Source organism: Bactrocera oleae, chromosome 2, assembly GCF_042242935.1.
Source record: "Bactrocera oleae isolate idBacOlea1 chromosome 2, idBacOlea1, whole genome shotgun sequence".
NCBI classification, from domain to species: Eukaryota; Metazoa; Arthropoda; class Insecta; order Diptera; family Tephritidae; genus Bactrocera; species Bactrocera oleae.
The window spans coordinates 96,850,311-97,102,932 of NC_091536.1; the positions used below are offsets into that span (position 1 = coordinate 96,850,311).

At 35.1% G+C, this 252,622-nt stretch overlaps 5 protein-coding genes, 1 long non-coding RNA gene and 1 other non-coding gene across 16 annotated transcripts; 4 read left to right on the plus strand and 3 right to left on the minus strand.

Annotated features, from left to right (window-relative positions):
• The first annotated feature begins 4,786 nt into the window (after positions 1-4,786).
• LOC106614839 (uncharacterized) lies at positions 4,787-130,871 on the plus strand. Of its 6 annotated transcripts, none has more exons than XM_070106094.1 (16): positions 4,787-5,084; positions 9,781-10,229; positions 54,437-54,490; positions 82,263-82,318; positions 85,511-85,919; positions 87,788-89,505; positions 91,764-92,888; positions 100,196-100,516; positions 108,116-108,240; positions 112,103-112,181; positions 114,683-114,775; positions 115,944-116,187; positions 120,617-120,697; positions 121,166-121,278; positions 127,279-127,419; positions 128,389-130,871. In XM_070106094.1, the coding sequence occupies exons 5-16, from the start codon at positions 85,899-85,901 to the stop codon at positions 128,582-128,584; spliced, it is 4,257 nt and encodes a 1,418-aa protein (XP_069962195.1). In that variant the 5' UTR covers positions 4,787-5,084; positions 9,781-10,229; positions 54,437-54,490; positions 82,263-82,318; positions 85,511-85,898; the 3' UTR covers positions 128,585-130,871. The 6 variants fall into 6 exon arrangements, with proteins under 6 accessions (XP_069962195.1, XP_069962200.1, XP_069962197.1 ...); XM_070106099.1 differs by having other exon boundaries at positions 4,787-5,002; positions 9,676-10,229; XM_070106096.1 differs by having other exon boundaries at positions 4,787-5,002.
• Positions 130,872-131,172: 301 nt separating this feature from the next.
• On the minus strand, positions 131,173-132,062 carry LOC118679879 (uncharacterized). The gene is made up of 3 exons (XR_011395013.1): positions 131,805-132,062; positions 131,637-131,739; positions 131,173-131,592 (listed from the first exon to the last, which is right to left on the minus strand). It is a non-coding gene; the product is annotated as an uncharacterized lncRNA (long non-coding RNA).
• A 62-nt stretch (positions 132,063-132,124) lies between these two features.
• LOC106614802 (uncharacterized) lies at positions 132,125-141,273 on the plus strand. 3 transcript variants are annotated; one of them, XM_014230712.3, is made up of 6 exons: positions 132,125-132,255; positions 134,361-134,632; positions 136,872-136,946; positions 139,479-139,890; positions 140,267-140,403; positions 140,671-141,060. In XM_014230712.3, the coding sequence occupies exons 1-6, from the start codon at positions 132,140-132,142 to the stop codon at positions 140,988-140,990; spliced, it is 1,332 nt and encodes a 443-aa protein (XP_014086187.2). In that variant the 5' UTR covers positions 132,125-132,139; the 3' UTR covers positions 140,991-141,060. The 3 variants fall into 3 exon arrangements, with proteins under 3 accessions (XP_014086187.2, XP_014086186.2, XP_069962202.1); XM_014230711.3 differs by having other exon boundaries at positions 132,159-132,255; positions 134,365-134,632; XM_070106101.1 differs by lacking the exon at positions 132,125-132,255 and adding an exon at positions 141,147-141,273 and having other exon boundaries at positions 134,347-134,632; positions 140,671-141,008.
• A 3,872-nt stretch (positions 141,274-145,145) lies between these two features.
• Positions 145,146-145,294, plus strand: TRNAL-CAA (transfer RNA leucine (anticodon CAA)). The gene is made up of 2 exons: positions 145,146-145,183; positions 145,250-145,294. It is a non-coding gene; the product is annotated as a tRNA-Leu (tRNA).
• A 14,069-nt stretch (positions 145,295-159,363) lies between these two features.
• Positions 159,364-209,998, minus strand: beat-IV (beaten path IV). 3 transcript variants are annotated; one of them, XM_036357330.2, is made up of 7 exons: positions 209,416-209,998; positions 199,281-199,459; positions 186,246-187,159; positions 185,942-186,077; positions 178,079-178,212; positions 162,923-163,151; positions 159,364-161,645 (listed from the first exon to the last, which is right to left on the minus strand). In XM_036357330.2, the coding sequence occupies exons 2-7, from the start codon at positions 199,333-199,335 to the stop codon at positions 161,527-161,529; spliced, it is 1,587 nt and encodes a 528-aa protein (XP_036213223.2). In that variant the 5' UTR covers positions 199,336-199,459; positions 209,416-209,998; the 3' UTR covers positions 159,364-161,526. The 3 variants fall into 3 exon arrangements, with proteins under 3 accessions (XP_036213223.2, XP_014086190.2, XP_036213225.2); XM_014230715.3 differs by having other exon boundaries at positions 209,280-209,998; XM_036357332.2 differs by lacking the exons at positions 199,281-199,459; positions 209,416-209,998 and adding an exon at positions 197,097-197,218.
• A 6,647-nt stretch (positions 209,999-216,645) lies between these two features.
• LOC106614819 (odorant receptor 43b) lies at positions 216,646-218,008 on the minus strand. Its single transcript, XM_014230731.3, has 3 exons — positions 217,236-218,008; positions 216,812-217,169; positions 216,646-216,758 (listed from the first exon to the last, which is right to left on the minus strand). Exons 1-3 carry the CDS (start codon positions 217,997-217,999, stop codon positions 216,678-216,680), a joined length of 1,203 nt encoding a protein of 400 aa, XP_014086206.3. The 5' UTR covers positions 218,000-218,008; the 3' UTR covers positions 216,646-216,677.
• Positions 218,009-232,663: 14,655 nt separating this feature from the next.
• Positions 232,664-233,676, plus strand: LOC106614815 (uncharacterized). The gene is made up of 2 exons (XM_014230728.3): positions 232,664-232,767; positions 232,824-233,676. The coding sequence occupies exons 1-2, from the start codon at positions 232,699-232,701 to the stop codon at positions 233,475-233,477; spliced, it is 723 nt and encodes a 240-aa protein (XP_014086203.2). The 5' UTR covers positions 232,664-232,698; the 3' UTR covers positions 233,478-233,676.
• The last annotated feature ends 18,946 nt before the right edge of the window (positions 233,677-252,622 follow it).

Consider the following 252,622-nt stretch of genomic DNA (forward strand, 5'->3'; position numbering starts at 1 on the left):
CCGTGACAAAACCTTTTGATATATGTAATTCACAACAAGTTGCACACATGTCTTCGAAAGAATCGACGATACTAAGATAGCACTAGACTAAACATACTTAGACTCCACAGCGTCGTACATAGAATAGAACGCCTATATATGTATGTATATACAAGTAGATGCCATATGCAAAGAAATTGAAATATAATAAGAAATAATTTTGTGCTTTGAACGACCTATCCTGTCCAGCAAATTCTGTGCATATGTAAACAAAAATTGCCTCATAGAATGTTCTGTACGAGTATACATTTTTGCATATATCTGCGTATAGATATGTTATATGATTATTAAATATTAAATTAATTAAAGTAGGTTTATTAGTCCGAGATGTATATTAGTATGTGTATATGTTTATAAGTACTCCAATTAGTTTTCTAATGGTTAACTACAAAAGTCATCAACCGCGCACCTTTGACATCTCTAATATACGTGATCTCCTCAAGAACCTGAGTATGTATACTAGGGTGGAGCGACAAAAAATTTTGTTTACTGCTTAGCCTGAGAGTAATAATCTGTAAATTATAAAAAAATTTATTTTTTTTACATCTAAGCTCACTCAGTTTTACAGTAAAAGTTTAAAATTTTTTTTGGACAAGAAAAAATTATTTTTGTTTTGAACTCTTTACATTTATATAAAAACTACCGAATGTGATGGTCTTTGACTCAAAATTTATTTTAATGCTTAAGGAAAGCATGTTGTCGTGTAAGACTTTTTTTAAAACTCCAATAATGGCCACCAACAATTTTTTTAAGTTGATAACTTTTAATTGGCCAGAAAGAGGACTCTCCACAGCTTCTAGAACACTTATCAAACATTTTTTACGAAATAAAAATTTAACTCGAAAATTTATTTTAAAACTGAGTGGGCCTAGTGTAGATTAAAAAAAATATTTTTTTGGTACAAAAATTTTCTTTATTTTATAATCTACAGATTTTTCCCTCAGGCTTAGCAAAAAAAATAATGTTTTTTTCGCTCCGCCCTAATATATACATACATATACAAGCTTTTATATTATAATCTCATTTTTAAATATATGTATATTTGTGTATAAGGAAGTAATTACCTACCATACAATAGGACGGGAGGCTTTTTTTCAAACGAAATTTATTGTTTAATCAAAAATGAAAAATAATGTACTTACAGAATTTAATCTACTTTAGTATTAAGTGATTTATTTTAAAACATTTGGATTACTTGGATCAAGAAGTACCTCTAAAAAAAGGTATGTGGCTGTATGTGTATAAAATTATTTCAAATCCGAAAACCAAAAAAAAATTTATTGTTACAATAAACGTATACACGAAGGAATTGTCAAAATTTTGTCTCTTGAGAAAATCTTTTTTATGAAAAAAATTGCACTTCAGTGGCTTAAAAAATCGAAATTATTATCAGAAATCGCATTACTGTAATCATTACCTGACTAATATATTTAAGAAAGTCGTGTGATCTTCAAGTCGATCAGTCTAACCGTTTCGGTAAATTTTCTCTACCGACTCTGGAAACAGCGTTTCGAGAAAAACTCGTTTAAAATTTGGAGAGCCGATTTTATTAACTTAAAAATTGCAAATACGCTCACATCTCCGCAACTATTTGCCAGGTTTCAATTATCAGAGAGTGTTCTCAAACATATGTACATTATATATAGATATACAAATACATATGTATGTGCAAAATAAGAATCGATTTTTAGATATTTACAAGTGGATATAACCCCTTATTAGAGATTCAAATTAGTTTTAGAAATGCGTGAAAATTAATTCATCTTTTTAGGTGAATTACGTATAATAACACATATGTAAATGTACATATATATGGTACTTTTGTTCTTTAAAGATTTATTTGGTGGAGCACCCTTATGCACAGATATAAGGTATGTATATAGATAGTACATGCGACTGAACTGTCAAAGTTTGCAGAGGTCTAATTAGAATGCAGCGATTTTCAACATTTTAATGGATAAATAAAGTTCGTGAAGTCTCTCGAGTGCGAATGACATATAGTACAACAGCTTTAGATAACTCTCTCCTGCACACACTCAACTGCATGTTTGGCTATGTGCTCACATGTGGTTGTTGGATCCTTCAGCTCTCGTGTGCGGCAAAAGCAAAGACGTGTTGAATTGTTGTGCATCCTAATGGCTTCTGGGCCTCTGTGGCAGTGCACCGTTGCTCCAAGTCGATGTTTTCATTTTATTTACAGTTGATTGTTGATCGAAACATTCACACATTTCTCACATTCGTTGCATCGCGCTGCTTGGCTGTGTGGGTGGTGATACACACTCAGCTCAAAAGTGGGCTCCTACGCCGGTTTTTTAATACTCGCGCACCTAAGTGCAAGAAACTTCGAATTTTGTTCAAAGTATAACGCAGTTTACATTACACTTAAGATTCATCTTGGATATTTATTATTTTCAAAAAATTTCAAATATCTCAGAAACGGTAGCTCCTAGGAAAAAAGTAGTTATTCCCTTTTATGGACCTTAATTTAAAATCGCTGTAAATCGACGAGGGTTCTGAGTTAAACACATAGGGCCGCAATTTTTTAGCTAACGAGATTCTAATGCTTCAGAGGCGAAAGGCTTTACGCATGCTAAATTACAAGTATTTTTGATTTTCAAAACACGCTTTCCGCTAAACTTTGTTGCTTCCTTAGTGACTTGTATAGACTGCATTGCGTTCTCACTCTCTCTTTTGCACATGCTCTCGCTTGTCGTTCTTACATATTTATGCATCGCATCATTATGTGTGATTATGTTGATGTATTTGTTATCAGCGAAAAGGCAGCGTACTCGTATACAGTTAGTTAGTTGTTTATTTGCATATATAAGTGGCTGAGTGTGTGTTAGTAATGCAATGGGGTCATACACAAACATAAGTATGTATGTGGATATGCGTGCATTTGTTTGATATCTCAATCAGCTGACTATATTTTCTGTGGGTGTAGCTATTACGAATTCGAAGAGCTCGGGTGAGAGCGAGAGTTATTCTATGTGAACATTTCATGAAAGTTTATGTGCATTTTGTATGCACCTATATGGGTAAATTGTGAATACATCTGTATATAGATACAGTGTGGCAACAAAAGTGTGCATGTAGTTGTTATCAGCAAGAGGTCAACGGGAGATTAGAGAGTGAGAGAAATCGATTAACACTGAAATGTATAAATTTAATTTCGTTTTCCAAACCTCGCATTCCTACCACCGTTGTTGGTGTAGTTCGGCAGTAGGCATCACAAATATTTTTGAGTGCGACAAAGCCCCGTTATTTATATGTAGATATAAATTAATAAACCAACTTTTAATTCGCTCACGATTCTCAGTATTTACCTCTCTCTCACAACCACCTTGCCTCATCGAGATTTGTTGAAATTATAAAAGCTCCAATCTCTTTTACTTTTTCCGCTTTGGTACCGAAGATATTGTCTACGTATGTGTGTATCAGGTAAAGTTTTCATAAAGAGATGAGCTTTGGTAATGCGTGTAGTTACTAAATGAAAATTTCTAAGTTCCGAGAGCGAAACACACACACATACGAGTATACCTGTATAAGTATGCGGATGTGTTAAACAATAACATTGGGAACTGTGTTTAAGCGAGCATTACGATTGCGTTTATTTTGTTGCTGTATGTTTAGCTTAATGTGATTACACTGAAGAAAACAAAATCAGAAGTAATGTATCTTACAGTAGATTTACTACAAATGTTAAGACTGCATAAAATTGTTCTGATGCTAGTGGGATCGAATGAGTAAAGGTGGCGGTTCCAAGTATTAAAATAAAGACTATAATGCCTTTGAAATATTAAATAAGAATTAATCATTTAATAAAAGAGTGCTTTCATAGTGAATTGTTCTCTACTAAGCACGTCAGCAATATTCTGGCACTCCGATATTGTTGTTTCAGATTCAAAAAACCGAAAAAATATATATCAAGTAAAGATTAGTGGTGAAATTGGTGAGTGAGCTGTTTATTTTATAATTTATATTTTAGCTTTGAAAACTACCGTAATTATCTTTACTTTTTACTGAAAACATATCAATTTTGAACAGGAAATATATATTTAATGTAATTGGAGCGCATCTCTCTGTTTTATTTTGTTGCATCTACAAGTATGTTTGATTTAATGGATTCTAACATACATACATATGTATATATGTTTCATTAAGCAAGAACAGAAATTAGAATATTTCAATAACAAGAATCACCTTAAAATCAAAATGGTTCTAATTTGTCAGCGTCGACTGTATGTATTTAAGATGTGGTAGCGGAGTGTAAAAGGGCTTTAGATAATGAGGTTTGTAAGGTAAAAGTTTAGAGGGCATATGCCGAGCATTTAAGGTGGAAGGGTGCAATGAGTAATATAGCCAGTACTTATGGCATAATAGTATAATTTAGTTAATGTTTCTGATCCGTTATTTACCGTGTAACGTACTGTCTTAATATTGAAATGAGCCATACACCGCTGCCTTCGAAGCAACGTCACTGCGAGTGTAAGCTAAAGAGCGTGCATGACAGTAAAGCAACGTTGAATACTCAGCTGGGTCTGTCCCGGTATTTTCCGCAGTCAAGTTAGTTGGGCAAATGATGGGCTCAAAAACAAACTGCTGATATTAAATTGGCATACATGTGTTGCGCATACATACAAACTGTAGATAGAGGAGTCACTAAAAAGCCAACAACACATGCACATACACAGCCAGCAATGTTCCGCGTTTACTAGATGGTACATTGCGGTGCTTTTTGACCAAGCGAAAAATCATAGGCCAAACAGTTGATATCGGAACTTGCTGGCATTTGGTTGTGCAGTGCGCGTTGGTACAACTACTCAACGTTTTTTCGTACGTACGCCACGAAACGAGTACGAGTCTTATTTGTGAATTAGTGAAGCAAACTCTCGAAACGACGAAGGCGAATTACATACAAGTGGATGCGCGCGCGATTTCTCTCTCTGAATTTTAGTGAGTGGTTAGTTTTTTGGTGGAGCTCGTTGAATTATACTAAACGAAAAAGAAAACAATTTAGTAATTTTTTCGTGGATTTAGAAAAGGTGAAAAAATTTTGTGGAAAAATTGGCACACTAATAGTTGACAACAGTTTTGACCGAAAAATTTATTAAATTTGTTAAAGTATTAAATTAGCAAAAGCGCGAAGAATGCTGCATGCAGACGAAAAAGCTGAGTGGCGTGAATTGGTAGTTTGTTTCCTTCTGCTGTTTGTCTGTTTTGATGAAGATACACAAGTCTCAATATACGTCACAAGTGCTAAAATGGCCAAAGCAATAAGAATAAATAATAATACAAGATTAGAAACGTGAAAAAATGACAATAAATCTGAAATTCAGCCATCGGTACCAGCTTTCTTCCATTTTGAGTTTTCATTTCTTTAATTTTTTTTATATATATACACTTTTGTCTTCCTTCTTTTCTGCCGATGCCAACTGACCCAAAAGTTTTGCTCTTGGTTATCGGCTGCTTTAGAAAGTGCGCGGTGAATTGGTGAAAATTTTCTCAATAAAGCAAGCATCGACCAGCCACAATAAGAATCAAATTGAAATTGTAGAAAAACACCGCCAACAATAAAAACAATTAACAGCACAACGAGTAAAAGGTATCACAATAAGTCATTTGATTGTTTGGGTAAGCCCGCGAACGAGCTAGTGAAACCAACCAAAAATAAACTTTTGCTTGCAAGAACTTTTTCGTAACATTGGTGACAGCCAAAAGCAGCGAGCAGCAAGCGACTCGACGCTGCTGAGTTTTCAGCAGAGCAAGAGAAATCAGCGTATGTTGAAAGCGGCGGCATAAACAAGTTGAAATTAAAAATAAAAAAAATTTCTTTCAATTGCACCGTTTTATTTGGACTTTAATAGCTTTTCCTGTAGTGCCTTTCTATTCACTTCACTCACACTATTTCGGTGTGTTTACATTGGGTTGCTGAATGGGTGGTGGCAGCGGTGACCGCGCACTTGCCGCAAAGCGCTCCGATCACTGCCACTGTCACTGCCACTGTCAACTTGACGGCGAGTGGTGTGACACCAACACTACACTTTCGGCTGCCAAACATTAGAGCCACCACATGTGAGCGTGTGTGTTTGAGTGCCTGTTGTTATGGTTTTCAGCTCGTTCGCCATTCATATTTAATTGCTGCAAAGAAATCAATGGACGTAGAGCGGTTTTGGTGTTGTAAATAAAAAATAATCGACAGAAAATTAAAAGTGCCTGGCAAGTGGCAAAAACGAACTAGTGAAATGTAAATAATTTAGAAAATCGTACAGTACACATATGTATGTACACTGTTTAATTACATATGGTGAGCTAGTCATTTTTTATTATCCTACAAACAATTGGCTTGAGCTATTTTTAGCAGCTCCTTAAAACATGCAAGCAATTTGTGAAATTGAAAGCAACTTTGGTTATTATAGTGCCTTTTATATGAAGTATGTGTGCTTACGTACATACATACATACAAGCATTATTAGCAGTCGCTCACGTTGCACTGTCTAATCAATTATCCAATAAATGCCAGTGCCACCGGTCAATGTGATAACCGGCCGACGAGAGTTTTGCATTTCGGTACACTAAACCATACGTATATATATATATATATGTATGTGCAGGGGCCTGCGTATAAAAATGTTTGTTGCTTATGCACGTGTGTATGTGTGCTTTTGCTTAGTAGCATTTAGCAGGCAGGCGGACAGATTGACAGACAAGTAAAGTGGCTTAATAACATGCCAGTTGTGGCACTGATAATACTACCGTTATAGAGGCTCAAATGTTACTGTATATTCATCATATAAATAGCTGTGAAAAGTTTAGCTATGCATATCAACTATGTGCGACATACACACCTACATATGTATACTAATGCTAGAGCATTTGGCAAAGCCGTGGTATCAATCTTGGCTTTGAGCCGTTGAAATGTTGCTCTCTTACAATGACATCCTAACACATGTTTGTATATATGAGTATGCATGCAGGTATTTTTATTCACATTGATTTATGAGTATGAATTATGATAAAAATATCAATTTCCGTTCGCCGCTCTTCTTGTATTGATTATTTCGTTCGTACTTTACACATTCCCTCCAAAAGAGAAATTGCAAAATGAAATTTTATAAAAAAAAAGTACAATAACAACAAAATGCGCACACAGTGACAGTACGAACAGTCCGCAAAAATTTGATCGAAGAAATCTATAATAAAAATAATTTTATGTATATTTAATATAAAAAGCAAAGTTGCGAACTAAATATACTGTTCTAATTTGAATTCTAATTCCTAAGCTAATTTAATTGAATTCAAAATTAAAATAAAAACAATATTTCTTCTTAAAATTTCACAACAATTTGTCTTCGTTGATTTGAAATTAAGTGAAACAAATCAAATTAATTAATTAATAAAAGAACTACAAAAGTTCAAATACTTTAATATATACATATGTACGTTTGTAGAAAGCAAATTGTTACAATTCGATATATATATGTATGTGTATATGTATATTAATTCGCAAATTGTGTCTTAGTTTACTTTGAAAAGAACTCATGCTGCAAGCAATTAAGCAAACAAGTGAAAATTTAAACATTTAATTGTCTAAAGGATATCTCAGCTGCTTAGATGTTGCGACATGAAGAGACTACTTGCATTCAATAAAGCTGAAACGTGAATTTCTTCATTAAATTTGCAGTAAAATAATTTAATAAAATGATATCAGTATTAATTCATAGAAATATTTCACTAAATTTTCACTCAAAAATTAAAATATTGCATATTTGCGTGCTGAAATGTAGTGTGTTGGCAATAAATTCATACTTTTTCTTTTATTCGGGTTCCTATACACGAGTTTTGGCAACTCGTATCGATAATTTTTCGGTGCTATTAAGCGGCACCCCTAGTGTGACAGCCTAAAAAGGCGTTTTTAAGGAATTTAAAAGAAAGTACTATATGAATTGTATGAAAATTTTAAGGTTACATTTATATATATTTTAGGTATACTTGAGCTTCATGCCTCCGACGGAGCTAAAAATAGGTTCTTCACTGCTACAGATCCCTCCTTCTCCATAGTGGAAACCTAAAAAAATTTTCCACAGATGATTGGATGATATTGTACGTACCAGGACGAAATGATGGCGTTTTTTTTTAAATTTATTAGATCAAAAAACTGTTAAGTCATTGTATGGAGAGCTATATACAGAACATGCTGAAATAATTTGATATTGATCGGACCATTTGTCTATGAGTAATCACTCTAACTTAAACAATATTAGAAATATTTAATATAGTATGATATTTTTAAAGATACTAAAGGTTATCGAAATGCGCTAAAAATAATAAAAAAAAATATTTTTTTCAAAATTGCACACTAAGAAATGTTAGTATTTTATTATTTTTCACAGTTGTTTTAACTCCCATGCTTCTATTAGTTATTTATCTACAGACTATAGACATACATATGTATATAATATTATATTAATATTGCTAGTCCGATAAAAAAAATGTTTGAATAAATCATCGATATTGTCAACAAGTCAATCGGCTGTTCGTTGATACAAGGCCACGAATTAACATCAGCGAATCCTCAAGTTAATAATTTCCCACCGTAATATCTCCGAAATCGGTTCTTCAAATTGGTAAACACACATAGGTATATCTATATCTATGTATGTACATGTGTGTACTTTCCATAAAAGCAAAACTATTTATAAGCTAGATTTTACAAACCGACACTTCTGCACTTATCTGCATATATAATATAATATATATATATACATATAAATGCATTTATATAAGTTTGCATTACTGCGCTCGAAAGTACCCTGTAATTTTTTAAAATTATAAATGCAGTCGCTATTGCAATTTTGTGTCGTCAATTGCAGTACTCAGGCAAGCGGGCACACAAACAAGCATTACGTTGTTATTGCGTTGTTGTTCATACATTGATATGAATATACATTTTGCATCGTCCCTTGTAATCACTCTTGTTGATTCACTCGCATTTGCATACAAACAGACATCTTCACATGTAATATTATTTTCAGTTAATCCGAAGCGAGATTAAATAAATTGGTCAGATTGTTTTGAGTGTTTGCTTGTGCGTGTTTATTTTAAATAATTTCCTTATCTGCAAAATGCCCAAACGAATCGACCTTAAACAATTATAAATACACACACATATATCCATATACATATTTATTTGAATTCTAACAATGAAGCGACGGCGTCTCTTAGTTTATTTTACTATGATCTCTTTGTTATTAGCCAAAAGTCCATTAACCAATTCATTGTTAGGCGATGTTGTTCGCCTATTTTTTGTTTTTTTAAACGAGATTTTACGATACCACATATTTCAGCTATTATTAGGCGTTTAACCGAAATGTCATAGGCTTTTAGTCGAGTCTCGGTAAAGATAAGAGAATGTACATATGTATATAGTTATCATGTTATCATTGGATTTGGATCGAGAAAAAATATATTTATAGAAAAAAAGAAAAAGAACTATTTCGGGTACGATGAGCTGTGGTCGCTTCGTTAATCTTATAAAAACCGAATAAATCTGCAAATGTTTTTGTGCGGTTATGAACTAATCTCACGCCACTCCTCTTTTCGACTACATGCGATTGTTTTGTGATTTATGTGTAGAATAAATATCTGGTCCAGCATTTTTTACGTGCTGCAATTTAAAGAAAATATTTGCAATGAGAAGAATACATAAATGCTAGGAATTAACAAGTGTAATATTTTCAGCGATAAGGAGTGTGTATGTAAACACCGCCACACGCACACCCTCACCAACACAGACAGCGCAGTTAAGCGCGTGTGAGTATTTGATACGGCAGCGTTATTTGCGATTTTAATTCACATACAGTAGCCGCAATTAAATTAGCAGCGGCTATAAAGTGTGCGATTGCCCCTGAAAGTGTACGAATTGATTGTGCGAAAATGGTGAATAATAATAAGTAATAATAACAAAAAGTATAGAGTACTTGTACAAAAACATATCTCTGTATGTATTATATAGACGCGGCATTATCAGTGATTCTCAAAATTTGAGGTGTCGATGGGTGCGCAAGCAAATCTGTGGAAATTGCAATTATTCAGCGAGTGCTAATTAAATTAGTTGCAACCAGAAGTTCAGCGGAATTTGCTGTGAGAGCTATTAGCGCTTGAATTCAATCGAAAATACATAACTGAAGGTGAGTTTTCCCAGAATTTCGGATATTTTATGTAAATAATAACTGTGTAAATAACGAGTACAAGTATAATTTCAAAGCAATAAAAAATGTAAATTCAATAAAAATATTGAAATTTAAACTTAAACCACGCTAACCAGCGCGGAATAATTCAAAGTTTCGTTGAAGTGAAGGAGTGATTGTTTTGCGATTATACCTAGAATATGTGGTTCTAGGAAAGCAATGTTGAATTTATATTATACTTATGACTAAAGTAAGAGTTTGATAGAATATCAGATATAGGTTTTGTGAATTACAAGACACCTTACATGTTTTTAGTTGCGAATGTGGCATATTTTACGTGCTTTTACTCAATGAAAACATTTTTTTACATCTTCCATCCATTTTGAAAGATTGGTGGAACTCACATTTGACGTTATCGGATAGATGTATCTATAGGCTTTAAGTAATTTTCTAACGGGTAATGCATTTTATAAGATTCACTTCCAACTCCAGAGCTATGACAGCATTATATAATATTATATCAATAATTCGTCAGTAATTCCTCAGAGCGCTGTCAAAAAAGAAGTTTAAGCTAATTCGCGTTTCGTGTTAAAGCTGTCGTTGGGATCACTTTCACATACATATATTCCACTTAATTCTTCATCTTTTAAAGTCAACTAAGAAAGCAAGTATTGTTTGTAGCGCTAGTATAGAAGTTCCTTCCTTCTAGGTATAGATCTTCCTTCTTAATAGTAAGTAACAGCGGAAATCCCGTAAACTATATATACATGAGTTGCTGAGTCGATTTAGCCATGTCCGTCTGTCCGTCTGTACGCGAACTGGTCTCTCAGTTTTTGAGATATCGACTTAAAATTGTACACTCGTTCTTTTATCTGCAAGAAGCTGCTCATTTCACGAAACAAAATCGGACCACTATATGCTATAAAACTGATCGATCCAATTCATGATACAAGTATATATATATATATAAGGTTGTCAAATATATCCCTTCCGCTTTTTTGTCTTTTGAATTTCGCGGCTATGTACAAAGCGCTACAGAGCTCGTATCTGGCAACACTATACATAATTTGAAAGGTCTTGACATAACCTACAAAACAACGCTATGCATGATTAGTTTGGATATTGCGTTCAACAGTTATAGACGTGTAAACATGGAGTTCACTAACGCCGAAATTCGCGCTATTTTAAAGTTTTCCTTCGTTAAAGGCAAATCCGCTAGAGAAACGTTCCGTGAGATTAATGGTGTTTTGGGGGATGGTACTCTATCACTTCGAACCGCGGAGGAATGGTTTCGACGATTCAGAGCCTGTGAAAACGACACCATGAATAAGCCAGCCGGCGGAAGACCTGTGACGACAAATACCGATCAAATCATGGAATACATCGAGTTAGACCGGCATATGGCATCTCGTGACATCGCCCAGGAGATGGGAGTTAGTCACCAAACCATTTTGAACCATCTGCAGAAGGCTGGATACAAAAAAAAGTTTGATGTTTGGGTGCCGCATAATTTGACGCAAAAAAACCTTCTGGACCGAATCAACGCCTGCGATATGCTGCTGAAACGGAACTAACTCGTCCCATTATTGAAGCGGATGGTGACTGGCGACGAAAAATGGATCACATATGACAATATCAAGCGAAAACGGTCGTGGTCGAAGGCCGGTGAATCGTCCCAAACAGTGGCCAAGCCGGGATTGACGGCCAGGAAGGTTTTGCTGTGTGTTTGGTGGGATTGGAAGGGAATCATCCACTATGAGCTGCTCCCATATGGCCGGACGCTTAATTCTACCATCTACTGCGAACAACTGGACCGTTTGAAGCAGGCGATCGACCAGAAGCGTCCAGAATTGGCCAACAGGAAGGGTGTAGTGTTCCACCAGGACAACGCCAGACCACATACTTCGTTGATGACTCGTCAGAAGCTACGGGAGCTCGGATGGGAGGTTTTATCGCATCCACCATATAGCCCGGACGTAGCGCCAACTGATTACCACCTGTTCCTGTCCATGGCGAATGCCCTTGGTGGTATGAAGTTGAACTCAAAAGAGGCTTGTGAAAAGTGGCTGTCCGAATTCTTCGCAAATAAGGAGGGGGGCTTCTACGAGGAAGGTATTATGAAGTTGCCGTCTAGATGGAAACAGATCATCGAACAAAACGGCGCATATTTTAACTAAATCCGATCACTGTAACACTTTTTATAAAGCATTGAATGAAGAGCAAAAAGGCGGAAGGGAGATATTTGACAACCTTATATATATATATATATAAGAAATGCACCTGTGAAAGGTATTATACTTGTAGCTTAAATAACGATTTCTTGTTTTTAATAGATAACAGCTCTTCAGACATTTTATTTGCTGCAAACGTAAATAAATACCTATTTGCTCAGCCACAAGCTTAAAGGCTTTACAGTTAACTTCCATCTCACACACTATAAACCACTTATTACTCAAAGAAATTAATTACTTTCTACTAACTTGGCCTTTATCCTTGTCGATGGTTTTAATACTATATATTAGGTACAAATCCACTACTTTGCCCATACACGTTTGTATGATATTCTCTTCAATGGCTTATTACGGTGTATTAAGCATTAGCAATATCCTTACAATTATCAATTAGAATTTATTGAATCGGGATTAAGTAGTCCGAAAGTGAGTGCAAATAGTAACAAAGTCTGAGTTTTGTGGGACCGACATTTATATGCTCAAAATTTCCGGTCTATGATTTTCGATCGGGGGATGAAGAACGAATTCAAATATCGTATTTTCGAATGTCATACGAAGAATATCACTTAACGAAAAACTGTATTTTTATTAATCTGATTTATTTTTGTATTATTATTTTCTTCGCGGAACATTCTACACGTTTTTTGAAAAACCCTTAATACGGTCACTTGATTTAACCATTTAAATAGTGCATTATAATCTAATAATTAATTATTCAATTTAATTGTTTATATAATTAACAATTATTATCCAATCAATGAAAAATAAATATTCAATATGAGAGAAGTAAATGTGGACGCCCCTAATATACATATGTACACTCATTTACATATACTGATGAATTAATTTACAGTTCTCTTTACCGTAAATAGCTTAATTACATTTGCTTACTCAACACATTACATACTACATAAGTGTATAATGACTTGGCTTCGTAGTCAATAGCGTCACTTCTCTGTTTTATCGCCGTCTGTGATGTCTGAGCACCTCAAGCGGTTCCCAACACTTCAACAGATTCGAGCCATTGTGCCGCATGGGTTTTTGTTCTTGGCTCCTGGGAAATACCGCTAGATAATTGTGTGCCATTGTCCTCACAGCGAACGCACACAACGACGTAAGCATATGTGCGACACATTGCATTGGCAGTGGCACATGGTTGTATACGTACTCATACGTATCGCACATTATACTTATACTATAGTTGCAATGATGTGTCGGTATGTATTTTGTGTTGCATTTTATGAATTTTATGCTCTTGTTTATTAGAAGTCGGTTGATTCTTCTTTTTTGAATAATGGAAAGCATTTCAGCGCAGTTAAACGTACTTATGTTACGTATAACAATTTGATTTATTTCTTGTCACGACTCGCTTGGCGCAAAGCGTGTCATTTGGCAACTGAAGCAGGAAAGTATCAAACCCATAAAGCCGCGCCCTCCACCATTTGCACTTTGATAATTTTTCTTCGTTTCTTTTCAACCGTGTCAACTCCTAATAACTCCATGCATTTGTCTGTAGGTATCATAGGTATTGTGGCTCCAATTTCCACTGTTGCTGAAGCTATTGTTCACTATGGCAGCTAAGCGGCTATTTCCTTTCTTCTTCCCTCCTTCCGCGGCCTTCATTCAGCGTGTCGGCTCGTTAGTTACAAACCTATAAAAGTATTTACCTTCCGCTACACTTTTTTGTCTAAAGTCTTTATCATTTGATCGCATGTTTGACTGTCGAAAAAAGAAGAAACGCTAAGATTTATTTTTCGTTTCGTTGTGTTGGTAGCCTCGTGCTTAATGTTGATACTAGCTTTTAATTGTAATGTTTCTTCGATTACAATCAACAGTTACTTGTTCGTATTGCTCTTGATTTTTTGCTATTTCGACTACAAGTGCACATACTTATATTTTCAGGCATATCTTTTATTTATTACTAGGTCATTTGAACTTTTGTAGAAAATAACTATGTCTGCTACTTCACATCACATCAGGTCTTTCTTGCTGCTCAAAACCGTTATAAAAGTTGGTCATATTAGATATATATGTATGTGCGTGCACTTGCTGCTGATGGTAAAATTTTTAATATACTTTCCCTCAATTTTTAAGGGAAAATAGAACAAAACTAAATATTTACTTCGTTCCGACTATTCAAAGTCCTAGAGCTATTTGTCGTGAGTCTTCGGGCTATTTTATTCCATTCTTCCATTTTTATTGGCGACACAATTTTGCTTTAACTTCCTTAAGATAGAAAAGGGTGGAAAGAAGCAAAGAAAGCGGTGAAGAAGTGGGTAAAATTAATAAGTATGTGTCTAACTAATGTTGAATTTCGCTGCAAGCATATGTGCATATACTTATATGTAGCACGTGTGCTGTAATGCCATAATGCAACTTAGTCCGTTCTATTGACGTTGTTGCCGCACTCAACTTCTAAGCTGTGTAAGTCGGTTAAGTGGGTGGATTAAGTGTTTGGGCGGCTGGCGAATGGGGGAGTGTTACCAAATAAATATATGTATCTATGTGTGTGCATAAATGCACTTATATAATGAGAGTGTTAGATATTGAATATGTATCAAAGTGTTGTTGTTGCGGCTATAATAGGGTGTGCTCATCCGTGAAATATATACTTCTTTGTATATTTCTACTTACTAGACACATATAGAACGTACTTGTATTTGTAGTGAATGCAATTAAGTGGGTGTTGTCTGGCAACAAAATAGTCTTGCTCTTGGTTTAATATTTGTTTAAATAAAATGTATATTAAAGGATACAGAATGAAAATGTTTCTTTGCATATAGATGTAGATAAATACATACATAAAATGTTCCGTTAGATATCACGTTTAAAAATGTTTGAATTAGGCTCGTTATCAGAAATGTCTGAATGCATAGTAAAGTTTTTAAATATATTAATTAAAGAATGGCCCGAAGATACAAGAGGCAACATTTTTTCTTTCAATGTCGCAGAGAACTGCAAATATTTCACACCTATTAATTTTGCTAGCATAACATATAACTTTATTCGGTGCATTACACTCAACATACACATAACATACATTATTTTTTTTATGTCCACTCTCGTCCATTACACAATTTCGAGGCATTTTGAAGCAAAATTACTGGTGAGCCAATCTTCAAACGCAAATTATTTGGTGGGGACGGTAGTATTTCGGATCCAATATAAAAAATTTCGAAACTAAAAGAATTTATAAATTTAAAATTAATTAAATACACTATTCAAATTGGACCGCATTGTAAATTTAAACGATTCTGTGATTGACGTCACACAAAAAATTTCATTAAAATCGATCAAGCCATTTCGGAAGAGTTCAGTGACATACACACGTACAGTAGAATTACCTATGTATATAAAGATAATCCCAAGATAAATTCTACATAAACATGTTCCGGTGAAATTCCTTAAAATTTTTTCTTATATTTTCAATTCTACTTTTTTACTATCTTTGGCAACTTTATTGTAAAATAATTTAAATTAAATCAAAGATCTCAAGAATACTTTTTGTTTGATCCCAAAACTGTGACTTTTTATCCTTTGGTGTTCGAACAAAAAACCTAATCATATTCAGGAACAATATTCACATCTATATATACGTATTATAGCCCAGGATCCGATAGAAATTCCAAAATTAAGTACAATTTTAAATATTCCGCGCTTTCATAATAATAATCCAAATTTGAAAACAACCGATGAAGCAGTTACGGTCCATAGGCAACATTAATATATTATATATTAAAAAGCATTATCCATATATACTGCTTATATTGGTAGATATGGAAGTAATATAGAACATATATATATGTATATATATATATGTTTATTTTGTTATTGCAATATCTGTCAAACAGCTGCATTGAAATCCAGGACAACTATTTTATTGCCGCTCTCCTCTCATATCAATCAATCGGCAATGTTTACATTTGGAAAAGTTTGACATTTGCCGCGCAGGCGGAGTCCAACAAACTGAAAAATAATATGCTGAAACTAAATTAATGTGAGAGAATAAGATATACTGGTTAATATTGATGAATTTTGGATTGCAGTAAAAATTCACAATCGCAATCAGAAACTTGCACATTGTTCATAAATTTTTTAATTTTAAATGAAACTTATGAAAAGACTCCTTTCCCATAGCAACAATCAATCCTATGGATTCCGTGCGAAAGTCGTTTTTAACTGTTCTCTCTCTCTCTCTCTCTCTCTCTCTCTCTTTCTCATCTAAACTATTTTAACTCGCACGTGTTTTTATTTACAATGCACTCTCTGAGTATTGGCAAAGTCTCGGCACTTTAAAAACAGGAGTATGCTCTCCCGCAAGCTTTCCAAAATGTATCTTTTGATGTCTATTTCTTGTAATTTTTGCCCTTTTTTTCAGCATGCTTCAATGTACCCTTCCAACAAGACAACGAAAGTTTCACTTCAAAGCTTTGGTTGTTTTCTCGTTTCATTTGCTCCTTTTTCGTTGTCCTTAAACGCCATTCATGCACACACACACACACATACACTTGTACCGCTTCTAAACCAGTGTGAGCTTTCAAGGCTAATTACTTGTGCCAAACGTTTGACATTTGAACTTTAATCAAAATACCCGGAAGGCAGTGAGCCGGAAGAAGAAAGAATGCGTTCAAGGCAAAAGTTATGCCGTTGACAATGACGCCCAGAGGGAGGTAATTGAGTGCGCGCACAGTGTGCCATTGGGTTGTGTTTTTGTTTTGCCTTTACTGCGTTTTGCTCTTGTCGGCCGATGATGAGGGCAACTTGTTGATGTCATTGGCTCGGCTGGTGTCTGACGATGTTTGCTTTGGTAATTTGGTGCTTTGCAATCGCACCACTGTTTTAGTGCTGTGTTGACTCACCAACTTTTTGGTAAGGAATTTTGGAGTTACGTGGTCTTTGGCTCGTTTGCTATTGATTGATAGGAATTTACTGTAAAATGGTTTTCGAAAGTGCAATATTTGTTCGCAAGTATGCTTAGGGATCAGTGAAATACCAGAGTTAAACTTTAATCCTAAAAAATATTTTATTTAATGAGTCGGTTCGCCGTTGGTTCTACTTCAGAAATTCTGCGAACAATAGCAAGTAGAACGTTGTTTTGTGTACAAAAATTAAGTGATAATATTTATGCTAGACTCTCATTGTATTTTTTTGTTGTTTTTGGGTTTCATTTAGGGTTGGAGGTGCTAGCCGAAGCCCTATAGGTTAACACAAAACAAACAATCTGTATCAAATCTCGTTACCATAAAAGTGTGTCGTTTCGCATTTTGTATCTAAATTAGCCCTTAGACTTATCAAGGTCACCAGTCGCGCACATTTTTTAGAATTTCAAATGTATACCATAAGTTATAAGTACATGATATTATCTTATTTGTATATTTTATATTTTATTGCCCCAACAAATGTAAATATCTTTATGATTTATATGCGGAATTATGCCTTGCTATAGCTCAACTAACAATGTAAGCTTTTTCACTTTTCGGTGCTAAATATCAAAATTATTTCCAACAATGTTGATGATGTGTAAATTGCTGGAAACGAGACATTACGACTGAATTAAATAGAATCCAAGTGAAACTACAATATTTCATATGTTATGGGACTGTCAATATTGAACTAAGATATTACTATTAGAACATACAAGGTGTGTTCAAAAATGAACGGGAATTTTACAATAAAAGTTCGCGGGTTTAGAGAGTCCAATTGTCAACATTTTTTTGGATTATATTGCCGCTGAAGTGCGATAAACTTTTCCGCTCCATTCATTGCTTACTTTGTCTGTAGCAACCGCTATGGTTAGATGTGTTTTATGACTTTGGCGATTTCGTTTGTTAAAAGATCGTATTTCTTTGTTTGTACGTGAATTCTTGGCGAAAAACAACACTGTAACGAAGCCCAAGCCTGTGTGAGTTTTTCCTTGTTTCATTTCACATGATAGATGAAAATCGCTGAAAGAGCTAAAGCCTATGTCAAAAATCGAGTTTGAGAAGTGTTTCGACGATTGGAAGAATCGCTGGCATAGTTTTTGGGGAATGCTTTTGCGACAATAAAATGAGCGTATACTTTTAAAAATTCTTTGAATCTATCAATTAACCATCAAATATCGTATTTAATATCAGAAAAATGGCAATATAAGGGCTCTTAGGTGAAGTACTTGGGCTTCGTCCGTGATAGAAAGCTGTCATGGAGGCCAAAGTTGTGCTTCGGCATTACGAAACCGTAGTTAAGCCAATATTTTTTATGGTATATTCATCTGATATAGTTTAAATCGCGGCTGATCGTGTTATTATATTCAATTATTGATAAAATACACTTTGGTTATGGTTATGCAATTTTTTTATTGCTAAATACTATATTGTTCCTCCACGTAATAGGAAATGAAAATCTCTAAACAGGCGCTTCCAAGCCCAAATAATCCACGACATACGTTCTATTGGTGATGAGTTGAATTCCTTTAAAATTTACAACACCCTGATTGGATTATCGATTTAATTGAACGTTTTCGTTACTTCTACTTATTTGCCTCTTCAAATTCCATTCGATTTATACGTCTTTGGCTTACATCATTGCCCACACTGCAAAACAAAACAAAACATTGGCTATTTGCAATATGTTCCGTTACTTAGCATGTGCAACGAATACGCCCATACCATCCCGTTCACTTGCAATGCTCGGTTTAATTGGCTTTTTTCGCAACGTTGACCTTTTTCCTTTTACTGCTTACCTTTTTTGCCTCTTTGACCTTTAGCAATGTGCGCCAAGTCACGTGGTCTCCCACCTAAATTCACTTTGCTCTCCGCTTTTCCTTTCATTGTTGAAAACACTTTCTTCAGTTGTCTATCCGCCCGTCCATCCGTCTCTCTGTCTGTCAATTTGCTTATGCAACATTTCTTTGCTCTTGTTTTTGTTATTTATAGTCAGACCAATAGATCCATCATTATCCCGCACAGAGCTTTGAGCAATGAGCACTGACCTATGTCAAACCTGCTGGGCACGTTGTGTGAGGGGAAATTGGCGTTGTTGTGTTTACAAATCCATTGTGGCCAGCGACGACTCTACAAAAACAACAACAGCTGGATACACTGAAAAGTTTACTATTAGCCTGTGAAAAGAGAGTGAAGGGTGAACCGTGCTGAATTGTATATCATGCAGCATCTGTAACTTTTCGATCAGCGAATGTATGTGTGTGTGTGTGGAGGGTATATATGACAGCAACGTCGCTACTGTTGCTGCTTGTTGAATAACAGCCGATTGCTCACGCTTGATTGCTGAAAGAGCAATTCGATTGCTATTGCCTATTCGATTTGCTTCTTGCACAACTTTGCTTTGTTGGAAGCTGTGTTAGCTGGCATAATTATTAGCTACGTCTACACATGTACGCCCCCGAAAATCTATTGCTCAACCAAATTGTATTTTTCGGCTATTTTCTGGTTTTGTTTGCCTTGATATCGTCTAGTCTTTCTATGAGCATACTTCCGTGGGGCGTACGAGTGATTTAATAAAAACATTCAAGCGATTTTTCGACTGTTCTGTTTCCCTTTTCTAATTGTGTGTCCAAATACATTTATACGGGTATATACAATATTATTTGTACGCACATTTTTTCTCAAATTTTTAGTAATGTCAACTACAAAAATAATCTTTATTTACTTTTCAATAAACACTTTTTTATGATTCAAAGTCAATAAATTGGTTTTGCTTTTTATAAATTACATTTATTGAGTTTATAGACTGATTACTGCCAAACTTTCTGAGTTATTTTGTTCTGAAACCTGTTTTTTAGTAAAAAAAATTATAGTAAGTCATATATTATCATACATTTTTTATAAGAAACATAATTAAACAAGATATTTGTGTGAGTTTTATTGTTATAAAAAATATATAATTCAATACTAAAATTCCATTTACAAATTCAGTTCTGCTTATGAAGTCTCGGCACACCATACCCGCAAAATAATACTTTTATTGAATGTTGTGAGTGTTGCTCAAGTACTTGTATACTACATTTAATATTATATATGCAGACGTGTGTGTGTCTTTGTAGTGTGTTATGTGTATCAAGCAATATTGCCTACGCCTTTGGCATATGTAAATATTTTGTTATTTATTTATATCAAGCACAATCATAAGTGACACTTTATATTAGAGTATGCGGTCAAGCTATAGATCGATATATATATATATATATATATATACATACTTCTATACATAAAGAGATGAGTACGTTTTTGCGCACTTTGTTTCCCATACTATTCCGGGCTTGCATGTATGTTTGTAGTACTGAAATTATTGGAAAGACTAGTAAACAACTTTGTGAGAAATATTTTGGACACTCGAATATTTTTTTGATGAAGTACATACTTGTTAACACAATTCGATTGACTTATGATTTCCAAGGCAATATATAGATATTGCAAATAAATATATAAATATATACATATGTATGTACAAAAGTATATATAATTAAATTTTTATCAATGCAAATTCACATCAAACAATCGGCTGCCGATTTCAAATGACAAAATATTATTCGACGTGACTATTTTGATCAGGCATATGCGGTAAACGTTGACCTTTATATTTATATGTTATACTGAATGACAATATGCAGTTGATGTATTAAATATTATTAATAATATGTGAAAAAAACTATTTATTATGCTCTGTAGCAACATGTTGCGAGAGTATAACAAGATATTACATTATTACCTTAGATATCTTGTCAAATGAAAAAGTTTTCGGTGCAATTACTTAATTCCGATCGTTCAGCTTGCATTGCAGCTATATGCTATAGTGATTTGATATCGGCAGTTGTTGCTAAAATGCTGTCAGGGGAATAATGTGTACCATATATAGGACTTTTAGAGCCCTTCACAGTTTCTAGTAAATTTATCGCTTCCCACGTCATATGGACGAAAGCATAGAATCACATCATTAACTCAATTCTACTTGCCGTTCTTCAACTTTTAACCCTCCATTTATCAAAATTATCTAAAGGTGTTCCAAAAGCCACTACAAAACTGATTTATAATAATTAAGCATAATTCATTTTATTACTCATTATGTAGCATATTTTGTTCACAGTACTTCTTTATGTTACTTCTGGTTATGAAATGGCCCATTTTGCATTACCGTTAGTAATTACGTAATGCTTTCCAACTGTTCTAACATTACGTTAAGTTTGGCGACGAACCAGTTACTATTCAAGAGCACAGTTCAGGTTCTTCCAGCGACGTGCACGCACACACCAATGCCTTCTTAGTGCCTCCACGTGCGGGGTACCGACAACTTAAATTACGCTGACACATCATTAAAAGCATTAACCTTAGACTAATTAGACGGCTGTGGACTGTACATTCAGCAAGTGCGTGTGTGTATTTGTGGTGAAAAATGAAGCTCGTGTAAATAGTAAATAGTAAAATGAAACGAAGAATTGAAAACAAAATGAAATACATATTCAATTCAATAGTGCAAAGTCAGCGAAATGAAAAGCGAATCTTCTGGGCTTAGCAATGCCTAGTTCATGCAAATAAAGTTACTGCGAAGAAAGCAAAAGTGCGCAAGTTTGCATAAGTATGTGAAAAAGTAGCGCATTTGTACTTTTTTTGTTAATGCATGTTTGAATGTGTGTGTGTGCGGCTTTGAAGCGCATTGGTATTCTGTTATTGGATCCGCTTGGTATTTTGTAAATTATGCAGAACTCGTTTAGATGCCTTGGCCCTCTATGATATTTACATGTACGTTTGTTTTGCGCACGAATGGCGTTTCTAGTTTGTAAGCGTGAACTGTGCTGTCAGACTGACTGTCTGCCGCCAACGAATTTATTTGCATTTGCTATTCATCAATTTACACTGTGACTATGCCACAATTTGTAGCACAAACACGTTTCATTCGACGCGGCGGCGATCTTCCAGCGAATGGTCTTTGTGGCACTACATTTACTTCGCAGTTTCTTGATTAATTTGTAAATTGGGGAATACAGTCACGCGGTTAGGGTATTCATAGTCGTAGATTTTCAATGTCAAGAATTCTAAATATAGAAAGCTTTTATTTTAAAATATATTCTGTTAGGATTGTAACGAAATTATTAAGTTCAGCGGTGTTTCTTTGGTCTTTTATTTTCAAGAATTATGTATATACAGGGTTGCTAAGAATGCATTAAAAAGAAAATTGAATTACACTGTAAATAATGTTTTTTATTCTTATTTTGTAATGCCAAAAATTGTAATAAAAAATCATTTTCAAATTTCTAAGCCCAAATAACGGATTGAAAAAATAAACGTTAATATTTAGATTACGAAAAAAAATTTCAATTCTAAATACCGCATAAAAAAATAAAAAAATTTTAATCTCTAGTTTAAAAATAATAATTAAAAAGCACGTGTTTTTAATTTTAAATTATTTCGCGCTTGCGTACTTCATGTTATACTATTTTGGTTCAATAATTTTTAATAAAAAATAAATTTCCAATTTTTAATTCCGCTTATCGGATTAAATGATTTCATTTTCAATTTCGGGGTTAAATTTTTAGTTGAAAATTTTGTAAATAAAAACTTCGCATCCCTGACTATAATACTTCCTAAAGATTGGGGATATATCCAAATTTCATATAATATAAATTTTAAAAAATTTTAATATTCTAAACACCTTAGCATATAGTTATATAAAATTTTAAGTATATTTAAAAATAAAACCGTTATAAATTTGTGCAGAAACACTTTTTAATTCTAATTGTAAATGTTGAAATGTCAAATCACCTGGTTTGGCATTGTTTTTGTTACGCACCTTGAAACTGCCATGCATTGGCATTGTAAGTCACTCCAAACGCTAGAAGCTTACATAATGGACTTTAACATCGTGACAAAATTCGTTAGTCGATTTTAATTCAAGCTTAGCTAAGAAATTAAAGTGCAGAAGTTCAACAATTCCATAGAAATAATGTGTGTAACATTTGTTTAGGAAAACCAGGTAGAAAGCAATGGTTTGAACTTTCATTGAAAATAGCCTGCATATTTATTGAATGTACATAAGTGTGTCTATATAATATCTATGAATTTCATTAGATGTTTTGACGAACATAAAAATAGCTATCAACATAAAGTAACGACCCAATTTTAATTATTGCCTTAACAATTCGTAGTTTGGTCGTCCTCCTTCCGCATGCTTTTCAGGCATAGATACGGAAGCTTTTCAGCAGATGGCGCAATGTATAAAGAGCTTTTTCTCTGACAGTGTTGCGTATCCTTCTTGTATGTACATATGTCCTTTCGAATGCGAACTCCTTCGTTAAAATATATATAACGGTAAGGGGAATAAGAAAAAGCTTACACCAGCTCTATTCCTCAAAAAGAAAAGCTCAGTAATATTTTAAATGCCGAAAAATTAAATTAAATTGAAAAAATGAGAAGTAATGAACACTCCTGTGTGCGTAATTGTATGCAAATATAAATGTCACATATATCATATCGTATTATTAAAATATTCTGTTTGCATGATTAAGCTCCGTGTTATTTATGCGATTTTAAATTAATACTTAATTAATGTCGTGATTTCAATAATGAATTGATGGCAGTTTTTGATTTCAAACAGCATCGTGTGGAGGGAACCACACATACGTATGTCCAGATATCTGTGTGGATGTGCCATAAATAAAAAGGCCGAATTAAGTGAATTAAAATAATATTTACTTCCTGATGGTCCATAAGTATCGCTGAATTAAAAATTAATTTATGTATCAGTTGCGATCTAGCAATGCAACTGCGCTGAAAACCATCAAAACGGTAGCTTCGCACTCAATTCGAAGTTCAAACGGCACATCTACTTAATTTTATGAATTCCAACAGCACAAGCGGTATTAACAAATTGCCGCTCGATTATTGAAAACGCCATTTTAACAGGTGCCATAAAAGCCAAGAGTAATAAAACATTCTCAGGTACGCAAATGTCAAAGCGCTCGGCAAAGTGTGTTCGCTGACAAAATTTGGCATTTTAAAATGGCAGAGTAATGACATGTTTACACTTGAATGGCGGACGATTTATCAAGTTTAGCTTTGATAGTAAATATGTGTTACGAGCATAATGTGACATTTATCTGTGTATGTATACATAAAACATGTGACCAAAGAAAAAAGCAAAACCAAATTCATTTTGAAAAAAAACAACTTTTTCTTGTCTTGTTTGAGACAAAATATAAAATTTCAGACGACAAACGTCAAGCAGAAACCACGAAAACCGATTAAATTTGAATCCAATTTTTGACGCTGCATATTTAAATATTGAATTTGCTGTTATTTTAATACGACTTAAATGCTGAGTGAGTCAGTATGCGAATCCAGACTGGGCAGGAAGACATTAAATGCAATACAAAACACAAAACGTATTATTTAAATACAATTATACGGAATTAAACTGAAGCCGTAATTTACCGATATCAAATTGCAAGAAAACGATAATGAAGGTAACACAATGCAAAAACAAATTGATGTAAACAAATATTAAAATCTGACGACGCAGACAAAATGCGACTCTTCATTTTAATAAAAAAATGTGCTATATGCAAATTATTTTTTTTTATAAATCGGCTTTTATTTAAACTAATTCAAAGCAAACAGAAAGCCGAAATTTACTCTGCTGCAGCGCAAATTTGACTAAATAAGAGGCTGGTTGTTTGACATGAACAGTGGGAGCGAAAATTTTTCGGACGCAATCTTACTTGCGGTAATTTTCTTTGCATAAACTTTTATGCATAATAGATTTGGAGGTCAAGACTTATTAACTTTCTCACTAAGAACTATATCGAGGAGCAACAAAAAATCAAAGATTGTAAAAAAAGGATTTATTGTGTTCATAATGATTTGGGCTCTACTCGAAAGTGTTGTTTATTATTAATATAATTGGTCTTAAGTATTTGGGAGCATCAGTTAAGGGCGACAACTTTTGTTGAACACTGTATGCGGTTTGTCTGAATGTGGGTGATGAGGAAGTTGCAACTGAGAGGAATGAAGAGCGTACGCGCCCAGGTGTGACAACTGCCGACAGGCGCAAGGCAAGTGAAAGGAAAGCAGCTGTGGAAATGATACAAAAACACAAATAAAGTGAATTGCAAGTTAAAACACCTCAAATAAAACTGAATACTTTTACGAGCACAAAAGTTTATTTAAGTCACTGCGGAAGAGTTCATTAACCCAATGCCACATACACAAAAAAGTTTGAAAAGTCAACTTTTGTGGTTAAAAGTGCGAAAGACGAAGAAGCAGACTTCATAATGGTTTTTAAGCTGAACTTAAACACAAAAATTGCCTGAAATGAGCTTAAGAAGTGCAATGTTTGCTCTTCCATCTGAATTGCAAAGGTGCAGTTGATGATTTAAGGTCGCAGTTCACTCTCGGTCATTAGTGACTTTGGTAATGGTAAACTAATAAAAAGTAATTCATGAGAAAATAAAATTCACTGGCGAAACCAATAATTACGAAAAGGTATTTAAACAGAAATGCGAAGGAAATCGTGTTATACTTAAGTGAATGCTTGCAGGCAGTTAAGAACCCACAAAACCTAACGGAGGCGCTGGGCTGCACATTGACGGTATGGCTGAAGACAGTAAAATCGAAATGCGGAAAGTGAATCGAAAGTAGTAGAAAGCATTAAGTAGCATAACTAAGGGTCTCAGCAGCGAGAGACTTTCATCTCTTAAACTCATATTGATATGGTATGTACTCGACGCATGTGTACATACACATCTTGAAGTTTTTGGAAAATATACATAAGTGCACATATATATGCACTCATCGGTGCACACAAAACGCACAGGTCATAAACACACATGTTCATAGCTACCTGGCGTAAGTTGGTACAAATTTGAGTGTGGAAGAAGATTTCTGCTTTCTGCAATTTCTCTGCAGACAAGTTCACGAATATCAAAGTTTGTATGATGTGTATTAATGTGCTTATAAACTCATGTGTTTGAATAATTTTCACTTTTCCAAATTTCTCTGCTGTCAGAGCGCAGCATAAGCTCATTTCAGGAGTGTGTATGCATATACAATATGTGTATTTGTATATATATATATATGTATATGTATATACATGTATGCATGAGTGCTGTAGCGGCGAAGACAAGTTCTACTTCATATCATACGTACGGCTGAGACAGCTTTCATTATTTACAGCTGCATACGTTTCGAAATGGAACATCAAAAAAAAATAAAAAATTACGCTGACTGTAGTAAAAACAAAAATAGGTTATTAAAATTTTAATTGCCATGGAACTGAATAAAAGTCCAACAAAATGACAAGGCAACAAAAAAAAATTATATTAAAATCAAATAAAATAATATAAAATATAATAAAAAAAAATAAAATAAAAAGAAAAAAAAAACAAATAAATTAAATAAAATAGAATACAAATTATAAAAATAAAAATAAAATAGATAAAATACAATAAAATAACATAAAATAAAAAAAAGAAAACACAAAATATGGTATTCAAATTTTAATTGTCATAGAATTGAAGTATAACACAAAAAAAAAATATAAAAAAACATAAAATTATATTAAAATAAAAAAAATAAAATAAAACAAAATATTATTAATAACCGTACCACCAAAAGCGGCAGCGCTCCGTGTTTGATTATTTATATTGTAACTTCAAGTTTATAATTAAATAATTAAAAGAGCTATTTAGTAAATTAAAATCTAATCAGTATATACCCAAATCAAATTAATGTTAATAAATTAACGAGTTATAAATCCGGGGAAACACTGTCTCATATGTTAAGACTAAGTGTGTAAATAACGATAAATTAAATAAATAAATAACCACAAATAATAAAGCATGAAGTAAAATCAAGCATATAATTCACCATCAATTTATAAAACAATTTATTTTTAATTAACTGTATGAATAACATGTTTTTGCATTTGAAGTACCGTAACAGATGTTTCACACCACAATCTCCCCGAAAACACATTTTTTAGTCTTTTTGTTTCTCAACTTGTTGTAAATTGAATTAATTGTGTCTTTATTGCTTTAGAGTTGCTGGGAAAATATGAATCAGTTTAAAGGGAGAAAAAATATTAAATCAAATTGAAGTAAAAAACATTATTATGCAATGATGAATACACCTTAGTCATTCAGTAAATATCGTAATTAGGACAAATTTTTATTATTATTTTTTAATTTTGTGAAAGGTGTTACATTTAAGTAGACACGTTGGGACAATTAATTTACTCAAATATCAATGATGCTACAAGGTAGTCTTAATACAGGCATAAACACGTGCACACATCAGCTTAAATTATTTTCAATAAGATAAGTTCCAAAAGAAGAAGAAGAGAAAGTTAAGTGCAAAATAATAATATTTTTAGAATTTCAATTGTTAATTGCCCTGACTTTGGTGGATTGAAATGACCTTAAGATTTCCCTTATTCCCTATTTGATTGTTGACTTTTTGTTCATTTTGTGGGAGTTTCTTATTGAAAGCAAGTTCAGTTCTACATGCTTAAAAGAATTATAATACATTTTTATAAATTTAAAATTCATAAGAAAATATCACTGCATTTTACATATATGATTGGAATTGACACCTCGCAAGCATTTCTTAGCACTTCTGAAAATTTAAAAATAAAATGATTTTTAGTTCTAATCTGGTTGTCATGATTCTAAGCTAATATAAAGAAATATCTTTATACTATATAAAGTTTGTTATGAGAACAAAATAAATAGCAATTATATTTATGTTTATTATGGTACGAGTAATAAAGTAAATAATTCTAATTAGCCAAATAATAGAGTCTGCATTAACTTTAAAAATATATAATTCAGGTAGCTTCTTTGTCGTTGCGTCATTTAGTTTTATTATTAATTGCCTCAAAAAACCTCTACTTGTTCTTTCTCTTTGCGCCAGCTTTAGCTTATTCCCACCGACGGCGATAAGCAACTGCTTATTTTCATTGTTCGATCAATCCGTCCACATATAACATATATGACACATAATAAGCATTTTGACCGCTTAATGCTCAAGACATAACACACGTACGAATCTTTTAATAATTCAAACCAAATGATCACTTAAAAATTTAAATGGCGAAGTGACTTGTGTGAGCCGCGAACTAGTCAAACAACAAATTTATTAAAATTAGCATTACCATGCAAAGAAAGAAAAGAAAAAGGCTTTTAATTCCAAAATTAAAATAAAACTAGAAAATTATGAAAAAGTTAAAAGCTGTCGGTATTCCATAAACACATGTGGTCTTGAAATGCTTGCCAAATTTGTAGCAAAATGGCATAATCAAGTTGGAATTTATGCAAAAAGCGCTTGATTATGCCAAAAAGTGAGTGCAATTAACGGAACCATATCAGAAAGCATATAGAACAGACTGCCTAATGGATTAAGGAAATGAAGTTTGAACGTTGAAGAATCAGTACATAAACTGTAGAATTGGAACTTCACAATTTGCATTCAATTTATGCGAATAAGGAAGCATAATGAATGAATGAACTTAAAAATTCAAGCTGTTGCGCATAAACTTCACTCAAATAAGAACGGAAGTTTAAACTCGTTTAACACCCACTAACTAATTGGACCACGATGACTACAGTGCGTAGTTGTTATGCATCAAAGCGAGGCTAGCGCGCATTTCATCTAGAGGGGCTGACCGATACCGAAAACCCAATTCGATTAAATTAATTGACCCATAGTGACAAAAAACAACATTTTCACAACATTATTTTTTTATACAAATCTTTATTACCGCCTTCAAAATAAGCTCCTTTTCCATACACTTGTTATAAGCCTCGGCTGGGATGGCCTTCAGTGCCCACAGTGAAGTTTGGTTTTTTTCGGTTTCAACTAATTTTTGGAGCACCATTCGCTAGATTGTTGCATGGTTTCGACGTCGTAGTCATAAACCCACATTTCGTCAATATTTTTTAGCGTTTCGCTTTTGCGCGCAGTGTAAATAGACCAGTCCGGTTCATATTTGATCCAATGGTTATTTAATTATGGAGTCGAGGTTCACTAACCAAACATTTATTCTACAGTTACAATATCTATTGGCTTCTAAATCAGTATTAGTTTAGATTTCGTAAGAAAAAAAATACTCCTCTTTGTCTTGCATTTTTCTAACGCTGGTGGATATAAATGCATATTGACATAATAATCAATTTTATTTACCGCTTAGTTTCTTGTCAACAATTTGTGGCATGTCATAAACTTAAATACATACATATGTGCCTGCGAGTATATATATGTACATATGCTGAACCCCACATACATTGGTCGCTTGCTTTAAAGCTCTATCCGTATACATATCTTCCGCGTGCCACAAAATTGAGTTGTCGCAGTACAGACCATTAAACACGATGATATATATTATTTTCAAGGTGTTGAATTTGAACAAGTTGGCAGCGAACATTATACTTACTAAAGAGAAAACAAAGCCCAGCATAAGAAAGAAAATTAAGAAAATAATGCTGTGACTTAACGTTTATCGAGACATAATTTATTGCTTATTTTGTTGTTGTAGTTTCTTTTTTGATACTTTCTGTAAAGAAAGAAATATTATTTTTATACAGCCGTATTTCAGCGATGGTTTGATAGCTATCTTCCTAAGATATCTGATATTTCTAAAATGGCACCCTAACTTTATGTATAACATATAATATTGTTCTCAGTATTTACGTCATTATTAAGATCACGAAGCTCTTTTGATGACAGCTTTTGTCCAATTAAATTTGTGGTTATTTAAATATTTGACTTCGTCACATGTCATAACTCTCGAAACAGCACACCAGTTTAAAAATAATCCAAATTTTGTGAAAGTGCTCAGAGCAGAGATTAATCTCTGCAAATGTGTAATAACAACAGCAACAATAAATGTACATACATATGTCTAAGATAATACAAGTAATATAATATAATATTATATATAAGTAATAATACTTGTAATTTCTTGCATTAATTTCCAAAATTATTTAAGCGCAGGATGGCTTACTCAATGTACTAAGAGTTTAAGAAATTGCAATGCTTCATAAAATTTTCCAGTCAATATGTCAATAAGAGCTTCACAATTCATTAATTGCTTTGCTATTTAGAAATCATAAAAATTTATGACGGCTGTGACTGAACTTTTCATAATTGAGTGTGTTATTTCGATGCTAAATAAATTTGAAATAATTTCAAAACAAGAAAAACCGTTAACTTCGGTTACACCGAAACTATAATACCCTTCACAAATACAAAAGGTTCCTTACAACAACTTGATTCCGATCGTTCAGTTTGTATGGCAGCTATATGCAATAGTGGTCCGATAAATGAGCAGCTGCTTAGTGAGGAAAGGACAGGTGCAATATTTCAGATCGATAGCTTAAAGCTGAGGGACTAGTTAGCATATATACAGACGGACAGCCAGACGGACATGGCTAAATCAACTCAGCTCATCATGCTGATCATTTTTGTATGTTTATTATCGGGTTTCGGGCGTTTCCTTTTGGGTGTTACAAACTTCGTGGCAAACTTAATGTACGCTGTTCAGGGTATAATAAACCAAACTTTATGAGACTGTAGTATAAACTTCGTATTGTGTAATATTCAATGCAAACTTTGCGATTAATATATTAAATTAGACAAATAATTACAAAGAGCTGAGGATAAGCGGGTTTTATAACAGTCATAAGCAAAACCCGTTAAAAAAAATTGAGCATGGTAAAACATTTTGTTATAATTCAGTTTTATTTTTTATTTCATCAGTTTGTTACTATAATATTTGCATTTACAATTAATATTGGCTTCAAACACATTTGCCTTAATCCTCTCTTTAATATCACCAATAATAAAACAAAGGCAATAAATCAAACATTTGCCAATAAAAATTAAATATATTAATCCAAGCGAAGATTTGTAATCGAAAACTAAATGAAATGGAAAATCCAATTTGACTTTAAATGGATTTAGTAAATATTTATGCACTTGCCTATAAGTAATAGGCGGGTAATTGAGACAGAGGCTATTAAATTTTTATTTCATTGAAAAAATATAATCAACTTTAATAGCTACAATTTATTTTGGTATTTAGAACAATCAAAGTTATAAAATCTCAGCAAAAACGCTTGCGAGCAGCAGCAATAATTGTGTGCAATAGTCGCACTCGTGTTTTAATTTCGCATAGTCTCTTATGCGTGTGTTATGTCACCCACGCGATGCAGCGAAACTCACGAGCTCATATGTGGGCACCTGGAAGCTTTCAGTGATTTATTAACCACATATCTTGTATAAGCTTCAAATATATAATGCTGTATAATTCAGCATAAAACAATTATGGCAATACTTTAATCAATATTGAGTACAGACATTTCTACTTGAAACATGAGTATCTAACTTCCGCAGGCGAAACGTTAAAGTTTGTGATTCGATTGTTTGAAAATTATGAGAATAAATTGTATTAATATCATCAATAAGATAATGAGTGAATAAAAAACAGATGAAGCTAAACTCAATATAATGAGTTGATGTGAAAACGTCAACCAGAGGATCGCAGTTTATTATTTTAGGTATATAAGGTTTGGACCACTGTCTAGACCAATTTCATTCATATTCCCACACATTAATTTTGTTATGATATTTTACATATTGACTGATATATATGACATAAAGCCAATCGGAAGTTTGAAAATCATATGTTAAATATATGAGAGATATTTTTTTTGGCAATACAGCATACTATTAACAGAATAAAAAGGTCCCTGAGTACCTCACATACCGTCACCAAGATATGTGGAGTAAAATCAATCAGATGTTTGAAAATTCTGTGATTTGCTATATGAGGGCTAGGGCAAGTTTTCAATCGATTTTACTCATTTTAGGCAAAAAGATACACTGTTAACTCAAACACTATTAACTATAACTCACATAGCGGTATAAAGTAACCCCGAAGTTCGAAAATTTTTAATTAGGTATATGGGGGCCAAGGGAAATATTGACCCGATTCAACCTATTTTTAACACTCAGACATATTATCATCAGGTTCATTGACCGATATTTTCGGAAAAGCTCAACTATAGGCATTGGGGCTCACATATTCGGTACCTAGGGCTTGAACAGTTTTAAATCGGTTTGCTTTATACTGGAATGTGAAAGAGTCAGATGGAATTTAAGGATGTTATATGGAAAGTAGGTGTGGTTGTGATCCCATTTCATCCATTTTCGTAGTGTTAAATGGGAATGTAAGAATGTCATGTAATGAATTTGATTGAAGTCGGTCAAGCAGGTTGCGAGGCATTTCACCCAAAAGTGGGTGGTGCCATGCCCACCCTCGAATTTTGATACCGTCTTCTATAAAGCCACATCTTTTAAAGATTTTTAAACCACTGGTGCACCCCTTAATTATATTCGTTGTGCCAAATTTGAGTTCTCTATCTTAATTTACGGCTTATTTAAAGCACTTTATACGTTTTCGATTAGTGGAGTTTTGTGGGCGCTGCAGTAGTCCGATCATACCCATCTACAGGCTCGTTCTTACTTTGTAGCCAAGGAATATGTGCACCAAGTTTCATGAAAATATCTTAAGTTTTACTCGAGTTACAGCTTGCACAGACAGAAGGACGGGCGACATACAGTCCCGGATTTCAACTCGTCCTGTCATTCTGATCATATATATGCATGGGTATAAATAGATTCACCGTAATTAGATTTTTTGTTCTATATTGGTAAAATGTTTTAGTATTTAGATCACAATTCACCCTTTCTCTAATAAATCAGTCTTTTACCAAAGGTTAATTGGAAAATTGTATAAACTTTTTTCTTTGAAACTATTAGCCTATCGAGAGATTGAATGATCAACCAACCATGAATCTATTCTATTAAAGAGTTCATGAACACAGATCATCTTTAATAACAGCGCTCATGCATTATCGACTGTTTCATCAGTTCTGGCTTGAATGAGTAATCGACTGAGTAACTGGTTTTGGCACATACCCACAACTATAATTATGGATGTAAATTTGCATAACATATATTTCTCCTTCACTCCATCTCTCTCGCTTCCTCGCTCTCTGTTTCACTCATTCTGGGTAAATTGCAACACTGTCATTTGAAACGGATTTGCTGCCAGCTTGGGCAGAAATCGTTTAATGAAATGTTATGGAAAGGAATTTGAATATTTATTACAATAGTATGCCTTGTCTACTTACATATCTAGGTATGTATGTGTATAAATGGATGGCATGACATTAGATTCAATTGAAAATCGCATGACTTTTTATGGTTTGCGTGAGACTAATTTCATTAGATATGAAAAAAAATCAAAGTGTTGCGCTCTGCTCGCAAGTAAATGGTGACATATCACATACAAACTTATATGGATACTTAAGTAAATACTTACGTGTGCTATTCAAAAGACTATAGACTACACCCGACTACACGTGTAACAGTGAACTTTTGAATATTCAATAGAGAAAATTAAATTAGATAAAACACTAGAAATTAATGCCCGATGTTTTCAATAACTTTGCAAAGTAATTTTGAAACAATCTTAAACGTTCTTATATAAATGGAGCGTATTTGAAAATATTGGCAAAGGGTAATTAAAAAGTCATAAATATAAACGATGTACCGTATTAGTACAGTCGTAAAAAATGATTTCGTGCGGTAACTTAGTATGTTAGTTGCTAAATTTCTATTCATATGCATATTTTTATTGTCAACTTTCTTAACTATCTGTATACGTGCATTATTATACATATTAGCGCTTCTCAGAAAAAGTGTAAAGTGTAAAAAAAAAAAAGTTTGCCAAATACAGTGTGTTCTAAAAATTTATAATACTTCCACACCAAACGTGAACAAAAAATTGCAAGATTGGAGTTAAAGTAAATATCTTCAATAAAATATATTAAATCCGAATAATTACAGAAATGTTGAGTTTGATAATTGTGGGGTATACAAGTACGTTGCCAAACATAGCTTTTGCGATCTCTATTCGACGTAGTTTTTGCAACAAATTGAGCTCTAGTCTAGTATTCACCAATAGCCTTATTATTAGTTTAAATTTTGGATTATAATGAAAAAAAAATTTTTTTTAATTAAAAATTTTCTCTTCGACTTTATTTATAGCTTACCCTGTTCGAGGGTGGGTAAACTTACGTTCACTTGGTGTTTAGTATTCATTCATAAGTAAATTAGTAGTGCTATCGCGAAACTAAATAAGTATACGATAAGGTATTCACTTGTCGCGTCAGCAATTTATTTTCACTTAAGTATACTATTAACATTTGTGCAAGTGAAATAAATAAAGTACTGACATTTACTCGTTCTAAACAATATATTTTATTAACTTGTTTTGTACTAGAATTTTAAATTCAATAACCAGTAAACAATTATTATTCCTTGCAGGTGAGTTGAAGACTGAAGCGCATCGACAATTTTTTAAAACAATTTTAACTAAGGGTGAGTTGCATTTTGAAAAAACGTGACCAACTTTTCCATGCAAGCTGGTATCTCCGTCGCGAACACAATTAGAAGATAAGGTTATGAGTTCAAAAATGTATTGTTTCAATCACTATCAATCCCATGAAATGCCAGATATTACTTTTCTTTATAATTTTAAGTAAATGGTATTAAAAGCATAAACATGTTTTTAGTTCAGTGGTGGAAATTAAAAAAATAAATGTTAAACAAAAAATACAAGAAGTAATTAAATAGCAATTAAGTAGCAACAAAAACTAAAAACAATTTACCGCTGAGCAAGCAGCCACACTGTCCCCCCATCCCGCTGTTGTGGAGCCATTATAAAGCCAGTTACTCGCTCTGGGCAACTGTAAAATCACCCACTCATGTTTATTTTCACCAGTGCTTAGTTAATGTAGTCGAAAGCACTTTTTCGAAATGAAAAAGCTTAACAGCAATACTATTTGCTAAGCGTTGTTTAAATATTTAAATAGCGAAATTGAATTTAAAATTAAATGCATCAAAACAAGTCAACCGAAATCTGCTTAACTACTAAAGTGAAAAGCAACCACAACCAAAAGATAAATACAATGGAAATCTAGATAACAGTTGCTCGGTTTTAGCAGAGGAATTCATTAAAATTATACAGCAACACCAGCTTTGGAATCAAGTACGTATAACGGAAATATTTTAAGTCAAGCAAAACCGAGTAAATAACAATAGTGCCCTCAACTAGAACCAGTAAGAACAGTAAATTGAAGTCAAAAAATACCAACTTCAGTTGACCCAGTTCTGGCTGAAAGCTAAGGCTAAAGTACAGCAGCTAGTCATCGGCACCGTTACTAACACCCGCAACAACGAGACGTTTGGATCGTTGTTTCGTTTTGCGCTTTCTAGGTTTTTATTTTTATTTTTCGTTTTTGTTTTCGGGGACACACAACCAGCTGTCAGCTGTGCCGTGGCATTGGTTCGATTGGGCTTGGTTTGCGTGTTGTCTCGTTTCTCGAACTTCAGCGTTTCCACCCGGGCCCTGCTGTGTGTAAGTAAGGCAGTTTGTCAGTGAAGCAGTCTGCTGACCAAGCGTACAATCAATCTACGCTCATCCATCCACAGCTGACAGCATTTATCACCAAAAAAAAAAAAAACCGACAACGTGGAAACGCATCGCCGTTCCACCGTCATCTACACACCTCCTTTGCCACGCGCTTGTTGCTCATTGGGCAGTGAAGCGCATCACCGGCGCTCCCAGCATGCCGTTCGTCGTCTCTGATTCCGGCTTGCTCTGACTGTTTTGACAACTTTTCAGACACAAATTGAATAAACACTTCAACACATTTGGCTTATTCGGACTTTACGGCACGGGAGGGCAACAGCTTAGAGCTCTTCACCAAACGGGAGCAGCAAACAAATCTCAAACGAACGTTTGCTGTTCTAAATAAACCAATGTAAATAAATAGCTTAGATAGAAACAGTATTATTGCAGTAAATCTAATGAGTTAACCCACTAAAATCCAGCTTAGGCAAAATAGAAAACAACCGCATGCACTACGAAATGGAAGAATTAAAAACGAAAATTAAATACTTGAATTATCTCAAGCGTAACCAATTTGCGCTGCCCTCCTCGCGTTACGCTGTGGCATATGCGGCTGTGGGCAGCCTGAATAGCCGAATTTTCTAATGAAAACCGTGACTTTGTGCCGCTTTTGTTAGTGAACAGTGTTCTGAAAAAATCGAAAACTAAACAACGTTCTTTGGATATCGATTAGTAGATAAACTCTAAAATCATGAACATATAATGTTGTGATTTGGATTGTAAAATAAAAACTTGAAAGCGTTTTTAAGTAAAAATGTTAAATTAATTTTTAGTTTCCTTAACGCCTTGAAAATACTATATGAGACGACGATTGATATTAAACTTAGAGGAAATAAAATGACATTCCGGACACGACTGCACGTCATGGGCTTAAAAGTAATGAAAGACGTTTCAAAACTCAACATACGATTAGAACGAAAAATCTTAAGCTGTTTGAGTATTATAAATAAACATCATAATTTATACACATATAAGTGGAGACCAAAACACTGTTCGAAAACGACTTTTTTGTTGACGTTGCTGCAAAATCTGCTAATATTCCTACTTACTTCAGCAAAAGCTTTTTATACCGCATTCCATCGCACATCTGCAGGGATTTAAACATTAGATACTTCCACTTTTGAGCTGCTGATGCTACGTTCGGCTGGCCGTTGAAAGTCGGACAGAAAGTAACAACAACTGCTCGCCAGTGATGCTTTGATTTTTTATTGTTGTTTGCATTTTTCTTGTTGCTTTGCTGAATTCTAGCATATTTAGCATACTCGACTTGCTTTGACATCGTGTAGCTTTTGTTTTCTTAAACACATACATACATATACATTCATTCATTGTGATGTTCTTGGTTGGTTGTTGTAATGCTTTGGAGTTTGCACTATTTAAGCACTTTGACACAGTTTTGGAGATCACGGCGGCCGTTACCATGTCGCTGTCACTTGAATATATTTATTGAAGCCATCTGTTCTCTGTCTTTCTCGATTTTATTAGCTAGATACTTACATGCCTACAAACATATGCATATATTGCTCTCTTGGGTATAGTCTTTGTCAGATAAATGTGTAATTTTTGGTTTAAGAAAATGGTTAAGTCTCGAACGCGTCTCTGTTAGAATGTTGCTAATCCACATAAAGATATGCAGAAGAATTTTCGTTAATTGATGTACCCAGCTGGAAATCGCTTATTTATTTCCCTAATGACAACAGTATTTTTTTTTTTGGTAAGGTCAACTTCAGAGCGTAAAATCAGAGAGACCTTTTAATTTATGTCTCCAGCTTCCAAAGGTGTACTTTTGTGTTGATCCTTGCAACATTGCTCGTCTTAGACTTTAGTTAAATGTTATTATTCCAAAACCACCTCCATCTCTATTTAAGGTGGTCGTCTGCCTTGCCAATATTTTTTTCATCACTATTAACATGTACTATAAAGGATTAAATCGAAAGCATGCTGGTTTACGAGATATTGAGCCCAAGCCCGGCCCCGCTCTGACTATTCACGTTGCTTAGTCAGCTTTAAATGGCGTTTTCTAAAAGTAGAGATAAGTTTTTTTTTTTTTTTTTTTTTTAAGTTTTGCCAAGGTTCCGATGAAATAGTAAAAGATGTATTGAATCTGTAAATTGTTGCTGATTCAAAAAACATCTCGTCATGTTTAGACATACATTTTTTGGAAATTTTTTCTTCGACTTTTTGTGGTGCATCAAGCACGTGTCAAATATAGAGTTTAAAAAAAATGGTTTTGGTTCTATATCCAAATTTAAGAATTAATTGTTGATTGATTATTGAAAAAATAATTTTGCGCAAATATCATGTGTCTGTTTTTTGCAATCCATCGTCTAAATTAGGCCAGAAATTTGTGTGCGAGGGTAGGCGACCCCCTTAAGCGTGATCCCACTCTCATCAATTTGGGACACGGTTATATTTATTTTCCACATAACACAATACAACTCTTTCAGCAATGCTATTGCTTCCTACCGGTTATTAAGTTACTTCTCGGAAAGTAGCTGGTGTTCTTTGACGTGAATTAGCGCCATTTAATGAAATTTTATTCAGTTGCGCATAACGGTAAAACGCGTCATCAAATTTTCTTTTCATTTTACACAATCTCTTGGTTTTTTCTTGTTGCTTTGTTCTACCAAATTTTTCAAGCGACTTAAACGTTTTTCGTCACCGTCCTCTTTTTTTGGGTTAATGCGTTGCCGTTGTTTCCGCTACGCGGCAATTCTTTTTAACTAATTGTTAGCTGCTGGCTTTTCTCATTACCAGTTTAGCAGTGCTTTCAGTGCAATGGCAAGCAAGTTAGTGCTTTTTTGCAGCACGAAATAGCGCAGTGCCGGACCGTTCGAAGGTATTGCTTAGCGGTATTTACATACACACACACAAACCCATTGGCATAGTACAATGTTTGAAATGCAGATAAGGGTGATGCCAACAAAAAAGTTCGTAATGTTCTGCTTTGCTAGACAGTCTGTTAAAATACACTGAAATTGTTTGCCGCTGTGCTGTCATTAGTGATTGTTGCTTTCACTAAGTTTCAAGCAGCTTTTTATAATTATAGATATTACCTAATTTACAGTTCGCGATTGGAAAGCGGTGGGTTCTACACTACACTACAGGCAAATTAATTGCGCGTTTGGAATGTTTGAAGCATCCACGTGAAAATCTTGTGCAACTCTCACTGAAGATAATTTGTATGAAATGTAATCAAATAAATACTTGGGAAGGCTCCACATTTCTGCTACTATTAGCAATTTTCGCAGTTTGATATAAGAAAATAGAAAGACACTAAAAAAAAAAATAGAAAGGAGAAAATAGAAAGCAAAATAAAGCCAAAAATGAATGAAACGAAGTTCCGTTTATCAAAAGGTTTTCAAATTAACGTAAGGAAGAGACTTGTACATAAAGATGTACATATGTATGTACGTGCTTTACAAAAAAGTTGGATTCATAGAAAATACTCTTTTGTTATCATATCATAGTTGTAAGTAAGTAAAGTAAGTGTAGCTGTAAATAAATCATAAAGATAGGTGTCAGATTTTTTTCAAAAATAAAATTACTGGAAATTTTCAGTAAAAAATTATTACTCAAAATGATCTGATATTTGACTGTCCGTTTGGGTACATTTTTGTTGTCGTGAGAAAAATACATAAAGTTTCAATAGAATTTAGTAAACAATCACATGCCGCTGACACTGACGTGTCTACTTTTCTTGGGTTGAATTTTTAAACTATTAAAAAACGTCAAAAGATAGTAATGTGATTGTCAAGTGCATTCTTACAAGTGTCATGCCTGTCATGAAAATCTCAACTGGCGCGTCACTCACAAAAGATCATATATTTATGTCAGATAACGGAAAGAAATATGTGACTAAGGTAAAGATTAAGATAACTGCAAGAGATTAGCGGTTTCATTTTAAAAAACTTATAAAAAAAAAATTTAGTTAAGTGTGCGGTCGTACATATACGGTGAATCATCAAAATTTTTATCTTAAAATTGATCCTTATTGTTTTTAGTGCGTTAATATAAGGTCTAATAAAAATACAATATTTTTGCCTTATATTTATTTTATTTAGAATAATTAGAATGATCCAAGTTATTTGCGAGTTTTTGGTCAATAAATTGTTTCCATTTTCATAATACCCTCGTCCATATTGGCAAACAACTGGGACACTCGATTTTCGCAATCTTCTCTTGAAGTTAATTTTTCGATTTCGATTATGTTTCTTCTAAAATATTTTCATAAAATAATATATTATATTAGCGCGCACAGAGCGCACTTTACTGCTAGCTGTTCTAGTAAAAGAGTACACTTAAATGCCTTTTGGGAGTCCCTTTGCGTTAGATCTTTAAGAACTCTCCAGTTTTCCTAATGAAAACAATTATATATCAGGGGCTAAATAAGTCGATGATATTTTACTTTTGATTTTATTGATTTCGAAAGTGAAAAAAATAACAGTAAACACAACTACTCTTAGTGCATTATCTGCCACTAGTTAAAGAAGTCGAATATTCAATAAGGAACGGTGAATTTTGCGAAAGTAATTGTGAATTTATGTGTGCACTTATGTAGTAACTGTGTAATTTCAAGAGTAAGAATCAATATTTATCAAACTTTGAAATTGTGGCGGTCGCTTGTGCCAACAACACTTACATTGCTGTACCGACAAGTGTTTGTATGTATTTACCAGTCAAAACATCAGTAGGTGTTGTTGTTGTTTGTAAACAAATAGCTGTGAATATGTGTAAACGCTACCCGCCACGAGCTAGAAAAACACCAAGTGATACACAACAACAAATGCACATGCGCAACTAAACGTACATGCATACACACATACGCACATATATTCAGAAGCAACTACCTGGCCGCTTGTACTTTCTGTTGTCGAATATTAGATATATATGTATACATATGTACATACACCTGTGTGCATAAATAAATGCTCGCAAGTTGGCTAACCACTGAAGCGGGCAAAGTAAGCTTTATCAAATGGTAGCCGGCGGCAAAGGTCAATATTGACTGTTGGTAATGACTCTAGGCGGTAAATAACGAGCGATAGCAGACAAAAGAAAGCATGAGAAATGCGTAACAATTGCAACAGTTCGACGAAAAGAAAACAATAATAATAACCAAGTAATTGCTGCTAATGATAATGGCTGGCTGAGCCTTTCAAACGTCTATTTTATCCACTTACAGAAGCTAATAGAACTTATCTAAATCGATTTTTGTGCGTCGCTTAGAAATGCTCATTACATAATCAACAGAGAAGCGAACGCAACTGTAAAATTGAAAAGCTCCTAAATTGAAAATTTAATCGTGGTAAACATGGCTATGTACATGCCGACGTAATTGAAGCATTCCCCTTTATCAATTTTCTATTGTTTTCGAAAATTTTCAATTTATTTTGTTGTTGTTTTCTTCTGGTAATTATTATTTGGTTTGGTTTTATAGTCTAAATAAGTGTGCATACAGGCAACACGCCAAGCACGTCTTTCGGGCATAGTTTGTATTTACGCACGATTGGGTAAATATTTTGAAAGTATGGCACAGTAAACGGTTTCCCAAAATATATGCTTGCAATTCTGAGTACTACAACAACAATGAGTAGAAATGAAATATAAAGAGCGCAAATTATTTGTTTATATTAAAAGAAATTTATATTATAATTAATTCTAATTTTCAGTGTATTTTCATTACAAAACGTATGCTTACATAAATTTATCATTCCTATCGTATTGCGGTATAAGTGTGGTTTGAGTTCGTACTACCATACAGTACTTGAGGTTAAGTTCGAATTCTGCGCGAGGAATATTTTAGAGCTTAAACATTGAAAGATAGTTAGGTCCGTCCAATAAAATAGAGAAACATTATACGGAGTAGATCAACTTACCAATATTAAGGATAATTTGCAAGAGATCCACCAAAACACAGAGTTCGAAAAATTTCAACTAATTGTGAAGCTTTCAATTTCGAATGATCTGGTTGTTATATTTTTTAGCATTAAATATAATTTGCTGTGGTACTCAGGACTTGAAAAGGTTGAGTAAAATTAAGAAATACGCTAAAAATGCGGAATTTTATTTATTAATTTCCTAGCGTAAGCCCAAAAAGGCATTTAGTATCTTATACACACCAATTTTACTTTTCAAGCTTCAAATAGCAGAACACTGTGCAAATTTTATTGCGTTGCGTAGATGGTTTCATTTACTTTGATTGCTTTTCTGACGTTTTTGTTGGCATTTCTTGGCCGTTGGCCAAAAATTGAAACATGCACCAATAATAGATTTTATGCGACCGAAGGCGAACCCAAACAGAACGCTGAGCGCAAGTACTGCATGGGGTGGCATATGGTAACGCAGTCGAGTCCAAAGGCTAATGTGCGTGCTGAAAATATGAAATTGATGGCAAATTCCTCTTTAAACCATAAATGTGTAACACACACAAAAAAAAAAAAATCGTTGTGTGTCTTTAAAAGCGATGCTATAAAATGCTTCAATGTAAGTTGGCTGGTAAGTGCACACATGGCGATGGCTCGTAATTTCACCGCAATTCAAATGGTTTGCATATTAGCACACATTTTCAGCTGCAGTGCCAACAATGCGCGGCGCATAATTCAATGAGTCATTAGCCACTGCCGAGGGGTGGCTCTGGCTATGCCCAAAACAATGACAGCCTCCGATCTGTCAGTGGCAGCAGTCGTTAAATTGTCGTAATGCGCCTCAGCCATTACAAGCTAGTTACAGCGGTCTGTCGGCGGCGACACACCAACCTGCAATTTGACTCGTCCAATTCGCTGCAATAAACTGACAGTCACTGCCACTGCGTTGTCGCTGCCGCCGTTGCAACTGATGCGTTTGTTGCTGTTGTGTGGCATGCGCCATTTGTTATGCGGCACATTTGACAGAAATATCAGTGTGTGTGTGTGTGTGTGTTTTGACGATTTTTTAATAAACTTCGCATATCACGTTGCCTAATTAGCATGCGAGTTTTTCTACACACTATTTTTTCAACTGAAAAGAGTGAAATACGCCGGCGGTGGCAGGGATGTGGCATGAGTGAAAAAACGAAACAATACTTAAAAGTGCAAATAAGTCGCAAAAAAACGTGACAATAAGAAATGGAAAACGGCATTGTATAAACGAGGCTGCGAACCGGAAGTTTTTATGCGCAAAAATAATTTTTTTTGGCCTGGCATTCATGCTATCAGCGGATGCCACACGTCACATATATCTCGCTTTGCATCTCGGACGTTGCATTTTGCACCAGTCGCCTCGAAGCGCATGTCGGCTTCATGTCAAGCGAGTTCGCGTAGAGTTCGAGTTTTAGTTTGAAATGAGGCTAAGCGCTTGACACCATAACATATTTATGCACCTTTTATTTGCGTTAATCTCAGATTTGTTGGCTCTGCCTTCTCTAATAGGCGATTAAAGATATTTCTAAATGTTTCAACTAGTCGGAATATATTCAATCACCATCGACGATCAGTTAATTTGCAAATGAAGACATCAGCAGTTTGTTATGGCGTTTAGCACATAGATGTCTTAAAAATAATCAAATGTCTTAAACCGTTTTTATATTATAGTTAATTCGTTCGCACTTACAGCAGCAGTATGCCTCTGCCCCTATCGTATTCATGCTTGTGTTAATACAATTTTTATATCGGTGATGAAAAAGGCAATTACGTGTTTTTGTATATGTAACGACTCAGTTTATTGTTGCTTTTGGTTTTTAGAAACACGTTCAGCAGTGCGTATGAGTGTTAATCAGATTGCTGCTGACGTGTGTGTGTGATTATGTATGCACATTTATGCGTATTTATGATCAATTATGTGTTTAACACAACGTTGTTTATACATTTGTTGAGAATTGTGATTTATTGTAGTTTTGGTTTTTTTCTGCACCATTTAATGAAATTATAGTGAGACATACTACATACATACATCAACATTAAATATACTTTGGTGAGAATAACTTTTTTTCAGATATTTCAGCAAAGTTTATTCTTGAAATATCCTTCAAAAGTCATAACTACCGAATGGACTGCAAGATTTCAGAAGAGTTATGAGGAAATAAAGATCTGGAGCTTGAGGGCCTCCAACAAAAAATCTGGCGTGTAAACCTTGAAGGTATGCGTCGATTTTGCGAAGGAATACAAAAAACAATGAATATATATGACAGTAGGGCTTTACTAATAAAGTGCTTTGAAGATTTTGGATGGAGCTTTGGAATAAGTTTGTGGCATATAAGGAATGCATGCATACAAATGAATACACCAAGCATTTTATCAAGAAAAGTCAGTTTAATTTTTGCTAAAGCCGATTGGTTAACCTAGCGATGGCTCACTTTAGAACATTTTCCAAGCATTTATTTTAGTAAATTTAATTTACCATCTAATCAAATTTGAGAAAAAAAACTGAATTTTAACGTATTTTAATTCAAATTTTTATCAATTTTTCATACAATCGCTATTAGCCTCGGCTGGGATGGCCTTTTTTTGCCTTCAGTGCATATAGCTTTTTTCGGTTTCAGTAATGATGCGTTTGATATAGTCTTACAGCCACGTTATGGCATCTCTTTTGTGATCTCTACTCTATGAGTCAATCCATATAAGTATTGAGCTCCGCTGCTATCTCACTGTTGCTAATACGATACTTTTCAAGCACTGTTTCTTTAACAATTCCGATGTTATCGTCATTACAGAGGTGGATGGACGACTCGCATGAAGCATGTTTACGATGATTTCATGACCACTCAAATACCTGTATTCGTGATAAAGTATACTCTCCAAAAGCACTACTGCAACATTTTCAACTAATTCAACTAAAATTTCGAACAAACGTGTCGTTAAATTTTTTTCATGGTAAGAATCGCCAGGCAAACTTTGCTTGTCGTAAACAAACAGCTGCCAAACACACAATACTTGCCATATGGAGATCAAAATCCGTTTATCGATTCGCTTTGCATGCGTAGTTTGTATGGATCAGTAAAATTTGATCGGACAAAGTTAACGCGAAATAAATTATGAGTATTTTTATAATACAGTATAGTATTGTATTATATAAATCAGTTGGTTTGTTAAAAAAACTTTGCAACAAACTGCACTAAAAGATAAACTTCTATTATCTTTAGTAATCATTTTAATTATTTACTGTTTTAATTGAGGTTTTTCGCTTCACACAGTAAATTGTCGATTTTCCAGCGCAGGAAGCGCTTTCGGTAGTATTATGTAGCTTAATGCGTATATATTTCCATTCGAGAGTATTCAGTCCAAATACATATGTAATTTCAAATTCTAATTTAATCATTCGCCAAAGTTGTGAAGTATTTACAAAGCACTTCTTTAATAGAAATATACTCATAATGCAGAAAAGTTATTTGTAAATAATAATATTATTAACTGTTATCAAAAGCTTAGTTGTAGTTCAAATAAAAAGTAAAATTGGCGCAAAATAGCTAAAATATAAACACTAGTACTTAGTCAATACATATACATTTATCTATAAAACAAATATTTTCACAACTTATATTGTTAATCTGCATTTGTGTGCAAACAAGTTAATCAATTTTGAAACAGCACAAAGAAATAGCATTAAAATTGATGATAAAGGATATATTTAGCTATACACATAATAAAATACATATTGACTTTTCTTCAAGTTTTCATATAAAATATCTTTAGATTCGCAGTTGAAGTCCACATCATCCATATCTAGCTCCGGGTGCTGCAAACAGAAATATCACCAGTATTGCTTTTATTGCAAATTGTTTTAATTGAATTCTTGTGCTTTCGATATCATTGAAATTCATGCTTTTGGACAATAGTCAATTAAAAGGCAACAGTGTTTTGAATAACTTTGCCTAATGATAAATAAATTGTTGTTCAGTGAGCGGAATTGGAAACACCTGTAACGAATAGAACGCTTTAAACAAATAATCAATTGTAAAAAATTTTAAATTTTTGTGGCAAAATTCGTTTAATTAAAATCAATGCGAATCTGTCAAGAATTGTCAGCGTGTGAAACCTTTTTAATTTTTTTTTATATATTTACAAAAATAAGGACCGCATGGAATCTAAGTTAACTTCACCCCGCATTGTGTGTTCAAAAAATAATGGAAATTTTAAGGTTAAAATTTCGTGGGTTTGAAGAGTCCAGTTGTAGAATATACATGCTCCGAAGTACGATAAAAATTTCAGCTCTATTCATTGCTTACTTTGTCTATTGCAACCGCTAAGGTTAGGCGGTTTGTTACAAGCTTGGCGATTTTCGTTTGTTAAAAGAATTTGTTCCTGATTTTTTTGCCAAAAACAATACTGTAACGATGTATCCATATTTGCCAGACAAGGACCCGTGTGTCTTTTTCCTACAATTTTCAAAAATAGAGATAACGTCAAAGGCCGTTTTACAAGCATATTGACATTTAAAGCGCGACGCTGAAAGATATAAAGGCTTTTCCAAAAATCGAGTTTGAAAAGTATTTCGACGATTGGAAAAAGCGCTGGCATATGTGCATAATGTAGACTATTTTGAAGACAAGAACGTATATTTTTCAAAAATCGAAAAAAATCCCGTTTTTTTTGTTAACATATCTCGTATACTAGCGATTATTGATTATGCACAGATGACATTTGCAATATAAAAATTGTTGAAATATACGAACAATAAAAATTGCAATTAAAATATTCGAATATCCAGTAATTACGGCGATATCTTTCATCGAAATGTGGCCACGGATATGCAGTTACTTTCCATGTCAGTGTGCAATTTTTATGTTCATTTGTGTTTACACATTTTTTAAATTATATCTGTATTACACTATAACCTGCTTTAAATAAAAAAAAAAAAAATTATTTATCAATTTTCCCAACACAATTGGTTTTTGTGCTCGCGCTTTGTGATGCGTGATAAAATATTGTTTTTTTTTTTCAATTTGTCATTTTAAAATATCATTTAAAGGAAGCGGCAACGAAAACAATAAAAATGAACAATGCACACACATATTAATAACTTGGAAAAATTATATACATATTTGCAATGAATTCAGCTGCTATTTGTCCGAACCCGCATATATGTACATACATATGTACATCCGTGGCATACATCCTGACCGAATTTGCACATTTTTGTGGAAGTTGAAACAATTGTACATCTGTTTTGATTCAGCTTTTGTTTAATAGTTTACACTATTAAAACTGGTATATCCGTTGGCGCAATAACAGTTTTAGTGTAATTCTATATTGCAAATTCAATTTCGTACTGTTATTTTAGCATATTTTATATTTTCATGACAGTTTCGATTTCATTATAAAAACATCAATACCATAGTTTTGTGATTTCGCAGAGATTTGAATTCGTGTAAATGCATTTGCAGCTATAAATTCTACTAAAAACCATCAAAATTAAGCTGAAGCGGTGAGCACTGAGGTTGCAGTGTTGGTTAATCTCCTAGAGCAACAATAATATTTGTTTAATATTCACTCGGTGTAATTACTCAATTTCAATGAATATTTCTATAAATGCAATGATGAAATTCTTTGCGCTGAAATTTAGGTTGCTGCACATTTTAATTTATATTTAATGATATTGAAGAAGTTTTGCGACAATTTGGAAGAAAGAAGTTCACGCATTATACATAATGTTTGAATACTTACTGAATGAATGCTAAGAGTTGCAGAAGATAAGGCCACCTATTGTATTTTATTTAACAAAAAATTTAAATGAATTTTACTGAAATTTTACAAAAATCTGTGCGATTTTTTGTTTTCGGGTAGTTTTTATAATAGTAAAATATATTAATAAAAATGTAACATGCATACATATGTATATAAAAGAAAAGAAAAAATATATGTACATATTTTATTTGCATTGAATTTGTTGATACTAACGGCAATAAAAATAATTACGATTTGATTACAGTTATCAAAACACACTCCCTTGGCTTCAACATACTCAAACATTGGAAATAGCAAAACCAAAAAAAAAAAACGTAATAGCTGAAAAAGCGCAGAAAATATACTAAAAATAAACCGTTATATTAAATAACAAGAATTAAGTCATTACACATTTTTGTTTTTATAAATTTAACGCATTTTTCAAACAAGCATTAATTTAATTAAGCGCTGTTATTCACTTTATCGCATATGCTTCTGAATTCGTGCAACAGTTTTTGTCGCACATTCCCTTTACCATATGCAACCTTGTAATTTTTCGCTCGGATTGACAATCGTAAATTATTATCGATTGTGCGCCGCATTGTTTACTATACCTCTAACGGTCAATTAGCTATTCAATGAATAATTTAATTTTCGCCAGCCACAACAATCCCACGGCAAGATAACAATAGCTGTTGGCAGAGCACGCAAGTGTACCGTTAAATAATTATTAATATAGCACTACTCATTAGTAGCGTCGATTTCGTTATGATTGATGCTTTCTCCTTCATCCAGACTGAGTGTTTTTATTCTATATATATGTTTGTATAGCTATAATGTCAGGGATTTTTTTTTATTTGCAAGTCTTTTTCTGTTGTACCGCATTTATGGCTGCATGTGTGTGTGAATGTGGCGAGCGTAATTAATTTCAATTAATTATTATATTTGCGCAAATATGCTTAACTATGCACACGCATAGTTTGCCCGTTTTTTTCTTCTTCTAATTAATATATTTATGTGCAAAAGATTGTTGTTGTACATGACATTATTTAATCCGTTTGTTTGTTTTAAACTTGAATGCGGCAGCCTCTGCAATTATTATAAGTACGCTAATGCCAATCTCACGCCTTCCATACTTCACCACGACAATAATATTGATTCTTTTTTCGTTTAACTCCCCGGAGCCGAATTATTGTGTAAATTGCAAAGTGTTGTCACCTGTCAAATCACCGTTAGTTTGCATGCGATAATATTCGATTGCATTGCACTCGCTTTGCGTCAGGGCGCTGCTGTCAAATTTGCTTTAGGGGTTTTCCATTTTATTTCGTAGTGACATCAAAAGCACTTTGAAATGATTACAATCCCACTCATTAATAAGCAATGTAATCAGGCTTATGTGGCCTGTGATATGTACTTATGTATAGAGATGCAACATATTCATATTGGGTTCTTCTAAGAATTGGTAAATATAATAATTGTCTAATTAATGTGCCACAAGAGGTTTGCCGGAGGTTTTAACCAAATAATTAAGTAAAACAAATATTTGAAATTAAAAGCAAATATATTTATTAATTATTTTATTTTGTTTTTTAATAATACTAGATAATATATGTAAAATGGCACACCTCGTGTGACAGCCTAAAAGCAGACGATTTTTGGGAATTACAATTTTTTTTATATTTTTCGAGTTGCAGGCGATCACCGACGTCGCTAAAATAGTTCCTTCACTACTGCAGTGATGAAACCCAAAAAAAAATTTCAGCAAGAAAATACCTGAAAGCTGACAAAATGGCAGAATTTTAAGAAACAAAGTTGTATTTTACTTAAATCTTTCGTAGTTTTTATCCTGCCAAAACTTGATTTTTTATAAGATCAAAAAATTGGAACTATTTACAGAACATGCATTTGATATTGATTGAATCATTTGTCTCTGAGTAATCACCGCATCAAATTCGATATGTGAAAAAATTATATATATTTTATTCAAACTTTCACATTAGACATGGCACTTAATAATATTTTTATTAATTTTTAATATTTGCTGCATTATAGGTTTTCGGACTTATTATAGAATAAACTAACAACAAAGTTTAGTAAATATTGTAATATTTCATTTGCTCTGATAAATAATAATAACGTTATAAAAATATTATATAACGTAATATTATTTTTGCTCTGATAAATAATAATAACGTTAGCAATAAATACCTCGAATCAAACCTATCGGTCAGATATATTTTAATATGATTTTGATAATTTTTAAACAAAATACACGTAAAATTAGTCAGAGAATAATTTAGAAGCGGTGGTGACTGGTAACTAATTTTTGAATTTTTTCATTTTTTACGGATCCTCAGTTTATTTATTTATTCTTTTTTTTATTTTTTTTTAAATCAAAAATTTTTTTCTGTCTTCAAAAAATAATAATAATAATATTAAGCCAAAATTAGCTTACCTCAATTTTTGTCATTCTTCACGTTATTACAGCAATGCTCATTAATTTGAAAATATTTTTATTAATGAATGCAAACTAGCAACTAGCTCATTAATGCGTTGTGCGCGTTTTTACTTTAAAGGTCTTTTATTATTACTTTCAAAGTAATTACTCGGATGACAGTAAGTATATGTGCAAATTACTGTTAATTATGAGGTAGCGTTCCCTAGACTTGCGGCGAGATTTAATTGACTTTTCTATAGAAATGCAGTCGCAGCTTACGACTTATGCCTGACTTAACAAAATAGTAGTAATAAAATAATTTTATTGCTTATTCTAAAATACTCAGAAGTATTCGTGAAGGAAAGGTACTTAGGAAAATATTTTTATGAATGCAAAGACAATTTTCACAAAGCTATTGTTCGCTGGTAAGGTTAGCTTTAGTACCTTCAAGTAGTCGAACACTAAGTTTTGTGAACGGACTGTAGGTCTTTCTTATACGTAAAATGAGTGATATAGAGCTGTCATCCATGCAAAGAGTTGTTGATGATTTTGATTTCACGAGAAGTATCTACAATATGATAAGTCAATTATGCCTAGGGTCGTCCATAATGTGATTAAATATTTCCTTAATATTAAATTCTGCCGAGCACTTGAAAGCCATTATTTTAAAAACTAATATTCAAGGTGCAAAGTTTCGTATTTGTATTCATTAAAATATTTTCCAGTTCTCTCCAATCTGTTCACTGCTCTCCACAAACATGAGAAACACTGAAACTAATCAAATCCTAATTTGAAGATATTAGATCGCCGCAAACATTGGTAATAAAATACCGCTATGTAATGATGTCGCTATTTTATTACAAGCACTACAGTATATTTTCACTCTAATGAAAGCAAAAGCAAATCGCCTGCGCCGGCGCTGGTCGCAGACACATCAGCATTTCTCATTAGAGAAGCTGAGTGGTGTGTTGTGGTAATGCATGTCGGCTTCAGGTGCGTCTCTCGGCGGTGTGGCATGCCGGCGCTTTCGTGGCCGTTAATGCCGGGAAATATTTATGTTTATTGCAATTTAATGGCACATAGTTACATAAACGCCACAAATGCATAAACATGCGAGCATTGCACGCACACACCGCCGCAGTGCCGCATTTACGGTATTACATTATTAGATGATAAATGGGCGCCAAGAGAGGCACGTCAAGTTCAATTGCATAATTGGCATTTAAATGTGTGCACAATTAAAATGGCATTAGTTGCAAGCGAATTGAATAATGAAGGCAATGCATTGAAAACTAAATTAAATAATGGAAGAAAATGCAAGCAAAAATGCACATAAATAAATATTTAATGCGCTGCAATTGGAGTATGCCAACTGAAAAATGGGTGAAAATAAAAATGTGTTCACACACACGCTTGCACACGTCGAACAATAACAATAATGAGTGCCATTGTTGCTGACTTGTTGACTTGGGAGTCCATCGCAAAAGCTCTAGTGAAAAAAGTAATTGCCTATTGACAACTAATGGAGCCTTCAGCTATGCAGCGGGCATGCATGCCGAACAATAGATCAGCATATGTGTGTGTGTGTGTCTGTGTGTGCTTTTAATAGGTATTCATATTCATGACAAACACATAAATAAAGAAATTAATTGTAAGCTTGCTAGCCCGCTAAGTTCTCAATGGCAAGCTGACTATTTGCGAAAATCAATGAAATGCTAAATGCCGTGGTTGTGGCATACCATGAATGAATATGCATACATACATATGTATGTACACATGTACGTATGTATGCCTGCTTAAACACATACAGTGTTCGAAAATACGAAGAGTTCTTTATCACACCTGTCTAGTTTAAGGCCCATATTCAAACATTTTCCGTTTGTGACTTTCATGCAAAATTAAATAACCTTATTTAAAACAAAGTAATTCAAGTGGCAACCTTTAAAAAAAATATTTTCAGTTGTGAGCTCTCTTAGACCTCTTCGCTTTGCAAAGTTTCTGTTTTCATTTTTTAGACATTAATATTTTAACAAAGGTGGCAACTTTGTAATTTTTTCAAAATTTGTCTCCAAATCAAAGAGGTCGTAAGTAATCAGACGAAATTTTGTTTCAACTGCTTTCTTGCTTCATTAAACTATTTTGACGATTAGCAGCTCCGATGAAAGCTCGTTTTGAAAGCAGTGGTTGTTAAGTGACAAAAGCTTTTGTGTGGCACAGTAATGCTCATCTAAATGCCAAGACATTGTTGCTCTTGCACTTGCGGATTTACTGGGTGAACTAATCTAATTAATGCGTATGTGTGCGGCGTGTTCTGCAAACCGCAAAGGCAAAGGCAAATCCAGACAGCTTTCAGTGCTTACATATGTACACACCCCACGCGCGACGCTGATATGTGCCCATTGACTATTGGGTGGCTAATATCCAGTCAGCAGTGCGCAGGGCGCTCTGTCAGTTGCATTCCATGCGCACACTTCAGCAACGTAACCCCGTTGCGGTGGCGGCGACGTAGCGACTCTTTGTTGTGTAGCCACCGCTGCCGCATTTCATTATGGTTGCAGTGAATTATATAGCGGTGGCTGCTATTGTAGACTTCTTGATTAATCCACACTGCAGACCACACTCGACGCCCATAAGTACGGTTACTTGGCTCAGCTTTGTAACATACTTTGTGCACATGTCGGCGAACGTATGAATACGCTTACGGTCTTGTATGCACGAGTATGTATGTATGTATGTATGCATACGCGAATAATTATGTGTATTTGTACTGGCTAGAGTACTCCGCTCGCTTGGACTGGGTTAATGACTTAATTTAATTAGAAGTTAATTGCTTGCAACCTGCACTGCAGAGTGGCTTATGGCGTGTGGAAGTGCACATCGCCTTCCGATGCACGGCGGCAAATGGCTAAAAAGCGCTGCGGAAACGGCTGCGGTCAACATTGCGTTTGAGGAGCTGTAATGGCGCATTCAAACCTGCTAAATTTGTTATAATAACAACTTGAAGAAGTATTATCCAAATGCTTATTATCATACGAAATGAACCATTAAATAAATGTTCCACCTCATTAGCACGCCTTAATGCTGAACTTTTCATATAATATATTCTGATACTTCTTTAATATATGTCTATGCAATTATTAGAACAAAGAGGCAATTAGTATTTTGTAATCTCCTAACTTGAAATAAATTTAGTTGGGCTTCGTAATATCTTCTACAATTCAAAGTTATGTTTTATGCGTTATTGAGGTCACGGCCCATGTGCCAGAAAAGAAGCGAAAGCAACCCCAAACACTTCCTCAGATAACATGCAAGCTTCATGCGAACTTCTATATTTGTTTAGCTTGGTAAAAAATATCGGGCAAATATTATTGAAAGAAATAATATTAATGCATTGCTTTATCGCAAAAAATTTGTTAAATACAAAATAATCAAATTTAAATTTTTGAAGAAATGATCGAAAGTGAAGGTTTCATAATTTCGATTTTTTTTCTTTAATGTTTTTCAGATATTTATGTATGGAGTATATTGAATATGGCTTTACACAAAATTCAAAATTTTTTAGAAAGTTATAACATTAAGTGGATGTTCTCAATCTTATATACGTCTCTTTTCAGATTTCCTAGCAGTTTTATTTCGAAAACGCTTAGACCGTTTTATTTGGCAAAACGCGCGTGCATAACTCTTTAAAAGTCTACAAAATCTACAGTCTACAATTTTCATTATAAAATGTTTACGGAACCGGCTCTTTCCACAGGCATACGACTACTAAATGATGAAACTAAGAGTGTTAAGAAGAATTTTTGTTGATGCTTTGAAAATATACAATAACATGATATAATTATTTTCATTGCTAGTCAAAACTTTTTTGAAAAATACTTGAAAATAACAGCTTCCGATTGAACTCAACCGACTCAATTTCTTTGTCTGCCATTATAATATGGCATGTAAATTGCATGTCACGCATGCGCAACAGTTCCATTATAGTACCTTTGCCTGATTTTGAGCTTTAGTCGATTTCTCTTAATAACCAATGAAGGTTGTTTACACAAGCTGAAGTAATGGCAATTTCGAAAAGTCGGTACCATTCGGCTGTCTTTGACATCGTGCGTTGATATGAAGCATACAGAAAGGTAGAAAGAAAGAAAGAGCGCTTGAAAACGCTTACTTTTGGGCAGTTACTAAAGCCATTGGTGGGCGTCGATTTCGGTATTGAGGTCATTTATGCAGCGGAACAAACGAATGAATGAATTAAATATTTGTTGTTGGAAAATCGACACTTGTATTAAACTAGCTTTAAAATGAGCTCATGCACTCCCAACTCACATGCTTATTTTTGCGAATTTACTTTAATTTTATCTTTTCTCTTCACTTCAGGTCAGCCGATGTTGTTTTCAAACTTCAAAGCTCTAAACAAAAGAGAAAATTCAGGTAATTTTGAATACTTAAAATTATGTGAAGAAGCTGTTTTTAGCGTTAGCAATTTGCTTTGTAAATTTCAAATACAAAATTGTTTCTCAATTTGCATATATCCCAGAAATTTAATTAGTTGTGAATTTCATGAAGTAAATATAGCTAAAAGCGCAATTTCACACATACGATCTGAGACGAACGCGCTATTACATAAAAGCTCATGTTGCGAATTTTAAAAATTTTTCCTACTTTTTCTGTTACCCAGCACCGCGCGAATTCTGCCCATCTGCCGAACATCCTTTCACCTGCCAATCGCAGTTCCCAACTTGCGCCATGGCAAACCTAACGCGCCAACAGAGTGGGTAATTGGTGTATTTTTTATGATCTGCAATTTTTATCTACTCATTTCGACGTGCTGTTATCGGCCTGAAAATATCGCTTTACTTTATGATACCTCCAATTTTGATGACTTTATTGCGCCAGCTGTTGCTATAGTGAATAAATTTTTGGTGGGATATTTGCTGCTTTTTTTGTTGTTGCTATTTTTGCTGTTAGCGAGCGGCGCATTTTGTGTTTATTTCTTCCAGTCAATGAGTCAGCTTTTGTTTGCCGGCAATAGAAAGAGGTTTGAAGTTTTGTTTGTTTTGCTTTAACGTGGCGAAGATTGGTTGGGCGTAGTTTGTTTGTATATATGCACTCAGATTCGACTGTATGTATATTTGTTGTATTATATGTGTCTGTTATGAATGCTTGTGATTTATACTGTTTTTGTAAAACACTTGTTGACTGCTCTGGTTTCTCTTACGGGGAGAAGAGGCTTCTTACATTGGCTTCGAGATGAGTTTTATTTGCCGAAATATTTATAGACCTGCATTTTTTCAAGTTTTTCAATATTTTATGATTTCAAACATGTTGCGAGCTGAATAGTTGACAACAAACACAAAATACTGCATTCCAGATGAGATTATTTCTAACTTTTGACCGTTAACTGACTATTTCCACCCTCCTTAATGAGGGACTAAGTGTGTAATAAATACGGAACCTATTTTTTTACATTTTAACCGAGTAGTTTGTTAAGTATTGACAACATTTTCTGTTGCAGAGCTAAAACTAAGATTCAGACTGAGGTATAGAAATATATTAAGGGTCCCCGACACTTAGTAAAATGCATGGAATGGAATCTAGCCTGTCTTAGGGTTGTAAATTATCGAATCGTATTTAAGAATCGGTTCAAGGTCCATTATGAAACCAGCATCAACAAAACTGTAGAACTTTTATAGTTTTTTGTTTTTGATTGTGAAATAAAATCTTAACAATTCTACAAATAATTTAGAAACATCGAAAAACTTAGCTATCTCGATCCCTGCTGCATGGGACAAGCTAAATATTTTCTCAACCACCACAACTCCATGGTGATGACATATCAAAAATGTATCCTTCAAAATGAAGAAAGATACATCTATCTCTTATAATTTTTTGCTTAAGATTGCAACAGAAACGAATTCGATGAACCCAATTTTCGAGTATTTTTACCACTAAATCAAGTCATATGTCATGAATGTAGGTTCAGTATTGACTTCTAAGCTTGAAGAGAATCTGGTTTATTATTAAAGACCACTGACTTCAAATAAGCCCACAAGAAGTAGTCTAATGGTGTTAAATCACAACTTCTTGGAGCCATTCAATGTTACAATTTCTTGAAAATTTCGAATCTTCAAACTTTTCTGCAATAATTCGGTTGTTGCACGTTCTGTGTGGTACGTAGTAGTGTTGGAACCGGATGTTGTCAAGATCAACTTCTTTTTCTGCGGCCATGAAAAGTTGGTTATTATCGATCTATGTAACTGCTTTCCATTGACAGCAACGATGCCACCAGCTTCATTTCGAAAGAAGTACTAACCGATGATTCCATCAGACCAAAAACCAAACCAAAATGTCAATTTAGCTGAATGTAATTGTTATTCATGAATAATTTGTGGATTTTCTTCGCACCAGAATCGACAGTTTTGTTAATTTAGTGCACCACTCAGATGAAAGTGAGAATCATTGGAGAAGATGATTTTCTTAAAAAAAATTGTTCCAGTGCAATATCAGAAAATTCGTCAGTTCTTGAGTGTGAATAAGTTTATACAGATGCCAACCCACATCCTTTCTCAAAATCCGCCAGGTTGTGGTATTCAGCAACACTTGCCTGAACGGCTGCAATATTTTTATTATTTCGAGCGGTTCTTCATCCTATTGGCACTAAAATGGCAAAAGTTCACGAAAAGTTGCAATCGGAGAACAATTATTTTGATAATAAAATTGAATAATTTGTAAACGTTGTTCTTGCGTATATCTTTCCATGATGAAATTGTAAACATTACACAATTCAACGAAAAAAAAAATTACAGATCATGACATATTAAAAATGTCCGAAACGTCACTTAGAAATCATATCATCCCTATTGGAAAACCCGATACATACAAACATACAAGGTGCGTTCCAAAGCAAACAGTAAAAAAGTAACAAAGTAAACTCTAGTGGCGCCATCTATATATCGACTAGTGCGTTAGAATCTGCTATCCTTTATCGACTTCCAGTAAAAATTTCATGACATTTCATCTATTGGAAGTGAAGTTATTGTGTTTTAAGTGTCAGTATGTTTTTGTCATCGGTGCGAAAATGAGCTTCGAACAAAGAGCCAACATTAAATTTTGTTTTAAAATTGGTAAAACTTTACCGAAACGCTTTAATTGATAAAACAAGTTTATGGCGATGATTGCCTATCTCGTAGCAAAGTGCACGAGTGGTTTCAACGTTTTCAAAATGGTCGTGAGCTTATAAATGAAAAATGAGCCGAAACCCAAAAAATTGCGCTGGAGATGTCAAAAGTGAAGACAATGCTGATTTGCTTTTATGATTCCAAGCGTATTGTCCACAAAGAATTTGTTCCGCCCGGCCAAAACGTTGATGCGGTATTATATCTTGGAGTTTTGAAGCGTTTGGTGCGCCGTATTCGACTTGTTCGGCCCGAATATCACGAAGATGGAAGTTGGCGTTTGTTGCACGATAATGCGCCGTCTCATCGATCGACGCTTGTGGCCGATTATTTGATATGGCACCGTGCGACTTCTATCTTTCCGGAAAAATGCATTTGCCGATGAAAGGAAAGCGTTATGCAAAAGTGGAGGCCATAAAAAAGACTGGCACCGGCATACTGACAGCCATACCGGGCAACGAGCTAAAACACTCGTTCGACATGCTTTTGGACCGTGCAAAAAGCTGTATTAAAGCAGAAGGAGACTATTTTGAATAAAATTAATTGATTTTGCCGATAGAGCCATTTGTTCTGTCTTTTTTTTAAAAGTCCTGTTTACTTTGGAACGCACCATGTATATGCGAATTAATATCGATGGTCAAGTGTTTTATGAAGCATTGTGTTTAACGCTATAGAGCCTGCGAGTCAGAGAAGGCTGAGTTTATAACTTTCTCTCTGTCATGGCATTCTCAAACCAGACTAACAAAAACATGTGTCAGATGTAGCAAACGAACGAAGTTTACTTTTTGATGACGTCGTGTACATAAGAGCATACACATGTACATTTTTGTGTTTACACCTTTAAATGTGTATTTTCAGATAAAAAAAGTGTTTACTTCGAAGTACTAACATTGCTATCATTGAATGCAACGTTGGCGCAAGTGTTAAGATAAACCAACAGACAAATAATAATTACCAACAAAAATAATTGTCACCGAGAAACTCTTGTTGCTTTATCGCACGCTGGCTTTAGATAGCGAGCGACGCGTCATAGATAATGTTTTCAACAAAAACAATAAAACGCTAAAACAATAACAATTACGTTTGTTTTTCTAGCTTATTAGCACATGTTTTAGCGATAAAAAATTGTTTATTTTGACATCGACTGAGACATTTCATTCCGATGATCGATGCCCTAATGGGCAGCTTTAAACTCGCTTTGGCTGGAATTATGTTGGATATTTGTTTAGCTTTAGTGTGTACATTGGACGCCTCATAACTAATTTTAACTCCATCAACAACAAGATTATGCTTAAAAAGTCATCATATTATGCTGTGACAAATTTTGAGAAAATCGAGAGTCATAATAAATAAGAAATGTTGTTTTTTTGATAAGCAAACAAAATGTTGTTCACAGCGCCAAAATAAATAAAGTAATTGTAAAAGCTCAAGTTCATTGTTGGTAAATATTGAATGAGCTAATATTAATTAGTTTCACAGCCAAATGTTATATTCTATGGCTATCCAGTTTTAGAATGCGCACGGAAGGCTCCAATTCGAAGCTTTTGAAACTGAAACGTAACAAGTGAAAAATCCGTATTCCACAGCAAATACTAAAATGTTTCCGATTAAAAATTTAAAACATTGCCATCACTTTTAAATTATAATTAAAAATTACATATTTCGGGAAAACAACTTTTTTAGTTCTTCCGATAATTGGAAATTATTTCGTTCAGCCAGCTAATTAATTGCACATTTCAAATATTTGCTTTCATTTCCTAAATTAATGAAATGCGTAAAGGTAATTTTTGGTGGAAAGCACAACGCTTACTGACATGTGTACAGCGCATTTATCAATACTCAATTTAAAACTGTCGTGCATGCATTCAGAGCACCGCAACCAAAAATCTAGCAGAGTTCAGTTGTGAATATCCTCTGTAAATACACACCTTTTTTAATAGATAATGCTATTAGCTAATTATGATATTAGGCAAACATATGTATCGCTAGTCAATAAATAAAACTCTACAATTACTATAAATATATCAATATATATTGCAGAACGATTAATTAAACATTGCTTAGTGGATGGTATTTGTTTAAAAGGGTAATTGTGAAATAGCTTATACGCCGTGGAGTCCTCTATGCGGAATTATGTAAATATGGTAGTAGTTGTTGTGCACAAAACTTCGTATGGTACGAAAAAAGAATATCGTGGAAAGGGAGCAAATTTAGGTAGTAATACTTATATACTAATACCGAAGAAGTCTGTGGAAAGAAGTTTTATCGTAGGCATGGCATCGAAAAATCAGTTATATTTTATATTAATTATATTATATTTTAAGGGGAGAATGCTGCCTATAATATACAGAATAGTTACTTCATATACTTAGTAAAAGCACGGAATGAAAAGCGACTAAACCTATAAATTAAAGAGGTTTATTAAAACACTGAATGTAGGTGGAGTTTTAAAATTAGGAATGTTTTTATCTTTACCATCTTTTACTCCATTACACATTCTTCAATACTCATGTTAATCTTAAGTATTTCTTAAACTATAGCAATTAAATTGTTATTATAATTCTATAATATAATTCATTCAATTGGGTATTTCGGTGAGCTTAAGAGGTGAACGAAGTTCCTTTTCAAAAATATTGCCTTGCCTAAGGCCTTGGAGTTGAAATATTACGCATATTTAATACCATTATGTAAAATAAATGGTAAATTTTGTCTATTCCTGATCTTCCGATAAATAATTCAGTGCAAAGCTTTATAAATACAACAATTTCTAACTTCTTTGTTTAGTTACACCTGCTAACATAAATATATTACATATGAGTACATACATACATTACATTAGCATTTTGTGTGATAAAACCAATAAAATTCGCCTGTCTGCTTTGGCTTTTCGAACACAATAATTAATCGCATCAAAACCGAAAACATGTGTAAACTCCACCAACCACAGTTGTATCGGCTGGTTGAAAGCTGTTGATGTTTGCGGTTTGTTGCTGGCAATTGTCGGCAATGAGAAATTATAAACAAATTACAAGAGCCCATTTGCCATAGAGGGCTCACTGCAAGGGGCGTCCATTTGTTTCACTTAATGTGCTGCTGTAAGTGCACATTATTGATTTTAAATTAGTCCAAACGTTTACAATGCAATGACATATATAAATATGTTTGCTGTCATTTGTTTGAAGCATGCTCATACAAAATACCATGCAATACAGATAGAGTAACGTTAAGCTCGACTAAGCATGTAAATTTTGCAAATTTTGGAATGAAAGTGTTAACAGTTAGCGAAGGCTCAGGAGTGGAGGATATGCTCTCCTCTTGTAGACATATTATCAATTGTGAACCCAAGCCATTCAATTTATTTTACTAACAATCCCAAACTTGTTTTTTGACTATTTAAACTAAAATGAAAAACTGCTACAGCATTAGTACGACTTTTCATCATTATTCATTATTTAAAAAAAAACTTTTATGCTGAATATAATGAAAATCATGATAAAAAATATTAATTAGATAATTTCAAAATATGACAGCATACTACAAATGCATTTTTCTCTTACAAATGCTCTCGGGAATATGGAAAAAATACATATATGGTTTGGGGAAACTATCGTTTAACTTCATTTTGCTTTATATCGTTTATGAATTGTTCTGAATTTCTTGAATAGCTTAAACAAATTTTTTTAAATTTATTTGACTAATTAGATAAAAGCAAAATTTTATTGCTATGCAATATAGGAAATTAGTTTTATGCGAACAATATGGGGCGGAGTGTAATAAATACTAACAGTGACATGCGGTGGCACATTCATTTAATTCAGCGCGTCCTACAGCGCTTCTCAGCAGACCGAAAGCACTTGGTTTTCCAACATTTTTACGTAATTACACTGCAGTTAACTATCGAAAAAATCTCTACTAAAATACTGAATTTTCGGTGCAATTCAAGCCCTTATACATACTAGTAAAACGTGCATACATACACACATATATATATGTATATATAATATAGGTATATGCATTTGTGTCTAGGCTCACTTGTAGCAGTCAGTAGCATTTGATCGGATGAGTGCTTTTCTAAATTGCATTTAAAATTTTAATTTTATTTGATATAGCTGTGTACATTCAGGCATTGTGAATGGGCATAGCGTTGCCACAAATTCGATGGACATTTAGGTATATAGTGAAAGTGTACCTGTAGGTATGTCAGTTGGTGTGGTTGAAGCACTCACTGTCGTCTGCCGCGTAATGAGGTTGAGCAAATAAATTCAAACGTATTGCCACTTCATCGAGACATGTTCTAGTTTCAGCACAAAAAAATCTAGTAATTGAGTCACATGAACTAAAAGCTCTTAACCCAGGTGTGAAGTCTATCTTTATTTCTCTATAAAAAATATTTTTTTGGCGTGGCACAAATTAAATATTAAAAAAATGTTGCTAAATTTTAGAAATGTTTCAATGTCATTTTGGTTTGTTTATTTGTTCAACTGTTGGGGACTACGTGTCGACTAATATAATAATATTTTTGTTCGTTCTTTTGTAAATCCCGTACAAATATTTTCCAAATATTAAAGAACTTGTGTAAAGAAGAAAAGAAAAAGCCACTAAGAGAACAGATCTTCGACTTTTCTTGTGTTTTGGAATTTCAATATGCGCTTCCAAACCGAGTAATCTTTAGTTGTTAATAAAAAGTCGGATATTCTGTGTTTTTCTGCTTTGACTTTGTGAACAAGACAAGTTTATGAAGGATTCTCCAATCTTAAACTCCAAATAGATAAAGAATATTTTGATAAGCTTTATACAAGCAGAAAATTACTTGATCTTATGATTGGTCAAAAAAAAAATGACCTCAGCTATAACACACTTTTAAACAATTCATAATTTTAGAATCAACCATCCTACCGACAACCAATCCTATATTCGACCTTTTTTCCATTGCAAGCTTTTCGGGGTTAGATCACCACAAATGTATATTCTTACTTAACATTTTACACACACAACATATCTTAGTCAACTTCCTCAACTACTAACCTTGCCCGTTTACCATCTTGACTGAGGCACAAAACGCACAAAACCCACACATATAAACATACGTTTTCGGCATACGAAGCAAAATAAATGATCTGCTTATAGTAATATATATTACATACTACAATAACATAGTTAGACTTTGGGATTTTAAATGTGCCATGAAAAGGTTGCCAATTGGTTATATTTGAATTTTGCGAAAGTTTTCTCTTTTATAGCTTAATCCAACTTTACGACGGTTAACTACTTGTTTGGGTGTTCAGGCAACCACTAATACCTGACATTACAAATTGCGCCCTATGAGCCACAAGCACACACACACGTTCATTTGTTTATTTAAGTGATATCCCTTTCAGTTAGCTAAGGGTTTAGTAGTGTAGGGATTTGTTATTCTAATGAATATCAGCGCTTAGGCAAATGCAAGACTCCAATAGATAAAGCAGCAGTAGTTGTAAATTCTCACAAAGGGGCATTACAATAATTTTACTGAAAAAGTTCTGCTATCAACTGGCTTTTTATCTAAGACTACTGTGTGCGTGTAATAATTTGTTTTGCCGTATTTCTTCATGTACTCAACTTTTTGGGTGAATCCCACACACCGTCGCAGACCTCGCTCAGTGTGGGCTTACAGCTTCCTTAATATTTAGGATATCTGCATATTTATTTTCTTGTTTGAACGTGACGTAGTAAAGGTCAATACTGAATTTAAATTTGAAATAAAAATAGAATTAGTTTGCCGAGAATAATTATGACTTCACTGAACTCATGGAAATTGCCGCACGTTCTTTAAAATTGATTTTTGTGACAAGCGAGATTTAAACTTTGTTTGACAACAGTATTTGAAGTGTAAACGACTGATAAATTTCATGAAGTTTCGCGTGATTTATGCTTACTCAAATTACTGCTTTCATTATTCGCAGTCATTTTACCAAGTACATAGCTAAAATTATAATTTTGTTATGAAATGTCTAAAAAAAATTGTCTGATTTCAACAAACTTTAAGGATAATGCATATTTGTTGTTTACTTTCGGGCGGAAATTAGAAAAAATTCAAAGTGGCAGCTTTTTTATGAGTTAAAGTGGAACATGGAGGTTAGAATTAAGATCAATAAATGTTTATGCAAAAACATAATTAATTTAAAGTCTTTTAGAGAAGAGTTTCTTTAATATCACTTTTGGGAGCCTTTCAAACCCGAAATTAGACGTTGCTTTTATAAGCAACTACATGCTTATTTGGTAAGCAGCTATAAACTGAATAACTGCGATGATGTTTGAAAATAAATGGTTGATGGCAGGTAGAAGAACGAAGTCATCAAAAATTTAAATTTTTTTTCACAACTTTAATCCGTTGTCTGCGCATTTTGCACAATTTGCTTACGAACTCCACCTTAATTCACACACTTGTATGAACCCGTAGGTTTATTGCTGGGCGTGCATCTTCGAAAACATCTATCAGCAAATTATTTGTAATTGTAGCTAATAACAGTTTCATATAATCCACTTACCAGGCCATTGACTTCCCGTCTGTGTTTCTTGCTTATACATGCAGTTTGAAAGCTGTTGCTATTGGTGTTTTAGGGGTCGGCACACCTTTACGACTAGTCGATTCAATTATTTATAATTTCCTCTGCTAACCAATTGCAACTCGTTGGCAATCGGCAAATACATACGTAAAATTAAGCACCTACATATGTATTTCTTCAGATTCAAAAAATGTACGGGTAGTACCGTAAACAGGTGCAAGCTTAGACGTAAAAGATATGCGATTAGCGTTTTCATAGTAATTGCTCTAAAAAATAAATTCCATCGACTTGGAGCATACAATTGCGAGGTCCTCTTTAATTTTAACAGAAAATACTACAAAATGCATAATTGCTCTATTGAAATATGAAATAATATGCTACAAACAGCTGAATAATAAAACTAGGAAAATTGAAATTTATACTTGGCTTCGACTTGGCGAAACATCAATAAATCATTTCATTTATGGCGCCAAACTCAGTTAGGATGGATGAACTATTTTTCAATTATTTACGGTTGAAAATAAAAACAAATGAAACGTTACTAAAATTACCAAAACTACATTATTTAAGCAAGATCCTTTTTGGTACTATTTGGCATTTTAATTCCAGTGCTTTCCACATTTTCGTTCCATTTCCATTAAATATTTTCGACCAGTAACCGGATTGTGAGCCATGCACTCCTAAGTACCTATAACTATGTATAAATCTCAGATTAATTTTGCAACCACAGTCAACTATACTTCTACTCAGTTACTTAGTTTATTACCCACTGCGTATACGCAACATTCAGAGTGGGAGAGTGCGCACACTGCATATAGAGAGATATTCAAATACATTGTTTCGGTTCATAAATATTCAATGCTCATATTTAAATCCTCATAATGTTGCAGTTCAAATGAATAATTACTAAATGCGACATAATCCTCTCTGTATTAATGTGATTCAAATAAAAAAGTACTCATTCAACAAATGGTATGAGGAATTAAATATAAATCAAAGTCGACCAACAGACTCACGCTCATTTATATACAGAATATTACTTATAAAGGCGGTATAACTGGGGAGTGCGCACAGTGTATGACTTAGTTGAGGAAAGCCTGTTTAATGCACAACACAAATAAACTTATGTGTGTGTGCACGAGTTTAAGTTTTTATAAAGAAATAATCGATTTTTACTAGTATGGTATGGTATGTAGGTACATTCATTACTCACATACATATGTATAAGTATGTAAATGCTAAATTTAAGAAACTGTTCTTTCATATGGATCTAAAGAGTTTTCATTATTAATTAATTAAATAGAAGATTAAATTTTTATATTTGAACTGCTAACATCAAAATACTTTAAATACTTACAAAAGCGATCGTCAACATCATGAAATTATTTAAATACATGACTATACTGATATATGATACCTTCAAAATAATTTCTTATATTCGAAATTAACTACGTTTTTGAAATATAATTTTAAATCCAATATTACACCATTTGTATTTAAAAATAAATTTTGTCAGGTTTGTACCTGCTTATAGGGCTTCTACACAACTATGTGTTGTTTTTATTTCTGTAAACCTAATATAAATTGAATAAAATGTCTAAATATGAAACATCTTTAGCTTTAGAGCTTCTTCTATTTTTCATATTTTTCCTTTCTCTCCTCTCGGAAGTAAAAACAATTTCACTCAAAAGCATTATGCAAGTGATTTATTTACTCTGTTTGATGAGGGTTTTGAAATACGCTTGAGTTCAATGTTGAAGTTTCAAAAAAATGTTCCACCTTAACTGAACAAAATGACTATAGTACACCTCAAATATAATAGCTTTAACAGATTTTTTGAGGTGATAGTTAATATATTGTACTTATACGATTACAGATATACTTGTAGTTTGTAAATTTTAATTTTTTCTTTTTCGCTTGTTTACTAGAAGAGTAACATAATTACAGACCCCAAAATACATCTCACCGGTATCGCCAATAAAGAGCGTTACCCGAGGGAATGTCGACGTCTTAAATTTATAATGTTTAGCGAGCTTTATACAAAGAACAAAATAGAACAAAGCAATGTTCTAGTTCCGTGATAAAAAACGTTTAATACTCAGCATGGCTTAAAATATGTAATTTAAATAATGAATACTGCTAACAATGAAATTTTACTTAGACACGATATTTGAAGAGACATAAAATTGATAATAACGTCCGTTACCTATTTTGTGGTAGATAAATCTAAGTAGTTGGACTGAGACTTTTAAATAAGTAATATGATCTCATAACTGTAGATTGCCATAACATACTCTCAAATATATTAAATATATTCGTAAATTTCCACAGTCAGCTCTGAATGTTTTAAGCCATATTTAAAGAAATGTTTCCACATCGCTGTGTATTCCAACATTTATTTTATTTAACTGCCAATCACAGCCACTATTTAGTTGAGTCGTAAATTCTCGTGTTTGAGTGAGAGTGTGTGTTCGTGAGATGAACGCGTGCAAAATTATTGCTTGCAGTCGCTGGTAGCTAGCGACGGAGACAGGCGTGAAAGGCAACATCGAGTCATTAGGTCTGCCAAATATGACGCGGCGTACGAAGGCAGCGCGGTGGAGGTCAATGGTGAAATCAGTGTTTTGGGGCGCGCAATCATTTTCAGCAGTAATTTGGCGCTTTTGTTTGTTTTCGCTGACAGACAAATGTCAGACACGGATTCGTAGCAAAATACTGGGCACAGAGGAAGCGAGAGACAGAGCGACAAAGCGCGAATGAATGACGTTGGTTCTGCGGCGCGGATGGTGTTGAGGCAGAGGTGGCACAGTGGATCACAGACGAGGTGGCCGTCATTTAAATTGCACATGAGTACATCCATATTGTATATATTAGTCAAGTGCGTGCATTTGTGAGTCGGAGCATACGCTGAGTGCGCGTGCATGTGTGCTGGCATGTGAAGCGCATCGCTCGCGTGAAGTAATTATTGTGCCACTACGGCGTGTCATTGCGTACGCAGCGCAGTGATGGGAAATGGTGTTCTCAATCCATATGTGGTAGATTACTTTGCATTTGACTCGCAGCGAAAGTGTCACATAGATACTAATCAGTTTTACATCAACGAATGGCTTGCAACATTTTTTCTCATACATGAGATGTGCAACTACTGCAACGGTGTATGCGATTTGACATGCTTAGCGCAGCTAAGGCAATCGGAAAATTTGCATTTGCACGAATTGCAACAAAGCGAAACTTATTATTATTTTCCGTTGTTTTGCTCTGTAATTTTCGCTTGTTTGCACCTGAAATGAGTCGCCACAGCAAAGCCAAACGACAAAGGCGCCTGCGCACAACAGACGTAAATGGAAGCTCGCTAAATTGAAAAACGCTAAAGTGAAGCCCATGGGCGCCAACAACAAAGTGCAGCCATGCCACACACTCATTCATACAGTGATGTGTTTACGTTGCTGTGAATACGAGACTTGGGTTTCAACTGTCGATTGCCATATATACTGTTACATAGGTATCAAGTGCATTGCAGCACTTGCGGCGACTCATATTTCATATAGGTGGCGCAAAAATTGTTTGCTTGCAAAAGCCGGTGCAAATGTGCCGCAAATGCCGCGTGACGGCTGCGGAAATGCGCGAAGACTGCAGGCTTGTTTGATTACGGTAAAAAAGGAGCGAAATGTGAACGCGATATTCGCACACGCTTTTCCTCTTGCCTCTTTTAATTTCGTTTCATTTGTATTTTTGGCCCTTCGCCCATCGCCCAACTGGCCGCAATAATCAGTGCATCTGTTGTCTGCCTGCAATGCGGCACGTCTGCCACGAATCTCTGCCGAATCGTGATTGTTACAAGCAGCCCAATGCCATGCTGTGCTGTGCGGCACTGTCCCGCATTCGCAATTGGTTTGTAATTAAGCGTCATCCAATTGCGCACGGTCTGCGGCCCACTTCCCTCCCACTTTGTGCTCTCTTCTAAGTACTGTTGCATTTCCTCCGGCAAGTCACCTTTAGTTTCTGGCTTATTACACAATTTCAAATTTGTATTCAAATGGCAACGTTGTTGTTGGTGCGTTGTTGGCCGGTTGAATGGCACGCCAACGATGCGGTGGCGTTGTTTGGAATGCATCTTCTTGGTCCAGCAAGCGCGCACAGTGTGTTGATTTCTTTAAATACGAGCTTAACGATTAAAATCAGGACATTTCTGTTTCTGCATCAGCTGATCAGTGCTCTCATAAAAAATTTAGCTAGGCTGCTATTCGTACCATAGTTTTACTGTTTGGGCTTACCATTGCATCATCAGTTTATTACCCTTTAAGGAAATGTCACGATAAAGTGAAAATTTGAGCTTGGGTCTAATATGAGATTAAATTCTAAATTGCGGAAACCTTTTATCGAAAAGCGCTTTGGTTGTTCTTATAAAAAATCAGCTGCAGGTCAGAGCCTACCACTCGCATAGTCCTTCAGTTCTTCGGTGTCTGAAAGTCATTCATAGAGCGGGAAGCTTCTACCAAAATCCAGGTAAAGCCCGACCGCTGATTTCAGTCAGTTTTGAGGTGGTTCTGGTCCATGGTGCGGTTTGGTCTTCACTGCCACTATCCCTATAAACTCTTGTCGACAGCATCATTTTCTGTTTGTTTACGACGAGTAATTATTTGTTGCTGCAAAAAGTGGCAAACCAACAGCTGTGCAAAACAACAAACTGGGTAAAAGAACCATGTAAATGAATTATATAATATAAACGAGAAAAAAGTCGCTATTGTTAAAATAATAATAATGGTGCAACATTCGTTTGGCCCTTTGTGTGCCGGTTTTTCCACGTGCTTGTTGTTGTTTGAGTTTTTTTTTTTGCTGTTGTTGGTTGCTTTGCTAAATCTCGTTGATTTGAGTTTGTTTTGTCGCGTTCGCTTTTATTCTGCAGACTTACCACGTACTTAAAATCGTGTTGCACTCTGTTGCACCAGCGCTGCCAGCAACGACAGCTACAATAACAATAGCAACGGCGGCAGCGACCGCGGCGTTGGCTGCCGCTGTTGCAATGAGTAATAATGAAGCGGGCGATGGGAAAAAATGTGTATATACTAAAACAACAATAACAATAACAACAAGAACCAGGCGACTACATTGTAAAAAGTGAATTGTTGTCGAGAAAAATCACACAAAGTAAAACGCAAAAGCGAAAAACAAAACGCAAAGCCAAGCGAATGCGCTTCGAAAAACAAAACAAAAACTTTGTGAAACATCACGAATTGGTGTTGCAGCAATGCAGCAGTCGTTGCCGGCTCGCAACTGCACTTTAATTTTGTTATGACTTTAGTGTTGTTGTTTTTATTGTGCCAGTGTTGCGGCTTGCGATTGTGTCTGTGTGTGTGTATCTCTTTCCCATTCACTTCCTTGGTTTGTGGTGTGGTGGCTCGGCTTATTTTGCCAATTGTCATTCTTGTATTTATTTACTTGTTACACAGTGTTAATTCCTTTTCGAAACGAGAGTGGTGTTGCGTTACCTGAGTTTTTTTTAGAGGAAAACCCAACTCGTTATATTTGTTGCATTAACAAGCCGTAAGGTTTTCCAACAAAAGACAATTTAAATAAAAATTTTTTCTTTTGTTTTTTAGCTTAATCCATATTCACTTGATGCAACAAGACTATAAGGCAATAATGATTTTTTGTGGGTACTGGACCAAACCAATATTTTTCGAGAGTTTGAGTCATAAGTAAAAAGAAATTTTCTCTTTTTTTCAGTTGGTCTCCAAAATGGGAATATTCGATTTTGAAGTTCGAAAATCAAGTTTTAAACCAAGTTTTACTAAAAAAGTACAAATATGGACATAATCTTTGTTTTCCTTTTCAAGCTTATTTTAATGGGGAATAGTATTTTTATATTTCAAAAAATACAGGATTCATTTTGTTGTGAAACTAACTTTTCGAAACATAAAGCCTTATTTTTTTTCGAAGAGCAAACTTTGACCTTTTGTAGCATCTCTCCTATAAGCTGGACCTAAAAATGTTATACCTCATTGAAACAAGAGCAAAAGGTAGATTCAGTTCACCAAGCGTTGGAAAATACAAGGCGAGTCGAAAATAGCTAATGTTGGTAATTAAAGAAGTTTTTATAATCTTTGACATACTTACATCTAGGTATATAGGAATATTCATATGTATGTAGGTACCAATGGCTGATGTATATAATGTTTTGAATATAATGTTTACAACGCTTGCTCGGAATTTTTACTTCAAGCTGTTTGTACCGAGCTTCAGTGGGCAAAACTTTGAGTATTTTGTTAATATGAAAACATTTCATTCGACGGTAGAAGTCTGCTTTCTCCCGTCAACCAGACGAATTTGTTGGAATCGAAATTAGGCATCTTCGTTGATACATGATTTTTCCTTGACTTATATCTAAAGGTTTCAGATTTTTATTTTGCAGTTTGTTAGCCACTCACTCATGCTTCGAATATTTAGCGTTTTTCTCTTCATTTATCTGGCCATTTTGTGAATAGTGAAAAATGAACTGAATAGAAAAGCCATGCGAACCACTGGTCAATTTACCGGAAGTCAAGCTAAACTGAAAATGAAAAAGGAAACGAAAAACAACGAAACCAGAAGTAGCTGCTTTGGTAATCTTGACCACCCGAGTTTCGATTTCAACATTTGAAAGTAAATATTGCCTTAGGAAATTTCCATTTACGCAAGTCCATGCTAGGTTTTCGCTCACACGCCCGTGCATACATGCTACTACACATTTTGGCCTTTGTTTTCCGCAAGATCTTTGTCATTTCGGTTTTGTTTCTTTTTGTTGTAGTTATCATCACTACTTTGTTGTTAAGTATCTTTGTTGCATTGAATTGCCGTGCAACGTAGGGTGACAATGCGCTTGAACTTTCCACCTACTAAATGTGATATCAGTGATCTGCAACACACACACACACACATGGAAAGCTATTGTCACAAAACCGAGTGAGTTGAAATAGCGTAGTAGCGTTCGTATGACATCCTATACAGCAGATTATAGTTTGCAACATTAGCAGCATTTTAATGCAACTCATATTTGCTAAAACTCACACACATACACAATTGCATACAAATATGCACATAACCTTACTTTCACATAATTGTCACCTGCTTATTTTCGCTTTTATTCGGTATGATTTTCTTTTCATACAAATTTTATGACGTGCAACGGAATTTACAATAACAATGTCGTTATATCGGATGTGCCTTACGACACATGTAGTTCATAGATCGCTTGGCATGACGATTGTAAAAAATTAAACTTTGGAAATATATTATGGCTCTCTTCCATCTATTTACAAGTAGGTATTTATTAGGAAAAAAGTATAATTGTTGCACAAGATATCGACGAATTTCCACAGATGGTCTCACTAGCTATTTTACGAATCATTTCAGTCATAAGTTCTCCTGACTACAAAAATGCTTTCCAAATTATGTCATTTGGAGCGAAAACAGCCGAAGAAAGAAACTCTAACTCCACTAAGGCATAACCCTTACGAGCTGCTGCTTATAGGTATATCTATCTCTTTAATATGAGGGCCTGTAGAACGAAAAGAAAGAAAATTGTCTGTAGGAAGATGCGGTAGAAACAGGACGACACTTTGGCCTCGACTATTTAACTTTCACTGGACTGAGGTTGCAACATCTTGGTTCTCATACCATCAGTTATATGGGCGAACTGGGTAGAATCGGAAACTGTGCGACCAGGCTATATGTACTTTAAAGGGTTTCCGTGCTTTCTATCTGGGCGTTTATAAGCTTCGTAGCAAACTTAATATACCCTGATCAGGTTATGATAAGTACTTTGTAAATAGCTGCAACAAGTCTGTTCCTTTTCAGCCCTGAATTTTTAATTACAAATTTGTACGTTTTCTGAGTTGATGTTTTCATTGCAGAGACCAGTGTGTGGATAGTTCTTGACTCAGCTGAAAAATAACAAAAGAAAGAAAACTGTATATTTAACAACGGCAGCAACAGCCGATCGATATCTTTGCTTGTATATCGCATTTATTCATTAATTATTCCCCATTTTACTTTATTTTTCATTGTTCTTCGCTTGATAATTTTTCACGATACCACCAACAACAATTAAGCGTTAAGACAAATGGCGAACAATTTTCAATACTTATATATAATACAAAATATTAAAATTGGCAAAAAATTAACATACAAAATTATATTGTAGCTGAATAAAAGGCGCATACCAGCATAAGGCTGGGGAATGAAACTGACAGGAAAGTGGAAAGAACAAGTTGAAAAGCCGATAAAGTATGCTTACGTAAAGTGACCACAATCAGCACAGCAATGACTGGTTGTTGCAACGACAACGACAACGGCAACATCGCTTGTTATAGATGAATGAAAATGATCGGCAGCAACAACAACACAATGTATTCCGGACAATGACATTACATGCCCCAAAAGGATAATTTTACGAGACAAAGTAAATAAGAATAAAGTGATACTTGGCGAAACGACATTCATTGTGTATACACTCTATACACATACACTCACATAAAAGGACAACATTTCACTTTGTTTCGCTTGCGTGTACGCTTGGTGTCTTTAGGCTGTCATAATGAACTGTACAGTGACCATATCCGTTTATTATGTTTCCGCTTCCACCTTGTACGAAGTGCCGTATTCTTTGCGCACACTCGGTACGCGTGTGTTAGTGCCGCCTTTACACATGCATACTTGTGTATGGGTGTGTGTGCGTACATGCATTTGCCATTTGCTGTCCACTTTATTGCATGAAAGCTGCTTAAATGCTGCTATTTGTGGCGCTTAATTTCTGCATTGTCAGGCTATCGATAAATTCGCCAGCTTCCTCGTTTGTTTTTTTGAACGCTTTCGCTTTACTCACATTTTGCCCAACTTCTGTTGCGTTTTCTCTGAATCTTACTGGTTTAGCGCTAAAAATGTCTTTCCGAACCGCTGGCAACATGGCAACTTTTAATTCGGCAACTTATTCGGCGTCACTTAGTGTGTTTCATTAAGTGTTTCATTAAGTTATTTTTAAATTTTCATTTGGAATTTAAAATTGAGAAATTATGTTAAAATATAAAAATTTGAGTAACTAACAAAATAAATTATTTTTTAATATAAAAGCTGGAATCATTGGACTATATTTTATCAAGATTTTCATATTTCTAACTAAAGTACTATAATTAAAAGTAATTAAATGTAAATTAGGCAAAGTGTGCAAGACTATATTGATATTTTATTATGCGGTATTTGGGCTTAAAAACTTCATATTTAAGAAACAATTTTTTTTTATTTTTAAAAAGGTTTACAACATTAAAAAAATGTAATTCAAATGTTAATTCAATTATTTTTTTAGTGCGTTATTTGCAACCCTCATTGGTCTATATGAACATTTCCCACACATACAATGTATAATAGCCGAATGGTTTAAGCTTTGAAGGTTGCCATCTGTTTGAAATTTTCAAACTCACATTAACTTTATAAAATGAAGAAACGCTAGCGTTTAGAGTTGAGCAAATGTGGGAAAAGTGTTGCCACCTATTTCAAATTTAAGTAAGTTGATATTTGGACACGCTAAAATTCAAAAGTTACCTTAGTTTTTGAACTAACCTCGTATAATATTTTTTGTTTTTTACAGTACATCTTCCATAATAGTGGGAAATACGAAAGCGTTAATCCTCTTATTCACAGCATTTCCGTGTATCATTATAATTGCTACAATTACATTTGCATTTCAATCAATTACAATTTATAACCGTCAATTTTAATTTAATTAAATGCAATTTGTCAAAAACAAAGAATGTTCTGAAATTGCAACTGAAGGTATTGTATGGCGATGTAAAAAGTAGCACAAAAAAAGCATTTTGTGAAAAATTAATGGCCACAAACACGCCACATCCTTATATTATATATATGCAGTTCGATTAAAAGCTCGTCTTTTTCGCTTTAATTATTCGTATCCTCTTTTTTGTCATCGTTGCGGTTGGCGGCCTGCAAGCAGGCAATAAAGAATGATTAAACATTAAAAGCGTTACCCGCAAAATGTAATTTTAAATCAATGGGAAAAGCGTTTGGTTAATCTTTGGCAGGTTACGTATATATGTACGTTTATATACAAGTATACAAGTCCATACATACTAACCGGTTACAAACACCTAACATAAGTCTATATGTGCTCTGCAATCGAAACAACTAGGTACATATAAACTATAACAGAACTAGTATGAACCAGAAACCCACCAGTCGGCTGCCTGGACTGTCATTTCAAAGCAAACAACTGATACTTTTTTTTGATGTCAGTTGTCAAATTTCTGTCAAAACATACCAGTTTCAACATTGTACAAACGAATTCCAGTCCAACTATTGTATTATAAAATCACTTAAATCTAGAACGTTTTCTTTCTCCAGTTGATGTAAGACGGGTGTTTTTATGATTGGTAGGATTTCTAGTTGTAAACAGCCATATTTCTGACTAGGTTGATGCTTCGTTGTGCCGTACATTTGTATGTACATATACTTGTAAGGATTTTGTGTTCAATGGTCGGCAAATTGAAAGCTCCTCCGCAAATGAAATGCATTGTTATGGAGCCGGATAGAAAAGAAATAGCAAATATAAAAACTGAGCAAAACTGAGCAAAACAGAAAAATTGTCATTGCAAAGAGGAGCAACGTAAGAGATGAGAAAATAATTATTTTAAGGGAAAACGAAGGCAAAGGCTGAAGAGGTTTTTTTTGTTTTTTAAAGCTGGACCAATTAATCAGCTACTACAAGCGAATAGTGCTCAAAATATTTTATCTAAAAAAAATCTCTCTATTTTGCACCTGTCTCCTTCCTAGCTTGCACGCAACCCCGTTGCAATGCACTTAATGAAAACCATTGCCAATAATGGCGCTACTTAGTAGTTAATTGAATGGAACTAAAAACGCGTGTAGTGCTCATGAAGAGCTTATGTGTGTACATACATATTTAATGATATACATAGGGATGTCTGCCACATGAGCGAATGCATAAATAAACAGTTATGTATTATTAAGTTTTATTGTTTCGACCACGCGATGAATACAACCTTTTTACATACACGCTTGCATACGTAAGGCTGCAGCTCGACAATTTTAATATTCACAACAACACTAAAACCCCCTGTTGCGGATTGTGAATACAATCTCATTGCTATTGTTATTGCTCAGCGAAATTTCGGCAACAAATCTAGCGCCATTAACGCGCCGAATTTCTACTACATCGCTTCGGGTGGGCTTGCTTGTTGTTGTTGTTTTACTCACTGTTGCTGGTCAGCCGCAAAGTACCAGCAACAACAAGTGCAACAAGCAGTTAACACGAGCAGACGCACAAAATGACCGCCGGCGAAGCGACAAACAACAAAAAGAAATAATGACCGCGAAAAATACGACACCTCCCCCCTTTAATACCCTTAATAACAATAACTAAAATACGCATTAGCATTAGCGTTGGCATTAGCAATTGTACGGTCAGCCAGCAATTGTCGTAGCAGCGGTCGCTGGCGGGTTTGCGTTTGGCGTTATTATTGTGTTTTATGTGCACAATTGTTGCTATTTTTGTGTTGCTTCGCCAGTTGGAAAATTGTTCCTAATTTTCTGGCACAGCGCTCATAAATGTTTCACACACGCAGTTGGCGACAATGGAGCTAATACCAAACCGCCAGTGGCAACAGCTGATAACGATTGAGCAAGCGACTAACTATTTAATTCAGCATACATTTGGCCAATTTCATTTACACAAGTATATAGTTAATAGATATGTAAATTCAAATTAACGATTTATACAAGGGCTTTGCAAAAATATCATGCTTCTCGCTTCTGTATTTCCAATTATTAAATAACTCAATAGAGCTTTTTTCGTTTACACAATAGATTAACTCTATGTTGATATATCTTGATGGAATCGGAGCAACTGATCAATGGAACTCTAAATAGGTTCATATTATAACGCCACACCTTTTCGTAAACTGTCCAGCTCTGTGATGTAAACTGGACGATATTACTCCTGCCCCCAAATTTCATACCCTTTAAAGTAATATAATCGATCTCTTATTATGAGCAGAGTTGCAAATAACGCATTAAAAAAATAATTGCATTAACATTTGAATTAAATTTTTTATATATATTTAAATCCGGTATTTGTGATACCGGATTAAAAAAAAAAAAATTAAAAAAATACTTATTAAAATTTAATAACACTGTTGTTTTTATCCGTCTGTCCGATAGACTTTGAAATTAGACAACTAAAAAAAATAAGACAACTTATGGTAAGCTATTACCGAAAAGGGGTATAATAGTTCTGAGTTCACTGATTTCAGTTTCAAGAAGCTATCTATGATTCAGTGAATTGCACTCCGAACTTATACAAGTATGGATCTTGACTGGATTTGTACATAATCTTCTATTTTTCATAACTAGAAGTAACTGAAATTCCCTGCTAAAAGTGGGCTTCTAATATTCTATAGTTCCTTAAGATTATTTCTTGTGGTGTTTGTTAGTAAAGGAAAGGGAGAATATTTTTTGACTAATATATCTATTCTAAAGTACCAATAAAATTCTTATTCTTCAATTTATAAAGGACTAAGAATATCCCCTTTCCTAAATAGTTTACTAACATCGAAAATAGATTAAGCAATTAAAACAGTAAAGAGAGAATGGAAATTTTGAATTGATTGCTTTAAATCGCGCTCAACTCTATGCCAAACTGATTGCCAGAAAATGTTTTACCTAAGCACAAACTATAAAGTCATTTATGCAAGCACACAAGCACTGGATCATTTTCATTTGCGTGAACTTGAGCAAAAGCGCATGATTATAAAAATATTCAACGAAACACAATGAACATAATTTGATTGCGATGCAAATTACTTGCACTGTGCTGTGCTATGTTTGCTGCATTTATGATTTCTGTATTATTTTCCGTTTCGCCGTTATTTAATCTCTTTGAGAAGTGATATTAATTTTAATTTTCTTGTCTATACTTTCCGCACATTTTTGCTTTCATCTCAGCAATCAGCTTAGTGAAATTGAACAACTCACTTGAGCTGGGAAAATGTGGGCTGCTGTTTGTACATAAATATTCAGATGAGATGGATATACAGCAGGGGGAGGGGCTGCCGCTGCTGCAAGCGTGCGAATTCCCGCTAACATTAAATCAGCCAAAGCCAAACGCTAACAACCAAGACGAAAGCGCTCTCAGTGGCACATATAATCGATTGAACGCTGAACTTTGCTTGCAACACGTTTTCGCAATAACAACTCAAAAGTCAAGCATACTTACGAACATGTATCGAATTAATAATAATGTTGAAATATGGAAACAGCAGTCGTCTGCGGTTTGTAGCGGAGTTTGTGGCTGGCTCGTCTCCAGGACAAACGCTTGGTTGAACATATTTCAGCGAGAGCGTTCATAAGCTTTGTGTGGTGGATTATTTTCGAATAAAGGTATTAATTCTTATCGCATTTACAGTTAAATGTGGCAATTTGCTCGATAAGTTCCATCACTAGGAAGTGATATTTCCATTTAATTGCGCAATCGGAAACCAAAGATCACTTCAGTGAGAATGTTGTTATTGCTTTCGGTGCACAGTGGAGTAGTATATGGCGAAAAATAGAGGTGTTCTTAACTTTTCTTCAAATACTTTGTGTTGTCCTTTTTGCGCTCCTTCTAGTGGTCTGCAAAGCATCACGGAAGTTTCATTCGTCAATAAAGTTACGGTAAAATCAAACGGAATATTTTCGGAATAAATTCTGATTATATTAACGATATTGTTCGCAGCTTTTAAATTTTTCAGGAAATGGTTTCAAAAGAAAAAGCAAGCAAAACTGTCTCACAGACATCTGTTGTCTATAAAAACGTTTCGACATCTTAGCTTAAAGCTATACTGCAAATGATTTCATTGTGATTTCATGCCAGTAATCGGTGGTAAAAGAGGCTAAGCCCCCATTAGCTACAATCAGAGAAAATAGCACGCATTTACGTATGAAATGATGCGACTTTGACACATGTGTTTTAAATTTCCGTTAACGGACGCTCATTTCCTTTAATTATTTTCGTTTCATGACATAAAATGAGAGAGATATATGTGCTTGCCACTTGTAATGTCAAACATGAAAAGACAGTAAATTCAATTTCAAATTCGTGTACTTAAATGCTTTATAAATACGAAAATTTATTATTCTAATTCGAAATCAAATTTGGGATAATTCAATGAATTTCACACATTATTCTAATTTTCATTAAACATCAGACATTTTGAAATATCCTGTCTCCCTAATCGCGCACACACTCATTCACACATACACCGAGAGACATGCAAGCGCTTTTCGCTTGCGGCAACATTTTCTAATTACGAATGCATCACAACGAATGCGCCGTTAAACGCACGAACACATCAAAGAGAGCACGTACGCGAGCGTTTATTTATGCGGCAGCGTTTGCGTTTGCGTTTGCATGACTTACGTATTTGTGTATCGCAAATGGTTTAATGAAATGTTGTGAAATGAAAACTTAATAGTCGCACCAATCTACCCACCTGCACACATCCGCTTGAACACAGTACACTTCTGCACCACACAAAGTGCTTGCCACAAGCCCGGGCAACCCTTTCCATCACGCTATTTTACCAATGTTATCAGAAATTTAATTTCAATCCATTTCAATTTCATGTACATTTCCTTTTTTGCATACTATTACAACAAATATTCGATGGAAATTCATTTGCAAGCGCATTTTCAAACATCCGTCATGAAATGTAATTAAAACTTGCTAAATGCGAAAGCATAATGATTTGTTGTGCAGTGCAGTGAAATCTATTTTGAGCGAATATTTTCATGCGTGTTGGAAAATGGGCATTCCACGAGCGTGTATGGACACACTCATATCTGTTCGGCAAGATTACACAAACTATAATTTTTTCACTTTGCTGTTTGTATGGATTTCAGCATTTCAATTTGATTTGGTATGTGATTGGATATGAAAAGTGTTTCAAGTGATTTATCGTCGTAAAATTTTGGCGAATTCACAAAATTGCAAGCAATTATTTCCATATTTGTGGACCGCTTTGTTGTTTTTATTGTTAGCAATAAACAAAGCGCTAAAATGCAAATGTGTTCGAATAGCGATACAGACTAATCAACATAGATGTATGTAAGTTGACAAAAAACAAAAACACACACCGAAGGCGATACAAAAATTACAGCAATCACCTAGGTTTGCGATACTATATTTGTAGAACCATTTCGATATAGTTCAAAATGCATAGGCTTGACTCAAAAAAAAGAAGTATAGGAAAATGTCACGGTAACCACTTACAAGATAATATTCAAACATTCATGAACACATTACTTTAATATCATCAACAACTTTTTATGGCCATCGCAAATTATTTTCTGTATTTTTTTGCTATTTTTTTTGTAATAACCTTTTTTGAGCGTTCACGGCGATCATCGCCTTGCCTGATTTGGCGCACAGCCCGAACAACCAATATAAAGCTCTTCTTTAGTGAAAGCTCTGTTTTTTTCATAAAAAAATAGTTTTTCATACAATGACTGCTCTGACAGCCATATTGTAGGTTAGTTTTAACTACGAAACATATGAATTCAATTATATCAGAGAAAAAGTTTGGTTATGGATCTTAAAATAAACTCAATATAAACTTAATATGTTATATCACAAAAATGCGTTTTGCAGTAAATTTTAAGCTAGCATAAGAACCTATTTTTTTTTGTATAAAAAACCATTTTTAAAATTCGTGTCTGTTTCATATCTGTCGGTTTGTCGGAACTTGTTTTAGGAATTTAAAATTTATATAAGACAGTTTTTATTTGAAAGTGTTAATTACTTGTTTCCGAATATCATTGAAAATAATATCTACCTTTAGATACCGCTAAGTCGAAATGACTAATCTTAAAACTACCATATGGTGTATATTTTTGGTTTCTATATTTAAGACAATTCAGCACCTACTAGCTTATCTCTATTAACTCACATAAGCTTTCCGGTTGTTCAAACACAGCGTAGGGCTTACCGTTTTTCTTATTTATTTGATATTTTGTCATACTTGTTCGAATTTTGAATAGAAGTTACAAATAGTGTTACCACGATAGCCGCAGTTGATCATTGAGGCGAACCCTCATTCAAAAAGGGCAATTACCTATATATGTAAATATGTATCTCTCTGACATAACTTCACTTTCATTCTTTCAAGTATTTGTGAAATTGAAGCATTAAATTAGTACTTGCAGCAGTTGCACGCTAACTGCTTCAATTGCATCCAGGCGATTGTGAGGTTATGCAATCGAGCGTGACTCGTCACAGCGTCTTTCAATGGCCAATCACTTAACTTTTTGATTATTGGTGGGAACTACTAATGCCACGTTGGCTTTTGAAGCTCCTCGACTGACCAATTGGCACGAAGGCAAACCGCTATGTGTCTTTCTAGGTGTGTGTGTGTTTGTTCGTTTGTTGCTGCATTCCTGATAGCATTAAATTAGCTCATAAACAAAACGGCATTGCATTGTGGCGATTTCACTTTTCATCCGCCGAAGCTGTCATTAACCAGAAATGACTGTAACTTTGAAACGCTTCAACAAGCAGCTACTTTTGCAAGCACGATATTATATGTACAAGTATGTTCGTGTGTACATATGTATGCAACAGGAAATTACTGCTGCTCAGAGATTGTAATTTGCCACTTGGTTGGGTAATTGACCGCACCGACATTATGCCGTACAGATATTCATAAGCACGGCTGTGGGTGGAAGGTGACTTGCAAAAAATATGCATTTAAATACTACTTACATATACAAGTAGTTATAAATAAATAAGGAATGCTGCAGTGATAAAGTTAAATGCATTGTTGTCGAAGCTGATAAAAAGAACTCGTTCTTAGAAATTATAGAAAAACTGTTCTAACATTTCTATATGAGTAAAACTACAAATAATAATTACAAGGTGGTGCTAATGCCACACTGATTTCATTCATTTATGACCGAATATGGGCGTTATGACCCAAAAGCTGACCTCTTAGAGGAAATGGCAACCTGGCAGCTTGATGTATAACAAGCTACGACGTGGCTGGAGCTTGGTCTCGACGAAATAGGCCTGACAACTGCTTCGGCGCTAATTAATTGTTATGAAAGCATCACAAAAGCCAACTTATGAAAGGTAAAAACATTATACGTTTTAAAAATGGACACTAAGAGAGCACAAAAGAAATTGATTGAAGCCAAAGCGTTCAACACTAAGCCAAGGGCAAACCAAGATGATCCGACGAATTGGAAGAAGATATAAAAAGCATGAAAAATTGGAGAAAAATCGTAAGTGACTGAGATGTCAAGCCTTGTAGCACCAAAATATGATGATGGTGACCCATAATAATAGCAAGACGATTGAGTCCCTATTAAAGCGCACAATAAAGAGAGGAAGATGTTCGGTCTTAAACATAGAAGGGACACAGTGTTAATTTATTTTTAATATAATGCTAAAAGGGTTGGTTGGTTGAAAAGTGAGGCGCAGGAGCGCATGACTGCAAACGGATTACAATGTTAAAAAAATTTATTGCGTATACAAAACTGTATGTATAGTCGTGACGCCTGTGACAGCGTCTTTGCATTATAAACATAACAGTTTTCGTTTTGTATCGTCATATCGCCCCTTAACTGGCTTCAGGATGGCGATGCGCAATATCCATTATTTCACGCCATATTTGTGTGTACGAGTATATTGCTTCCATTAGCAGATATATGTATGTATTTTTATTCTGTCCGAAAAGCAGGTGGTTTCCACGTTAACCTCCTGTTTGGTGCCCTTTTCACTTTTAATTGGCAATGCGTGCCGACGCAGCGTAATTGCATTTTGCGATGTACCGTTAACGATAATACCGTCGGGGGAGAATAAATGGGTTTGTTGCATTCATAAAAGTTATGTGGGAAATTGTGTCCAATTTTAATGCTAATGAAATTTTTGATGCCACAAATGAGTTTGTTTCGAGTATCATGTAACGTCAACTGATATTTATGGTTTATAAATGCAAAAATATATACGGTTATAAAATATGTTTTGTTTTCCAAAGTATAGAGTTTTTGAAAGTTTGTTCACTAAAAAATCTTCTAATGCTTAAAGTTGGACAAGAAAGCGAGATTATAATTTACAATGATTGAAAAGTTATAATGAATAAATAATTCCGATTCTAAGCACCTGCTAAAATAAAATTCTAGTATGTAGTTAGGAACATCCCACAATAAAGGATTGTCATTGGCAGAAACGCAGCATATAATCAGAAACTATGCCAAAGCATTGTATAAGTATAATAAACGAGCTACATATTCCTTATACAGACACATATGCAGTATTTATGTAATTTGAGAGCAAGGGCCTCTTTTAATGCAAATTTAATTTTTGATTTTATTAGAATGACACTCATTTAAAATGCATACAACATTTCATATATGGTATAATTGTAATTTCCTTTTTTTCAGATTTCATATAAAAGACAAACACATTGGCGATAGATTCCCCATCGTAATTGCTCGAGGTAAGTGGAAAATGGGCTCGAAGGAAGCATGCAATATTAATTACTTTTATGAGCATTGAATATGAAAAACTGCTTTTGTTGTGTGTGAATCAGTTGAACTCCGCTTTAATGCAAAACATTTCGAATACAAATATATAACAATTTTAATACATTTAAAATAGCGTTAGTAAAAAATACAATATTTCTTTAAATGTATAACAGAAAAGAACAATCTCGCCTCAACACAACTTTTTTTAGGCAAAACATTTAAAAACTAGCTATAATACGATTCACAAATAAAAAAGGTTCCGTAGAAGAACTTGATACCAATCGTTCAGTTTGCATGACAGCTATATGCTATAGTGATCGGATCCAAACAAGTTCTTCAAATATTTTATTATTTCCTTAGATAATGATCCGTTCCAAATTTCGTGAAGCTATCTCGTCAAATGAAAAAGTCTTCAATGCAAGCACTTGATTCCGATCGTTCAGTTTGTATGGCAGCTATATGCTATAGTGATCCAATATCAGCCGTTCCGACAAACGAGCAACTTTTTGGTGAGAAACAGTCATATCCTAAATTTAAGATCGATATCTCAAAAACTGAGAGACGAGTTCGCGTATATAGAGACGGACATGGCTAAATCAAATCTTACGTTTCGTTCTGGGTGGCAAATTTAATATACTCTGTTTAGGGTATAAATATAACAATTTCTATAAGAAAATTTTATAGAAAATAATTAAATTTTTTTCGTAGCAAAGGTAAATTTCTCTTCATAATTCCATAAACTTCTAACAGTAGATAATTGCAAAGAGCTTTTTTCCGAGCATCTTTTACAAATTGTAAATATTAGGCTCTCTAATCGTTTTAGTGTGCCAATGAACTGAGTAACTCGGTTCAATACACATTGATCATTGCCTTAAATTGGTGCTATTTACAATTGCTCTGACCAGTAAATTGTTTCAACGCACACACTAAATTTTTGATATGAACATATTTCGAAGAAATTAAAAGTGACAAATAAATATTAAGCCCAAAAAATTGTGGGTCATGCTAAATGGAATGAAATCGTGTAAAAAATGAAAAATTGTTATATTTTCAAACCGTCTTAAATCAAAACCGTATGAAAACAGAATTCAGTGAATATGATATATTTATATTTTGACCGTCAAATCAAATTCTGGCTTATATTTGAAAAATGTCTGTACTTGGAATCTACCCAGCTCGGTATTGTAATTTGGTTCTGTTAGACTACTGTTTAGGTGTATGGTAAGTCAATTCAACAAACGCTATTATGAAAAAAATGGTGCAAAATTAGACCGAAAGGTTGGTTTTAATTGACAACAAATCCGATTTAATGATAATTCTAAAATTATACGAACTAATAAAGTTTTTAGTTCTATACTTCTAAAAATCACACCCTTTACTAAGCGAAATATTCCAAAATATCCGATTTTCAACCAATCTGAATTAGTTTCTGCCTGAGGACATATAAACACGTTATACTCACGATGTTTGTATTTAGTTTGCGGTTTATCTGTGAAAGTACTGCACTACTACAATTCAAAATACATGTGTACATAAATAGTACATAAATATTTGCTTTTTTTTTGCTTTGCGATAGGAGTAATAAAATTAACTGCATTATTCCACATAAATGCCCAAATGAAACAAGCACACACACATGTACATATATGGATACGCGCGTGTTCGCTAAGTGTGTAGCGATTTTGTTGCATTTTTGCATTGTGTTGGCACTAGCTTAAAGCGCCGTAATGTATGCAATAGTTTTTCACTTGCCTGATCGTGTGTGCAGCTGTTTGAGTTTTTGTGGGAAATTTCGGCTTATTATTGCGCAGCCTTGGATTGCTCATTCAACCGAAAATTTCAGGCGAGTATTTTGCGGTTGAAAAATGAACGCCAAAATGGCAGGAAATATTCCAAAACAAAAATAATATTCGCAATAATTGTTAAATTTTTATTGACATCGGAAATGACCGATTTTTTGATATAACTAAGTGGTTAATGGTTAGTTTGGTGTATTTGTTTTTAAAATTCTATGTTTCCCTACATTTATTAAAATTTGATTTTTTTTTTTATTTTTCTGATAAGAACAATTATTTGTAGAATTAAATACTTATCGATCGCAATTTACATTGGAATTCATGTAAGCACTTCGGTGGCAGCAGGAAAATGACAGAATCATGTTATTTACAATGCGTGTAATATATGATATATTTAATTTAGGTAAATAAATTTATTATTTTTATTTGAGTTTCGTACATTTAATTTATTTTGCACATAATTATGAGCTGGTTCTTTTATTTTTGTGGTCAATGCAATTAAATTCATTCGAAGGGGCAGGTGTTGACTCTAGCTCACAAAAGTTTTCAGAGAAAAAAAATTAGAGAGAAAGAAGTAAGCGCTGAAACTAAAAAAACCCCATTATCAGGTTACTTTGAACAAAATCAAACTATTTGACTTCAATAATTATATACTAACAAGTTGAAAAAGTGTTGCCTCTATACAAAACATATACTTTCTTATAAAGTAAAAGTTTCCGAATAACAAAAAAAAAAATTAAATTAAAGCTCTTCATTCCAAAATGAATAAAATACGTTTACTACAGTGTGTTCTTTGCCAACACATATGTTTTCACATATAAGTGCACAACAGTGCAAACATTCATTCCTACAATTATCTTCGAGCTTGTGTGTGTATGTGTGAGGGCACTTTGCAAATGCATTTCCGTTTCAGAAATTTTGCCACAACAAAGGCAACCCCATTAAGCGCTATTTTATTTAAAAAGAATTTCGAAAAAGCCAACTCTATTTATTCACATATTTATTTGTATGCGTGTCTGTAACTGCTTGCTGCCTTCGCTAACCACTACCATAGAATTTTAGATACACTGCATACACCGCTATACACGCAAACATCCATTTCCTCAATCGCTTGCGTTTTAATCGAGCAAATTGTACAACAACATTCTGTGGACTACCACATTTGTATAACAGTGTGATAGTGTAAGTGTGCGTGTGTGTGTGCAAGCTTCTTTTCATAGCGTAAGTACACTTTCAAGTTTTTTCCTTTAATTTCAATTTGTACTTTCCGTTATTCGCAATGTTTATTTCTTTTTTTGTCTCAGGCAACTCTGAAAGGGTTATTTTAATTTATTTTTACTTTCCTTTCTCCCCTTTTTACTCATACAGCTTCGCATAAATCTCCTCCCAAAAAGAAAAGTATGAGAATAATCGAAAGTAAGGAAGCAAAAAATACGACCATAAGCAACTAAACATTAAACGCAAGCGAAAGAGAGCACATATAATTGTAATAAAAATAAGCGCGCGTACTAAGTCTCTCTGCGTTCCAGCAACTAGCAATTTCCGCTTTATGTACATCCAGTTTGCTTTGTGCTTTTTTATCGCACAGAAGTAATCTGCGCTCCATCTTTGTTTCTCCAATACTCACTCACTCTCTAAACGTATTACACCGACCGCTCGCCCGCTCGCCCGTCCGCCTCAAGCCGGGTCCCATACTCACAAATTCGTTTCCATTTCTACTAGTTGTTGCTGTGCTATACCATCACCATTCTTTGGGATGGCCGCACAGCGCTACCATGTAAGTAGTGCACATGTCTTAGCTGCTGTAGCTTAGCGCTGCTGACCTTTCTGGGATTTGTGTACCGAAAGGCAGGTTGTAAAAAACGCCAGGGTCCGCCCCCACGCGGACTGCAGTTCCAAGCAACAAGCAAGCACGGCATGTAATCAATCTGATGTCCAGCATTTGATTTACACCACAATTTTCTCCCGTTCCATTTTTATGAATTTCGTTTTTTTCTGTTGAGTTTTATTTTGCGTTTATTTGTTTGTTTGCCTTTTATTGCTTTTGTTTTTAAATTTGTTTGTGTTTTTATGGTTTTTTCTTGCAAAATTGGAATTTTTTGCTGAGCTAATTAATTTCTGCATGCAAGTTTATGTTTATTATGCTGTTATACAAACAACTAATTAATGCTGAAAATGTGATCCCGAATGCAATACGAAATCTGCTCACATTTTCGTTTGAACGATAATTTTCATTAACTAATTACATTAATAAGCGTTTATAACGAAAAAAGCAAATAATTTTTAATTATTGGGAATTCCAACTCTTATAGAAACTAAAATCATGCTTAGTATGTGAAATAACACATTCGAGCATAAATCGTGCGAATTCCCTTTTTCGAGACACCAGTAATTAATTTCTCCAAAATGTTCCAAAAGAAATATAATCGTATTTGTTTTAGATTTGAGAGACTGTCTAAAAGGCAATGAAAGTGGTCGAATAGTTGAGTAAAGAACTGCTCCACATTCTTCTATGGTCAAATGCTGTCAAAGTTTATGAAAAAATTATTTGCAGTATTTATAGGCATTATTTCCCAAGTAGGTTTTTTTACAGACGTTCCCTGAAGTGTGAGGTTTTGACCTAAAAAAATAGCCGACGAAAACAAGAACTTCAATTTAAATCGTACTTAAAACATTTTACTTTTTGCACGTATTTAACCTTCTGAAACTTTAGAGGGCGTCTACATAACGAATACCCTAATAATCATATCCATATAGTATATACGTATAGAAAACCTTATACGACTAAGAAAGCTTTATAACTTATTGTGTGGTCAATATTGAAACCTTACGTTGTTTTTAGTTAATGCATCAATGAACTAATATTCAGTTTTGGGGATTTTTATTTGCATATAGCTATCATGCTGTATGAACTAGATTGCTTGAAAAGATAGCTTCACGAAATTTGGCATTGATTATCGGCCGAGTCAATGCTATAATCTCCGAATAAGTTTTTCAGTTTGGACCTCTAGATCATATAGTATATAAGATATGCATTTTTGAAGGGTTTCGCTTGAGCAAGAGTTAACGTTTTTTTTTTTGTTTAGGAAAAATGTTAGAAAAATATAGTTGAATTAAGTACTCATCTAGCACTGTCTGCAAGGACGGATCTTCCTTTACGAAGCTCATAACAATCAGGTACGGAATAAGCCATGTCAAAATACAATGGGAAACTTCAACAAATTAAATTTTTTGTTGTTTTTGTTTTTGTAATTTCACATAGTCATCATTTGGACAACACATTCTTGTAGGGCGACATGTGATTCGAACTGAATACTTTTGATGCGCTGAAAAAAGCATTTTAATTTAGTAATTGGTTCCACTTCTGTGCGGTGCCTTTGCCAGATCAAGCGCATTTTTGCGAAATTTGTTGCTCGTTAAATTTCTATTTGTTGAACTAACCGAAATTAACTTGTAATGTTCGCATTATTGTTGGTTGAATTTTTATGGTTGGATAGCCACGTTTTCCAGTTCGCTCCCAACAAACTAACAAATGTTCGAAATGCAAGTTCTCTGCCACATATTAACACATGCAGACAAGCACAAACGAATTTACTGTTACAATTCGGAATGAATACAAAGAAATCATGTAACGTAAACATTTAGGTTAACCAAAATGGCGGAAATAGTTTGGACGATGCCAGAGCAAAGCGTAACGAAAATTTACGAAAACTTTTTCAAACGAGCAAAAAAGCAACGAGCACAGCAAGGCTACAACGTGGACAGAGCGAAGAAGGAGCTGAGCAATGCTACTACAACTACAACAAGGCGGCGTCTAAAAACAACGGAGATTCGAATTCAGTTAATTTTTCGTATGATGATGACGCTGTGCACTTTCAAAAGAATGAAGTTCCTGACAGTAGCGCGCCAGTGTCAGGTTTCGACGAGGTTACGGACAGGTGGACTCAAGGAAGTGGACAAATTGCTGGTGGCACTGCTGCTGCCAATACTGATTACAACAACGCCAATGCGCCGGTGAGACGCAGTAACAGTCGCATACGACGTTGGAGTGTGAGGAGCAGCAGCGTGTCAGGGGAATGGCGCCTGGGAGGAAATCCCACAATGGCCAAGCGACAATTGAGTAAAAGTGTTGTGGACACAAATCAATTGGCAGTGTCAAGCAATCAATCGCCATTGAAACAAAGCGTGGAAGACATGAACAGCCATTACAATAACAACAACAGCTACTATTATAACAACAACAATGCTGCGGCAACTGAAAGCAATGCAAGTCAAAAGAGTAGCGACTACAAGGCGCACTACGAGTTCGGCAGCAACAATGCCACTGGGGATTGTCTTAGTCTCGACGATGCTGACATTGAAAGGGACGACGCAAAAGCGGTAGGAACTGACACAAAGGCAAACACAGTCTTTGACCTGACCGTTGATGACGATGTCACTGCAGATGTTACAGCACAAGAGGAAGGGCGGTGGAGTGGTGCATACTTGTATGAGACAGGAAATCAAGTCACTGGCCGACAACATACGCCATCACCGTACGCATGGTCAGCAGCTCCTTTGAGTGCACACAGAAATTGGCAACAGCAACAGCAAGCGCAATTACACACAGCTGAGTTGACTGAAACGAAGCGAGTCGCAATGGCTGGGAATCGAGCGCCCAGCTCTTCCAACCGCAATAGTACGGTGTTCGCTCCACATGTCAGCGCGACAGCAAGCGAGTTGGAAAACTGCGCCTCACAGCACCCAACCGTAAATTGCATTGCAGTGGTGGGAGACAGCCATCATGTACGCAACAATGAGATTTCTCGCACACTACGAATAGGTGGCTTCGATGAGAATTATGAAGCCTCTTCTCTGTGTGCCACACTGCATCCCAGACAAGACCTGCCGCAAAGCACCAATGTAAGGACGTCAACAGCAGCTGCACCGCAAAGCTCACCACAATTGCAACTTCAGTCAAGCGGAGCGGGAGAAGGAAGTCGTACGAGTACGGCCAGCCATGTTTCGGCGCTCTTCAAAACTCCGCTTGTGAAACGTGCGCGTGGACGTAGCGTAGACCGCTTCGGTACGGGCGCCGCATATACCGCAAATGCCCAGTGGATATCTGAACAGGACATCAGCAGGAAAATTACTACCGAATTTGGAAAAGTTATGACAGCGGCAGTCGCGTCTGCTAAACCACAAGCGATGGTGTCAATGGCAGGCGAAATGATACAAGGCAACAACAACAGTGCTGCGCCTGACGAATTGCGGTGTCAGCGGCAACGGCAAAAAGAAATTATGAGCATTACTACACCACGTCAGCAGTGGGTCGGCGACGGCAGTCGTAATTACTGCGCTGCTGCTGAGCTGGCACATCAAAGGTAAATCTGCTGGACGCTAATTTTTGTGGAATGCAATTTTTCTCTACTACTTTTTTTAAAATAATTGTCGGAGATATTTTTCACGTTCAATGTTGTGCGAACCATAAGTTGGCCAGGGGGATGTGGGCTTTACAGAATATTTAAATAAAAGAAAATTTAATCGGCTCTGCAGCCCATACATATGTATATACAAGAATGAGGGGTAGAATTAAGCTAATAAACTGCAGTTCTAGCACGCCACAATCGTAGACACACTTTTACGGTATTTAATATTAGCTGGTATTTTGTGCTGTGTTACATAAATAGCAGGAATTTAGTATTACTCTCAAATTAAAGTCAATTATTTCAACAACTTAGAAAGTGTGTATATACAATTTTTAAGGGCATTTGCTAGCAAGCAGAATTTCTATATTTACAACAAACGAAATTAAATTTCTGAAATACTCAAACTAATTTAAAGAAATAAATGCAGTGGCATTTTGTGAGGGTTGCCTAGCTTACTTAGAGTATAAAAGTCTTAAAGTAATAAAAGTTGTGAAAAATACCGTTATATGAAGAAATATATTAGCGCACTTTTAGCTTTTCCTATAAATGCATATAGCATAAATAAATATATTTGATCGAGTTGTTTAAAAATTCAAAAATATTCTCACAATTACCCGCAAATTTGCAATCCAAAACAACACTTCTGCGATCTGCTCTCAGGCCTCAAGCGGATGATCATTCGAAAGAAATCACCGTTATTGAGGGTTTTTTTGGATCAAAGACAATCGGTAGATCGCTTTAATCGGTGTATCGCCTTATGGAACAACCACGTTAAAAAAATTAAATTGAATTTCTAAAAAAATATGTTTCTTATTTTTGTTTAACTAATATTTGTATCATACCCTCTTTAGTGGTGTGACTATAACCCGAAAACCTGACGAACCTACAATTATTGTCAATGAACACGCGTGTATTTGATTGCTTCGAATTTGACTGTTTATTCTGATACATTTTTATGTGCATTTCCAGGACATCGTTCCATCTAATAGAGTTTCATAAGTTATATACGGAATTCACAAAAGACCTTCTGTTGTTTCTCTTGAGCTGTGCTGGAATTAGTGCACACATTTAGCGTCTCAAAATATGTTTGAAATGTGAATATGTTTAGTCTTTCCAATTCCAATTACTCCTACACACTCTCGGTTTCAGATAATCAGCACAGCTGCTTGTTATTATTTCTCCCATTTCATTGGCGCTCACAAAAACTTACTGCAGGCAGCTCGGTAATCACAATGTGCATTTGTAAGTGTGCACTCACATGCGATTACATAATCAACAGCAAATGACACATTACACTTTTGACGCGACGAACGGCAGCCATTCCGTTGCTAATGAGGCAAGCCGGTCGACAGGAAGTTCAAATGAACAGTAAAGTGAATGTCATGTGACCAGCTTGTGGGTTCGTTCATGCCACAACGTTGCCATACGAATCGGGTTTTCTGGCTGAAGTGTTTAGAAATGGTTGAAGTTTATAAATCGCTTCGAGTGTTTCGCAGGTGTGCGTATTTAATGAAAGTTTGTGAGTTATTTCGAAATTATTAAACTACAAACTTTAATGCTACAGTGTTGCTAAGCTGCTAATAGCTGAAAAGCAAATGGCGAGCATTTCAATTATTTTCTGCAGACACTCTCAATTTTCATCGCTTTAGGTTTTGACGGTTGGCTTTAGGGCTTAAGTGAATTTTTAAACATATTTCCTTCAATTTTTCAAAATTTGTGAACTTGAAATGAAACAAAATTTTATAGAAAAAAAGCGAATAAAAAATTAGGTTGGGAGTAGAAATAAAGATGTCTGAGTTTGATGAAAATTTTGGAGCACACTCTTTTTATTAACATGAGGTCGAAATTATACGAAGTTTAATTATAAACCTAGACGGCTATTAAGTTTTAGAAAAAAGAAAAGTCGATAACAGAAAACAAATCATGAATTGGAAGTACCGCTATTACAAAATATCATGTTGATGCACGCAATACAAAATATTATAAGTAGTAAAATAAAAAAACTTGTGTTAACCGACGCCTCGTTTCATTTGCACGAACTCGCGCCGCAATCTCCCAACCATACTCGTACATACACTTACAAGTCTATATAATATTTAATAGCTTTCCCTTAGGCCAAATTCACGCCAATTTGCATGCATTCTCCTTTTTTGTTTTTATCTCTCACAAATATTCCAAAATTTACTGACAAAATGCCCAAAATTTAATTTCAGCACTGCACCCTCGTCAAGCTCAAACTTAAGAGCCTACAACACCAACAACAATCTCACGAAATACGGGTTCACATCGACACTAGGAGCAGCGAGAACAACAACAACCAGCGCAGACTGGTCAACCACACAGGCAACGCTAGCGGAGCGCTTAAACAAATTTCGACATAAGCAACAGCAACAACAACAGCAACAAGTAGGCGGTCGGTCGATCGAAGGCGAATCATCAACTCCAGTAGACTATTACAAGCATTACAGTGACGCAAGCGATTCCAATAGACACAACAACAAACAGCATTACAACAACCGTGATGCCAGTAGTGCCACTAAACCAACCGTACTCGAGTGCACTGAATTAATACCCGCTGCGCACACATACACTTCAGCAACAGAACAACAGTGTCCATCATTGTTTCAAGCGAGATTCGTTAATAGCAAGACCAACAACGATAACGTTGGACAACATCATTATAAGCTAAGTCAACAAAGTGCGGATGTTGCAACATTTCATGCAACTGAGTCATCTTCCACTCCACTAGATTGTTACACCAAATCGGGCAAACGGAGACGTGTATTAGTGCGCCGACGCAACAACACCAACGAACAAGAAAATTCTAAAACAACTACCGCAATCAAGTCACCCATAGTAACAACAGTTGGCCGTGTAACTGGTGAAGGACAACGGACAGCGGCAACAATACAAATTTGGTTTCTTTCATTTTTCCACAGCATCGGCTTAGGCGGCTTTGCCGAGCATGTTGCCGTGCAGTTAGGCGTATGCCGTAGCAACAAAAGTAGCTTTAGTAACGAAACGTTGCATACAAGTAGGCGTTCAACGCCAACACCTCACACAATTCCCGTCGAGAACATTCCAAAGCGACGCTCATTCGACGTAATGGGTCTGCTACGCAGCATGAAGCTTAAAGACCGCCTCGCCATTAGTCTGGGTGCAACCCTGATACTGCTGACGCTGCTATTGGTGGTCGATGTGCAAATGGATTTCGGCGTTACGAATCGGCATTTATTGCAGCAGCAGTCACGTGTGCGTTATGTAAATGAAAATGATGGCGGCGACACTGGTGGCACTGGTGCCTTCAGAGACTTCAAACGCAAATTCCTGCAAAAGAGGTGAGTGCTTGATCCGAATGTGTTAATTTGTGGGCGTACGGGCGGGTATATGTGTGTTTCGTTTTAAGTGAGAGATAGATTCAAGCCATGTGAAAAACATTGTTGTTCACTGCTGCCAAGTCAAATATAGTTGATTGATGAGGGCCTTGCAAATGTAGGCGCAAATGCGGTTAATAGATGATTTGCGACAATAAAAGCGGTGACATTTCATCTTGTTTTGTGATATTTGACTCCCATCTCTTGAAGGTTACCTAAATGGACGGCAGAGTAGCTAAAACCTGAATTGAATTCATATGAGCCTTTAAGCTTTCGTATGTAAAAATCTGATCTAAAAATTAGTATGCAATGCTAGAAAGCGGCTTTGTGGTGTATCTTTCATTCTTCTCGAAGGAAACGTCGTATGCTCTATAAAGTATATATAAGTATACAAATTATCAGCTAGACGAGTTGAGTTGATTTATCCATCCGGCTGTCTGTACGCAAACCAGTACCTTAGTTTTTTATCGATATGAAATTTTGCACACTTCCTATTCTCCTCGAAAAGCTGTTCCCTTGTTGTGTTGAAGAAATTGCTCAGATCGAATCGCTATGCTGCCAATAAAAATAAAATAGAGGCCCTTATAAAATACCTACAAGTAGTTGCTTTATTCAGTATTCTTAAGTCGAATTGAGCATTGTTTATTACAAACAACGTGCCTAGAAGGAACTAGAAAAAGATTTTCCGCTGGATGCACACCGTTGGCTGGTTATATTATAGGATTGAGGCAGCCGAAGTTTATGTTTTTATTCTTGTATTCGAACATTATTCATTAACAATTAATTTACGGTAAACTAACGTACCGTTGCTAAACTACCCTCACCGAAATCAGTTTTATGCCATCAGTCTGGCATCAAATCCAAATCGTTGCCACCTTTAATAATTAAATTAAACAAAGTTGCAATACTTCGCTTCTTCTTTGAGTCCAGCGTTATATTACTTACACAATATTGAAACAATAATGTTTATCTTGCTATGTGCAATCTACCGTTACGCACACTTTATTAGTACATTAATATGTAAGCTTCTAAAAGCAATAATGTTACCTGAAATGGCTGTAAGTAACCTCTACAAAGCAACACTCCACGAACAGCCACGATAATATTGACGGCAACAAATGGAAAATTATTGCACCCATCAACCGGCGCAACAGGCAGCATAAAAAATGCAATAAACCGCCATAAGCTGGTGCCATGGCAAAAGCTTTAAAGCTCAACCTTTCGTCGTCAAAACATCGAAAACAAGCAAGCACAGGAGGAGTCAACAATATTGCTAGAACGTGGTATCGAGCATATCAACTGAGCCAAGGCCAAAGTAGCGCCAAACGTCATATTACTTATAGGTTATGTGGACTGGCAACGAATGCAGGATGTGCGATTTGATGAGGGCCAAAGCGCCGGTGCCAGCAACATTTTCGCTACTCAGAATGGTATGAGCGGTTGTTATTGGCATTGTGCTTATTGTAAGTGTTGTAGTTGTATGAGTAGTTGCCATTGCCGTTGTTTGCATTAAACGCTATAAGCCATCTTACTTACTTGTCGTCTTAACAGCATTTGCTGGCTTGGCACACGCTCTCTGCCGCCGCCCCTGCTGTCTGCTGCAGCCCTGCGGTTATGCTCTGTGCTGGCTGGCAGCCTGGTGGCTGGTTTATGCTGTGCCTTTAATGCGGTTGCGGAAGCCAAGTAATAAAACATCCAAATGGCGTAAATTGCGGAAGCAGCAAACGTAAGGAAATGCAGCGGCCGGTGTAGCTGCTGCACAAACACAACACCAACAGCCATTGACGGCCGTAGTCGTACATTACGCCATGGGCAAGCGAATAAACAATGGAGTATTGTATAGGTTTGTAGAGAGGAGTATGTACAGGGCGCGCATAGATATGTATATATGTGCATCGCTGCATGGCACTAGAAGCAGCTGTGGCTGTGGCACCGGCAACAGCAACATCACCGGCAACATTAAAAGCTACTAATGCCGTTACACGAAAGCGCTGCATGGCGGGCAACCAGCAAAGTTATTGCAGCTGCAACAAAGCAGCGCACTGACTAACGGCATCTTTTGAAGGCGAAAGTGTGAAATGGGCGGCGAGCGGCATGAAGGAGCGCTGGCGCTAAATATGATGTCAAGCAATCGGTGGTGGTTGGTGATATGCCACACCGCAGCTCCTTTCTGCAATCCCTTTAATGTGGTGGATGCGGATTTAGGTGCGTTCAAAGCGCTGTTAAGACAAAGTAAAGTAACGAGGTTGTTGCAACACAGACGCTGGCATGGTTGGGCTGTTGCCTTAGACCACTACTTAAACTGTAAAATATTTAATTAATTCATAACTCCTATGCACATTTTCATATATACATATATTTGTTTGTGTGTGTGTGTGTATTTATGTACTGGCTTTAAGAAGCGCTGGCGTATTTGCTTAATGGCTACATTGTGTAATGCGAGCCTTGCAGTTGGCTCAAATTGGCTTCGAGCGCAATGAAATAAAGTGCAGTTTAAATCGTTTGTTGCTGTTGTTTTGGCCGTGGTTAATTATTGTCTTAAAATGTCTTGGTTTCGTTTACTTTGGCAAAGCCAATGCTGGTTGCAGGCAATGGTTGACTATGAAAGCTAAAGTTTGACGATGAAATTTTCCATAGATTCTTCTTGCATATCAAACTTCCTTGAGGCTATTATGCAGCTATTTATTTTATTTCACTCGCTCACTCCTTAAAAAGATAAACTTATTTCATACGTGTAAATAAACAATTCTTTGCCATTTGGAACAACTTCGGAGATAGTTTTAATTGTCAGAAACTATAAAATTCCCATTTCTCATTTTCCGGTTTTCTGCCCATTCTTCCCCAGCTTATCCATAAGGAAGTGGCTTTAACTTTGTTTTTTAAATTGTAAAACTTTCAAACTTCACCTTGTGTTTTCAAGTCAGCAGGTGTCAGACGTCTTTTCAATTTGCTTTTTCATTTCGAAAACAATATGAAATCGGAAAGTTTTTCTTCCCCCTTTAGCCCTGTGCGGCTAACTAGTTTAAAAGTGTGCTATTGAATTTTTTTATTTTGGGATAATCGCCCTGAGCTTCTTGACTCTAGTTGTGTACATACATGTTGGTTGAAAAGGTTCTGCTCTTACCAAGAAATTGCACTACTAGCTCCAAAAAATTTTTTTCTTCTCAAGTTGGTACATATTACGTGTTTTAGGGATGCCAATTTGAGATGCAAAAGGAATTTTGTTCATTGATTTTCTGCAGAAAGTAAAACAATGTACTCTGAATATTATTGCGGTCTTTTGGATCAGCTGGATGAAAAAATTTTTGAGAAAAAGCCTGGTTTGCAGCAAAAAAAAAAATAATTTTTCATCAAGACTTACTAACAAATGGGTTTTAACTATGGCAAAATTAAAGTACGAATTGCTTGAGCATCCACCGTATTCACTAAATTTGGCTTCCAGCGACTACTATCTCTTCAGAAACCTTAAACAATTCCTTCGTGGAAAGCGTTTTTCGTCGAATGAAAAAGCTATTACAGGCGTAGACAGGTATTTTGCAGAGCTTCCGGAAAGTCATTATAGGGGCGGCATAAAATTATTATATTAAGTGTATTGAAGTTAAGGTAGATTATATTGAATAAAAAAATAGATTTCGTATCAAAAACAGTACATTTTCATTTCGAGGGCATAAACTTTTCAACCAACCTGTATATGTATGTATATATTTATATGTTTTTGCGTAGGACAAAAAACTCTATGACAAACAGAATAGTGAACAAACATACTTACATACATACAAGTATGTACACGTTTCTGAGAAAAAATTGTATTGTGTTATACTTTTCCCTTGGATGTAACTTTGTTTGTCTTTCTTCTAGCGAATCACAAAAAAGTTAGTTCAAAGGTGACAGATTTTAAGAGGCTAATAGGGGCCTTTTGTGGAAACTTCACCAATTTCATTAAATATATAAAATATATGGATGATATTTATCAATGAGAATTTCTTTAGCAAAATAATTCAATTAACTCGATGAAATATTATATCTCCATATAGTTTAGAAAGCTCATCTTAAACAAATTTCGTAGAAATTAAAAGTAGAGCGATTCCTATAAAGAATTGTCTCACATGATATCTTCCTAAAATGGTATAGTAAAATTTACTGTAACGAATCGATTGTGTGTACAGAGCAGAGGTGAAGAACAACCTTTTAAAGACTGAATTTTCACAGATTCCGTTCGTCGGCCTAATAAGAATAAACCCTTCAACAGGCATACATTTTCGTGAGTGCACGACAAAGTACAGTTTTCTAGTAAACTATAATCGATTCCATATTGTTAGATATACTATAATAGTTCCTGAATTGTGATTTTAAATCCATCCTTGCCTAAAAAGTGCGAAAATATTTAGTTTAACAATATTTGGAAGTTCCTCATAAACGGAAGAAAATTTGTTTCGAATTACAGAATTAGCATACTAAGTGGTTAAATGTTGTTCGGCAAAAATTGTGCAACAATTTTGTAATTTTCAAAGGAGGAGCGGAAGTAATCTTTTTTCAACACATTGCAAGGTAATTTTGATTATCACTTTGCAGTATGAACCCATCAGAACGACTTCTGTTGAAATGGACCATCAACACTATAAGCATTTTGGTGCGGAACTTCCAACGACTCATTTGCGATGACACTTTACTCCGAATAATGCTTAGAATATGCAAAATAGGTGAGCTCCGCATCGCTCAGCAGGAAGGTGCGAAAGTTTTTGAGTAAATTCATTTGCATATATGAATGCATAGTTATTTGTATATATGCTCTTATATATTACTTTGTTTATATAAATATAAACAAATATATATATTTGAACGATGTAGAGAAGTATGCAGTTGATTCCGTCGGTACGTAACATCGAAGTAAAAACTTCTCAAACTCTCACCTCATCTAAATGATTGCCAACTAACGAGGTTGGATCAAAGTTGCAGTAGTTATGTCAAGTTTTGTTTATGTTTACTATTAAGCAGTAGTTTCTAATGAGAATTGGGAGGATTGGGAACAGCGAGGTTTGAAGATTCTAGTTTTAAGCATACAGCTCTCTTTTTGCGCTCTCTCCAAAGAGCATATTTAACTCACTAAATATGCTCCGTTGCATAAGAAATTTTCTACATGAGTTGCCAGCTCTACTATATTGAGAAGCTAGTATAGTAATACAAACCTGTATAAATATTGAAATGTATCATTTATTCCAGCATATTAAGTTAATTTTTCGGTTCTATTGCAATTCACTATATTTCAAGCAAATTCACAACTGAATCTTTCCTAATATGCATACAGTAAACGAACAATGTTTGTAGAGATGCCACATTGCATAATTTACCAGCAGCAACAACTGCAATGACAATAATACCACTACAGCAAGTGAAAGAATGAAGCGGTTAGTGCATTTCAATCTTTGTTTGTTGACAAAACTTCACGCATATCAATTTCGCCTTTTCCTCTCTCACCACTCCTGCGGTAACTGACAAATGTCAACTTTAAAACTTGATTCCGTTGGTGGTGGTAAAACTTTTGGTGGCTAAAGATAAGAGAAAAAGTTAAAGCGAGATCACTATTTGCTTCTTTGTGTTTTGTTACATTTGTGTCTTGAAGAGAATAGCTCATTTCGTAGTTTTTATTTTTTTTTTTTTGTAATGTACACGTACTGACGGACCTATTTGCAAACATACAAATGTCTATTGCGCAGTGTTTCGAGGTATTCACGCATAGTTTTGGTCTGAAACCAAGTAAATATAGAAGTGTTATAAAATATTATAAATATATAAAAATTAGAGGAGACCTTTCCATTTTTAATATAAATCGTAAAGCTTAAAACTTTTGATAGTATTATTTATGCAGTAACACTGAAGAATCTAACTCATTTTGTGTACTAAAAATCGCATTGCGGATCTCAGAAGCTGGAACGAGTTGCAGCGTTGGTTTCATTCAATTGTGATGGTCTTATGGTGGATCAAGCCAAACCATTAATCCGAAACAGAAAAGTTTTTTTTCTCTGACGGTTAGAGAGCTTTAAAGGTTTGGTTTAGAGTTAGGTGACCATATTTGTCCCAACAAAATTCGGTTTTTTTTTTGTCATTTATTTTTTTATATTATATTTCACTGACATATAATAGGTGAGAGAGTAAAACAATTTTATTTAATTCTTACTTTGTTTTTAATTTCTAAGCCCGGGACGGCCGGGAAGCTTAATTCGGAATCCGGACTGTCCCGGACAAACTGGGATGAATGGTCAGCTAAGTTTAGAGTATCCGACGACCCTGACAGGTTCATTGTGAGAGTAGCTTTACGAATGCATTATATTCTAGATAAGCACATTACATTAGGAACTTATATTGCTTGAATTCAGTTTGGGTTTCATCTATTAATATCTTAATGTGTTGGACTTGTGAACCACTATTCATCATTTAGCGTTCTAACCGTTTGAAATAAAGTCACCTAGATGCAAATGCATATTGCTATCGTTTCACATTAGTTTATCAATTAATTTAAAACTTTCCGTTCTAATTTAAACTGTGCTAAGGACTCCTTATTCAAAATTTCAAGTAGTTAATTGTGTTTACCCCCGTCATATCTCGTTTTATTATAATTATTTTTCCAACAAACTAACTCCAATGCAATTCCAAACACTTATTTTCGAATGTGGAAATTAATTGCAAAAACATTTAAAGTGCTTTTATTGCGAGTTGTTTTAGAAGTGGAAGCGCCGTATAAACTTTTCGCATTTGGCTGCAGCGCCGACAGTAGCAATAAATGCAAAGGAGTGAATACAATAACACACATCCACACAAACCGCACATGCAACCAATTGAAAACACTCCTCGACGACTACTTGCCGAAACTCTGAAGAGAGCGCTTGATGGCAACTAGTTTTATTCACTCACTCATCAACCCAACTCAACTCATCAATGCCGGTTGCACTTCTATCTTCACCATAAATAGTGCACATGCATATCTCGTGCATACTCGCCTCGCTTTTACGAAGCCATAATTATTTTCCACAAACTTTTATTGAAACTAAACTAATTTCGAAACAAGCAGCAGTGACGCAACAACTTGAGATTTTCAGTAATTACAAATTTTGCATAATCTCCTGCCTATGTTGACGGCGTCACCGTCACCGTCAACGTCCCGTTGTCCATGTCCTACATCACTTAGCCGTGTATGCCGTTGTTAGCATGGTTTTACTAGTGTTTATCTCTTATCAGAATGTTTCATTTTGTTATGCAATTATTTTTATTTACAGCAATTCATCAGGTTCAAAGGAGACTGCCACGCCGACAACCACACAATCACGCCCTGCAGGCACTGCAGCAGGTGGCAGTTCGGCCGATGTTGCAGCGGCGGCGGGTGCCGGTACGGGCGGGGTACAGCAGGATGCAGCAGCGAGAGAGGATATGTTGGCGATCCAGAAGTTGGAACGGGAACCTCATGATCCCTTTGATGATTTAATCCGGCTGCTGATGGGCTTAGACAAGACCGACTATTCGCACGTGCTAATCGACGATGATGGGTCTGTGATAACGGAAAATCCAACAATCGCGGAAATGACGGGCTTGAAACCTAGGTGAGTTTTGAAGAAAGTTGACCACTCTTTACTTTTTATATCTGATACCACTTTTTATATCGGAAACGTAAATATATGATAGCCTAGTGCAGGAGCCTTTGGAAATGATTAAAAAGAGAAAGAACATACATATAACATACATGCTATTTCGTAGGAGCAGCAGTAAAAAAAACCGGTTTAAATCGTCTTGTGGTATTTCCTTTTGCATTTTTTGAGAAAACTTACCTTAATAATGCATATATGTTTTATACCATCAGAAAGTAGAGATTTTAGTTAATATAAAGCCGTTTTTAAGAATTAAAAATTTTGACCGTTAAACCGTTTTTGACCTCTACCACGCCCCTCCCCTTCCTTTTCCTGACCTCATATCGCCCGTAAATTATTTTTCCCTTAATGTTTGTTATTTTATCTTTCGTTTCAGATGGGTTTCATCGAACTATGATTTTTTTTTGTCTTCTAAAATTATCTACTCTGATCTAATATATTGATCAGCTCACGAGTTGACTTATTAAATTTAAAATTATATCACCTAGTGTAATTTGCTACCAAAGCTGTACGATTTTCTTCCCGTAAGGCTCATATAACAGTTCTTTGACTTCTGTTCGTATGACTTAAAGGGGGATATCTTAAATAATAATTGGAATAACTTAATGCAAAAATTAGCCAAATTCAGTTTCACAAGACTACCTTTACAGGCCTCGTCTCGACGATATATGTAATTCCCACTCTTTTCATTTTTGCAATTTCCGAGAACATTTAGCGATCGGTTCCTAGCGGACTTGGACGTCGCTACTTGCCTACGTCCCTATATGGTTACCTACACATTTGCAATGTTTCCAGACTGAATACAAGTCCGCACATCTGCTGGTGTGCAACTTATTCGGCATTTCGGCAGCTCTGTAAAAACGCAATTTCGCAAGAACAGGGTACAAGTAACCGAGTGACGTAATCAAATCATATTTATATATAATATGTGCATATAAGTATGATTGTGAGTATCAAAAAGTAATGACATTCATCCGGATTTCTTCACGCATGCAATTTCACATTTCGTGAATGCTCCACAGTGGATTCAGGAGAGTAATATATTTATGTGCATAACGGTATATGAAACTCTTTCCCCGTGTCTCATTGTTTTGTAATTCCCTCGGAAAATGACGACTTGCAGAATATGGATGCTATATAAATGTGTGGTTGTGTGGCTGCGAGTGCCAGCAGCAGCACAGCGGCAATTGTGAAATTGCTGTGTCACTATTAATTCTTATGTGTTGTGCTGCGATAAGTGAGTGGCATCCTACAAGGTTTGGAGGTTCATATTCCGGTTTGTTGCGGTCCTTACTTATATATGTACATATACGTATATACATACATGTATGTATAGTGGCATGTATGTATATACATATGTTGATTTGATGGCTCATTCTACATCAAGCAATGTTGCAAGAAATGCACGGCATTATAATTACATAGATATTATGCCGACCTGAGAAATGTCTAGGTATTTCAGTCATTTTAGTATTTATGTATATACATGGGTTAAGTATGTAAACTACTGCTACCGGGATAATGGCACCACGTCACATTCTTTGGGCTTGGGTGTGTGTGTGGGAATTAAAAACTGTGTGGCATAGTTTGCTGTGGTTTGACATGGCATTGCAAGACACGACTTCACGACATAATAAAGCGAATGACATTGCATTAATTTTTTACTAACACAGCATTTTTAATCTAGCGCATTTTTAAACCCAAAGGCAATGCATTATACATAGCTTTTACTTTGATTCAAAACAACAACACGAGAGCGATGAAAATCCAAATTGTTGAAGGTGTATTACTAATGACGACAGAAAGTACAAATCTTTTATAGTTAGTCTTATAAGAGTGATTTGATATGGCTTAAAGGTTTTAAAAAAAAACTAGTTATGCCGGCCAATACACTCCTAAGAAATGTGAGTAGACCTGAGCAGGGTAGAGTATTTGGGTTAAACTGCAACATCGCTAACCATCCTTAAAACATTGTGCTTTCCTTGTAGTTAGTCAAAGTTCTCCAAATATTCAGTATTCTTCGCACCCCACATTGGATTGGTTTGTCAAGTTTCAGTTTTACTCGAATTTTTCCCCTCCTTACTTTTCTCAACATAAGTAACAAAATATTGGCTTAAGTCCTGAGATAGATAAAAGTAAAAAAATGCTTTCGCGCTTACGGTATAGTTGCGCTAATTTATATTGCAGCAAGGCTTTTAGCCTTATTAAAACTGGTGCGCTCGACCTTAATAATTATTTATATATTTTTAACTTTTAATTATTTCAGCGAGGTAGCACGTCCTTTTTTATCCCTGCCAGCGTTTGCTCGCGAATGTCACTAAGCTTTGGTTTAATACACCATCTTTATTATTCACCACGTCACATAGTTGCCTTGACAGCTTCTATTATTATCCCGTCAAAAACTGTAATATTAAATGTCCCTTACAGTTACGATCGCAGCAGAATCTGCGAAAGCCAAATCGGTGCTTAAATTTTCATGTTGTTGTCGTTGTGGTCGCTGCTTGCGCTGACTACTTATTGCGTAAAGTTTGTCAGCTCCTTTGTTATCATAACAACTCTTTCACGACTTTTTGACTGCCTATATGACGCTCTATTCGAGTAATCTCTATGAGTTTCTGCTCGCTGATTACGAAGCGGAAAGTTTTATGTTGACCATTTTGTAGCTATTTGCATTGTGTTGGTGGCTTAATGCACTTTGTACAGTTAGTTGGGACATCAGCTGTTTAGTAGTTTCTAAAATAAGTAACAACAATTCCTTTGTGAAGGTATTCTTTTGTTCACTCCCTATAAAGTGAAGGGGAGTCTTACTATTGTAGTATGAAAGATGTCGATTTCAGTCTTGTAGCAATAATAATTTGTATATGCAAATAATATGCATTTTAGAGAAACTTTTTTTTCGTGAGATCATATATAGACAAATTCAGTGATGCTCTGCTTACATATAATAAAAAAGAAATAATAAATATCAACGGAACATCTCGAGCCCAGCTGAAATAGGCTATAGCGGCTAAATTCAACAAATCAACATTTTAAGTTTTTAAGTGTCGTAATGAAAATATGAGCCCAGGGATAGAACATTCTCCCCTTAACTGCTTTGAACGCCGAACCGTCCAAGTAGAAACTTACTGTCTTCCTCTTCAAAATTACGTCTTAATCATCCCTCCCTCGCAAGTACAAGGACAGCGAACAAGCTATCAAGGGCCAATATCTAGGACCATCCAAGAATTCAAATAAGCTGTGTCTGATAGCAGCTTTCACAGAGACAAACCTTCCTTATTATTATATATAGATATTATTTAAAGATTTCTAAATATCTTCACACCTTCAGCAGTCCCTATAAAAAAACAATTTAATTCTACATAAAATTTTTGAAAGACTTTGTTTATTTTGCAACACACTAATTTTAATCTGCCAATACTACTGGATTTACAAGTAACTCGCATACAAACTATAACGGTATTTATTACAGCACAAACGCAGGCAACTTTTCCGCTCCCAGCGTCCTAGCGGACACGTAGTTAATGGCGAAAGGCGCTCAGCGGGTTATTTCAAATCGTTTTATACACTAGGCTAATTTGCCTTTCCCCATTTTTGCTTGGCGCGTGCTCTCATCCATCAGCGGCATTGATGCCATCTTGCCTTGTATATATAGACATGTGTGTGTATAGCTATGAGTGTGTTGAGTATTTGTGACATTTGTGTGGGGCGAATTTGTAGTGAAAGTGCAAAAAAAAAAGAGAAACTGAATTTTTATATATTTTTATTTGTGTGTGCGGGTTGGTGAGCGATGCCAACACGAACGCTTCCAACACTTCAGATCTACAAGAATGTTGAACATTTAATTTACGTGACTCAATTACAAAAGGATTTATTTTCCATAGAGTTTTCATGTATAAATTAGAAAAACGTTTACAACGTCAAAGCTTTCGAATTTCTCACGCATTTCGTGCGACCCTTGGCGTACATCAAGTTGATTTACATAAATCAAACTTTTTTAAAGAGCTGTGTGTGCTCAAATAGGTAAAGGAGGAAACAATTAATAAAATTTTATTAAATTAATAATGAATAAATAAAAAATTGGAAAATATCACCTTAAATAGAACGGATTATATTAAATAGTTGAAGACTTCAAAGAAAACAAGAAGAACGCAAACTTCGGCTACAACGAAACTATAATATCCTTCACAGGTGCATTGCTTATGGCATAAAAGGGTATAAAAAGATTTTTTTTGATATTGAACGCTCAGTTTGTATGACACGTATATGCTATAGTGGACCGATCTGAACAATATGCTCGGGTATTACCACGCTGGCGAGTATCGTAATTTACGTAAAATTCCGTGAAGATATCTTCTCAACTAAAAAGTTTTGCATACAAGAACTTGATTATGATCAGTCTGTTTGTATGGCAACTATATGCTATTGTGGAGATATTTTGCCAAATGAGCAGCTTAATGAGAGAATAGGTGTGTAAAATTTCGAATCGATATCTCATAAACTGAAGGACTAGTTCCAGTATATGCAGAAGAACAGACAAACATGATTAAATCGACTGAGCTCATCTTGCTAATATATATCTATATATAATTTATAAGGTCTCTGACGTTTCCACCTGATCGTCACTAACTTTAACTTAATATAGCCTGTTCAGGGTATAAAAATTTGCAAAGACTAAAGAACTGATTTTTATACTCACTCTGCTCTATTGATTACTGTGACTCTCAACATTTCTATTATTGTTCATACTCTCTTCTGTTTCAGTAAGATATATACAACAACTCGTATGGCGTTAATAGGAATAAAGAAAAAGTAAGGGTGAAAGAGGGGCAATAGAAAGTGGTAAAGGACCTCGTTTTCAAATTATTATTGCCATTTCATTGTGTTCACTTCCAAGGCTAACTAATTGTAGAATCTTACCATATTGCTGAAAAAGTTAGAAAAAGAACAATAAGTGCTAAATGTAGTCACTAGAAAATAAGTTTATGCAAATTTGTTATGAAAATACTATTTGCTACTCCTTGTACATCATTTTAGTATTCTTAAAAATCTTACTATTTATCAAAAGTTAATTTTATTCTTCTTCTTTTTTAAATGGATTGTCAACTTGGTGAAGAAGTTTGTTTTAAACTATAGTCGAGCATAAACCACAAACTCCTACAGAGCTTCCTCACAGTGCCTTAGTAGTTGCTCACTTATTTGGCGCAAGCGCAATAAAACAAAGCGAAAATGTAATAAACTTCAAGCCGCAAGTTTTATCTGATTTAGCGATATATGGTATAGGATTTAAGACGAATTTGGTATTTGTCACATTAATTGTACATCAAATGAGCTGCTATGTTTCTTTATTAGCCATAAAATCTGTCACTGCACATAAACGTCTTATAAAAGCCTCAAAAAGGAAAAAATGCGGCTGGTAAATTTGTAAATGCAATTTGAAATCAATCAAAGCACGTTTAATCAATTTCCTCCATCAGCGTATTGAGTTTTACACACATATATAAACACAAATGAACACTGTTAGCCAGTTTTGAGACTCAAAGTGAGCATCACTCATACGCCACGGCGCATCCCTAAGCGCACTAGCGACAAGCAAATGCTAAATGAATGCTGACAAAAGCGCATATGCTACATTGAACAGTTGAGTGGCTGAAATGTGTACTATTCGCATATACATACATACACTAATACATATGAACACTGTAGTTTTTTCCGATTATTACAAGGTACCCACACATGCGCTTGCACGCGTATGCCAATGCAGCACTCATAAGTAAAACCCATGGAGCTCCTTACGACTTCTTGCAACTTATCCAAATTCTTATTTATCCAATTCACTAGCAGCAATCGAAACTTTTTTACGCAAATTTCGAAGAAACTGTAAAAGTTTCGCATGCACCTTCACCCCCTTGTTATCTGGCATTTTGCTGCAACTTAGCAAGCGTCACGTCGAACCGTTCACATTCTTACGAATATTTCCGTATTCATATTTCGACTTGCTATGTTTCGTTCATTTGGATGCGCCTTGTGGCAACGTGGCTGCCACTCCCGCCGTTGTGTTGCCATTGCTGCTGCAGCTGCTTGTTTGCATATCATTAGGGGCAAATTGCAGGAAAACTATGCCAAAATGCATTTGGCTGGAATGCAGCCAACAGCGTAATCTACATACTTGAACATATGATAATCGTTGACCAAGTTAAGAAGAGCCCCAGCAGGAACATTGGTTCGTTTCAGCGATCAGGCAATTTCCTTTTTGGTTTTGCCCCTTCGCAATATCTAAATTGTTTATAGAAGTAAATCTGAAATACTTGTATATGCTTACTCGTTGTGCCACAAAATTCATCAAACGCTTAATTTTTTAATTTTCAACGATTTAATTTTGCTTCGTTGCAATCTTTCGTATCCAGTTACTAAGTTATGTTTTTAGTATCTGTATCATCACAGTGTGGAAGTATGATATCGATTCAAGTAAAAGATTTTCGGAGTGATTGACTGCCAGGATCACTGTGTGGAGTAAAGAAAGAAGCCCTCAATTGCTGGAGTGCATTCTCTAAATAGTTTATAATTCACAATTTGTATTCTTAGACATACATGCCGTTTTATGCCAGTGGTAAATGTCAGATGGTTGTTGTGTTAGCTGAGCGGGATGTCAAAGCTCATCTTGGGCAGCTGCTTTAGCATTTAGAGCCAAAAATTAAAGTTTTTCCTAACCTGTTTCATCATATTCGAAGGTAAACAGCCCGTTGTGAATTATGGGCTTGCAGAGCTCTAATTAACTCTTCGTCTGGAAGTAACACATTTTCCTTTTTATATGGCTATTGTAAACTTTCCAGGAGGCTTACATCAATGACAGTGCTGGTAGCAGAATTTCAGGCGTAACTTGACCACCAAAAGGTGACTGTTCAAAGTATCTATTTCACGAGTAAATTGTGTCCTCTTATAAATATTCTTATTAACACAGATATATGTTTTATGAAAAATGTATCATTTTGCGTCCAAAAAACTATCTTCAGTAAGCATCTCAACAACCCTGGTAGCAAAAGTGAAACTGAAACTTGTTTTTTTTTTCTCATTAGTTGCTGAAAATAGTCCGCCTCCACAAAGAGACAGTTATTTGCAGGCAGAGTGCATTTAAATACTAAAAAGTTCGGGAACATAAATTGTGTAACATTGAACTGCTGAACTGTAGCAGCCGCTCAATGGACGTGGCACAGAAACGAAATTAGAGTTCTATTTACTCTCGCCTTTTTTTGTGAGCACAAAGCTGATTTCACTTATTGCTAAACAACCAAAAAGCGCGTTCCTCGAAATTTTTGCAGAAAAAAGTGAGAAGCAGAACGCACGTTTGTAAAGAAAATAGTTGTAGTTCACAAAAAATGAAGTGCGATAACACACATTTCGGTGGCCGTAGTTCACATGCCAAAATATGCAATTTTCTATTACTGACGCCGGGTTCGGCGGCATGGAAATTTCAAGCTTTTGTATCTGAGTTTTATTTGCGTATTTACTTAAGTGTTCGATATCCAAATTTAATATTTGTTCTATGTTTTTTTATAGCAAAAATGCAACAAATTTGGAACGTTTCCAATGGCACATATCTAAGCGTGAGCTCTACATGGAAAACGACACAATTGTGGACGAAGTGATACATGATATGCTTAAACTGCCGGTGCAACATGTCGGTGAGTAGATATAACAAAACTAAAGAGAAAAGGCTTCGTTTGTAATTCACACAACTTTATACAATAAAAGCATTTTTCAATTTTCTGATTATTTTTTAAGTAAATTTAATACCACTACGTTGACTAATAATGAAAGTTATGTAATATGTCATATTTAACAAACAAAATTCAGGAAATACCATTTTAGCTTAGTTGTGCTAATATACTGCAAAGCTGTACCGTAATAAATTTTTCAATTAGTTGGAAGTGCATAAAACCAGTTTTATTCCATTAGAAACATAAAAAGTTAGTTAAAAAAAGACTTTGTCAAGTATTTTAATAAATATTTTAAACAGAGTCGCTTAAAATAAATTCCAGTGAATTTGTGGAAGTCACAAAGGAAATGGATCTGTTAACAAAGAGTCCTAGAATGCATAGGTATAAGTAAAAAATACATAATTTAATTTTTGCTTGCGAAATCCTCATTTTGGCCACTGAGTTGATAAAAATTCATTTGCAGTTAGTTTTGTGAAATTTGATATTGTATGATTTAATTCATCAACCCTGCTCGTAATCTGTCCGTGAGCCGCAGTCACCTCATTCGCCATATTTGTGTTTGATCTGGCTTCAAAACTCAAATATCCGCTCCTAAACAGGCGAACTATTTTCATTGAGACTTTTGAGCTATATGCGCAGAAAAAAACTGATTCGTCGATGTCGTAAGCCCTAAAAATGTTTTTAAAGCGAGGAGGTGGGGATAAGTTGTTTTTCAAAAAAAAAATTGGTGCTAAATGTTATATTTTAACTGTTTTATTTCATAACATATTTCCTCAAAATATTGGTAGTGGATCTAAACTTCTCTTAAGAGATTTAAAAAAGTATTTAAAAAAAAAAGGAAGAATGGTAGTGCCATAATTTATTACTGTGTTCCGTGTAATTAATTACAAACTTGAAAAAAATTAACAAACAAAAAATAGAAAAAACAAAGGACAAATATTTCGCTATGTTTGTTTGATAAATATATCTAGAAGATTTTCAGTCGAATTTTTCAAACACACTCAATCGCTTATCTCTACCACCGATTTGTGGTCGGGTATTCAACGAACTGCGCGTTGGCGGCAGCAAAGGTATATACATACATATGTATAAAGAGCTTTAAAGCGTAAATTAAATATTAACATGGCTTCAATTTGTACAGTTATTTTAAAATAACACCGGTATTCTACAAATATAGAATGACTGAAATATAAATGAACACTCTTACGTGAGCAGCAATATAAAATGTACAACAATATGTGGACGAAGTCACGCAACTTCAACAATTAGCCAAACAAATTGTGTTTCCGCCTTCACCTGCTTCATTCGACACTACCTTTTTCATATGTGTATATATATGCACATAGAACATTCCATTATACTCGTCCATTACATCACTCCTGTGTAGGAATGATCCCAGCCAGAAGAGCGCTGGCAAGAACTGTAACTTTGGTATGAATGGCATTGCAGATGCAACCTACATAATTGCACTAATTGTGTTGTTATTTCGGTTGCTTGTGTGCGTTGCAACAATTGCTGCTTTTATTTACAGCATAAAGGTGCATTCTGCCCTTTTGTGTGGATGTGTGAGTAAAGTTGAAACAAAGTTGAAGGTAAAACTCGATTCAACTTAACTCAACGCGGCTTGACTGTTGCCACTTAACGTACTAGTTGTTGTAACTACGAGTACATGAATGCCGTTGTTGCATGCTACATGAGGCAACGAAATTGAAATTATCTCTATGAGCTAAGTTAAGCTTTTGCTTAGTGTTTGAGGATTTTAAGAGAATGTCATAATTTTTCTAAAGCAAAATTACAAAATACATACTATTTTGATAAAAAGATTTATGCATGCAAATAATTATTAAGAAATTATAAATCAGTGTATTTTTGTTACAATTATTTTATTCAGTTACAATTGTCAATCATTTAGTGTGCGATATATATTTTCATTTTCATTTTGTTTGTAGAACAAATATTTTTTCAAATATTATTACAACAATTCCCAACTATCAACAATATTTAGGAATTGTGGTACAAAAAAACACAAATAAAATAATAATATGGCAGCACAAAACAACTACGAAAGCAAGTGTTTGAGCAGAACAACTGAAAACTTTTCACCGGCAACGCAACCGAAAAACAACTATGGTTTCTCTCATTTTATTGTCTGTCAGCATGAATGCTGTGGTTAAATTTGTAGCTTCGCACTGTGTTTGTGTTTGCTGTTTGTGTTACAATTTGGTTGTATTTTTTGGTTTCGGTTTCTGTTAACAACTCAGGATCAGAATAATTGCGCATTTCCCCACGAAAAATAACACAAAACGGCCTAGGATGAGAAGTTTCGTGTTCTGATCGCAAACTGCATGCTCACTATATATTATACTTTTGCATACTTCTGTTGCGAGCGAGTTTGCGTGCGTGTGCTTACTGCCGGGCCGACAGTGGAGAGCCGAAAAGAGGAGTCCATTCTGACGACTGACTTTGCGGTGCGGAAACGCAACTTTAGCCTCCAGCCTTTAGTGCGGGTATACTTTATAAATAAAAAAAACCAAAGGAGCACTATTTTCGGTACTCTTTTCTCGTTTTGTTATTGCCACTTTCAAATAACTGCGAATAGCCGAATGCTTACGGCTTACTTGACTGCTGTTTACATTCTTGTGCATCCTGCCAGTTATCAGCGCGTTTTTGCATCGAGTGTGCAGTGAGTAGTCTGAGTGCTGTGCGTTAAGCAAGTTTCTCACTCTCTTTTCTATAATTAACGATTTATCCATTTTCCTATAATTTTCACATTTTTAGTTAGCTTAAACTTTGGGCTCCGGAAGCGGAAGTAGCATATATGTAAATTGTTAGGCTGCTTGGGCTGGAAAACGCTTAATTGCATTAAATTTACGGCTAGATGGTAGTTGCACACTTTTAAGTCGCCCTTACATTGTAATCTGATTTTATTATTATTCATGGTTATTTATGTAAACTGCAGTCAATTTCTACCGATAGCGGTTATTGCGGTTAACTGAACCCCCTTTTGTTTTAGTGTGAGGAGAGGCGAATGCGCAATATTTATAGGTGAAGGCAGTTAGTGAAAATTAAATTTAATAACAAATTCACAATTTTTTATCCAATTACTTCTCGTCGCATTTAAGTTTAAGTAATTGCGATTAGAATTTTTCATTTATCAGGTTTTTTCAAAAATCAACTGCAATTCAAAGCAATTGCTCATAGGACCGCCATGGCGTATGAGTTAGATTTGAAAATACAAATCATTGTGGAATGTTACGTATACGCCCCCTAGGCAGTCATATTGAAAATTACTATTTAAACTTACTTATTTCAACAATTATAATAGGACACAATTAAAATCAACTCTTCCAGTAAAACATGAATTATTGCTTTTTATTTTCTCTTGTGTGTTAAAATCGAAATATTTTTAAAAACCTTAAGGAATGCACTTAGTGTGACAGTCTAAAATTAAGGTGATTTTTAGGAATTAAAAAAAAAAACAATATGAATTATTTTATACTTTAGAGGCATATTTATACTCGGTTTAGGAGTACACAGTAAAATGTTTAAATAATAAGAGTTTAAACCAAAAAAAATGTTTTTTTGTCCAAAAAAATTTTTAACTGGAAATTTACTTTAAAAGTTAGATGTTAAAAAAAAAATTTTTATTCCCAAAATTTTCTTTTTTATAATTTACAAATTTTACCCGCAGGCTAAGCAAAAAAAAAATTTTTTTTTCGATCCACCCTAATATATATATTGTATATGTTAAGCTTATGCATTTCAATGTCACGTGATCCGGTATCACATACATATTTACATTTCAATTACTTTTCTCTCTTTTCAGTGCAAAAGGAGGGCGGCACGCAGTTGAAATTGATTATAGAATTTCCCAGCGACATCAAAGCGCTGATGAAGCCAATGAGGTAATTACACTATTTGCATATGCCACATATGCCGCAATTAAGTAAGTAACAGTTTAAGCGTAGAACGAATTAACATTAACAAGGTTATTAAATGATTTTGCCTTTACTTCAATCAAGAGTCACAAGGAATTCCAATTCAACGGAATTCGCATTAACTGTTGACGACGGCAATGTATGGTGAAATTGCAGGCGATATTTCTGTGAATTCCAATGACCATATTGCAACCATGCACACGTAAGCACCGCTGAAAGCCACATAACATGTGCTATTGCACGTAATCGTACTGCCTGCTGTCATTTACGATTTTCCGCCATTCAACATAAATGCGTATGCAGTCAGTCACATGTATAACCCACACGCCACGCTGGCCACGAGTGACTTCTGTTGTTAATTGTTGTTGTTGTGTGTAATGACAACGACAACAATAAACATTTTTATTCGTGGCTGATAGCAATTTATTGCAACTCCATTTGCCATGCAATTGGCGTAAGTAATAAAAGTCGCAGCGGTTATGGGGCGCATGGCAAAATGCAAATGTAGCAGATTAATACTGCCTTTGATACCGTTATTGGCAATGTCAAGGTGCGTGCAGTAGCCAACAGTGGAAAACGCAATAAATATCAAGCGCTTATACAAGTATACACGTATAACGGTATAGACACGCACAGCAGTGGAAATTGGCTGTGTGATTGATCTTGAGGCTAGGCGTATATCAGTGCATTTTGTCGGTTTTTGTTGAAAATATTATTAAGTGGCTGGAAATATAAACTGAATTTCGTGGTCACTGAAATCGTGTTCATAAACTAGTACTAGAATCAACAAACTAACTAAATTTAATCAACGAAATACCTTTGAATTTCTAGTTCTCTTGTTTAGCTCAGAATTCTATTTCGTAGAGCTTCATCAATAGTTTTATACCTTATATTGAGATCTTGGTTATAAAATGTATCTTAGGAGTCTAGTTTGAAATAGTTATAATTAAAAAAAAAATATTTTTATATGAAAAACTAATTTATTACATATACCTACATAAGGGTGAACAAAAAGAAAGTAAATATCTTGTGCATGGGTTAATAGCAACACATATACAGAGAACTAAATATCACTGCAATTCAAGATTTTAGGTGTCGGTTAGCATGCAAAGTTTGCTACTCAAAGAGCACGTAAAAAGTTCGACTTTCATTAAAAATTTCTTAACGTATGAATCGTTTAAGTAACAAGTTTTCACTTTGCGGATTCTTGTAGAGCATAAATTTTCCAAAATTCTGTCGTGCAGGGATATTGTTCTCTCTATATATAATGGAGCATACAAGTAGAGGTACTTTTTTCTTTAGCTTTTTTTGACAGATCACGCATGAGTCGTGTCAAGCTGGCATGTTATTTTTGTTTATTATTGTTAGGCATTTAAAGAAAAGAAAGACTGACGCTTGAGTAACGTTTACAAAACATTCAATTTGATTACGAAAATTTACGTTCTGTAAAGAATATGTTACGCGCGCTTCGCTCAACTTATGATCAACATTATCGGCCTACTGAGCGGACTATTCGCAACACTATTACCCATCATGAGACCCAGCATTCATTATTGGATAATATTCGACTGAATACACCATGTCCAGCATGCAGTGAAGAAAATTTAGCAACCGTAGCTGAGAGTGAACACGAAGACCGTGGAGAGTCGGTTCGGCGGACTGACGTATGGAACGACTTCTCGCATTTTACGTCGGGATCTTAAATTAAAAGCGTACAAAGTACATTTCGAGCCAAATATTGTTCAGCGCAATTACCGCATTTGGGGCGACGAGCAACCTGAAGAAATTCAAGATCTGCCATTTAATCCAGAAAAAACTACGGTTTGGTGTGGTTTGTGAGCCGGTGGAACCATCGGCCCATATTTCCTCTAAAATGATGCCGATGAGAACTTAACCGACAATGGCGACCGTTATCGCGCCATGCTAACTGAATATTTGATGCCTGAAATTGAAGCCTCTGATCTCGGCGACATTTGGTTCCAACACGACGGCGCCACTTCCCACACATTGCATCAATTAATAGATTTATTAGGAGAACACTTCGGAGAGCAGATAATTTTAGATTTTAAAGATAATTTTTTTTTTGAGCCGGTCGATTGGCCAACAAGTTCGTGTGACAATACACCGTTAGACCTTTCCTGTGAAGATATGTAAAGTCTAAAGTCTAAGTGGTTAATCCCGTTACCAGTCGAAATGCTCGAACGAGTAATCGAAAATTGGACGCAACGGATAGAACATCTGAGACATAGTCGCGGCCAATATTTTAAGCAGATAATCTTAAAAAAATATTAGATTTTAATTTTCTACGTTTGTTTTTTTCTTTAAAAAATAAAGAACCTCAAAATGGATCACCCTTTATGTTCATTTTAACGCATAAATTATATTATAGCTTTTTTTCTTAATTTTGGCTCATTCTAATATATGGTACATTCAAATCATACTTATCAAAATCTTATAATTCTTTACAGATTTCCACGTGAACAGCAAACTTTGCCGAACCACTTCTATTTTACGGACTATGAGCGCCACAATGCGGAAATCGCTGCTTTTCATTTGGATCGGTGAGTGAAAGAACTGATGAAACTGACACGAATTCTACCGCACACCGTTATCCAAGCATAAAAACTCATACCAATAGCACTTTATATGTATTCACAGCATTGAATTGAAATAATCATTAATGAGTATAATTTTCGCCCGTTCATTTCGCACGCACATTCACCCAGCCGGTATTAATTTTACATTCATCTACTTATCTTGGACCTCCTCTCATCCATTCATACATATTATTACTCATTATCTGGCTATAATTAAAAAGATGCGGCTTAAAAGGAAAACGTTTCTCATCCATACAATGTACTCTTTATTTTTGAATTCGATTCGGCGCGTAAGAATTCGTATTTCTGGAAAACTAATGAACTTTAATACTCAAAGGAGAATCTGAATTTTAAAATCCTTATCCATTAACATGAAATCGTGACGCGTGTAGTCTACGCACATTTCTTTGTGTTTTCCTTTGAGACAGCAAACAGTCCCCTTGCCATGGCTCAAAATCCCAAACAGAACATGAATAACGTTTTAATTCCTACAAGTATATATGCTCCAATGGAGTATTAAACTGTGGGGACATGTATGTGCATCTTCACCCAACTTTTTGCCCGGTTTTCTTCTGGACTTTTGTTTTTTCTCTTGTTGCTACAACTAAAAACGCCGCATAGCAGAGAAAGCTACAAGAACAACAAATAACTCCTTTAGACCTCAATTCATCTGATATGCAACTGTAGTATACGGTACGTTCACGTACCGCCTTTGGTGCACCCCCTCTTTGTTATTTTAGCAATTTTTAAGTGTGATGTTTTTGGTTCGACATTTTTTACAAGTGCTCGCATGTAGACAGAGGTATATTCTAAATTTTACAAGCCTCTAGACACTTGCACACATTTAATTCATTTTATTTGTTGCACATTAATTCAGCTCAAGCATTATGGTATGCCATTTTTTAGTTCGTGTTCTCAACAGAAACACATGTAGCCTCTTCTGTTACATCTTTTTTTAATTCCTCCAACAAACAACCATCCATTTGCGATTACAACGATTACAACAAGCGCTTATTCATCGTACATTGCATTTTATTGCCATTACACCGCCGCTTAATGTGTTTCTTGCCATTTTCTTGTGTGTTTCTATTATTTCAAATGTACAGTTATGTGTTTTTTTTTTGTTTTGCAGAATTTTGGGTTTTCGTCGCGCTATGCCCGTCACCGGTCGCCTGCTAAACATTACAACGGAAATTTATCAAGTCGCCGACGACAATTTATTACGGACCTTCTTCGTCTCGCCCTCGTCGAACTTGTGCTTCCACGGCAAGTGCTCCTACTACTGTGACACCGGGCATGCCGTTTGCGGTAACCCGGATATGTTGGAGGGTTCATTCGCCGCTTTCTTGCCCAGTTTCGAGCAGACAGGACGAAAGGTGAGTGTAATTTCGTTTTTGTATGTTTGTACAGTTGTGTATGATGTAAGCATTATGTTTAATATAAAAACTCGAATTAGACGCAAGTCTCTGGTAGAATGAGTAATGTGTAATTAAAAGCGGTCTCGGTAAGAAACAATTAGTCAGCGCTATGTATGTAGCTTTTGAAGAGTGTATGTGTGAGTGCAATTATTATCACTATAGTTTCGAATATTTTTCAACTTGAATAAATTGAACTTTAAAAAAAGTCTATGGTTTGTGATTCTGCATATATAGGAGAGTCTGCACGTGCTCCGTACTAGTAAAATTTGGACATTCTAAGGGTGTTATTAATTCAAATTGAGGTTTTTTTTCGTTAAGAAACTACGTTAAATATATTCAAAATATCACCTTCAACATAAATTTTAAATTAATTAATTTTTTACACATCTCACTTCAGAAATTATGTTATAAATTTAGAAAAAACCCCTTTCATTTTAGAGAATTAGATTACAATATACCAATATAGCATATGGAAATTTATTTTGAAGTTTGTCTGGTAGGATAAGCTTCATTTCTCAGTTTGATATATAACAAAATATATAAAGTCTAGTAAAAAGAGATATTTTTTACATACAATTTGAGGTTTTTTTTAGCATATTAGAATAGACCGATTTATATGAATTGTTGTTATTTTAATAAAAATATGGTAATTTCATAATTCCACTTTCATAGAAACCGTCCCTCAGCAAAAAACTGGGGCAGACGATTTTCACTAGTTTCTCTTCAAGCGAATCTTTCACCAGCAAAATCACTAGCCATGAATAGGTACAGTCGATTTGTTGTGATTCAGCAGCGATTCGCATATGGAAATTCAGTCCATGCTAACTCGTTTTGACGCCCATACATCTTCTTCTCTCTCGCTTTTTACTAGACCTATTAACTTCAAATATCAAATAAAGAGTTATACTCGAGGAATAAAAAAATATCTCTCTAATATTATGATAGAAAATGTTTTAAAAATAACAAGAAAATTTAATTATACTTTTAGATTCTGTTCACACGATCTAGGTATTATGTAAGTTTACCACAAACATGATTATAGTTTACAGTTCCTCAAGCGACTCTACTCCATTTTTAAAGATAATTATTTCAAAAGTTTAGCTCGTGTGGTTCAAACGTTAGTAACTTCTTTGCTTACGTACTTATACCTCTATAAATACGAGTACAACTAATCGGATTCCCACAATTAAAGAAAAAAAATAACAATAAAGGAGAGAAATAAATATCAACTTGCGCCGAAAAGCACATTGAAAGCGAAGACCAACTGCGCATATTTAATGTAAAGCAAAGCTAAGAGTTGGCGAAAACAAAATAATAAAGGAATTTGAATACTTATGCACTTCTGTGAATATATATATTTATATATATTGTATATATTCATAGCTTAGTATTTAAAAAGCACAAAATAAAAACAAGTAAAAAAAATGTGAAAAGAGAAAGGTCGCAGTCCCAGCGCGTTGCCAAACAAAACGCTGGTGTTTTTGTAAACTAAACTAAGTAATGTTCATAACAATAATAATAATCCACAAAGGACCACTTCCGTCAGCGCTAGCTTTACAATGCTCCTCCTTCCGGCGCTTCCCGTTGAGGGGCTGTCGCCGCAGCCGCTTGCTTTACGAGTGCAGGCATTTCCTCCACCAAGGCCTTCCTTGTTACGTGCGTTTGTATGTATATAGGTACACCTCTTCTTTATATGACATGCTCATTTCGCGCTTTGCAATGCGATAAATACAACGGGAATCACAACTAAAAAGTTAAAATTAATCCAACCTGGCCCCGGTTGTGCGCACACAAAACCCTCTCGGTACTGTTTCAGAAATATGTTAACAACAACAAATTTAAAGGCAACTACAAAATAGCTTTAGAGTAAAATTATTTTAGCCTGTGAAGTAAATAAAACAACAAAAATTATCTAGTTACTAAAAAACAAGAAAAAAGAGAATGAAGCAAGAAGGAACTGCAATCAAACTGGTATAATAACTAAACTGAAAAACTTACGCAAAAAGTCGGGGATATTGTTTGCTCGCCTTTTTCAGTTTTCATACGCAATAGCTGACTCACTCTGCTCTTGCGCCTGCCTATACTCTCCACATTCCTTAAATCCTCTATGTTATTTGCATTATTCGCATTCTCCTCCCTTCATTCTGTTTGTATTGTCGTTATTTTTTCCTCGGCTTTCTTAAAAGCAAAAGCTTTCAACTTAAGGTTCTTAAGGGCGTAAAAGCTCAAGCGAATGGTCAAAGGCAAACGGTCGAAATGCATTCGAGCTGCCTCTCAAGTATTACCTAGATTTTTAAACTTTTTTTCAATTTACGTTTTTTACAAAGTTTTCTTTCATCGCGGTGTTTGTTTGTCTGGCTTTTGTTTTCTTTTGTTCGCTTTCAGTTTAAGTGCCATGTAATTGAATTAAAACATTTACGTAAAGTTAATCTTAAATCAAGTCCCTTTGAGGGTAAGCCAACACTTGAATAATTACGTGAGTATAAAGTGATGCTAAATATTTTGGGATAGGGAATTATTTTATTATTTTTAGACCCTGAACAGGGTATATTAAGTTTGTCACGATGTTTTATTATATCCAGAAAGAAATGTCGAAAACCATATAAAATATTATACATACATAAATTATCAGCGTGACGAGCTAAGTCGATTTAGCCATGTCCGTCTCTCTGTCTGTCTGTATATACGCGAACTAGTCCTTCAGTTTTTTAGACATCGATCCGAAATTTTGCACACGTTCTTCTCTCCCCAATAAGCTGCTCTTTGGTAACCAACGTTAATTTGGTTACGAAACTGGGGAGACGGTTGAAGTCCGTTGAAGGTTATGATCACATTCAAATGCATATAACATAAAATATGATTTCAGAGATATTTCTACAGTGGCGATAAAGTATGGCACTATTTGTTCACGTAACTTCTGTACTTCTGAACATTCCCGTAGGTTCCTTCAAAGTCGAAGCTTTGCATTTAGATTTTAAACAAAAATAGAAAAAAATTTTCCATAACATTTTTATAAATTCATGTTCACAAAAGCAACAGGCGCGGGATCTTTAGTTACTATTTTACATACTCTTCAATTTGCGCTTTCCATAAGCAATCCCCGGTGCATTGGACCAACAAGGTGGCATGTTGTATTTGATAAAAGTTCTGTATTCTCTGTTTACATTTGAAATTATTTCGATTGAACTGGAGTTTTGAGCACCGCTGGACTACTACTACCACAACTACTCATTCGCAATTGCAAGAATCGCACGGTGTCTAACTGTTTATTTTCTAGTTGCAGATGGCAAGGCGCGATGCGCTACCGCCTCCCCACCGCAGCGCAGCCAGCATTTAAATTGCAAGAGTGATTTACAATGCGCCAGTCAGCAAAGTTATTTCGCAAAACTCGGCCCGCAGCAGCCAAACAAGTTTTGCGCAGCGTTTTGACCAACTTTGCTGACTACCAGGAAGAGATCCTCTTCCGCTGACTTCCATGACATTTACATTCACAAACATACGTACATGTATACTTATTTAAAAGTGATGTACTCAAATAGCCTGCGATTTCGAATGCGCTTGTGGCACAACTTTTCGGAGATTTAGTGCATCACTGGCTGACTGCTCTTACCTGTCGGCGCTGACGTTGAAAGCAATTCAAGAATTTCTTTTCGTGTTTTCTTTCGACTTGGCTTTGATATTCATACCACGGCATTTCATCTTGACTATAATTTATTTTCATTTTCGTCTGCATTTTAATAATTCTTCTCCGAAGGGTTTCTTTTCTTTCCGGTTATTAAGTAATTTAATATTTTCAACTGATGCCGCCTAATTTATTGTGCGAAACTTTCCTTTGAACTTAAATATTCCCCAATGCACAGCTCATACGCCTTGGCTCTACCCTTCTGCACAAACATATATACACATCATTAAACCAGAAAGAAAGCGAGCACCTTCAGCCACGACTCCTTCTCATGCCTCATTCGCTTTTCTTTTTGCTTAATTTGTGCAAATCCTTTAGCGCCAGTGATGACCGCAACCGTTGCTGCTATAGCGATTCAATTTGTGTTTGTTGCATTTCAACACTAAGCTTTGACATAAGAAAGCTGTTGTCTTTGGGCCGGCGCGCAGCCGCACCAGTGCTGCTTATGGCTTCAACGCCTCATTTCAGATTGCAGATCAGCATTTCGGCTTGGCGCTGCTCAAAGTGCTTGTGCGCTAGTGGATATAATATATATATATATGTATATGTGTGTATTTACATACAATTTTACATAACCGAAATCTTTTACATTTTCTTTTTACCTTTGCTCATTTAAATAACTAATTATTATTTAACTGGTTGAGAAATTGAAACTTCATCTTTACGTTTTGTCTCTTTCTCCTTCTCTTTTACACCTCTTTGCAGGTTTGGCGGCATCCTTGGCGTCGTTCGTACCATAAGCGCAGGAAGGCTCAGTGGGAGACAGATTCCAATTACTGCTCCATTGTAAGTAAAAGAGACTTTCTAAAGTCTCTTGTAAAGTATCATTTGGTAATTATTTTTAAATTTTAAGTATTTGCAAGAAAAGCAGCCAAACGGGTCAAAACTTAACGTCGACGTAATTACAAGTTTTTGCCAAGGGACTGGCTATTAAAGTGAAAATAATATTAAAAAAATATATATTGTTAAATTGATGCTTGCGCAACAGTTTTCAACTGAAAATGCTTGTGTGACTTTCTTTTTCGTTTTTTCTTTTTGTGTTTGATGCATATTACTTCAACGAACTCTTTGTGAATGCTGAAGTGCAAAACTCAAAGAATTTACTCACAAGTAGCAAAAATTGTCTCTTACATTTCCTACTTTCTTATAAGCTTCTATAAAGCGCTAAAAAATCAAAATTATATAAATTCTATTAGAAAACTTGTGTATTTTGAAAATTTCATTTAAATTTTTTATATATTTTTTATCCTGAAGGTTCGCGAAATACCTCCTTATGACGAAGGTCGACGCTTACTGGATCTAATGGATATGGCTATATTTGATTTCCTTACCGGAAATATGGACAGACACCATTATGAAACCTTCAAGTGAGTATATAATAACTGCTGAAAGCCCTATAGATTTATGCATCAATAATTATTGTTTTTATCGTATGGATGATGTGATTACAATCACGTTAAGCTAAATATTCGATAAAACTCTAAAATATATACATTTTTTTAAGAAATTCTAATCATTGCCTCCGAATGGACTTCTAGCATGAAAAATAACTTCGGAATGAGAAAATAAACACTTGTTATCGGCGATTCTACCTACAATTACATATCGATTTTCTAAAAATCTGATTATTATATTATTTTGAAATATAAACGCCGGCTATAAGTAATAATACTTCGAAAAATAATATTTATATATACATTTTTTTAAGTAAAAATACTTCAGGTAATACAATCGATTGTTTGCAACGAAATTGTGTGAAACGAAGCGAACGACAATCGAAATTCGATACAGAGTGCCGCCATATGAACCCTGAATCGATGCAAATATTATATTTCCGCCATTTTAACTCATTCATAGTAATAAGCGTATGATTTTAAAAATCGAATACCTTGGAGTGTTTGGCAAATCTTAGAGTTGAAAACATTTTATGAGGCTGTCAACTATTTAAAAAATGAATTCAATAAGAGAAATCGAGTTTATTTTACAAAGACTAAGCGTTGCTAAAAAATTTGTAATCTAAAATATTATTAGTATATAGTAAAACAAATATTTTCAAAAAACGTATATGAAAAGAGTTTAAGGGCACACCTAAGGCTAAGCGGTAGTTTTGGGAATTTGAACAAAAAAAGAACTACTGCACGAAATATTTAAACATTTTTTGATATATTTTTCATAAATAATAAAAAATAAACAAAACGCAAAGAATTTCAAAAAAAAAACAATTTAGTTCTTAGAGAGTTAACTATTTCCGAAGTTACCAAAACATGTTCTTAAACTACTGTAGTGATTGTAAATTTGTTTAAATATTATGAATCTGTAAAATATTTCCTATGCATGAACTTACAATTGGGCAATTTTTGGCCCGCCAAACTTACATCTTTCAGTCTATTGCAAAACGGTAAGGTCATTGTACGGAGAAATATATAGAAAAACTTAAGCAAAAAATAAAAAGTATACGATTTGTTTTTGAAATTTGAAAAAAAAATGTAGTTTTGAAAAAAAATGTGCTTATCTTTAAGCTGTTTGACTTGACTGAGTCGAGCGGCTCCACTTTTTAAAAAAAACTATTTAAAAAATATTCGGCTATTGGAATCAAAATAGTCATACGGATGCCTAAATATTTAATTTCGATTTGTCTCAAACTCATTTTTTAATGTGTGCACCACACCCAGTGAGATTTACTAATGATTTGAAAAATATTAATTGATATTAAGATTTGCTTTAGCATACATAAAAAACATTAGGTAATTTTATTTCAATATTGACTGCACTCCATCCATTTCGGCATTGCTTCCTTTAGTTTTTGCAAAATATTTTCTTTTTGCCACTTTTTAACACATGAGTGACACTTCAACTAATAAAATTTACAAAAGTTTTATTTGCTTCTTTCTACTGTTTGCGGCTTTTATTTAAAAAGACCCCGTAAGAAATTTTATTATTTGATTATTTGAACTGTGGCAAAATTAACTCGTTAAGGCGTGGTATTGGTCTTACATCTTTTTTTTTCTAATAGTAAGTTGAAGTGCATTTCCAAATGTAGAGTGAAAAGCGTTGTTGGCCTTAAAGCGGTTATCATGTTAATGTTGTTTTACAAAAGTTACGACATACTTTTGGAAAGAATTTTTATAGCTTTATTACTTTGGAATTTCGTTATTGTACAGTGCTGTACCTTCAGTAGACACTCAGTTTCGTTTTGGCCTTCTAGTTCTTGTGGCTATTATATTCAGACTTTCTGCGCGTACATACATACAGTTCAGCTATTTCGATATGCGCTTTGTTGCACCAGCTCCTTTATACCTAACCGCGAGCGCTGCAATATTTGCGGTTGGCTCAATGCTGTTACTCAGATGTCACAATAATTTTAATTAACTTTTAATGAGCTGTGCAGCTCTTCCGCAACTTTCCCGCTTTGCTTTGCCACAGCTCACTTTTCACTCAGCGAACAAATTGAAACGAAAGGATAGTTTAGCGCTACTTTTTTTTTACAAATATTCGCTAAAATCTTGTGTGTGTGTGTGTGGGTGGCAGTAAGTGTGGAGTCGTAAGTTTATTTGTATATTTCTTGGCAAGAAACTGTTGGAAAGTGCCGTTACTTTTCATTGTGCTTTGGTCTACGTCCTTTCCACGTTGTCACGACTGCGCGGCACCAGCAGAGCTCGTCTTTTCGCCGTTCAATTAAATTTGTTAAAAATCGCATTTTCTGATTTTTCTTTTCGACAATTTGACGCATTTTAATTGCAATTTACCGAGCAGCTGAGTCTCCGAATTTGTGACGTGATCTTTTATGGGTTTTTATTCATGCAAATAACTGTTGTTGCTTCTAAGTTTCATTAAGCTGGCTCTAGCACGCATTCGACTTAGTGTGTGTGTATGTATCTGGGTGTGTGTGTGTGTGGGAGAGTTGCAAACTTTTCGAATAGTTTTAGTTACAGTAAATAAATGTTTGTGGCTGCTTAAGAGCGGAAATTTACGAGCCAGATAAGCGAAGTTGTGCCCAACAATGCTGCTCAGCTGCAATCTGCCACTTTGCTCAACTAATTCCTTGACAGGCATAAAAGATTTAGATAGTGAGAGTGCTGCCAGAGTTAGGAAATTTATCCAAAGAAATTTGCGATAATAAAAGAAATAAATTAAAATCAGAAACTTGTCAAAAGTTATTTTAAATTTGGCAGAATAATTTTTAATCATGCCACGCATTTAGTTGTTGTAATTCAATTAGCCTTGCGTTGACAGCGGCGCACTAACACTAACACTCGGTGCATTCATTCGCACTCACACCCAGACATTGCGGTTATCAGGCAGTAACAAGTGCATTTCAGTTCATGTTAACAGCTCTCATTGGCTTATTTAATTCCAATAGGCAACATTCATAGCTTCTATTGAATCCGCCGGCACACGCTTAACATTATTATGCGCATAAATGAACGCGATGCCTGTATTGCTGATGCTACTTAAGTTGTAAGTTGAATGCGTTTGGATTACTGGCACTTAAATGACTAGTAGCTTACTCCGCCTGAGTTGTTTGAGCTGAAATTCCGAATTCCATGATGCACTTTGCGCATTATGAATGCAAACATATTATGATGACTGTTTGCGAATGTAAGTCACAATATTTATCAGCGACTACAAGTTTAATGAGAGGAGATTTCGCTACAATAAAAATATAATTAACCATTATGCTCATCGGCTATAGGCTCGCCATACAGTCACTGAATTCTTCGGAGGTAAGATTTTTATGATGTCTACGAAATTTTAATTACTGAGCACGAACCTAATGTGACAGCCTAAAAAAAATCGAATTTTTGTGAATTAAAAAACCAACTATATTAATTTCTTTAAACTTGTATATTGATACATATTGTAATAATCATTAAAGACGAGCTGGCACAGTGAAGACTCTGGTCATCAAAAATTAAGACATTAAAATTATGGCTGTAAGGAATAGTCTGCTAGTTGTGTGCGTGCACTTTAATCGCTGCTGATAAGATTTTGCAAGCACATAAGCAGTTCTGGAAAATTAGTCGCAATTACAACATTGTATGCACAATACAATTACTAAAGCCGTATTGGTTAGGGAAACATTTGCATTACTTTGAACGACACATGCGAAAATTATTCATAATCCACCGCTCCAACACACCAACACACCAGCGCACCAATACACTTAGGCATGCATATGCATTGAATGAGTTGAACGGGCGCTGAGACCCTCATATGCAGATTGCTGCGGCAATGAAGCGTGCAGCAGATAAAGCATATGTGTGTGTGCGTACATATGTTCATAGAGCCATAGCAAGAGCAAAGGACATGGTGTATGGGAAGGGGTTGTCCTGTGTCAGTTCGCCGCTTCATTTTCGCTTACTGACTTGCTGTGGCACCTCCGCGAGGCAATGCAGTTTTCCTTTATCAGCCCATTTGAGTGGAAAATCCGTTACTGTTTTCAATCACCCACACACAAATAATCGGCCTGCCTTTGAACCTTTGTTGCTGCTGTTGTCTCGATTCAGTATAACGGCACTTCCCCATTGCTCAAGTGCCGTCCTTTGTGTGTGGGCTTATCGAATTGTTTGCTGTGCTAGAAAATTACCTAAAACGCTTAAGGCGTCGCAACGCATTCAACTATTCAGCAATTGTGGCATGCAAATGTGTTATTATATGCCAAAGTTACTCATACGCCACGTGTGGCGCTTTGGCTTAATGCACTGCAAGAGCCGCTAATAATAGCGGCCGCTGCTTTATTGTATTTGTAATGGAGAAACCGGTAGTGGTTATATTAGTGTAATTTTCAGAAATGCTGCAATAAAGTTCAGACTTTTGTGGAGCAAATGAAATAATTCGGTAATTTGCTAAAATAAAAGTCCGATATTAGCGGAAATTATTAACTTAAATAAACTTTGAAGTTGCAACAGTGAGCGAAGTAAAGTTGTGAGCAAAATTAGTTAGCATTTTTGAATAAAAAAGACTTCGGAAGCTATTCATTGCCACCTTTTTTAAGTTATATTTATTGTATTACCATATATAGAACAGTTATTCCAACAAACCATTCCGTTTAGTATACATGTCACTACTTTGATCCTTTTTATACCCTAAACAGGGTATATCAAGCGTGCCAGTTCTGTAACACCCAAAAGGAAACGTCGGAGGCCCTATAAAATATATACATAAATATATATATATACATTTGAGCTGAGTTGATTTAGGCATGTCCGTCTGTCCGTCCGTCCGTCCGTCCGTCCGTATGTCCATCTGCCTGTATATATACGAACTAGTCTCTTAGTTTTTAAGCTATCGATCTGAAATTTTGCACCTGTCCTTTTCGCACCAAGAAGCTCCTCATTTGTCGGAACGGCCGATATCGGATCACTATCGTATAATCAAATGTTTGCATCGAAATCTTTTTTATTTGACGAGATATCTTCACGAAATTTGGAAGGGATCATTATCTAAGACAATGATGAAATCTTCGAAGAACCTTTTTGGATCGGATCACTGTAGTATATAGCTGCCATATAAACTGAATGGTCGGAATCAAGCGCTTGTGTGAAGAACTCCTTCATTTGACGAGGTATCTTGACGAAATAAGGCATGAGTTATTGATGAGGGTATTACAGCCTCAGTGCAACCGAAGTTATCGTTTTTTCTTGTTTGTTTTTATATGATCATATATATTAGCAAAACGGTATAGTATTCTTGATTTTTGACTTACAGATCGTACTCGAATTAAAAATGACCGAATATTTTTACAAAGTATGCAAACCATAATTGCGTCACTTTATTATCTTAACTATTTGAATTATTTTATTACTTTAAGGGTATATTTATATATATTTTCGAACTGCACGCGATATCCGTCAGAGGTTGTCACCCGATTTCACCCATTTTCACACTGTCGGTGCTAAAAACATTTGTTTCCAGTGAGCGGTTTAGGAGATATGCACATTAAACCTATTAAGGGGTGGGAATACGCCCATTTAAAAAAATATTCAAACTGCAGATTCCCCTCCCTAATGTGATCCTGTGTATCAAACAGTCTTGTATCTTATTGTGGAGCTTAGTTATGGCAATTCATTTGTTTTTGATATATGGCATTTTGTGGGCGTGGCAGTACTCCGATTATGCCCATCTACGAGCTCGTTCTTACTTTGTTGCCAAAGAATATGTACCATCAAAATATCTTCATTTTTACTCGAGTTACAGCCATGAAAACTAAACACATCGCAATGATATAAAATATATGTAATTACCAATAACTGTAAGAGCTTTATTATGGTCTAAGTTAAAAAAGTGAGTCTTTTGTAATAACTGCTAAATATAGTTCTTTCTTAAGCTAAGTAAATGTCTCAATTATATTCATTTTTTCGTTCTAGAATATTTGGCAATGACACATTCACATTGCATTTGGATCATGGACGTGGTTTTGGTAAACCCTTTCACGATGAATTAACAATTTTGGCGCCATTACTGCAGTGTTGCATGATACGGACGTCGACGTTGAAACGAATATTGGAGTGAGTAAACATTTTTAGTGTATCAGAAAACAAACACCGCACACGAACAGCAGAGTGGTGAGCTTAACTGTCAGCATCCGTTGTTGTTTTATAGTTTTTAAATAAACAAAATTTTACTATAAAAACTCTTTAACCGTCCGCTGTGTGATGTGGCCTACGCAGGCCATTTCGATTTTCAAAGGTGTATATCTTTTTCTCCATTAACATTTTGAAATTCGGCGACAATATAATACCATACACGTATATTAACTATAGAGATAACAGATTAGGAAAATAACTGGTTTTACACAAAAACTTCATGTGCTAGTGTAAATGGCTTACGCAGGCTACCATAGGATGTCAAAGACGATGCGTGCGTCACTTACGACAATGACAATGTGGATTATGTCCCTGTTGATGACGGAGAGGTACCTGATGTTGATAACAAGCTTGAGGTTGAAGAAGAATTGTCTGAACACGAAGATATTGATGAAGCTGGATGTGATGAAGTAGCTGCACATGAACACAATGCCTCAATGTATGCCAATGGTGTACATCGATTACTAGACGAAAAAAAACATTGTTACGAGTATAAAATTGGCAATACAAGTATGTTCTGGAAATGCACCAATTTTTAATCAATACGACTTCCAATAATGTTCAAATACATCATCATCACACTATTCTTTGCCATCAACATGCTTTCTCGTAGGTGGCCTGGCCAGGCCATTTCAAACAACGAAGCCATACAAAACTTTCACACAACGGATGGTTAAAAAAGTTATACATATTGACATGTTTGTGCGCCACTGTCAGTATTCGTGTTTACATTTTTAGAGTAAGAACTTTAATGTTCAAAGAATTAGTTAATTGCAAACAGTGACAAATAAGTAAATGCTTAAATTTTTAAACATCAACTACACTTCACATCTGTCCTCTATATTATTAGCATTTTTACTTACATATTGTTGCTATTTGCCTACTTGACAGCTTTCATAATGGACCCAAACCACTGTCGGAGCTGATGCGCGAGTCCATGTCCGTCGATCCGATTCGTCCGATTCTATGGGAGCCACACTTGAAGGCGCTCGATCGGCGAGTTACCATCATACTGAGTGGTATACGGGACTGTGTGAAGAAGAATCCACCTGAGGAGGCGCTCGAATCTGAGGATCTGCTGTCATAGCAATTACAGCAACAGGGGCGAATAAAGATACAGGAGGGCAAATTTAAGTTCCTGATTCGCCCAAAAGTTCGCCATACGAAAATGACAGTTTAGCATTAGAACTTAGGATACTTAATGTTGTAGTAAAGTAAGAGCAAAGTCGAATTGTGCTACAATGTGCGGGGAGCCGACATTTGTCAGGATGTGTGACTATACGACTTTTTTTTTTGTTAGTGGTTGACTAGTTGAATTTACATATACTTGTATAACAAAGCATTAAAACTAAAAGAAACTTCTCGGTACAACGCTAAACACGAGTGGGGTGTTACGAGCTCAAGGCTGGGCAGAACTTCGTTGAGGCGGCAGAGCCTTTGAAAAAGGCACAACTCGCCCAACAACCAACCTTTGCCAAACACGAATTAATTGAAGACAAATAATTTGTAGGCTTAAAGTGATAACAGACATAATTTAAAAGTATAAAAGTAAAAAAGTTATTAACAAATTCAAAATGTATAAACTAAATAAATAAGTTCGTAGCTAAAGCAAAATTACAAAATTATGTGCGGGATATATGCAGTAGATACTACGAAATTTTGCGCTGGTTAAATTTTTAAGAGAATTTTTGCGCAAATTGAATATGTACCTTTCATAACTAACTGTAAATATCAATATTATTTACAAAATAAAAGTTGAGATGATCTGAATTAGAATACCAATTGGCAGCTGAAAGTTCGCATAGTTAGGAAAAAATCTTAAAGAGAAGGTTACACAAATAAACGAAAGCAAAAAATCAACTAACACTTCAGAGTACAGTTGGTGCCAAAGTGCGGTCGAAAGTGCGAGCTTTTGCGTAATTCAGTAAAAGGAACGCCGAAGTGTGCGAAACACACTACGATTTAACAGTGTTCGCGTTTCGATGCTGACTCCAACTAGGAAACTAAATGAAAAGACTAAATAACTAACACTTTAACTATAAACTTTATTTATTAAGAATTGAGGAAATTTATTTATTATTTTGTAAAACAAAAACTGTAACTTCAAAATTTTACTTAACTCCTAATTCCTATACTTTTAGCGTGTGGTATTTAGGTTTAATTTTACCCCAATTGAAGTAGTGAACTTTTTTTAAATTAATTTAAAATATCTTTATAGTGAAACGTCGGTTTCGACTAAGTGTGTAATTCTAAATTATTTGATTTAAGTTACTCTTAATTTATTTACGCTAAAATCTAAAACTGCTGATGACATCTTTCCTGGCGCAAGCGTGTTTACTATAATATTTTCGATATCGATATCGCTATATTTTAATTTTCCACTATACATATCTCATTAGTTGGTTAAAAAGTTGTGCGTTCATGTACTTGAGTTGTTTAGAAAACACTTGCATATATACAGCTATGTGCATACTCAACTACGAGTATGTGTATAACGTATGTATGTAAATAGTAATTATATAGGAAACACTATAGTTATATATATATGTATATATGTACGTATGTATAGCTGTTTGTTAATTTAGTTGATTTGCCTTTGAAATGTTATGTAATCAAAACAAATAATGAAACTTGAATTGTTTGTGAGCTCTTTAGTTAGTAAGTACTACAAAACAAAACATAAGAAAAGAAAAAATACCAAAGAATTGTGAAGAAATTCTAACGACATTTTTTTCATCATGCAAGCTTTTATATATATCATATGCGCATATATATATGTTTTGCAGAAAAATCAAAATCTTGTTTGACAATTTTTATGTTGTCTCGATGTCTACAATAAACAATTATTTCCTAGGACAATATTAGCTAATTAAAGCTGTGAAAGATAACTAAATAACTCTTTTGTTCTTCTTGTAAAAGTATCAGATTTTCCCTTTTTTGTTTTGAGAATTTGTGTAAAAAAGTTTATTTGTACAGTTACAGCTGTTGAATACATGTGATTCTCAGTTTAACTTAATTACTACTAAAAATATGAAGGGAAAGAATAGGTCAACACTGTGACTCCAGCATATTGGTCTTAAGTACTGTTTATACATTAGTTTCCATATCTCTCTAGATTTAGTATCGTTTCACTTTTGGTGTATTCAAAACCTATTAAAGCTTTTATCAACATATTTATGTAAAAATATTGTGTATTATACATATATATTTAATGTTATTTAATTGTATTGAAAGTTAAACTAAATTAGTTTAATAAAGTGGGAAAAAATTCGTAAATAAACTGACGGATTATTTGTAGTATGAATACGTATATAACTAAAGAAACTTGTGAAATATTTGAATGAATTTGAATAAAGTACTATAAGATTATATTAGCTGAGTTGTTTTTGTATTTCAATGATGTATGTTTTATGGACATCATTTCGCAACTAATAAGTAAAGTGCTTAAATGCGATATTTCAGAAAAACTGCATCGCAACGCGATTTTGCACAATCATGTGTTCAACCATCTTTCTCCTAGAATTCATATGATTTCAAAACTCGATTGAAATTATATGCAAAACCGGTTCAATCGGAGTCGAGTCTATACGTCAAATACGCAGATTATAGAAATTTACCAAAAAGTAAAAAAAACTGAAAGAGATTTAAGATTTTAAACGTTTTAGTGGAACTAAAAAAATACATACATATAGGGTCTAGCAACAAGAACTTGTGATGTTAAAATGCAACAAAATACTCAAATTTGGTCCAAATGGGTTCTGTTTTTTCGTTATGCAGATAATTTTATGCCATTTATGATTTGAGCAAACTGTCGGCCAAATGGTCACCACGGCTCCGTTTGCATATCTTACCCTGTATACGCCAATTTTGGATGACTCGGTGCAGCATTTCGGCTGGAATTTCGTCTATAGTGCGTTGAATGTTGTCTTCGTATGCCAAATTTCAGATCAGTATTTCAAAAAGCGAGGGACTAGTTCGCGTATATACAGACGGACATACTAACGGACATGTATAGACTTTATGGGTCTGCGACGTTATGCAAGTGTAAATCGTAAAAAATTGTATTAATTGAATTAGTTGCAACGTTGCAAGGAGCTGAATAACATATATAATATCATGAAATTAAAATTAATATATACTGTATGAGCGACAATTTCAAGTTTTGATCGGTTCCTCTTCGCTTCGATCCCTCAAATGAAATGCATACTCAAAAGCAGAATGGCGAGCACTTCATATGATACACTTCATGTATGCATAGTAATTGATTTATTTATAAAGCTTGCAAATACTCAAATCAAAATTATCACCTATCTTTCTCTCACTGCATCTCCCACACTCTCTCTTCCACATTGTCTCTGTATAAGAATAAAGTAGTACTATGTTCTCTAGTAGTACCAGAGAACGTAAAGGAATTACAAATTAGTACACAAAAGAATTTCATTTAACATTTGCTCCTTCTCTATTCATTTACGTTCTCTGGTAGTACTATGTTCTCTGTTGGGTTGTTGAGGCACTAGTGACTATACCATATGTTGTGTTGCCTTCCAATTGGACCACATGTCGAGTGCTGTCTGATCGTGACGATTACAGTTTGTGGATTTTATAATAAATATTTTCTTCATATAAACGAGCGCAGTAATCAATGGATCATTTAGTAGCCAGTGAGTGCCCAAGTCGCGTTGTCAATTGTAAAGCAGAGCGCTGTGAAAAGCCGAACGAAATTCGCCGGTCCGATTCGAGCCATAGTAAAGTTGATTTGTAAGTAAATATTATTTGTGAAAGTGTCATGTGGTAATAAAATGATATATATGATATATTTATAAATATGATTAAATATAAATAAAATCAAATCAACAAGTTCTAAATTACAATATATATGTGATAACTGGATTCCTATTAAATTCCACTCAATCTTGTTAATTACATAAATTTTTCATTCTACTTAAACCACCATGAGTTTTCACGTCTATATATGTAAACATACATATGATTTTGTACTCGCAGCGGCAAATGTGTGACTTGAACAGATAATTTTAAAGAATACATTAGTGTTTATTTGAGTAATATAATAATATAATACGTAATAATATAAATAAACACAAATTGATACATCTCTTTAAAATACAATATAACCATTAATGAACAAAATTTTAAAATATTTATGTGACAGAGACCTTACCCCTCTTTACCTGTGATTATTCAAATTGCTTCGTTCTGGCAGTAAAGCAATAGTGATGAGCTTTGGTAAAAAGTACGTGTATTTATGAATATGTATGTGTGTTTGTCATATTTGTGTACATACGCATAAATAAGGAAACATTTAATTAACATATTATGCTAAACGAATTTAATTATCTCAGCAAATAAAATATGATTTTAAAGTATTTGGATTGAAATCTGCCTATTAATAAAATAAAAGAGGGAAAAAACTTAGGATTCATGATTCATGACTTTCAGCATTCGAACGTAAATACTTGCATTCGCATTGAGCTTAACTCCTTCACGCTTATGACCTAAGCCAACTCAAAACTTTCACTGTTTAGCCACTATTTTGTTGTAATCCTTTGCCTATTGAGATATTGTTCGCGCAACTCACATTAATGTGTTGAAGCCTTTGTCTATTAAAGGTTTATTTAATTATATAAATTCTGGTGTTATTACCAGTAATCCTCATTTTTAATTAAAAATATTATTTGTAAATAAAAATTATAAACTTATTGTAATATCATAGAAATTGTAGACGCATATCTAAATACGCATGGGCATTGATATATGAAAAAATTGTTTGTGTGTATTTTAGAACTCTTTGCATTCAATTAATCGAGTAATCGGATTAACTGGATGGGGTAATATTCGAAAAATAATATTCGATTTGCACTATCCGGATAGTCGTATCCGATTAACTTTTCGTTGTCGACTATTCGAATAGTAAGCGTTCATTCAATTTTATATTTTTATTGAAAAAAGTGAAATTTTCAATAATAAGATTTTGTTCACAAGTTCTGTTGTAAGAGCCCTAGTCTATTCATAGCCTTTTCCCCGTTTCCCTTATTGAGTGGTATATGTTTCTTTTCGAAATGCTATTTTTCGACGTTCCCTGATATTAAAACTCACATTAGTGCTCAAAAATATATTAAATTTTATTAACAATCTCTGACTTGAAGAAACACAACAGACGTTGCTTACTAAAAATTTGCAGCAATCAATGAAAAATTTGTTTCGAAGGAGAATACAAGTTCAGAGTGATGTTCTTAATACAAAAGCATAAAATTAAAGTGCTTTTAAAATTATATTCGTCTTAAACTTGTTCTGAATCCAGTTTCAACTGCAACCTAATCGATTAATAATACCTTTTTATAAAAATAAAAATATTTTGACTGCTTACAAAATAAGCCGATAAACTCGACGACTGAACTGAAATACACATAGTTAGCAGCTACTTAAAATAGCAGACTTAATACATATATTGCTACCTTATCTGCTGTTTAAATGAATCCTCTCAGAAATCTAAATTTCTTTGACTTGTTATATGTAGTTCAGTGAAATGAATTGTGCACCAAGAAGATCTTAGAAGAATAATTTGTGACTAAAATTGAGTCCATATTTAACTATCATTTGTTTGACTTACAAGTATTTCATTTACTGCATGTCAGATCCCACATTTTTGGGTTATAGTATTATATTTATATCTTGTATTAAAAAATAACTGAATTTTCCCAACTGTGTTTATTTTTATGCTCTCAACATCCCATTGAACTTTTCCGACCAATCGAAATTACAAATAAATAAAGTGACTTACAAAACAAAACATTATTTCTATATGATATCAAATCTTCTAAGAATGCGATTTGTTTATTCTCGAGGCAGTGTATAAATAAAATTGCGGAAACATTCCATTTCGATTTCGACCAAGTGAAATATAAAAATATGTCGCATTACGTAATCGATCTTCGTTCGGATACGGTAAGTCTACCGACAGCGGAAATGCGCCAAGCCATGTTTGTTGCTGTCGTGGGCGATGACGTTTATGGAGAGGATCCGACGATAAAGGCATTGGAACAGAAAGCGGCTAAGTTGTTTGAAAAGGAAGCAGGTCTGTTCGTGCCCAGTGGCACCATGGGCAATTTATTGGCTTGTAAGTATACAAACTGTGGTAATCAAACACACATCTGGTGATATACATATAATATGACTCAAATGAAATGTGCATAAAGTTGGAAGAATGCATAACGAAATTACTAAGCATTTAATGAGATAGTTATGTATTTAGGAGAAAAATATTCAAATTGTTGATCAAAGAAAAGCTGGAAAATTTAAGCTCAAATACACTGACACTGATAGGTTCTTCTGGTTCCCAAATGAAGCTTAAGATATACACATTAGTCTCTGCTATCATGGTCCGATACTCGAATAATTTATTAGTATAAAAGAGCCTTAAAATCCCAAGGCAATTTAATTGCTGTGCCACATTTCCCTTGAATCCTTACACTATTGTATTGTACAGGAGCTCCTTTTTCATATATGCCTTTAACAAGTCTGTGGGTAAGTACGTATTCCATTTAAGTCCCAGTAATCATCGATTTGCTTATCATATCATACCTATACTAAAGTCTCTAATGCCAGGAGAACAGATAACAGAAGACGAGTTTTCCGGACAGAGAGATTAATATCATTTTTGACTTGATTACCAAATTGCTTCCTGCTCCAACAACCTAAACTTTCTTAATCTGAGCGAAAAGCCTGCTGCAACCTTGCGAGGGGGAATATCTGTAATCATTTCCTTGGGGTTCCATTATTTTAAAATAATCTGCTTCTTTAGCGTTCACCAAACCAAGTTTTCAAGGTAACTTTCACATAACCTTTTTAACAAGCAATGGGCATTCAAAGTTTTAATGAATAATGAACTACAAAAAAATAGCTGTAATCTCCAATGTTTATCTACCAATATACTGTGATATCTTTGAATGTGTAGCATACTGGAAGTATGTCGTCATTGATGGACTTCAGTTTAAACTGCTGGTCTTTGGCGGGCTCACTGATAAATATTGCTTGTGTATCACAGAATGTTGTATTGCATTTTTTGAACCCAGCATATAACCTGAACATGGCTGCTCGATGCAACTATCGATTCAATGCAAAAAACTTTAGCCCAATCTATATACTAGAATTTCGCAAAAAAAGACTACATGCTACAGTATTCTTTATTGAAAATTTCTTTTTATCTTTACCGTAAGCTAACTTTATTGCTAGCCCTTGATTTATAGGCACATTTATGGTGTCAACTCTGTTTATGTTGGGCATTAAAAATGGCCATAATGCGCGTTAACGCCATTAAAAATTCTGACTTCAGTTAGTATGACCGTATACTGAAGAATAGGAGTGACCCAGGAAATTATTTTCCAAAAATTGCCATAGCGTTCTAATTCCATAAGCACTTAAGACCGCATACCTTATAAATATTTCAAGCATGGAATTTTAACACCTTGCTGTAAGGTGATATATCTTTATGAATTTCATATAAAATTCCCTTAACAGAAGGTAGTCAGCACGACTTCTATTGGAATCGCTGCATAGTTGTTGCTGCTACTGTAGTTGCTGGTGCTGGTGTCAAGGAATGTAATTCACTTTCATGGTTTCTGCACATTTACACTGCGTTTGCGTTCCTGCCACTAAGTGCATACTGTTGCACGCGTCTCACCACACACCCATTGGTGAAGATAACTAGTGCCATATTGAAGGGCTTCTAGTGATTTTTGAACCGCCACTAGTCAAAAGCAATATTTCCATTGATTTTTCGAAATAAGAGGCGTTAAGTTAAGAATGGATACAGACCCTATTAGGTGAAGAATCTTTACTTTTTTTATAGAGATAATCGAAGCCCCATTTACCATGGCTGTCGCTTTTTTAAGTGGCCTGATCACTGTCACAGACTGCTTTACATAGCTACGATTATCTACATATGGTGCACTAGATACTTACACCTTTGCTAGAGCTTTTGTTTCTATTTTTAGGGTGTGCATTTAGGTCCAATGATCCCCGACCGCACCATTCAATTTTACAAAAATCTGTCATTCAACCATCGCCAATCCCATGACACTAGATGTAAATGAAATTTTTGTTCAAAGTTCTATTGGACCATTTGTATGGTTTCGCAAAGCCACAAAGTGTCCTGCAGGATGCGAGCATTCATAGAAAAGCGTGCGCATATGAAATTGTGTGTCAGTGCAAGCTTTCCACTAAAATACTTAGTTCGGCTAAAAATCAACAAATTTATGCTCCCTTCAAGCATTCCGTTATATGCTCACACATACATACTCACACATTTGGTACATACATATATCACATTCTTATCTAGCCATTTTTATACTTTACAGGTATGGTGCACTGTCATCGGCGTGGCACGGAAGCAATTGTGGGTGATTTATCTCATGTCTACCTCTATGAGCAAGGTAAGTTTCATTTCCTAAAAGTACGATAGTTAAAATTATAAGGGAAATTAAAAAAAGCCAAAACGAAGACCACAATGTATAAAAACTTTAAAAGTAAACGAGGAAACAAGGAAACGTAGAAATGCCAAAAATTGGGAAAATGTTCGACTGCGTCCCTAGGCATCCCGCTGATAGAACAGCGCAAGGATAACCAGCGATATCGGGTTAAAAGTGGTGCGATGGTCGCGAATGCGATAGTGTACAGCGAATGTTTGTGTTTGCCGGTGCTGCATGGCATCAGCGCGCCGAGCATACACCGGATGTGCGAGTATAAATGCCGCGCCATGTTCCTGCTTTCGATAGCATCTACCGAAGACAGCGCACATATGGGCACACACACACATGTGCCTGTGTGCTTGCAGTTGCCTGTTTGAGTTGCACATCTAATTGTTACAATTCTCGTTGTTTTTGTTGATATTTCAGCTTTTTTTGCAGTCATTAAAATGCGCACAATAATGCAATTTGCAACACAAAAAACTGCGAAAAGTAATAATAACAGTAAACAGTTAATGACAAAAAAGGAGAGACTTTGTGTAAATACGTAGAAAGCTGAAGCGAAAAATTCACATTTACCGCGCTACAAAAAACGTAAATGTGCCCACACACACTTGCATTAATATATGTATATTTATGTAGTCATGCAAAATGTACGTTTCATGTTTGTAACCCATAAATCATCAAAGGTATGAGGATTAAGTAAATATTTATTCATGAGGAATTCATTTCACTTTTTCTAAAAATTTTTACAAATTCAATAATAACTTCTCAGACATTGCTCCACATTGCTATATTCTTTTAATACATATTTACATCCTATATTTTAAGACAAAATTTTTTTTATACTCTCGCAACATGTTGCTGCAGAGTATAATAGTTTTGTTCACCTAACGATTGTTTGTATCACCTAAAACTTATCGAGTTAGATATAAAGTTTTATATACATATATAAAATATCAGGATAAAGAGACGAGTTGAAATCCGGGTGGGTGAGTGTAAAAATTGAGATATATTTATGAAATTTATTACCTCTAAAAGGTTTAATGTGCATGTGTGAAAATGAATCAAATAACGGTACTGTTAAAAACTACTAAAAGCGCGATAAATCAAGCACTAGACATGCCAGCGACATTAAATTTTATCTCTGGTTATAGTCTTGCAACATGTTGCTACAGAGCATAATAGTTTGGTTTTAATTTAAATTCACACCCAAACTATTTTTCTTAGAGCATACATTTCAAATCAATTGTTTTGGAAATAGTTCGTAACTTAGTTGGCATAGCAAGTTTTATATTTCGAATCAATATTAATTTAAAACTTCGCTTATAGTCCTGTTCCTGTTTGCTTTTAATAACTTTGCGGGTTATAGATATGAAATCCCACCTTTTGTATACAAATACACACATGAGTACGCTACTTTACAAAAATAACAAAAAATTGCATAAGCACTCATGACTGACCATTGCAGCGCGATTTGAAGGAAAAAATTTGGAAAAACAAAAACTTTTTTGATTTACCGCCGTTGACGACCCTCCGACGCATATACTTTTCCTCCTCAATCCCGGCAGATTTGAATGTCGACATTGCTAATGAATGTGATAAAGTGCCGCTGCAATTGTTACGCAAAAAAATAAAGTACTTTGTACTTTAGAGCGAAACCAAACAAAATAATTTCAGCATATAAAGCTGTTAATGGTTTGCGAATTATACTTGACCACACCCCTGTGATTTGGGGAGCTGGTTTTCACGTGTGTTCACAGTGAGCTGTTGATTATTGCATTCAACGCATTGTTAATATTTATTTGGTCATTTAAGTTAATGAACTGCTTTTTCTTGCAGTAAATTATATTATTAATTCATTTAACTTTTTCTCTACATTATATGAAACTCTTATTGAAAATGCTCAATAGGCAAAGCTTGTGCGGCAGTTTAAAGCAAGAAAATCTTAAGCACCCTATTTTGGTCTCTATTGCTGAGACTAATATGTATAGAAAGGTACATATTTTATAAGTGACAGTGGGGAATCATTTATTTCATCTCATATTCAAAGCCCCAGTCGGAACTATTTGCCATTCGCGAAGCTAGCACCCCCTTGCATATTATAAAAAACTCACAACTTTCTCGGGCTCCAATAATTTCAAATTTTTATTACAGGTCACAATCAAGCAAACTTCTTGTTTATAGATCCATCAAAGCTTTATTTCTCGCATAATCAGTCATGTGTTTCAAATCGTTCCAAACATTGGTTTCACATATCGATTGAGAGTCTACAGGACTACTAACATCCGCCACTTTTGCGGGAATAGCACTTAACTTTTGCAAAATTCCTAAATGTCTTCTGATTTTGACCGTAAGGAATGTGCTCTTTTAATATTTAGTTCTTCTGTGCAATTATTCATGCTTAGTCCACATATCGCTTTGCTCGCAGAGCACATCCGCACGGACACATATACACACATATATATTGGCTTAATATTTGGACTCCTTTACTTTTAGGTGGCGCTGCTCACATCGCTGGCATACAATTAGCCACAATACCCAACAAAGCGGACGGCACATTCTGCCTCGAAGCACTGCGTCGTAAGGTGCGCTTGGAGGATGATCACGAGCCAATTACGTCGCTCATAATAGTGGAGAACACACACAACATATGCGGTGGCAAGGTGATACCGCTGGAGTGGCTCGATAAGCTGGCAGCTCTAGTTAATGGCGACAAACAGCTGCAACCCTACGGCAAGCGTGTGGCACTGCACATGGATGGTGCGCGCGTCTTTAATGCGGCCGCAGCGCTGCAGGTGCCTGTGGCGCGAATTGCGCGCGATTTCGATTCGGTTAATTTCTGTTTGAGCAAGGGGCTATCGGCACCTGTGGGCTCAGTGCTGGTGGGATCCGAGGCTTTCATTAGGCAGTGAGTAAAGCATATTAGACGTTAGGCGATAATCAAATAAGAGGCGTGTGTGAGTGTGTTGCGACTTTGTGGCAAGTGTTGCAGCTAAGGCGATTATTATTGCTAGCCGAAAGGCGATTGGTGGGCAATAACAAAGGTACACAGGCAATGCGCTCAAACATTTATTTCAAGGAATTAGAGTTTGAGTATTCGCGTTCGCGTTCGCGTTCGCGTTCGCGTTCGCGCCGAGTGCTTCGCCGTGAGATTAATGTCACAGACTAATTGCTACACTCTCTGCACGTTTTTCTTTTCAATCGCATTTTTAATCTTAGCACTTGTGAAGTTTTTCTTTTACCACTAACTTTTTCTTTGCGTATTCATTTCATTCATTCCGCAGAGCTCGCCGTCTACGCAAGGCTCTTGGAGGTGGCATGCGTCAAGCTGGTATTCTGGCGGCAGCCGGTATTGTGGCCTTGGATACTATTGTGCCGCGTCTGCGAGAGGATCATCAGAAGACTCGACGCATAGCAGAAGGTAATTTTTATTGCAGCCTAATAACAATACATCAATGTGGCAAGATGCGTCAAGTGGCGGTTGATGAGGCGACAAATGACTGCTGCTAAATGCGCTCGAATTAGGTGACTAAGCACTAGGTGGCTCTTACTTGCGTCTAGACAATTGCCTTTCGACTGCTATTATTCTTCTATCGCCATTTGCCACCTCAATTTGCGTTGAAACAATTAATTTCCTTTAATTACGCCTCGATTAATTTCGCCTGCATGCTCTTCTCCTCTCTTTCAGCCATTCACAATGCCAAAAGTCCCAATGTCTCCGTCGATTTGGCGACCGTACAAACGAACATTTTGCTTATTCATCTGCCGAATCCGAAATTCGGTGCTACTGCGTTCAGCGAGCGCTGTAGCGAAGTGACGTCCGAGGAACTTGCCGCCGGCGTGTATGCATCGCACAAGGAGCACGGTATTAAGTTGAAAGTGAGCGCACGCGATTGGCAATTCGCTCGAATTGTGTTGTATCATCAGATCAGCGATGCGGATGTCGATTTGGCAATCAAGAAATTCAATTATATAATACGAAATGTCGACGTCGAATTGGCGGAGTAACTGTCATGTGACATAAAGGTGCAAAAAAAATAATATTTTTTTATTTTTATTAAACGACATAGGTACATAAGCACCTCTTTTTTTTGAGTGGATGGTATTCATATTCACTTCACTAGACGTAACACTTTAATCAAAATAATTCATTTATTTGTCCAGAAAGTCGACTTTTCTTATCTAATTGATTTCGGTTAATAAAGAGGAGGATTGTACATAATAATATTATATTTGCGGGGCTATCATGCACGTTGCATTTGTTTGCAATAAAAATCGTCCTTTTTAAAAATTTGGGTCAAAAATTAATCATGCGACTTAGTCAGAGGCTTCTGTCATCTCTGGTCATTTGACAGTTTCAGTTCTTGATAATGGAAATTTTTCAGTGCTTCAAGTAAACTTCAAAATATTGATCGAGCTTTATAATTTATTCTACATATTCGATTCAGCTATTTGCATTTCATCTGGGTATATTCGTAAGAAATTATAAATCACAATAAAAACATAAAGAAATTTTGGGCATAAATGTATGTAATATAGCCATATGTATAAATATGTACAATATTGATTAAATTTTAAAGTTTTGCCTCAATCATCTCAAAAGGCTTTAAATGCCATGCGTTGCGACATATTGAACGAAGGACTGCCGCCAACCCCACTGCAATATCGCAATTTTTCAATTTGTGGCGCTTATTTAGTCGCCGATGTACTCGCAGCGTCAGAATATACGAAGCGCCTAAAAGTATGTGACACGTTCATACCCGGCAGATTTATAGCAAACTAGTATTTGATTGCCTTACAATTGAGCTAGGCTTGTATTGAGCTCGAAATACATTATTATAAGAACATACGCGTAGCCGAATAGACAATATATTATTCTCTCGCAACATGTTGCAACAGAGTATATTAGTTTCATTCACGTAACGGTTTGTTTGGATCACCTAAAAGTAATCGATATAGATATGGAGCTTTGTATGTATAAATGATCTGGATGAAAGCTTTTGTCGGTATCATTCCTATTATACACTGTAAAAATTCAGTAATCAGAATAAAACTCTGCACAAATAGTGCCCTCAAGCTCTTTCATCCTAAGCCTGAAAATTGTCGAAATCAGACTACAACTTTTCAAGGACCCAAAGCCAAGGGCCCTATGAGGTCTAGTATTGAAATACAGAGCAAATATTTTTGTGATGACAGCATGCGCTTGAACCAAAAATGGGTAAAGTCGAGTCAGTACTTCCCTTAGCCTCCACAAACCTTATATAAATATTTTGAAATTTCCGAACGGTTTTTTTACCGCATCTATCGGTCAATATGTAAGAAATCTTAATGAAGTTTATACTCTCTTTCTAATAAAAGTGTATCCTCTTGCCTAAAACTGATGAAATCAATGCAATACTTCCCCTAGACGCCCTATACTTAATATACAGATTTTCAAATATTTGCTTGACTTAATACATATTATAGCTGTCAATCCGTGAGGTGTCATAAAGAAATTCAGATAGCTTTTATTTCTGGTAATGATCTGGCGTTATACCAAAATCTGTATGAAATTGAATCAAATATACAAGGCCCCATATATAGTAAATCTGATAAAAAGTATATAAGAATTTGCAAACCCCCGGTTGTCTTTATACCGTATATATCGTTCACAATGTAAGATATCTTAGCAAAATTAAGCGAAAGTATAATATTGGATATAATTAATGCTGAAAATGTGTGTTAATGATATTGGGATTCAACATCCTTTGGTTGATATATTTAATTTTGCTTTAACATGCAAAATATAGTAACAAAACTAAGTGAATCTATGATCCACAATATAATAGCAAGTTACTAAGTTTGATTGTAAAACAATCGGTTTCTTCGAATTATGTATATGAATTTATTGGCAACATTTTTTACATACAGTTTTGGAACAACTGAACGTATGTCACCGCCGTTGATTTTTACAAGTTGTGAGAGTATAAAATGTTCGTTTACATCGAACTTAGCCCTGCCTTACTTGTTTTTCTTGAATTTCTTTTGGATAAATATCTGTGCTATGTCCATGCCTTTCGCCTAACGCAGTATTGACCACAAGATTTGTGTAAAATAGATTTGTTCGATATTTCCAAAGCACACACAATCAAAGCTGCTGCAGCAAAAGCGCAAGCAAGTAAATATTTAAGCACTTTCACATCATTTTTAAAATGAGCACGAGCGAATGTATGTTCGTAGCAGTTCGAATAAGTCTACAAACAGGGGCGAGCTGGATATGTATTCTGCCGAATTAGAACGTCAGAAAAAGCTTTGCCGAAAGTTTGAATGGACTATTCAGTTCAGCCAAGCTGCTCTGCCACGTTTGCAGCGCTGCTGTCTATTCTTACTGTATGGCGTTGTGTCCTTCTTTTGCTTTTTGCCATCGATTTGAAAGTACAAATAATAGAATCTCCGGTCCATCGATCAATTTGAATTAATGAAAATTAAAATCGCACTGGCAAATGGAAAATCAATTTACTTAAGTGATGAAGTGCTGCCTCTGCAGCAGCAGCATGCCATAATCTAGAAATGTTTGCAGCCATTTTCACCTCATGGTGGCGTGAATCAAAAATCGCCAACAAACACGCTGATTATTGCAATCGCTCGAGAATCCGTTTCTCAACGCACCGTTGCAGTCGAAGTGTTAGAGAGCGCACTTTTGCTGAAACGCAAGTTTATGCGCGATAATTGTCGAGCGCAAAAATTATGCAAATCTCGTTTCTGACACCGCCACCGCCGTAACGCCAACAGAATTTAGTTGAAATTTAATATAACAAATTTGTGCGCTCGCAGAACTTTCGCACGCTCGAGTGTTGTAATTATGCAAGAGCAATTTGGCGTTTCCCTACTGCAGCATATCATGGCATGCCTGTTTACAACACGCCTACTTGGGGCCTGCTGCCAGCACTTTAGCGGCGAAATTATTTGCATATCAAGAGTCGCTTCAGCGCTTTCGTGTGTTGTTGGCGTAGTTGCCGCAAGCAAACTTCAGCGCTTTCATTTGGTATGCGCCTGCGCAGCTGCTGCGTGCGGAAGTTTTTGTACAACTCGTTACAAACAAAATCCAAAACCGCAAAAACGAAAAAAGCAAAAACAATAATTTTAAATTTATATTTCTTTTTTCAATTTCCTCCAAGACTATTCCTCAAGCCTCAGCGCTGACTCGGTGCTTGCGCAAGCCGATGGTATGGTAAACGGCGGCTGGTGCGAATATTCTTATTTCGCGCCTTAAAATATGCCACTAAGCAACGCATACACGCATACTTCACGAAAGTATGCTCATTTTGTGGCGATGTGTGTGTGTGTGCTTACTGGTGTTCGTTTGTTGCTGCGTATATTTACTTGACATGAAACGACTGTTGATATTACAAATTTGGAGAATTCCTCAACGCTTCCAACTATTTTGCGTATGCATGAGTGCGCGTGTCAGTGTGCGTGCGCATAATTTGTATTCAAAATGGAGCGGCGGCCATAACGATACTTAAGCCGTTCACTTTATAAGCGAGCAGCGCTTCGCCCAAGACACATAATGGCAATATAATAGATTGAGAATTAAGCTGCTTAAGCTTTGTGGAATTATTTTGGCGCTTACTTATTTCAAAATACTTGCTTTTGTTGTGGTATGGCTAAACTACAAATCTGGTGCTATCAATTTCAACTTTTCTCAAAACACATAGGTATAAAGAGCGGGCTATAAAGAATTCTAGTGGGTCACCCTAAATTATTTAGCGCGATAAAAATCGATTTGTAAGGCAATAATTTATAGGAAGAAGCGCAAATTAAGCAAAGATAAATAATATTATTCTGCAATCTCCACAAGTTAAGTGTTCATAACCGAGAAACACATTTTTACTCCATTCATGTACTCCCCATACAATGTGCTTGCATGCTAATTGGCATACCAAAATTCGCAACGCCTGAAAATATGCTTCACGCGTCATTCACATCTTGACGGCGAGCTATTGCTTAGTTTTGCAATTAACTTCGACGCGGAGCAGCGCATGACTCACTAATCTATTTTTATATGTTTATTTATATCATGAGTGTTATTCCACCACTTTAGTTCTATTACTCGTGTTTTTGCTTTGTTCGTTTTCTTGCTGTGCAACATTTGTGCGATGTTTGGGCGCGCAAACTTCGCATGTCAGGATGGCCGAGCGGTCTAAGGCGCCAGACTCAAGAGCGATTCTTACTCACAAAATGTGCTCAAACATGAGCGCATTGGATTTGTGAGTTTCAACTGAGCGTTCTGGTCCTCTCTGAGGGCGTGGGTTCGAATCCCACTTCTGACAAAATTGTTTTTTATAATTTTTATTTTTTTTAATAAAAATTTTTTTTTTGGTGATTTTAATGGCTTATCTATGTATATAAAAATATATTTTCATATATACGATTAACTGCATAAACTTTTAGGGAATTCAATGGATATAACCTATTATTTTCTTTCGTTATTATGTAGTTAAACTAAGGTTTCGTTTTATATAAAGGGCAAAACATGACGATAAGCACGTAAAAAAGATTTTCGCTCTTTATTTAAATGCACATCTTTTAAAAAGTACATATTTATGTAGGTATGACGTATACCATGTGTGAATTGCCGACTATCAAAAGCAATGATATAACTTTGTGTTAAGTTTACGAAAACAATATTGCAACATGTCATTCTGCCCTTAGTAATACTTTGAGGTTATGAAGATTCCAACATAATGACAATGTCAGAAGCGTGTACAAAGAAAATTAAAAGAAAATATTGTGGAAATAAAATTGAAAAGCATGCTTGCAAACGAGTTTTTGAACATACATGATATGTATGTCATCATCTCTGAGGACTCATCTTGACTGGCGCTGAAGTTGATATAACGTTGAAGGGCAAAAAGCGACAGTAACTTTTGATTTCTTGTGGCTGTTTGTTGGTCAATTTGTATATTTTCCGTGTCAGTCAAACAGCTTAGCATGTTGTTATTCGATTTGTTCTTGACATATTTTTCTACTTGCGTACAGGTGCAGCGTTTGACGAGCTTTCATCCTACAATTTAACCACATAAATGCACATGCTCATATTTGTTAGCGTTGCAACATTTTGAGGCTTTGTACTTATAAGCACTACAATCATGTCACTTCCGCTTTGAGGTGATGCTAAAATTATTATTATTATTTTTTTAAATATTGTTTTCAGGCATTAAAGTAGGTGTTCCAGTTTGACTGCGAAACTATTCAGCCCTACCCGGAAATAAACTTTTTGCTATAATCCATCAATAGTTGAATTTGTATACACCGTTTTAAAAAACATTGTACAATCTTAAGACGCTTGTATATGTAACTCGATTTTACTGAAATCCTTAGCTTATATTACACAAATATATAACATATATAGGTAGTGTACATCTACGAACTAAAAATTTTGAGACGATATGAATATGTGGGAATAATTTTTTAACACAAACCCAAATCTGCACATATGCGACCAGATATCATATATCGCGTGCGAGTCATTCGAGGAAAAAGTAAAATATTTATATCACGTTATAAATGGCAACGTGCAATTAAAATTTTTGTAGCGTTTCAGCGGCAGGCTATACAAAAATTCAATTTGCTGCACAGCAAGCACAATCGTACAATGAATGGGTACACCGTCGGTAGAGTGACGAAATGTGGCGCAAGAACGATAAGAAATGCATACGGCCCACGCAGTGCATCCTGGGTCTCACGCAAACAGTCCACAAATTGCGTTTCCTTGCTGCTGGAATTCGGCATTTCAATTTTAATGCATTTGTACATCCACCAATCCCACGGGCGGCGGCCAACGGACGGAAGACTAATACAGAAGAAAATCGTCGACTGAATTCCAACTACCGTGGGGTCGTGTCGTTGGGCATCGAACGGAATATGTTCGTAATGCGGTATTGTAATGATTTCATGCTACCAGAGAAGCATTAAAGGAGCACTACATATGTGTTGCATACTGCCAGCGTTGCTCCCCATTTTGTGTCCCTTCTTAAACATGCGTGAGTATAAATGAGCGCGTAGGCGTGCGTTGTCAACAAAAATTTCGCTTACACTTTCATGTGTTCTGGTAAATGCACTGGGAAACCAACAGATAACAGTTAAAGTGCTTCGAATATAAAAGCGCTTTACTTGCGGTAGGGCCTCCGCCTGCACGAGCACACATGTGCATAAATGTGTTTTTGTTTTTGTTTTTTTTGTTGTATACATAGGTAGGTGTAAACCCTCCAATAATATTGATGACCTGTACTATCAATTATTCCCGATTCACTGTACAATATAGAGCGTACAGCGCATATGTGCTAAATCTCCCCTTGCTCTGATGTGTTTCCTTACGGAACAACCGTTGGGCTTTCCTTCGCATGTTAGGCATTGTATATAATTAAGCTCCCTCATTTTTATTCCCTTATGTGGAAGTCTTAATTTTGTCTTACAGTATCTTGGGACTGCGCTCTCTGTCTTTCAGCAATTTCATCTTCGCGGGGATTTTGCGTATTATACGTTTTGCGCCGCATACTGTATCCCAGGCAAAAGAAAGTAAGCATATGACTCCCAACGTCAGTGGAACGTACTGGTTGAGGTTTCCTTAGTTTCTCGAAGAGTATTCGCCTTTCATTTCGAAACTGACACATTTTACCACGAGGTGATCTGCCGTTTCAATACAATTTTCACAGAACATGCAATATGGTGTTTCAACATGCTTATATTTATAAAGAAGCAGCCGTGGCCAGATAAAAGCTATGCGAGGTAATAATTCACTATTGAATATTGGGTATCAAGGAATAGGTCCACTTTCCCTTAGTTGATGCATTCCACCTTTTCTGCCATTGATCGAAGCAGTTCTCGTCGATTTTTCCAAGTTCTTGAGCATGCTGGTTGAATGTTTTATCGAGATAACACTTATTGCATCATCTGATCACATATAAGAACTATATTTGGTTGCTGATAGGCAAATTGGGGCCGCATACAAAATTATTAAGTTACTGACACATGTCAGTAGCTTTCTCACTTGTTGTGTAGAGCCCCGCGTAGCGGCCATTATCTTAGCGATCGCCGATAAAGACCGCGTCGCTTTGATATGGGTGGCGACTAGGTGCTGTTTGAATGAGAGTTTGTGGTCCATGATGACTCCGAAGTATTTGTGATAAGGGCCCCATTTTATGGTGTGCCCATCAATGCTGATCTCAATGGTCTCAACTTTCTTCTTGCGGTCTCTAGCCAATTTTTGACGTGGCTTATGAATTCACTGCAATTATTTTTCCTATCCTTAAGTGTTTTCGCTACGACTACGAACGCGATATCGTCTGCGTACTCTTTGAACTCTGTTCCACAAGATAGGACGGAGAACTAACCCCTGTGGAACACCGCCAGTAACTTTGTATGTTTAGGGACCATGTTCGGTATCGTAAACCAGAACTCGCTTTCCGCAAATCATCAAAATTTGACATTTTCAACACAATGAAAATATTATATATGTTTGCCAAATGTTATACCAACCAAACAGAAAAATTAAAGCTCGTTCACAACAAATGTTCTCATCATTACTGGTAGCGAATTACGCTGCAAAAATGGCATGTTTATATTGGCTCAGGAGCCTATTTTGAAGGCGAATAAATAATTGTTTTAAAATCAGTCAGTCTGTCAAATTTTATCACATGGCACCTCAAGTTTTACATCAAGCGTATATATTGTTTTCGACTGATACATGAGAATATTTGCGACATATGTATATGAAAAGAAATTTATAACTTTTAGGAAAAATATATTATGGCAAACATGAAAAGCAACTAAAATATATGTACGTATGTATAAGAAATTAACAATGAGAATAAATATATAGTTAAACATCTCATGATTATGCATTTCACTGGGTATATTTGTACACTGTGATTGGCATATTTATTAACAAAAGTTTTCACATTTTAACACTCACAGGGTTGCCACCAAACACGAAAGGATACCACCAAACAAAAGCAAATGCATAAGTCAAGTTGCTTCATTTGCCTATTTATGTATTCAAAATTGCAAACATGCCCATTTACTTATGTATATACTACTGTTTATTAGGGTGGAGCGAAAAAAAATTTTTTTGCTTAGCCTGAAGATAAAATTAGTAGATAAAAAAAAATTTTTTTTTGGTTTTAACTCTTCACATTTATATAAAAATTACCAAATTGGACGGTTTTTGACTCAAAATTTATTTTAACGCTTAAGGAAAGCATGCTGTCGTTTAATACTTTTTTCTTAAAACTCCAATAATAACCACAAACAATTTTTTAATTGGCCAGAAAGAGGATTCTCCACAACTTCTAGAACAATTTTCAAACATTTTTTACGAAATAAAAATTGTAACTCTAAATTTACTTTAAAAGTGAGTGGGCCGCTTCTATATGCAAAAACAAAATTTTATAATCTACAAATTTTACCCTCGGCTAAGCAAAAAAAACGAAAAAAAATTTTTTTCGTTCCACCCTAATGTTTATTGATGTGAGCATGTGTGTAGGTTTGTGAGGTTTGCCGGCCTCGTAACTACACTATCAGCATGTGCAATGCCTACTTCTGTATAATACTTCTATAACTTACAAGAGCAAGTGTAAATTGCCTTTTCCTCTCCATCGGCGGACTCCCCTGCACCTGCCGAGTACTAAATTAGCTCACTGGAGTTCACAACAACACATACACACTTGTTGTGCAGCATAATATTATAATTATGTGCCCGTGCTCTGGCTAAGGAGTGCACTTTCATTGTAGAATTGCAAGTTGCAAACCAAGCGCGCTTCGGCGTGCTTCTTAAGTTCGTCGGTGCCTCTAAATTTGAATGCTAACGGAACATGCAAATGCCGCCGTTGGAGCATATGGCGTGTCGACACACACACCCTCGCTCGCTCTTTTCGCACAAGTACAGTTATATAGCCGTGTAATATATGCATAAGAAAGGATTTATAGCGGAGCTCAAAGTTGTATGAGGGTCTATGGAGGCGCTGGTGCAGTGCAAGCAATGTCTTATTTATTTACTCGCTTTCCACACAACTCTTTATTTCTGCGCACAGTTGCTGCTGTTTCATGTTATTTCGCCATTATGTTGTTGCACCTTTCGGTGTCGACTTTAATGTATTGCTTATTTTATCAGACAGGAAATGCAACCGACACTGAACCGGCCGAAACGGTGCTGAAAATATAAAAATGTGCGCTTGAAGGTGATTATTTAATTCATTGAGACGCTGTTTTAAACTGAAGCGGATTTATTGGAGGTTTTCCTTGGACTATTCGTATGAATATATAAGGTTATTTTAGAGCGTTATACTTACAACGATAGATATGAAACCAGCATTTCTTAATTATTTATGTTCTACAAACATAACCGCACATTTGATTAATTACATTTAAAGACTTACACCGGAATAATGGTTAACGTCAAATCATCATCGGCAATGACACTGATTGCTGGCTGTATGTACCCATTAAACATAATTTCTTAAGGGGGTATTATAGTCTAGAGACATGAATTTTAGGTAATTTTAACAGTGTCGTAAAAATAGGCTATCAATATTTTTCCAATCGAGTTTTAATTAGTTATTTATTAATGTTACAAGAGTACAGAAAAAATTTAAAAAAAGTTAAAAATTTAAAAAACTGGCAGCTAATGAAGTGGGAAATAAAAAAAAATTTAATAATCTGCAATGATGTCGCAACTGTATGAACTAGCGATATGCAAAATATTTTTTTTTGATAAAATGGCGAAATTTTGAAAAAAAACGATTTTTTTTACCATTTTTTTTTTATTTTGTCGTATTTTTAAAAATAGTAAAAATTTAAATTTGGAGATGAGGCTAGTTCATACTCGAGAAAGGTCTATATAGATCTATATATCTGAAAATTTCAAGTAAATCGGTCCAGTAGAACTCGAGATATCGTGGGTATCGTATTGAAAAAGTGTGGTCTAAGAAAAACGCATTTAACATTTCGCGTAAAGTCTTTTGTTCATTTAAACCCAGCCGAACCAGTTTGAAGGCCGTGTCAGTAGAATGTCTATATCTCCGATAATAAATTAAATTTTCAAAAATCCTCTCGTAGACAAATTCTTAAATAGTTTAACTTTGAAAATTTGTATATTTTTGATATTCTACACTAGAATACCACCTCAATATATGCTATACGTTCAGATCTCAATATTTTATTGATAAACCTCAAGGGGCGACTAATTCATTGTTTCTAAACAAAATCTCTGTTTTCTAGACAATATTAATTTTATTTCGACACATGGCTAACTACTGCCCCTTAAAAAACATGTAGGTGGAGTAATTTCATACAAAACTAAAACAATTTTAACCTATTAGGATACAAAAAGTTTTTGTTAAGCTTTGTAAGATATTTTATAACAACTGGTTAGTGCGAGAATATATTTTTTAAAACACAGTTAAACACGCCAGATTGAGCATTTCAGAATGTTGTTGGGCGCGCGGAAAAAGCATATGTGAAATCATCGGGTGACGAGTTTAACTCGCTCGCTTTTCGTCCATTTTTTTGCTTATTACTCATTCGCCTTTGGCTAGCGCTTTTGCAAACCAACTTATCTCATTAGAAGCATATTTTTTGAAACCGCTTTTGTACATGTATGTGTATGTTGTTGTGGCTGTGTGCATTCTACAGCGAACACAACTGAATTAGCACAATTTGTATAAGTGCGCCTGTGGGGAGTGGGCACTTCCCCTTCCGTCACTCTTTCGCCAAATCACCAACACATCTGCGCATTCGCATAAGCACCACATATGTGTACATACATATGTACTTGTATGTACTGCCCAATATGCATATTTGTTGTCATTGCACACTTTCGAGTGGAAACACGCAAACTCATACACTCAACGGTATAAATATGTGTATATGTGTGTGCGTGCATGTGCGATGTTGAGAATTTGGCATTGGCTCACCAAATGTTGCAAATACCATTCATCAGCAAAGAGGACTTAATATCCGTTAGACGGACTTAAATGTGCAGTACGTGTGAATGGCGCTTGGAGGCGCAACCGCTATCACCGCCGCAAACTATCGTTAACGTGCACGCTGCACATCCGCCAATATCGCCAACAGCTGGTCATTATTGAACGAGCAGAGTTGCATGCGACATTAAATATGTGTGTAATGGTTTTGGCAATACTGCTTTGGCTCAGCATGAAGGACACATGGCATTTGTATGGGTGCATGCCACATGTCGCATATAGTTCCGTATATACATATTAGCGAATGTGTATATTTGGAATTTAGGGATATAAAAGGGTTCTTATACAGGGTTGAATAGTGGGCGCATGATAAACACATCATTATCGCCGTTAAGCACCAGCAGCAGGTAGAGTTCGATTCCCAGTGATTTCAGTGAATATATAGGTATGTGGACCGGACACTAAATATGTAATAATTATACTTTTATTTTTTGTGTTTTAAAAAGCTGCTGTTCCTTTAAAATTTTCCCACGACCTTCTTATACACATTTATCAGATAATGATTGTAGATATAACATTTTTGACAATAATTTAAATTTTTTAAGCCACTCTGAAGTGAAAATATTAAAACAAAAACGATTTTTTGGAAAGAATCTTTCAAATTGAATCGCCGATTTTTAAAGTTCATTACATTTTGTAAATGCATATTATTGTAATTAATTTATTAAATAACATGCCTCTTCAAAAACAAAAAAAAAATATCACGAAAAAGATCGTTTTTTTTTTTTGACTAACCAAATGATATAACTCGCTATTTCAATATGCTAAGTACGTGTCAACAAAAACTACCGTACACTTTATTTTACTTAAATCTCGGTTTATTAGAGACAGTGACTTAGTTAAAATAAACAAGTAATGATAAGTAAAAACTATTTAATGTATGTTGTGATAGGGGACCCATCCGCTTACTGATATGTACAGATGCTTCCAGCCCTTCTTTACATTGTTATTGAAAAAGCTGTCGGATTTGCCACAGTGCAACTTTTACTGCTTATCATCACATATTTATATATATGGTATGTATACGTTACAGTGCCAGCCATCATGTCATTTACAATAGTTATGCCAACGTTGTTGTAAATGCATGTTGTTGTAGCCGCTGAATTGCTGCAGTTGTCATTTGAAATTACCGCATGCGAATTTTCGGGGTTCATCTGTAACTTTGTAAAAAGTTACGAACGAAGTGTGTTTCGAGGTTATCCAGAAAATGCAAAATGCGTGCGCTTGTGTGGTTAGTCGAATAATAGAATAGTAAGAGAGTGAACTAGATTTGTTTGAAAATTTATTAATGTCACAAAGTCATTAGGACCGTTATTATAACGAGAGTACCTAGCAACTGCTTAAATATTAAAGTTAATAAAAAAAAAAAAAAATTAGTTGTCTGCCAAAAAAGAGAAGAAGTGTTTTTATAGCAACTTGGGCCTTAAATCGTTTGTTCAAAATATCGGGATGACGCTTATGACATATCTTCAAAAATATTTAGTGCGTGCAAGTAATATGCATCAAGAGTTCGAGTCCCGTTTCTTGGATATACATACATATATAGAAAATGTTACAAAATTACATTGAACAACTTAATTAATCGTATCTTCAACATTCTCCAGGATGGAGAGAGAAAGGACAATTTTCACAATTAAAAATTAGATTGACTTTGTTTTCTATCTGGCCGCATGTTAATAACACTATTTGCACCTTTTTGCTTTCTTTTGTTTCTCTTTTAGGTGTGCTTGCGCTTTTACATTGTGGCAAGTATCCAATTGACACCTGTGCCACTAATGTATGCACTTAAGAATTTCCAACTAACACTTGTGTATATGGGCTTCGTTCCACTTTTCCCACAGCTGACAGAACCGAGCGTTTCTATATGAGAACCCAAAAAATAGAAATAAGCAAAAGTGAACTAAAGAAGGACTGAAAATACCAGCGAAAGAGTTGTGGAAATGTTGCAAGTCTATGGCAAAATAGTGTTAAATGTTGGTAACAAGTTGTTGCGAAGTGTTTAGCCGCGTCAAAGGCATCAAAAACTTCAAAGCTCAAACGGTACTACAAAACGCTTTTAGTACTCGCATTTAAAGCGGTCTTCTGGTCTGCAGAAAAGAACTTGTGTTTCTGCGTACTTTTATAGTTAAGAGTGTGTATGGAAGCCCTGCAGGAAATGTTAACTTATATATCGAGTTGCGAGCTTTGGTGAGTTGTTTCATCACTGTTGATTAGATTTTGAGAGCTTAACGAATGCAAAAAAGTTATTTAGATTCACAACGTTTTTTCGTGCCTGAGACACAAGATCATCCATCAGATTCGCGTCAACTGGTAGCTGTCTAAGAATTTTCCTGCAGCACCTGACAATATTTTACTCCTGAAAATATGAGTACCTTGAGCTCGCACATCTGCAACTATGCACTCAAATAACAAAATAAGTAAGAATACTTGTTTACCTACCTACTTATTTATGCGATATATGCCCACCGCTCTTTCTTGCCAATATCCTACGCTTCTCTATCCCTCTCATGAACCTGAAATTTGTGACTTACATTTCGTATTGTTGACTCCATAATAGCCGCATGCCTTCCTCTTCTGCTTTAACCTCTTTCAGGATTTTTTACTTTCCGTATTTATCATTTACATACGTACATAACTTCATTCGTAATGTGAGTGCATTATGAGTGTATTGCTGTTGTTGCAACCACACCAACACACAAGCATATGCATACCTCTTTGTCTTGGCGCGTTCTGGAATAAGTAGTTCATGTGAGTATTTTTTCTGCTCGATGTTTTCGTTATTACTTTATTCTTTTGTTGAGGTTTCGAAGGAGAAGACTTTGTGGCATGCAAACTCAGAAAAAGGTGTGCAGTTTGAAATGGTGGCATTCATCTTTACATACCATGGCACATGTGTGCTATGGTTGTTGTAAGCAATGCAGTGCAAGTGTAAGTGTGTTCGAGTGTGGTTGTTTTTCATCGATTTTGGGTTTAGAGCAACTTCATTGTGTATTTTCACTTAAGTTGATTACTATTTCGATTATGAGTCTGAGGAAGTAATTTTAGAGAAATTAATCTATGAGAAAGCATATAACCGATATATGTATGTGCATATACTCCTGGATAATGGCATAACTGCATAAATTGAACTAGGAGTAAATTCACAGAAATAGTGTCCTAATAATGTTAAGTGAAAACCGGACTATAAAAGTATCAATTATTCATTTGAAAAAAATAAGTTTTAAAAGAAAGTGTGCTGAATGTCTACAGCTTGGAGTAAGGAGCTGTTTGAAAGGAAATTCATCGAATAACATCAGGCAAATCAAAGATAAAATATAATAAAATATAGAAGTAACAACTTTCGAAACTTTCACTGTTCGAAGGGCAAGCAACAAACAAGTTCCGGAATAACGTCTCAAAAGGCGAACTTACGCATACCAGGATACCGGCAAAAGGGTTTTATAAATGATGCCGTCATACCACAATTCGCAAGAAACGCTCAATTTTTGGGGTTACAATTGTGTTTCCTGAACCACACGAGAATTCGACTCACCACAATAGCGACAATTTTGTTTGTTGACGAATCTATTAAGCCAAAAAGGGGCTTATCTGAGGAAATGATTCTTCGATGCACGTGAATTTCTGAATTTTTCGGAGAACGGAGAAATTTGCGTGATAATCTTGGAGATTTCGAAGCGTTGTACCAAAGTGAAACGTGACGTGATAAAATGGCAAAAGTTACTGAACACACTGACAAAATTTAACACAAGCTGTCAAAATTACGTCATCCCTATTGTTGTTGTTGTTGTAGCTGCAGAATTCTACCGAGTTGACAGTCCTTGGCCGGAATAAATCCGGGTCCGTTCCGGTTACGTAGACCCAACTGTCGTGGGAACGGTCACGTCATCGCTATTGGTAGACGCTGTATATGCTATAGTGATCCGATCTAAAAAATTACTTCGAAGATTACATTATTGCCTTAGATAATAATCATGCCAAATTCGTGTAGATATCTTGCCAAATAAGAAAGTTTTCAAGAACTTAATTTGGATCTATATCTATCTTGCCAAATAAGAAAGTTTTCAAGAACTTAATTTGGATCGGGCAGTTTGCATGGCAGCTATATGCTATTGTGCTCTGATATCGGTGATTCCAACAAATGAGTAGCTTACTGGAGGAAAAAAAATACCAATTCAATGAGGGACTTGTTAGCGAATGTACAGACAGACGGAGAGACGGACATGGCTAAACCAACTCAGAACGTTACGCTGATCATGTATGTGTATGTGATTATATTTATTTCTCACACCGATAGATAGTAGTACCTCTTGGTAGCTTTTAGCTTTTAATTATTCGGATATTTTATTAAAAACCTCCAATACTTCTATTGTACTACTTCCAACACAATACCTTAGCTCCTATTTTGGAAATCATTTGTTTGTAAACACCACTTTCGGAGTACATAGAATATAATGGAAAACAATAGGTGATCTTAAGAACGATTTTTGGCAATTAGAAGCCATCATTATTTACATATGTGTGTGTGTGTGTATGGTAATAAGCAGAAAGATATCAAGTCCGCAGGGACAGGCTTCCAGCCAACCTACTGTAAGTGCCAAAGTAGCTCCTTAATTACTTGAATATGGTATCCTAAATATTCCTATTTGAATGGCTGTTATTGTTGCCTGGTATTGCTGTTAATGTCAAAGCAAGTTATTGCAGCACACACAAGTGGTGAGAAACAATAAACAAACAAAGGCAATGAAGAAATACCCCTTGGCAACTCCCAGGAATGGAATGCATTCAGGCATTGCAAGGCACTAGAAGCAAAGCAAGCTTCAAGCCCATCAAGCGTGCACATAAAACACCTGTCTGATCCTAGCTTATAATTGAGATTTCAAACACATGCTTACATAAGCTGACTTATGAATTTGGTACTTCTCTAGATATGCTTTATTCCAATGAGTGTGTGTAGGTAGGCAATGACTTGCGAAGCAATAAATTTAGGCAATGTGTACGCCCACATTAAGTGGTAAACACAAAGGCAAATGTTTATAACAAAATGGTAGATTACCACGAACACCAATTACAAGTTGGTGAGGGAGAGTAGCCTTTGAATTATAGCATCCAGAACGGTAGGCAAGTGCAATGCAATTGATTGCTTTGCCGACGACATAAGGCAAATGACCAGTAGGCGCTGCCTATCGACCAGGCACACGGACGAAACGGAAATAGCCACCGATTCAATTGCGCTCGCCAACTGCACGCAGTTTCTACGGAGCGTTTGTTGCTTAAAGCATTGCGTGGCTGGCTTGAAATGCCGAATAACGGCGCTTAAAGCGCCAAACTAAACATTATGGCAAAAGTGAAGTTGCGTGAGGAATTTGTGTATAAACACTCATCACTCATAAGGAAATCGGGGGTTATTGTACGCAATAAATTCATTTGAATGACTTTTAGTGTTGCAATTAAAAATTACACTTTTTTCTTGCTTTGTGTGATTTTTGCGTTTCTGCATTCTGTGGTGTATAAGTGGTGTATAAATTAGACTGAACTCTGGGAAAGTCGTGACGAAAACGACGGTGGTTAAGCAATTCGCTCTAAAGCATATTTAATTTATTTTATTGAGCGAAATGGTAGCTCAGACTTCACCAGTTGCTTCGTTGAGAACCCTTTGCTTTGATAATTATTGAAAAACGCTGCAGATAGTAAGCTGTTATCGTTCCCAAAATGACCTAACTCGCGCCGTGTGACTCAGAATTTTCACAATAATAAGGATAATCATTAGCAGACAGCAGCAATGGATTTTCTTTAATAATTTAGTGATATTTACACTGCATAATGGTACAGCCAGGGCAAACCGAAAATTTGCTCATGGAAAAAGTTCACAGCACAATGTAGGCTATGCAATAAAAATAACGGCGAATAATATAAAATAACAATACAAAATACAAGAATAAAGTGCGAATACGTCTCGTTGTAGCTGCAAGACCTAAATAAAGTGTTAACCAAGCAGTAGCTGCTGCAATAAGTCAGCAAAGCCCCAACGATTACCTCCCCAACAATCCTGGCAACCACCAACTTCCGCAACCCCCGTTACGCTCCTTTTTTCCCAACACAATTTCATAACATTTCCACATTATTGTGCCGCTGCTGTGCAGCCTTGCCACCTCGCCAGCCGGCGCCGACAGCAATGCGAAAATCGATCGTGTTCCCAGTTGTGAAGCGGTTTTATTCGGTGCTCTGTTTTTTATTTCCCTCACCACGCTTATAGCTATATATGTAGTTGTTGCATTTGTTGTTTCTGCAGACCTTTGCACAGAGCAACTCCGTGAAATTATGTGCTTGCACTACTTTCCGACGCGTGTGCGGATGTAATGCACTTGCCACACGTCGCCGTACAGTGCAACATTGCAAGTGTGCGCGCTTTTTCTCTTCCATTTTGTGCAAGTTTTGTTGCATTGTCGCACTTTAACCGTACGATTATGTGCAGCTGTCAAATGGATTGTACGTTATGCCCCGCGCTCCGCTTTGTGCGGGCTTGTTTGGCGTTTCCTTTAATTTCAGTGTTGCAATTATGATAGATCGCCGACACACTTGCTACACAAAACCCAACCGAGGCAGCCGTGTCAAGATAATAATTACTATTACTTACTCATAGCAGCTTGTTTTCAGAAAGTTTCCTTCAAACTCCTTCGTTGTTGTTGGAATGGGGTACTTTGATTAGGGCGCTTGAAATCTGAGCTTCTGCTCGTCAATATGTAAAATGTAACTGTATTTCTATTTCTACGTTTGTCACCATGCTGATGACTCAACTAGTTAAAACTCGATACACGTACAATATACCTATATGTTATTGAGGGAGAATGAGGGCGAATATATCGCTGCGCAGTTTGCAACTTAATTAATAGCGGTGTGAAAATCTCGCTTATGTGACTCCAAGTTGATCAATGGCCTTGGTCTTCAACAACATTATTCTAAAACTTGACTAGGAATATCGGAATTATTATTCTGTTGCTATAGAAGCGGCAGAATTATATTTTTAAGTAGCAAAAAGGATACGTTTTTATGCGAAATTAAAATTAATAATATTTGGAAGGGGCTGTGGACTTGCTTCATGATTCGAGCATCATAAATATGCACTCAATATCATAACAAAAGCAGGGCTCATTCGTTCGAAACAATCTTTGACCTTTCAGCCGACATTTGTTCACAACAAAGGGTTATATTTGAGAAATTAATTTAAAAAAATAGTGTTACCGACTTACAACATATTCATGTGTACCAGGCAATGGGCTTTGCGAGTTGATATGGCGCATGGACAAATTAAGAACTAGTACCAACCTTAAAAAACTTCCAGTTTATGAAATTAAAACACATTTTTCGCAGTTTAACACAGACAGTTTTCTCTTTAATTTATTTGAATTGTTTCACACGCAGGCGATTTATAATCACCTGCCAGCTGTACTCATGCTACATCTGTATATTTGTCGCTAATACTTAAATGTTTATGTAAGTGAAATATAAAAATAAAGTAATTATTGAAGTAGTTGCACTAAAAGCGCAGATAATGCGAGTATTACATACATACACACAAATGGAAGCAGCTTATCGCTTAAACACTTAGCTAATACATTATTAAGGAGACTGTACATAATTAAAACGAAATGCATTTACAGTATTTATTTCAACAAAATTGCCAACCAAATTCCATATTAAGACGAAGTAAATGCGCTTTAATGCCAACATAATTACATGGACCAAAGCACTACAAGCCAAAATGAAAACCATGTATGTGTATTTATATATATGTGCAATAAAGCAGTTGGCCAATTTGATTTTATGGTCTGCTGTCGTGCCGCTTTTGTTACTATTCTTTAATGCACACAAATGTATTATTATAAATATTTACTTATATTAATGTTTGCTCTTTGCTTCCAACTTGATATTTTAATTACACATATATATATATATATATATATTGTATTTACAGTCGTCGAATTAGATTACTTCCAATATGATATATTTCCAAAAAAAATTTGTTTTTTTAGATGTAATCCGTAACCCAACTTAATAATTATTTTTTTTTTTCGAGAATGAAAAATGTAGATGTAATGGGGATAGAAAATTTCCGACTATAGGTCGATCTTTAATACTTTTCAAAATCTATTTGAACCTACACTCAAAATCTATTTTGACCAGGACTGAGCCATTTAAACTATGCGCGCAAACTGAATCGATAAAAATAATTTTGCTCGAATGGTATAACTCTTTTTGCATCTCCACATGGGAAGTATTGTGTGTTTGGCAGCTGTTTGTTTATATTGCGAAAGGTTTGTCTGGCGAATTTTCCATGAAAAAAATTTAATAACGAGCTTGCTGGAAATTTTAATTTTTCAATGGAATTACGGCTACGAAATCGTTGAAAATTTTACAGACGTATTCTTCTTCGGGAGTCTTCCAGATCAAGAACACAGGTATATGAGTGGTCATGAAATCATGCGAGTTGTCCAACCACCTCTGTTAATAACGATAATATCGAAAAAGTTAAAGAAACAGTGCTTGAAAATCGACGTGTTAGCTTCAGGCAGATATCAGAGGATCGCTTATGGGTCAATTCAAGACGTTTTAGTTAATGTTTAAGATGTGAAGCGTGGCGACCTGTGACTGACTTGAAGTGGCCAAACACGAAACGAGAGTCATCGCTTAGGTGTTTTAGCTCCCTGTTGCTTTCATCTCTTTTGGAAACTGAAAAGTCTGCTTCGGGAAAAGCGCCATGAGTCTATGGACACAATATATAAAAACCGTCAGATAAGCTTTTAGTAAAAAAGCGATCGAATTTGCCGACCGAGCTTTGAAGGAGAAGGAAGAGCACTTCGTAAGGAAAATATCACGAAAAGACTACAGCCATTGCAGTAGTGTAGTTAATAGAATTTTCATTCTAATTACATATAAATAAAGTTGAATAATTACCAAAGTAAAGCAAAACTAAACTCAATGCACTGAAAAGTGGCTTACTCACATTTCATTTGATTTTATTTTAAAGTTCCTGTTGCTTCTAATATACATAACAATTTTGCTCTGCCGTTTGCTTACGAATATGCCTGTATTGAGTTATACATTATGTAATAACTTTTATGTAATATAGATATATTTACAGTATTTTCAACAACCAAACTTCATCTCATGTGTTTTTCTTAATTTCATGCAATTTCTACTGAACAAATCAATTTATTGCTAGCATAAAGTATCTCACAAACCTTAATTGTAATAAGTTAGCTACAATAGTTCAATGTTGCGTATACGCCGCGCGGACCACAAAGTCAGCACAATACCATAAAACACACTCTGGCATGCATACAACTTACTAGTCAGTTTCTTACACACTTTTATTTCCTTTGCACTAACTTAAGTTTAGTTTGCCTTTGGTTAACATTATTTATACTATTTTGTGTTTTATTGACTTTCGTTATTGTGCACGCTTGCGTATGTGTGTCGATGCAGGTAGGTGTTAGTTGTAGTGTGTGGATAATTTGTTGCGTTTATGCTTCGGTGCTCAATAGTAATTGACATATTATTGTTAGTATTGTGACGGCGGTCAGCAGGCGTAGACTGGAGAGGAAATTTCCCAAAGGATGTAGCCGAGTGGCAGACCCACGTACTGGAAGGAGAAAATTGAAAGAAAAAGAAGAAGAAAATTAATGAAATTTAGTTATAAATATCTCTTACTCTGCTGCTTAAAAAACGATTGCCAGCGGAAGTGCTGTTGCAACGCAAACTATTTGGCTGACTTTCATGCGAGCCACAGAGTTTGGATGCCTGTCTCGCGAAGACAACGTCAGCATTTCAAGTGTTCAGCAATCAACTGCGGATTCAACCAGCTGCTACTAACAAAACTATGAGTCAACAGCATTGGCATTGGCAATAAATGCAGTTTCGGACGCTGCGGTCAACCATAAATACACACGTACGTCTGTAAGGGCGGACAGGATGATTGGCAGTGTACGTGTGTGTGTGTAGAGCGATTGCACCCGGTACTCAGAGATGCCGCACACGTACTGTGCCGTTACTACGGCGATGAGCTTGTAGGACAGAATGTTGGCAGTGACCATAAATGGCGGCAACATTGAAATTCAAGTCAACGCCGCAGCATAAGACAAAGGCAGGGCATTGAATAGCAAGCGGAAAAATTGCACAGATGGTCGTGATGGCAAGCAGCACAGCTCGCGTATTCGTTCAATGCAATTTCATCGCAATTGTGGTGCATTAAATTGAATTTTCCGGGCGCGAAAAAATAATGCAGTTTTTGATTTCGCTCCGAAACGGAATCGAACGACAGAAGATCAATGTATGTTTAAGCGCTTTGGAAAATTACTACGCATAACAAGTGAAAGTCAATTTAAGATGGTTAATTTTGCGGACGCTCCATTTTTTTACAGACAAACTATAAAGAAGTTAGTGCAAGTAAAAGCTGAGGTTGCTCAAAACTCGAATTTTCCACTGGTGTAAAGTACAAGCTTTAAAGCTTTATGTAACTCAGTGCGAAGATGTTTGAACAAAGTCAAAAAGTTTAAATAAAATAATAGTATTTTTCAAGATTCTTAGAAACCTATTAATTTTAAAAAAAAATTAATAAAAATCTATAAATCCATCAAAGAATTCACCTTTATTATTAGACACCTACGGATTTGAGCTTGGTTTGGTAAATGTGGAAGTGGGCTATAAACTCAAAGTGTTTCTCAGTTTTGCAAATCAGCGCCTTGCCAATCAGTTTCCGCTAAACGATTAGTGAACTAAAAACCACTACAAGAAAGCAAATCACTATTTTTAATAAACTATTTGAAATATACAACGAGCACTGGCCATTTAAGATGTGCTACATTGAAAGGCGTTGAATTGTTTTCAAGTTTATTTAAGTTTTTCGCGCTTTTAACTCACCTAGCAGCATTGCCTCTCGATTGTCAATAATGCCACGGCGTCGCTGTAACACGCTCTCCTTGTCGCCGCTCCACAACACCGGCGATATGCTGGCCAGGCATTTCACGCGCATCTCGCCGTCCTGAAAGTGACGTCCATCAACTGTCAACTCAAGGCCGAGCATTGACGTTATGAGGCCATGTTTGTGTACGGTGTCATTGTAGGCTATCAGATAGCTGTCGTCGACCACCTGAAATGCATAGAACAAACATATACACACACATGCATAATTCATATCAAAGCACGAGCGTGGTACCTGGGTGCCCAACATAGCGCCGCTAAAGCGAGCCAAACGATAAATGAACTTGTAAGGAAGGTCTAAGTTCGCGTGTAACCGAACATTTTATACTCTCGCAACTTGCAAGGATGTCATCACAAAAATATTCTCCACGTTCTATACTAGACCTCACAAATTGACTTGTTTTATACTTATATAAAACAGCAATATGCACTGGGGTCCACATATTTGGTGTCTGAGTCCTTGAAAAGTTATAGTCCGATTTCGACAATTGGGGCTTAGAAGCACTATTTGTGCAAAATTTGATTCTGATAAATTCATTTGTCTTTGATTTGTATACTGTAAAGTGAAATAGTCAGATAGAAGTTGTTGTATGGGAAGTGGGTGTGGTCGTTATCCGATTATCACAGCATATAATAGGAATGTTTGGATAATCTCACACACCAAATAGTAGTTCTTTAAAAAAACCTTTGGGCTCACAAGTGCCCCTAGCTATTGGGAACTCCTGTACCAAATTACAGTTTTGTTTCTTAATTTGCGGCTTAGTTTTGGCATTTTATATGTTTTTGATTAATGGTAATGGTCCGATTATGCCCATCTGCAATACCAACCGTCTTACGATACCAAGAAATATTTGTACCAACTTTCATAAAGATATCTTAATTTTTCCTCAAGATATCGCTTGCACAGACAGACGAACGGATAGACAGCCACTTGGAATTCAACTCGCCTTGTCATCCTGACTATTTATTTATATATAACCCTATATCTATCTCGATTATTGTTAGGCGATAAAAATGAGTGTTAGGTGAACAAAACTATTAAACTCTGTAGCAACATGTTGCAAGAGTATAAAAGTGCTGACTTAGCGTTTGCCAATGCGAAGTATAAACTAGTGAAAATCGCTGCTCGTTGAATGGATGAGCTAAACGGCTGTATGTTGCAATGACGCAACACTAGAGATTTTTATTTTTAATTAAACGCTGCTAGCCGACTAATGGTTATGCACAACCCACGATGGCAAAACAGCATTTAAAATTGTGTCATGGCTCAACGGGTGAAAGTGTTCGCAGCTTTGGCAGCTGTCGCCAGTGATTGGCAATTGCGGATGGCAGAGTTTCTACTCGCACTTTATTACAGTATGGGGTTAAACAATCTATGTATATGCAGCTGGGCCTTGCAGCTAAATGCAACGGATAGGTGAAGTATTTTTTAATTTATATATGTTGTTAAGTTGTATAAAATGATAATTTAAATATAATATTTTAAAGTATTTGGCATTAAGAATGGGTGTCTTTTGGCTTTTGACATTCTAAAAGTTTATATGCTAAGAAATTAAATGATATCTGAGTACAAAATATAGTACAAATCATCCATTAATCTGATTTGTCTACAGTAAAATTAGATCTAAGAATATTATGCAATGGGTCGAATATTTTAGAAAGCGGAAAGAATTTGAGTAGGATGAAACCCCTTGGCAAAAGAAAATAAAATAACAAAAATGAATGGAAAACTGATTTACCGGCGCTCTGATGTCGAGAAGAGGATAGAGAGGTGGTGGTCTAATATTTAGGTGTTAAAAACGGTTTATCTCAATTTCCGACAAAACTACGAGTCCTATGAAAAAAAGTAAAATGGCGAAGTTTCAGGTAGTAAAAATATCTACAACTTTTATGTTAATACTTGTACTTTTAAGCCATTGCATAGATTTTATCGCTGGCTTTGAGCGCGGTAACCGAATCAAAAAATTCGATAACGGAAATAAACCTAATACGATCACAAAGTATGCGCAAAATATTTGCATACTCTTAGGCGTATTTAAAATTATAATTAATAAAAATAAATTATTGAATATTCGAAGTCATAATATTACAAGTAGTAACATTATTTTCTTTTTGAAACAGTATCTCGTTTGAATTGAACTATACAATTGAAATTATGTATTTCGATCGGGCTATCAATGGTAATAAATTTCCACTTATCTTGGCTGGCGATTTCAACATCAACTTCGCTGATAAAATCAGAGCGACTGAAAACTTTTCTTACGGAAAAAATTAATTTAAAAATGAATAATAACCCAAGAATCCACAACAAAATATGGTGGTACCATTGACGCGGTATTTACAGAATATCAAGTCTCAAACTTATGCTTCTTATTTCAGTTATCATTAACTGGAATAAACCACATGTATTATAAGGTAATAAAAATATTTTAAACAATATAAACTTCACATTTATTTAATAAAAGAACTATCGGTCATCACGCTCAAAGAGTGTAACTTGAATTAATATCAAAGAAAAAATTAATAAATAAATGCAATTGCATAAGTTGACAAATGCTATGCAATAGCTATACCGCGGCAGTCCCCGAATGCCACACGTATTTTTTCTTCTTTACTTGAGTACATTAATATTGTAAGTTTTCTCAGAAAATGAAAAAAAGACTCCCAAACTATTCGAAGTGGTTGGTTTTTTACTACGAAATAAGAAGTGGATGATCATTTATCCCACTACGGTTTTTTCTTTCTACTTTTTTCAAAGGCTAAATACGTATAATTATTAATTATGATAATTATTTCAAATTTTTTATTTTATATAACAATATGTCGCAAATTACAAAAACAACACACATACATACACATACAGTTTCAGTTTCTTCTTTGTATTACCATTCCTCAAAAAAAAAAAAAGCTCAGCTAAACACGTTCGTTTGTTGCCAACCAAAAAAGTCGTTTGCTTTGTTAACCGAATCAGATTTTATGTTATAACTTTAGGTCAACGCAGCATTGACTCTGACACAACCGCACACCATAGCACATGCGGCAAAAACTCACATGGCCAACCAGCATTTCTGCCATATATCACATATATCATGTAAGTGTAACTATGTACGTAAAAAACAAATGCAGCAGCCGCAAAGCATCATTTTATTAATTTGCCTATTCTGAATAAACTGTTTTTATAATAATATATTTGCTTTTAGATTGCGGGAAGGCATAGGGTTGCCCAACACGAGCTTCGACTGGATGAAAGCTGCGACTTTGTCATATGTACGAGTATACAAGTATACTAGAGTAGTGTTGACAGTTTTGTGAAAGGCTTTGTTCAACTAAAAATATTAAATTTAGTTAAGATCAAACACTTTATCTTCAAAAAACTTTTAAGGTACCAAGAGTAAATTTAAAAACTTGTTGTCTTGAACACTTTCGAAAATAAAATCTGTCGAAAGTAAAACGTTTCTAATCAAATTTCAAGCGTGTGTTTAATTACACAATGAGCACTCAATTTCTCGAGTCCCTGCTTCCAAACTAAACTATACAAAATATCAAACTGGCAAACCCTTTTTGAACGATTATTCCAACATTCCATACAATTTTACTTCTTTAGCATCCATCAATTGTCGAATCGAGGTCACGGTGCACCCCAACAATTTGGCCAAACATCTGTCACGAAGGGCATCTCATTATTATATACGAGTATGTATATTATGTATATAAAAAGTTGTTTACTCTATTTCTGACATATTCTCAAATACATTTTTACTCTTTGTCTCTCCAGAAGTCTAGCGCATTTCGCATATTCCTGCTCGACAAATCTTCCCCTGTCATCAGCATCTGGAAATTGGCTTGAGCGCACACCGCGCCCACAAAGCGCACGCCAGTCTTACCGGCATTGACGCAGAGACAATTTTCTTTCATAAATATTTAAAGAGTAAAGTACCGCAATGGGTTTTCACCAATTTTCCAGACATTTTAGCAGCACAACAAGACGATGGCAGTCTGCACCGTTCAGCACGGTACGGCGGAAGACCGACAACGTCAAACCAAGCAGCGCGGTGATAATCTCCTTGACTAACTTGGTCTCGTTGCTTTCTTGCTTTGGGGCATGTGTTGTTGCTGTGAATGCTAGTAAGCAGCACAACAGTTTTAATTTTTTATTGTTAGAATATAGTGCTCCATTTGCTGAATATATTTGCATTCATGGCAAACTGCTCGCCCAAGCTTCAAGCCTTTCCCGCATTTTCGCACATAACCATCAGCACAATCACATCCATACACACATATATGCTTATATGCTTCATGCAACAAATTAAGCAATGCATAGCCGAAGACTTAGAGAATTAGTGGCATGAAAACAAATCGAGTCCATAAAATACCCACACATAAGGTTTGCAGCGCAGAAAACTCAATGTCTTCCGTGGGCCAGGCGGCGCCATCTCGGGCGCTGAATATCTGCCAAGCAACAAATGTGGCTGCTGCTTTAATGCGAAGTGCAAGTTGCAAGATGCAAAAAAGCACTCAACAAAATGAAATTTGCGCCCATTCACGTTTCTCTCGTCTTAGTGTGTATGTGTGTGTGCGTGCTTGCACTCCCTTATATTCGCAGGCGCACGTGTGTGTCAAGTAAACGACTGGCGGAATGAAAAGGCGATGCGGAAGTATTCATTCCGAGTTGAATGCGATTTTCAGTGCAAATAAAATCTTAGCGAATCGCACTGTGTAAACACTGAAATGTATGCTGACAGTCAAACCGTTGAGTGTTATGGTGTTTGCGGCATGCCACCGTTACTGAAAGGCACTGTGCCACATCAGATGTAATCTCAACGTGTGCAGGTGTTTATATCTATGGTTTTGCTCTCAACCGGTTATTTCAGCGTACTGTTGGACTTTATATTTTATAATCTCAACACTTCCAAATAGAATATGCTCAAAGTGCAGGCTTTGCTTTAAATACACGAAAATTGCATGGTAACAACATAAAAACATTCATATAATATATGCTTGTTGAAAATTTGTTCATTTCAGGTTTGGGGCATTAAAATTCGATTTTTACTGCTAATTTTTGAAAAATTTCAAGAAAGTATTATTTTCTAAGCAGGTTTTTAATACAACAACACCAATATACCCCACTGAATAACCCAGTTCCTCACAACAAGCAACTTTTAGGTGCTTGCTACATGCCCACTTAAATATTCCGTTACCTTCAAATTCGTATGCCTCAGTATTTCCTCACACAACTACCTGTTAAGTTATTACGTGCTGGGCTTGCAAATGAAGCAAAAAGTTTATATATACCTTAGGGTGGAGCGAAAAAAAAGTTTATTTTTGCTTAGCCTGAGGGTAAAATTTGTAGATTACAAAATAAGAAAATTTTTGGAAAAACTTTTTAAGTAAATTTCGAACTAAAATTTTAATTTCGTAAAAACTTTTTGATAAGTGCTCTAAAAGCTGTGGAGAGTCCGCTTTCTGGCCAATTAAAAGTTATCAACTTAAAAAATATTTTTGTGCTCATTATTGGAGTTGTAAAAACGGCCTAAGACGACAACATGCTTTCCTTAACCGTTAAAATAAATTTTGAATCAAAAACCGTCAAATTCGTAAATGTGAAGAGTTAAACCTAAAAAAAAAAATTTTTGGTCCATAAACAAATTTTAAATTTAAATTTCAAAAATTTTCCTATTTTATAATTTACAAATTGTACCCTCACCTCAGGCTAACCAAAAAAAAGTTGTTTTTTCGTACCACCCTAATATACATATAGGTATATAGATCAACGGTTAGCGAACGCTGATTGCACCTATTTTTTGAACATTCAAAGCCATTATAATTAATCACAAAAAATCACAGAAAATTCACGTTCAAAAACTTGCGTGGATATATAATGATTGTGAAAACGTCACGCCTCGTTGCGATCTGCATCTACTAGTATAGCAAAATATGTTGAGTAAAGTCAGCATAGTGTTCAGAAAATTTGTTTTCAGTAAAATTTTGGAGGAAAACAGGCATATTTTATGGGTTAGGTTTGAACTGAGAGGAGTTAATTGTCCATCCCTAAATGTATTAAAAATATATCATACAATGAAGCATTTAACTAATTGCCAAATGAATGAAATCGACAATATAAAGATATAAACGTCGCAATACGGCTATGCTGCTCTGTTTGTTTCTCGAACTTATAATAAATATGTACATTAGTGAAAGAAATGTTATTATTGATCTATAAAAGATGCTAGCATAGCGCTCATTTGCTCAAACAGATTTCAGAAATAAATTTCGATAAAACCAAAAAGCCATTCTGGTAATCTACACATTAACCAGGAGAGTTAAATTGTTCAATTTTTCTGAAACACAACTATTTCTGAATATTTATTACTCATTTCAATAATATTACTGGATGAGTTTCCACCTGAGCTAAGCTCTTCCACACTTTGCTTTAATTTGAATTTTTTAATAAATGCTAAAAGTGTGTGGTTGATAGGGGTCTTCTGGGAATTGTATGCATTCGTGGTTATACTCGTATTTGCATGTTTCTACACATGCACCAGTGCAGTATACATTACACGTGACCATTACATGCAAGCGAAGAAACTACCAATTTGTACTGTTTCCCCATTTTCTATTTTTTTTTTGTTTTTTGTTTTTGTGAGTCATGCAAATAGTTAAATGATGGTTTTGCGCTGAATGGCTGCATGCTTATCTGCATGAATGCCTACCGACTTGTGACTGCAGCCCCAATACACAAGTGAGCAGTAGGGATTGGTCTGGGAAGGAGTGCTTGAACGAATACGAACTAAGCAAATACATTGACTTCAATTTCGGGTTAGTAAATTTAGTTTTCAGACATGCAAATGGGCGGCTATCAGCGGGAATTCAAATGCGAAATCGTGGCTATATTGGTAACAGTGCATATATTCGGGGTAGGCACATGGCAAAATGGGTTAGACTATAAATATGTGATGTGCACATTTGTACACACTTACACACATATGTAGCTGTAAATGGTTACTGAGGCGTAAGTATACACAAGCGACAAAAGTAAACAAACGGGAGAGCGTGCTTAATCGTACACATTGATTTTTTGTTAACATTTAGTACATATTAATCTGTGCTTATACATAGTTGTATAATAAGGTGGAGCGAAAAAAAAAAATTTTTTTTCTGCTTAACCTGAGGGTAAAATGTGTAGATTATAAAAAAAAAATTTTAGAAAAAAAAACCATTTAGAGACCCCACTCACTTTTAAAGCAAATTTCGAGTTTTGTCCAAAAAAAATTTTTTTTTGGTTTAAACTCTTCACATTTATGTAAAAATTACCGAATGTGACGGTTTTTGATTCAAAATTTATTTTAACGCTTAAGGAAAGCAAGTTGTCGTTTAAGACATTTTTTTAAAACTCCAATAATGAGCACAAAAAATTTGTTTAAGTTGATAACTTTTAATTGGCCAGAAACAGAACTCTCCACAGCTTCTAGAACACTTATCAAAAATTTTTTCGTTCAAAAAAAATGTTAACTCGAAATTTACTTTTTTATCTCAAGATGTTAAAAAACTGTTTTTTTATTCCAAAAACTTTTTTTTTTTTTTATAATCGCTCCGCCCTAATGTATAACATTGCATATGTAAGGGAAATTCGCGTGGGACGCATTTAAAGTCTGTAGACTAGACACTACGGTAGGAATTATGCCCCAATCCTATAGGTATGCGGTGGGTTTTTGATGTATGAATAGTTCTACTAAATGTTATTTTTAGAAATTCATAACCGAACAGATTGGCAAATGCTATTGAATCACATTTTTGCCCGCATTCATCCATTGATAGGTACCTATGTGTCTATGTATGCATGTGTTGCGTATAAATTTGGCAAAATTTCATGCATTTTCAGATAGATTGAATGCGGCTGCAGCCATGGAACTCCTATAATACACTAGTGTTGAAGCCATATGCACACATTAGCACACATATACTGCTCAGCAGGCACTGCAGCTTCTGGCGCCATCTACAAAACGGTAACCAGCACACATATGGCTTTATGACGCAGGTGTTGCATGAATGCATTCATAACCATGTTTCGTATACCACTTACAAATCGACACCAGCAGCACCACTAATGTCTGTCGACTACATGCCAGAGATTTGCTTCATTACAACCCATCGCCACAATGTTTCGCATACGACCTGTTGTACCTACATTGACAATCTTTCGTATGTGTGAACTGCTTATGCTGCATTTGACCTCAGTGTTTTTGTTGCACAAACAGACTCCGCCACTAAATACCCATCTAAATTGTAAGCAAACGCTCAGCTGCCTCTTGAAGCAAATTCAATGGCTAAGAAAGGCAACGCAAATGTAAATTTAACTACAAGCACAGACTTGAAGGTGGCTGGCGAAGGTGAGCAAGTGTTGTCGGTGATTTGCATAGAAATTGCTTTTGCGAATGAAGAAAGGGCAGAGCATAACGCTGCGAAAGGATAATTGAATGAGAATCTTGCCACTGATCGCTGTTGAGCAGTCGTACACATTGACATATGGGCACATGCGGCAGTTTGTAAACAAAATATTCATAGTGACGATAGTTAGAAGGCTCTGCGGAAGATTATGCACGTGTCATTAACCTAAGCAAATCTAAGATCTTACATTTTTAAAAACAAGAAAAGAAAATTAAATTTGGCATGGAAACCATAATGCTCTTCACAGGCTCATTTTTGATACCATAAAAGTGCCTAAAAAGAAATTTAACTTGATTTTTATCGGTCATGTTATTATAGCAGTGCCTTGGACAATAATCTATGTGAAATTTGAAGATATATTGTCAAATAAAAAAATTTCCTTACAAGGATATCTTCGACAGACAGATGCACATGGCTAAATGGCCTCACCTTGTTGCTCTGATCATTGATATATTTAAATACCCGTTCAGGGTATAAAAATCAAGTGCTAAACGGGTTTTGTGTTTTTCTTGTACATATTTTTAAACTTTTCATTCCATCGCTAACAGCATCCCAACTCTATTAAAAACTCTAGTTTTTTATTTATTTATATTTGATGAACCTCGATTCAACTCATAATTTTCCGAACAAATTATGAATAATTAAGGGGGTTTTCGTATCAAAATTGGGAGCCCACACTTACACATACCTAGGTGGATATGTGAATGCCAACAAGGAGAGATGTTCATATTGATTATATTTTGCAACTAATATTTTATTGAAGAAAAATGTTTCAGAAAATGCTGGAAATTGTTGGCAAAAGTATTAATTAAATAACTCCTATTCTAAGCCTCTTTGCTGGCTAAGTTTTTGGAAATTCATAATAGTATTTCATATTTTTAAATGCTTTTAATAGCATTTACTGCTAACTGTATTAATTAAAACATATTGAAGTGAACAAGTAATAATAACAATAAAGAATTTACATATACATATCTACATACAACTGAGGTGTAACGGTCATTAGTAAATACAAATATTGGAGTAAATAATTTTATTAAGATGAAGTAAAATCAAATCCAAATGCTTAAATTGGTGAAGGCGCATAAGGCTAAATGAACCAAGGCATTGCAGTATCTGGCTTTATACATACACCACCACATACATACCGTACAACCGATTAATAAGTAACGAATGGCATTCAAGAAAGTGTGATTGTGTATGATATCTGGTACATCAATGTTCATATGTGCTTTAGTCTGTAACTGACAAGTTATTACTCAACAAAATTGCATTTGATTACAAATATTTGCATAAATTCTTGGTGAATGCACAAATAAATCTTTCAATTGCAACCAGCGAGTTGAGAACACGAATATGTTAGTTTTGACGAGGTTAGATGTACGTATGTATGTGTGAAAATGTCTTTATCAGGTTTATCTATGTTTGTATTGTATTCATCACCTGACTAAATAAATTCAACATTACCGTTATTTTGCATTTACAATGATGAAGTGACAATTTAATTAAAAAGCACAACGGTGCAATATTTGCTCGTTCGTTCTGGAAAGCCGGAAAGTGCTGTGCACGAAGGGCATTACCGTTATGCAGTCTGTTTGCTGTTGATTGCTGTCTATTGTCTACAGTCGGTACACTTGAGGCGAGGCACGTCAACACACCTAAGCTTAGTCAGCGATCTACAACTTATATATTTATTACCGTTATGAGTTTATGTGTCAAACAAACGTTTCTAGCGTTACCACAATAAGATTCCAGAATGTCATGCCGTTAATGTCAGCCAATTTGTCGGTAAAGACGCTCATTTAAGTGAAAATAAGGAAAAACATTAACTTCCGTTACGAGGCTATATGTAATACCCTTCACAAGTGTCATTTCTCACAGCAACTTTAAATATGAATCTGAAAATGTAATAGGTCAACGGTTTACCTCCAACGGAAGACGTTTTGCTAGTTCTTTTTAGCCACTTTGTTTGATATAATTATTCTGATTTCGATTCGAAAAACTGAGTGACTAGTTCGCATACATACACGCAAATGGACGGACGGACGGACATAAGGATAGATAGACGGGCATGGTTTAATTGACTCAGCTCGTCAAGTGACCATTTATATAGACTTTATGGGGTCTCCGGGGTTTGCTTTTGGATGCGATAAGAATTTTAAGATGGAGTATAAAATTCTATACTTAGCTTTAATAGTACTAGAGGCCTCCGCACTACGTATAAAGCATGGTAAGGGTTCTCCAGTCTTTACTTCAACATAATTTTTTTCAAGCAAAATACAGGCAATTTTTTTACATTACAACAAATACAGAGAGAATACTCAACGCTTTACTGAAGTGGGTGAGAACAAATGAATGCAAATTGAATAAAGAGCGCTCTGCCAAATATTTAAGCGGCCATGGCGGAAGGCATTCGCTGGCTGTGCGATCACATGCTCACTATTTTAATGACATCACGTTCATCATGTAAATGAATAAATTTAATTAGTCAGCTGCTGCACACAACCACATATGTACATGTGTCACATGCCTGCGCTGCATGTCAGCTTCCTTTGAACTGAAATTTAATGGAATTTGGAAAAATTAAATTGTCTCAACTGCCAGCGGCGTGAGACCCCAAATACTATAGAAGTGCTGCAAATGAGAACAACCAACAACCGGCGACCACCAACAACGGAAATGACTATTATTTATGCAGATACATTGTTGCAAAGCCTTGCAATAGCGCACGAGATAAAGACGAAATTTATCACATTCGCAGACATTGTAGTATACCCTGCGGTGCCGGTACGAACCAATACTCTTACAGCAGCTACATTAATTAACACGTTGCGAGTACTCGTACGTGGCTGTAAGAACGGAAGCGCGTGTTGTTTTATTTCAATAGGAACTCGATTTTTAGAAGAAATGGACAAAATAAAGCCCACCAGTTCTTCCAGAGCATCTCTTATCTGCTACGATACCTTATTGAAGGATGAGACCAGAATGAGCCAAGTAATTCGATTAAAAACATTTTGTTCGACCAGAACTATCGCTATCTAAATCTAGCTTTCAAATGGAAAATATTCGTCAAAAATTATTCATCATGTTTAATTGATTTCTTATAAGTTCACGCACTTCTTATCCAACCATTCTGGAAAGCACGTAAAATATATTCAACCGACACATAGCTGTCACGCCGCTAATAAGACACTGCAAGTCATTGGCCAAACACGCCATTAGTGTTTCCAGTAGCATTACCCCGTCGCAAGACCTCATATACGAAAATATCTTATATATATATAATATGTATGTAGATTACAAATAAGGCTTCTATCTACTTACTTTATGTCTAAGATAAACGATCAAATGTCTTTGCCTCACACTGAAGTGGCTGCAATTCACCTTCTAGGTAATTTGTAATGAATCTAATGTTGGAACTTTGTGCGCTTGAGCCAGCACATGCCAGAGGACCTGATTGTTGTGCAGAAGCTCGTTACATTTGCAATATGTGTTGCGTTGCTGCAACCGCTGCAAGTTAAATGCGTGTTGCATACAAATGGCGCTCATTAATTTTCAGCGGTAATGGCAAGTGAGGCTCCATTTGATGTACATTTATTTATGCGGCTATATTAAGATGTCTAACATGCCCAGGGCGACATGGCGCTCCTGCTTAAGTTACAACAAATTCACATTTACATATACACACACATATGAACAGTTTGTACATCGTATATAGAAGTTACACATTATTGCTGCCGATTTGCAAGACATTAGTTAGCTTTGTTTGCTGTGCGTAAGGGAAATTTGCATTTCAAAAGTCGGAAATTTGGAAATATACGTAATATATTATATTTATTTTTGTTTTGCCACGCTGCACTCAGTTGAGATTCTTCCTTATTTGTTTACGTTTCTTGTCTCATTGATATTTTTCACATCTTTACAGCTCAGTTTTGCAATTTTACTTTGAGTAAGTAATTAGATTTAAGAAATTCTAATAAATCTTGCAGCATTCCAGAGCAAATTCAAAATAGAAATAACAATACTGCAAAAGGAATTACATTTGTATTTATAACTGCACATATTAGCACACACACTAATAATTCTCAAATAATGCTTTTTAATACCAGAAAGTTGTAAATATAATATAGTATACTGGATCAAATTTGACCCGAACTGTTCCCTTTAAACTACGCGCATAGCCAAATCGATAATTTTTTGTTTTAGATTGACACAACCTTTTTTATGTTTTTGCGAAGTTTGTTCTCCATAATTCAATTACGCTAACTCCAAAAAGTTAAAGAAACAGTGCTCGAAAATCGTCGTATTGGCATCAGAAAGATATCAGAGGATCTCGATTATTGGATAGACTCAACACATTTTTGTTAATGATTTTGGTATGAAGCGTGTCAATGCTAGCCTCATACCAAAAGACCTAAATCTTTTGTAAAAACATCGTCGAGTAAAAGTCGCAGAAGAGATGCTTGAAAACGTAGCTAAGGACTCTACATTCATAAAACCCATCATTATTGGTGACGAAATGTGGGCTTATGAACATGACGGCGAAAATGTCCAATAAACCCAATTAATCGAAACCGGAAAACCCAAAATTCGACATGCTCTTAATTAAGCAGCTAAAGATCTATCTTTGAATGATTTATTAAAATAAGAGGGCTTGGAAAGTTTTAAATGCGTTTTATTGAGGTATGTATATACTTTAAATTTCCTTTGTGATCATATAGGTCTTTGTCATGAGTTCAACTATAAGTAATTTTTTTAATAATGATGTGCTTACTAAATTGCAGACAACATTATACTGGTTCTTAAAGTTTTTTCCTTGAACTTTCAAAACAGAAAGCCGTCTTCTATTCGCCCTTTTTCACTATCCTTTATAAAAGAGCTTGTGGAGGTGCTATTTTCAGTGTTACGAGGTTTTTTGTCTTTAAATTGCAAAACACAACTTGTTATTAAACAAGAAGCATTTGTTTATTTAATTTAGTAATTTATGTCTGAATTAAATTATATATTTTTATGGAAAATGTAAAGCATGGAAGCTTCTGTTCGAAGTCAATGGATTACTAAAATGTTGCTTGGCACAGAATGAAGAATTTCTCTACAAATAAATAAGCGCAGATCATATGAAAATATGACAGATGAGCTGGTTAAAGCTTAACTAACAGTTTGTCTGTACAACTGGAGTTTGTTCGATTCACTACTATAAAAATTTTAGAAGACACCTAGAATCTTCCTAATCAATGCAGTTTCTCTAAAATAGTATAGAATAAGACGATTATACTTTCTTATTTATTTGTATCCGGCATCATGTCAGGCAACATTTATTTTTCCAAGCAATATGCAGTTTTGGAAAAAGTTATGCGAAATTAGATTAGAATTAGAGAACAGCTATTGTTTTCGAGCATATTTACATAAAAATATTAGAGGTATTAACAATTACATTCACTTATTGTGATGGGACAATAAATTTAACTTTCTTATGATTTGGTAAATTCAAGCAAACGAGGCAAGGTATAGTGATAAAAAATATTGACAATTGCATGCAGTTATAATGAATGACCAATTCGCAACTCACAACAAAATTGCGCAATTGAATTTAACAATGTAAATGATGGCTGAATACAATAGAATTTCTTGTGAGCGAATAAGAGATGTAAGTATGAGTACAAGTTAAATGCGAAAGAAATAAGAACTTACGCCATCAATTGGCTGAAGGAGGAGAGTAGGTGCAAAGGAGAAAACAAGCTATCGGAATAAAAACGCAATGAAGTATGAAACAAATGAATGTACAACAATTGAACAAAGGAAAAGTGCTGCACATTAATAGGCAAAGTACAGATAAAGGCAAAACAAAGAGCGATACAAAAATACGAAGCATGAGAATGGAGGAAACAACGAGAACCATTACAAAGCATTCAGGTCTCATGTAAAAAGCAAACGAACCGGTGTAGCCACCTGTCGCAATTTAAGTGGAACAATTGTAAAATTGCAAAGCTTGTTTTGTTTGGCTTAAAAATTTGATTGGCCGCCATAAAGTAGACTGCAGAGGCCGTCGCCACATCAATTGTAAATTGAAAAGTGAACAGTATAAAGCCAAAGATAAAAAACCTGACACAAAACCAACTACAAAGGATAAAAATAAAAATTAAATAAAAATTGAAGACAATCAATGAACTTCCGCAGGATTATGAGTAACGAGAGAACTTTTTAAAGCACATCCAGCAGCTAAGAGGAAATTGGTTTATGCGCGCTCGCAGCGCAAGCAGCTGCCTTCGAGAGCTTCGTTGTACGAATAGCCGTGAACAAGTTGAGCAATGACTTAAGCTTAAGGAAGAAAACGGTAAAACAAGTACTTGATTTCCTGGTGAAATCAGTCATGGTGATGAAATTATTGCGATGATAAAGCTATGTCAGTAAAGACTGCCAGCATGAGTAGATCAACTCAACTTAGTGAGGTCTTTTTATTCAATTTATTCACTTTGACACATATATAAAAGGACATATATATAAGGAAAGTCGATAATAATGACTCATTATTATAGGCTGAAAAACTGAGTTAAAGAATCAAAATATTAAGTGTGTATAGAAAACCAAGATCCAGTGGAAAATGATTCTATCTCTTATCAAAATAGTCGTACTTATTCAATGATTACTTACCGGTTGGTCATTGATTAACCACTGCAGACGTGATGCTGGGTGTGATTTTCCCGAAGTGCAGTTCAACGCTAAGGTGTCACCAATTTGATATTGATTTTGTTGGCCTCTGATATGTGGACCATCGCGCGGCAAAACTGCGAGATAAAAATTAAATATTGTATATTGCATATGTTAAATATATTTTTGATTCAAAAAAAGCCATTAGTGGGTTATACGGTATTTTCAAATCAATTGTGTCAAATCTATGTAAATTTAAATCGATTTAAACGTGTATATGGATAAAGACGCAGTTATATATTCTAATAAGAAGGGAAATTTTCAATGTGATTTACCTTTTTTATTAGAAATTATTTTAAATAAGCTTAACTTAACACAACCTATCTTAACTTACCTCAACTTAGCGGAGCTAAACTTTCTTTACTCTTAACTTAGTTTTAGTGAAGTTAACATAGCTTAAGAGAACATATTTTAATATCGATATTTATCCTGAAGAAATCAAAACAATTGCTGAACGCACAGCTTCACTTTACGTATTGACCGATAGTTGCGGCATAAAGTCAACCGAAAGTTCGAAAATATTGTATTTAAATTAGGTATTTGGAGGCTAAGGGAAGTATTGACCCGATTTACCCATTTTTGGCACAGGGGCATGTTGTCTTCATAAAAATATCTAAATTTAGCCCACAGGTCTACCTCGCTACTACAATCCCTAGTACCAAATTACAGTTTTGTATCATATTTTAGTGCTTAGTTATGGCTTTATGTTTCACTTTGGAGGCGTAGCAATGGTCCGCTTCCGCCCATCCGCAATATCGGCCACCCTTGGGCGCCATTGCGTGTTCTAAGTATCATAAAAATTCCTTAATTTTTACTAAAATTATCAATTGCACGCACGTTCAGACAGACATTCACTCCGAATTCAACTCATCTTGTCATCCTGATCATTTTTATATATATAACCCTATATTTATCCCAATTAGTTTTCAGAGATACAAATAACCGTAAGGAGAACAAAACTGTTATGCTCTCTGTCGCAACATGTTGCGATAGTGCAAAACAACTTTGTTACAAATTAGACGCAATGCCGTTTTCACAAGTTGCCTCACTAGTGGACAATTTTTATCATAATTTTCCGAATGAATAGTTTTCCGCTACTCAATTTTACTAGATGCAAATATATTCGCCAAGTCGCTATGTAAATTCTTCTGCAGACACAAGTCAAAATCATTTCCATATGATCTAAAATATTACCAGATTTTAAATCAGTGCACGCAGGTGTCGCAGCAACTAAGCGTGCAACCCCCACCCTCGAATGTTTGGTTCAAATCGCATTTCGCACGCTTCGACACTTTTCTTAACAGTACATAAATTTGATGCTTTGGCGAGAAAAAACTCCGAAGCAACAAATTGAAAATCACATCACGTCTTCGGCGTATGCAGTGAGTGGATTGTATAAAAGTACAGTGGTGGCCAAAATATACTTACAGCGTATGCTTTCTAGCATCCAGGTGTTGACTTCTACAAAAGCATACAAATAGGCTTATCCTATATAGAGTTTAAAGAACAGGAGAACTTTGCCAAACGTAAAGCAAATACTTAAAGTTTTCCATTGACATTCCTTACAAGTAGTTCTTTCTAAACTGTTAGAACAGGCGAACAGTACCAGATAAAGCACTCAAATAGAATGTTAAATGATTTCAACCACTTTTTGCTGGTTGAGTTTTTTAATATTAACAATAATAAAATAATTTTAATTTAACTCTTTTAATCAAATTGAATGTGTTCCTAATAATATAATATGACCACAGTATTTTATATACGAGTATTCACTGTACCACCAACCGAGCTCATGAATGAGTGACTTTCCGTGCATGTTGAATGTAGCACTTCAGTTGTATGAAGAGGTGGACAATTTTCGCATACATGTACATACGTATATGTATATATACTTATATAATATAGGATATTTATATACAAGTAATATTCCAACTTGATAAAATTCACAAAAATACTTAGCATTGACAACGATTCACGGATTCATTCATAAATTGAGCTTGTTCGCACAACTGGTGTGTTGGGGAGCACGTGCAACGAATAGACTCTGAACTACGCGACAAGGCCCCGATACTCGACTGCACTGCGGTAGCGTATGCTAAGCGTTTTGAACCTCACACCTGCCGGCATATGATTGCATATAAATGCGTTTTGATTATATGTTCCTATGTATGTATACATGTTTTTGGGTTAAATTGACAAAGATAACGAGTTTGCAGTAACTAAAGTTGTCAATGAATTATATAAATCATTAGAGATGAGCAGTTTTATAATATATTTAGAAGTGTGGGGCCTATTGAATCTTGAGAAACCCATATATATCTTCAAGTCACTCAAGTGTTTACAATCTGTATTAAATTGAGTTGAGCATCTAGCCATATTACTTTTGTTGTTCAATTTTATAATATTTGCCATCATAGTAATTGAAGTGAATGCTGAAGACATTAAGACGTCAACACTTGACGTATGAAGAATATATGCAGCAACAAAAGCATAAGTATCAAGAGACGTGAGAATAACGAAAACTATATTGCTAAGTCTTAACCGCCTCTCCTTAGCAAGCTGACTTTATACTGTGGAGCTCTCAAATTCCTATTTATTCCAAGCAAACGTGCCAAGCAATTAATTTTCTATACATTCAAACTCATTCCATTCAGGCATTAACCAATAATTATCATTAAGAACATAGCTTCTATTCAAATAATGATATTATCAATAATATTATGACAACATTAAAGTAGTAGAAAATGTTATGCGGCAGTTATTTCCAGATGCACATAAGATTTGCTTACTTTTAATAAGTATATAGTTCAATGGCAATGTATATATGTATTGTATAATTGATTTTGCCAACATTTTGTGAAAATTGTTGAAATTTCAGGTATTCAATAAGAGAAATTTGTAATCGATTTCTACACGCGAGCACAGAAGTCGACTTCAAAAAACTTTGGTCTCACTTTATAAATATTCCCTGCTTGTTTTTGATCTCATCATCTCTAAGCGATGCTATGTCACAAACTTTAATCTTGCACCTAAAAAGTGCTAGTTATTAAATTAAGATCAATATTTATGTAGAATAAATTACCAATGCTACAAAAATTTTCTAGGTTTAAGATAATTCTCTATTTCCAATTACTGCTTTACCCCGCCATATTATCGATATTTTAAGTATTCCTCAGCTACAATTTTCACCGTCGATATTAGCTTCCGCTTTTTAACTTTATTAAGATACCTTAATGGATAGTCTATTACCACAATTATTTTCTCCTACGAAAAACTTACTGTAACAGCAGCCTTTTTTTGTCCGGGACATGGCACTATAACAGCCAACCCTCTTATAAGCCGATTAAATATGCTTAACGTTGAGAATCTATAGTAATACTACAAAGATCGTGTTTTTATAAAATTTTAGCGCGACCCTTTTTTGAGAGACTTAAGGGGGTATTTTAGTCTCGGGGCGTGAATTTTAAATAATTTTTGAAATTTGAAAAAAAAGTAATTAATATATTTATTCACTTATCAACATTAGAAGAATACAGGCAAAAGTCAAAAAAATTAAACAGTTAAAAGTTTCATACATAAGCAGCCTTCCTAAGTCCCCGTAATCGGAATTAAAAAATCTGAATCTAATTTTTATTCCAAAATTTTTTAATTACAAATTCGCTACCCTGGATGGGACAAAACTATGGCATCTGCAGAAATTTGTTAAATTATTACAAAAATTATCTGATAAATAACTTTATTTTATAACGTAACTGTTAATAATGGTACGACTTGTTGCTGTACCTGACTCACGCAAATTATTACACTTTTAATCGGGAATGTTTTCCCGCTTGTCCGCCTACATTTTGCGGCATTAATGGACGTGAAATAAAAAAACATGATCGAAAGAAATACTTGAACGAATGTATAAATTGAACATTACACCTACACATGCGTCCACTTAATGCTTTTAACATCAAAAACCTGTGGCAATTGCACACTCACATTCACAGTCGCATACGAGCTGTTGAGTGCGAAAAATCTCGTCGGATAAAATCTGATAATATTGACTTTTGAAGCACTCGCATATCTGCGCAAAGTGCACTCTTACATTAACCGCAAATCCTTGCGTGATAACACCGCAACCGCACACCGCACGCCGCATCCCCTGCGCTACAGAAGACTTGTCGACCCACTTCCGTGCCGGGGCTTAACAGCCTTGTTGCTGACCGTTAATGGGTCGCGGCGGTTGCCGCCGTTCATCAGTGTGTGTGAAAAGTCACTTGAAAATCGCAGTCTAAAAAATCTGCTTCCGAATAAATGAACTGAATGCAAATAATAATGCGCAAAAAGCAAAAAAGTTAAGCCGAATGCAAATTAAGTGACCGCACCGCATTTGGAAGCGCAATTGCATGTACATATGTATGAGTATGCGACACTGAACATTAAAATCTGCGAAAAGTAGCACAGATTATACAATAAATGTATAGCTGCGAAATTGCGCACGCTGAGTGATTTGAGCGACCCCAGACTGCTTCTGGAGCAAAACAGAAGCTATTTCGCATAATTTTCCTGCAATTCAAACTTAGCCACAATTTGTCAATTTAACTTTGTGTTGGTTTTGATATGATTTTTGAAATAAAAGGATTTTGATGATTGGATAATGCGTTATTTTCTTGCATAATCCAACACTTTGAATCAAGATTTCGAATCTATGATATTGACTTCCAACCCATTAGTCTAGAACCTAAATTGAATAGACTTTCTAGCAGACTTTTAAATATGTGTTTTCAATGCCTTTATAATACTCCTCCACCATATAAAGGCTTCGATAGAATCACATTTTTCTTTCAAGTTGTGAAGAAGAAGAAATTCTGCCCATTTTTCAGACTTTTATCATCGGTATCCAAGGCTTTTCTCTCATTTTCGACCGTCCATCCAGCCGATTGACATCTATCTTGTATCTACAAGTATATATCAATATAGGAAACTATACTTTATACTTCATAGTATCAGGAATATGAGAACTTCTGGAATTCAATATACAACGGATTCTAAATTATTTAGTATACAATGGTTGGTATTTAAATTTAGTATCACTATAGGAAATTGCCGCTAATGGTTAAAACAGCTTTTTTTGTATTTCGCGTATGCAAACGTCACGTGATCCTAACTCACAGGTTTCTTACCGAAAATATATGGAAGGTTTTAAGATTTTACTAAAAATCAAACGAGGAGATATCTAGAATAACAGTCCACAGAGTGTTCTGTTTTACTCAATGAAAATCTCACTTTCGTTTTAAAAAGTAATTCGCATGGACTACTGGGAAACAGTGATGTCGCCAAAAACCCAGATATCGGTGCAGTCTACCAATGGATGTAAATAAGAGGGTGAAATCTCTACAACAAAGTGTTTTTCTCAAAATGAACTCAGCGATTTAGAAGGACGACGCAGAAGGATGTTGTTTGAGTGACATTTGTAAAAATTGTCCGAAATTACTATGGGAAAGGTGAAAGGTGGAATATTTGATGGTTCTCAAATACGGAAATTAATGAAAGATACAAATTATATCAAGGATTAATCCGAAAATTGATGCTTGGAAAAGGTTTGTATTGATAGTCGAAGATTTCCTAGATAAATACCAAATAATGTAGAAATTGTGCAAAATATGCGGAAAAACTGTCGGACTCTAAGAACAAATTTCAATATAAAGTTAGACTATTTCCGTAATAATCTCAATAAATGTTCGGCTAATTTTATTATATGAATCCGAAAATTAAAATTTAATTATAGTGAGAGCCAGGGAGAGCGGTTCAACTAGGATCTAAAAGTGATGGAAGATGTCGATGTTGATGCGATCGTCACATGATGTCAGATTACTGCTAGTTCTTACAAAAATATTGTCGACTTGAAAATTATAAAAGAAAAGCTCTTAAAATACGTTTTATTGAATTATAACATGTGTTTTCGACATTTGTCTCTCTGTTTACTTGGATGGCTCTTTATTTTTCAAAACACAACTGATATAATTTCAGTTATTTTGTTTTATGTTTTCTGATTTTGGTAAAGTAAAAGGAAAATAAAGAATTGTGAGCAGATATAAGTATATCCAAAATCATTCTTATACCTAGGGCAACGAAAACACTGTAGAGCAGTGTTATTTATCACACTTTTATTCGGTTTAAAGAACACAGTTATATATTGTAGAAGGTGGCGAGATTGTGTTGCCTTTTTTAACAGCTTTTAATCAAATAAGAGTCACTCCGTATGAACTTAGAGTTCTACATACGGAATGGATTCTTCTGTCATCGTTATAAAAATAAATAACAGTCAATTCTAGTTTTCTCATTTTAGTTGATGAATCCAACTTCATCATCACTTCATATCTAGCTACGTGCATATCTATATCAGATCCATTAGCTACCAGAACCAATCGTTTGCCGAACAAAAACACGATGCCCTTTGCACCAACACAACCGGGTACGAAAACAGCAAATTTATATGTCGAATTCTAAGTTAGTCGCTATGTGTGTGCATATATAAGTAAACTTTTCATTTACACACACTCAAGCCTTACAGTTATGTACCAGTATGTACAAGCACACATCCATATGTATAAGCAAATGCGAATGTATGGAACAGTGGCTGGTGGCAGCTGCATAAATTTTAAAGTAAACTTTGGCGCAATCAACCAAATGCACCGCTACACAGATTGCCCCAGCATCTTTGCCACCTCTTGCTTTTATTCCTCCTTTTTACATTTTTGTATTTGTCTTGCAAATCGTTTGGCATATTTCTTCTTTGTTGCTTGCTGAAAAATTTCCTAAAATCGCATCGATACTCTCGGTTAGTTGCACTAAATTGTTGTTACTTGAAGTGAATAAACAAATGTACAACACACGCACACACGCGCACACACGTAAGCCATAAACTAATAAATATGTATTTATAAGTGAAGATTGTGCCGAAAACTGCCGGAACCTGCAGTTCAGCTGGGCTTCAATCTGTGCAAAAATATACACTCGAGCCTTTTGATTTCGCTGACACAAACACACATACTCGTATTACTACATTTAAATATATGCACTTGGCTGGTGAATTTCTGCTTTGTGGCCAGCATACGTATGCAAATGAGTGCTGTGGTGTTTAGTCGGTGGCGTTCAGTTTCGTTTTGTTTTGCTGTTATTTAAGTGTGGTAATAACAAGAAATATTTGCAATTCACTTTCTGGATTTCTCGAATAATAAATCTGGAAATTAATTTTAGAAATTCTGAGAGATTGATTGCATTGCTGTGTAAATTCATTTAAAAGGCGGTTATTGGCTTGATTGGTCGGTGTTGGGAAATAAATGTTGATGAAAAGCATTTCCATCAATCGGGTGACTTATGCACAAAGTGCTTTAAATACACATGGCAGTTTGTTAGAGAGGCAACTTTCGTTCATAAAATTAAATTGATTGCACTAAGCGAAGCCGCTTCATGCCCTTGGCTCTTGAAACTTCTCCCAACTTACGTCTGCTACAACAAGCAGCAAGTCACATAGTAGAAGCTCAAAAAATACTTTCAAATTATTTCAATTACACAAAAAAAAATATCCGTTAGAATTTTTTTATAGTGCACTAGTATTACTTAAGGTTATCGTATTCTATCACAGAGGTTTCATCAACATAGATTGCACCAAAATAAAAATATAAAAAAATGAAACACCTCAATTCAATATATAAAATGAAAATGCTGAAGTTAAAATGGCCTTCAACATTCCGTTATGAAATATCAACGTTCGCATTACATCAGTCATTATAGGCACACTTTCTATGTGGTACTTACATACGATGTCCATTCGGCCCTCGCCCTGCACCGAAGAAAAGTTGGGGGCCTCAGCTGAGATTTCGCAACGGTACAAGCCGGATGAGTTGAGCGTTAAACCGCGCAGAAATACGCGCCAACTGTCTGAGTGCTCCTCCTGTGAACAATAAAAAAAAAATGTATTTTAATAAAGAATTTTAAATGCCGACGAGAACAGAGCCACTACAAGCAAATGTGGAGGTGTGACATTTTTACTCACACATCCACATTTCGAGTTTTCCAATTTCCTTTGCCATTAGAGTTTTCCAATTTCGCATGTACTTACACTAACACGTATGCCATCAAAGCGATAACTCGTCTTCTGCGGGTGCGCCTTCGGCACAAAGCGATAGAACTCCTCGTTGTCCTTGTACCACTTTATGGCATACAACGCCTCACCATCCTCATCCTCATCGTCCTCCACTACGTCTTCTTCTTCCTCTTCCTGTTCCGCCTCCTCTCCATCATCGACGCCGTCGCCGAATTTGTAGCGATGTGATGAACCCTCCGCCGTCGCACCGCGCGAGCCGCTAGTGAAGGTGCTGGCGCCAACATGCGCGCCACTGCTGCTGCTGCTGCTGCTCACGCCGCTATTACTGAAGCCGGGTATGCCCAACGCTTGACTGAAAGCCGCGCCGCGATAAACGCTATGCCCGTAGGGAGAGCGCTGCGTTTGATATGGGTAGTGCTGTTGTTCGTCTTCTTCCTTTTGTTGTTGCTGCTGATAATAACTGCCAGCGCCATTTATGTCGCTGCTACTGCTGCTGCTGCTGCTGCTATAACTTTGTGATGGCTGATATGGATAGGTTGGATACTGTTGCTGGTATTGTTGTTGCTGCTGGTGCTCTTGCCGCTGTTGCTGTTGTTGATGCATTTGCAGTCGCTCCGTTTGGTAGGAATATTGACGTTTGTGCCGCCTAAATTTCGGCCTCATGGCCACAAAGTGATGTGCATCGAAAAAATGCATATTGCTGCCATAACGATTGCGTGTGTTGGTGCGTGTGCGCGTTCGTGCGTAGCTGCGATGTCGGGTGCCAGCGTCACTGACTAAAACTTCACTTCCGACGTTGCTCCCGACGCCCCCATAATATGGCGGGCCGCCTGTGCGATTCAACTCATATTGGCATTCGAGCATGGCAGACTCGCCTCGAAATTTGAAAGCTGGTATTGAGACCTTCACCAGACGCAGACCAGCTAAACCTGGAACAGTAGTGGAAAGCAAAGTAATTTATTTTTTCAATAAGAATTTGAGTGTCAATTTAATATGAAGGAGCCAAGCTACTCCAAAACAAAACTACCATTAATTTTAGTTTTTTAGAGTCTCCCTCTGTGGCACAAAAGTTTCCGCTTTAACAAATTATTCTTCGTTTCATATTAGTCATACGCCTAGGCAAATGTAGTACGTTAACAAAATATGACCAGAAAACTTGGCAATTATAGTACCCCAGGTATGCTGCTATCTTTTGCCAGACTTCAGATACCGAAAATATGAATGCCGTTCCTACGATTAAATTTATTGTTGTAACATTGCTAGGTTAGTATGGTCATTTGAAGACAAAAATTATGAAATAACGAATTACAAACTGACCAGTTTATCTAATGAAGCTGCCTGGCGTATTGTATTTCCAATTTCATAACTAGGATCTAGCAGTTATTTTATTTTTCACGATCACGTGATCGTGCTATAATAATTGGGTCGTATATACAAGTATACAGTCAATCCAGGGCAGACTGAATGGTTTTAACTGCGACTGTGGTCGGTTAATGCCACCCAACCATTGTAATTTTAAGATATACGTAAAGAAATGGACAACAGTATCCAACGTATAAAGATGCATGTCTTGTACTAGGAATGCCAAAATATACAATTGGAACAGTATGCTGGCTGCAGCTGCATTAAATTAAAACAAATTCGTTTATTCTTTGCTATAGTACTGATGCCATGTTTGCCGATGCAATGACTGATGATATATTGTATCGACATCGTACAAGGTGCAACGATCTAATATATCATTCAGTGACGCAATATTACAATGAAGAATTGATTACTATTGAGGATCATTGCATTGTCATTGCGAATTAACCAATCAGCCACTTCGGTATGAGTTCACCAAATGATGCACAAAAATTAACTTACGACTGGCAGTTTCGGACGCACAAGGTGGAACTGTAAAAACATGCTTTGTTTCAATCCTCCTTGCTGAGATACGATCGAAAATGACATAGCATTGGCCTTTGCATCATCTGGTGTTGCAGCATTTTGATTAGATGAAAGAAGAACAGCTCATTCAGCATTTAAGCTGTCATTAAACTTTCAAAATAACCCAGATGCAGTGTGCAATAAAAAAAAAACAATCGTTGATGGCCACAGTGCTAAAACAGTATAAAATGATCATTGGTATTTACATGCAAAATGACACACAAACATTCGCTTGGGGCATTGTATCAGATATTGAAAGATATAAAACAACACGACAAATTATTTGGCTTCTTTGATGAGGTGAGGTGATTTCAAGCACTTTCAACGTTCGATGATGATATCAATGCTTGCTTAAAATCAATGCGAATGTGGCGTAATGTTGAGAAATATACAATTCAATCATACAACAGTTGTTGCCAGGGGACTTGGTGTCACAAAAATCTATCGGCGCCAAGGAAGTTGTGAATTGCCCAATTGCCTTTTTTCATTCATTGCATGTGCTGGGCATGAGTTCGATCTGCGGTTATTTTGCTTCATAATTTTAAAGACAGTACCGCCTTGCAATCGCACAAAGTTATTCATTAAAAAATTATTGAAAACATTATCGAAGCTAAACTTTCGAATAGTAAAATTTTAATGCCAATTAAGTCACAAGGCCGCACGTTATCTGTTTGTGGCTTAGATTTGGGTGCAATATGCTTTTATGTGGCAGGTTCTCACGTGTGCAAACCAACTAGTTTGTTTGTATTCGCTAGAGACGCAAAAACAAAAATAGTATACATTCCATTGCGTTTTTAATTGTTATAATTTTTTGTAGAAAAATTAACTAATTTCGTTGTATAAATAGCTAGCAATTATAATTACATCCTAAAAGCTCTTAATTCCTTAAAAAAAATCTTAAACAAATTTTTCTTTACGAAAAATTTCCAAAAAATAACGTACATATGTATATGACAAAACAATGTTTGCCGGGTCAGCAAGTATTCATATATAACTAGTAAATACATATATATGTTAAATAAATAGTAACGAAAGTGGCATTGGAGTTTGCAAATATACGCTCATTCCAATACCAAAATTGGAAACAAAAAGTATGCAACTCGTCTTGCGACCTAGTTCCTTTTTAATCCTTCTATGTTTTCATTGATTGAATAAGCTAAAACACTCTTCGGCTTAATTCAATGAAAGAGGTAATGGAAGAAACTAATATGTTTAAACTAATCTCAAATGATGACACCCAGTTGTATTTTAAAAAAGTTGCTGCTGGTACGGTAGATGATTGTCGGTCGGTGAACCAGCTCTCAAAACTCAAATTTCAGGATAAAAATTCTAAATATGATTGCTGACTTGAATCAAAACCAACTATTTGCCGAATAGTGTAATAGGGATATACATATTGGAAAGGATGGTGCACACTACACCGTTATTGTTACATACTGAAATCAACACCAGCGGCCTTGCGTTTGTACCACGTATGCAAATATACCTTCCCTCCCGTGTTGAAGTTGGCAGCTTTGCTTGGAACATTTAAGTGCGCACAACAACATTGGCTCAAGTGGTCCATTGAAACTTGCTAAAGCGTAAAGTGTAAAGCTCGGCATTACAAGCCAATTGTTAGCAACTTATTTGCTTTTTTTTTGCCTTCAACTTGGTTGAAGAGTTGCGAAAAACGGGTGATTTATTTTCATCAAGCCGTGGAGGCGGAGCGTAATGCTAAAGGAGCATTAAAGCACACACATACATTTGCGTTAATGGAAAGAGTATAATAAAAATGGATATAGGCCTATTGACCTCACTCACAACTTTCCATTGAAGTGGTGTAAAAGTTTAAGTGCCATTCTGTTAATCCTGCTGCTTGCAACTTGCTGCAGCAACGAATTGTGACAACAAATTGATGACTGTCAAGAGTGAAGGCGCAAGCTTCCAGCTGCAGCCGCTGGAGAATGTGGAGAAAACATTTCGAAGTAAGTAGGAAAAAACGGCTTCAAAAGTTGTCGAGCTGTGATTGAAATGATTCGAACGAGCGTAAGGAATATAAAAGCGAAATCTGCCAACAAAAAGCATATGTTAGTGGCACTCTTGGTGCTGCTGCCGGCTAAGGACCAATAAATTACTTAAGTATAATTTGTGCAGCAACAGCAAACCAAGTCGACCAAATGCATGCGGCTGAGGCGTTGCAAAAGTATACAGCAGCAAGCAAAAATTAAGCCAGTGGAGCGTAAGCTAAAGCAAAGTGTTCGAAATGCGAAAGCTTGGCAGCTGTCAGCCAGTGGAAGCTACTTGGAGCACTCTGCACAGCCACTTAAATGAGAGTGTTTTCTCTCGGCAAATTCATGTGTATTTATGCGTTAAAGCGCTTCTAAATCATTGGGAAAAATAGATTGTACATGAAGAGCCGAAAGTTCACTTTGCTAGCGAATAGTTTATCGATGCTAATCGAAAGGAAAGTTTGAAAATTGAATTATGAAAGTTATTTTAGTTCAAATTTTGAATTGACATTTATCTTATCGCCAAATAGACGCAGGAAAATGATGAAGTACTCAATTTTTGATATTGAACGTGATATCAGTGAAAATTATAAATTGTATTCACTTCGAATCAACAAATCCTAGTTAACCACAAGTATGAAGGGATGTTGAAACACTTTATATACTTACTCATGGCACAAAAAATGTTGCATAGACGTTTGAATAAAAATAGTTGGAACAAATTTTTATCCTACTACTTTTGTAATGTTACACAAAAGCATTGGCAACCGATAAATAAGCAATACTAAGTGAATTCAGAATGAACACAACTCATCATAGAACATTAAGCATGCATGTTTAGATTATTCCTGAGAGAAATGAAAACTAGTTAAACGAATTTCTAGTTCTGAATTATAATCATTTTTCTAAATTCACCAGGATCACAGTAGCTTGTTCAGGAATAATTAAAATAAACTGTTTTGATGTTGATGAAAATAGAAAAATAGTAGTGACTATATTTGCAGTACGTCAAAAATTATATTGCATATTGAAGAGACCCATAAAAGTTTCTGTAAAAAATTACATTTTCATTTTTCTTCGACGAAAGTAGAATTTTATACTATCACATATCGAATACTACTACGTCGCATAAGAAGAAAAGCTTGATGAGATTGACAGCAGCCATTTCCTTCTCATAGCAACAGTAAATTAGCTAGATGCTAATGCTATTTGGAAAATAAAGTGAACGTAATAACAAGGCAAATTGCACTAAAATCAAAGAACCGGCGTATTTTCCTACAGAGATGCTATACCTTCTCTCAATGCACATACAAATACAAGGCATTTAACGTACAGAGCATACTTACGTAAGTAATGACATATTTATGTAGACTTACAATCAGTTCGCCTGCAATGTACCAGCGCCATCACAATAGAAATAACTTATCCCATTTCACATTGATATTCCATTTGCTCTGAAAATTTCACTAAAGTGGAGCAGCAAAAAATTGCATTTACATACCGTTGTTGAATGGATCCGCACACCCACACACACCCCCCTGCACAATGACCCACCTTACACATTCCTATTTCACATAACCGAAATGCCGCCGCTAATGCTGATAACTGTACAATACTCGAGGAAAGTATAAATTCACTTCCACGAAAAGTAAAACTCTCTGCTGATGACAACACCGCTTTGTAACGGCTTCTCACTTTCCAACCCCCGCAGGCTGTCGCCGCGCTACAAGCGATTGGTGGCGCTAACGTGGAAAGGATATTTTAACACCGAAGACAATAAGACGAGTATTCAAGTCGATTTTATTGTTGCCCAATATGTTTTGTGTGAATTTCGGCGGCCATTGTGCTCGGAATGGAGTTTTTTTATTTGTTTTTGTTGCGCATTGTTTGTTGTGTACCAGCAACGTGCTATCAAAGGATTTACCTGAGGATTTCAAAGCCCCCACCTTTTCATGCTGCCCACCATCCTTGGAGTATGCAAAGCTGAGCTGCTGAAGTAGAGAGCTTCGCGCCACTTCTATAGCATTATTTACAGTTATAAGTGTGTTTATGTTTACGGTAGTTAAGTTTAGACTGTCGAATATAACTGCATGTATCAAGTACGTACAAGTATATAAGTACAGACAATACCAAAGCGGTTAGACAATGGTGGTCAAACAAAGATTGTCACCAACGCCCAGCTCTACCTAGTGCTAGAGTGTTATATTCGCTTTAAAAACGCTTCACATAAAATCCATTAGTTATTCACCGTCCATTTGATACAACTAGGGCGGCCAATATTTCAGACAATCTTCATCAGACATACGAAGAAGAACTCGTGCAAGTATTTAACAGAGATGTCAGCATTAAAAATATACTTAGTGAACTTGGGAGGACCGTTGTGAGGATGTAAATATAATTTTGTTATTTAGAAAAAGTGAAAAGGAAAAAAAAATTAACTTAAAAAAGTTAACACCGAAGCTAGAATACCCAAAAAGTTTTCATACATGAACTTGATTTAGATCGGTCGATTGTAATCGTTCAGTTTGTATGGCAGATATATGCTACAGTGGTCCGATATCGATCGGTACGAGTTATCAATAGTGAAAACTTTTGTTTGGTGTGAAGTGTATGAGTTTTTTGGTTTTTACCTACGATTGAGTATTTCCCTTTTTTTCAGTTGAATCGCGATACTTTGGTAGCTGCTGTCGTCGTAAACAGAAGTGTTTAACGTGCAACAGCTGTGAGGTGGTGAAATATTGTAAAGCGGATGATTTGTTTTTTCGTACTTTCGTTTGGTTTTCTATTATATAGATAAGACGGTTGCAAAGTTGCTTGCTAGCAGTTCAGAATTTTTAAGCAACTGCATAATTGTTTGAGTCAAAATGTTTAAACTTATATCGACGTCATCGTCAGTATGCAGAACACTCTTAAATAATATAATGAATATGATAATATCATAATTTAAACAATGTAACATTTTACTGCTGGCTAAGCTAGTCGAGCCAAGACTCGAGTCTTTAAACGCATCTTCTCTCAAAACTCCTTTTTTCTCAAGGATAACTTAACCGAAGTTTATTTACCTGTGTTTGTATTAATCTTTTCTATAGATGTATTTGTATTATTTTTTTTAGTTTTCAATATTTTCACATTTTTATATATGAATAAATACTTTATTAAAAAATGCATATTAAAGGAATTTTTTGTTTTTTGTTTACAGCACTTGAAAAAATACCACAAAGTCATGTCTCTTTAGCAGAGTACCCACTTAAGTAGGGGATAAAATACAATTTTCATATTTTCAAATGCTCAAATCTGTCTAGTGGAGTATTTACCAACCTAATTTACACTTTCTAGAAGAGCATTTCAAAGATTGTGGTCTTAGAAAAAAGGCCCCATTAAACCTTCTGATATATTATACATACAAGTAAATGAGGCTAGGTTCCTATATGTAAGGGATCTCAGCCGCTAAGTTCACAAAACTTCCAATATCGAAATTTCGAAACTTCAATCTCCTCCTAATATCCGTTTGTCTACATGTATTACACCAATCTGCGAATCCACCAATAAAGCAGTATTTCGACAAATCTAAAAAGTTGAATGTGTCAGCGGCCACGCACGTAAAGGTCATTAATTCGCTGACGTTTGTAACCACTGTGATGAGAGCTCACTTGCCATTGCTGCTCAACGACGAAGACGCGTGACTTGCCTGCCATTGAAGCGAAATCGATGGGAAATATCTGCAGGAGAATGCAGTTTTGACAGCTGCACATCAAGTCTGCGGTCTGGGGTCTGGGCTTCGGCGCTTTAACACTGTGCAACACTCGCCTCTGTTGCTTGAATGATGACAGCACTTGGAATTTCGATTTGCTGCTTAAAATGTCACGGTGCGTTCGTGTGGATACGCCATCAAATGCCATGAAATAGCTGAGTGACAAGCAAAAAGTTCAAGTTGCAGGTGGAAAAGCCCAACCAGTTGGGCGGCAAGAGATGTGCCTGAGTGCAAATATATTTTTACGCTGCACGTTTGTATATTTTTGGAGCACTTGTATGGGATACTAACCTTCGCTTTGCGAAACGTGCTAGCTGTTGTTGGCATGACAGCGGACGACCACCTTAAAGGATTACTGGGCTCTCTCTTGGAAATACAAAAGGGGGGTGGTTTGAGGATAGCGGATATGTAGATTTTTTTGTTTTCGAGGTTATGTGTAACTCGTAGATGCGCGAGTGTGAACAAGTTACATTAGCGGTATTTAATTTATACCCGAAACGATTGTTGAAAAAAATTGGTTCAATTAAACTTAGTATAATAATTTTCAATGCTGGTTCTTATACAGACTAAACTTCGCGGTCAATAAGATATTATTATAATTTGATATACGAGGTCTGTTAAAAAAATAAAGTTCTTTTCAAATTTCAAGGGCTACGTACATTGGCGTTTCGCTTTTTTTTTGTTGGTACACTCGTCTTGAACATATTTTCACAGTTTCAGCTATATAGCATATATATTTTCTTTGTGAGAGGCATTAAAGTTATACGTGTTTTGTCTGTGTGGCGATTAACTGCTGTCGAAAAAACTTAATAAAAAATTTGCATAAAATTTTGTGTGAAACATGTGAAATGATCAAAAATACTTGAAATGTTGACAGTGGTACACCGTGATAGTCAAGTGGTACCAGCTTTTCAAAGTAGGTCGAGAAGATGTGAAAGACGACGCTCGCCCTCTACACCACAAAACATCAACAACCGATGAAAATGTGGAGAAAGTGAAGAAAATTGTTATGGAGAATCATTTAATCACTGTGAGAAAAGTTGCTGAAGAAGTTGGCTCATGCCATGCCAGTTTTTCGGGAATTTTGAGCATGAAGTGTGTGGCAGCCAAGTTGGTTCCAAAATTGCTGAGGTTTGACCAAAAAACCGTCGCATGAGCATCGAGCAGGAATTGTTCAAGGACGTCAACAGCGTTTCAGATTTACTTAGTGTCGTAACTGGTGACGAATCATGGGTTTATGGTAAATGGAAGAGCTTAAGAGAGCCAAGGACAAAAACAAAATCGCTACGAGAGCTCAAAGATATACTAAAAAGTCTATCAGAACAGCTTCGAGGATTGTAAAAACGTATTATATCTTAGTGGGACTACTTTGAAGGATACAAAATAAAAATTGATGAATAAATTAATATTTTTTGAGAAAAATTAAAATTCACCTTATTTTCGAACAGACCTCATATATTCAGAACTATAAGCCTAAAAAATATACACCTAAGTAGACGACTAGTAGCGTCATGCTTAAAGTGCTCACTAATATTCTCAGCGATGGTAAAGACTTTCTTTATCTTCAGCTGTCGCCATAAACACATGCCTTTCCCTGAAATTGTTGAACAAAGTGTAAAAATGAATCATAGCGAATTCGCAAATGAAACTATAGCATACAAAACAGAAAAAAACATAAAACCGTTGTTTAAAAACTCAACTCAAAAAAATATGACGCTACTGAAACACAGCAATGGCCTAACCTAAACAAGGACAAAAACAAAAAGTAAGCACGATCCCAATCGGGTAACAACCGGATTTTAGATACACTCGCAATTTGTAAAAAGTTAGGGTTAGTGACCTCATTTAATTTTATTGAAAAGTCCTGTTGTCTGGCCGAAGAAAATGCAAGGAGAAAACAAATTATATAGAGAATAATGGTGATATGGTAAGGAATCAATCCATTAATACAATACCGATTTTCTCAACGGACTACAGAGATATATTTTCTCTTCGTCAAGTTCTCAGTCTTATCCACTCACACGGACGAAGAAACGGACAACCGGAAATTAACCAATGTCGTTATTCTGACTTTATTTTATATCTTTACCGATTAGTTTCAGGTTTTACAAGCAACCGTTAGATGAACACAAATTATACACTCTATGCAACATATTGCGAGAGCATAAAATGTCGGTCGTTGCGAAAATCATGGAGAAGGTGAAAGAAGTCGAGTGTATTTCTTTCGTTCTTATGAGAACGGCTTCTCATATGTACACATATATACGTTTGTATGAATGTCTGCATACAATTGTCAACTAAGCTCTGCCGTGGTGGTATCAGTGCCATGGAATGCGATTGCCACGTGTGTGCAAATACTCGTTTGATGGCACTGCATAAACAGCAACCGGCGGCTATGGCAACAACAGCTAAAACGACGACGCAACAGTTTAAACATACAACAGTGCTTACATTTCCAACCATAATAGCTTTGTGAAACCAGCGGGTGTGTCTGATGGTAAATACAAAAGTGAACACGTTTCTGTGAGGATACAGGCGCCCTACAAGTGCTTTAGCTGTAAGAGGACCAGCGGTTTTATGCTATTGACGTATGAATTTCGCCATTTAAAATAGAAATAAAGCTTAAAGTGGTCTTAACAGAGAAATCGAAGGACATTTAGTAGAACTGTAGCACACTCAAGCATTGTTTAAAAACATATTTCAATGTAGATGATTGCTATATTAATATTTTTTTCTAATCAATGCAGCTTTTATATCCACCCGGATTTCCTACAGGGCAATAAGTGAACCATTCGTTAACCAATGCTATCTTCACTTAGCAAAAAACGAACTGCTTCAGCAATATACTAAGCATGCACAAAAAATATGCAAACTAAGCACGTGCAGGGTTGCAAGCTCATACGCCTTTGTCTGTCCACCTGTGGTTTTTCTTGATGCCACTATGTAGCTTGTACAGAGAAAACACTCGGTGAAAAAATTTAAGCCAAGCAAACTTTTGTGCAAACAATAAATAACAAAGCAGAGGAAACCCTAATTGAAATTTGGTGCAAAAAAAGTATGGAAAATTTAAAGTTTTGCCAAAGCACAAAAAAAATTAAACCGATTTCAATAATTACGTAACACAGGGGTTAAATAAATTATGGGCCGAGAGTCTAAAGGCGCTTATAGAACTCTTAAGATATATTACACTTTTCTCACCTCAAAAAAGTATTCTTGGGTTGGGCTCCTGAAATCTTGTTATATATTCGGTTGATATCAGATATTGAAACTCTCTAAGGTCTTGAACACATTTCACAAATCAGATACTTTTGAAGGGTTATATCCACTTGCGAAAACATTTCACATATACCATATTTATATTGAACTTGCATGTATTTGAGAATACTCTACGTTAATTTTAAGTTGATCCGACAAATAGTTTCTGAGATATGAGCGTATTTTTAAGAACTTTTTAGCTTAATGTAATCAGCTACCAAGACATTAAGCTCGTTTTTCTTAAAACACTGTTTTAGAGTTGGTGAGAAATATTCCTCCGAAGTGGTTGGACGGAATGACCGACATTTTATGCTTTCACAAATTTCACAATGTCTTATCACATAAATTTGTTAAATAGTGATCGAAGAAATAAGATTTTTTATAATAATTTCAATTTTTGAAGCCATTGAAAATTTTAAAACAAAAAACATTTTTTTTGAAAGCCGCCATTTTTGCTATATTCATCTATAGTAAAAAAAAATTTTCCAAACATCAAGTATTTGAATTAATTTTAAGCATAAAAATTTTGCTCAGGACAATGCTCTTCTCCGCTGATTATTGAAATACATTAAATTCTGTAAGTTCACTTTATTATAATTTATTTATTAATAAACTGCTTCTTAAATAAACGTAAAAACCGCGCTTTTTCTGACTTGGAAGTTGATTTAACATCTTAAACTCAGAGTCATCCTAAACATAGGGCGATCCTCTTTCTGGTATAGAATTAATAATATTATTAAATAATACATTTAAAGCGCACCAAACGGTTATACGGCGATTTGAGCAAAATTAACCGCTATTTAATTGAGCACATACAATATTTGTGTGCAGAAATGTGCATAAGTATGCGTATACGATAGCGTGTATGCAAGGGCACAAACTCAGTCATGCTCGCAGCCTAACAGGTTGGTAAGCTGGCAGTGAGCTTGCTCAGGAATGTCACTCAAGTGTCTGTCACATCAGATTCGTCGACGCCCGTTTGATATGTGCATATACTCGTAATATTATTGAAAATGTGCTCCGTCATGCCACATGCGCTACAAGCACATATAATACATACGTACTCATGAATATAAACATACTTGCAACGTGTTTAAAGTAGACTGACGTGTGCATGTCGCAGTTGATTTGTTTGCTGTTGAATACGTGGTGTGTCGGTAGTAAATCTGCACCGTTTTATGAGCGCGTTTTTGCTACAATGCAAAAGTGACAACCGTAAGCTGGTGGTACACTTTCTTTCAAGCACTTTCTTTTAGTAGGTAACGCGAGATATGAAAATTTTAATTACCGCCTGCCAGGCATTATGCGCAAGGCCACAAAAAAGCACAAGCAAGCGCTCTTGATTTACATAAAATTAATATGAGTGTACTTTATACTTTATGCTTCTTATGTTGGCTTCATTTTAAACACTTACTTTCGTTTAATGAAATGCGGTACTAATTAATACAAATATGTGGCTAAATTGCACTTTCGGGTAGTAACTCGAGTCAACGATCTCGGTGATAGTTTCTTTTAGTTTTGTTGAATTTCGTCACATATCTTGTAGCTGCATGCGTTCCGGCTTGTATAGGGTATTTTTAAAATGTCTTAGATATATTGATTTTTTTCAAAATGAGTTATGGGAAAATTGTCATATACGAACGCGAACAGTCTCCAAGTTCTCTTGCTTTTAGGAAAAAGGAAAAGTCTATTTGATGGAGACCCCATTATCACCGCTACTTTGTCAATATCAATCGTCTGAGTGCGAAATAGCGTGTGAAACCATGTATCTTTTTTTGTTTTGTTAAAATATTTGGTGAACGAATTATATTTTGACCTTTTAGATATGTCAAGTTAGTTATATATGATGTGCTAGCGACTTCTGACCAGTTGTCAATGAGCATTCGGCTCGTAATTGGCGAAATAAACCACGAGGGCCATCAAAATATTTTATAAACCTAAATTCGACAAAGTTTACGAACTAAGAAAGCCATATTTGAAAATTCTGATGATGGTGTTAAAAAAGTGCTCACAACGTTCAACGTTACGTGAGTGGCGAATACTCTTATAAATCTCTATACTATTTTGGGCTGGCTATAGTTCTTATAAGAATAATATTATATATATTTTTAAGCTATTCCAACTCACCATCCAATAAACTAACGCTGAGTAAAAAAATTCGGGCCTCTAATGCGAATTTCATTTTTTATTTCCTTTACTAGTAACACATGTACATACGTCTACAGCGTTCTTCATTCAATAGTATCCTTAATCTTGAACGTATAGTACACAAAATGACTTAGGTCGTACTCCTCGCGTCGATATATCTGAAAGAATAAAAAAGAATTATTACATTAAGCAACAAATAAAACGTATTTTTAACAATTTTTGCTCATGCAACCATTTAAAAGTGTTCAATCACAATATCGGACCGTAATAATTCGACACCGGCGACACCAGCAGACAGTTTTGTAAGCATGTTTCTCTCGCCAGTATGTTTTTGTCAGATATGATCTTAATTAGATCACAAATACGGATTGTGGTAATATAAAATTTGACTCTGATGACAGCTTTTGGGATTTGATTATGCCCAAAGCTCTTTACAAAGTGAACACAGTAAGTTCATAAAGTTTAATGGAAATGGTAATGATTATCCTTCACATACGATGCATACTAAATTAGAATTTGTTCATCTTCAAATTCACCGTTATGTTAACAGTACGCAAACTATGTGACGATGCTAAATAAAAATGCAAAGTGAATGGACTTCGTCTGCCGTTGGGTGTAAAAAATATTAATGCATAAATATCAAGCATTAAATTTTAAGTTCTGAAAAAATAAAAATGCAAAATATGCAGCAAATTCAGTAAACTCGAAAAATTTGTCTTTAGCTGGGCAAGTTGCTGAGGCGAGAGACGATGAATAACACGACAGGCTTCGAGGCGTAGCGCAGGAAAGAGAGTAAGCGGGAAGGAGGCAGTTGCGAAATTACAGGAAATGCCAAACATGGTGGAGCCATACGGCGTGCGCTCCGTTATAAATTATGCATATGTATATGCATAAATGCATAAGCTACTAGCAGTTACTTATACGGCATCGTGTGACATTATTATCATCATAAAAAAGACATAAATCATATGCGCTCATTTTTCTTCATAAGCGCGAGCGATGCACGAACATACTGGAAGCAGCGGTGATGACAAACGTGTTAAGCGAAATTGCGATGCTTTTGGCGCTTAAGGACCATAAAACATAGGCGAGCGCTGTCAGTGGATAGAAAATCACGAGCGCCGAAATAACCTCAAAACAATGTACGAGGCAGTAAAACGAAAGCAACGCACAGTGTTTCTTCCAGGCAAATGCTGGAATTTGGCAGCATTGTCTAGCTCAAGTGACATAAAAATCACGAGGGTGAAGTCTCGATCTTCCTTTGTTCTTTCAGTATAGATTCAACTATTTCAATCACTTTGTATACATATCTACTTCCTTATTTCAGGTTTTAAAATTTTTAATTTGTTGTCACTGTCGTGCACTGTGCCCTACACATGTTCATACAAAAAAAAAAAACGAAATAGCGGTTAACAGTCTCTTGTATAGTTGCCTTTGCTTTTGTTTAATTTTTTCTATACGCGCGCTTGTACTTGTTGCCAACAGCTTGAAATATATACCTTTCTAGTTGCTTTTGGGTAATGATTGCAGTTATTCATGCGAATTGTAAGTATGCTAAGGCCTTTTCTATTTTTGCGAAGTCGGAATTGTAACGCGAACCTGTCAGCGCCTCTCAAAGTGATGAATGTCTTGACGAACCATTGCGTTTGCTTGTCTTTCTCGTTTGGTGAGCGAGTGTTATGGATCACTTAGTGTCAGCTGAGGAAAAGTTCACTTCTAATGCAATAAGATTGAAGCAGCTGAGTTTTTGGATAAATGTGAACTTTGTGAGTGACTAAATGAGCCATATGCTCTTGTTTTTATAACGGTTATCAAAACAGTAACATATTATTATTTAGCTCTCATTTTCCTTTACTATATATAGAGAATCAAATGTGCCCAAATATATTATATTATAAATTATTTGGTAGGCATTAATGAGACGTAAGTTACCTGTAATACCAACTTTCCAAACTTCACTCTGATGACTGAAATATTAATTTGCATAAAACACAAAGTATTACAGACATTGTGAAGCTACAAATATATTCCAGCTTTCTCCATTTGTTCTAACCCTTTGCACCATTAGTATCTCTTCTTCTTTGCCGGTGTGTATGGAGTCTTTGTTGGTCAGTTTTGCCACAAAAACAATTTGAAGCTTTTGTATAAGTTACACACGATAATTTTAGCCTACATTTTCTACATATACAGTGGTCGTTCATACATGTATGTATATGCGAATTATAGTGAAGCAAACCGTCGTCACCCCATTTTTCACTGCTTTGAAATTGTAATTTCATTAAATCATACATTACTCAACCTCCAGTTGCATTACTATAATTTGGTTACGAATAATAACAACTCCGAAGGGGTAGAATAAATTAAATAAATTTATTGGCCCGTAAAATGTTGGTGCACCTTTATTAGGGGTATGACATTTCAAAAATAATTTTAATTTTTTAAATGATAAATTGATGTAGTAATTTGTTTTGCTTTTTCGACAATCTTTTGAATTTACGTTTCAATACTTCTTGTTATAAATGTAATATTGTTAGGTTTTAACGTCAGTCAAAGTGCTGTCTATCGTTTTTATCTTCAGCTCTATCGGTTTTAATTGTACTACTTATTGGAAAATCGAAAATATTAATGAGGCTCCTCTTAATATTAATATTAAGAGCTCAAACTTTTTACGAATTTTTTTTTTCATAATTTCGGATAAGATTTTAGTGGTAATTAAAAAAAAAAAATTTTAATTTGTTTGGCCCACCCGAATGCTCATAATTATAACATCCATATTTATGAGCGATCTACAGTACAACATAATACAATGTGAAGTTCCAATAGTTCTGTATATATGTCTGTGAATTTATTATTATCTGATCACTCGTTTCAATACAAAATATATTTAAAGCGACTTTTCGACTGTTCTAACATATACCTATGTGGAGAGTGACGAACGTAACAATTTTATTTTATTTTCAATGCACACCCCTAATCAACAAGCACACACGCGACAAGCAATAAAAATAATTATAATATGGCCCTAGCTGGCTCGTATAGGTTTTACGGTGCACATTCCGGTTATCTAGGCAACATATAAGGTGTCGAATTGGGATACTTAACATATGTTTAATTCATCCACTGATACACAATTTCCACGATGAAAGATCCCTTTTAATAGTTGCTAGTGTAGTTAAAAGAAATCTATTATTTATCCAATAGATGGCTCAAACTCGAAAGGCTTATGTTGGCCGGGAAATATATATTAAACAATAAACATACACACAGCTCCAATCAGCCCATGCCCTTAGAATAAACTTGGCCCCAAGTTGGGTGAAAACATCCTTAACATCTCAGAAACGCGCTAGCTGCCCTTAGATTCCTTCAGGCATAATTGTCTACCATACACAAATATCTGTTAATACTTGTATTGTAAATAAGGTTATATAATTAATTTAAATGCAAATTTTGGAAATTTCAATTGACCTAGTAAACCCATTGTGTCCGAATCCGGCGAAATGTGTGCATGTCGGTATAAATTATTCAGGTGAGAGATCGGCACTTACAAACAAATGTATATTAATAAAATTGAAATGAAATTTATTTTCACTATATAAATTGAAATGAAATTATATTTTAATATGTGTTTTTCTTCATGTCAATATGCTATAATTAGAGTTCGGTGAAGAGTGAGAAATGTTATATATTTTTTTTTTGTTTTTAATTAAAGTAGTCGAGTGGAGAGTACTTTTTCGGAACAGAAACAAAAGTACCAAATTTATGCATATATATTGGATGTATTGCTGTATATTTGTAATATCTGTTAAAAATTCTTTATTTTTAATCAAATGTGATCTTTCATCAAAAATTAAAAGTTGAAACACAAACGGGAATCTCCTAAGCTTTTCTGCTTACAAATACCTTCATATGTATGTTCATGCGTAGAGTAATCTCGTACACCGCCATTCAACAGCCTGCGGTCAGCTATCGAATGACTGCTTTCGTATTCCTTTTCTGTCCACCAAAGCATTTTGTAGTGCACATGTCTTTTTGAATATATATATTTTTTTTTGTGAACTAACTCATCATCCACGCTGTAACTTCTGTACACGTAATAGCAATAAATCTCTCTTTGCTTTTCCGCAGCAATGATCCCGCTGTGAGTCAGTGGGAGTTGGCTGCATACAAGCTCACGTACACACCTGCCATATATGTGCAGCAGCAAAGCTTTGCAGTTAAGTTTTCACGCCAACCCGCATTTTCACGAAAAATTCGAATGCCTTTTCTGTTTGTAGTGACCAGCAGGTTTTTCATTTATAATCTCAGAGAATTTTGTTTTTTTGAATAAAATCAATCAGGAATTCCTTTAAGCTTTTTGATTAGACCTTAACAAAGAAATTTGTACCATATAAATACCAATGTTTTGGACGGAAAATCCAAAATTAAAAACGATTAATTTCAGCAAACATTTTGGGACTTATGTTAGATCTTTCGACTTTCACTTAAATTGCACAACTTTCGAACTATTAAATCCGCTTGAACTTATTGTAATACTCCCGTGATGTTTCCATATATAAGCACGGACTGTAGCAAATGTGTTACGCTGCGTATAAGTAACATAAAAGTGTCCTCAATTTGGTTCAATTATCTGTGAAAACATTTATGGTACTTCTAAATATATTGTACAGGAACTTCACTTAACTAATTTTGGTCACATTGTCTTTCTCTCAATTAAAATAATAAACTCATATTATAAACATTAGGAGGCTAAGATTTTAACAGCGGTCATCCTGATATAATACAAGTATATTTATACCACTAAATTTATGCACTAAATTTGAAATTGAAACGGCGGACACCCTATAAAGTATATATGTATATAGATGCTCAGTATGATACAACTTGAGTCTATTTGATCACGTCCGGTAGAAACCCGACTAAGTCGCTCAGTTTTTGAGATGTTGAACTGAAATTTCGCACATGTCCTTTTCTCTCCCAGAAACTGTCTGTATGTCGGAACAGACGACATTGATTCGCTATAGGATATAGCAGTCGTGCAAGCTGACGGATCAAAACCTAGTTCTTGCATGGAAAACTTCTCTTGCTTGATAAGATATCTTTATATAACAACTCTACAAACTCAAAAAATCGTATAACAACCGAAATTCTACACATCTGACTGCCGGTTCTGGCATGGCAGAATATTCGGTTTTCCAAAAGTGACATATTCCGATACAGACATATTTAATTGACTCCTTACACAAGTAATAAGAGACAAGCAGTTGGTCAAATGGCGAATCAAATCGTGCCAACTAGACAAATTCTTTTATTAATTTTTTACTCAGTTTATTTGTTGGTCTAACAGAACTTTATTACTAATCATTCTACATCAATTTCGTTATTGAAGCGATGAGTTTGGTGAATGAGAAGACGATGGCCGTCGCGGCTTCTTGAATAAAGTGATTATTGATGGGAGCGACTAGACAGCTAATGGCCAACTATAAACACCGTATAACACACTCACATGCACACACACTCTGAAGCAACCGCAAATGAAACGTCATTGCGTCATTCGAATGCCAACACAATTGAAATATCACCTAATAAAAAATGAATTGCCGCGCCAAGAGGAAATAAAAACAAACTGCTTCTACTTCTTTGGCTTTTCTTCTAATGTCGAACGTTGGCACGTACACCACCACATAAATGACACTCACACAACGGCCATTGTGTGCATTCGTCGACTGGCGTGAAACTTGTGTGTGTCTGTCTATTCGGTAAATAAGGAATAAGGAAGAGCGCGCTGTTGCAAATAAAGCGAATTGTACCGACAAGTATGCTGATGAAAACAAATGTGTATATGTGGGAATGTGTGTGTGTGTGAAGTGCTTCTAAGCATATGCCATAGCGCCTTTTTGTATGCTAAAGACTGTTTTCCAAGTATCGTCTGCGAACGCATGCGGGTACGCGATTCTTCTTCGTTTTTCGGTAATTTTTAATGCTTTCCTGTTCTTGTTTGTTGTTATTTCATGCGATTTATTGCTGAGGATTCGCGTTCTGTGCGCTTGACAAATACTCATGTGTCACATCAATTTTCAAATTAAAGCAGTAAATTTGTAAAGTTATTTATTCTGAGAAATGCATTCAAAGTTCGAGTTCGCCTGGAAATTTAACAACAATAATAGAATGTTGTATGGGATGACATTTGTGTGTGTTTTCAAATGTTTACTCAACGAGAACGGCGACAGCTAAACTTAGTCATTTGTAGTTTCATAACTTGAAGCAGGTTTGGAGCTAATATCACTCCATTTCATTTGAAAGTGATTTCTATTCTCGAGGGAAATCTGTGAATTGACTTAATCATAATTCAATGGAGTTTAATTACATATACATCAGGGTGGGTCAAAAATCCGAATGTTTTTTTCGCTTCTTACTCTGAAAAATTTAGGTGTTAACGAGATATTCTTTATCAAACATCAATGCCTATCAAAGAAAGAAAACTTCCTATAAAGCAATGAACTTTACAATTTAAAAGGATGTTTTTATTGAGTTATAAAATTCTAAAGAAAAAAAAAACAATTTTGTCTTAAAATAGTCAAACTTCAACCGTTAATATTTTCTTCAGTTTAGGTTTACGAAAAAATTATGAGGAACTGTTTTGTAGAGCATTCGATTTCCTACAAAATTTTTGGAACGAGGTATTTTTCAAGTAATTGGAAGCGAGATTTGAATTTTTCTATCTGATAATAGGAAAAAAATGGAAAACTGTAAGGCGGAGGTAATTCGCGTAACAATTAAGAGCTCATACCTTGAGAGACTTTCTTAGAGGTGTCTAAGAACCTATTTTTCAGGGTACGAAGCAAAAAAATTTATATACATATTAGTTTCTGTTACTCCTGAAAAAGTATAGTTTGATACAAAACAACAAAAAACATTAACTTCGGTTGCACCGAAGCTATAATACCCTTCGCAAAGGTTCCTTACAAGAACTTGATTCCTATTGTTCAATTTATATGGCAGCAATATGATATAGTGATGTGATCTGAACAATTTCTTCGGAGCATATATTGTTGCCTTAAACAATACCTCGTGCCTAATTTCGTGAAAATACGTCGTCAGTTTTCCATGCAAGCATCGTTCAGTTAATATATCAGCTATATGCTATAGTAGTCCAATATCGACAATTCCCAATTCCGACAAATGAGCAGCACCTTAAAGAGGAAAGGACAGGTGCAGGAAAGGGCAGGTGCTGTAAAACTTAGGGACTACTTCACGTATATACAGACAGACGAACAGACGGGCGGACAGACGAACAAAGCTAAATAAACTCAATTCATCATGCTGATCATATATTTATATATACAATGTATATTATAGGGTCTCCGATGTTTCCTTCTGGGTGGCAAGACCGTTGGGACAATAGTCCTAACTGTCGGGTGACTTATGAGTACATCCGGGACGTTAGGTTTGTTTAGGGTAACCCAGACTTCAGATTTTGTCTGAGTCTGGGTTTTTTGTTAACTGGGCATGGGCCTATGAAAGCATTTTTGCATTAGAGGCACCTTTCTGATAGGTCGGGGTGTTTGTGTGGGGCGCGATGTGAAGACTGGGTTCACTTGATCGCGGACACATTAGGGATCTCGGAGGTTTGGGGATTAACTGGACTGATGGACGGTTAAGAACTGTCGTTTTTTCAGTTGAATGTGGAGTTGCATTGCAACCGGGTGCCGGACCCAAAGTACGACAGAGGTTTTACATAGGCCTCGAACCCCACCAAGGTGTGTAGTGTGTCTATTCCGCACTACCAATCGGTACTGAAAAATGCAGGCGTTTTCGGGGCGCTGATCAACGCATTGTATTAATACGCTATGCTTTTTCGCACCGTAAGAAAAGGCCGTCGACGGCTGGTACTCACGTTAAACACACAGGAAGTTGTTTCCTTATCTCATCTTACGTCTCATCTTACGTCCAAAAATTTTCGAAATTTAACCACAACTCGTGCAAAAATGGTTAAAATTGGGCAAAAACTTCCCTTAGCGCCTATGTACCTAACATAAATATTTTCGAACTCCCGGTTCACTTTATATCGCCTCTATCGGTCAACAAAAAAAACATCTTAATGCAATTGAGAAAAGATCTCTTTCTGGTAACGGTGTATCCTCTTGTCTTAAATGGATGAAAGCACGGTGATACTTTAACTAGTTTAGTACAAAGTTTTGCTAACACCTCTAGGTGTTTCACAGGTTTGGATCCTTGCAAGTTGCGAGAGTATAAAATGTTCGACTACAGCCGAACTTAGTTTTCCCTTACTTGTGTTTGTTACTAACTACCAGGGTTGCAAATAATGTTTTGAAAAGTAATCAAATTAAACTTTCTTTAGTTTGTAATCCCAAATACTACGGGTTTATAAAAAAATTAATCCCACATACTGGATTGAAAAATAAAAAAAATGTTCATCTCAAGCATATATTCAAGAATTAAAGAAAGAATTTGTTTTTAAGCATTTTTTCGGGTTCATTTAAATCAAAAAATTATATTTTCAACTTTCAAATTTTAATCCCAAACACTAAAAAATAAAAAAGAAATTTATGATTATAAAATAATTAAATAAAGGAAAAAATTGCATCAGGCACCAAACAAACGATCAAGTTCTAAACAGTAAAAGATGTAAACATATTTTCCTAAGCCCTTTGACAATATGGAACAAAATCTTCCTGAATCTTGTTGCTTGATTATCAAAACCAATATATTATTTAAACTATTACACTAGACAACCACAAACAAAGTTAAATAAGAGTTTTACAAATTTGTTTGCAATGAACTCACATACACGCATCCAGCTGCATACAGCCGCATTGCAATAAAAGCAAAAGTTCTGTCCAAAGAATTGCGCACAATCTCCATATTTATCGGCTGCTTTTGCACGCACTTATGCTCGCCGCATGCAACCCCGACGATATGGGTTATGCATACTTTATACTTAAAACGCCGCTCAAACGATAAACGGTGCCACTGCACTTTCATACATATGAGCATATATGCTATGCTCTCATTATGTTATGGTGCGCTTGGACAACTTTTCTATGACTTCAAACATTTACTCTTACTTGCAAAGCAATTGTAGTAAGTAGAACGAAACGGTTTAGAACTTTTATTCATATCGCGTTGTCAGTGACTTGAAAATGTCATATTTATACGGCAAATGCAATAATCCTTAGCGCTATCAATGACACTGACATAAAAATGCTTTTGATTTGTCATGAAGTAAACAAAATAATAATAAATGGATAAATAATATATGTAGTATATACAAAAGGACACTCTATATATGAGTTCTACACAGTTACTACTCAAAATGTATCGTATTTAAAAAAAAAAGTTGAACCCAAAATTATTAATGCCATAAACACATAGAAGACTGCGCTTCACAACGTAGCCACAGCGAAATTTTCTTGTCTGCAAATGGCGTCTTGAAGCCAGCTTCCTGAATATTTTATGGACGGCAGCGCCATATCAAACAGCTGATGTACACAATTTCGTTGTTGCCGTACTAAAAACTTTCGCTTCAATGAAATATAAATATTTTATTCAAAGTGAAATTTTGTGTGCAAAAGATAAATAAATAGGCCGCTCTTGGTAAAATATCGTTAGACTTGTTAGAGCTTTGCATAATTTTACATTTTACATATAAGTGGCACCACTACAGCTACGCATTTTCGTCGGCAAAATTTGAGAGCGATAACTGCAAGCCTGCAGCTGTGAAGTCGTGCTGTTGTCTAAATAACTGTGCCCATAAGAACGTGTGTATTTTAATATTTGACAGATGCTGTCGCCTGCTGTCTTCAATGTGCTTAGTGCATAAGTACATAAAATTTATCTGACTTGAAGAAATGCCAAAGACTTTTAGCGAACTTAATATTACCTGCAAATTTCTACAACCATTTATTTTAGTTAGTAAGGCGGTAAAAGTTATTAGCACAAAAAGGGTGACCCAGTTACCTTGAAATTATATATCCGCAACAACAATTGATGTGCCTAATTTTTTGTGAACTTTTTATGATTCGAAACTATTTTAAACTGTTATTTTCACAAGTTTTTAATACTTCCATATATGAGTTATCCGCGTAGTACGTACCATATACGGAAGTCAGCCATTATTAAACTGCTAAGCGGTCACGATCATTCTTGGAGCATTAGCATGTTGATCTTACCAAATTTTTTCCAAAATGATATACCTCACTTTTTACAATGTGACCATTTGATTTTATACACATCAATACTAAGGAGACTTTTAATATATGGAATTATTTGATCTGATATTTATACACATAATATTGAATTTTTTAAGATACATTATTTTTTTATTTTGAATTTTTGGCTTCCTTATTCAATTATGTATAGATGTCATCCATATCACTTCGCTAGAAAACTTTTATGCACAATGCATAATTTTTTTTTTGTAATAATATTTATTCATTTTTCATCACTTATTTCCGTGTTGTTTTTCAACGAAATTTCAAAATCTCACATTACTTTCCATTTCCCTGCTAAATTACTGACTTCAATGAAAAATCATCACGAATCAAACATGAATTTATCACGCTTTCCCATATAATATTCCGCAATCCTTTATATATCTTTCGACTCGAAACACCACACATATCCTTTCACGAACGTGCATTCGCTTTCAACGCCAAACAAGAACTGCCGCCGTCAGCACACTGTTTGGGACTGAACGCCACGCAGTTTATTTACAAACCTTTGTCCACCGCACACAAGAAACTCGCTCTTTGGCTCAATGCAGCACAGAGTGCCAACAGCCGTAAGGAGTGAGAGACTGAGTGAGTGAGTAAGCAGGGAATCCTTGAGTGGCAACAAGTTCAGTCGCCGGCACAGACACACTCACCCCTTCAATACTTTTATTGTTACACTTAGGCACATGCGTTCTTGTTTGTTTACTTTTGTCGAGCTTGTTTATATACTTGTACACGCCAGTAATTATGTATGTGTATATATGTAGGAATGGCTTTAACTGACTGACTTTTCTATATACTGATTGATGTCATTATAAACCCCATAACTTTGTCATTGCTCTGCCGACTCGAAACAAGTGTGAATTTCTGTATGAATGTCCGTGCGCGCTCCCGCAACTCCCGTTTGTGTGCCGGTGTGTGAGTGGGTGGAAATCATGCAGTATCGCACATTTTGGCGGGAAAGTTTGGTTGTGCGCGCATTGCAGCTTTGGCTTCGGCTGGTGTCATTTCGTGCCCGCTTTTTCTAAGTAACTCACGAACATTTCACTTATTACATTACATTTGCGGCTTTTTATTTTGCTTACACATAGACACACACACACCAACAAATGCGCGCACTGCCATTAATGTGCGATGTTTTTTCTAACTGGTGACACACGAGACATGCTCATTACAGCGAGTTAATTTATGTGTGCCACGAAGCACTGGCGGACACATGCACGTCGTGACAGTCATAAAGCCGAAAATGACGGCGGAAACTGTCTCCGCCAGCTAAGTCATTAAATTTTATTAACAATTTTGTGTAGTGACAAAAGAAAGATCCTGAAAGAGCGGAAATTAGAAACAATGGAAAGTAGAGTTATGGCTGAGGGAAAAGAATACCCGCGGGAGTTAGCCATGTGTGAGCGTATTTTTATATGAGCAATGAGCATAACATCGTAAACATTAGGCAGTCTAGTTATTTTTATAATCAAATACTTTCTTCGTTTACGCAAATGTTTAAAGGTACTTTTTTCGAGCGTTGAAATTTTGAAAATTCATAACTCGAAATGTCATATTGAGTCGAAGTAAAAAATACGTGTCCAACAATTTGCCTCAAAGAACACAAAAAAATGTTTTGTACGAAAAAAATGTTTAGTGTTTGTTTTGTCCTTGGCCGAGTGCAAACTGTTTGTGCGCGAGCTCTTTTCATTTTATGTTGAATGCAAATACAGTGAGTGCAATCATGTTTTTGTGAAAATTTCTTTCTTTAAAAGAAAAATGGGAAATTGTTTAACAAATCGGAAAATGTATTATTGTTTCCTCCTTGGTAAAAACATATGGAGTAGCTAAATCAACATTTTCGATAATAAACAAAAAGAGCCGTAAAGTATAAAATATAATATTATATAACAGGTTTGTAAAACAACGAAAAAAAATGTCCAGTCAGTGGGGAGTTACTAAAGAAAAAGGCGATAAATTCTGATATTTAAGAAACAAAAATAAATTCCTGATAGTTATCTGGATTTAAGTCCCGCTTCGGAATTCGACTGCTAAAACTATCCGGGAACAAACTGTCATCCGACACACGAGCTATTGAACCATTTAAGAATAAGCTCAGCAATATTATTTATGAGCTTATGTCAATTTTGAAAAAGACGCCGATAATATGAAAGAATCTGATGATGACAAACAAGAAGATATACCCTCCTAAAATTATGTCAAAGCTTTAAAGCTATTGAAAGTTTCGATAAAACTATCGATTGGACGCTATATTAGTGATTATACTAGTTTACTAGTGCTGTGGTGAACAGGCCTTGCAATAATTAGTTCACTATATCCAGACACGACTGTATATATATGTGTATAACTCCATATGTATCTATCGCAATAAGTTCAAGGTGTTACCAACAACTGTTAGGTGTACAAACCTGTGTATTTATTAACCCATTAATTGCTTTACTTTTATTTCGATCAAAGGAATAAGTATGACAATTAGTCTTATTTTGGTGAGTATTTAAAATACTGTTTTAAATTAAAATCATCTGCCACCAAAACCTTCATCACAAAAATATTGCACCCTTGCCCTCTATCAAAATTTGGTAGTTCAAGAGTGATATGCCTTAAATGCTTACCCATCTGTATTTTCTTTCCGCCTCTTTATGTATATCAGATAACTATTACTTCATTGTTGAGGTAGGACCATCTAATTAAATATCAAACAAACTAAAATTAACTCACTCGAATTGAGTAATTGAGCATACCCAAACATATACAAATATCTCCATTGGGGACATGCGCAATATAGAGAGTAATATTAGCTCAAGAGAAAACTGTGAGAAGAATACTCTATCACTCAATGAGATCTTAGAGTAGACGTTATTTTTAAAATGGCAAAAGTTTACTGATACTGTTGTTTTACTGCAATAAGAAGTGGTGGACTCTACAATTTCTGGAAACGCCGATACAAAATCAGGACCTTCAGTTTTAAAGACAGATAGGCCAAATATTCCAATGTTGATGCAACAGATCATCAATGTTGAAAGCTTTTCCCGACAATCAGGTATACCTAACCAGTAGAACCTCGGCAGTATTATTAAAAATAAATTTTACATTGACAACAACAGCGCAATTAATATGTTAATATAATCAGTCCAGACCTGCCTGTAGCCCCAATAATCCTGATATAGTGATTAACAATTTTCCACCTGACTTTCAACTGTTTATAACCGTCCATCTGTGTAATACTTTTATAAAATTAAGTGGAAATATTTTTTTAAACATAATGAGATTTCATTTATTCCGCATGACTAATATAATGTTTTCGTTTCTCTGGTTCTCTGAATGAAATCCATGCATAACTTCATCGAATAATGAATGTCGAATTTTTACGTAACAGTTTTTTAAATAAACTTTGGCTCACACCTAAAGGTATTTCCACCGTTTTGATTACTTATTTCGTATATTTATACCCTGAACAGGGTATATTAAGTTTGCCACGAAGTTTTGTAACACCCAGAAGGAAACGTCGGAAACCCTATAATATGATTTGGCCATGTCCGTCTCTCCGTCTGTCTGTACATATGCTAACTAGTCCCTCAGTTTTTAAGCAATCGATCTGAAATTTTGCACCCTCAGAAACGGCTCATTTGTCGGATCTGCCGATATCGGACCACTATAGCATATAGATGGCATACTAACTGAACGATCGGAATACAGTGCTTTCATGAAAAACTTTTTTTATTTGACGAGGTATCTTCACGAAATTAGGCACGAGTTATTGTTGAAGGCTACAATGTATTCTCCGAAGAAATTGTTCAGATCAGATCACTATATATACTCATATAGCTGCCACACAAATTGAACAATCGGAATCAAGTTCTTGTAAGGAGCCTTTGTATTTGTGAAGGGTATTATAGCTTCAGTGCAACCGAAGTTAACGTTTTTTGCCTGTTTTACATCAAATAAATAATTAAATCTTATTGGATCTCTATAGTATATGTTCCAAAAACTATTTGGTACTAAGAGGTCTGATCTCAAGTCGCCTCGCTTTAATTGGAGCAAGTGGTATTATAGCAGATGCAGACTGGGAAAATACAAAGTTTTTAAAACTTAAATTGCTGGCCTGGGTCGCTCCCAGATATCTAAGTTGAAATTAATTTGAAGAAAAAATCGGCGAATATATTACGAAAAATTTAACTAAAAAGGATGGTAAAAGTGGAAAAGGGCGTGTTTACATTTACATCACAAAATGATTTTCTTATTTATGAGACGCAATCCTTATAGTCCCTCCCATACAAAGTGGGAAGCATTTTTTCAGACGAAATTTCTTTGAAGGAACCCTACATGTAAACGTAATTAAAATGTATGCCAATTTTTTCCGACACTAAAAGCACATGAACAAATAGTTGACAAATTATACACATGTTTTCAAATCAGCCGCCTCGAAATTGAATTAATAATTGCAATATGTAATATTTATTGCATACCCCAGGGTGTTTCCAACTCATTTCATCGCCTAGAGTACCTCACCGCACACCACAAGCAGTCAACGCTGTCAAGGATAAGACTTAGCACACTTTCGCCGCTTTAATTGTACAAATCACTTAAATGCTACTCGGCTTGTGCTGGTGAAATGGGTCGTAAAAGAGCACAAAGGCCACGTTAAACGGCGCAATCCCCCCGTATGGAGCAGGCGTGGAAATGCAATTTATTTAATGTTCATAAGTGTTTATTCAATACATATTTAAATATGTTTAGAAATATGTAAACGTGATTTATTTACTCACGCAAAACATTAGTATTTTGTTGCAAATGCGTTTTAATCAAGCGACTACAAGTATTAATGAGCGGAAGTCACTTAAACCGCTGCACAAAAAATCCAATAAAACTAAATAGAATATAGTGTTTTAATTTGCGAAGCGTTGACATATTTTAGTCAACATAATTATTATTTTGTGCATACGCTTGATTGAGTAATTATAATGAAATGAGCATGTAGAAAATAAACGTGCAATTTACAAAATTAGAAATTATTGTACAATTGTAATTAAAATATGTCACAAGATGGAGAGACCTGCACCATAAAAGCATTCGAAAGAAATCATTTAAGTGATTATTTATATATTAGGTAGTATTTTACATATAATACGAGTACATATACATCGTCGTATTTCTCTACACTTTCGTGAGTTCGAAATAATGCAATGTTATCCATATTATCTAAAACACTTTACAATTTCGTGCTGCACACATGCTCATACACAAATCGTACTTTTAATATTGCATATATACATAATACAGTTATTGGCAGCTAAGAAACACGCACAATGTGCCTTCAATCAACTCGTTAATCGTGCTAACAACACCTAGTGGCACGACAATAATCTGCACAAAGTAGTATATACAGCACAATTTATATTAAGTTTATTCGAAGGTAGACAAGTCCTCAGATGAAAATGATAAAAACTTACCCTTTTATTTAGCCCACTTCTAAATTTCACACCAGGTGAAAGTATGTGTTTCGAGTAATGACACATGAAGGATGTTGGAAAAATATCGGTGATTTATTTAATATTCATTCAGAATTATCGCCGGTTCAAACTAATTATATATTGATATATTTGTATGTAATAATATTTTTTTGTTGCACATGTATTTCCTTCAAGAGTGATATAAATATGGAATTAGATAATCGTAGTAAACTTATATGAAAGGGATCATTTTACATATCATTCACTATTTCTAATATCTGCTCTGAGTGTCAATAAGGTAATAGTGAGTATTTTGTATAAGATCTGAGCATACAAGTAGTCCAAACTCTCAGCACAACTTGGCGTAGGCGGATATCGCTACAACTGACGGTGCAGTTGACACTGATGAACTTGTAAAACCAATAGCGGCAAAAAATCAAAAATATAATAAATATTCTACCGAATTATCGAATTTAAGAATAAAATGATAACTCAACAATTTCAAAAAAATTAAAAATTGATACTGGTGTTGTTGTGAGATATGGCACAAACCATCCCACGCTTTTCAGCGTATGAAAAAGTGCTAAAACGACTTCCAAGTTAATTAATTATATCGGGGGGCTTGAAAAGGTATGATCCGAAGAGGACAATTTTTGCTCGTGAGATGGCAAACCATAAAGGAACTAGGTATTTGTGAATTGTGATATCTAAAATCTATCGCCATTAAACAACTCTGGAATACTCTGTAACAACATGTTGCAATAATATAAAAATAGAAAAAGAGCTTGATTCCGTAAAGAAACAGCGGAGTACCGTTCCATTTGATGAAATTGGGATAAGGATGCCCTCTCTAGCAAGCTCATTGGCTTTAAAGTTTTCAATGATTCTGCTTTCAAGCATGACGGATAACAAATAGCTTAATGCTACTGGTAAGAAGCTCAAACACTCCTTGACTAATTCGGAGCGCACTTTCAGCGAGCCTGAACCCCAAACCCTCCAAATACCGCCTTTAATAACCACCTCCGGCCGTACGGTATTAAAGGCCCCTCGAAAGTCACCTAACGTTTTTAAGATACTTAGATATGGTTCACTTTATACATTACTCAATCGACACTTAAACAATTTCTACGGGCCCTATTGTTCAGTTTTCTGCTTGAAGAAGTTCATCAAATTCAACAACATAAGTCATACACAAAATCCGTGTCAAATTGGAAGTCCGAGACCCGTTAAGGTTGTTTTCGAGATGTGGACAGCGCAGGAGGTTACCTAGACCTACTTTACATCTCCAACAGAAAAAAAATTACTGAAAAGACTTAAAGAAAAAAAAATTGTCATTTTACAAAAAATAAGGAACTTAAAATATTAGAAATAAAAATAAGGACTATCTTTATTAAGAACAACTCGTAATAAGTGTAAATTTTTTAACACGATTGAAGAATCTTGAAATTACAATTATGGACTACCAATTTTTTATATATATTAAAAATATAAAAGAAAATCTTAATCAATCTTTCAATCTTAAAATATAGAGATTTTCTTAATGTTAAGAAAAAAATTAGCTATATTAATAGGACCATGGATCAACTACCTACAGATATCTTAAGAATAATTGAAATCATATTAAAAGCTATTCATTAAATCAAACTTGTTATATTTCCCTTTTTAAACTCCGCAATTTAAAAGTCGCGCATTTATTCCAACAACTCCTTCAAATTCTGCCCAATGCCCATGTTGCTCATAAATGTGTACAATGTAAAACCAAATTTCACAATCTAAAACGAACTGAAAACTCAAAATTTGTTGTTCCTTGCAAAACTTTACTCACCGACAAGTTAGTTGTCAGATTGATTTTGAATAGTTTGAGTGCCACGAAGGTTATGTCCACTTGCGCACGATGCAAGAAATAGATGATGAGCTTGCGGGAGTGCTTGTCCATGGCCAACCAATTGCAATGGAAAATGGCGTCAGGCAACTTGGCGCTATCGTCTTCTATCATCGATGCTTGATAGCATGTAGGCATGATCTGCAATATAACGCCTAAATAATATATTAATGTGACCGCTTGTTGAACCGAATCGGCAAATACGAAAAAATTTAGCAAAGAAATGCAGAGAGCTATGGCAACAACAATGAATTGAATAAATATTGTTATCGAGCAGACGGATCCTATGATATTTTTTGCCCTTAAAATCAAGAAAGCTTAATTAGAAATCAATTTTTTTTAATCAAAAGCAGTAAGTTGGTCTTACTCTAACAATTGCTGATGGGTAACAATACAATCCACCAATTCGTCATAGTTCTGTTTTTCAGTAAATTCTGGATTCTCGCCCAAATGACTAACGCGTTCCGTCAACAGAATTAAGTGTGTGCGTAAGTTTCGTATATAAATTGCCGGGAATGAATCCAATGTGATTTGCACTGTCAGTATGAAGACTATGTGAAAAACTTCGAAAATAAAATGCGTCCAATATCTTATGGTTGGCTGAGATATAGAATCGATGAATGGCAACCATGTATGCAGTGGATAACTATTTGTGAAAAACGCTTGAAGATATGTGATGCTGCCATAAAAATGAAATACAAATCCGACGGTGGTGAATATACGTGTGCTGAGAACAACACATTTTTTTATCTGCTGACGACTGGAGACGCTCTGGTAGCGTTCGTCCAAACGAACAAAGATCTGTTCGACTTTGCGAAAATGCGTTCTCATTATTACAATGGCAATGGTCTTGACGGGCACGCCTATGGCATTGAATGCTGTTTGCAAAAGACTTAGTTGGAGCGCTATAGGCTCAGTTTTTAAAGTCTGCAGGTAACCCATGGAGAAGGTAAGCGGACACAGGAGAAGTAAAAACCAGCAGACGCCGATGTGCAGCAAACGACCAAATCGATACGGTTTTAACGGCTTAACACCAACAAGTGACCAACATTTAAATAAAAGCTGGAATGATTCATTGGTCTCATACTTCATAGCGCCACGTCCATATAACAAATCGATGAGTTTGCCCATATTCCTGATGTCCTCGTGATATGAACCTAAAACATATATATAATATAAATATATCATCTTAGGAAATCGCTTTCAAAATTTAGTTTGTTATGAAAAACAATACTTTGAGCATAAAACTTGAAATCTTTACTCGTTACTTATTCCGGTTTCACAATATTTTACAATACTTCAGCCGCTCAAAATATTTAATTTAGTCGAACTTTGATTATGTGCTTGATTACGCGACACGACTATTCTTTTGAAGTTAAGCCAGATTCTGTTCACATTTTCGCAACTAATGCCCTTATAAATGTCAGAGACGTGTACATGACCTGACTTCTACGGATTCTATGTGTGTATTAGCGATATGGCATTCAGAGAAATAATTATAGGTTGCGATAATTGGACGACAACTTCGATCTTTTACAGTGAACACCCCAAGTGATGATAATCATAATTACGGGTAATATTTACATTTTTTAACTCTCAAAATTTTCCATGAGTAAACTCGAAATGCTTGTTCAAATCTATAAGTTAGCTGTTGCGATGTACGTAGGTACTATCTGCGATTTATGAGGTCTACAGGAGTTAACTGTTATAGACAATGGCGAAGGAATGGTGGGATAGAAGATTGGCTATAGGATTTGAAGATGATAATCTTTTGATTGATAGCAGATTTAAGAAAAGGACAAATACCACGTTTTTGAAGGACCTTCAACTGAACAGTTGATTCTTATTGAGTTGACCTATTCATAATTCAAAGACATTTTTGGATGTAAGTCTTGTAGTGAGGTAGTTCTCGATAATTTTTATTGAGCAATTATAACTGTAAACTTGGCATAAACAGGATAAGTTTGAAAATAATTTTGTAGTAAACAAATAATTACTGGAGCTTTCATTGCTGTGCGTGGGAAAGTGGGCATATAATTACCTACATGAATGGCAAACGATTTTCTTTCTCATGACTTTGCAAATTTTGACACACGCAAAGCAATTTTTTTCTTACACAGCCTATACTTAAAATTATAAATGTGGTTTCCTTGTTAAGCCTTCTTTTTATTCCGGCCAAGTCCAGTCCTTATTCACTGTCTCCAGACCAATACAAGTCTTGCGACCATGGCGAAATTTGTCTAACCGATATTTTGGATATCTCTTGCGATACGATTACATCTACATATCTTCCTTTTCCTCTTCATGCTACTTTTCTGTAACACTCTAGAATTTATGAATTTTTTTTTTTAACTTGGTTCATTTTCGAAAGCCGGCAACTCTTGAAAACTATTTTGTATGTGGCATTTACTAATAACGAGCTGTGACAGCAGTGGTGTACATAATTTACTTTTGATTTTACTGCGCCTCATTTACAGATTTATTGGAATTACCAATTATTCACACTAATTAAGAAATTTTTCATATATATCCATATAAAGGTGACTAAGAGCTAGTTACGCGGAATATTTTTACACGGCTGATCAGTTGAATAACAGGCTAACAAAATGAACCTTTTGAAGTTGCTAATAAATTTTGGGATATTATCATTTAGGCTAGTGCTAGCCTGTTTTTTAAGCTTTATGCCTTCTACGGACTACATGCAAGTGAATTATCAAATGGATTACAGCTACAGCGACAATTATCAAGCGGAATATATATCAGATTGGACCAGTGAATACTTTATAGAACCCATAAAGGATTTCTGTTTGAGTGGAATGTGTGGAAGCGAATTGACTACGGGGTGGTCAAAGGACTTATGGCAAGCTTTTGTTAATTACTTCCATGGAGGGTATGCAGCTGACAATAGTATAGAGTATACAACCGACTTCACTGCGGATTATGGAGAGTGCACAGACTATAGTGAATGTTCAAATGAGTATAGTATAGAGCAAACAAATGACCACCACGATTCACAATTTATTAAGGACTACATTGCAGGATTTACAAAATACTTCAAGTTAGGTAATATACTGAAGTACTTAAGTAATCTAGTTATAGGCGTTTCTTCCCAAAGCAAAAAGAAAAAAACAGAAACAGAAAGTTATTCGTGCTCAGAGGGCATCAGCGAGTCTTGTTCAGGAAGTGCAGCATCAGAAAGTTCGGAATATTCCTGTCCAGATGAGTGTAACGAGTCCTGTTCATGTGATCCGGCATCATAATCAGCACGTTAGCATTATTCAGGGAAGACAGAAGAGAGTTGTTGAATTGGTTCTTCTTCAAACAATTAATTAATTTAATAAAGTTTGTAATCTGTTGAGAGGTAGAACAGTAAAAGTATCGAGCCCAACCGAACTTCATAACGACACAACACCGTTTAACTATAAACTAAGTTAGTAATAAATACTTTGTAAGCTTGACTGCAGTTCGCGATAGATGTCCCAAAAGCAATTTTTTAGATTTTCTGCGGTCAAAAACAATTTCAACGTATTTGTTTATATAATTCAAAATCTAGTAATGTCAGTAGTAATCTAGTGCTTGATTTAATGAATTTTCTTCACTCCATCTTCAACTTTTTAAAAAAGGTGCCCTTTATGAGTATATATCTTTCGATATCAAATACGTATATATCATACTTTCCCATCTCGTATTCTGAATTAACAAATGTTGACCAGGCGATGTTGACTAGTTTTAGATTTTAAGAAACTCTATAAATAACTGTATTTAATGAAAAATTCAATGAAATAAAAAAATAAGGTAATATAGAAACCAGCTTAAACTTATACAAGGCTTTTACATTATAAATCTTACCTACTTTTTGGTTCTACTCGCTGGTTTTCAGCAATCAATTTCCTAAAGGTTCTATACAAGTACCTTGGAGCAACAAAAGCTAGCAGTAGCTATTTCTCACAGCCCTGACAACAAAAAAGGGAGAAATTCAACACTCGATCATTTTGTCAAAATATTATAAAATCACGCGCCTCCGTTCAATCTAGAAACGACAATGCCAAGAAATAGCTGTTTTTAAACAAAGTCGTATTCTAGGAGAATTGAAATATGCAATACTTAAAGAGCCATCGGGAAGATTGAAATGTTAAGCTTTAAGATATTATTTTGTGGTACATCTTCTAAAAGAACTCAAACTCTTTTCTGTCAGAGTTATTTGCAATAAAAGAGCACGATTCAAAATAATGTAAAATTGTTCCACTATTTTCATCTACGCAGAGTAAAACAGCCTCCAGGCCTTTGAACGAATACTAATTATTTCAAAATTAGCAAAGGTGCTACACCGTGCAGTGTAAACAAAGTTGTTGACTTTTTACTTACTTCACACTAGACTCGAGTTGCTACAGAAAAGTGTACAAACATTATGCAGTTGAGATATGAGAGTAAACACCTTCTAATTCCACATTTGCCCCTGCAACAGATTATCTGCAGAGAAACAGTTGAGCACGGGTGACAGAAAAAGGAGAGAAGTTTGGTGAAATATAGCGTCAACCGGCAACTTGCAATTTTTTTAAAATTTCTTAGTATTTGCATATATGTTTATGCTGCTTAAATATAATTGTGCTTGTTGGAGAGGGGGACAAGCGAAAGAATATTTTACAAATACGGAACACTAAAATCTGTGCAGTAGTGAGCGAGGCATAAAATTCTACATTTTTCGAGCTGAACTCAAAAGAAACTTAATATTATACTACCGATGTTCGTATTTGTGTGTACATATAAGCAGCAATAAAAAGGCCCGACTGGTAGGTCTTTTGGCAAACGTTACTGTGCCGCTGAATGCTGGCGAAGCATAAATTAAGACAGCAAAAATGTTGAGCATTTTCTCTTTCCATATAGGCTCTTACCATTATATGTATTGATGTTATAGATAAAGAACAGTTATGCCTGCTATATTACCGTTGTATTGCAGACACCTAAACTGAGCTTGATGCAATGCGAAAAAATCAGTTAGTAAGTTCAGAGATTGTAAATATTTATTTCCCCAAATAATTTCATTATTTCACTTATTTAAGGGGGAAAATAGGTTTTTAACATTTTTTTCCAATTTTTTAATTTTTATTTTGAATGTATGTAAACATCTCGAGAATGTTGTGCCTAAATTGCAAGTCAATCGGAGCAAAATTGACGAAGTTATGACTATTTTTATAAGGAAACGTCGAAGACCTAATAAAATATATACATAAATGATCAGCATGATGAGCTGAGTTGATTTAGCCATTTCCGTCTGTCGGTCCGTCCGTATGTCCTTCTGTCTGTATATATACGAACTAGTCCCTCAGTTTTTAAGCTATCGATCTGAAATTTTGCACATGTTCTTTTTTCACTAAGAAGCTGCTCATTTAAAGGGCTCGCATGGAAAACTTTTTTATTTGACGAGGTATCTTCACGAAATTAGAATAGGGAAATCAAGTTCTTGTAAAGAACCTTTGTATTTGGGAGAGGTATTATAGCTGCGATGCAACCGAAGTTAACGTTTTTTCTTCTATTTATACCTGCATTATGAATGTTTCACATCAGATTTCAAAACTTTCAAGCGTTTTCCCCATAACGGTTTCTTAATCAGTGTCCCTCATAACTTTAAAACTACTGCAACAGTCGCTTTGAAAATTTGAATTTGAATATTTTTGTGTATAGCTTACGAGGTAACGCCGGAGAGTTATTTTCAAACTAGTTAATAATTTTTACTCTACAATAACAAATAAACCGATTTTTTCGCAAACAAATCACGTTTTTTTTCTTCAAAGTTTTCCAAAAAAAAAAAAATGGAAATTTTAAAAAATTCTCTAGGTGTTACCCGGGAAAATCTATTATGTAACAAGCGAATCTTGATTTCGGGGACACTTTCGAATAATTACTAGCATTGCCGAGTTTTTTAATATTCCTTTATAACATTTTTATATAATATTTTTTAGATGTCATACTATAAAGTACCATTTATTTTAATAAAAAATTTCAACTGTATCATAAAAAAATCACAAAAAATTTCCTTTTTTCATACGTATTAAACCTATTCCCTCCTTAACAAATAAGGCAAAATATTCGAACTAGAAGCCTATCCGATAGAAGCCGCTAGGTTTTAAATATTTGTTAAAATTATTTTTATGAAATTCCCATTTTATTCACAAACTGATTTCAACAAAAAATATTCAGATCAGTAACGTCCCCTAAACATATGTATATCAGTTTTAGTCAGGCAACCGTTTTTGTTACCTTGATCATGACTGTCATTGAATTTGAGTTAATTGAGATTAGAAATTTTACTAGACCAAAGCACTGCTATTTGGTTTATAAAATAAAAGTTTTTGCACTTAGTAGTTAAGATTCTTTCGTAGAGTGGATGTATGTATATAGTTGAGTTTTTTTTACAAACACCGTCTGAATGTCATCATGATCTGATATAAAATGTTTCACTCTAGAAATAAGGCCTTAATGACAGATATACATCACCTTTCACTTTTTTATTAAAAGTAGTTTTATTATTGTATTATAATTTTTTTTTTTGAGAGCGAGAATTTTGTATTCGAATAACATTTTTTCAAACTTTTAGGTTTCGGAGATAAAAAAATGTATATCAAGAGAACGAAAAGTCTTTATAAATTTGTTGGCAAATGAAATAAGTAACAAAGTCAGCTCCAAATGGGGCTTACTGTATTTTGTGCGCTATCTTTCTTGCAGCAATTCACTGACAAATAGAGGAATATCGCTTAAGCAGCATTCCTTTGCCGTTGCCATTTACACTTTATGTCTTTCATATATCAAATGAACTTCCGATTATGTATTTCCTTGCTGTTACTCACTCGTATTCGCTTTCGAACACACATCAAAAGTCATATTTGCTTTGACTGCGTGAAGCCTGTTCCTTCCTAGACACCATTGTTGAATATTAAAAAACTCAAGCGCTTTCAGCCAATTTGGGCGAAGAACATGATTAACCCAAGCACGATTTTGTAAAACTCTAAATAAATGCATTTCTATACTAATTTCCGAAACCTTTTGACGAAACATGTTTGAGCATAGCTTGCTTTTGGCAGTGGCCGGGTGGCTTAGTGTTGGAGAGAAGAAGCAATTCATAGATTAATTTTGGTTTTTCAATTCTGGTAGGTCTCCTGCCAGCCGTGTTAGAGGCCATACATACTCAATCGTTTCTAATCGAATTCAAGTCGTACTTAACCATCCAAACAAATGCGGTAACATTAATAATTTTCAAACATTATGGAGTAATTTAAAAGACCAGCGGTTTGTGGCTCGACATGTGCATATGCACAACTGTTCACGAGGGCTTTGTTTATGTCGTTGTTGCACATTGCCGCATTTAACTCAAAGTAATGCCTTTTTATGCTTAGGCACACATGGAAGCCTGGCCAGTTCACGCGGTCATATGACCGGGAATATGTGCAAATGCTCGTTTTATGCCTTATTATTTGCATATACATACAAGTGTCCCTTACAACCATACAAAGCTGCAGCTCACACACACACATGCAAACACGCTTCACCGTTATGTGCACGTATATCACAGTATGCAGCACTAGTTCATTAATTATAACAAATAGCTCCCCACAGTAGTGCCGCCAGGCAAGTTAAATTGGAGTAAAATTATTAACGTGTGCTCGTGTGTGTGTATCTGTGTGTGTAAAAAACAAAGAATTTGCTGTTGTTTCGTATATGTAATTTATAATTTTCAGTGAGTCGTTGCGACACACATATGCATAAGTACATTAGTTAAGTGCTGAAAAGTAGCTTTTTCTTCTATTTGTCTATCTATGGCTGTTGCAGTTGTATATAAGGAAGTCAGCACTGCGTATGAGTGTCGCTAATGCAAAATAATTTTGACAAGACTGCAAAAAAATGCGAGAAGTCCGGAATGAGTTCATGATTAGTCGCAAAGTGTATTTTTATATTTAACGAAATATTCCCCTTTGCTTGAGCATGTTCTATAAAGTGACTAATTGTAGCATTTCAAACTCATATATAAATCCATATACAACTAATATCCAGCTACACCTAACTAACTAACCCTAATACGTGGTATCCTAAAGATATGGAGAGACTTATTCTTCCCAATTGTACCTTATAGAGAGTAATCTAAGGACGATCATTAAATACATTTTGTAATTTAATGGGTGATATTATGTTGAGTGTGGTGGTGTCGTCATGTGTGTGTGTGTCAAGTGTGGTGTGTTTTATAGGGATTCGCCAGTTTTCCACAGGTGGAGTGGTGTGTATGTCTACTAAAGCTTAGCTAAAAATATATATGATATATAACAATAAGAGACTAATATTGTTGTATATTTTCATACAACATTAAAGGCATTGCAAGAGTTCTAAGTACTTCGATTTATCGGCTCTAATAAATTAGTAAGCTTTTTAATGTAGTAAAATGTTTTTATCAAAATTAATAATTATAATTTTTTGAACTTTTTGCTGTCTATATAGCTCGATTACCGAGCCAGTTATCATGTAAGTAGTTATTTTTTGCGTCTGGGAAAATAAGGCCAACTGAATAATTTTGTCCGTGTACAATAGTGCTGAAATTGTCTGGCATTTGTGGCATTGCGTATTTGGCTGCAAAAAATTTTAATTTTCCGATTGCCACCAAACTTTACAGTATCACATGCTGGGCCATCTTGAGATTGTCCGAAAATTTCATTGAAATCGGTCTAGCCATTTCGAAGTTTATAATATATTGGAATACTCCTGTATATTAGTAAATTTTTATTATATCATCATTACTGTACTTAGACCTCATAAGTCATACGTGTCAGGTGGCGAGTTACGTCAATGATAGGATAGGATAGCATAATCGTCTTCTTCATGAAAAAATACATGTACATACTAATTTTCGTAACAATCGGTTGAACTACACAGAAGTAGGTACATTGCAGCGCCACCTGGTGACGAGTTACGCCAATGTGGATTGCATAAAACCTTCTCCGCAAAAAAATACATATACATACCAATTTTCATAATGATCATTGAAATATTTTCAGAGTCTATCGATTTCATAGTATATACATCCTTCTTTATGTATATAGATTAGGTTAATCCTTTTTCAAACTGACAGATCCTATAATTAAGTAACAAGATCTCTCTGAAATCTCGATCCACAAAAGCAAATATAAAATCACTTTAAATATTCAAATATATGGTTCAAATATTAATAGGAGGCCACATTACGCTAAAGAAAATCTGTTGGTTGTCTCTTGGCTATATATTAATTTGCTTCTACAAGCATGATCACTCAACATAAATATTTTAAAAGTGTGCAGAGGCACATGTGTAAAAGTATTACCAAACAAACTTCAATAGTAAATTCTCCACCCCTCAATTTATTTTGATGACGAATTCAAACCCGAAACAACTCACCACCGGCATTTGACTTTGAGTTGCAGAAAATCAAAACTTTAACTCATGCAAGCGCCATTCACCATTAACTCTTCTCTAATATGAAATAATTTTGTGTCAAACTAATCGCAATGAAATATGCGGAAAATTAGAGTAAAAAACTTTTTAAGAAGCTAAGAAGGGAAGGAATTCGTTAGGCTAAAGTGAGCGCAGTAGTAAGTGATAGCAAACTAAAAAGGAAGCAAGGAAGGAAGCAATGTGAACTTTCGAAACTCCTGCAAACGAACATGCCGTTTGGGTAAGCAAAATTTACACGTTTAAATAAAAACATTTTTGCATAGCTAAGAACGATCAAACGTATTGTGGACAGCTGTATTATTATTTTAATATGTGTTACAGGAAAATAAATTTTCAAAGAATTAAAATTACAGTTATAACAATTTAAATTAATGAGGAAGATAGTATTACTAAGTAGAAATTGTACTTACTCGAGCTAAGCCGGTAGCAAGTTTTTTAGAATGAAAGCATTTTTTTAGAAAAATATATTTTATTTGTTTATAGCGATTTTTCAGTGCTATTTATTGTCGTTTGTCATTACAATGTTAATAGTCTTTTATAAAAAAATTAGAATTCTACAGTTTCTAAACTGTCCACTATTATTGCAAATAATTCTATCGTCTCTGATCTCTCTCAGATTCCGATTCATATTAGATTCGAAATAAACTTCTGATTCAAAAAAGTAGTTCGAACTGTATAGAATGGAAAACACGGTCTGCATGCGTTCTTTTTGTCTTTATATTGAATATTCTGTGATGTTTATTTAGATTTTTCATTATGTGTAAATGTAAATCAGCTGATTTGGTTTTTGACTCGAAATTGGCATAATATTAGATAAATATTATTTGATAGCTTTTGCAACATTTCGATTTGATTTTTGAATTTTTTTGAATATATACCATATACATATGTATATAATAAGACAACCACTTAACGAGGTATTCTAATCTAGAGACATGAATTTTACGTAATTTTTCAAGTGTCATAAAAAAAAGGCAATCAATATTTTTCCATCGATTTTTTATCAGTTATTTAATATCGTCACAAGAGTTAAGAAAAAATGTTAAAAAAAAGTTAAACATTTAAAAAACTGGCAGCTGATGAAGTGGGGGCACATGAGCATACTCATGATTTCAACCCTGCTAGTCATAATAAATGAAAACAAAAATAATATAATCAATCTGCAATGATGTCGTAATTGAATGAACTACCGATAAGTAAAAAAAAAATTTTTGGAAAAAATGTCGACTGTTTGAAATAAAACGATTTTTTTACCATTTTTCTCATTTTCTCGTATTTTTTAAAAATAGTAAAAATTTAAGTTTTTTTGAAGCTAGTTCATACAAGAAAAAGATCTATAAAAAAGATTATCTGAAAATTTCAAGTAAATCAAAAAAGTTTGGTCTGAGAAAAACGCATTTGAAGTTTCGATAATAATTTAAATTTTCAAAAATCCTCTCTTAGACATATTCCTAAATAGGTAAACTTTGAAAATATGAAAAACAAAGAAAATCGATTTTTTTGAAATTCTACACTAGAATACCCCATTAACTTTTAAGAACCAAAAATATTGAACTGCAATCGCAGAAAGCATTAATGGTCCACTTTCAGTAGTTTCAGAGTTTTATGGTACAGTCATGCTCTTTGCTTCTAATATCTATATATTTATATATAAAATTTACGTGTTACGTTGTTTGTCCGCGATGAACCATTAAATTCCTAAGCCGATTTTAGTAAAATTAACTACACTGTGTCCAGTTTAAATAAACTTAAAAGATAGGGTAGCTTATGTAAAAATTAATATTTTTAAAATTAAAAATTACAGTTTTGAGTTAAATGTCAAATACTGAGGATAAAATCAAACCCTAACAATCACTCAAAGCATTGCTTAGAACAATGCAAGATTTAAATAGCAAGAATAAACTTTTTGGTGGTGCTGGTAAAAAAGCATTTTATTACCAAAAAGATCACCGAAAATATTCTTGAAGCACCCAGCTTGACGGAATAGATTAATTGAGAAGTGATCCTGTAACAACAGACCAGTCTTCAGAAAGCGGCAGTTCCCCATTGCTTTAACTTTCGCTATGTCTATAAATAAGTCTTGATGCCAATTTTCACTTTTGATTTTATAATATCATTATTTTTTCATTTAAAAAAAGGGAAATCAATCATTTTCAAAATTAAACCTTAAGCACAATTTCTTGGATTCTTATACCGGCAATTTATTCGTAAATAATATTTTCAATATATTAACTAGTTTATTCAAATAGTAGTTAATGTATATCATAGCCATATTTATACCCAGAACAGGGTATATTAAGTTTGCCACGAAGTTTGTAACACCCAAAAGGAAACGTCGGAGACCCTATAAAATATATACAATGATTAACATGATGAGGTGAATTGATTTAGCCATGTCGGTCTGTCTGTGAAATTTTGCACCTGTACTTTTCTCACTAAAAAGCTGCTCATTTGTCGGAACGGCCGATATCGGACCACTATAGCATATAGCTGGTATACTAACTGAACGATCAGAATCAAGTGCTTGTATGGAAAACACTTTCATTTGACAAGGTATCTTCACGAAATTTGGAATGGAATATTATTTAATTCAGTAATCCAATTTCCGAAGAAATTGTATAGATCGAATGACTATATCATATAGCTGCCAGACAGATTGAACGATCAGAATCAAGTTCTTGTAAGGAGCCGTTGTATTTGTGAAGCGATATAATGAAGCTATAATAAGCTTCGGTGCAACCGAAGTTAACGTTTTTTCTTGTTTTAATTTAAATGTGTCAATAACCAACCCTCTTTCTTTACCCGTTGAGGACGCATGTAAGTCAATTTTCTATTGGTTACTAATGAGCTTATTGATATATTGTATGATATAATGAAAATAATTGAGTGTAGAATTGTTTAAGCAGTTTTAACGGCCTAATTAGAGTCTATTTGCACAAAGTTCCTCAAAAATGAGAGTCCATTTATACGTAGTTCCTCAAAAAATTATGAGAGTTAATGTAACAAAATGTACTTAAAAGAAAAGGTCGCCACAATTCGTCCTCTCTTTTAGCCCTTTGTGCTTTTTCCTTGCTTCTCGCAAACCAAACTATTTGCAAAAGGCAATCCGTCAAACAAATCGCCTAAGCACTCTTTTGCGACGGCTATCCGAGCGCACGAAAAGTACACATCAATCTATAAGTTTATTCTCAACTGCATATGTGTGTGTGTGCGAAGGTTTTCCTGTTTTGTCAGAGTTGACCAACTGCAATGAAGTACGATTTATTTAGTACATTTTTCAACACAATTGCAACAACATCAACCATTCAATGCATATATGAAGAGCAGCCTGCTGCTCCTGCCGGCATTCGGCATCCTGCTAGGCAAATTCAGCTCACCACATATTACCTCTCGCTGCTCCGTACACAATAAATTTGATTTATGAAACAACATCGGATAACGGGGAAAAATTAAATAAAAAATGAAAAATAAAAAGTAAAAAATAACAACAAAACAGTTCAACTTGCACCAATCTGTTGTCTGTCCAATCCTTTTGTGCTTCAACGCCCGGCTCTTTGTTGCCGGCACGTTTTTTAGTTATTCATAGCCACCGCAGCGCGATGATGTCGATGGCGTGGGAAGCCGCGCCCATATGTACGCTCACCAGGGTAACGAATTGCACATACATACACACACCTGCACACATGCGGCATGCTTGTGTTGCGGCAGCAATAATTTTTAATCACATCAATGATGGTTGCCACAAGTTTGTTGCATGCAACATCGTTATGATGTAACAATAACGAACACGAGCACAGCAATGCATGCAAACACAACACCCGAGGCACAACGAAGGCACCGGGAAGCCATTAAACTGGGTATAAAAAAGGAAAATTAAAGCAATTTGTAAGTGTCATAAATCATTCAGCAGCGCTAACATAAAGCCAACGCAAGACACACAATATTTATTTGCCACTAAATTCACTTTCTCACAAGCATACACATACACATGTGCGTATTCGTATGCATATGTGCCCAAATGTGAAGCATAGCAAATTGAAAATTACAGGCGCAGGGTAAAATTGCTCAATTATTTATGAGAAATCATCATACAGTTACTTTAGAATATTTCTCAGTAGGGCACTAAGCGTTCAAGCCATGCGAAAGTACAGTATGCAGTATATACCAATAAGTAACTGTTTGGCATGCTTTTCGATTAAATAAATACATTACACTTATTTTAAAATGAGACTCTTTGTCTATCGTCCCAAATATTTTCGTCCATTTGTCGCGTGTCGCATGTCAGATGTCGCATTTCAGCCTTGTTGTTGCTGTTGCTTCTACTGGATATGTCTGCCTACTCTAGCTATTACAACATCAACAGCAATTCAATAATTTTTCTAAAGACTACCTAAGCCAGCCCAGATTGGAACTCGGTCCATAACAAGCGTTTCGGGTTTGCGTACTTACAGTATCTACATTAGGGTGGAGCGAAAAAAAAATTCCTTTTTGTTGCTCACCCTAAGGGTAAAATTTGAAAATTATAAAAAAAGAAGAAAAAAAAGCGGCTCACTTTTAAAGTAAATTTCGAGTTAAAATTTTTATTTCGTAAAAAATTTTTAAAAGTTATTAAATTACAAAAAACATGTTGTGGTCATTATCGGAGTTGTAAAAAAAGTCTTAAACGACAACATGCTTTTCTTAAGCGTTAAAATAAATTTTCAGTCAGAAACCGTCAAATTTGGTAATTTTTAAACCAAAAAAAAAAAAATTTTTTAATTCGAAATTTAATTTAAAAGTGAGTGGGTTAAAATAATTTTTTTTTATTTCCAAAAATTTTCTTTTTTTTATAATCTACAAGTTTTATCCTCAGGTTAAGCACAAAAAAGAAATTACGCTCAATCCTAATATACATATGTAAAAATATAAATATATCCTTGCTTACACGCACCACACGCATAGTATAACCAGTTGGTGTGAAACAATGATTAACATTGGTCTACCATCATAATTAAATACTTCAATTACAATTACAATAGAGATGAAATACGAATATGACTTAAAATTTGGTTTGTTGATGATAATTTTTTACCATGAATATTAGATGCCAGCACGTCGTTTTTTCTAAAGGTTAGTTAAAATAAATTTTTTTTATTCCGTAATTTAATACGAAGGGTAAAATATAATTTATAGCTGGATAACTTGTGTACTTTATCATTTCGCTTATAAATTTTTAAGTTAATTTGAAAGTCGCGATTTTATAAAAGTCGAATAATTATCCGAAAATGTGTTTATCAATGGCGTCACTGGGTGCCCTACACAAACTCGAGGCTAACATTATTAATTATCTGACTTTGACTATCGGGTAAACTTCAGTTACAAAATTGAGAACCAGCCGACAACCTGTGAGAAATATTTTCAAATATGGAAAAACCCGACTATTCACCATTACAGCCATCAACTTTTGTGATACAAATTTCGCCATTAAAAAGTATGTAGGCCAATAGGAGCATAAAATAAATTGCTCACTCAGTTAAATTGAGTTACTGAACTTTGTCGGAGCTGCATTTTTAAGTTAAGCATAATTAGGTTTTTATAAATGAGCACAGTTTATGACTTATGTACATATGCACACTTTTAGTATAGGTATATATTTGCAAAAAGCCACTAACGCTCATTTCAAATTTAAAAATTACACTTACTCTCATTTCATTGTATTAAATGAGTCTTACGTCAAATTTTTTATTACTGCTCACTTTCCCTTATATTCATATGCTAATTATATAACATTTATTATCTGAAGACTTTTTTATTATATTATTATATTATGATTTCTGATCATAACTTTTACTTGTGTTAAATAATTACAATGAGTAATCAAATTCAATTTCAAATCTTTATTTCGTTTGTAAGCGAGAGGTACTTTTTAAACTATTGAGCAGACTTAGACTTTTATGTAAAAATTACTGTTAGATCAAAGATCAAAGTACAAAGTAAAGCATGACAAAACACAAACAAATAAGAACGCTATTGATCTAAAACCACTACTAGTTGGAAGAAAATGAAGCTCTGCTAAATACAGTAAAATAAAATCGGTCAGGGTAGGACGACCCAATTCTCATAAGTGCCGGGTGCATAACTCCTGAAATGTACACCATCAAAACTGAGTGCGAGTGTATGTGTGCGAAACACCTTAAAGCTTATCACTAAAGCTATGCACTACGTAATTACAGCTACACTAAATAATTGAAGCATTGTATATGCTAAGCTAGCGCTAAGCGGAGACGGCCGCTTCTGTATAAAATAGAAGCGCGAGAATACCTGAGTCAACAGTTGCCAAGCGAATGTGCGCAAATCTACCGAGCTTCTCAGCTGAAAAAATGTTACCGAAGCATGTAACCGTCTGCACTATATTCTTTGCGTTGCTGTGGGCAGATGTGAAAGCACAGGTGAGTACCGATTTTACTTCTACCTTAAAACCAAATTAAAAAATATACACAAATAGGATATCGACAAAGATTTGGATAAAATTAATACCGATTTGGACGCAATTATCAATAAGAAAATTGGATTCGCGTCTACACCGGATGAAATAGAATACAATAAGGAAATAGATAATGTACAGATCGCCAGGAATAATAACGATAGAACACTAAACTCGCTCAATGAAAAGACTGAAGCCAAAAAGCGGTTTGAGTATTACGAAAGCCGCAGAGATGACTTAAAGCAAACGATTAATAAACTTTTATCACTAGCTGAGAACTTAAACGACACTCCGATTGTTAACAGCTTAAAAAACGCCCTGACCCAGCAAAATAATTATAAAGAATTCGCAATAGCCAATGCTTTGGAGCAATTGGTTGCCGACAAAAATAACACTGAAATGCCAAATAATTTGATTGGTAACCCAATTCAGCCAAATGATCCGAGTGACTTGAGTAATTTTCTTGACGTTTTATCAAAATTCGTACGCGCTGGCGGCCATTTGTTTTCACCTACCGTGTATAATCAAATAAGTCCTTATGATTCGTCGATCTCCCAACCCGACAATAATTTAAACAAACAACTGAGGGAATTGTTAAAAACGTTGAACAAAAAGCTTGATACCTTAAACAAGGAGGACTATGATGAATGGTTAGAGTGGTTTGAATGGTTTTAACGGTTCATAATACAATAGTTTTTGGTAAATGCACGAGTAACGGTAACGCTCTTTTTGAAGAACGCTTGCACCTTCATTAGTACATATGTAAGCTTTTTCGGTTTATTTTCAACTATTCTATCAACTATATGTAAATATATATATGCATATATAATTTTCGTCTTCAATAAATATTGAAAGCATTTTATTTTTCCTGTAAGTTGACTTTTTTGAAATGGACGCACAAATGCAGCAAAAGTATTTAGATGTGCCTTTTAGTTGAATAGTTAGTCGAAACTAATAAAATATACCACATAATTTCACATTCACAACAGAAACCAATTTGCACTACTAGCGCTGAGAATAAGAAGTAGAAATGAAGAAAAAATAAAGCCGCTTAAGCGTCTGCATACACCTGGGAGCGAGAGCCTAGGCCAACACTCAGAAGTATAAAAGGCGCGAAAGAGATAAGATACAAGTATATACTAAGAGTATATATACACAACGAGCCAATTTCTGCTTAAGAGCTTAGAATCACCTGGTGTAATAAATGCCGTCCAAAAATACTAAGCAAAAAAAAGAAAACTGAGAATACAACAAATGTCAAAATTCAGCCCTCGAAATCATCCGTGTGAACAGCATAGTATAGGAGCGACCAACAACAAATACCGTTGAACAGACTAACATCAGAGACTAAGCGAACACACGCGTACTTTTACAGCGTCATTCCTTTGAGCTTTGCAGCTTCAAGACCTTTTAACGCAAAATTTGGATATTCAAGTCTTTCTACGAATTCAGCAGTGTAAATAAGATTGAAGCACATACTTACTTTTAGCCTTAACTTAACTTTATCTTATTTTATCTACTAGCACCCCCACACCCTCACGCTTATAATTTATGCTTTGAATCTATATGTTACAGTTTTAACAATTGGAATTTTTTAGCGCGATAGGAAAGAAGCAAAAATAATAAAAATAAAATGAAAACTGAAAATTATGCAAATGTTAGTATTAGCATTACAAAGCAGTTACCAAAATTATATACCCAGTAACTGAAGAAACATAAAAAAGCGAAAAGCATCATTAGAAATTTTTAAATTCGTCTTACTTTTGGTATTCACTTACCATTCAAGAGCTCAAGTTCAGATGGATTCTTGTTTCCGGTCTTTGAGCACAAATTATCACGGTTTTAAAAACAATCGGCTGGGAAAACAAGCATCTGATCAAACTTTCCCAAGAACTGAAAATAAACATTTCTGTCTTCCTTATAGGTGGCTCTACTGCAATAGGTTCTCTACACCTATTTAATGACACACTAAATGTAGATAACCGTTTTGGTAGTTTTAGACAGCTATATGGCATATACCATAGTTATAAATGTACATTAGGGTGGAGAGAAAAAAAAAATTTTTTTTGCTTAGCCTGAGGGCTAAATCTGTAAATTAAAAAAATGAAAATTTTTGATAAAAAAAAATTTTACATCTAGTGGCGGCTCACTTTTGAAGTAAAGTTTCGAGTTAAAATTTTTATTTCGTAAAAAATTTTTGATAAGTGTAAGTGATAAGAAACTGTGGAGAGTCCTCCTTATGCCCAATTAAAAGTTATCAACTTAAACAAATTTTTTGTGGTCATTATTGGAGTTTAAAAAAAGACCTAAACGACAACATGCTTTCATCAAGCGTTAAAATAAATTTTGAGTCAAAAACCGTCAAATTCTATAGTGTTCATATAAATGTGAAGAGTATAAACCAAAAAAAATTTGTTTTTGTCCAATAAAAACTTTAACTCGAAATTTTTTTATCAGAAAATCGTTTAACTCCGTATCCAATTAATCGTCAGGCTTAAATTTTACATGATGTAGCAGAGAGGTATCAGGTGCCTGTGGCTTGAACCGTTGCTCAATAATGTATCTATATCCATAACACTATAATATAAGATATTAAAAAAAAAAAATAATTTTTGATCCCAAAAACTGGATTAAATATTAAAAATCACCGAATTAAGAAAACAACCATTTTTTTTTTAATTTCAAGCTTATAAATAAGATTTAAAAAAAAAATTGTTTTAGAATTAACATTTTTTCGCGTTCATTCGAATATTTTCAATTTTTTATCCCCAACAACTTGGATTAAAAAATTAAAATTTAATTACATTAATTTATTTATATTAATTAAATTTTAATTTTTAAATCCCAACATCAAGTTTAAAAATGAAAATCTAACTTTTAATTTAGAAATAAAAAATTTACAACCTGGCTTGCTACCAATAATAAACAAAGTCAACGCCCTTTCTTCTCATTTTAAACGGAATATATAGTTTCATAAAGATTTTACAAATCCTACTGAAGAGACACTGTAACATTTCAAACTCTGAATGCGAAGAGTACTTAATGTTCTGGAACAATCAAATGAGAAAAGGAATATTTGGTTGCACATGAAATAAATGCTTATGCTGCGGCAAGATAATAAAACATTGTTGTTTGACCGTTGTTGTTGCCGTATCATTCATCACTTTTAATTGGAAAACGATACGTAAGTGTGTACATGTGTGTGCTGCGGAACAATGACATATTGCAAAGTATAAATATTGATTCCAGAGATGGCAGTTCGTTTTCGCACAAAGCCAATCAATTCTTCGCACAATTATTACAAGAGCCTTCTTGCTTCATGCAGTCGTATTTTATTGCCAAATCAAACCCAAACCGACAAATAAGCAATATAATTTTTTATCTTTTCAGAAAAAAGGCAAACGCTGCCAGTATCTAACAAACGTTCTCATTTACTACGCAATTCCGAAAGGCACAAAATCTGTGCGTCGCACGCACCCTCACGCACACGTACGTACCCAAGAAGAGAGCCCTTGAAAATTAGCAAAATTATTTGCCCTGACTTTGATTTATTGCGTTTGGGCTTACTTCGAGCATGCAATAAAAGGAAACTCAACACCCGAAATCGTCCACCTAACTTTGACTTGATATGAATATCGGATTTTGATTGATGTCGCGCCAAAGAAGGTTTTCAATTTGGTGCTTATTATTAAGACGAAATTGCTCATGGCCTTGTATCGTATTGCCTAAAATACAAGTTAATTGTGTATATGTAAATATACACTTAGCCCGTAGTTTGCAACCTGTTCTCGATTGTCGTATTGTCAATACCTGCCAAGTTTCCCATGTTCATATATTTTGCATTCAAACTTAATTCTTAACGATTCGAACTAAAATTTACACTATTCAAACCTTTTAATTGGTAATCAACTTCGTTAACATGATCGAATTAATCTTGCAATCTTATATCGAGTGTGCCTGATCTTAAAGAAGTTCCGACTGTATATCTCTGCATCTGATTTTGAAAACCTTCTTTAATTCAGATATTCAAATTAGTTGAATGTATTATGAATTGCCGAGCTACGTACGAATAGCGGGGTGGAATTTAAATTCCCGACCGCATCCCGGTTATTAAATTCCGTTACAAAGAAGTAAAAATCTACAACAACAAAACTACAACTCATACCATTCATGTGGTATTAGTAATACAAATGTTCACTGGCAAAATTAGAGGCAACAAAAACAATATCCTTCATTTAAATCAATCGACCGAAAAAGAATGGTTCCAAACGTAGGTAAAAGAATCGTCTACATCAGTAGGCGGCTTCAACTAGATAGGCGCCACCAGCGGGTGGATGGGAAAATAATGCGAACAAGAAGCAATTGCACAGCACAACAGCAAATTGAAGGGGTGTGACGCAGGTGTGGTGAAAAGCAGTCTGGCCGAGTAGGCTGGCAAACTAGGCAGTCACATTTTAATTTATGCGAATTAGTTAATTCAGAAACGGGTACGCGCCGAGCAGGGCAACGTACAGTTGGTCGTTGTTGGCTACAGTACAAATATTTGATAGGTAAATTATTTGGTAAGCAACGTGTGCTGAAATTAGCAGCCACAAGGAGAGCGTTCACCGAGCGCGGGGTTGCTGAGAGCGCATCCGCCACTTTTCAGCAGAGAACTTGGCATTTAACGCTTAAATTAAAGAGCATGGACGCAAAAGTCAGATTGTTAAAAACAATTTTCTCATACAAAATAAATTGAATAGAACTAAAAATTAGAAGAAAAATGCGAATTCATGTACTTGTTTCACTTTGTCAGCGGTAAAAAAGCCAATATTTTGCGCGTAACTAACTAAATTCTAAGCCGTAGATTTACACATTTATCTGAATTTACTTTTTCTATTTGTATTTGTTTATATTCAGTTTTTGTTGGCAGCTCCAAAACTTTTGTACTGCAGAATTGTTAACATGTGGAGTTTTTTGTGCTCCTAACCACAGGAGGATCAACTGTTGAGCGGCTAAAGTGTTGACTCTTGTGCTGCTTTTAATCTGTACTGCATGTACATACATATGTATGCCTAATGTAATACATTTGTTACTCGTATGTGAGTGCGCATAGTGGCTTTGTGGTTGCGGACAACTTTGTGCCTCCAGCTCTTCTATTCTCTTTTATTGCTACATAAACACGCTGATCAATAGTCGGGTAGTTGGGCATTAAATAGCAATGGAACTTTAATAGAATAAAATCACTGCGCTTCTAACAAAGTTAGGCGCCCATAACTACTAGTTGCCGGAAAATAAATATGAACTACTTTTACTAAAATTCTGCCGTTCATTACTGCAATTCATACCAATGTTATTTAAAGGCATCGGCAGTATTCATTTGTGAACATTCAGCCGCATATGGATGGCTTCTTGAAATCTAACTTGAGCGCAGCCTTCTGCAGCCATTTAATAATTTCAGTTATCTTTTTGCGAATAATCTAAAATAAAAAAAAGCTCGCTTCGAAAAGCTTTCACTGCTCAGCCTTTAGAATGTCAAAATAATGTAAGATTTTAATGATGTCAAATTTTATGACAGTCAAAATCAAGCCAATATAAATTCCAGTCAGTTCATTTGAAAACCAAATCAAGGTAATGCAATAAGGTCTCATATCGAACTCACGAAAGTGCTTTCAAAAAACATATCTTGAAATTCGATCAGTTTGGATAGCATGATCTGTTGCTTTCTAGCACTGCTTTAGTAAAAGTATTGAATTATATGTTTAAAAGACACCAATTATTTAACAAACATTAAAACTCATAGACTTAGGATAAATAAATAGTTCAATTTATTAACATTTAAGTATTTTATTCAAAAACTACTTGATACTGTATAACATCAGCCCTGTGGCTTTTAAACAATTTCCACCCTTACATAACTTCTGGTGAAGGCGAGTATGACTCAATGCTACGGCAGATATTTATGCTAAGTAATTTACATAAATACTAATTGAATATGTAAATACAACTAGTTAGTAACACCCCCAAGCGAATAAACACGCATAACCCATTTGCTAAAATCATTTTAATATAATCAAAAGCCAATTATGAACAAGTAAGAAGGGGGTTTTATACTCTTGCAACTTGCAAGGAACAAAGACGGTGTTTCGCCGTTCAGGTTTTGGCAAAACTTTATATCAAATTAAGGAAAGTATCATTGTGATTTCATCCATTTAAGGAAAGAGGATACACCGTTACTAGAAATAGAACTTTTTTGAATTACATTAAGATGTTTTTATATTGACCGATAGATGCGATATAAAGTGAACCGGGAGTTCGAAAATATTTATGTTAGGTATATGGGGGCTAAGGGAAGAGTTGACCTGCTTTTATCCATTTTTGGCACAAGAGCGAGCGATTTCGACAATTTTTGGACGTAAGATGAAATATCTTGTGGGCACTATTTGTGCAAAGTTTTAAACCGATAACTTTAATGATGTTTAATTTATGTACTGTAAATTGAAAAACTCAGACGGAATTTAAGAGTTCGCTATATGGAAATGGGGCGTGGTTGTCATACGATTTCACCTACCCCACATACCAAATTTGGTTGAATTCGGTCAAGTAGTTCCTGAGATATAAGATTTCACCTACCAGATCCTAAAAAGCCCTTCCCTACCATCCTGGTTGTGAATTTATTGCTTTTGGCTCATTTATTCAGTGAGTTATAGTACTCTTAGTAGTTTTCAACATAACCGTTATATGTGGAGTGGGTGTGGTTATTATACGATTTTACCAATTTTCACAAAGTTTGAAGAGGTTATAAAATTACTTATTCTCAGCAAGTTAGGTTGACTATCCTAAGCGGTTTGGAATATATGTATATATAAAATATGACAGACGAATGTAAGGACAGCCAGATAGTCACCCGGATTTCAACTCGTCTCCTTATCCTGATCATTTATAAATATATATATATATATATACATAACTAGATTAGTTTTAGGTGATACAAACAACCGTTAGGTGAACAAAACTATTATACTCACCATCAACATGTTGCAAGAGTACGATAAGCTCTCCTTTTGCAAAAATAATCAAAATTATAAAACACGAAAAATGTAAAATTCAAAAACAATTTAATTTTAAATTATATATGAAAATTTTATTTTTTAATGCGAATTTCTTTATCAAAAATTTGTTTTTAACATGTGATGTAAATGCCCTAGAATTCCATTTGACACTAAACTATCCTTCAATATGACAGCGATTATATTTTTCGGAAAGTGTATTAAGTTTTTCCTATAAAATATTTACTATTGTGCCTTTTGATTTACACCCTTGTTTATCAGCACTATCGGCATCGGAACACCCTGTATACGTCGATGATTATGCCACAACTTAATTAGTCTACATATTATGTATTAATGGACGTAAGGACCAAATATTTCATTAAAATGTATAACAGCAGCAGCAATAACGCAATAACTGAAGGACTTAAGTCAAAGGAGCGTCGAGAAGTAACATGCGCACGCAGTTACATGCGTGTGTCGTCGAGAAATATACGTTAATACTTGTATGTCCATACTAGGTGTTTACTCAGGCATTTAGATTCAAGTACATAAAGGCACAATAATAATGACCTCAAATACAGTGCTGTTACATATAATTGAATTTAAACCCGCACGCACTTTCAGCTGCGTCAACTACAGTGTAGTTGTTAGTTTTTGTTTATGTATTTGGGGCGAGTTTAATTAGTTGTTGGCTCCCAGAAGACAATGGCGACACATGAATGCTAACATATACTCATAAATCTGTAGTAATGTAGTGGTCAACGAGTTGGATGCAGTAATTGACTTTAAGTCGGCATTTAAGCGTGTAATGAACAAACTATAGTGTATGAGATGTGTGTGTTTAACGCCCTGTCATTGCACATATTTTCGTAAGGGATAGGAAAACCTGTTTTTCGACGTAATCGAGTGCGATACAGCTGTTTTGAAATCTGCTTTCATTTATTATCACGTATACGCGATGGTGAACATTTTCAACTTCTGCTCATTTATGATGAACAATTGAATTACAATCGATTTTATAGAAATTAAATAATAACCAGCTTGTAATTTCACTGAGGTCAAAACGGTTATTTGTAACAGCAGTTCATTTAGACTGGTGCAGTTCCCTAGTGAACTTGGAAGCACCAAACCACAGTTATTTTTTGCTTATATAGATGATTACATACACATATGAGTGAAAAGGTGCAATCAAGTTTTTGTTCACAACTATCATATAACATACATATTCAACAAAAACGGATTTCTTCGAGTCACAACATTTCATGAAAATAGAAAGTTTTCAATAGGCCCGTGTAGTGCCATGCTCCAAGAAGTTCCCACGACCATCATTTACAATGCGCGTTCTTACTCTCTTTTATAACTGAAATTCATTTTGCGAATACTTTCGCTCGGTCTACGCCTTATCGCAATCCTTCCAAGCATTTTGAGGAGCTCATTTCGTTGTTTATTGTCACATTGCAGGCAGCGCGAAAGACAACAGCTTGTTGTACCGATGTAAGCCTTTTTGTTTTTGCTTTGCCACTGTGCCACATAAATACATACGAAGCATATGAAATGTTTTGCCGCCACAATGTGAGCGGTTCGCAATAAGTGTCAGTTTGACTGTTGACTCGTTGTATTGTGGCCACAAAAATTCCGCTAAAATCTAACACTTACATGCACATATGCATACATGCACATATGCAAACATACTTATCTACGTGGTATTCAAAGCATTGTGCGCGCATTCGGCAAAATTTCGTTAGTTGTTCTTGTATTCGAACTGAAACTGGTGTTTAACGCATAAAATTGGTTTGGAAATGTCAAATGAACAACATAAAATCGGCTGAATTTTATTTGGCAATATAATAAAAGGCCGATTAAGAGTTGGTTCGCCGTTCAAAGAATGATAAACACAAAGCTTTTCTCAAAAATTAATGAAAAATTGAATGTAAGAAGGCAAAAAATAGTTCATATCTGTTAAATAGAGAAAGATATTCGACCTCCCAAAAGTCAATAAATGATGTAAAGATTTTATCAAAAAGTAAATGAACTTCTTAAACACAAAATATATTGAACTATTTTACTCCATTTTGACTATTTTCGACTTTAAAAATCGTATAAAAGGCAAATATTAATATATTGAAATTCCTTGAATCTAAAAATTAAAATAATATTTGAATCAAAAACAGCCGTTAAACGATTTAATTACTGTTGTTATTTAAAATAATTAATTTTATTTACCAAATTGTAATATGAAGGAAATAAAGATGGATTAAAAATTATTTTTATTTCAAAAGCCGCTTTATTTTCAAAGTTTAGCAGATTATGCGCATATTCACAAACGCAATTTTTAGATCAATCAAATTACCATCGTAAATATCTGAAAATGTAATAAGAACATTTTTAATATCCCAATTAATTGCACAAAGCAGCGTCTTCCACATGGCCGCGCTGCAAGAAACTGAGGAATTAAATTAAATACAATTATGTAACGTTGAATTTCTGAGATAAAAATAAATAAGAATTTCGTCAGAAAATAAATAATTCAGCTAAGTAAGGCATAATAAGCGCACATTTAGGGAAACAGAGAAGCAGTTATTTTCCGAAGAATGCCAAGGCTCTCGTTTCATCAATCTACTGTCTACAGTTAGCGGATTTGAAATTCATAATGAGCGCTTTTGTTCTGAGCATTTGCCTTCGCTCAATTGTGCAATTCTCTCCGTATTGCTTTGCTTCATTTGCATTTATTTTGCTTAATACAATAAATATTTTCAATGCTTGTATTACTCGTACAATAGAAATTCCTGTGCATTCATCCACTCGCATGGATGTTTGAAGGGAGTAAATGGGAGTAAATGGAGTGGACGCAGCAATAATTTTGCGCAAATGGCGCCAGATTACGGTGAAAATGATTTCTCTCTTAATAAGCTTTCATAATTTTTACAGTTACTTATACATTTTACAGAGTATTGCAGTACATATCATCTCGAGCATAAGTCTTGGACGAGGAAGAATAATTAACTATAGGCTCCAGGAAAGGTAAGGTATTTGGATAAGTTATCTCATTTTGACACTTAAGACAACTTATTAGATATCTGTGATCCAACTCTGATTTCATGTCACCAAAAATGTATGCCCATATATGGCTTTAAACATTTTGACAGACCCTTTTCATTCCAATGTGAATAATATTTCTGAACTGAGTTCGAGTGTAACCGACCTTTTCATACTCTTGCAACTTGCAAGCATCAGAGCCGGGGGGCAAAACTTTATATTAAGAAATGTAGCGAAAAGGTTCAACTTCATTGTTGGACGAAATCGTGAAGTGAATACAACCAAATTTTGTATCATATTAACTTATTGTGAAGGTCATTAGACTCAAATTTCTGTCATCATACTTGAATAGTTAAAGTCCGATTTGGAAATTTTTAGACCTGAGATGGCATACCTTAAAAGAAATACTCGTGCCAATTTGTTTCCCTTTATATTAATAAGTGCTTAATTGAATACTGCAAAGTGAAAAAATCCGATGGTATTTAAAGTTGTGTTACATGGAAAGTAGGCGTGGTTACCGTCCGCATGGAAATATCAAAACAATCTTATGTACCAAATTTGGTTGAAATTGGTGGAGTAGGTTCGGAGATATGTAATTTCACCCAAAGGTGGGCGGTGCCAGGCCCATTGTCTAATTTTGACAATTGCTCCTATAAAGCCCTTTTTGGCCACCTTGGATGTAAAATTGTATGTCTCTGACAGACAGACAGTCACTTGGAAATCAACAACTCCATATCTCTCTGTAGCAACATGTTGAAAGAGTAAAAATTTTGCAATTCAAGTAGCAATACGTAATCCCCTGGCCTAAATTGTGTTGACTACAATATTATTGCTTCAATCACCTTCCTTTATTGTACGAAGCAATATTATTTAACTTTTTCTACATAAACATTTCTAAATACCAATAAATGAATTTTGATTTGCAAATCGAAAAATAAAAGTCATCGGCAATTCATTGCACAGGAAAATCTTTCAACCAAAACGCTTATGCCGTTTTGAAATAATTTCAATCACAACAAATATTATTTAAAACTCTCTCTATGTGAGCCACATCTCCTGCCCCCAAAAGAAAGTTTGGTACAACACTTTGATAGCAAAGCTTACAGATTTCAAAAATTAATATTCAGCTTGACATTCAATGCAGAAAAGAACCGACGTCTGGCAGCAATAACTACATATGAGGCTCATATACACATATATAATTTCCATATGTGAGGGGTGCATTTAGACAAATGGGCCGCTTTTTCGCCGCAAACTGCCATAAGCGCCCTTAAGACATGCGAAAGATGTATAAATTTGGTTAAATTGTATGACGTCATCAAGTTATTCATAATCAATCATGCCACCTTTTTTGAAATCCAACGACCCTTGTAAATAAATTTCTAGCGAGCCCCTACAATCATAAACCACCGCCACTACAAACCTGTGCTATTAAGTCATGCAGACTGCTGAACTTTGGCAATTTGCATAACAATACAACAAATCAAAACTTAAAAATCAGTTGGAAATGTCAGAACAGAATTTCTGGATGTACATAAATATTATTTTCCACAGAGCCTACCAAGTACAGGTTTGTAATGTAAATGTAGGAATTTCTACTTCATGTGGTTCACTTTATTTCCGGGAACAATTTCCTTTGAACTCTAAGCTGTGTATTATAAAATCTCCCTTATGTTTTTAGCAACTGAATGTTAGCAGGGTTTTATTTATTAGTGATTCGTTGTAGCATTCTCAAGTAAAGTGGCGGTAAATTTTTGTTGTAAATAATAATACACCCCACAAAAATCCTAAATACAAAGTAGTGTTATTTTGAGTGTTAAAGAGTAAAGATCCTTAAATGAACGCAAGTATTAATAAACATTGCCGTATTATGGTGGCGCACAGTGGGCGGAATGGGAAAAGCAGAATTAATAATTAATTTCCTTAAAATTGTAAGTAAATACGTATTTTTCCAAATCACTCCAACCCATTAAGATGAAAATATCATGCATTTTTTGATTCAATATTTGATTTTGTAATGACATTTTTCAGGTACCTTATTTTACTCCGTACATGCAAATTTATTATTTAATTGGCAATAGTCTCAAACAAAAATTATGTGAAACCAATAAAAAATTAAATGTATACAACAAGAGTGTGATTTTACTAAACTATAAGGAAAGTGAATATGTATTTAATATTATCTTAGCAATAAATAAGGGAAATGATAATAGTTGACAAGAATTCCTACCATAAATCTTTATTTCGCTCTGAATATTAAAATAAAGAATATATAAATAAATACTAGAGAATGTAAATAAATATTTTTTTTTTAATTTTTTAATAATTTATTAACATTCTCTGTAAATAAAAGCATTGAGATAACATACGCATGTTAAATAAGAACAATGTTGACTTAAATCATTGAATTGTTTTAAACAATTTGAATTCATTTTTAAATTTTTCGATATTTAACCTCGCTTCGAGTCTCCATGTTAATAAATATAACTAATACTTTATAGTAATTACAAGAAAAAACAATTCTATATTCTCAATGTATCTGTAATGCGACATGCGACAAATGGACTAGAAAATTTGAGAGGATAAATAAAAAATATCACTCTAATAAAGTTGATATAACTAATAATTAATACCCTTCACATACACAAAAATTCCTTACATGAATTTTGATTGGTCAGGTTGTACGGTAGCTACTTATATGCTATAGTGGCTCGATCTGCACAATCTCTTCGGAGATTGCACCGTTGCATTGGACTACTTCGCGTATATACAGACGGATGGACTTGACTAAATTGACTCAGCTCGCTTACAGCGTATCCGACATTTCCTTCTGGGTTTTACATTCTTTATGACAATGATGATAATGAAGAAGATTTCTCTCATACCATTACTCAACCGCAAAATCTCAACACAGAAATGAAATAGTTTGAATTTCAAGTCATTTTCATACATATTCAGAGAGGCTTTTACAACGTCATCACCACACAACTAATCTTGCTACATATACATACATATATCTTGTAAACAATGGAGGCCACAGAGCAGCGCAACCACAGTTATTGGCCAAAGGCCTTCGGGAACACGTACAAGAAACAATAAGAAAGTAAGTTGCGAACACATAGAAACATGAAAACAAACACACACGCTCACGACGGCATGATGACATGTGTATTTAAGTACAAGATTTATTTTCATGGAAAGAGAAGAATCTGCGCAACTGCGACACACTGTCTGCAACTTTACGTCTTGATAACATCAAGAATACACCGAGGATTATAAAATAACTAATAGAAGCAAGCTAAGAAAATGTTATTTAAAAAGTTTAGAGCAGAAAAAGTACAAAAAAATCACTTGAAGGCGCGTTTTATTCCACACAATGTACATAGACACACACAAATGTGAGCTTATTTTCCCAGCCAACAATGGAAATGCGAATTTCACCCTTCATATAAACATCTGTTGGACAGTAGAAAAGCTGTAAAGTTTTTAAGGCAAAGCTCTTCTCATGAGTGTCCAGTTTGCAAAGTTTCAGCGCACTTTATGACCCAATCAATATGGCGTTCGAGTGATTTGTCTAAAAATATGAAAGCAACTCGCACGCCCATGGACTTTTTGTGTTCTACAATGAAAACTTTTCAAATACAATTCAGCCATACTTTTATTAATAAAGCGCTTCGCAACTAATTTTGCATGCAGAAAAACTCATTTTGTGAATTGCCAACGAAGGCAGCATTTATTCTATTAACTGAGACATAAATCAAGTGGCTGCGCCAGCCCAGCCAAGTAACATTTTCAGCAAAAAGTGACAGCTGAAATTGCAAAAAGAATGCTTGGTATAATGGAAAGGGGGCAATGTGAAATATCATGATAAATATTACACAGAGAAAGTGAAACATAAAAAGCATTATAACAGTAATTAAATTTGCACTCGCTTGGGCGTCCGTAACAGTGAAATCAAATTTATGCAGATGGTAATGTAGGAATTTATTATGTGTAATTGTCAATAAATTTGCCAGTTATTATCGAAATGGGCTTTATGAGCTCTAAAGTAAACTATTTCCTTCTCTTTTGATGTATGTGTGCAATATGCAAATCTCATTTTTTAATGCGAACATTCATCTGTTGCCTTCTGTTTCTAGCATTTGACAAAATGTTGATTTATTGACCTATGAGGTACATTTAATACCCATGGTTGTAATACGATTTCATTTATTTTGCTTCTCAAAAAGGTTTATACCAGTATAATGCATGGAATTCATTAATTTGGTCAACTTAACTGTGTTAATATTGTAAGCAGGTGACAACCCTCCACAAAAATATTTTTAGCTATAAGTTTTCTTAAACTGCTTTTCTTTTTAATACAGCAGCTATCAGCCTTGCTGTTTGAAACATGAAGAATATTTCCACTTTCTGTTTATTTCATAATTTTAACGATTTAGTAAAATATCTGAAAATTCGCATACGAAACGTCAGCGACATCAAGCGCCGCCTGTCTGAAACTGGCCAGACATTACAAAAGTCCACTATACTATTAAGTGCCTCAATATCTTAAATGGGTGGAGAGATGAATTCAACCAAAAAATTTAAAAATCACACTCACGTAACCCCACAAAGCCGAAGGGGAATGCTAAAGAAATGAGTTTTAGATTTAATTTCAGATACGAATTATGAGCAGCATTCCAAAGCCCTTCCACACAATGCCGAAGCGTGAGCGTGCCGAAGATAACAAGTCGTCGCATCCGCAAACAAACTACACATTTACCTTCATTCATATATAGCAATGATTCTAGGCTAGAGGGTTTCCCGGTGCTGTTGGTGAAAACTGTTGCCAACCTTCGTTTAAGCGCTGGCAAAACCAACAGCAGCAACGCGTGTGTATGCGTTTGCGAGCTCGAAGTTTGGAAAAAAATTGCGCACCCATTCATTTATTTAATGAAAATGCCACCAGGGAGAACACCGGCTTGAGCAGAGCAATGTAAAGAGGGGAATTCCTGGGGGCAAGGTTTTCTTCATATGGCAATAGTGGTACTTTCTTACGAAGCATTCTTTCACACGCTCACACTCACTCAAAAACACAAATACAAACTATTACATGCATTATCTATAAACACATTCTTATCTTCAGATGTACATACTTGTTTGTATGTGTTCGTGTATGTCATTCGCATTGCGGCAGCGTTAGATTGCAAATAGGGATAATGCTTTACATATCATAAAATGCTTGGTTAAATTGCACAAACAATAACTAGCTCTGCTTGCACTCGATCGGAAGCAGTCGTATCGTGCTGAAAAGTTCTTGCAATGTGTACTCACGCTGGCTCTGTGGATAAAGGGTAATTGCCGTAGGCGCCTTGCAGTACTTTACAGTTAGTGCCGTTTCACATTGGGACGCAAAAGAGTCTCATACCAGTTTATTGTGGGTGAGGGGACGACGAGGAAAGACGAAGGGACCGTGCCACTCGTGTTCGGGTGGCACGCTTTGTGTTCTTGTTCGTAACAGCTCGCTGCTACCCTTTTCAGCATTCCTTTTCACTTTCAAATCCTTTGAATGGTTGCAAGAGCGCTCGGTTTCAAATGAATTCGATCGCAAATTTGAGTTCTGTTATCTATTTTTGTATGTAATATGCAAATACGTATGCATAGAATAATAGAAATATTATGACAAATTGTAAATAAGGAGAAAATTAAGATATAGATTATGGAGTAAAGAAATTATGAGTTTTTAATACTTAAAGATTAGGAAATTCCTATTATAAATTTGGCCTTGAAAATATTAGTAGCGGATATTCAATACATTCTTGTGGATTAGGGAATTCCCGTCTTTAGTATTTTTTTGAAACTATTTAGCGGGTAGGTACTTGTATTATGCATATTGTTCTACCATATTCATGGTAATTCATTGCAAGCAAAATGTGTGACCATCATCTCAACATACAAATGAAATACGCAGCACGCAGTGTTGCGCGGTGTTGCGCAGTCGAACCGCACAAATATTTACGAAAATTTTGTGAAAAGGAATGCAGAAAAACTAGACTCGAGTTGCTGGACTCTTTTTGACCGTGTGAATGCCCAGAGCGACACCAAAAGAAAATTTGAAAAACATCAGACTCTTTTGCATCCCAATGTGAAACGGCACTTATACACATACCATATTTGTTATCAAATGTGAAATGTACGAGATATTACTGTTGTTTGATGGTCGCTTATGGGGTTCATTGAAATGGCAGTCACATAAGCGTTCACTCGACAACTGAGCTTACAAGAATTAGAATTTTACTTATTTTCAAAATTACATGTTCTCGGTGTCTTCGTGAAATTGATGTACAATAGTAAGTAAAGGTTTCCATAAAATTATGAAACCGATGAGAGCCCCACGCAGAGTTTTCGTAGTTTCCTTTAATGGAAAGCATACGAACACTTGTATGTACGTCTGTATTGATATAAATATATTACAAAAATTAGTAGCATACTATAATTTTTAATCAGATAATCCACGTTTTCGAACACCAAAATTCGCAAATAATACAGTTTAAGCAACTGCTCAAGATCAGTTTCAATTTCTTTGACATTACAGCATACTATAATAAGTGTTTGTTACCTGGGCTAGCCGATATCTACTCGTAATGTATATTTTGTTAAACTGTTGTCCAGCCCTAACTAATCTAATCGAACTATTGTAAATACGTAATAGTAGTGTCTGAATAATAATATAGTCTGTTATAAAGCAACTAGTACGAGGGTTGCTTTTTATATTTCGGGTCAAAACAACAAATATTTATCATCGAAAATCGATTTATTGTATTTCATAATATTCTCCATTAAGAAATATATACTTTTGCAAGCGTTTTCAGCAATTGTCGAAACACGTTTGCCACTCTGATTGAGGTATCTCCAAAAATGCATTCTGAACACTTCAACCGCCTATTCACGTTTCGAAAAACGTTGACCTTTTAGTTTATTTTTTATGTACGGAAATAAATTCGGTGCCAAGTCAGGACTATATGATGGATAACTCATCAAATCGACGTTTTGAGTGCTTAATATGCAGTTGTTTCAGTAAATCTGTGAGAGCTCGCATTGTCGTGGTCAAGAGTAATCAGTCTTCGGTTGGGCGGTTGGCGATTTCTTGAAAAAAAACTGGCAAACAAATTGTTATGTGCCAGTCAGAATTTCCGGTTCTGTGTTGTTCCATTGGTATTCTTGTGAGATGTTCAGTTTTTCCAAAAAACAAGCAACCATTTGTATGGATGTGCTTGGTGCGCGAACAACTTTTTTTGGATGCGGCTTACCTGGAAACACAAGTATAGTCGACTGCTGTTTACCTTCGGGCTCATACGCGCAAATCCACGATTCATCACCTAACACGATGTCATAGACGTGTTTCGAAGCACCACTGTCGTACTTTTTTAAGATTTCTCTGGACCAATCGACACTAACCTCTTTTTGAGCATTTCACAAATTATGTGAGACATGAAAAAAAATCTTCAATCAAATGTTCATGCAGTATTGAATGTATCCAACATACATTCCCTGTAATGCCTAGTTGTCTTAATCTCACGATAGCTACCATGCTGGTTTTGTAATATCAGCTTGCGCACAGCAATATTAGTTTCCGCAACAACAACTGATTTTGGACGATATTCACGAAATTCATCTTGGAGTGATCTACGACCTCTATTGAATTCAACATATCATCAATAGACACTGGTCCTTGATGGAACTTAATCGCCAAAAGTTCATGGATGCATTGTAGAAAGTTGTAAAAGTATGACTACAAAAATGTTCGAGACTTATTTCCATTTTTCGGTTGAGATGAATATTTTAAGTTACTGTAATCCACACTTATAGCGCTCGTATGTCAAAATGTTCTGAGTAGGTATAAGATCAAAATTATCAAAATTTACGAGTAAAAGGAGTGAATTACAAGGTTGCAACAACAGGGTTGTCAAATCCCAAAATATAAAGGGCAACCACGTATTTATTGGTTATATTCTTATGGAAAGGCAATTACAGATATGTATGTATATCTTAAATGTATGTATGTAAAACTTGAAAACTACTTTCAATTATGGGTGAATCTAATTAGATTATAAAATACACTGCCCCGAAATAACAAAATAAGAGTTGAGAATCTCTAGTGTACAGCCCATCGTGGGGTCTACAGGTCTGTGCTCTGTGTCATGAATGGCAATCCCGTTGACAAACACTTCAACCCACAAAGGCATAATTTTAGAGAAAAACTTCACACACACACACACCTACTTTTTTATGTGTTGTATATATGTATGATATATGTGTATTCCTGCTGATACCATGTAAATCATATGGAGTTTGTATATTTGTTATTTACAATATTTGGTCCGTCACACCCATTCACAGATTCTAGCTTACATATTTGCATCGAATTTACGAATTTGTAAAAACTGTTAACTAAGACGTCAAGCTCTCAACACCCAGTCTTTTCTGAATTGTTTTATCGCCGTTGACGCAACACCATCTACCCCTTGTCAAATTCCTTTTCAGCCCAGAACTCCTCCGGGTAAATAAAGTAATACTTCCATATTATTATATCATTTTTTAAACCCAAACCCATCGGAGTTTGAGCTACTTTTTGCAAGTAGTGTGGTGCTCCACTCATCGAGCAGTGTTTCTGACTTGTTTGGTCAGTCAGCTGTGTCGCTTAACCTGTGATAACCTCCGCTGCTGCCGTTGAAACTTTCTTCGTCCAGCTGGTTGCGTGTCCAAGCGCCATTAGAGAACCCTCCACAGCAAAACGTCCAACTAACACAGCTACATAGCATGCACCGTAAATGTATGTTTATCATTGCATATACATCAGAGTTGAAAGGTTGATCTACATTCTTCCACATAACCACATTTTTGGCAAAGTATTAAATAAATATGTAATCCTTTTCTCACCTTTTTAACTTGTATTTAGTTTTTTCTCGCTTTTCCTTTATCCAGCTGTGTGCCTGTGCATGTAACGGTATTTTCCGTTTACGTTTGGTTTATTACGAAGAATGATATATTACATGTGATAAAAATCTTTGGCTAACGTGTTATTTGCGAATTAGCTGTGGCTCCTATCCGTCATTAAGCGACTTCGTTAACATTCACGGATGAAAATTATGAAAAATAATGTTAAAACAGCCGTTGCTGAGGCAGGGTTTGGCCATTGGAATTGGAATATGAAAGCGAGAGTTAAGGTTATCAGGGCGACCTGAAAAACTTTCGAACGGTATATTGCGTGATTACTTACATTTTTTACAACATTATATAAGTACATACATATATAAACTACATTAATACATAATTGCTTTATGAGTTATTTTTGCAAATTATATTAACATTACAGTAAATGAGCTTTCTTATTGAAAGGCAATAATTAGAAGTATCCAGTACGTCCGTAGGCTATATACACGAAGTAAACGATACATCATTGCGACTTTGCAAAAATTACTAGCCACTTCCTTCTTTGGTTTCGTTCATTGACACAATCGCGTATTTTCTCAATGCCTTAACCAATTACTCGTCAAATAATGAAAAATTTTAGTAAATTTAAAAGCAGCGCAGCTGGTTAAAAATTGAAAATTTCAAATATAGTAAGTGTTGCAAAAGTGGAGAGCTCACACCAAAATCTTGTTTGACAGCTGAAATACTTTCAAGAGATTTTTTTTGAGTTAAGCAATCTCTCACTAATCGTTTCCAAAAAAACAGGTATTTTGCACTACACAAACTACCTCAGAATCAAGT

What these genes read in the sequence shown, in the direction of transcription:
- beat-IV (XM_036357330.2), bottom strand. Translation starts at nt 199,335, where the DNA reads ATGAAATTCGCATTAGAGGCCCGAATTTTTTTACTCAGCGTTAGTTTA. An exon ending in CAGCGTTAGTTTATTGGATG is followed by an intron (nt 187,160 to 199,280) that starts GTGAGTTGGAAT and finishes CTACTGTTCCAG; the next exon opens with GTTTAGCTGGTCTGCGTCTG. An exon ending in TTGATGGCATACGTGTTAGT is followed by an intron (nt 186,078 to 186,245) that starts GTAAGTACATGC and finishes TATTGTTCACAG; the next exon opens with GAGGAGCACTCAGACAGTTG.
- LOC106614815 (XM_014230728.3), top strand. Translation starts at nt 232,699, where the DNA reads ATGTTACCGAAGCATGTAACCGTCTGCACTATATTCTTTGCGTTGCTG. An exon ending in GGGCAGATGTGAAAGCACAG is followed by an intron (nt 232,768 to 232,823) that starts GTGAGTACCGAT and finishes ATACACAAATAG; the next exon opens with GATATCGACAAAGATTTGGA.
- LOC106614802 (XM_014230712.3), top strand. Translation starts at nt 132,140, where the DNA reads ATGGATCATTTAGTAGCCAGTGAGTGCCCAAGTCGCGTTGTCAATTGT. An exon ending in TGTCTACCTCTATGAGCAAG is followed by an intron (nt 136,947 to 139,478) that starts GTAAGTTTCATT and finishes CTTTACTTTTAG; the next exon opens with GTGGCGCTGCTCACATCGCT. An exon ending in GACTCGACGCATAGCAGAAG is followed by an intron (nt 140,404 to 140,670) that starts GTAATTTTTATT and finishes CCTCTCTTTCAG; the next exon opens with CCATTCACAATGCCAAAAGT.
- LOC106614839 (XM_070106094.1), top strand. Translation starts at nt 85,899, where the DNA reads ATGGCCGCACAGCGCTACCAT. An exon ending in GCGCTGATGAAGCCAATGAG is followed by an intron (nt 112,182 to 114,682) that starts GTAATTACACTA and finishes AATTCTTTACAG; the next exon opens with ATTTCCACGTGAACAGCAAA. An exon ending in ATTCCAATTACTGCTCCATT is followed by an intron (nt 120,698 to 121,165) that starts GTAAGTAAAAGA and finishes TTTATCCTGAAG; the next exon opens with GTTCGCGAAATACCTCCTTA.
- LOC106614819 (XM_014230731.3), bottom strand. Translation starts at nt 217,999, where the DNA reads ATGGGCAAACTCATCGATTTGTTATATGGACGTGGCGCTATGAAGTAT. An exon ending in ACCCATCAGCAATTGTTAGA is followed by an intron (nt 217,170 to 217,235) that starts GTAAGACCAACT and finishes CTTGATTTTAAG; the next exon opens with GGCAAAAAATATCATAGGAT. An exon ending in ATCTGACAACTAACTTGTCG is followed by an intron (nt 216,759 to 216,811) that starts GTGAGTAAAGTT and finishes AGTTCGTTTTAG; the next exon opens with ATTGTGAAATTTGGTTTTAC.